The following is a 235,336-nucleotide window of genomic DNA, read 5'->3' as shown; positions in this document are numbered from 1 at the left end:
CACTGATATAAAAACTATAATGAGTAGATATTTTACGCAGCTTTGAAGATATTCCACGGATTATCAGTCATAAAATTCACTTTTTTATTAGAGCGCACGTCTAGTTCTTCAATAAAAAAAATTTAGTATCAAGTGTGATGAAGTAGCGTAAAGATAAACTGGCTTTATTTATTTTTTTAGATTGTCAATTTTTGGAGCAAAGTGGAAGGATTTTTTTTTTACAAAAGTAAAAGTAAAAATCGACTGATTGAAATTGTTTTGATTTCCAATAACAAAAAGGAATTTTAATTACAAAGAAGTAAAAAGAAACTGATGAAATTTTTATCTTTTTTAGATTATTTTAATTTTCCAGTCAATCAAGCGCGCTGATAAAAATAATAAGAAGGGCCCAAAAATAATAAAGCGGTGGGAAAGGCGATATAAATTGTCTTTGATAACCAAAAGAATACCAGTCATCAATCTTCAGTCCTGCTTGGTAATTAAATGAGGACTTTTAGTGTATTTTTTTTTTCTATTAAATCAGAAATTACTTGAGGCGCATTTATTGCGGTTGAGATGTTTTAATTCTCACCGGGTATAATGCACTTCGTGGTAATTTCTTCGCGCATCTTAAATAAATTTTAAAATGTGAATAAGTGTGCTTAATAAAAAATAAATTACCCAACATCTGAGAACTTTTATAATTTTTTTATTTAAAAAAATTAAAAAGGAAAAATTTTACATGTAGAGAATGTAAAAAATTTTAAGTGCAGTTTTTAAAAATTAATTTTTGTTGATTCAAAACATAAAAAATTATTAAATGTCTGCTTATTTTAGTAGAAAATTAATTTAACATATTTAATAATTAAAATATTTAATAACAAATAAATTATGGCAAAAAAAAAATTAAAATTATAAAATAAAATTTTTTTTAAATAATTTTTTGGATTAAAAAATTATCTAATTGCTGCTAAGCTTAATGTTATTTTAATATCGTGAAAATCAGTGTTATTCTATTCAAAAACAAAATTCTTATAATTAAAATAGAGTGTAGATTTATTATTTGGGTCTAAGCATTAAATTAATATTTAACAATACCTTGGCTGTTAAATCTCACGCTAATCAGACGGATTAGAAGTACTAATCCTCGTTTTAAAAACAATGTCATTGATTGTAAGAAACTAGTGCGATGATATGTAGCTTTGAAAACATATCACAGCACTAATTTCGTGTAATCTTCGATATTTAACTATTTTTTTAAATTGTTGTTAATTAATTATCCTGCAGGTACACATTGAAGCTTATTAGTTCCAGTCGGACGTTTTTTAGCTCGTCACTGGGAGTAATAGGCTGCATAAGTGGATCTAAAGCATCAATTGTTTTTTCAAATTTTAATAATTTATTTTCTTTTACTTACTTATAATCTATAAGTATAATAATAATAATAATAATAATACTAATAATTTATGTGGTTATTATTGAATAAATTCTTGGATAAATTTTTTTCTTCAATCAAGTCAATTTTTTTAAAGAAAAAATTCATTGGTATTTTTTTATTTTTGATTTTTTAATAAAAATGATTAAATTTAAAATTATTATTACAAATAAATATCAGGATGTAAATTAGAATATTTTCAATACTTATTAATTAAAAATCAAAAATACAGTTGAGTATTCATACAATTATTATAATATAAAAAAAAATATTTAATTCTGTTAAATTAGAATTATTTTATTCAATGTATAAAATGTATAATACATTTATTAAAAAAAAAAAAATTCATTCATTCATTCAAAAATCACTTTAAAAAAATATGTTTTAAAAAATTTACAATTTATAAATTTGATTATTGCTACCAAAAATTAATTTTTACAAATACAAATGACTATTTAATTTAACTTCTACTTTGCTGAAGTTTTATAAGCTCACTGGGATCATCAATTCCCAATTTTTCGCAAAAGAATTTAGTTTGATTATTAACAGGTAAATTTTTAATTCCCCAAGACAATTCATTATCTCTTTCAAAGTTCAAAGGTACTTTTAAATCGTCATTAAATTTTTCCAACACAATATTTTTCTCAGCTTCAGTTGGAGTGAAATTCCAACGACCGGCTCCACCGGGTCCTGGCATGTAAGTGGGTGTGTTTTTAACACTAAGCAGATAATTTGTCAACAACAAAACAGAGAGCCACTCTATGTCATACGACAGAGACAGTGATTGTGTCTCATCATGTGGTATGTCTAAAATTTGCAAGAATTTACGCTTGGGCAGACACTTATCTAGAGCCAAAAATTTTGTTACTTTATCACGATTCTCATTCGGGACCAGGGCTGCAAATTTGCAGTGAAGATGAGCTGCAAACCAGTATGACGGGTAGTGATGCTTGAGGAGCTCCATTCCTGGTGGGCTGCCTAGAGCGTTGTTCTCGATGTCTTCTCTGTTAAATAAATTAAATTCATTAACCAAAATTTATAAAGATACAATTTTTTATTTTTTATTTAAATAAATACTTACTGAAAGTGCTTTTTAAACCTCAGTAATTTTTTTTCGTTGCCATACTTTGTAATTCCACAAGGCCAATCATGGGACAAAAATATATCTATGTTTCCACTTAACTGTAAATAAAAAATAATTATTCAATTATTTAATTTTTTTTAAATGATACTAAATAAGGAGACACTCCATTATTTTTAAATTTAATTTAAAAAATAAATTAGTTATTAAACTTAAATCATGAAAATTAAAGTAGCAGATATTTAATAAATTTTAGAATTTTTTTAAGAAATAAATTAATGCAAAAAAAAAAATTGACCTGTAAGAATTTAAAAAAATAAAAAATGCAATTTTTTTAAATTAATTTTTTGGAAGAAATTTTTTTGTTAAATAAAATTAAAAAATTGTCAAGTGACTGCTAACTTCAATGTCGTACTTAAAACACTAAAATTGAGACATTTGATAATTTAAAAAAATTTTTTACTTAATAAATTACAGGAAAAAAATTTTATTTAAAAAAATTCCATCTGTAGAAACATTAAAAAATTGTAAATGCAATTTTTCAAGAAAAATTAAAAAAGTTGTCAAGAGTTTGATAATTTCTATATCATTTAAATGTTGAAATGTTTTGATGTTATCAAAACATTAAAATTCATTTTCAAAAAATTGCATTTACATTTTTTTTATAAATGTTTTGTCATAATTTATTTGTTAGAAAAATCATAAAGTGTCTTCTAATTTAAGTATAATTTTTAAATAATAAAAACGTACCTGTTTCAACCTAAAGACTTCTAGGTTTCTAATATGATATACACTCCTAATAGTTGAACCATTATAAGGCGGCTGCTCGAAATGTCCAGCGAGCAAATTCTGAGCCTTAAAAATTCCAGAAATGCCAGCAATTCTAATTCCGCCGACATTTAGCACCCCTGCGTATCCCATGTAATAAATATTGGGAGCTACCCATCCTCCATAAGGAAGTTCTTGGAGATAATTAGAAGCCTCATGATTACCTCCGATGAATATTGTCAACACTGGAGCGGTTTTTTCTCCTGAATAATATCTAGAGTAAAAACAAAAACATTTATTAAATTTATCATCTTGTGACTAAGATTTTTTTCTATGACATTAAAGTTAGCAGCCACTTGACTATTTTTTTATTTCATTTAACAAATTTGTTCTGAAAAATTATTAAAAAAAATTGCATGTTTAATTTTTTTAATTTCTACGTCAATTAATTTTTGGAGTAATTTATTTCTTAAAAAAATTATATAAATTATCAAATATCTGCTACTTTAATTTTCATTATTTTTTCCAGTACTTACTTGTGAAAAGAACACAGTTCTTTATATTTATCTGGAACAGCCATATAATTTAAATCTTCAGCATTTCTTACTGATTGAAAATCACCACAACAAACCAATAAATCTACTTTTTTGCCAGTACTTTTTTCCGTGTCCATTAGAATGTCGTAAATAATTTCTAGCTCTCCATGAGCGCAACCTTCCACAGCAATTCTCATTTTGATTTTTTAATATATATTTTCACGTGAATATTTAATTTTTTCAAAACAGCTGATTTATCACACACCACTTCAACGTGTTACAATTTAAATTGTATTACCAGATTGCAAGGTAGATAAACCTAAGCCGGCTAATGTCATGTCAAAATTTGAGGTTAGTTTCTAATTATAATTTGTAGGGGGCGCTCCACTAAGCGCTTAGTGGAACGCGGCAATAGTGTAAAGTGTGAGTCGTAGTAACTAGTAAATAAGTTGCTCTGTTCGTTCAGTCAGCATTTTTTTCACCTGCAAATAAATATATTATCTCTACAATAATTATTTGATATTACATACTACTACTATAGGTAAGAATACGTCTGATAAATCTTTTACTTTAAGGTCCAGTTTTTCAATCCAGGATAAAAGTTATTATTATTGCCAATATTATATTTATATATATAAAATATATAGATATATTTTGTCATTGGATAAAATTTTATCCTGGATTGAAAAACTGGCCCAAAGAACAATTCAATATTATTTGATAGTTACATTTTATTTAATAAATAAATAAATAACTGATTCAATAAAAATAATAAATTAATAAATTGCGTGTAAATAGTAAATTTTAGTATCTAAGAGAACAAATTATGAATTAATAACCACCTAACGTTTTTACTTGTGCATTTACTATATTTTTAATATTACTTATTATTAATCTTATCTATTTCATAAAGCTATGTTGGTATTATTTATTTAATATGCTGGATGGATCACAATTTGGATTGACTATTTCAATTATTAATATAATGCCCTTGGCCACTGTCTCTCCTTATTGTAATAATAATGTATAAATTTATGTATTTGTATCTCATTTGTATACTTATGTGACCCTGTTAATGGCCATTGGCTGTTGGGTCTTTCAAAAAGAAATAAATAAATAAATAAATAGTGTAAATGAGTAATCTCTTGATGACGGATCAGTTCTTTCGCTGTTTTCTTGATAGATGGCGCTACTTGCAAGTTCAAAAATTTTTCTTGCAAAATAAAGAATTAGTACAAAAATTTTGAGTTTTAATTAATAAAAAGGAAATTGTTTTTTAACTTTTGGATCTTTCTATTTTTTATTTACATTTTTAAATAAAAATTGGAAAATTAATTTTGTTTGCTTACAAAAAAAAATCACATTAAAGTTAACAGTGATAATTTTTCAATTTTTTTTAACCAAAAATATTATTAAATATCTCCTAAATAAATTTTCTTAAAAAAAATTGTTTGAAAAATTTTCAAGTTGAGTATAATTAATTGTGACAAATAAATAATTTTTTTTTTTTTTCACTGAATAAATCTAGGAGAAGAATGCGTTTTTTGAAATATCCAATAATACCTGCCGGGTTGCAACAAATTCGAAATTTAGCAGGCACGTATTTAAATACTCCCAAGTTATAAGTAGTTAAATTGAAAAATTTAAATTTAATTAGTATCGTTTTTAATTGTTTTAATTCTATTTGCAAGATAAATTAATTGTAGGAGTTTAACAACAAATATGTCGCTAAAATGACATTAAAGTTAGCTTTCACTTGACAATTTTTTAATTTTATTTAAAAAACATTGCATTTTTTAATTTTTTTTTAATTTCTTCATGTTAATTCTTTAAATAATTTTTTTTTTGTCATAATTTATTTGTTAAAAAAATTGTCAAATATCTGCTAAATAAATTTACATGTCGTTAAAAATGATTTACTGTAACGAAAAAAATTATTTAATTAAAAAATGATAAAATATTTTTGTAATTTAAATAGTTATGAGTGGAAACTTGGATTACAAGTCGGCCAAGTCCGTCCATGATTTCGAAGCTGAATCCATTAAGGGGGAAAAAGTACCTTTGGAAAAGTAGGTTAAACTATGAATGTACTTATTTTTTTCGAGTTCAATTCCGGTTTCTATAAACTGTTAATTTAAACATTGCTATGAATTAAATTTCAGGTATAAAGGCCACGTTCTGTTGATTGTAAATGTCGCATCTAAGTGTGGACTCACTGCTACTAATTACAAAGAACTGAATGAGCTTTATGATCAATATGCAGAGTCTCGTGGTATTTATATAAAATTTATCATTTTTTCAACAATAGTTTTTTTTGCCCTCCGGGCGGAAAGTGGCAACTTTCGTCCCGCTGCGCTAAACTAAGTTGCCACTTTCCGCCTTCGTCGGACAAAAAAATAGTATACACTCCTCGGGAAGTAAATAAGAAAGCCTCAGATCACATGTTTGTTGACCTCGGCTTCGCCTCGGCCAACAATTGCATGTGATCTGAGACATTTCTTACTTTACTTCCCTAGGTGTGTAATATACTATTATTAATTTAAAAAAATAATTTAGGTCTTCGTATTTTGGCATTCCCATGCAATCAATTTAACGGTCAAGAGCCCGGAGGCAGTGAAGAAATTTGCAGCTTTGCTAATCGTCAAAAAGTATTTTTTTTATTTTAATTCATTATTTTTGTTTAGCAAACTTTGATAAAATTCTTGTAATTTATTTTACTTTTTTTCGGCGTAGATCAAGTTTGATTTGTTTGAAAAGATAGACGTCAATGGTGAGACAGCTCATCCACTGTGGAAGTACTTGAAGCAGGAAAAGGGCGGATTACTGGGAAGCTTTATCAAGTGGAACTTCACAAAATTCATCGTCGACAAAGACGGAAAAGTCGTCGAGCGACACGGACCAAATGTTGATCCAAGTAGCTTGGTGAAACATTTGGAGAAGTACTTTTGAGGCGAGCAATATACCTCAATTTAATCCCAAAATACAGTTGTAATATAATTCTGCTGTTTATCGGAATAATCAGCACATCACAATTAAACGTATCAATGATAATAAAGTTAACCGACATTTAACAATTTTTTATTTATTTTATTAATTAAATTAAGTCTAAAATAATATTTTTAAAAAATTGCTCTTGTAGTTTTTCAAACTTTCTGTATGTGAAATTTTTTCTTTTAATTTTTTTAAAAATAATTTTTCAATAAAACAAATTATTATTATTATTAATATAAAAATAAATTATAAAAATTTTAACATGTCGGATAATTTAGTTTTCATAACGTATGAATTTTTCCTTTATGAAAGGAAATAATTAGTATTACTACTATTGTAAACTGTTCTGTTAAATAATTGATCTCAAACTATTATTGTTATCATTTTGAATTATGTAATATTTTATCTTGTTTATTTTTGTTATGATTATTACGCATTTCTTCGAGAGTATCACGTCTGACATCAAAGATAAATCTGAGTTACCAATTTTGTAATCAACACATATGTACATAATTATAAATCCGTTCATAGGTATCAATTCACACTCACCTCAGGCAGATTGGGACTTTGTACTTTGATTGTTTTAAAAAAAAATTCCATTTATCCATACGAAAGTGTCTTAAATTTTTTTAACAAGTCAATATATTTTCCTATCGTTATCATTATTATGTATTGGTATGGAATTGTTTTAAATTAAAAAGCCGTGGATAAATTTTCCATGAAAATTAATGAAAATAAAGTTAGCCGACATCTAAAAATTCTTATGATTTTTTTTATTCAAAAATTATTACAAAAAAATTTTTTTCATTTGTTAAAAACTTCAAAAACTGTTAGTGCAATTTTTTAATTATAATTTAATAAATTAAGCAAAATAAAAAAATCAAAAATGTCGGCTAACTTTATTATTATTGAAAATTAAAGTAGCAGATATTTAATAATTTTTAGAATTTTTAAAATTAAAAAAAAAAATTTACATGTCAAAATTGTAAAAAATTAAAAGTGCAATTTTTTGGAACAAATTTATTTGTTAAAAAAAATTAAAAATTGTCAAGTGATTGCTAACTTTAATGTCATAAATTTTATGTTAGTATAAACATAAATGTTCTACTCCCGCTACAATTATAATTTCCCCCCATTCTTTTTCAAGTGACCTCTGCCGGGACTTGTTTAACTAATTTGACGTTCTCCATGTTTTTAATTATTACAGAGTAACTTGTATTATTGTATCTAATGATTGTCGTATTTTTAATAATACAAAAATGATGATAAGCTTTAATAACAATATTAATTGTTGATTTAATACCACTGACAATTTATGTAATGAAGATAAAAATGGTGGACATAGCTGGAAACCTCAGTTTCGTCAGAGATAAAATTTCTCAAGCATGTTCTAGACGTCCATCTGTAAGTAAATAAAAAAATGATCAATTATTTATTAATTACATTAAAGTTAGCAACCACTTGATCAATTTTTTAATTTTATTTAACAAAAAAATTTGTCCCAAAAAATTATTTTTAAAAAATTGCATTTTTTATTTTTAAAAATTTTTTTTGCCATAATTTATTTGTAATATAATTATTAAAATTATTAAATATATGCTAAATTAATTTTCATTAAAAAAAGAATTATTTAAAAAAAATTTAATTTTTTAAAACTTGTCAATTTTTTATTGTCATGATTTATTAAAAAAAAAATAAAATAAATTATTATATTTATCATCAAAATTTATTTTAGTAAAATCAAAATATTTACAATTTATTTTAGGAGTTTGGTAATGTAATACCGCGTCTGGTGGCTGTCAGCAAGACAAAGCCGCCAAATTTGGTGATAGACGCTTACGACGCTGGTCAACAACACTTTGGGGAAAATTACGTCAATGAGTTGATCGAAAAAGCCGGACACCCTGACATCCTAAAGCGTGACATCCGCTGGCATTTCATCGGTCACCTGCAGAGAAACAAAGTAAATAAAGTGCTGGCGGTGCCGAATATCTGGGTTGTCGAGACAGTCGACTCGAATAAATTGGCAACGGCGCTAGATACTGCTTGGCCGAAGTTCAGAACAAGTGATGACTTTAAGCTTAATATTATGGTTCAAGTAAACACCAGCAAAGAACAAGGTATTGCTCATCATCACCAGCCAATTTTAATTCCACTAATTTTTATCTAATTTAATTTCTATATTTTTTATTTAACTTATTGCAGAAAAAAGTGGATGCGAGCCAGCTGAAGCTTCCTCGCTGGTAAAACACGTCCTAGAAAATTGTAAAAATTTAAACTTCTTGGGAATTATGACAATTGGAGCCTACGGTTACGATCCAGCGAGCGGTCCTAATCCAGACTTTCTTTCTTTGCGACAGTGCAGAGAAGAAATTTGCAAAGAACTGAGTCTTGATAAAGAGCAGGTTGAATTATCAATGGGAATGTCTACTGACTTCGAGCATGCTGTTAGTATTTTAATAAATAAATAATTTTTTAATATAAATTATTCTCTAACCTAAATTATTTTTTAGATTGAACTTGGCAGTACAAATGTGAGAGTAGGAAGCTTGTTATTCGGTGAACGGCCACCCAAGCACTGAATATATAAATAAAATTACTTAATCCAAGGTTTCTTTATAAATACCATATGAAATATTTAAATATAAATTCACTTTTGTACTGCATTAATTGTACAAAGTGAAAACATCGTCTTCTCACTAAAGAGATTGGATAATAAATATTAATATCACTTGAAGAAATGCCAAATCAAAAATAAAGATATTTATATTATTTAAATGATTAATTAACCACTAGCAACCTTGCAGTCACTACGTGACTGCCGTGAAATGTAAATAAATAAAATTTTGCTTTATTAAATAATGATTTTTGTTAAATTGCACTGTACTTTCTTAAATAATCACGTTTTTAATGATATAAGCTCATCAAGAGCTTTCATTTAAGTACCCACATGCATTTTTGATATATACATATATATAATATATATAAATATATGAAAAATTGATGTGGGTACTCAAATGAAAGGTCTCGATGAGTGTAACATCAGGATGAGCTTATATCTTTAAAAATGTCAATAGTTCACAAGATATAAGGTAATTTATTAATTATTGACATTTTTAAAGATATAAGCTCATCCTGATGTTACACTCATCGAGACCTTTCATTTAAGTACCCACATGGCAATTTTTATATATTTTATATATATGGTATTTGTGGAATATATAAATATATAAAATATATGAAAAATTGATGTGGATACTCAAATGAAAGGTCTTGATGAGTGTAACATCGGTATGAGCTTATATCTTTAAAAATGTCAATAGTTCACAAGATATAAGGTAATTTCTCAATTATGTATCTAGAGATCGAGCATTTTCGAATGAAGCCTAAATACTTATCATCAAAAATTGACTATTGGTGAGAATGTTATGAAACCATGAAAAGGCACAATTCCAGGTAAAGACCTTTCCAACGATACCAAATTTAACCATTAAAACCCATTTTATCATCTAAATACACTGGCCAAAAAATTTTGCTTATTCTCTTAATAATATATATTATTTATTTAAATATAATGTCAATAATTTATAATTTTTAGGGATTTAAAAATTATTTTTTTTATGAACGATATTCAAGGATTTTAAAACCTCCTTTGACGATAGCCCGTCTCTTTATTTTTTATTTATATATATCATTATTATTATTATTCTTATTATAATTTTATTATTATTACTATTACTTTAAATTATTTATTATGAAAATGAATAGTGAAGGATGCAAGGGAATTATATCTCTGACGTTGTACATATACTACAATCTCAATAAGTACAGCACACGTATACATAAATTATTATTATTATCATTATTATTATTATTATAATTATTATTATTATTATTATTATTATTATTATTATTATTATTATTATTATATACACGAACAGATGTCCCCGAGTTTTATTGAAATTTAGGTATTAATATTTATATTCTTTGTTTAAATAAATAAAATTAACCAGGGCTCAGCTAATCGCGCGTTCAAGTCCAAGGTGCAACTTTGCCAGCCATTAAAAGACTTTGTAATTAAATAAATATTTAAAATTAAATTTTTTGAGTAAAACGATGAGATGGACCAGCTTGTTATTATTATTATTATCATCATAATTAATTAATTTATTTGTTTATTTATTTATTGATGGGTTTATTCATCATCTTCTTCGCCGGTACCGGTCAGCATGGCAATAAGACTCTGGGTGTCAATCATTCCTTTCTCATCAATGTACATGTTGTCAAAGGCATCGTTTACTTCCTTGGCTGTGAATTTGTCGCCAAAGGTCACCAGAGCGTGCCTCAACCTGGACAATTTTATTTTTAAATTTATTTAAAGTTCACGGGGTAATTTTAAATATGATACTGAGTCATAATACTAAAGTTAGCCGACGATTTTCATTTTTAATAATTAAATTAGAACAAAAAAATATTTTTTTTTTAATTTCACTTACAGTTTTTAAAGTTTTTTAAAAGTGAAATTTTTTTTTATTTTTTTGTCATCATTTCTTCAATAAAAAAAAAATTATTAAATGTCGGCTAACTTAATTTTCATTACTGAGTCAGCTGATAGCTGTCAATTTTTTTTTTTTTTTTTAATTTTTGTAACAAATTAATTAAAAAAAAAAAATGCTTCTAAAAATTTATGACATTAAATTTAGCTGTCACTTGATTAATTCTTAATTTTATTTAACGATTGAATTAATTCTAAAAAATTGCGTTTTTAATTTTTTAAAATTTCTACATGTCAATTTTTTAAATATTTTTTTTTGCCATTATTTATTTGTGTAAAAAAAATTTAAAAATTATTAAATATCTGCTAACTTTATTATCATAAAAATTTCTACTAATGATTTTTTTTAAATTTTTATAATAGTGAAATCAGCTGATATCTGTCAATTTTTTTTAAATTAATTACAACAATAAAAATACTTTTAAAAACTTCTACTAATAATTTTCACATGTGGAATTATTTAATAAAATTAAAAAAAAAAGAATTTAATTGATTTTTTATTTGAAAAAAATTTTTAAAATCAGCTGACAGCTGTCAATTTTTTTAACAAATTAATTACAAAAAAAATGCTTCTAAAAATTTCCACTGATTTTTTTTTAATTTTTATAACAATAAAATCAGCTGACAGCTGTCAACTTTTTTTTTAATTAATTACAACAATAAAAACACTTAAAAACTTCTACTAATAATTTTCACCTGTAGAATTATTTAGTAAAGTTTTTAAAAAACGAATTTAATTGATTTTTTACTCTAAAAAATTTTTTTACTCCTATCATCTTCAATATCACATTTTAAATAAAAAAAAGTTTACTCACCTGTCTCCATTGATCTTTCCATTGGTGTCAAAGGTGCTGAAGGCCTCGATAATAACTGAGTCCTCATCCGATCCTGCTGTAACATCGCCAACGAGGCATAGTGAGTACTAATGAACGGGTAAGGGCCACACAGACAAGTGCAGAAAACACATAGAGCAAGACCAGGATAAGGAGGCGAAACACGTTCGCTCACACTTTTTTGGGTTGACACGATTAATTACAATTACATCGATTTATAAAATAATTACCACGATTTCCAGGACACAAAATAAATATTTTTTTTTTTAACTATTAATAAAGACCAATTATAAATAAATAGAGAAGAAACATACCGGGTTTGACATTCAAGTGAAGGTAACCTCAAAAAATCAAATTTTTGAACAAGACAAAGGTCTTAACAATGCTGAAGTTAGCTTACAACTGTCATTTTTTTTTAATTGTTACAACAATTAATTACAATAAAAAAAAATCTTTAAGAAAAATTCCACTGATGCTTTATTAATTTTTATGATAATTAATTTAGCAGATACTAAATTATTTTAAGAATTTTTGTAACAAATAAATTATAGCAAAAAAAAATTGACAAGCTGTCACTTAACCAATTTTTAATTTTCTTCAACAATTAAATTAATTCTAAAAAATAATCGTTAAAAAATTGCATTTTTAAAATTTCTACATGTCAATTTTTTTTTCCACAATTTGTTAGAAAAATTCTAAAAATTGTTAAAATTAATTTTCATGAAATTTTAAAAATTAAAAAATGCCATTTTTTAAAAATAATTTTTTAGAACAAATTTGTTTGTTAAAAAAAATTAAAAAATGGTTAAATGGCAGCTAACTTTAATGTCATTTAATTTTTACATGTGGAAGTTTTTAAATAAAATTTTTTTTTATAATAAATTAATTGTTATAAATTAAAAAAAAAATTTTAATGTCAGTTAACTTCAGTTCATTCGTTAAAAAAAAAAAAAAAACACACGGATAAGTTGAAATTGGGAAGAAGACACAAATGGAAGACATAAATTAAAAAAAAGGTAACATTGACACTGACACAAACTTTAAGTCTAACAATTAAAAATAAATTTAGATATTTAAAATAAATAAAAATAATAATTTAATTATTTGTAGATCCGGTGAAACGGAGGGCTGCTGGCTCGCCAATTCTATAGTTTCCTTTACCTCTGTGTGACCCTTACCCGTCACGTAGTTTTAAATCGTAAGATTGTCTCGTACGAACCTCCCGACATACGGTTGGCAAACAGAGTGAGAAGTTGAGTGAAGTTGATGGGTCCCTCTACCTCTTCCAGCATCGCGTCCAACTCCTTGTCAGTGGCCAGACGACCTACTGAGTCAAAGGTCTGACGCAGGTCTTCCTTGCCGATGATGCCGTCTTTGTCGTGGTCCATCATCTGGAAGGCCTTGAAGACAAAAAAAATAAAAATAAATAAATTAAAAAAAAACCAGAACCAAAGAAGACGATGTCTTGGTAATTAAAAAATAATAACACTAAAGTTAGCCGACATTTTTAATTTTTTTTTCAATAATTAAATTAGAACAAAAAAATATTTTTTAAAAATTGCACTTACAGTTTTTAAAGTTTTTTACAAATGAAATTTTTTTTTTATTTTTTTGTAATATTTTTTTTTAATAAAAAAATACTGTTAAAATTTTTAGATGTCGGCTAACTTAATTTTCATAATTTATTTAGCAGATATTTGACAATTTTTGTAACAAATTAATTATGACAAGAAAAAAATTATTTAAAAAATTTACATGTAAAAATTTAAAAAAATTAAAAATGCAATTTTTTTAAAATAATTTTTTGCAACAAATTTTTCAGTTAAATAAATTTAAAAAATTGTCAAGTGAAAGCTAACTTTAATGTCACTTTAGAAAAATTGCACTTATAGTTCTTCAAGTTTTTTACGAATGAAATTTGTTTTTAATAATTTTTTCAATGAAAAAAAATTCTTAAAATTTTCAGATGTCGGCTAACTTAATTTTCATAAAAAAATAATTACTTCTTTGAACTCAGCGACTTGCTTCTGTGTGAACAGAGAGAAGACACTGGATCCAGCGCGCTTAGCACGTTTGGAGCCACGGCTGCTGGCTCTTTGGGACCCGCTGGGTGTTCCTGAAGGACTCTTTGGCTTGGGAGCTTCCTTGGGTGACTCTGGAGGAGGCGTCGGTGAAGCTGCTGCAGCTGGTGCTGGGGTCGGCGATGCGTCTTCCTTCTTTTTCGTCTTCTTCTTCTTTTCCTTATCCGCCTGAAGATTAAAGGTAAGAATTTAATTTAATTTATTATTATAAAAAATAAAATAAAATAAAATAATTATTTTAAAAACTGACCATTATTTAAATAAAAATTTTCTAAAATATTTAATTAACCAGACGAGTGTCAAAGAGCGAGTGAAAATTGGAGATTGAAGAGTGCCAATGGATAGAAGCTCCCGACTAATAAACTTTGATACTGAGACGCTTCAGGAAAATTAGGAAGGCGTCTTCGCGGAGCTTGGGCCTAATAATAGGCCTCTGGCTCTACCACACTACTCTATCCCGTTTGGTGTAATAATCTACCGGGACGTATATAGACCGCCTCTCGAGTTACTCGATATTACGTAAGTCTATGTATTTATTTTTACAATAATTATGCACTAACTCTAGTTATCTATATTATTAAGAGAATAAGCAAAATTTTGTGGCCAGCGAATAAGTATTTAGGCAGCATTTGAAAATATTCTATATCTAGATATATAATTAAGAAATGACCCTGTATCTCGTTAACTCTTGACATTTTTAAAGATATAAGCTCACCCCGACATTACACTCATCGAGACCTTTCATTTGAGTACCCACATCAATTTTTCATATATTTCTTATATATAATATATATAAATATATAAAATATATGAAAAATTGATGTGGGTACTCAAATGAAAGGTCTCGATGAGTGTAATGTCGGTATGAGCTTATATCTTTAAAAATATCATAAGTTAACAAAATACAATATAATTTCATAATAATTGACATTTGTAAAGATATGAGCTCATTCTGATGTTACACTCATCGAGACCTTTCATTTGAATACCCACATCAATTTTTATATATTTTGTATATTTATATATATATATGTATATATATTATATGTATGTATATATGAAAAATATATAAAAAATTGATGTGGGTACTCAAATGAAAGGTCTCAATGAGTGTAACATCAGGATGAGCTTATATTTTTGAAAAGGTCAATAGTTAAAAAATTACAGTGCAATTTAACAAAATTTTATTTATTTATAGTTCACAAGTCACGGCAGTCACATAGTGACTGCAAAGTTGCTCGTATATATTAATATGTCTCTTGGATTTATTAAAGTACCAAGCTGAAGAATAATAATCTAGAATTTAAAGAAGAAATAATAAATTTATTCACACTTTATAATCTAGAGAATAAAATACGAAAATTTAAGTGAAGATAATTGGCACAGCACCTTCACCGTCTAATAAAGTAATCACTCTTATTTAAACACTCAATAAATATATATGTATATATATAAAATAAAATAATCAATCTTGTGTCACTGTTGATAAAAATCTAGTCTTCACTTTCTCAAATTAATTACTTAGAATATTTTGTTTTTTATTGTTAACTTTAGATACTTACCATGTTTACAGTTGGTATTCAAAAACTTGGATGGTGCGAGATGGTTACACAGAACCAACTGTCCAACTGATAGAGCTGAACTTGTCTAAGTAACTTTGGGCTGTTGTGCCCCCACTATGTATATCAAGACAACCAGGGGATGCTCCGCCTGGTTTTCTACAACCCGCACTCACCCATCTGACCATATTTAGTGCGAGGTGACTCAAAATAGCGTACTTACACGACGTTACCGTCTTAAAACTAAAACGGTATGCCGGGGAGGTTGTGAGTATAACAACGAGAAGAACCGGACTCTCCCGATTATCCAAAGTTATTCTTATTTATTTTATTTTATTTTAAACAACGCTGGATATATAAGTCAAGGGTGCACGAAGAGATCCAAACTGAGTTGCTCCACCATTAAGTTGTCTTCTTCCTATTTATTCTCGCGGCTATTCTCCGTCTTCTATATCGGATATCCATACCAGTCCCTCTGAAGCGAGATAATGTCAACCATAATCAGACAACTCCTCCACTTGACTTCTTCTTCTTCTTCTTCTTGTAACACTACTCTATTTCATAATACTGCTAAAAGCACGTGTGCTACTGTCAAGACGGATATAGAGTCATGCATATTTCAGAAGATTTAAATAAAGTACACTAGGAAGTCGGTGGAGAAAATTAAAGAACAAATGAGGTTACATATCTATCACTAAAAATTTTATTTATTCATATTTTTCATATCTTCTTACATTAGGAGTCAGTAATTTCCCGGAAATTGGTGTTGCATTTTTTTAAAAGGCCTAGACACAATCCTTGAACACTTAACGCAGTTACTGAAGCTGTCTGTAGCATGGCTGGTGGTTCTACAAACAGGTCGCTTCTTAATCTGAGTCTTCTTCCGTTTGCTGGCTATCATTTGCAGTTCTCTCAATTCTTTTGGGCTTGGCTGGTGGCCCAACGGCTGAGACTTACTTCTTACCACCGGTAACTCGGGTCTAAGTGATGACAAATGTGATTATTTATTTCGATTTAATTTACTAAATAATTTAAACTAGCAACAATGCAGTCACTAGGTGACTGCCGTAATTTTTTAACGATAAATATAATAAAAATTTTTTTTATTAAATGACTTTTGTTAAATTGCACTTTACTTTCATTAACTATTGACATTTATAAAAATATAAGCTCATTTAAATGTTACACTCATCAAGAGCTTTCATTTGAGTACCCACATCAATTTTTATATATTTTTTCAAATATACATATATATAATATATATTTTGAAGATATAAGCTCATCTTGATGTTACACTCATCAAGAGCTTTCATTTGAGTACCCACATGCATTTTTGATATATTTTTCATATATAAATATATATAATATATATAAATATATAAAATATTTGAAAAATTGATGTGGGTACTTAAATGAAAGGTCTTGATGAGTGTAATGTCAGGGTGAGCTTAGATCTTCAAAAATGTCAATAGTTGACAAGATACAAGGTCATTTCTTAATTATTGACATTTTTAAAGATATAAGCTCATTCTGATGTTACACTCATCGAGACCTTTCATTTAAGTACCCACATGGCAATTTTTATATATTTCATATATATGGTATTTGTGAAATATATAAATATATAAAATATATGAAAAATTGATGTGGGTACTCAAATGAAAGGTCTCGATGAGTATAACATCAAAATGAGCTTATATCTTTAAAAATGTTAATAGTTCACGAGATACAGGATCTTAAGATTTCTTAAGACACAAAATTTTCCTTATTCTCTTAATAATTTAAATGATCTAAAATCTCAAAAAGAAGAAAAAAACTTACTTTGTTTTTAAATTTTCGGGAATTTCTTCCGAGATTATTGAGCTTAAGCATGACCTGTAATCAGTCAGCTGTAAATTACATTTAAATTTAAAACTAGCATTCATTAAATTTAGTTATATTATTTCTTCTTTCAGATTACTTGTACTCTGAAGCGTCAGAGATTAAGGAAGATGAACTTGAAGGCGGATCGGGTGTTTCTGGTCGGGCAGATCTGAAGCCGGAAGTTGCTGATGAACACTCGGACCTAGTTGGCTTGGAAGACGGCTTCTGCAGCATCAGCGGAGGCATGTACACCCGATGAGTCATGTCAGTCCACCAGGCTCGCTCGGTTAAGTCCGTTTGTTGCCTTTTAATCATTAAACCACTTATTTCGGTACCTCAAATATTAACAGAACAACAAAACCCCTCTATTCTATAAGCCACACACGTAATACAACTCAACATTTTATTCTCGGTCGGACCAACAGACCCGGGTGGCGGCATTTAAAAAGACAACCCAAGTTGAAAATAAATTTCATCGACAGAAATGTTATACAGGTAACTAAAATATAAAATACAAATACTGCCAAGTACAATTTTCTGTAATCCCCAAGGTGGCTGTACTCTTCTTCATTTAGGTTATTAACCTGTCCAGTTTCTAAATTTATTTTATTTTCTTCCACAGTGGGCGCCATTTTATCCTGATGCTGGTACGCCATTTCTTCGGTAATAACTGACTTAACCTCCTTCTTGCGCTTTCTGCGTCTGTTTTGCAATAAATATTTATGATATTAAAGTTAAAAATCACTTTATCATTTTAAAAATTGTTTTTTAACAAACAAATTTATTTAAAAAATTGCATTTTTTATTTTTAAAAATTTTTATCTCAATTTTTTTTTTAATTTTTTTGCCATAATTTATTTGTTACAAAAATGATTAAATATCTGTTTAATTAATTTAATGAAATTTAGCTGTTACTTGAATATTTTTTATTTTTTTTAACAAACAAATTTATTTAAAAAATTGCATTTTTATTTTTAAAAATTTTATATCAATTTTTTTTTCTTCGAATTTTTTGCCATAATTTATTTGTTACAAAAATGATTAAATATCTGTTTAATTAATTTAATGAAATTTAGCTGTTACTTGAATATTTTTTATTTTTTTTAACAAACAAATTTGTTTAAAAAATTTCATTTTTTATTTTTTTATAATTTTTACATGTTAATTTTTTCTTCTAATTTTCTTTCTCTAAATTTATTTGTTACAAAAATTATCGATATTATTTATTAAAAATTAATTTATTAATTAAAAAATTGATTAAACATCTCCTAAATTAAATAAAATAATAAAATCACTGAAAATCATAAATACTTACGCGCATTTAGTGCAGCCGCATTTACCGGAGCTTTTAGTCATTTTGTAAGAATTATGACGGCGATTTTCCAGCCGTTTTACAATAACAGTTCGTTTCTTATTATTTCTGTATAAATCACCGGCAATTAATGAAGTGAGTATAAATTTTTTAAAATGAATTGATCTTTAATATAAAAAAAAAATATATTAAGATTTTTACGCTGCTTGTCCCACCCAACCATTGAAACCGTTCACAATGTTGTAGGTCGTCTGGGTAAATTTAGACATGCCTTCCATCAAAACAAATGATCTCAAGGAATGTACGAACGCTTCAACATGTCTCAAGAAGAAAAACATGACTTCAATATTTGTCTAACTGGAACGACAATTTTTAATCAAAGCCGAGGTTAATTAAAACTATTTATTTATTTAGTAAAATCATGACTGTCATGTGTTTGTCAGCAAACCGAAGTCCGTCTAGTATGACTGATTATTATTATTATTATTATTATTATTAAGTCACACTATGTGACTGCCGTGACTTGTGAACGATAAATAAATAAAATTTTGTTTTATTAAATAATGACTTTTGTTAAATTGCACTGTACTTTTTTAAATATTGGCATTTTTAAAGATATGAGCTCATCCTGATGTTACACTCATCAAGACCTTTCATTTGAGTACCCACATGCATTTTTAAATATTTTTCATATATATATATAATATATATAAATATATGAAAAATTGATGTGGGTACTCAAATGAAAGGTCTTGATGAGTGTAACATCGGGATGAGCTTATATCTTTAAAAATGTCAATAGTTGACAAGATACAAGGTCATTTCTTAATTATTGACATTTTTAAAGATATAAGCTCATCTCGATGTTACACTCATCGAGACCTTTTATTTGAGTACCCACATAGCAATTTTTATATATTTTATATATATGGTATTTGTGGAATATATAAATATATAAAATATATGAAAAATTGATGTGGGTACTCAAATGAAAGGTCTTGATGAGCGTAACATCGGGATGAGCTAATATCTTTAAAAATGTCAATAGTTGACAAGATACAAGGTAATTTCTTAATTATTGACATTTTTAAAGATATAAGCTCATCCCGATGTTAAACTCTTCGAGACCTTTCATTTAAGTACCCACACGACAATTTTCATATATTTTATATATATGGTATTTGTGAAATATATAAATATATAAAATACATAAATATATAAAATATATGAAAATTGTCGTGTGGGTACTTAAATGAAAGGTCTCGAAGAGTTTAACATCGGGATGAGCTTATATCTTAAAAAATGTCAATAGTTCACGAGATACAAGGTCATTTCTTAATTATGTATGTAGAGATAGAGTATTTTCGAATGCAGCCTAAATATTTATCATAATAAATTGACTATTGGTGAGAATAATATGAAACCACAAAATTTTGCTTATTCTCTTAATAATATAGATAATAATAATAATAGTCATACATTCTATTTAATAATTGAAAGCTGAAAAAAAATATAACGGCGTAGAAGTAGTAACCTTAAGCTTGAGGCTCTTCTCCCACTACTGAGCTCAGGATAAATAATTCTTATGGAGCTGGAGAAAGTTGTCAGTGGAGAATAAACACCAAGGAGGCCCCCAGACAATTTTAATATATTTTATAAATTTAGTATATTTAACAGCATGATGACTGAGTTAAAAAAAAATATATGAAATGTGGTGGATTTTTATTTTTGTTCTTGGTAAATAATATCTAATTAGAGCTTGTTTAAATTATTTTGAGAGTATATTTATAGTTGGTTTTTTTATTTTTAAAGCGGTGGCCAGTGGAAATGCACTACGATTAGCAGCTTATATATCAGCAGGTGGTCTCCATGGTGAAATACGCTTTGAGAAAGTATCTGAGGATACTGTTAAAATTCGCACGGCTTTGCACGCTACTCTTCAGTATCCAGATCAGCAATGGCTTTGGTCGGTGACTAGATTCCCGGTGGATTACTCCAAAATCGAGGACCGCTGCTCGGAACAACATCTGGGCGAGTCGTAAGAAATATTATAAATAAAAATAGTATTATTGTTAACCATATATATTTAAATACTGGGGGTGTCTTAATGTCACGGGATAAAAATATCTTATAGACAGTTTTTAACGTAACAAATTTCATTTTCGTGGCTTTGCTTTTCTATTTTTAAGTTTCAGGTTACGGATTATCATTTTTTTTGGGATGGAATTTTAACGGTTTAGTAGTTAGAAAGGAAGGTTGAATAAATTTTATCAAGGTTTTATTTATTTTTTATTTTAAATAATTATAATAATAGTAAACTTTTGAATGAAATATCACTATCTAGTTACATTAATTAAAAATGACTGTAACTCTTGAAATATTGATTTTATCAAAAAATTATAAAAACAAATTTGGAGATTATAAAATTTCCTATAAAAAATATTTTTGTTTTATAGGACTATCTTCAATATTTTAGGAGATATAATTAAATATATGTTACTTAAATAGTACTCAGATATTGAACAATGAGAAATCATTATTTACTCATTGTAAAAATGGTTATAACTCCTGAAATATTGATTTTGGACAAAAATTATGAGACCAAAATTGTAGCTTATTAAATTTCCTATAAAAAATGTTTTTATACAATGGGGCTATCTTTAATATTTTAGGGGATTAGTAATTTAATTAGTATTCAAAAAATTAAAAGTAAGAAATCATTATCTAGTCATTATAAAAATGGCTGTAGATTCTAAAATATTGATTTTTGAGAAAAATTGTAGCTTAGGAAATTTCCTATAAAAAAGGTTTTTATACTATGGGTTTATCTTCAATATTTTAGGAGATATAATTTAATATGTAACTTACATAACACCAAGATGGTGAAAAATGAAAAATCATTATCTAATCATTATAAATAATGGCTGTAACTCCTGAAATATTGATTTTTGAGAAAAATTATGAGACAAAAATTGTAGCTTATTAAATTTCCTACAAAAAATGTTTTTATACTATGGGGCTATCTTCAATATTGTAGGAGATACAGTGTCTTAAAGGGGAACACCACTGTGATGGTAAAAAAAAAAGGTGATTTTTGGGAATTTTTTTGACACGGAAAATAAAAGAATTTGGGAATCGGGTTTTATTTATTTTATTAAAGGTAGATTAAAGATTATTACCCTAAATTTTTATTAAAAAATACTTAATTATTACAAAGTTATTACATAATAATCTCGTCGAGCACTGGAGGAAATTCCCCCCCCCCCTCCACTGTCGGAACGATAACTCACAAACGGATAATTTGAAAATAAAAATCCAAATTGATTTTTAATCGATAAGGATGTAGTTATCGTTGCTCGTACGGAATTTTGAAAATTTTGATTTTAAAGATTTTTTTAGCCGGGTTAAAACAAAAAAAAAACATTAAAAATAGTGAGAAAATTTTCAGTCACCATTTTTTTGTAAATTAAAATTTTCAAAATTCCGATAACTACATCCTTACTGATTAAAAAGCAATTTGGGTTTTTATTTTCAGATGATCCGTTTTTGAGTTATCGATCCGATCATGGAGGGGGAAATTTTCTCTAGTGCTCTACGAGATTGTTAATAACTTTGTAATAATTAAATATTTTTTAATAAAAATTCAGGGTAATAATCTTCAATGTACCCTTAATAAAATAAAAAAAAACCCGATCCCCAAATTCATTTATTTTCCCTGTCAAAGAAATTTCCGAAAATCACCTTGTTTTTCGACCGTCACAGTGGTGTTCCCCCTTAAGTAATAATGCTTACATAGTAATAAATAATTATATTAATAACAATAAAATATTTTTTTTTAGATTAATTGACTTGACAGAGCTGGTGGGTCCATTGACAATCCCAGGGAACGAATCAATCACCGTAGAAGTTCCAAACATCAGCCTAACTGGAGAAAAAGGTCTTTGGAGCAAAGGATTAATATTGAGAGACACTTACTCTCCTCGTACTATTTGCACCTCAATAAATGTCCTAGAAACAAACGCGGAAAAAAATGCAGAGGCCCGGTTCCAAGGCCCCGTCGCCGGCTCAATCTGGTTCAGATGGCTGGGAGGAGACTCTACTACAGACACAATTATCTACACTGATCTCCATCACACGTCGGAAAACAAAGCCCAGAGCGGCTTTACCGAGCACCACTGGAAAATTTACGTCACTGATATCTTCGATTCAGAAAAAGAAAAAAACGACTGCAACATCCTGCAGACTGTCTTTGATCCTGATGATCTCGGTGAGGGAAAAGCTATTGGAGATATTGACGCTCGCCTGGGGAAAATAAAAGTTGCAACAAACACAAACAAAAAATCCAAGGCTGCTTACAAAGATCCAGTGATTTCTTTGCTGCCAGCTGATCTTCTTGGGTCTCATCGCTCGCTTTATTTGGTCATTTTTCATCCAACCCACAGCGATTCGTTCCTCGCTTGTGCCAAAATTAAAAATCAAAAATTCACCCTAGCAAAGTAATTTTTTATTAATATATATTATTAAGAGAATAAGAAAAAATTTGTGTCCAGGATAGTCACATGATAAAATCGGTTTTATAATTAAGAAATGACCTTGTATCTTGTGAAATATTGACATTTTTAAAGATATAAGCTCACCCTGACATTACACTCATCGAGACCTTTCATTTGAGTACCCACATTAATTTTTCATATATTTTATATATTTATATATTTCACAAATACCATATATATTAAATATATGAAAATTGTCGTGTGGGTACTTAAATTAAAGGTCTCGATGAGTGTAATATCAAGATGAGCTTATATCTTTAAAAATGTCAATAATTAAGAAATGACCTTGTATCTTGTGAACTATTGACATTTTTAAAGATATAAGCTCATCCCGATGTTACACTCATCGAGACCTTTTATTTGAGTACCCACATCAATTTTTCATATATTTATATATATTATATATATGTTTATATGAGAAATATATCAAAAATGCTTGTGGGTACTCAAATGAAAGCTCTTGATGAGTGTAACATCGGGATGAGCTTATATCATTAAAAATGTCATTAATTAAGAAATGACCTTGTATCTTGTCAACTATTGACATTTTTAAAGATATAAGCTTATCCTGATGTTACACTCATCGAGACCTTTCATTTGAGTACCCACATCAATTTTTCATATATTATATATATATATATATATATATATATATATATATATATATATGTATATATGAAAAATATATAAAAAATGCATGTGGGTACTCAAATGAAAGCTCTTGATGAATGTAACATCAGGATGAGCTTATATCTTTAAAAATGTCAATATTTAAAAAAATACAGTGCAATTTAACAAAAGTCATTATTTAATAAAACAAAATTTTTAATAATTCATCTCTAATTTTTTAGGAGTCTGATAAATTCCCACGGAGTCAAAGGTGAAGTGACATTCACCCAAGAAACAAGGTTCCATCCAACCTGGGTGAACGTTTCTCTGTCTCCAATAAACGACTTAGAAACAAGACTGAGGTACGAAACAAAAACAGCAGCTTACAAAATCCACGAGCTGCCTCGTGAGCCTCTGGTGAGGACCAGAAACTCAGAACAAGAGTGTCTGAGCACCAAGTCAATGTACAATCCGTCGAACGTCGACGACAAAACCATTCCACCAGCTGGTCTGGGCACCCAGGACCAGTATGCTATTGGAGACTTATCTGGAAAGCTTCAAGGCAGGAAAGATGGTTCTCATCACAATGATATTCTTCCTGGTAGCGCTAAACTCAGCGGAGTTTACTGGGATACTTTTTTACCTCTGACTGGGGTTTATAGTATTTTGCACAGATCTCTAGTTTTATACAAGTATGTTAAATAATTAAATTAAGATAGTTAGTATGTTAAATAATTAAATTAAAATAGTTAATTTGAATATATATTTTGTTAAATAATTTCAGATATAATGAGACTGATAATAAAGGTATCATTCCTTGGGTTTGTGGTACTGTATTACAGCATATTTCTCAAACAGCTGGACAGATGCCAATGCTTACTGCTCAAGCTGTCTTTAGATATCCAATTGTTGGTAAAATAATATTTCGACAGCCATTAAATGAACCGGAGATGGACACAACTATTATTATTGAGAATTTAATTCATTCTGATGGACTTGCGCTTAATAATTCTGATGATCATAGGTAAATTATTTATTCTTGATAATTTTATTTAATAATTTATTTGATAATTTATTGAATTATTTATTTGATAATTTATTTAAATTAAAACAATTAGAGTAAAAGTACCGTTTGTGGCCAGTGTACTTTTTTTTGGCCACTTTATTTTTAAATTATTGTATAAATATTTTTATAAGTACAAGACTTTGTGAATTCAATTCTAAATTATAGATGTACTCATATATAAATTCTATAAAAATTTTACTTGAATACTGTAGTGAAGAAAAATTTCAGATTGTAGCTAGTATAATCCAGATTATACTGCTTGATATCTGGATTATACTAATTGTAATCTGGATTATACTAGCTACTATCTGAATTTTTTTTCACTCAGTATAATCTGGAATGATATCCTGTGTCATTTTGTTCTTTCCGTGTAGTTAAATTTTATACAAATTAACTGAAATAAAAATAAAATATTTTTTAAAGATGGATGATACATGATCATCCTCCAGGCAGTGATTATTACAACTGGACCGCAAGATGTCTCAGTGCAGGAAGTCCTTACAATCCTCACAAAATAGAGTGGGATCCAAAGCATCCCGAGCGATGTTCAATGAATGAAATTACTCTGTGCCGGTTGGGAGATTTGACAAGACACGGAATGCTTAATATTGCCGGGAGGAAGCTAGATGGACCTCGTATAACTCGGAAACTCTTTACAGATTCGTCGTTGCCTCTATCGGGGTCACATAGCATTTTAGGAAAAAGTTTGGTGATCTACGATGACCATGGACCAGTTGCTCGAGGGGAGAGATTTGCTTGTACCATGTAAGAATTTAATTTCAAGTTTATTAAATTATTATTATTATTTAAAATCAATAATAAAAATAAATTTTTTAATTAAATATTGATTTTTGAAAAAAATTATGAGACCAAAATTGTAGCTTAGAAAATTTCCTACAAAAAATTTTAGGTAGATTTTGTTAGAAATCTAACTATTGAATTAGTCCTCATGGTGGAATTTTCACCTGATTTTGCTATCATATGTCATAATTAGTCAAATAAGTTCCAAAAACACCCTTGGTTAAAATTTATATATATATATATATATATATATATATATATATATATATATATATATATATATATATATATGTAATATAACCAGCCTTGTCATCAGGATATCTCGAAAAGTTTTCAATTGATCTTGATGAAACTTGGTACACATATTCTTTGGGTAATTACCGAGGTCGAGTTTGAAGATGAGCACAATCGGTTAATTAGTTTAGAAATGACGGCCATTTAAAATTTTCAAAATTTTGTAAATTTCAAGTTTTGTAACTTTAACCGTGAATAACTTCTGACTGACAGAAAAGAGCTCATTTATGGAAACTTTATGATAAAACTGATTATATTACCTTCAATTTGACCTATAACACTTATACTTTATGAAGATTTTTATTAATTTTATGGGCCATTCAAAAATTTCAAAATAATGAAAACTTTTTTTCAAATGTCGTTTTTTTAGAATGACTTTTAAACAGCTTTACCGACCGATTTCAAAAACTAATCAGCTCTTAACATCAAAAAACTACGTCGATCACCGCCGGACCGGTCAAAATCGCTTGATTCGTTTGTGAGATATCGTTGACGAAAAAAAAAATCGAAAAAAGCGTTTTTTTCAAACAAATTCCGAAACTTTTTATCTGATCAATTCACGGTTTGAAATTCATCATAGAATTCAAAAAACTGTATCGACTGTTGTCAACTACGTGATAATCGATTAACTCGTTTAAAAGTTATCGCGGATTGAAAATTTAAAAATTACATAAAAATTTGTTATTGAACAAATTAAATAACATAAATAAAGAAAATCTCATATCACATGAAATCTACCTTCCATTTCGGGTGAGGCCGAATGGCATTTTTTTTTATACTATAAAGTTATCTATACTAATATTATAAAGAGGAAAGATTTGATTGTTTGTATGTTTGTTTGTTTGTTTGCATTGAATAAGCTCCGAAACTACTGAACCGATTTGAAAAATTCTTTCACTGTTGAAAAGCTACACTATCCCCGGGTGACATAGGCTATCTTATATTATAAATAATTCAAAAATTTTTGTTAAATACCCTGCTAAGCCGGGGCGAACTGCTAGTTTTATATATTTTAAGAGATATAATTTAATATGTGAATAATAATAATAATAAATATATATAAATTCTGTTATTAATGTTATTATTATATTAAAAAAAAAATTATTTTTAGGATAAGTCGGGTGTATAGAAGAAAAGCAGTAGTCAAAGATTGGTTTGATAACGGCGTAGTAACAAATATAAAAGGGAAATTGGAATTTATTCAACAATCCGAGTACGACGTGACTGACGTAGAAGTGATGTTAGAAGGATTAGACGGACAAGTTAGTAGTTACCAAATCCACATGACTCCTATTGAAATGGACCTGGAGTTTCCTTGCGAAGCAACTTCTCTGTACGGCGTTTTTAACCCGCTAAATGTCAACAAGTCTAGCTTACCTGGAGAAGGAACGGTGGATCAGTACAAACTAGGCGACTTGAGCGGAAAGTTCGGAATACTTGACAATAGAAAAAGATACTCGACAACTTTTAATGATTCTTTGCTTCCGTTATTTGGGTATGAAGGGATCATCGGAAGGAGCTTGGTGATTCATAAGAAAAAGAGAGATCTCAGGTGGGCTTGCTCGACCATCGAGAGAGGATATGCGCCCTTAGAAGCCAGAGAACTTCGGGCGATAGCTTCGTTTCATAATCCTGACGGTTTTGCTTATGGTTATATCAGAATGGTTTGTTATTTTTATTTTTATAATATTTATTATAAATAATTATAATAAATTCTTGGATTTTAATATAAAATAATTTTTTTTTAAATAAATTATAATTTAAAAAATTTCATTTTTAGAAAATTAAAAAAATTATAAATGCAATTGGATTTTATTAAAAAATATATTTTTTTAAAAATAATTTATAATTTTAAACAATTTCATTTTTAGAAAATTTAAAAAACTAGAAAATCGAACGCGCTTCTGTCAAAATTTTTATTATCGACAATTTAATTAATCAATATTTTTACAAATTTTACTCATTAATATTTAATCGTTGCCATGGTAACCGTTGCTATAATAACAATTGCCAAAAAAAGGTCACCATAGCAACGAAAAGCGACAACAATGAAAACGTTACTTTCAACTTTTTAATAAAGGATTATAAATACAATTGGATATTATTAAAAAATTTCATTTTTGAAAAATTACAAAAATTATAAATTCAATTGGATTTTATTAAAAGATAATTTTTTTTTAAAATAAATTATAATTTTAAAAAATTTATTGAAAAAATTTCATTTTTAGAAAATTTAAAAAATTATAAATGAAATTTTTTAAAAATAATTTTCTAGACCGAATTTATTTTTTAAAATTAAATAAAAAAATTGTCAAGTGTCTGGTAATTTTAATAACATAAATTAATTTAAATTTTTAGACACAGTTGATCTACAAAGATAATAGCCAGAGCGAAACAATTATTGAAGTTAATCTTCGACATCCAGGAGAGCGTGATAGAAATATAGTGAGCAATTTTTATTTATTTATTTTTTTATTTATTGAGAATGCATTAAAGATAAAATAAAAACTTTTTTTGTAATTTCAAGACTCGAAATCACAACTGGGCAATTTACGTCAATCCAGTTACTCCCAACGATGCCACCGTTCAAGTCAAGGATACTAGATGCGTCGCTGGAGGATACGTTTGGAATCCTTATTTTACTCAATTAGCTAATCCACTTAATGTAAGTACTTTTATTTATTTAGATTAAAATTTAATATACGTGCTTGAATATAGAGTTTGCATATATTTTCATGCTTATGATTTATGATATATTTGACCAATCACATTACGAATAAAAATTGGCTTCACATATATTTCATCTCAATTTTATATTAAGATATAATTTTTTAATTAAATAAAAATTTTTTTACAGGAAGAACTTTATAAACAAGAATGTGGACCTGACCAACCACTTCGTTGTCACGTTGGTGATCTCTCAGCTCGTCTAGGACCAATAGACATTGGTCTTGAGCGTAAAATATTTATAGATCAGAATTTTCCTCTAGAAGGAACTGTTTCAGCTATGGGAAAATCGATTATTATCAAGGATCCAGAATTTGGGTATCATAGATTCGCTTGCGCTAATATTCAGCCTGATAATGATATTGTTAAATACGCGAATATTAGAAAACCTCCGCAATTTGTCGTGTAAGTTATTAATATTTTTATTTTAATATACTGAGAAAAAAAAATTGACCTATATTATTTAGAGAATATCTCTATCTCTAGATACATAATTAAGAAATGACCTTGTATCTTGTGAACTAATGACATTTTTAAAGATATAAGCTCACCCCGATGTTACACTCATTAAGACCTTTCATTTGAGTACCCACATCAATTTTTCATTTATTAATATATATTTATATATTTCACAAATACCATATATATAAAATATATAAAAATTACCATGAGGGTACTTAAATGAAAGGTCTCGATGAATGTAACATCGGGATGAGCTTATATCTTTAAAAATGTCAATGATTAAGAAATTACCTTGTATCTTGTAAACTATTGACATTTTTAAAGATATAAGCTCATCCCGACATTATACTCATCGAGACCTTTCATTTGAGTACCCACATCAATTTTTCATATATGTTATATATATATATATATATGTATATATGAAAAATATATGAAAAATGCATGTGGGTACTCAAATGAAAGCTCTTGATGAGTGTAACATCAGGACGAGCTTATATCTTTAAAAACGTCAATATTTAAGAAATTACAGTGCAATTTAACAAGTCATTATTTAACGACGCAAAAATTTATTTAATTGCAGATCACAATTTTTGGACGAGGTTAGACAAGTGATGGGAATCCCCGAATGGATGTTATCAATCGACAAAAGAAAGACCAAAAAGCTCCACGACGGAGCTTGCATCCAATTTTTACTCCACTTCCGCGGCCCCATAGCCAATAAACTCGAAATGGACTTCAGTCATTTAATTTCAACGGGTAGATTGATTGCGCCGAGCTTACCGGCAGCAGAACGTGGATATCCTAAGCGAAAAAATACTCTAGGCTTTCGACAGTGTGGAATTCGGGACTCTAAAGAAGAACGAGGTGTCTCAGGAATTTTCTGGACAAATAAAGCAGTAATACTTTTGCCATCGTACATTACAGTAATTATTTGCACTCTAATTTATCAGGTAGTTAATTAACATAATTGTTCATAACAATTTTTTATATTCTGTTACGTAATATTAATATATAAATAAACAGATGTTTTATAATTAATTCATTATTATCAATACAATAGTTATCTTCAATTTTTTAACTAATTTTTAAGTTTTAATTAATTCTGATGTATAAATTAATAATTTAATTGCATGGTGATAAAAATAAGCAATAATAAATTTTAATTATTTTTTTTGTCACCACTCAATTTATAAATTTATAAATTTAATCTAATATATTAATTACCTATCTACCGTATAATTATCAACGCAGTTGATTAATAATTAATTAATTAATAATCAAAAAATAAACACGATTGACAGGCACTTAGGCCATAATAATTTGAGTATAAAAACAGAACTAATTTCCGTGAAAAATATACACCTCTTCAACTGGGCTTAGAATACATGTACAATTATAAAAAAAAAAAAAAATTTAATTAGAAGCTGCCGCAGTTGCCGTAGCTGCGTTAGAAATCACAGATTCTTCAGTGACCACCCGACGGTTCTTTTTAATTCGCTTCCACTCACCGTTCGTATAATTCATCTGGAAGTGAGTTTCGACGAGCATCGACAACTTTGTGCCATCTGGCTGAACAACTTCCTCGACGTTCTCCGACAGCATTACAGTGACAATATTACCGAGTTTAGGACACGGATTAGTTCTTGCTCCGGCCATAAATCCGAGAATAAGAGCTTTCTCGGGCCTAGTAACTTTGTTCGCTGTTCTAAACATTTCTTGTGCTTCCAACATTTGTTCTCGCTGCAATTAAAATTGCCATTAATTAATGAATTAATAAAATTTATTAATTAATTTAATTAATTAATAAAATTATAAAATAAAAATTTAATTTACTAACGGTAAGTGATAATCCTTTTCTGGTGTTAGCCGTCGCATTAGCAGGCTGTGGTGTGGTTTGAATACGAATTTGCGTGATTGTTTGTGGAGGCCTGACAGTTTGAACCATGGCTGGAGTTGGCTCTGGTACCACTGTTGGAGCTGCTGGTACAGGCACGCTGGTACTGGGTGTTGTAGGTATTATTGGAGTGGTTGCTAAAAAGAATAATAAATTAATTGAATATATAAATAATTAAATAGTTTAACTATAACATGACCTTTGTTATTAATTTACAGAAAATGCTCTATCTCTAGGGACTTAATTAAGAAATGACCTTGTACCTTGTGAACTATTGACATTTTTAAAGATATAAGCTCATCCCGACGTTACACTCATCGAGGCCTTTCATTTGAGTACCCACATCAATTTTTCATATATTTTATATATTTATATATATCATAAATACCATATATATAAAATATATAAAAATTGCCATGTGGGTACTTAAATGAAAGGTCTCGATGAGTGTAACACCGGGTGAGCTTATATCTTTAAAAATATCAATAATTAAGAAATTACCTAGTATCTTGTCAACTATTGACATTTTTGAAGATATAAGCTTACTCCGACATTACATTTATCAAGACCTTTCATTTGAGTACCCACATCAATTTTTCATATATTTTATATATTTATATATTTCACAAATACCATATATATAAAATATATAAAAATTGTCATGTGGGTACTTAAAAGAAAGGTCTCGATGAAAGTAATGTCAGGATGAGCTTATATCTTTAAAAATGTCAATAATTAAGAAATTACCTAGTATCTTGTCAACTATTGACATTTTTGAAGATATAAGCTTACTCCGACATTACATTTATCAAGACCTTTTATTTGAGTACCCATATAAATTTTTCATATATTTTACATATTTACATATATCATAAATACAATATATATATAAAATATATAAAAATTGTCATGTGGGTACTTAAAAGAAAGGTCTCGATGAGAGTAATGTCAGGATGAACTTATATCTTTAAAAATGTCAATAATTAAAAAATTACCTTGTATCTTGTCAACTATTGACATTTTTGAAGATATAAGCTCACCCCGACATTACACTCATCGAGAACTTTCATTTGAATACCCACATGCATTTTTTATATATTTTATATATTTATATATATGTATATATGAAAAATATATGAAAAATGCATGTGGGTACTCAAATGAAAGCTCTTAATGAGTGTAACATCAGGATGAGCTTATATTTTTAAAAACGTCAATATTTAAGAAAGTACAGAGCAATTTAACAAAATCACCTAAATACATAAATGCAATAAAAACTATTTAATTTACTTACGTGTAGTAGGAGTAGTTGGAGCTGGAACAGCTACTGGAGTAGTTGGAGGAGCATAAGACTGCGTAGCAGCAGGAGTAGCTGCTGGAGTAGCCGGAGGATTGATTGGAGCAAGACCCTGAGCATACTCTGGGGTGGTGGAGGCTTCTGCCGGAGGAGTAGCAGCTGCGACCGCAGCAGTTTGAGCTTCTGCGACTTTCTTCTGCTGTTCCTCCAGCTCAAGCATTCGCTTTCGTTTCTTCGCCTGTGCATAGCCCAAAGGCTGCTCTGTGATATCTAAGAGCTTGATCCCTCCGTCCTTCCTGATCCTGCTGCTGATAGGCGTCCTGGTGTACATTGAGGAAGGAGTCAGAGCTGGAGATCTGAACCCTCCCGTTGGCACTCGACTCGGAATTCCCTTCAGCGGAGTTGTGTCGGTCATTTTTCTCGGCATTCCTCGGCTGCGAACCGGCACCGTCGGCGCGGTGCTCTTCTTCATGTTATTCGCGGCGTCGATGCTCTTCTGGACCAACTCCGCTCTTAGCGCAGCGCTCTTGGGCTTCCTTTTCAACGTAAAGTGCTTCGTCGGCGCTGGTTGTTGCCCGACTACGGAGATCAAGGCCGTTTTGTTGAGGTAGTGACATTCCAAAGGCAACATTGTCAAGTCTGTTTGCTTCTTCAGCAGCTTCCTCAGGTCGTTCACCAACTCGCTGAATATTGGACGCTGCTCGTCCAGGTCTGATATGTCTGTGTTCAATGATCCAGTTGCTGGCAGGGTCTTCATCGCTTCGGATAACATTGACACCCACAAATCGCTGTCCACTGACGCAATTTCAATAACTTCCTCCAGTTCATTTCTCCACTAAACAATTAGAAATTTTATTAAAATTAATTTAAGAATTTTTTTAACAAATAAAATGTCAAAAAAAAAAAAAAATGCCATTCGGCCTCATCCGAAATGGAAGGTAGATTTCATGTGATATGAGATTTTCTTTATTTATGTTATTTAATTTGTTCAATAACAAATGTTTATGTAATTTTTAAATTTTCAATCCGCGATAACTTTTAAACGAGTTAATCGATTATCACGTAGTTGACAACAGTCGATGCAGTTTTTTGAATTCTATGATGAATTTCAAACCGTGAATTGATCAGATAAAAAGTTTCGGAATTTGTTTGAAAAAAACGCTTATTTCGATTTTTTTTTTTCGTCAACGATATCTCACAAACGAATCAAGCGATTTTAACCGGTCTGGCGGCGATCGACGTAGTTTTTTGATGTTAAGAGCTAATTAGTTTTTGAAATCGGTCGGTAAAGCTGTTTAAAAGTCATTCTAAAAAAACGACATTTGAAAAAAAGTTTTCATTATTTTGAAATTTTTGAATGGCCCATAAAATTAATAAAAATCTTCATAAAGTATAAGTGTTATAGGTCAAATTGAAGGTAATATAATCAGTTTTATCATAAAGTTTCCAGAAATGAGCTCTTTTCTGTCAGTCAGAAGTTATTCACGGTTAAAGTTACAAAACTTGAAATTTACAAAATTTTGAAAATTTTAAATGGCCGCCATTTCTAAACTAATTGACCGATTTTACTCATCTTCGAACTCGACCTCGATAATTACCCAAAGAATATGTGTACCAAGTTTCATCAAGATCGGTTGAAAACTTTTCAAGATATCCTGATGACAAGGCTGGTTATATTACATATATAAATTTTTTAACCAATGGTATTTTTGGAAGTTACTCGACTAATTATAACATATGATAGCAAAATCAGGTGAAAATTTCACGTTGAGGACTAATGCAATAGTTAGATTTCTAAATAAATCTACCTAATTAGACAAAAATTGATGAATATAAAGTTAGCCGACATCTAAAAATTGTTATAATTTTTTTTTATTATAAAAATGGTACAAAAAAATTAAAAAAAAATTTTTTCATTTGTTAAAAACTTGAAAAACTATAAGTGCAATTTTTTAAAAATATTTTTTAGTTATAATTGAATAAATTAAGCAAAATAAAAAAATCATAAATGTCGGGTAACTTTATTATTATCAAAAATTGATGATATTAAAGTTAGCCAATTTTTTTGACTTTTTTTTAATTTATTAAATTAGAACTAAAAAACTTTTTTAAAAAATTGCACTTATAGCTCTTCAAGTTTTTTAAAAATGAAAAATTTTTTTTATTAATTTGTAATAATTTTTTCAATGAAAAAAAAATTATAAAAATTTTTAGATGGCTAACTTAATTTTCATCAAAAATTGACATGTAGAAATTTAGAAAAAAATAAAAAATGCAATTTTTTAAAAAGTTAAATTTAATGTCATTAATTAATAAAAATTAATTTAGTTGATATTTAATCATTTTTGTAACAAATAAACTATGTCAAAAAAATTGACATGTAGAAATTTTAAAAAATTAAAAATGTAATTATGTAAAAATAATTTGTTTGTTAAAAAAAAAAATGAAAATTGTGAAGTGACGGTTAAATTTAATATCATTAATGAAAATTAATTTAGCAGGTATTTAATAATTTTTGTAACAAATAAATTATGTTAAAACAAAATTAGACAAATAGAAATTTAGAAAAAAATTAAAAATGCAATTTTTTTTTAATATTTTTTTAGAACAAATTTGTTTGTTAAAAAAAATTAAAAATTGTCGAGTGACAGTTAAACTTAATGTCATTAATTAATAAAAATTAATTTAGCAGATAGTTAATAATTTTTGTAACAAATAAATTGTCAAAAAAATTACAAATGCAATTTTTTAAAAATAATTTTTTTCACCAAATTTATTTATTAAAAAAAATAAAAAATTAGTCAAGTGACTGGTAATATTAATTTTGATTGATAAAATTATAATTATTAATTATTCATCAATGAAAGCCCGCCATCAGCACAGATGGCGTTCAGGTAAATGTTTTTAAAGCAATTAAGTTACTCAATTACTTTTCTGGCGTAAAAATAAACATAACTGCTAAATTAAATAGATAGATTCACCAAAATGGTCAATAAATAGAGAAATAATAAAATTTATTAATTAACAAGTATGATGAGTAATTAGTGATGTTGTTACCTCTTCAACATTGCGTCTTGGTATGTGGAAAAAAGAAAGCAGTAATTTGAGCTTAACTTGGGTCTGTAACTCGGCAAAACAATCCTTTATATTACGTAAAACCTCGGCATTTAACTGAGAACAAATAGAACTGCCAGTCCAACTATCATTTGATATTCCTAATTTATTATGTAGCCACAACGAAGTATCACTATCTCTCACGTTCGCCATATTGGAGTCGTGTCAGAGTTACCACGATGGATAGTTAAAAAATTGTGTTTATATTATTGTTATTGCAGCTTGCTCGGTCTTTACTTACTTTTACGCCAATCGCCGACCTACCGAACAAGGTCATCGGAATTCCTCTGTGATGCCAGCTGGTGGCAAGAAATGGAGTACATTTTAGACACCTATTATTTCATTTATTTAATTGAAAGCTTTTATTTACTTAATTAAAAAATTGAAAAAATTAAATTAGGTAGCCGGCATCTGAAAATTTTTATAATTATTATAATTAAAAAAAAAATTTCATTTGTGAAAAAATTGAGAAACAATAAATGAAAATAAAGTTAGCCGACATCTAAAAATCTTGGTAATTTTTTTAATAAAAAAATTATTACAAAATAATTTTTAAAAAAATTTAATTTGTAAAAACTTTAAGTGCAATTTTGAAAAAATATTTTTTTAGTTTCATTTTCATAAATAAAATAAAATAAAAAATATCGGCTAACTCTAGTATTGTAAACAATAAGTACTTTTTAAAAAAAAAATTTTTTTTTTTCATTAAATGCCAGCTGATTTCAGTGTCATTTTTATTTTTTTTTATATTTTTTCACACTAAAATCAGCTGGCATTAAATATTTTTTTTTAATTAATTGAATTAGAATTAGAACTAAAAAAATATTATTAAAAAATTGCACTTTTAGTTTTGTCAAATTTTTAACATGTCAAATTTTTCTTTTTATTCATTTTTTTAATAAAAAAAATCCTATAAATCGTCAAACGTCTGCTTATTTTATTTTTATATATTTTATAAATTATTCTTTATTCATTTGAATAATTTTTTCCCGCCCAAGAGAGAGTGACACCATTTTACCGACGTAAAGCCACCATTTAAAAATAAAAATCTGTCTAGATATAGTATCTAAAGGTTACAAACTCGCAGGAAAAATCCAGCCTGCGACTTTTAGCTCTTTTTATTCGTCTACTCGTGGTAAGCGAATCTCGTGATATTTTATTTAATTTAAATCCAATAAATCCGTAATTATATCTACCAATTAATATAAAAATATCTTAACTAATAAAAGACACACAATTATTCTTTTGTATTTTGTTAATATTTATGGTATTAATCTTCTGTTTGTTATGTTAGAGTGATTATTAAGCAAGCGCAATTTTTAGGTTGCGTTGACACTTGGATTTTTACCTGCATGTGATTTTTATTAATTATTAAAAAATAAAAATCCAACAAAACAATTTTAATCTAATATTTTGAAAATAAACTTTTATTAAAGTTGAATAATAATTACCGATTTGTTGATTTGTTAAATTGTGTCCTTACTTAAAAAATCTTGATTGAGGTTAAGTTTGATTGTTAATATTAATATTTATAATTAAAATCTGTGTCTTTTTTAGATGGCTGACGCTAAAGCAAAGACCCCAGCCAAACCGGCGGCTTCTGCTACCCCTGTCAAGAAGATGGGTAAGCCAAGGAATTACGATCTTGGCAATGGAGTCTACAGATTCAGTAGAACTCGCATGTTCCACAAGAAAGCTCTGTGGAAATTCCTTGACAAAAAAACACCCAAAACAGTAAGCTTCTTTTTTTATTTTTTAATTAATGAATTAATTTATTTATTTATTTCTTTATCGATAATTAATTTTAATTAATTAAAAAAAAGAAACAAGTATTAATTTATGATATTTAAATTATCAGATGACAATTTAAAAAAATTAAATTATTGTCAAAAAATTTTTTCTAAAAAAAATCAACACTTGCAAATAAATAAAAATTTTTTTTAATCCTAAATTAACTTTTAAAAACTCCAAAAAAGTTATTAAATTTCTTTTGAATTTAGTATTTAAATAATTTGCTCCAATTATATTCATCAATAATAATCCAAGCTGTCGCTTTAATAATTTAATGAGTATAATTATCAAAGTTTTATAAATTATTAAATTACTTTGCTTTCTGAATTTTTAGACTTGAAAAAAAATTTTTTTTTTTTTATAATTACAATTTAAATAAAGATACTTACTAATGATTTAAATTTCTAGGTCAAGCCCAAGAAACCTTTGACCATTGAAAAGAAGATCAATGGCGAAAAGAACGGAGGAACTAGAATCGTTCGTCTCCTAAAAAGACGAGCCAATTACCCCACAGTGGACCCGGTTACTGTTCACCATGCCAAGAAGGCTTTCCGTGAGCACACCCGGTACACCAGACCATCCCTGGTACCAGGAACTGTCTTGATCCTTCTTGCTGGACGTCACAAGGGAAAGCGTGTTGTTCTCTTGAAAGTTTTGAAAAGTGGACTGCTTTTGGTTACTGGTAAGTCTTTTTTAGCATTTTAATAATTTTTTTAATAACAATTTATGACTAAACTTAATAATAATAGTTATAAATTATTATTCTTAAATTATTATTAATAAATTTATTAATAATAATTAATTAATAAATTAATTAACAAAAATTTATGACTAAATGTATGAATAATGATTTATTAATAATAATTAATAACTAAATTTATTAATGATAATTTATTAATAACAACTGATTAATTAATTTATTCATTAATAAATAAATTAATAATAATTTATGACTAAATTTATGAATAATAATTGATTAATAAATTAATTAATAATAATTTATGACTAAACTTATTAATAATAACAGTTATAAATTATTATTAATAAATTTATTAATAATAATTGATTAATAAATTAATTAATAAAAATTTATGACTAAATGTATGAATAATGATTTATTAATAAATTTATTAATAATAATTTATAACTAAATTAATAATAATTTATGACTAAATTTATGAATGATAATTAATTAATTAATTAATTAATAATAATTTATGACTTAACTTATTAATAATAATAGTTATAAATTATTATTAATGAACTTATTGATAATAATTTTTAATTCTTTGTCCATCAGGCCCATTCTTGATCAACGCTTGCCCAATGAGACGAGTAAGCCAGAACTACGTTATTGCTACGTCAACTCGCCTGGACATGAAGAATGTCCAAATTCCAGAAAAGCTAGACGACGCTTACTTCAAGAGAAAGCGCGAAAAGCGGGCGAAGAAGGAAGAGGGTGACATCTTCACCAAGAAAGCTGAGGAGTACAAAGCTAGCGATGAAAGGAAAGCCGACCAGAAGGTCGTCGATAAGATGGTCATTGGTGCTATCAAAGCTCATCCCGATAAAAAAATGCTTTTTACTTACTTGTCAGCTATGTTTGGGTTAAGAAGTAGCCAATACCCACACAGAATGAACTTTTAATGTGGAGAGTTGGTCATTTAAATAAATATACTTGGAAAATTCATATTTATTCTTTGTCATTTTTCCTTTGACTCTTTTTTTTTATTTTTTTATAACTCAGTTAATTTTTGTTGAAAAATTACTTATTAAATTTTAGTTTTTTAATTTGTAAATTTCATTGTCTTTTTTTTAATTTTTATTGATAGTAATAAGTATTAAAAATTATAAAATAATTATTTAGTCAGTATATTTTTATTAAAAAAAAAAAAATTAAGTAAATTTTAGATGAATTTTTAAATTAAACTTTTCTCAAGTATTTTTTGATTTAAAAAAAAAAAATTTTAGTTGAAGAAATTAAAAAAAAAATTTTTCTGTCATTTAATTCGTTATAAAATTTTAAAAAGTTATTTTTTTAAACAAAAAAAATTTGTTCCAAAAATAATTTTAAGAATTTTTAATAAATAAATTATGGTAAAAAAAATTTGACATTTAAAAATATAAAAAATTAAAATTTTTTATAAATAATTTATTAAAAAAAAAAAAAAATTTATTTGTTTAAAAAAAAATGACCAAGACTGTTAATTTAAATGTCATAAAACTAACCTAAAAAAAAATAAAATGTCAGCTGTTTTACCGACCAATAAAATGAATAAAATTGTCAACAGAAAATAATCACTGAGCATTAAATGTTGTACACACATCAAGAGCACAAATATAAACTCAACTTTAATTAAAATAAATCTTATAATTAAATTAAATTACCGAATAATTTATCAAGGATATTTACTAAAAAACCATCGTTTATTGTGGAGATACTAAATAACCTGGCAAGTAGTTATAATAAATACAAATATAGAATATAGACAACAATTACTTACATGTCAACGTAACCTATCAAGCTTGAAATAATATCGTGTCATCGATAAATAATAACAACAATGGAGAAAAGTGATAAAGACAGTATCCCGTCAAATGAAGCTATAATCGATGAGCTGACCAAAGATTTAGAAAATTCGTGCATCAAATCCGAGCCAGAAGAACAAAGTACCCAGGGTGTGAGTTCAGAGCCTGAATCCGATTGCGAGGAGAAACCTCCGGAGAAAGATTTTGTTGATGAAGAGAGACTCAAGGATCGTGAGGTTGATTTGTCGGAAGAAGAAAAAGAGGTGATTTTTTATTAAAATTAATTTAGCAGATATTTAATAATTTATTTTAGAATTTTTTTTTTTTTTTTTTTTTTTTTTATTATTAGTTATTATTTAGAGTCGGTTTTAACTGCTGTGGTCATATCACCGACTCTAACTGTTGGGAGTGGTACGTTGGGGTCTTTTTGAGTTGTGTAAATCTTAACTTACGCGGCAAGGGCCGAATATCAACCAAGTTGGTTTCTAAGACCAGCTTGGGATTCGAACCCACGCCTGGCCGGTAAGTTAGTCCGCGAGTCCTCTATAGGCCGTGCACCTTAGACGACTCGGCTAATGTCACCGGTTAGAATTTTTTTTTATTAGAAAAATTATTACAAAATATTTAAAAAAATATTTCTTAGTTCTAATTTAATAATTAAAAAAAAAGTCAAAAAATTAAATATATCGGCTAACTTTAGTGTTATTTTTTATTTTATATTTCTAGAGCCTGAAAGTTGAAGCAGAGGCGCTTAAAAATGAAGGAAATAATTTTTTTAAAGCTTGTGAGTACAGCAGCGCAATTATTACATACACACAAGCTCTGCAGACCTGTCCGCTGGCGTATTCAGAGCAACGCGCTATTCTCTACGCTAACAGAGCAGCTGCCAAGGCTAAGGATGATGTAAATTATATTGATTTCTTCTCAGACAGCTCATCATTTTTTTAATTTTTTTAATAAATTAATTATAGCAAAAAAAATTTATTAAAAAAATTCCATTTTTAGAAACTTTAAAGAAAATGAATGATATTTTTTAAAAATAATTTTCTATATTTAGTTAACTTTTAAAGAAATTTTTTTAATAAATAAATTATAGCAAGAAAAATATATTTAAAAAATTCCATCTTTTGAAGCTCTAAAAAAAATAATGAATATTTAAAAAAAAAATTTTTTAATAAATAAATTAGAGCAAGAAAAATTCATTGAAAAAAATTGCATTTTTGGAAGCTCGAAAAAAAAGAATGATTTTTTTTTAAATAATTTTTTATACTTAATTTATTTAAAAAAAAAAATTTTTTTAATTGTCAAGTATTTGCTAATTTCAGTGTCATTATTTCTTCTTTAATTTCATTTATTTCCATTCTGGAGATTGTAATTTATTATTTTAATTATAGGACAAGGAATCAGCGATAAAAGACTGCACAAAAGCCGTAGAATTGAACCCAGCGTACCTGAAAGCTTACTTGAGACGCGCTCAGCTGTACGAACAGACGGACAATCTCGACCAGTCGCTAGCTGACTACAAGAAAATCCTGGAACTGGACCCTGGTCACTCAGAAGCGCATCACGCTGTTCGAGTAATTATTTTAATAATTTATTTTTGTCGAGAATAAATTAAAAAATTAATAAATAAATAAATTTATTTATTTACAGAGATTACCACCGCTGATTGAAGAAAAGAATGAAAAACTCAAAGAAGAAATGCTTGGCAAGCTGAAAGACCTCGGGAATATGATTCTTAAACCCTTTGGACTGTCTACGAATAATTTCCAGTTAGATAAAGACCCTTCTACTGGAGGGTATTCTGTTAAATTTAATCAGGGTAACACTTAGTTTGTGCGAGGTAAAAAATGGATAAATAAAATAAAATATCTATTCATTTTTATTTTATTTATAATAATTAATATTAATATTAATAATTATAATGTATTATGTAAAGTTATTGATTATTACGATGATAAAAATATTTTTTTTGCTTTAAGGTACTTAATTGTGTTTTTTAATCATTATCAATTTAGTAATCCTTCTCAGTGGGGTTTTTTAGTCTCGTATTTCAGCGATAAAATTATCGTTTTATTCTTCTGGTTTTTTTTTTTTGGTATGAGTCATTGACACAATAAAGTAATCAACATATTTGTCGATAAAAAAAAGTTTATTATCATTATTCACTGTATGAGCACTAATTAAGTTACTATATCTTTTAAAATATTGAAGATAACCCCGTAGTATAAAAATGTTTTTTATAGGAAATTTAATAAGCTACAATTTTGGTCTAATGATTTTTCTTAAAAATCAATATTTCAGGAGTTATAGTCATTTTTATAGTAACTAGATAATGATTTTTGATTTTTTAATATCTGAGCACTATTTAAGTTATGTATTAAATTATCTCAAAATATTAAAGATAACCCCACAGTATAAAAACATTTTTCATAGGAAATTTAATAAGCTAAAATTTTGGTCTCATGATTTTTCTCAAAAATCAATATTTTAAGAATTATAGTAATTTTTTAATGACTAGATAATGATTTCTTACTTTTTAACTTTTTGAGCACTAACTAAGTTACTATATCTCCTAAAATATTGAAGATAGCCCCATAGCATAAAAACATTTTTTGTGGCAAATTTTATAAGCTAGAATTTTGGTCTGATAATTTTTCTCAAAAATTAATATTTCAGGAGTTACAGCCATTTTTACAATAACCAGATAATAATTTCTTATTTTTAAATTTTTGGGCACTAATTAAGCTACTATATCTCCTAAAATATTGAAGATAGCCTCATAGTATAAAAACATTTTTCATAGTAAATTTCCTAAGCTACAATTTTGGTCTCACATAATTTTTCCCAAAAATCAATATTTAAAAAGCTACATCCATTTCCAAAGTAACTAAGTGATTTGATATTTCATTCAAATGTTTATTATTATTATTGTTATTAAATCCAAGACATAATATCAATGAAGATAATTAAAATAACTAAATAAAAAGCACGCTGTGCGTGTTTTTAGCGTTTCATTGAAGTAAAAACGTCGTGATAGTAAATCCTCGGTGAGATAAAAAGAAGAATATTATTATGATGGCATATATTGCTGAGAGGGATAAGGATGATAGAAAAAGTAAAATAAAGAGGCCAGAGAATTAAAAGCTGTGTATTGAAGAGGGTGGGGAAGAGCAAATGAAATTGAGGGCTGAGGGTTGGGGTGTTGGGTGAACCAACGTTCTCCATCTCCATCTCCAATACCAGAACTCAAAGCTTCAACCCTATTCCGGTGCGCGCAAGCGTCCCAATAGCTTCAAGCTCCCATTATAATCGTCAACTAGCGTAGGCGTATGAGAACCGGCCGCGAGCTCGGTCTCCGATCCTCGGCCTAGAGTTTAACAATTATTTAAAAATTGTTATCAATTTTTAATAATTTTTTACAAGTGTAAAAGTGGATTTTTTTTATTAAGAACAAATATCTTCACTGGAGACTATCATCTTCAAGAGCAAGAAGACTAGTCACATAGTCTCAAGATAAATTAAGCACCAAGAGCAATTGCAACATTAGTTCTGGTGTCAGTATCATCAGCAGCAAGACCAAGAAGAAATAAATAAATTGATAAATTAAAAGAAGAAATAAATAAAGAGAAGAAATATAAAAAGTGGAGGTGACATGTGAGCACTTGCATTGAAATAAAAAATAAAATAGTCCAATAAATAGACTTCGGAAGTGGAAATGCCGAGCACTAAGGTAAGGATTGTTAATACTCTAAGAAGCTAAGAAGTTTATCCTCAGCGCTGATTAAGATGCCCCGGGATGGGCTTTGTAAATCAATAATTTCACCATGTTACCGACAAGTTGACATGACCTGAGAGATAACCCATTTTTAAATAAACTTTTAGGATTAATTATTCGCAAAGGCCTGGGCATCGCTCATCCTCACTACGTAGTCGAGGTGTATTGTACCAGTATGTTAGTATAGTGGTGTGTGTGTGTGTGAGTGGTGTGCATGTTGTATACTTACTTGAATCGACGGCTCCTGGTATTGGTATTGGAGCTGGCTGTAGTGTAGCCGTCATTGCTCGCATAGTAGTGGATCTATAATTCAATTGCCACCTTATAGATTCTTAGATGCTTGACATCCATGCGACGGTATTTGCGTTATAATACGGTGATGCATTTACTATCGACACGTAATCGAGACTCGAGTGATTTCCGATTTCAATGCTAATTTATTTTATTACCGCTTCTAGGGGAGATCTTTATTCGAATCAATGTCTTCTGAAAAGTAATCACTTGAATTAGTTGTTTTTTATGGTATTTAACTTAGCAGTTACTTGAATTTTTTTTTAATAAATAAATTTGGTGAAAAAATTATATTTTTTATTTCTTCTTTTTAATTTTTTTTGCAATAATTTATTTGTTAAAAAAATTATTTAATGTCTGCTAAATTAATTTAAATATAATTATTGCATTTAATTAAGCTGTCACTTGATTTTTTTTTAATAAATAAATTTATTGGAAAAATTGTTTTTAAAAAATTGCAATTTTTTATTTCTTCGATTCAATTTTTTTTTTGCAATTATTTATTTGTTAAAAAAATTATTAAATATCTCCTAAATTAATTTTTATTAATTAAATTAAATTTAACAGACACTCGACTATTTTTTAATAAATAATGAAAAATAGCAATTTTAACATTTTTAAATTTCTTCTTTTCAATTTTTTTGCAATAATTTATTTGTTTAAAAAATTATTAAATATCTGCTAAATGAATTTAAATATAATTAAGCTGTCACTCGATTTTTTTTAACAATAAATTTGTCTAAAAAAATTGCATTTTTAATTTTTAAAAATTTTTTTTTGCCATAATTTATTTGTTAAAAAATTTATTAAAATTATCAAATATCTGCTAAATTAATTTCCATTTTTTTTTATGTAATAATTGTTTTCTACTTTTTTTTTTTTTTTTAATCAAAAGACATTTTGATTTTTCTGTATTATTTAACAAATAAATAAATTTTATTAACAAATTTATTTATTAAAAAAAATGATTAAATTTCTTTTAATTTATATTTTTATTTTATTTTTTAAAATAAGTGTTAAAAATAAAATAATTATACAATTATTAAAATCAATATTTATACATTTAAACTAGCAATTTTCTGATAAGAAAAATATGAGTAATTTTTATCACAAAATATTGATCAACATTATGAAAAAAAGAAAAAAGAAGTTATAATTTATAATTTACTATAAATATCGATCAAAATAAAAAAATAAAATAATTCATAAATATATTTGTTTTTGTAGTTTACTTCGAAGGACTTTGAAGAAGTTTACAGTTAGCGGAAGTTGTAGCCACTACTTATCGTTGTTATTGCGCAACTTGTGTTTGATGTAATTACAGTTTCTGATTGTGATTGCATTGTTGTAATAGTAATGCAATTAATGGCCAGAAGAGAAAAGTACCTGAAAAAAGAAAAAGATTAAGTTAAATTAATTCGAGTAAGAGATAAAATTTAATAACACTCTTAAATATAACAAGAGATTTTATTTATCATTTTTGTTCGGTGTTATCTTTGAGGGTGATACTAAAAGTGCCAGGGTATTTTATCAGGATGAATGACTGGAGGGTAACTTAATAAGGATTGCTCTGTATGAGATCCCTCGTTTTTTTTCCCCTATCATCTTCACCCTGATTGCAGGCGTTTGGTTTTCTCTGGCGGCTGACAAGTCAATCTGGGGACAAGAATGATAAATAAAACGTCGGAAGTTTAATGACTGAAAGTTATTTTTGTTGGAAAAATCCATTTGTTTCATTTTTTTTTTTAAATTAAACGAATTAATAATTTAATTCATATATTATTAAGAGAATAAGAAAAATCTCTAGATATATAATTAAGAAATTAAATTATATCTCGTTAACTATTGACATTTTTAAAGATATAAGCTCATCCCGATATTACATTCATCGAGACCTTTCATTTGAATACCCACATCAATTTGTCATATATTTATATATATCAGAAATACCATATATATATATATATATATATATATATATATATATATAAAATATATGAAAAATTGATGTAGGTACTCAAATGAAAGCTCTCGATGAGTGTAACATCGGGATGAGCTTATATCTTTAAAAATGTCAATAACTAAGAAATGACCTTGTATCTTGTCAACTATTGACATTTTTAAAGATATAAGCTCATTCTAGTATTACACTCATCAAGACCTTTCATTTGAGTACCCACATCAATTATTTCATATATTTTATATATTTATATATTTCACAAATACCATATGTATAAAATATATAAAAATTGCCATGTGGGTACTCAAATGGAAGCTCTTGATGAGTGTAACATCGGGATGAGCTTATATCTTTAAAAATGTCAATAATTAAGAAATTACCTTGTATCTTGTGAACTATTGACATTTTTAAAGATATAAGCTCATCCCGATGTTACACTCATCGAGACCTTTTATTTGAGTACCCACATCAATTTTTCATATATTTTATATATTTATATATTTCACAAATACCATATATATAAAATATATAAAAATTGTCATCTGGGTACTTAAATGAAAGATCTCAATGAGTATAACATCGGGATGAGCTTATATCTTTAAAAATATCAATAATTAAGAAATGACCTTGTATCTCGTGAAATTATATATTATATATATGAATATATGAAAAATATATCAAAAATGCATGTGGGTACTCAAATGAAAGCTCTTAATGAGGGTTACATCGGGATGAGCTTATATCTTTAAAAACGTCAATAGTTAAGAAAGTACAGTGCAATTTAACAAAAGTCATTATTTAATGAAGCAAAATTATTAATTATACTAATTAATTTATTAACAATATATATTTCTCCTATTATTAAAAAAAAAATAATTACTTTACTTGAATTAAATAAAAATTACTATAATAAATTCGATCAATTCTTCAGAAAAAATTTTAAAGACCACGTTCTAGTGTTAAGAAAATATATTTTAAATAGTTTTATTTTTTCAGTGTATCATCTATTGAAGAAGAAACTTTAAAAAAGAGCTCGAATGAAATTTCTGTAGTTTAAAATCGATGATACTTTGGCTGAGGTTCAAAGATTATTTCCCGGACATAATACTTTGCGTTAACAAGCTGAGGATTAAATTTTTCTTAAAACTTGTTTCTCCAGTACTGTTAACAAGTTTGCTATAATTGCTGAGATTTATCAATTAAATCAGGAAGGTTTTAATTGACTATTACTCGGTAATAAAACAATTATAGAAGGAGGATGGCAGCGAGACAATTAAATAGGAAGAGAGAATGAGAATGGAAAACAGAGAGGGGTGAAGTGGACGGTCGATATGTAGTGAATAGCTAAATCCGATATATATTTGACAGATATATAAAGAGAGTTTTCCGATGCTTTACAAAACGTTGACTCATCTGTTTTCCTCCAATGAATAAAACTATTCAAGTTTCTTGTGTATTTCTCATCTGTGACCCGCTGCCCGATCGATCCGGGTTATGTACTCTACTCCAATCTACTCCGTGTACTTAACACTTTTCGTATACAGTATTCCAATCAGATTTACTGACTCACTATATTATTCCGAATTTTGTTTTGTTCTCCTCGATTCTATAGTGTTAATCGTGTCTCGGGGGTGTTTACTGCTTCGCATTAAGTTTCGGGATCCAATCATACTAAAACTTTCAAGAAACTTTATTTTCAAATGACGTTGACAGTACACTGGATGAATTTCGTTAAAGATGTCTGAAAAAATATTAATAATTAAATTTTAACGAAAAAAACTTATCAAAAAAATTCCACATGAAGTTTTTTAAAAATTAAAATTAATTTACCAGATTTTTGATCATTTTTGTAACAAATAAATTATAGAAAAAAAATTGACATGTAGAAATTAAAAAAAATTGAATATTCAATTTTTAAAATGTAATTTTTTTGTTAAAAAAGTTGTCCAAAGACTGCTAACTATAATTGTGAAATTCAAGTTAGCAATCATTGACAATTTTTTAATTTTATTCAACAAAATGATTTGTTCCAAACAATCATTTTTATGATATTAAATTTAGCTGTCGCTTGAAAATTTTTTAATTTTTTTTAACAAAAAAATTTGTTCTAAAAAATTATTTTTAAAAAATTGCATTTTTAATTTAGTAAAATTTCTACAAGTCCATTATTTTAATTATTTCTTTTGCTATAATTTATTTATTAAAGAAAATTTAAAAAATTGTGAAGTGACAGCTAAATTTAATGTCATATAATTTTTAAAAAATTGCATTTTTTATTTTGTAAAATTTCCAGATGTCAATTTTTTTTGCCATAATTTATTTGTTATAAAATGTTTAAAATGATTAAATATATGCTACATTAATTTTCATACTATAATTTCATTTTGGAAAAATTAAAATTTTGAAATTTTCAAAATAATTGATTAGTTATAAAAATTTTAAGAACTGTCAGCTGTTTGCTAATTTCAGTATCACAACCTTAACAAAAAAAAAACAAAACAAATATTTTAAATAATGTATGGTCACAAAAAGTAAACTTTATGACCTTAGAAATAAATAAATAAATAAATAAAGTTATGGCTTACCGCTCGATAGCGCTAAATTTTTTTTTATAATACTGAAATTAGACATTTTGTAGTTTTTATAAATATATTAATCAATAGTACTTGTCATTAATATATTCTTCTCATTATTAATTTATTAAAAATTTTATTTAATTACTTAGCCAATTTATTTGCAGCCTATAAGCATGCGAAGAAGACTGTCTCATCGACAAAAATGGCCTTTGCACCTAGGATTGTTTCTGGTGTACATAATTATTCAATTAGCGACGTCGTCATACTCTGCGTCGACATCTCCTCCAGAATTGGGAGTCCCGACGACAGTTACACAACCAGCGACTCAGAAGCCGACTTCAACGCCTGCAGAACAAAAGAAAGAAGAAGTAACCGAAGCTCCCAAGGCGGTTGAGCAAGCGAAAGAGAAGCCCAAGGTGGAAACAACACCCTCGCCTAAGACAAAAGACTCTTCTAAGGACAAGGCGAGCGAACCGGCTGTCAAGAAGGAGGCTAACGCTACCGCCAATTCGGTAATATATTATTATTATTAATTTTAATTTAATTGAATATAAATAATTAATTTAGTTAGATATTTAATTACTTTTTTGAGAAATAAATTATTTTTAAAAAATTGCATTTCAAAATTTTTTTATTTCTACGTTTCAATTCTTTTTTGTCATAATTTATTTGTTATAAAATTATTATAAATATATTCTAAATTAATTTTCATCGAGAAAAATTAGAAAAAATAATGACATGTAGAAATTTAAAAAAAAATGAAAGATACAATTTTTTAAAAGTAATTTTTTTGGAATAAATTTGTTTGTTAAAAAAAAAAATTAAAAAATTGTCAAGTGACAGCTAAATTTAATGTCATTAATTAATGAAAATTAATTTAGCAGATATTTAATAATTTTTGTAACAAATAAATTATGTCAAAAAAATTGACATGCAGAAATTTAAAAAAATTAAAAATTATCAAGTTAAAGCTTAATTAAATGTCATTAATTAATGAAAATTAATTCACCAGATATTTAATAATTTTTGTAATAAATAAATTAAGCCAAAAAAAGTGATAAAAAAAAATTTGACATGTAGAAATTTATAAAAATTAAAAATGCAATTTTTTGGAACAAATTTCTTTGTTGAAAAAAATTAAAAATTGTGTAATTAAAACTAAATTTAATGTAATTAATTAATTAAAATTAATTTAGCAGATATTTAATAATTTTATTAACTTTAATAGACTCAAGTTCTAACAACAGCCGCGCCGAGGTCCGCGAATCCTACATGGAGGCCGAAACGCGCAAACTGCAGCCCGCCTGCGATCGAGCAGTTTCCCAGGCCGGTGATGGGTCCTGGAGCGAGAAAACACGGAGGTCTTATCATCCACATCCTCGTCGCAGTCTACACTTTCCTGGGACTAGCAATAGTCTGCGACGATTACTTCGTCGCTAGTTTGGACCGGATTTGCGAAGAATTGAGATTAACTCCAGATGTTGCCGGAGCGACGTTCATGGCAGCTGGTTCATCGGCGCCGGAATTGGCGACTGTTATAATCGGTGTCTTCTTCGCCAAAGATGACATCGGTGTCAGCGGAGTAATTGGAAGCGCAGTGTTTAATATCATGTTTGTAATATCCGTCTGCGGATTGTGTACCACGACAGTGTCGAAACTCAACTGGTGGCCGCTCTGCCGTGACAGTTTCTTTTACTTCATCTCTATTCTTATCATGCTTGGCACCATTTACAATGAAATAATATCTTGGTATTTTATTTTATTACATAGTATGACAATAAATGTCATATCAAGCTTGGAGAGGATTTTTGGTAAAGCTTAAGCTTCTTTTGTAGGTCGGAGTCGCTTTTCATGCTGATCATGTACGGGGTTTATTGTGTCGTTTTGTCCTACAACAGTCGGCTAGAGCGCTGGGCCAAGTCTTACAACATACCGTTTTTACCAAAAGACGATGAGCCGGCTGAAGAAAGTGCTTTGGTGAGTTACAGGTCACTTCAAGAAGATAGGACGTCTTATACTGGACCTAACTCACCTGTTACTGAACAAGTTAGATCTCAAGGTTGGTAATAATAATCTATATTATTAATACGTTAAGAGAATAAGAAAAATTATGATGGGGTTTTATGTCTAAATTTGATATCGTTGGGAAAGTCTTGACTTGAATTTGTAGCTTTTCAAAGTTTCATTTCATTCTCACCGATAGTCAATTTATTATGATAAGTATTTAGGCTGCATTCGAAAATGCTCTATCTCTAGATACATAATTAAGAAATGACCTTGTATCTTGAGAACTATTAATATTTTTAAAGATAATAAGCTCATCCCGATGTTACATTCATCGAGACCTTTCATTTGAGTACCCACATCAATTTTTCATATATTTTATATATTTATATATTCCACAAATACCATATATATAAAATATATAAAAATTTCCATGTGGGTACTCAAATGAAAGGTCTCAATGAGTGTAACATCGGGATGAGCTTATATCTTTAAAAATATCAATAATTAAGAAATGACCTTGTATCTTGAGAACTATTAATATTTTTAAAGATAATAAGCTCATTTCGACGTTACACTAATCGAGACCTTTCATTTGAATACCTACATGAATTTTTCATATATTTTATATATTTATATATTCCACAAATACCATATATATATATATAAAATATATAAAAATTGCCATGTGGATACTTAAATGAAAGGTCTCGATGAGTGTAACATCGGGATGAGCTTATATATTTAAAAATGTCAATAATTAAGAAATGACCTTGTATCTTGTCAACTATTGACATTTTTGAAGATATAAGCTCACCCCGACATTACACTCATCGAGACCTTTCATTCAAGTACTCACATCATTTTTTCATATATTTATATATATTATATCTATATATATATATATATATATGAAAAATATATAAAAATGCATGTGGGTACTCAAATGAAAGCTCTTGATGAGTATATCATCGGGATGAGCTTATATCTTTAAAAATGTCAATATTTAAGAAAGTACAGTGCAATTTAACAAAAGTCATTATTTAATAAAGCAAAATTTTATTTATTTATAGTTCACAAGTCACGGCAGTCACATAGTGACTGCAAGGTTACTAGTTATAATTTATTATTTTTTTTTTTTTTTTGATTACTAATTAAGTTACTATATCTCCTAAAATATTGAAGATAGCCCTATAATATAATAACCTTTTTCATAGGAAATTTTATAAACTACAATTTTTCTCAAAAATTAATATTTCAGGAGTTATAGTCATTTTTAATTTTTCTGAGATTGTTTTAAAGGTCAGAATCAAAAATATTTTTAAAAATTTTAAATTTAACATGTTCTTGAGACTAAAAAATAAATTTAATAAAAATTAGTATAGTAATAAATATTTAATAACTATTTCTTCTTTAAAATAACCAGGAATGGGTGAGGAACCAATCCAACAACAACCACAAGCCCCACCAGCTCCAAAGCAGCCAGAATATTACAAAGCAAAAGAGCCAGATCCAAACGAAGTGTCACCTCTGGAAAAGCCGACAGAAGGTGGACAGTGGGCTCTATTCAAGTGGGGTCTCGTCTATCCCATTCATTATACATGTCGAGCAACAATGCCAGACTGCCGACAGGAGAAATGGCGTAGCTGGTACCCATTTACCTTCTGCATCTCCATGATATGGATTAGCTTCTACAGTTACATAATGGTCTGGATGATCACAATAATCGGCAAGTCCACGACTTATCAATAAAATTAACCCAAAAAAATTTAAATAATTAATAACACAATGATTGATCCTTCCAGGAAGTACCTTAGGGATTCCAGACACCGTTATGGGCTTGACATTCGTAGCAGCCGGAGTGAGTGTTCCTGACGCGCTGTCCTCTCTGGCCGTCATCAAAGAGGGTTTGGGTGACATGGCTGTGAGTAATGCGGTCGGCAGCAATGTCTTTGATATTCTGGTGTGTCTTGGACTTCCTTGGTTCATTCAAACTGCCATGATCCAACCTGGTTCTCATGTTAATGTTACTAGTAGAGGTAACTTATTTTTTTTTTCATCTAAAATAATTATGACATTATTTTGATAAGTTTTTAATTTTATTTAACAAAAAAATTATTTTAAAAAATTGCATTTTTTATTTTTCAAAATTTCTGCGTGCCAATATTTTTTTTTTCCATTTTTTATTGCCATAATTTATTTGCTGAAAAAATTCTAAAAATTATTAAAAATACTAATAATTCTTTAATTTTTATTTATCAATTAAAATTAAAGTTACTTGATAATTTTTTAATTTTATTTAACAAAAAATTTATTTTTAAAAAATTGCATTTTTTATTTTTTTTTAAATTTCTGCATGTCAATATTTTTGCCATAATTTATTTGTTAAAAAAAATTCTAAAAATTAATAATAATAATAATAATAATTCTTTAATTTTTATTTATCAATTAAAATTAAAGTTACTTGATAATTTTTTAATTTTATTTAACAAAAAAATTATTTTAAAAAAATTGCATTTTTTATTTTATTTAAATTTCTACATGTCAATATTTTTTTCTCATTTTTTTTTTTTTTTCATAATTTATTTATTAAAAAAAATTCTAAAAATTATTAATAATCATAATAATTCCTTAATTTTTATTTATCAATTAAAATTAAAGTCACTTGATAATTTTTTAATTTTATTTAACAAAAAAATTATTAATAATCATAAAACAATTCCTTAATTTTTATTTATAATTAAATATTAAAAATTGTTCTTAAATTACAGGTCTTACGTACTCAACTCTTTCATTACTTTCCACCGTGGTCTTTCTAGTAGTCGCGACTCACTTGAACGGCTGGAAACTAGATCGAAGATACGGAGTAATACTGATGGTTTGGTACCTAATTTTCATAGTCTTCGCTTCATTATACGAGCTCAATGTCTTCGGTCAAATGAATCCACCTGTTTGTCCCAGCGTGTTTTAATTGAGTAGTCAATTAACTCCATTGTTAATGCTGTCATTAACATAAAAATTATCATCATTATTGTTACCATCATCACATCAAATTATAATTATAATTATAATACTTATCTCCAGATTAACCAGCTTTTGTGCGTTTAAAACAAGTGCCCTCAAATGGCTAGTTTAATTTAATTAATGGAGATTACTGTAATTTAAATACGTCAGAATTTTTACTGTAGGACAGTAACATTTTATCAGTATTAAGTTGTCCTGGTTATTTAATTTTATTATTATTTTTTTTTATTAAGATAAAAGACCCAATTATTGACGCAATTTTATTCTAATTAAAAAAATAAAATTTTAATTAAAAAACTATATTTATTAATTTATTAGTTGATTTTTTTTAATTAAAATAAAATTGCAAGGTCAGTAATTGGGTTTTTTTTATCTTATAATATTATTATTAAATACAAAAGCCTATATGGAGGACAAATGTTTAACCAGTCAATAGTAAATGCATTGCAATTGTTAATACCTAATTACCAAAAACAATGAAGAAATAACAATAAATAAAATAACGATTGATAGTCTTGATATCGTCCTATATACGGCATTTGATTAGATGTTTATGGGTGAAGACATCGAATATATTTAAACAAAAAAAAAACAAAATTTTACTTATATATATTTACAAAGCTTTAGCCTAATTTTTTAAACTAGCTTTTTGTCAATCATTTTAATAACCACAAATAATATTGCATAGGCCTAAAACGCGTTGATATTTGTATAAAATTTATAAAAATAAAAAAAAAAAAAATTAATTAATTAAAGACATACGACGGATGGTGAGTGTACTAGCAGATTCGCTTCTTCCCATCTTATAAAACATTACTAATTCTAATTGCTATTGATACTTATATTAGCGGAATAGTTACTTATGTAAATTTCTTCCTCCATCGCATGTTTCTTCCTCAAAGTAATTATGTAATTATTAAATTATTGAATGAAAAAACAATTGCTCACACCACCCGCTCGTTAGTCGGCATTTAAATTTAAATAATAAAGTCATCACGAGTGTATTCATAGATTATTTATATTAATTAATTATTATATATTGTATTGTATTGGATTGTATTATTATTAGCATAGTTTGATAAAATTTTGCGATGGCACGGCCGCTCTAAGATTACTCGGCGATTGAGATCAAAGAGATTCCTCGTGGCGAGAAGTTTTATGTTAGGTGTAAAGGCATCCTGTGCCTTTTTTATCAGCGCTCAGAAATTAACTCTCTTGTGGGGGGAATGATAGTTATGAGAAGAGGTGAGAAGAAATTGAAGGATTTTATTTAAAAAGATTTGAGGAAGTTTGAGTAAAAAAAATGAGATAATATAAGAAGAAGTAAAAAAATTAATGCAGAAATAAAAAAATAAAGAAGAAATAAAAAATAATAACAAAAATAAAGAAGAAATTTAAAATAAAGAAGAAATACAAAAAATTAAGAAAAAATAAAAAATAAAGAAGAAATTTAAAATAAAGAAGAAATAAAATATAATAACAAAAATAAAGAAGAAATAAAAAATAATAACAAAACTAAAGAAGAAATAAAAAATAACAAAAATAAAGAAGAAATAAAAAATAATTAAAAAAAATTTTTAACAAAGAAGAAATAACAAAAAATTTTTAACAAAGAAGAAATAACAAAAAATTTTTAACAAAGAAGAAATAACAAAAAATTTTTAATAAAGAAGAAATAAAAATTAAGAAGAAAAAAAAATGAAGAAATATAAAAAGAGCGACCTTATGACTAAGAAGACAATAATTGAATCAGCCTTATCCAATGAAAGTATCTACACCATTGAAAACTCTGCGCGTTCCTTGGATATGTAATAAAACTCTTATGCACCAGAATCCTTTGATCTTTCAATACAACTGACGCTCCGTCACCAGAATCGGGGATCAGTTTTATTACCCTGGCGTCCTGATGAAAATTCACTCGTATCGGCCGGTGCCACGTTGTTCACTATAAATTATCGATTATTATTATCAATTAAATTAAATTAAATGTTTAATATTAAATTTAAATCAAGACACAAGACCAATTGTAAGCTTTATTATTGTTTGATTACTTACCGTAGTTATAGATGTTAGATATACATATATATATATATTTAAATATTATATATACACATACATTTATGGCTGTTGAACGTTTTAATGTTGTCCTTGTCATATTATTAATAATAATATAAATCCCTGTGGAATTAGCGAGTGAGTGAGATTTAATAAGGGATGACGGGATGTAATTTGCGATCGCAAGGATCGCGCAGTGAATATTTTAACGTAATTATAAATATATATATTGAAGTATACATGAAAATTTATTATTTATTATTTGTAATAAATATACCTATTGTGAAGAAATAAATAATTAATATTAATATGTATTATATAAGCATTGTATGCTTAGATCGGTTGAAAGTTTCTGGTTAATCACTGTGTTAATAATCTTTTAGTGTTAGAAACGATGCATTGTTACTATATACACTATTATTATTAATATATATTGTATTTATTATTATTACATTATTTATTTTCATTAAAATCTATTTTTAAGATGAAAAGCCCAATTGTTTTATTTTTATCTTGGGAAGAAATACAAAAATAATCATTTTAATATTATTAATTAAAATTAATTAATTTCTCGTCTAAAATTAATTATAATTATCTAAAATTAATTATTTGTTAGATGTTGAAGAAAAAAAAACATTTGGGCTATTTATCTTCATTTAAAAATTTACAATAGAAAAAATAATTTTTTTAAAGAAGAAATAAAATCTGTATATAATTTATTAAAAATTCTAAACAATTATCAAGAAAATAATTAATTAAATATATATGCTCAGGCTATCAACGAATTATATCTTCCCTCAGAGTCAAATTGTTCTTATCTGTTTAATTATATACATACTTGTCTGAATATTAATTATTTGTTGATAAAAAAAAAATAATATGGTTTGAATATATATCGAAAATATTGTATTAATTAATTAATTAATTAATTAATTATTATATAAATATACGAATGAATTTAAGGAATTGGTAAAAGGGTCAATATAGATATGTAGCTGTTGTGATAAATATATTTATGTAATTAATAGTTTTGCAATATGGTAATTACAGTAGACTTGATTTGTTTGTTAAGTAAATAATTAATAATAATAAATAGTTATATATAATAATAATAATAAAAATATATATATTATAATAAAATTTAATGAGTGCAAATTTTTATTCTTAATAGTGTACTTTATTTAAATGTATTATTTCTTTGCTATATAAAATTTATTTAGAAAAACTAAATTTTGCCTAATTATTTCCTCACAAATTTTAATTATTTAATTAATTTTTTATATGACGTTAAATTTAGCTTTCACTTTACAATTTTTTGTAATTTTCTTTAATAAATAAATTATGACAAAAAAAAAAAATTATTGAACAAATGGACTTGTAGAAATTTTAAAAAATTAAAAATGCAATTTTTTAAAAATAATTTTTTAGAATTAATTAAGTTGTTAAATAAAATTAAAAATTAATCAAGTGACAGCTAACTTTATTGTCATAATTTTTTTTACAATTATTTTACATGCTGTCATAATAATCACTGAAGTCAATAAAATGATTTGGAGCTTTCAAAAACGCCCGCAGTGGCGCCAGTTGCGCGTGAACTCCGAAGGGGTTAAGAGCTGTCAGAAAAAAATAACAATACCAATCAGTTCCACATGGTTATATGACATCTGTTAATTACAAGTTAATTGACATAAATATTAAACAGTTAATTTTAAGTTATTAATTAATAATTGTACTTTATTAATATTAAGTTTTGATAGTGGTATTGTGTTAATTTTGTATTTATTTTTGTTACTTTTATATAAAACAAAAAAATAATACAATGAAAGGTCTGTTAATTTTCGACCATCTCAACGATGTCTTGTTTACAAAGTGTAATAAAAAATTTACTAATCATATGGAAAGTTTGGCAAAATTACAAGGATTGATATCTGAAGAGGTAATTTAATTAATTTTCACTTTTATTTATGAGAATTAATTTATCATATATTTAATAATTTGAAAAGCAATAAATTATGGAAAAAAAAAATTGACATTTCAAAATGAAAAAAAATAAAAAATTCAATTTTTTAAAAATAATTTTTTAAAATTAGTTTATTTTTTAGGAAAAATAAAAAAATTGTCAAAAGTATCTGCTAACTCTATTTTTTTTTTCTAATGATTAATTTTATTTATTTTTAGGATGAAAATTCAATGCTATTGAGTGGAAATATTTTAATGCAACTATTTTCACCGATAGTGACGTCCCAGCAAGTAATGACAACACAGTTCGGTAATTCGTATTCATCAATGAAGTGTCAGGATGGCACTAACATGGTGTTTGATGATTTTATGGGTTACACATTTATTTATGTTGCTACGGATGACACTGAGCTGATGAAGAGAACTTTGGGAGTTTGTATAACTATTGTGGGTCATATTTGTGGGCCTGATGTTGCTTTGTATGTATTTACAAACTTTTTTTCTCATCATTAATTTAATTAATACCAAATTCGACAGAAATTATATATTTTTTTAACAAATTATTTATTTCAAAGCAATTTTAAAAATAGTATTTTTTAAAAAATAATTAAATGGTTAATTTTAATAAAAAATTATTATTAAATAATAATATTTAATTAATTAAATTAGATTTATTATTAAATAATATTTCATTAATTAAATTAAAGTTCTTATTAAATAAAAAAAATTGATTAGATCGCTAATTTTAATAAAAAATTGTTATTAAATAATAATATTTAGTTAATTAAATTTAAATTATTATTAAATAATATTTAATTAATTAAAATAAAATTCTTATTAAAAAAAAAAAAAAATTATGATTTTAGATTAAAAACAAGCAAACATAAAGCTCAGCTGGTCTCTTCTCTTCTAGACGCTTGGAAAGAGCTCCGCGAAGAAGAGCAAAGTCTCTTAACAGAATCAGTGGAACAACTGTCCGTAAACGCAGACTTAGCATCATCAACCTTAAAAATCCTTCGCGATGCAGCCGATAAGCTAAAAGCTCAGTCTGACTTTCCGAACGTGCACGTTCTAGTATTAGTAGACCACAAATTTCTCTCCTTATACTCAACAAAAAACGCGCAGGACCTCAACGCAGCAGACATTCTGCTGATGGTCCTGCTGTGCAAAGTGATTAGCGACAATGAAAAGCCCGAGGGAGCAGAAGCTGCAGACTTGCTCTGGAGCCAGAGTAATTCCTCCCCGGAAGAGCCGCTAAGCATCGACAGCAAGCTGGCGAACCCCACGTCAGCTGACATAATGCACTTGTTCAACGACTCAAGAGATTCTTCAGTGAATGAAGGTCTTTGCTTTTTTTTTTTTGTTTTGAAAAAGGACTTTATTTTATTTATTTATTTACTTATTTACAAACAACCAAACCTAAAAGCCGTAGCCATTAACAGGGTTAATAATCTTTACAAAGTAATTATTTTTTTGATGGTAAACAAGGTAAACATAAAAATAAAAATAACAAAAGAAAAAAGTAACAGATTTGTAAAAGTAAAATTTGAGTAATTATACAAAAAAAAAAAAATTTACTTGAATCAAGTAAATAATTTTGAAGAATTTCATCTTCTTGATTTAAGTAGAAAAATTCTTAAACTAAAAAATTTTTCTTTCTATTATTCAATTCAAGAATTTTTCGTCTTGATTCAAGACAATGAAACTCTTCAAAATTATTTCCTCGATTCAAGAATTTTTCTCTTGATTCAAGTTAATTTTTTTTTCAGTGTAGACATAAATTAACGCTATTTTGCAACTAAGTTAGCAAGTGATACAGTCATATACCCGGTAGGACAGCCCAGGGGGTCAAGGGATTCCTCCATCGCACAGATTTTATAAATATTCTCTTTGTACATTTTTAAGTAATTTTATTTTATTTTATTTAAATAAACAAACCCAACAGCCTAGGCCATTAACAGGGTTAATAATACAGTAGTTAGTATATAAAAAAATTTTTTAATATATAATAAGATGACTGATAGCTAGCATAGTGATTTTATATACAAATTACAAATTACTGAGTGAAAGGACTAATGATGAGTTAGCTATTGCTACTCATGCGCAATAATAGCAAATTATAAAAAATAAAAGAAAAAGAAAATAAAATAGCAATACTCCTTATTACAATTACACAAGTAATAATATCTTTATAATAACTTATTCGTTTTTTATAAAATTAAATTTTTAAATTTTTAATTTTGTATTGCCATAAGGTCTTTGCTCGCTAGCCGAGGACGGTCTGTACAGCCAGCTAGTTTTGCTAGGCTCAGAGCAGACTCGGACGGCCAATGTGGTTCATATATTCCAACTGAGTCCAGGAATAAATTTACTGACCATCATGGAAGTGACCAACCAGGCGATATCTTCCGGACTTTACGAGAGCTTTTATCACCTGAATGTCGCGAGTTCTCTGCAATCTCAAAGAGACTTTGACGAGCTGAGGCCGAGCTTCGATTCATTTGACTCTGCGATTAAAAAAACTGTTGACGGGATCAAGAAATACCGATCGCATGTCAACAACGACGTGGACATGTGCCAACGCAGGCTCCAAGTAAAGTGGGAGTTCTTAAGACGCAAGTACATGGACTTCTTCAAGCAACGCGACTCGGAATCTCTCCTGCAAATAGAGTCAAACATGCCGGGACTAATTGACACCATGATAGAGCTACTCAGGCTGACTTGCTTCGACAGAAGTGTCTTAAAGCTCGGCTGCGATGTTATTGTAACTGTCAGCAGGCTAGTCCGCCAGAAATTCAATGACTTCAGTGACTTTCTTAAAGTCAAAGCGCTGAAAAATTTCTCACTTGGATCATATCCTTTTGATAGTATTTTCTTTAGCTGGTATATGGTTTAGGTATCTGCTTACTGTATTTCATACGCAATGCTTGTTGTATTATTCCTTAATGTGTTGTCTGTATTTACGAGAACTTCCCTAACAATCAACAAATATCTTGAAGAGTTTCCCGGGCTGGTGCACTTTATTTACATCGATCGCTCGACTCATCGGCTCACGGCGCCCACGCTGGATTTTACTAATTTGGAGACTCTGGCGCTGACGAAGAAGAAAATTTGGACGATGATTAATCAGAGTAGGAATCATCTGCAGGAAGGACACTTTTCGGTTATGTGGAAGGATACTACTTTTAATTACGCGTATTTTCTTTGGTTTGAAGATAGCTCTGTAAGTAATGACACTTTATCTCCTAGAATATTGAAGAAGCTACAATTTTGGTCTCATAATTTTTTGATAAAATCAATACTTTAGGAGTTATAGCCATTTTTATTAATGACTAAATAATGATTTTTCAGTTTTCACTATCTAAAGACTGTTTAAGTTACAAATTAAATTATATCTCCTAAAATATTAAAGATAACCCCATAGTATTAAAAAGTTTTTCATAGAAAATTTAATAAGCTACAATTTTGGTCTTATAATATTTTGATAAAATCAATATTTTAGGAGTTACAGCCATTTTTATAATGACTAGATAATGATTTTTTATTTTTCAATATGTGAGCACTATTTAAATTACTAATTATATCTCCTAAAATATTGAAGATATCCCCATAGTATAAAAAAAATTTTTTATAGGAAATTTTCTAAGCTACAATTTTGGTCTCATAATTTTTTTCTCAAAACTTAATATTTCATGAGTTACAGCCATTTTTTAAGTAACTAGATGAAAGTTAATTTAGCAGATATTAAATAATTTTCAGAACTATTATGGCAAAAAAAAATTAACATGTAGAAATTAAAAAAAAATTAATAATGCAATTTTTTAAAAATAATTTTTTATAATTAGTTTAATTGTTAAATAAAATTAAACATTTGTCAAGTGACAATTAACTTTAATGTCAAAGTAACTAAATATTAATTTAATATTTCATTCAAAAGTTAGTTATTATTATTTTATCAATAAATTATTTATAATAATTTTTTTTCATCAATAAATAATATAATTATAAATATTTTATGTCTCAGGGATCTCCACTCAAATGCAAGACTTACTTAAACCAACAAATGAAAAGTTTACCAGTACCAGGAATACTCTGCGGTGATTACTACAAAAAATTATCGCAAATTTACTTCCCAAAAGTGTCATCAAATAAAATGAGGATTTACGAACTCTACTGTGTTCATCTTGGTCTGGCAACGTCCTCGTGTGTCCTCGAGCACTCGCGAAGACTCGCAGCGACCATCTGGGAAATTACCGGGCTTCCCAATAACCCAGCTGATATTTTATAATGTGATTTTTTAACTTAGAAAAAAAAATTATCCGAGTCAATAATTTTATTTAATAATTTAAACAGTATTTATAAAAAATAATCAATATGAAGACTAAATTATTTTATTTCAACGTAAGAAATATTTACAACAATCCTTACAGGTCTTAAATTTTTTTTTAATAATCTTCTTTGGATAATAGACAAGTTTAAACTTTAAATTTAATAATTACTGAATTGAACAATTAAAAAGAAATAATAATTAATGAAAAATATATAGCTTAATTTAAGTACTACAATCAGTCTGATTTATCAAAGGACTTTTTAGCCGCACTACTGTAAGATCGTGGAACTGGAGACTGAGACTGAGACTTTTTAAAATTTTCATTATTTAAACACTTATTATTAATATTTAATGATACTGAGGGACTTAAAATCTGACTTTCATTGGGTTTCTTATTCTGAACTTTAGTAACAGTTACCTCGCTGGAAAATTGATAAGATTTACCGCTGAAGTCTTCCAAGCCCTTCTTTATCATCTCCGCTGGTTCACCGCTTGGGTAATTATCAATGTGCATTGGCTCTGTGTTTTGCAACCGGGTACTTTCGATTTCTCTTTGCAGCTCCTTGATTTCATTTTCTAACTCGAGCAACTCACGATCTGATTGTAATACTGCGGCAACTAGATTCTTGAGATGACGCTCCGCTGCTTGGGATATCGTTACTATAGAATCGTACGCTGGAGTTTTCACGAAATTAATCCTTTAATTAAATACATTTTTTTTATCAAAATTTATTTTTTAGCTAATAAACTATAGCAAGAAAAATTTTGTTTAAAAATTTTATTTTTAGAAGATTTAAACAATTATTAATGCTAGTGAACTAGCAACCTTGCAGTCACTATGTGCTTATTATCAAATAATGACGTGTGTTAAATTGAACTGTACTTTTTTAATTATTGACATTATTAAAGATATAAGCTCATCCCGATGTTACACTCATCAAGAGCTTTCATTTGAGTACCCACATCCATTTTTGATATATTTTTCATATTTACATATATGTATATAAATATAGGAAAAATTGATGTGGGTACTTAAATGAAAGGTCTTGATGAGTGTAACATCGGGATGAGCTTATATCTTTAAAAATGTCAATAGTTCACAAGATACAAGGTAATTTCTTAATTATTGACATTCTTAAAGAAATAAGCTCATCGTGATGTTACACTCATCGAGACCTTTCATTTGAGTACCCACATGGCAATTTTTATATATTTTATATATATATATGATATTTGTGAAATATATAAATATATAAAGTATATGAAAAATTGATGTGGGTACTCAAATGAACGGTCTCGATTAGTGTAACATCGGGATGAGCTTATCTCTTTAAAAATGTCAATAGTTCACGAGATACAAGGTCATTTCTTAATTATTGACATTTTTAAAGATATAAGCTCATCCCGATGTTACACTCATCGAGACCTTTTATTTAAGTACCCACATGGCAATTTTTATATATTATATATATATATGGTATTTGTGGAATATATAAATATATAAAATATACGAAAAATTCATGTGGATAGCTTATCTCTTTAAAAATGTCAGTAGTTGACGAGATACAAGGTTATTTATTCATTATAAAACCTATTTTATCATATGACTATCCTGGGCACAAAATTTTTCTTATTCTCTTAATAATATAGATAATTGTCTGTTAATTTTCAATGTCCTAAAAAACTAAAAATACTTACTGTAATTTATCAACTAGTCTAGAAAAATGATCTTTTACAGCATTAACACGCTTGATAGGTGTTGGTTTGTAATCAGACCCGTCAAATCTAGATGCATCTGCTCCCAAATTATTAATTTTTAGTTGCACTGGATGATGATTCCTATAAAAATAATTATTTTTTTAATTTCTCACAGCTTTAAATTAAAAAAAAAAATTTTTTAATTTATCAGATGTCTTTTAAATTCATAATTATAAAAAAAAATAAAATAAATAATTACCCATTTTTATTATGCGAAAGCACAAGTCTAAATTTATGAGTATTTTTCTTTTCGGTGACATTGTAACTCAGCATGCCAGCAATAAAATGCTGCTTATCATTATCATCATCACAAAATATATTCTCAAACTGTTTGTGTAATACTTTGTCCCGCAAAGAAGGAAACAGCGAGCTATTTAATCTAAAACGATACCACCCAACAATTTCATTTTCTCTGCCATTGACAAACTCCTTCAATTTTCCCTCATCAATTTTTCCAACCGAATTGTAAATTGACTCAGCTGACAACAGCGGCATAACTCCTCTGATATCTAAAAAATAAATAAAAAAAAAAATTTTAATAATTAAATTTAATTTTTGTGTCAAGTTACAACTTACTGATATGCAGTTCCGTGGAATCGACTTGTCTGTCTGTATCAGTTACTTTTTTGGTAACATACGTCAAGACTTCACCAACCAAAAATCCCATCTGTAAAATAAAAACATTTACAATTATTGTTTATACGTTTATTTATTTTTAAACATAAACAAGCCGCCGATTTGAATCGAGTTTTAGGTTAAACCTTGCTCATATGTAAAACGTATTTATTTTCAGTCAAGAAAATTATTAAAAAATATTTTTTAATTATATTATTAAGAATATTAATAATAATAATTTTATTTACCTGATCACTAACAGTTTTGACATTTTCATAAATTAAATAAGAAAGAGCAGCACCAGAGATAGTAACGAATGATGTGTTATCCGCCATGATTGACAGATAAATGCGCTATATTGCATCCAGAGACTCCAGAGACAAGTTTGAAGTTTTAATGTGTGTGTGTGTGTGTATATAAATATTTCTTAACGTTCATTTTTCATAACCTATATAAATACTGTTTTCACACAAAGCGTCGAGCGTCGCGTCTGTAAAATTACACACAACTTATTTATTATCCTTAATAATTATTTAATTAATATTTTTTTTTATTATTTCAGCAGAACACGTTGGTTCGTTTTAATAATTAAGGAAGTCCTTTCGCTCCAGTTGAGTCACAACAACTGTAGTAGTCAATATTCGATAAATTAAAATAAAAATTAATAAAATTAAAAAATAAATAGTATATGAAGGATTAATCGTTGAAATTTTGAAAATTTAAAAAAAAAATAGTTAAATACAAAAATTAATTTGACTGTTGTAAATCAGCTGTTAGTAACCTGTCCGTGATTTGGCAACGCTTTATTTCGGTTGTTTACATTTTTATTTGCACAATGTAACCTTAACCATGTTTAAGTTTTTGCAGTCAATGTAAATAATTTGTTTTTGTCCCCACCATCTCAAATATGTGCTTAAAAAATATTTAATGGATATGGTTAGCGTGAGGATACATTTAATTTGTTTTTGCTATCGAAACGCATGTGTTAGCTATAAAAATTAGATGGTGAGGGCAAAAACCGAAAATACCCGAAGCGCAAAGACTCGCTAATCCAACTATACAGAGCCATGTTCACCAAGAACAAGTCCCATATGGTTTCTAATCCATGCTGTTGTTAAGAAGAAATCATTAAAAATAAAATAAAAATTAGTATACTGCTAAATTTTTGTATTTCTTCAAGTGTTTAAGACACATAAAATGGTCAAGTGTCTGAAAAATCGCCAAAAACTCAATCATTGATTAACAACCGGTAATTATGAATTTAAAAGGTTATGTCAATATCTTTCATTGGTAAAAAGACTGTCAGAAGTGGGATTCGAACCCACGCCCACAAATGTGGACTGCGACCTGAACGCAGCGCCTTAGACCGCTCGGCCATCCTGACTCCAAACGCAAACAGAAAAGGCTGTATTCAAAATGAAAATAATATTCCGATTATCTATCACATACAACGACACTGTGCCAATAAAGCCATCTACACGGACCTGGACAACATCCCAGCCGCGGCCTGGACCTATTCAATGGCCCTCCCAAAAAGAGACCGGGAGAGCCTTGAAAGATTAAAAGAAAATTACTGGTGGCTTCAAGGAGATGCCAAACATATGGATGAACTGAGAAGAAGAGCCCGGTTCAAGAAGGAAGAACTTCACCAACGCCAAAGAGAAAGAAATCTCGTCAATCGTGGACAACTGCCACGAAATTAAAGACCTAGCTGTTAGCAATAAAAATGTATATATTTGTATATAGTCAGATCCCACCCTCCCTATATCCCCCTTTCCTCCACACCCTATTATTCATAAGCCATAAAGGCAAGTAAATTATACAATGGTTTTTTTAAAGTTAATTTTTTAATTTTTTACCATAGCAATAAATAAATAAAAGACTGAAAGCGAAAGCTAAGACGTTGAAAGACTGATAAAAAAATATAGAAAATATATTTAATTTTCAGTAAAAGTATTTTGATAAGAGCGGCATTGTCGACAAATCAAAAATTATCTTGTATTATGGTTTAAGTTATTCTAAGGATATTATTACTTATTTATGTATATTGAAAGAGAACAAAAAAAAATTAAAGGATTTTAGCCTCCAAAAAATGTCAAAAATCATTTAAATTGACCTCTAAACCCCTTCCCAACTATTATTACAATCAATTTCCTTCTCAGAGCCCCATAACTCAAGGAAGAAAGCTGATATAATAAATTTTATTCGCGAAGAAACAAATATAGCGTAGAGAAGATGCGGTTTCCAAAAATATCTGACTAATTTATTTCTAGACTAGCGAACTAATAAGCTTGTTTGTGACGTAAGCGTCAGCAAGCGCCGTTCAGTTGAAGTGGAACGTCAGGGTGATTGTCTCGAGGTTTGTTGAGTATCGCTGAGTAGTGAATCTTTTGGAATATTTCATATTTGCCGAGGATAATTTGTTATGGCTGAAGAAAAGTGGGACTATTTGGGTGAAAAATGGGAAGATATTGCGCAACCGGTAAGTCGCTATTTAAATCTATATAAAAACTCTACTTTGTTGTGAAAAAGTTCAAGGATCGAGGTGTAATGACACTCATAATTACTTCATGTTTATTCTACATCGCAATTCTTGTCATACGTTCATTTTACGCTATACAACGTATGATAATTTTTTTTAAACGCTACATAAGCTAATTGCCTAGTAAATAGGTTTTTAAAAAATAATTATCTATTTTTTTAGTGTGTGTTTATGAATAGAAAATCATTAATTTAAAATGGAACACGATTATTTCATTCATAAGTCTTTAATTATAATTATGGATAATTAAATGCCGTGTGAAGAATATACTCTGATAAATTAACAAAAATGTATTGATAAAAAAAAAAAACAATTTGTTAAGAATAATTAAATGGACGTAATTTTAAGTCCTCGAACTGTTGGCAACAGACTAATTCTTCTTGATTGCATTAACAATATGGCGATCAAGGGTAAAGACGCTAAAAAGTGTTCAAAATTATTATTTTAATAATTAAAAATAATAATGTGGAATTAAAGAAGAATACAATTAAATAAAAAAAATTATTTCGCCGTTTCAGATTAAATATTTTACAGTAAAATATTTATCACTGAAAAAGGAAATCAAATTTCCGATATTATAGATGATTGATTGTACAATTATAATTTATATTGTTGCGGTTGATATTTAAGCATAGTTGTTATGTAAGAAGACTCAGAAGGTCAGCAAATATACAAAAAAATTTCTCGAGTTTATTATGATGATATTTTGTTTCTTTAATTACTTTATGTGGAAGATAAATTATATACGCTTCCTCGACAATAATATATTTTTTCTCAATGATCGTTCTCAGCGACACGAGGACAATTAGCACGTAATTTAGTGTCAGATGTAAAACGTCAGAGCAACAACGCTGGGCTAATTAGAGCAGCGCGTTTAATGAAATGACACTAATCTTTTAACATGAATGTTCCTTTGCTGTACACTAAAGTTTTATTGCAATCTCTATGAAATACGATCTTGCAATATAATTCTTATTGTTACTTGACTTTTATTCTTCGCGCAGTTAAATTTTTTCTTTGACCTTCGGCATCATCAAAGATGATATTCTTCATAAATTATCTTCACTAGTCTTCTTAATTCGCTGGATTAAACGCTGCAGGATAACGTCAGTGCTATCAAAGTATAAAACTGGATTATGTATTGTATAAAATATTGAGATATACCTACATTGATGGTTGATGAATCGTATAAATTCATACTGGATTGTGTTTTTAATAAATAATATTTTTTATACACGCTATTTATTAATCGCGACCTTCTAGGTTTGAACTTGAAATAGAAAATGCTTCGGCGCATTGATTCGTGTCCATGAATCACTGACCGACGTCCCATGCAAGCAACAACCTCATCTGAAAAATTCGAGGGAACTTTTATTTTGAGGAATTAATCATTTCTTCTTGACATATTTAATTACCTGCAAGAAAAAAAAATTAATTAGATAATTAATTTTTGAATGAAATATCAAATCACTAACTAGTTACTTAAAAATCGACTTCAACTCATGAAATATTGATTTTTGACAAAAATTATGAAAGCAAAATTGTAGCTTATTAAATTTTCTACAAAAAACTTTTTTATACTATGGGACTATCTTCAATATTTTAGAAGATATAGTAACTTAATCAGTGCTCAAAAAGTCAAAAATTAGAAATCACTATTTAGTTACTTAAAAAATGACTATAACTCCTGAAATATTGATTTTTGAGAAAAATTATGAAAGCAAAATTGTAGCTTATTAAATTTTCTACAAAAAACGTTTTTATACTATGGGACTATCTTCAATATTTTAGAAGATATAGTAACTTAATCAATGCTCAAAAAGTCAAAAATTAGAAATCACTATTTAGTTACTTAAAAAATGACTATAACTCCTGAAATATTGATTTTTGAGAAAAATTATGAAAGCAAAATTGTAGCTTATTAAATTTTCTACAAAAAACGTTTTAACAGTATAAGGGCTATCTTCAATATTTTAGGAGATATAATGGGAAATGTAACTCAAGTAGTACTTAAATGATAAAAAATGAAAATTCATAATCTAGTCATTATAAAAATGGCTGTAACTTCCAAAATATTGATTTTTTGGTAAAATTATAAGACACCAAAATTGTAGCTTATTAAATTTTCTACAAAAAACGTTTTTATATTATGCGGCTATCTTCAATATTTTAGAAGATACAGTGTTTTAAGTAACGCTCACACTATAACATACGAATCAAGCAGCAAAATATAAGAAAAAAAATTATTCAAATCTTAAATCTGATGAAAAAAATCCGCCAACTATTAAAAAAAAAATATAAGATGTAAATCCCAAGAAATAATCAACGAAGATGACTCAATAAAAACAAGTATTAAAAGTCACACGTGTGACCCAGGTATAAAAATAAAAAAGCTTGACCAGCAAAACCTGATTTGGGTTCTTACACTTAAAAATTTCTAGAGATATTGACACTTCCGGTGTTTACTGAAGATTAATATGTATTTATTTATTTCTTCTCAGTCAATGAATTTGCTTTTGATAAGTTTGAAGATAGACATGGGGTCACCGACAAGCAAACAAGCTCATGTTACCCCAGTGGATTTGTTTGGTGAATGATAAAAACCGCGTGCATGCAAAAGTGAATGAATCGAGACGCAAAAGATTTTGCAAGTCGATCAGGGCGAGGTCGAGCTCGATGGATATGTCAAGTATATATGTATGTATCCTCAACTCGTCGAACGAGTACGTAACAAATCACGCGAGTCCGAGCGTACCCGAGTAGAGTCTACTTGGTATTGACCTAGCAGCTCGCGCGTGCGCTTTTTTTTATTATTTTCCCTTTTTTTATTTTTTTTAAATCCATTAACTAAAAGAGAAAGTACCTAGCCGAAGATAACATGTCAGATTTTGCATTTACAGCGCAATCGATTTATAATCTATTGTCTAAAATTTTAATATTCTATTATTTAGTTAGCTATTAATGCGCTTAAGCTATTTATGATAATTCAAATGACGCGAAGAAAAATTATCCGCGATTAATCAAATTATGCATGCAAAAAGCAAATATCTTGCGAATAGATTTTAATTATCATTTTATGGTTGATAATGATAAAAAAAATTTTTTTTAATTAAATACATATAAAAAAATTATTTTAAAAAATTCTATACGTAGAAAATTTTATAATTTTTATAGAAAATTTTTTTACAACTAATTTAATTAATTAAAAAATTTTTTTAAAGGTCTCTTAATTTTATTTAAGTATGCACGATACTGAAAGCAGATATTTAAAAATTTTTTATATATTTTTATTGATTAAATTAGAAATTGAGTTTTTGTTATATGCAATTTGCAATGAGGTTGAGTGATCTACGTTGATTGAATTGTTCAAACATAATTTGGACTTTAATAACATATTTAAACTTTCAATTTTTATTTTTACATCTATTTTTCTTTCTGATTGTTTTCATAAAATGTTATACTATGTATTATCTTTGTATGGACAGCCGCAAGAAGTTTCGACTTCATGATCGATAAATAAAGAAATAATAATAATAATAATAAATTAGAACTAAAAAAATTATTTAAAAAATTGCATGGATTTTTTTTTAAATTTTCTACATGTAAAAGTTAAAAAAAAATTTTTTTAGTTATAATTTAATAAATTAAAAACGTCGGCTAACTTTAGTACTATACTTAATTTTAATTAGATATGTTGTACTAAGTTGCCCGTTATAAATTCAATTACCTTCTTGGTAATCCATCAATAAACCGGATCGGCTGGTTCACATATCGTGCTAACATACAATATTAAATTTTAAACTCTTCGAGCACAATTTTATCCGTTTTGATTACATGTATCGATAATGTAATGTCTTTCAGCGCGATACCAGTTCGCTTGACCAAAGTACGTCATCTTCAAATCTAATTTATCTTACAATAGATAAATAAAGATAGCAGATTTTTTTCAGCTTATCAATACGTACTAACATATCTAAAAAAAAAAAGAAAAAAAAAACAATTCATTAACATATTATTAAAAGAAATAGATAAATGAACATACATACCAGGAAATATAAAAAATGAAATGCCCAGAACAATACGTGAGTCATAAATATTTAATGATCCATAAATAATTATGGCATTTAATTTTTTTTTAACATTAAAAAATAAATGAAATTAATTGAAAAATTTTTCTTAAACTTTTAGCAGACAATTTACGTCACACACTCACCGTAAAGCGTTTATAATTATTACATCTATTATTAGATATTGGAAAGTGTTTTAAGTTCAAAGAACTTGAGTTTAATCAATGATCTTACTATTGTCACATAAACCCACGTGCGCGTAACACTTATGTGGTTCTATTCTCTCCAGACAATTAATTCCAAGTCACGTGGATTGTATAAATTTAAAAGTTATAATTTTTCTTCGTCAGATTTTTTTTAATACAACAAAAATGTTCTCATGGTTTAGTTTCTTTCTATGGCCATCTTTCACCATGACCTTAAGCTATTCCTGTAGTTTAAGATTTTTGAGATTAATATCTTCCACGCATTTCAATGAGCCTATTTTTAGACAGCCCTTTGCTTTTAAATTTTTCACGGCTGAAAAATATATTTTAAAATAAAAAATATTTTTCTTACTTTTGTGCCAAAAAATAACAATTTTAGTTTATACTATTAATTTTAGTCACGTACTCACGGACGAATCTCATAAATAAACGATAAAAATGTTAAAAGATATTTGTTTTTAAAATTAATTATTTTATGCGAGTAAATCGATGCATTAATTTTGCGTTTCCTCCTTGTATATTTATTGATCAGGGATTGCAATTCTTACGTAACTTACATCTACGTAAAAGAACTCGTTAGCTGCACGCTTGGTGTATTTTTCCAAGTGTACGTATATGTTTACACATGCACTCAAAATATAGGTGCATTAAGACGTAATATGATAGGAGTAATGCATACCAAGCGATGTAATTTAGCATTGAAGTTCATTTCCCAGTAAAGTTCACTGTTTATTGAAAAAGATCACGCGGCTTTTTAATTTCTTTTATTCAAGAGCAACTATCAAAAATGAGATATGCGCAGGTGTGAATCAATCGATCGATGTTTTGTATCATTTTTTCTTTTTATTTTAATTTTTAATTTTAATCTGAAAAAAAAAAAAATTTTATTAGAAATATTAACAAATTTATATAATACTGATTAATTAAAAAAATATTATATTTAAGTTAGCTGTCATTTGACAATTTTTTAATTTTTTTAATTAATAAATTTGTTTAAAAAAATTGCATTTTTATTTAAAAAAATTTTTTTTTGCTATAATTTATTTGTTACAAAAATTATTAAATATCTGATAAATTAATTTAAATAAAATTAGCAGTTATTTAACTACTTTTTAATATTTTTTAACAAATAAATTTGTTCAAAAAAATTACTTTTAAAAAATTGCATTTTTAATTTTTTCTACAATTTTTACAAGTCAATTTTTTCATCAAAATTAATTAAACAGTTGTTTAATAATTAAAAAAAATTTTTAATAAACAAATTATAGCAAAAAAAATATTGTCAATTTTTTTTGCCACAATTTAATTGTTAGAAAAATAAAAAAATGTCTTCATAAAATATAATTCCGCAATCTGAAAGTTAAATTGCATCAGATTAGCTTCTGAATTAATTTTGACATATTTACAATCGTATTTACCCATAAATAAAATATATTATTTACCTGGATTATCTCGATTAAATATACTTAGATATTAACAATAATTATTTATAACTCGGGGGATTCCTTGTCAATTATTTTTCGAGTCAATGAATATTTCGGCTACTCAACTTATATTTAATCACACTTGATAATTGCGTTAGTCATTCTTCAGACTTTAAATAAATGATAAGCTGGGTGACGCAATATTTACCGGGTCAGAGACTGTCAAATTCTCGAGCGTAAAAATTTTAATAAAACGGGCATTCTATAGTGACTGGTGGGACATTTAACTCTGGAATTCCATTAATTATAAGCTACAATTATGTGACTGAAACGTATACTATAGTAAAATGTATCTTATAATATAGAAGAATAACTAATTAACAACATCCCTTTGTCAAAAACCTCAATTACTTTTTAAGTTTTTTCTCGTAATTATCGTTTGACTGAGTGTGACTGGTGGGACTAAGAACAAATCCTTCTCCCTTACCGCAGTATACTTGAAATCGAATTTCAGTTCGACCACTAAACTTTTAAAAAATACTTCCTTCTCAATAACAAAATTTATCCTACAAACATTCAATATTATAAAGAATTATACTGATTACCTACGCAGAAACAATTTAAAAAATTGTTTTTTATTGTGACTGGCGGGACAGGCATTTAATTTGTGACTGGTGAGACAAGTACAAAATGTTTACATCAAGTTGTTTATTAAAAAGACTTTTATATTATTTCAACCTTAGAAACATTATTGTTTATATTTGTTGATTTAATAAAGTCTAAATTCTTCTATAATTAAATAAAGATCAGGATGTTGTTATGTTTTTTTATTTCATTTATTTTAACATGCGACGTTTCGTCAGTTTTATTCTGACATCATCAGGCACCTATGTATTTACAAACAAATAAATTATTAACAATTTTTTTTCTTTTTATTTTTTTTAAGTCAATTTAAAAAAATACAAAGTAAAAAAAAAAAAAATTTTTTTTTTTTTAATAAATAAATAAATAAATACCTTAAAATTTTACAATACAAAAAAACATAGTCCTTAATTTACAAAACATTACTGCGCATGGTATTTTTTTAAAAAATATACAAAAAAAAAAACTTTTAACATTTTTTAAAAAATTTTTTAGAGTCCGTAATAAGTATCACATGTGACTGGTGGGACATATTTTAAATGATCTTCAAAACTATATTTTGAATTTTTTGACAATTATAAGAAGTTTAAATCATTTTTAATATGTTTATTGTTACTTTTACAAAGAAAAAAAATTTAACAATTCAGATTTAAGGTTGAGAAAACAACTTTTCTATTTTTTTCAAACATAATTCTTTTCTTTATTTAATTCTTCTTCTTAAGAAGGGTTTACATTTTTTCTCTCTCTCGCCCTCTATTGGACAAACGGAAGTATCTCTGTCATACTTGTACAACAAATGGAATCTTAAAACGCATTTTATGCATAAATAAATGAAAATTTTCCAAAAAAGCGCTTCGCTCTTCGATATATAATTAAATTATCTATCGAAGAGCGAAGCGTTTTTTTTCTAAATTTTATCACATACATGAGAAAAACACGTTTGAAAATCAACTATCAACCGCTCTTAAATACAATAAGTCACTAGCTGGAATTGATAAGATGATTTAAAAAACGTGTTGCCGACTTAAACAGCATTTGGCCCGGATACCAGTTAGTACGACTGAAAAGTTACTAGGAGAGAAAAATCGATTTTCTTATTGATTAAAAAAAATTTTCTTTACAAATTCGTAAAATATAGACTTTTAACAATAAATGAAGACTAAATTAGAATTAACTAGAGAAATAAAAAAATTTTAGTCATTTTTCGATTTCGCATGGAATACCCCAAAAGTCAATTAGAAAATAAAAATTTGAGGTAGGTCGTAATCTTTCATATTATTTGTTTAAAAATCTTATTTAATCTTTAAAAGTAATCCTAGTAAATATAATAGAACATAATGATAACATTAATCATTTTATTTATTCATAATAAATTATTTGGATTAACTTTAAAACTCTGATAATATGATGAATTATTTATTAGAAGTCTTAATTGCTGACGCAGCGAAATTCATGGAAAAATTATGATCATACACACCGCGGGCGTAATATTAAAATAGATCTTTAAGAACATAATATCTTAATGGCCAGTGATATAATTATCGATGTATAAATAATAAATCCTCAGGCTAAACCACCAAGGGCAGTAAACCGTTGGCATTGAAAAAAAAATTTTTTAATTGTCTGATGAAATAATTTTATAAACTTTAAAATATTAAATTTAATAAAATTACTTTTATTTATTTCAAAATTATTTTTTGAAGTAATTTTTAATTTTTTTCAATCAATATTTTTAATCAGGGATGAAATTTCTGTAATTTTTTTTTCAAATTTCATCATTTTTAATTTTTTTCAATCAATATTTTTAAACAGGGATAAATTTTTTCAATATTTTATCATTTTTAATTCATTTTCAATCAATATTTTTAATCAGAGATTAAATTTATATTATTTTTTCTAAAAAAATTTATATTATATTGTTTTTTATAAAATCTATATTATTTTTTCAATCAATTTTTTTAATCAGGGATGAAATTTCTGTAATTTTTTTTTTTTCAAATTTCATCATTTTTAATTCTTTTCAATAAATATTTTTAAACAGGAATAAAACTTCTTCTAAAACTTTAAAGTTTATAAAATTAATAAACTAAATTAAACTTTTCCATCCAATAAAAATAACATCCAAACACTAAATATAGATCCTAGAATCCCAAGAATATTTTTTCCATTGACGTATCAGATTTAAAGACCTCAATTCTCCCTGAAGAAATGAAATTATAATTAGTATAGCAGCCAGCTAAAAAAGGGGAGACAGAAAACTTATCGCTAAAAGAAAGTATGAATGGTACGTGACGTTTACCACGTAAACGTAGGTATAGAGACGAGCCTCTGCAGAAAGTGCTCGGCCAAAATACGTCCTTAGCACAAGAATAACAAAAAAAAAAAAAAAAAAAAAAATATTTAGTACGAATAAAAGCAATCCTCAAGGACCTTTGCATCATCAACAGAAATACTTTAGTGTATTGCGCGATGGATCGGGTTGCCCCGTGATTAAAGGTTGACGCAATTCACCTTAGCTGTGAAAATTGACACTGAAAGAAATTGTATCGATATCAATACAAATACAAATGCAATTAAAATCATAATAAATAAAATAGATAATTTCTTCTCATAAATTACAATGAAAATGAAGTTAGCCGACATTTCAAAATTTTTAGAGATTTTTTATTGAAAAAATTTCACATGTAAAAAACTTGAAAAGCTATACTTAAGTGCAATTTTTTAAAAATATCTTTTTAGTTGTAATTTAATTAATAAAAAAAAATCAAAAATTTTTAGGCGTCTGCTAACTTCAGTGTCATTAAATTTTACCAGCTATAAATTAGAAAGCTTTGACGTGATTGAAGAAATGTGATGTAACATTTGGTAGTTTCCGCGACAGAGGGTGGTCTGGTGACCTTATTTGCCCTTGAAAGCAGACGAGCCTCCAGCAGAGTCAGCTTCTGCGCAGAGCTGACACAAAACGATGGAATGTGTTGGTGCGTACTTACTGTAAATTAAAAGAGGAGAGTATTAGGACAACCAGAGGCCCGTCCAAGTGGGGAAATAATTCTATGAGTACAGCCAGAGTAGTATAGTAAATGTACACACAATAATTCTCATTCTATTTTACTGAACTGGTAGTAGAGCACCAGCGGTACGCTTTGGTTGGATCTATGCCCCTTCTTACCGTGTTTCTCCTCTTCTCATGGAAGACAATTTCAACTGGAGGTGGTTAGGTAGAGCAAGCGCTGTTCAGCTTAACACATCACAGTCACCGTTGGTCTTTCAGATATTTAACTCTTGTCTGCAAATAATAAATTGATTTTAAAATATTTTAACTAATTTATCAACAAGTACTGGAGGTTTTTTGAAAATACTCCAAAGTTTTGTTCTGCCTGGATAATTAAATTGCGTTTTAATTTTTTTTTATTAAAAAAATTGGAGTATTTAAATAATTGCATCACTCTGGGTATTGAACCGGGTTGTTAAAATAATTTTAAAATTGCCCACTGAAGTATTGCTTCTTGAGTTCATTGATCTTCGTCATTTTTGGAGGGATTTAATTATATTAATTAGTCAATAACGTGCTGATGAAGATGAAGACTGCTCCCACAAATCTGGAAAGTCTGGTTAAGCCGGAGGTGAGATTCAAATAGTATTTATTTACATCCAAAAAAAAGAAAGTTTTAGTATTTAATTATTTTTTTTTATGAAAATCAAGTTAGCTGATATTTTAAAATTAAAAAATAATATCACATGTTAAAAACTTGAAAAACTATAAGTGCAATTTTTTATGAATATCTTTTTAGTTGTAATTTAATTAAAAAAAAAAAATCAAAAATTTTTAGACATCTGCTAACTATAGTGTCATTTTTTTTTGCATTTATTATTGATAAGTTTTTTTATTTATTACTACTACGGCTATTAATTATTACGTAGCACAAGAGTTTGGTTTATCGATCCGGCGTTAACGTCATGAGATTGTGAATTTTCTTTAGCTACCAAAACTAATCCTCTTGAATTTTATCTTGCTCCTTTAAAAAGATCAATAATCCGGTTTTTTTAAGCTTAAAAAAAATATAAAAAAATTCTTTTAAATATTTAGCATGGTAATTAATTAACGTTATCCGATTCATGGTAATTTTTTATCACTTTGAATATTATTAGAACTACGTAATAATTTAAGAATAAAATTAATAATTAAATAGTTGACCTGATTAATTTTTATAGCTTCTTACTCTATTTTAAATCTAGCTTATCCACGTGTTGAATTAACCTGTACTGAAAATAATAATTATTAATTTTGTGAACTGTAAATCATATTAAGGTGATTAGTAAATTTATACAAAGCCGAAAAAATAAAAAAAACAGCTGACATTTTGATTTTCCACGTGTCACCGGCATGACGTATCGGCTAATAAAACCATCTGTAATTATTGATAATATGTACTGGGTTTTTGTGCTCATACTCATACTCAATAATGCTGATATGATAGTTATCGAATAGCTCCTTCTCTGTCTGGTTATTTATTGCTCCTAGTCGGATATCAATACATTGATACATGTGAACAAATATTTAATATTCATTCACATGGCGACCCTATTGGCTGGCTCGCGGGTGTGTCAGTGACGTCAGACTGGATCAATGTGGTGGTTGTGGGAAATAATAATCAGAGTTAACGGATGTCCGTAGTAAAAGCGCGCGGGAATCTCAAAGACTATATATTGCATAATTTTAAATGTCAAGGTTTGCAATTGTCTATCTTATGAATTTTATTTGCAGTATTTAGTTTATTCATTTTCTTTTTATTTCTTCTTTTGGTTAATTATCTCATTTCTTCTTTAAAAAATCATTTTTAAAATGTATTTTTCATTTTTTTATTTCTTCTTTGATTTTATTTATTTCTTCTTTAAAAAATCATTTTTAAAATTTATTAAAAAATAAATTTGTTTTTTATATTTCTTCTTTGATTTTTTTATTTCTTTTTTAAAAAATCATTTTTAAAATGAATTTGTTTTCTTATATTTCTTCTTTGAAAATTTTCTTATTTCTTCTTTAAAAAATTATATTTAAAATATATTAAAAAATTAATTTGTTTTTTTATATTTCTTCTTTAAAACTTTTTTTTATTTCTTTTTTAATAAATTATTTTAAAAATATAATATAATAAAGCATTTAATTTTTTTCATTTCTTCTTTCAAGTTTTTTTTATTTTTTCTTAAAAAAATAAATTTCAAACTATAAAATAAAACATTTATTTTCTTTTTGCTTTACCACTTTTCATAAATAAAAATTTATCAACGCGATTGATCTTAATGATACCTCTAATGCATATATTTCATCAAGTTTCTGTAAATTAGTGTCATAAATAACATATATTTACCATTGAATTATATGTTTGTTCATCAAATAGATTTACAATCTTTTTTACACCTAGCAAATTAATTTAATTGCACCTAAAGATATTCTTCTTTCTTCATTACATTAAAAATGTTTTTTTTTTTCCAACTAGTAGTCTTCTTTTCTAAAGTTATCAATACAATTTAAATTCTTAAAATATAGTTTGATATGAGGTGCGTAAATTAAAATTACACGTCCATGAAAATTCTGACGTTATAACGGAAATAAAAATATGTAACTGATAACCACCTTATTCTGTTATCGATAAAAACAAAAATACTCACGTACACATACATATTCTTCCCAAACATCATTGTTATTGTTATGATAATTGTAATTGCTTTTTTATCTGTAAATCAAATAACAAAGTAATTAACTAAAATTACTGATATTACAGCAAAGAAAATTGTCAAAGTCAAAAAAAATTATCCTGTTGAATTTAATATACTTACATTACTTTTTATCCCATGCGCGCTGACAGTTCTTCAGCTGGAAAGATTTTAATGCGGAAAAAAAATTACGTCATCTATGATAAGCAATATATCAATTTCTGTATTTATTTTCATTTATAAAATTACATTATAAATAAAGATAAATTTAATATCGCTATTAGCTTAGAAATTATTTTCAATATTTATTAATGATAAATTACTCTTAAGTTATTTATTGATAAAAATTTTCATATTTTTTTTTTTTTTTCTCTAAGATTATATGATTTATTATAAATTATAATAATAAAATCAAAAAACATCTTGCAATTTTTATAATAAATTAATATAAAAAAAAATTCTTTTAACTAATTTATTATAAAAATTAATTAATTAATTAATTATTCAAAACTTAATTAATTAATCACGTTATTCAAAAAAATACTTAAAAATTAAATAAAATTTTTTTTTTAGGTAAAAGAGGCTTGCAAAGAGCTTGTCCTAACAGACGAGCAGCTTCGAACGTTAATGAAAAGCTTGCATCAAGAGATACAGCGCGGGTTAAATAAAGAAACTCATGAAGAAGCTATTGTCAGATGCTACCCGACTTACGTCCAGGATCTTCCCAATGGAACTGGTAAGTAAACTTATTTTTTAATAAGTTGATGTTGACCTTGATGATAATTAATAAATTTTAATTAATATTTAAAAATTACTCAGAATAAAAATAATTTTCATAAAAAATTTCTTAAACAAAATAAAATTTGTTTCATGCCGTAAGATGGACGGCGGAGTTTATAAGAAGGTCCACTTTATAAGAAATAAATGATAATTAATAAATTTTAATCCGTTGCAGAGAAGGGACATTTTCTGGCTCTGGATCTCGGCGGTACTAATTTCCGAGTCCTGCTGATTTCGCTAGACTACACGAACTTCGACATGAAGAGTAAAATCTACGCGATCCCACAGTCGCTTATGCTGGGATCTGGAACACAATTGTTCGATCACATCGCTCAGTGTCTCGCGCTCTTCGTCAAGGATTTGAAGCTGGAGAAAGAAATCCTACCACTTGGTTTTACCTTCAGCTTTCCTTGCAGTCAGTATGGATTGACTAAAGGAGTGTTGGTAAGGTGGACCAAAGGGTTCAACTGCAGCGGAGTTGTTGGTGAGGACGTCGTAGCTTTGCTTGAAGCTGCTATTGCTAAAAGAAATGTAATTATAATTCAAATTTAATATTTTATTATTATTATTTAGATTTAATAATTAAACAGATGTATTATTTATTATTAAATTAATTGAAATAAATTTTTGTCTTACAGGATGTCAGAATTGATGTCTGTGGTATCTTAAACGATACAACTGGAACTCTGATGTCTTGCGCATGGAAGAACCACAACTGTAAAATCGGGCTGATTGTTGGAACAGGAAGCAACGCTTGCTACGTTGAAAAAACCAAAAATGTTGCAGCAGCAGTTCCCGGTAACTTCAATGAAAATAAAGAGCACATGCTGATCAACACTGAGTGGGGTGCGATGGGTGAGCGCGGAACCCTGGACTTTGTCGTCACTGAGTTCGACAGAGCCATCGACGAGAACTCTATTAATCCTGGCACTCAAATCTACGAGAAAATGATCTCTGGAATGTACATGGGAGAGCTGGCTAGGCTGGTTCTCGAGAAGCTTATTGATACCGGTCTCTTGTTTGAAGGCAAGTGTCCGCCGGATTTGAAAAAGCGGGGAAAATTCTTCACTAAATATGTCTCGGAAATTGAAGCGTAAGTATTTTTTATAATTTTTAATAATTTTAAATCACAAAATTTATCAAATTTAATTCGACAAAAATTTTAGATAAAAAATTTTTTTTTTAATTTTAATTTTTACTGTCTCTCCCTTCAATATCTATTGAATAAAATAATTTAATAAATTTTTTGTAAATTTTATTTGAAAGCTTATTAAATAAGCTTTAATTTACATATTAATTTTTTTTTCTCAATCAATAAATTGTAAAATTTTTGAGAAAATTTTAATAATTTAAAAAATTATCAAAAAAAATAAAAATTACTTTTTAGTCAATTTTAATTAAAATTACATTTAATAAATTTTTTATATTATTTTAAATTATTGATAATTTTTTTGGTGAACTAATTTTAAAAAAATCACCTAATTTTTTTTTTTTTTTTTTTTTTTCACTAGAGATCCAAAAGGCAAATACACAAACTGCCGAGAAGTCTTAGCAGAGCTCGGTATCAGTAACGCAAATGACCAAGACTGTGAAAACGTAAGATACGTTTGCTCAGTAGTCTCGAGAAGAGCAGCTCACCTTGCTAGTGCGGGTATTGCATGCTTGCTGAATAAAATCGGAGAGAACAACGTTACTGTTGGAATTGACGGATCAGTTTATCGATTCCACCCTCACTTCCATGATCTAATGACAGAAAAAATTGGCCAGTTACAAAATTACACGGTAAGATTTACCCATAAAATAAAAATAATAATAATACTAAAGTTAGCCGACGTTTTTAATTTTTTGATTTTTTTTTTTCATTAATTAAATTAGAACAAAAAAATATTTTTTAAAAATTGCGCTTATAGTTTTTCAAGTTTTTTACAAATGAAGTTTTTTTTTTTTATTTTTTTTTTTTAATAATTGTTTCAATAAAAAAAAACATTCTAAAAATTTTCAGATGTCGGCTAACTTAATTTTCATAAAATAACACTGAAGTTGACAGACATTAAATATTTTTTTAGAATTTTACAACAATTAAATTGTTATGAAAAAAATTTAATGAAAAAATTCCACATGTAAAAATTAAAGAAAATTATCAGTGAAAATTTTTAAAAGCACTTTTAGTATTGTAATTAATTTGTTATAAGAATTTAAAAAATTGCCAGCTGTCAGGTCAGCTAACTTCAGTATCATAAATAAAAATAATTCATTTTACTCCGCGGTGACCAGATCTTATAAAAATTCCAATAAAATTTCCCGAAAAACCTAAAAAATAAATCTTGGTCACTGTGTCTCATATAATTATTGAAAAAATAAATTAATAACCAATTATTTAATTTACAGTTTGACCTGATGTTATCAGAAGACGGAAGTGGTCGTGGAGCGGCTCTGGTAGCAGCAGTAGCCGCGCAAAAACGGTGAAAAAAATGATCGGCTATAAAAAAATTTATTTTAGAATAATTAATAAAATTAAAGTGCGAATTTCATAATTAAATTTAACAACAGAAATAATAACGATAATAATAAGATTAATTATTAATTATTATTATTATATATATATAAAAAAATATATATTGACACTTCTTTTGTACATAGAGCACAAAAAGATACGTTTTGCCTAAATAGATCGTTGATACGAATTTATTAGGCTCTTGTTTCTATTTAATTAATCCATCTTACTCTTTGAATTATTGATTAATTTTTAACGAGTAAGACAAAGATAATTAACGTGCCCATAAATGGATTAACGAGATTGTTTATTTATTTTAAAATAGCTTTCTCGCTCAGGATTTACCGATTTTAAAATACAATAACATGTACATTAACGGGCATGTGCACTTAAACAGTAGACAGATATAATGAGTTACTTTATTTTCTTCTTTTATTTTATAATCACAAGCGCAGTGAATTTATTTAATTTAATAATAATAATAATAATAGTTATTAAAAATTTAAAAAAAAAATTGAAGATTATTTGAAATTATTAAAATTGTAAGAAGTGTGAACTAGTGATTTATTTTATGAGTAATTGTGAGTTAAGTGTGACGTATGCGAGTATATATGCACGAAGATATAACAAAGATCAATAATAATATTTATGTAAAAATAATAAATAATAAATTGCGCTTAGGAAAATTTATAAATTATTTATAATATCACTCTATCTTTTGACGCGCGTTTATAAACGTGCTAACGAATTAGGTTTTAATAAATAATAATTATTAAATAAATTAATTTTTAGGATTATGTAAACAATTACGCTGCGTGATAGCTTCAAATTAATATTATGAAAATTAAATTAGCCGACATCTGAAAATTTTTATAATTATTTTTAATGAAAAAATTGTTACTATAAAATTAAAAGAAAAAATTTCACATGTAGAAAATTTTAAAAATTATAGGTGCAATTTTTTTACTTGAAATTTAATTGATCAAAAAAAATAGAAAAATTTTTTAACGTCGGCTAACTTTAGTATCATATTAATATTATAATACTAAAGTTAGCCGTCGATTTTAATTTTTTGATTTTTTTTTAATAATTAAATTAAAACAAAAAAATATTTTTTAAAAATTGCAATTACAATTTTTAAAGTTTTTTACAAGTGAAGAATTTTTTTTTTATTTTTTTGCAATTATTTTTTCAATAAAAAAAATTCTAAAAATTTTTAAATGTCGGCTAACTTAATTTTCATATTAATATTTACCTAAATATGTCTTCCTTTAATTGAAATTTTTTAGAAAAATTATTGAGATTTATTTATTCGATTATTTTTATAAACACAAATTTTTTTGTTATTAAACTGTCACGCAGTTGAATTTTATCGTTTAGAATAAAATACTTTTAAATAGAAAAATCTAAAAATAACGAACCTTTAAATTTTTATTTTTACTGGAAATTACTGAAGAAAGTGTTGATATAAATGTTACTAACCTTTGATATTAAATAACAATCGATTCTGTAAATTATAAATAATATTGTACTAGGTAAATATGAACTTTTTTATGTTCTGGAGTATGTTAACATTTTTTTCAAATGTATCGTTCAAGTTGGAGAATAAAAAACATCTTTATTCTTTGAAGATACATTTCTTTAATTTCTTCCTCTTGACAGTTTCTTTTTTTTAATAATTTTCTAACCTTAAATATCTTATTCAGGATTTTTGGATTTTAAATTTTAAATTTGCGCGCGGCCGCCATCTTGATTTTTACAGAGGGCAGGTTGGTTGGAAAAGGAGAAATGACAAGTCACTGTTGTATCAAGTGTAGTTCTGGTAGGATTCATTATTTTGTCACAAGTGTCTTTTTCTAATAATTAAAAATTCTTTTGAACTTTTTTTCATTATGATATTAATAAATTTGAATTTAATTAATTTGGATATTATCTTCATTGATTATTATAGTTTTTGTATAGTAATTATTATATTTTTTTCTTATAGTTGATTTTTTTATAAAAATAAAATTGTCAGCTGATTTTAAAATGATTTTTCAAGTTTAATTGTTAAAAAAAATTTATTTTTCGGTTAAAACATGAAAAGTTTTAAAGAAGAAATAACATGTGAGTGAAATAAGTTGATAGTTCAGTGAAAAAAAGCTTGAATTATAATATTAAATTATTAACAATTTATAAAGATATTGAAGATGACAAACACTAGAAATTTTTTAATAATTTTATAGCAATAAATATTAATAAAGTTAGCCGACATTTTTGACTTTTTGATTTTGCTTCATTTATTAAATTAGAACTAAAAAATATTTTTTTTAAATTGCACTTATAGTTTTTGAAATTTTTTACAAATGAAAAAAAAATTTTTGAATAAAAAAAATTATAAAAATTTTTAGATGACGGCTAACTTTATTTTCATTAGCAATAAAATTATTATAAGAAAAATTTTATTTGTGAAAATTAAAAAAACAATCATTAGTGGAAATTTTTTAAAGAATTTTATTATTGTAAATGATTTGTCAAGAGAATTTAAAAAATTGACAGCTGTCAGCTGTAAAAATAAAAAAATTTGTAGTTTTTTCAAAACTTTTGGTAAGTATAAATATTATAATGAAAATTAAATTAGCCGACATTTGAAAATTTTTACAATTTATTTTATTGAAAAATAAAAACAAAAAATTTTCACATGAAGAAAATTTTAATAAATTATCCGTGGAATTTTTAAAAAATAGTTTTTTAGTTCTAATTTTTAATTAATAAAAAAAAATCAAAAATTTTTTAGTGTCGGCTAATGAAAATTAAGTTAGCTGACATCTAAAAATTTTTAGAAATTTTTTTATTGAAAAATTATTACAAAAAGAAGAAAATAAAAAATTTCACTTGTAAAAAACTTGAAAAATTATCAGTGCAATTTTAAAAAAATATTTTTTAGTTTTTATTTAATAAATAAAAAATAATTGAAAAATTGAAAATGTCGGCTAACTTATGAAAATAAATTTAGCCGACATTTAAAAAATTTTATGATTTTTTTACTAAAGAATTATTACAAAAACATTTTCATTTGTTAAAAACTTGAAAAACTATAAGTGCAATTTAAAAAAAATATTTTTTAGTTATAATTTAATAAATTAAGCAAAATAAAAAAATCAAAAATGTCGGCTAACTTTATTATTATTAACTTTAGTTTTATTAATTTTCATAATATTATAAATACTTTTTTTTAAGATTTAAAACGTAAAAAATCTTGAAGAAAAAGTGACATATAAGTGAAACAAGCAGAATGTTCAAGGGTGATGAGAAGCTTGGATCATAATGCGATATTATTTACCATCCAGCCAATAAAAATTTAAACGTCCACTAAATGTCTTAGTAGCGCTAAACGTTGTTGAATTATTACTGAAAAGTCTGCGTGTACTTACTTGCGTAGTTGGTTTGATGAATTTACGTCTTCAGGGCAAAAGGACGAACTTGACAGGGAAGAAAACTCACATGTAATTTAATAACCAAATTAAACATTTCTTCTAAAGTACACCAGCATCAGAATTGAGCTTGCAAAAAGGGAACTACCGGGAACAGGAGATAAATTTTGAGGAAATATACCGTCCTAATAGAGTAATTAAAAGCTCTGAAACGATATAAGCAATAAAACCGTGAATTTAAGAAGCTGTAGCGGGGGCGTGGTTAAGAATACTGTGGTGTTTAGGAACCAATAGGACGTATGACTAGCTGAGAAACTCTTTCTGGGCGTTAAGTTACATCTTGGCCACGTCTCTCCTTAAGTTAAGCCCCGGCTTTTCGTCAAAATAACTTGGTTAAAAAATATTTTAATGCTTAACATATGAAAATAAATGTTAGTGGGCACGTAGGCGTGTTATTGCTGCTCACTTGTTGCTCTTACACAATATCGCAAGATAACGCCCAAAACAAAAGTTAAGTACTAATTTATTCATTTCTGTTTCTGTTAATTCGCCGTTTCAGTCAGTGAGCATATACCAGACCTATCTCAGTGATTCGTTTCTTCATAGATCTAGTATATGTGCTTCACTTATTTCTATAACTATTTTTAATAAATTAATAAATATAAATTTATTAAATAAAAGTATTAATAGTGCACAAGTGATTTGTTTTTAAAAATTTTTAAAAACTTGAGGATTATATCAGTGACTTTTGTCCAACTGGCTTTGATTAATGGATCCAATCATATTAGGTAAGCACTTTTGGAAATATATTTTTAACGAGGTAAATTTGCAGAAGAATAATTGCAAAAAATCTGGATTAAAAAATAGAGTTTTCAAAGAAGAAATAAATAGAAAAATTTAAAGAAAATCTTTGGCGGATCATTTTACCCCAATCCGTCGGTTAGTTTTAATAAAAACTATTTAAATATATAGAATCATAGACTGTGAGTAAATCTATAATGTAATTATATCAATATAACCGATCACCCATGGGCATTAATTGATAACCTCTTTGTATACAAGAGGTCTTGGAGATTAGCTAAGGGGCACTGACATAGATTATTCAAATTATAGTCTTCTGTTTACTTTATGCTTCATTTAAATATCACCGTTCATTCATGCTCAAGAAAAATCTTTTTTAAATTATTTATTTTATTTTAACTATTGGTAGGGTAAAAGACCCCATTACTGACACTTTCTTTTATTTTGGTACTTATTCAATTAATGAAATCATTAATTTCAATAATCAATATATTATTTCAAATCTTTAAAATCTTTAGATCAAAAAAATTTTTAATTTTTATTCCAAGTAAAACATTTTTTGCCACTACTGGGGTCTTTTACCTTATACAAAATATAAAACTAGTAAAAAAAGAAATAGATTTTATTATTTTTGTTTCTTTGATATTTTCAATGACCGGCGCCTTTTAAATCTAGCGAATCCAGTTTAAGCGTTGCGTTTTGATAGCTACCGAGAAATTTATTAGATCTGAAGATATTTTTTAAAGATCTGCTTTTGATAAATTTATTGAAGCTTGGATTATGTTTCATACATATGTTTGTTTATGTTTTTCATCTAAGTGGTAATCCTATTAAAACAAAGCGAAAATTTATTCAGAAGCACTTTTACTCAAATTTTATTTGATTATTCAAAGCTGTGTTTGATTTTTGTCCTAATCAAACAAAACTAATTGAATACTAATTGTAAACTACCGTTTTTTTTTTTTTTTTTTCTAATTTGTATCTTATTACAGTTTAAATAAATAATTATATTGTTTAAAAATTTGATAAATAATCTAAGATTATTTATTCAAGAAGAAAATTTATTTTTTAAAAGAAGAAATAATAAATATTCAATTTATAATATTTATAAAATCAAGAATAAAATTTCTTCATTATTCACAAGATTAACTTATAGAGTTAATAAAAAAAATAATGAGAACTAGCAACTTTGCTTTATAAATAATGACTGTTGTTAAATTGCACTATACTTTTTAAACTATTGACATTTTTAAAGTTATAAGCTCATCCCGATGTTACACTCATCAAAAGCTTTCATTTGAGTACCCACATGGCAATTTTTATATATTTTATATATATGGTATTTCTGATATATATATATATATAAATACATACGATATATGAAAAATTGATGTGGGTACTTAAATGAAAGGTCTTGAGGATTGTAACATTAGGATGAGCTTATACCTTTAAAAATGTCAATAGTTAATAAGATACTAAGTAATTTCTTAATTAATGACATTTTTAAAGATATAAGCTCATTCCGATGTTACACTCATCGAGACCTTTCATTTAAGTACCCACATGGCAATTTTTATATATTTTATATATATGATATTTGTGAAATATATAAATATATAAAATATATGAAAAATTGATGTGGGTACTCAAATGAAAGCTCTTGATGAGTGTAACATCGGGATGAGCTTATATTTTAAAAAATGTCAATATTTCTGAAGATACAAGGTCATTTCTTGATTATGTATCTAGAGATAATTTTTGAATGCAGCCTAAATACTTATCATCATAAATTGACTATTAGTATGAGAATGATATCAAACGATGAAAATGCCAAGACTTATCCATCGATTTTGCTTATTCTCTTAATAATATAGATAATTTGGACAATACATGTCAGCAATATCACATGTGAAGATAAGAAAAATAATAACAAAATTAAATAATAGGTTAATTATAAAATTTCATTAATAACTATGAACTCTTGGGATTGTTTTGAAGCGTATCAGATTCAGGACTGAGACCTTTGTCGAACATGCCCAAACAATTACACGAATGCACCTACACAACCTTAGGGAAGCAATACATTCAAGATGCTCTGTTGAAGAACGGCAATTCTTAAAATTATATTCCCTTTCACCCTTGTAGGCGGTTCGTAATGCGAGTCGAATATATATCGTAAGTTTTTTTTTTTTTCCATATCCGAATCGGCGTTTTGAACTGCTTTCAACAGGGTTCGATCCAGACACTTTCGGGTTACGCGTGAGTTTAACGTTACACAAAAACTTTTATAATTTTAACTTTAATAATAATAATAATTTTATTCTTTTTAGGCATTAGAGTTTCTCTTTTACAAAACGAGAGCGTTAATAAATTAGACAGAATAGTGTAAGACTATTTTAATTACCATCAACGCAATAAATTAAAAGGTTTATTTACTCTGGTATAATAAAATTAAGTTGAGCGTTAAAGAAGAAATAAATAAAAAGTAAAATTTTAAGTAGAGAATAGAATTTATCTACAAATTGCGGCTAATTTCTTTGGACAGATTTCACTCGAGACTTGACTTGAATTCAAAAAAATAATTAAAGTTGCTCACGCGCCACCTTTCAAAATAAACCAAAAGTTTAATAATAAAAAGCTATTGGAGGTTTAGTTGTTTTGGCAGGAACCTGACGACTTTTTTTGACTAAATACTGACGTTTAGAGTTATAGAGGATTGTAAGTTAAAAAATAAAGCATATGTTCTGGTAGACCAAAGGCAAACAGCGACACAGTGACATTCATCAAGACGTTAGAATCAACACGCCCACTTTAGAAAAGAGTTTTTATGAGTGTACACAAATACATTCGTTGTCCTCTGTGCTATCCTTCCCTGACATTTTTAAAAACTCCGAGGAGCCTCCCTATCTCAAATCAAGTACTCTTTTATGTATGTTAATGTTTATATATACCTATATTGCGGTTACTACTTGCCACTATAGCTTTTCACTTTAAAGATTAGTATTAGGGGCAACAGTATACTTGATACTTCTTTAAAAACACACGTGTATTACATGCGTGTAAACTTACAGCCGGCATGAAACTTTGATCTTTGGCTATTCATCACCCGTCAAATAAATCCAACAACTCAAAAAATATTAAATATTATTTTTTTTTTTTTCGCTAGCTTACTCTCTTTCTTCTTTTCTTCCCTACGGAATATTAATACGTTAAGGGTTTTCATTTTTAAACACAATATCTATGTCTTCATGGCTTATTAATGACAAAAGCAAGTTAATAATTATATATATTGTAGATTTTGATGTTCAAATCTAATTAACAAGAAATTAGTGAAAAAAACTTGTTTTTCTTCTTATTTTCACAAATGACCCTGTATCTTGTTAAATATTGACGTTTTTAAAGATATAAGCTCATCCCGATGTTACTCATCGAGACCTTTTATTTGAGTACCTACATCAATTTTTCATATATTTTATATATTTATATATTTTACAAATACCATATATATAAAAAATATAAAAATTTCCATGTGGGTACTTAAATAAAAGGTCTCGATGAGTGTAACATCAAGATGAGCTTATATTCTTAAAAATGTCAATAATTAAGAAATTACCTTGTATCTTGTCAACTATTGACATTTTTGAAGATATAAGCTCATTTCGATGTTACACTCATCGAGACCTTTCATTAGAGTACCCACATGAATTTTTTTATATATTTTTCATATATACATATAATATACATAAATATATGAAAAATTAATGTGGGTACTTAAATGAAAGGTCTCGATGAGTGTAACCTCAGGATTAGCTTATATCTTTAAAAATGTCAATAATTAAGGAATGACCTTGTATCTCGTGAAATCTTGACATTTTTGACGATATAAGCTCATCCTGATCTTACACTCATCGAGACCTTTCATTCGAGTACCCACATCAATTTTTCATATATTTTATATATTTATATATATTATATATATGTATTTATGAAAAATTGATGTGGGTACTCAAATGAAATCTCTTGATGAGAGTAACCTCGGGATGAGCTTATATCTTTAAAAATGTCAATAGTTAAGAAAGTACAGTGTAATTTAACAAAACTCATTATTTAATAAAGACAAATTTTATTTATTACTTTAAATGTTAAGTTTTAAAAAAAATTCTATTATATTAATTAATACTATAATGATCAATCGGTTATAGTAATAAAATAATTTCTCAGAAGGTCTCTTTTAAAAAGAACATATTGTCACATAATCCATTTTTATTTATTTTAGTTTTAATGCTTGGTATAAGACTTTATGACACTTCTCGCTAGAATAATAAACTTTTCAAGATAATCACCCTAATTATGTTCAAATGATTACCATAAAACTTTTAAAACGCCATCAATAAGCAATTAGGTGCTTATAAAAATAAATTTTTAGCGACAATTACATTAATTTTTCATTAATATTTATCCCAATAGTAAAATTCATTGAATAAAATGTTAATTATTACTAATTTGGATTCTTCCCATATTCGTAAATAAAAAATCCGAGTATTTTTTTCATCCCACCGCCTCGGTACCGTAAAATATCAAATAAATATATCTAAGAAACTATATTGATAATACTTACACAAAAAAGCTCGTTAGTTAACAGAGCCGACGCGACAAAAGCGTGCCGCCGACGCAACGGTCACATTACTTCACAAAAAAAATTATTTTTTGCTATTGAAGGATGCTAATCTTTTATTTTTAGCATTAAATCCATTAGAAACTTTTAAAAATTTATGATAAATAATATCTTGATGCAAATTAAGAAAAAAAAAAAAAAAAATTGCAACATCCTAAAATTTACTTGAAAAGAAAAATTTCTTATAAGTTTAAGACTTTTTCTTCTCAAATCTTCAAAACTATTTACTAAATTCAATTTTTTTCAGTGTAAATTTATTAGTACTTACTAATAGAAGTATCCAATCCAATAAAACAGTTTCAATTACTGCAGATTAGACTTGTCCCGCTTAGCACAATGATCAGATTTAACGACTAAAAAAAAACCATATCAGGCCATTAGTTAATCACCTGAGTGCGTACCAATTAATTAGATTGAATTGAATTATAAAATCCTACTCTTTACTACTAAATCAACACATTAGATAGTAATTACCGATAAGATCCATAAAAACTATTTCTTATTTTTCAGAAAATAACAATGGACTTGGACAGCAGCAGCAGCAGCAACAGCAGCAGTACGGCGAAGTTAACCAATTGGGTGGAGTGTTTGTAAACGGGCGACCTTTACCAAACGCCGTAAGACTCCGAATTGTCGAACTGGCCCAACTGGGGATCCGACCTTGTGATATATCCCGACAATTGCGGGTCAGCCACGGGTGCGTCAGTAAAATCCTGGCCCGCTACCATGAAACAGGAAGCATTCTTCCGGGCGCGATTGGCGGCAGCAAGCCCCGGGTGACGACTCCAAAAGTGGTTCAGTACATAAAGCAGTTGAAGCTGAAGGATCCGGGGATCTTCGCCTGGGAAATCAGAGACCGGTTGCTGTCTGATGGAGTCTGTGATAAGTACAACGTACCATCGGTCTCCAGTATCTCCAGAATACTGAGGAACAAAGTGGGCGCCAACTCTGGCGCTCTTCACCATCCTCATCATCCTCATCATCACCACCATCATCACATATACGCAGCTGCTGGAGCTGCTCTGTGTCCGGTTCCGTATCCACCGTCGCCTTATCACCAGCCTCCTTCGGCAGTCACTCATCATCATCACCACCATCATCACCAGAGCGAACGATTAGGTAAGTTCGAGTAATTAGCCATTACACTTGGTATCAGGAAGACTACTTGTCTGCATAGTTGTGTATTTTGTTGGCAAGAAGACGTTGATATGTTTTTCCGTCAAGTATATGATGATCAGTGCGTCGGATTAAAATTCATCTTGTTAATTGGATTTAATAAAATTAAAATACTGCCGCGATGTGTGTATTGTCTCTGAGATATGTTTGTCAAAGGATAATTTAACATGACACCAAGGTGGCAAGAGAACAGCTGGTTAGGTGTATTGATCAGTTCCGGATGAAATGAATTTATGTCAACCGACGAGAGATTTTATGAGTTGGCTGATCGAGTTAACCACCGTTTTATTGAACTACGTCAAGTTCAAACTGGCAGATGATTGACCAGAAGCTGCTCTTTAAATCATCGGGTAATTAATTACACTTGAAGAATATACTTTTGGCTTCAAAGGTCAAGATATCAATTTCAGCTGGTCTTTTTTGGATTTATTATTAGTATTATTTATCGTTTTAAGACCATGGACTCGTAGCTTCTTGCGGCCCTCCAAAATACATTACAATGAATGTGGATTAACAAAATTAGTGTATTACAGATATTATTAATACATTATAATAAATACATCAATACATCAGATAAAAAAACATTTCATTAAAGCTTGTGATCAAATCAAACATACTCTTCACTCAACAAAAACTCAAAACATGCTTTACGGAAAGCAGGAAAAGTGGGTTTAGTTGTGAGGTGGAGTATGAAGGCAATTAACCGATTCAATACTCTAATCGCACTTACTAAAAAAGATTTATCATATTTGGTACTGTGACAACCTGGTACAAGAAGCAAATCATTCCTGGACTCACATATTTGCAAATTATTGCCAATAAGTGGATTTTGCTCTAAATAAAGCGCTTTATAAATTAAACACATGAAAAAACTCCTCCTACTTCTTAGAGTTAACCAACACAGATTTATTAATTTTGATAAAAGGATCATCTTTGTTTAGTCAAGAGGTAATTCAGTTAAGCTGGAGCATTCTGACCCTTATAAGACAGAAGATAACTTCTTGGTTCAAATTGGATGGAGTCCAAGAATGGAAACGCAAGAAGATCCCGACGATCAAACAAGTCTATAAGCGACAAAGCGCCATTCGTCAGTAGTCTTTTTTTAAAACGTATCTCAGTGCAGAAAAGTGTAAGATTATGGTCGCTAGTGAGTTCACAGACTGAAAATTATTGTTCTCTGAAGACTATTTTATGTATATGTATATTTTATAAGTTTAAATGTAGTACGTGGTTAATTGTTGACTTGACAAAACAATGTAATGCAACTTTTAATGCATGATATGAGTATTCTTCTGGATTTACAAGTGAATATAAGCTGGTTTTTTAGCATCGTTAATTCTCTAAAAGGTAAGCATCGCAATTCATACCCTTGTTCGTACGAAAAAAGCTCACTGCTATCATATTTTTAGGTTGATCTAGTTGACGAAATAACTGATGCATGCAGAAAATAACAAAACAATTGTGTAATAATTATATGCATTGATTACATGATCGCCTGCATCGATTTTTGAGCTCTCAAGGGCGCGTCGACAGTCTTTTTAATTTTGACGATTTATTGTTAGAATTTTTTGAGCCTAATTTTGGCTCAAGTTTTATAAAAAAATGAATTGTCCTTAGTGAAGGTCTAATTTTGGTTTGTTTCAGATAAAAACTTGACATTCTCTATCAAGAAAATTTTAAAGCAAGATCTCGTTGGTTTTCATAATTCAAATCAACATTTTTGATCAGCGACCAAAAGAAGATCACTAGCTACGTATCAAGCCAATATATATTACACTATTATTATTAAATCTTATTTCTTCTTTGTACTTAAATGAGTTGACGTCGCAGTTAAAATAAAAAATTATGTAAATAATCTGTCAATACACTAGTAGGAGCTTAAAGTAATTATATAATCATTTATTTTATATGTTATTATTAGTTTCAAGTATTATTAAGCTAATAAAACTAAAAAAGAACGCTCATTAAAAGCTGTATAAATGTACTGATACTTTGATTGCTATTTTTTTGAGTAAAACTTTTCGCAAGCAGTTTTATTAATTGCGTGGTAATTAAGGATGCCCGTCGTGATGAATGGAGATATTGTCTTCACAATATTACATTCAGTAATTATAAATCTTCGGATTTTATATGATAAATATTTGTAACAATGTTATTTTATTAATGTAATAATTAATATTTATATTTATTCATTTTTATTATTTAAACTTTGTAAGATGTGTTACTGTAAAATAGATTAATACACAGTGGAATTCATTAAATTATTAACATAACCTCTATTTCTTCCCACGGTTAGGTTAAGCTTGTTAATTTTCAACACAAAGTTTAAATATTAAAAAGTAAATTTTTATTTCAGCTTACATTATCACTGCCTCTTCATATCCTTCCTTTGACGTTCATTCTCAACCCCATCGAAGTTACCCCTCATCAACGTCGCCCCGAACTCCCTCTTATTCGGCGCCCGGATCGACCTGAAACTCGCCACAGAACAACTCAGCGCCATCTTTTCTGCAAAACTACTAATGTCTACTTTTCTTCACGCTCTTGCATTGTTCCAGAGGAAGTTAAGGGTCTGACATTTTTCTTTTTATTATTAATTTATCAATTAGTATTTTCTTATGTGTAATAGTAAGTGTCAGCAATAAATTATACATACTTGATATTTATTATTAAATATTTATTCACTTTTGTCAATCAGCTGATTTATTAACCATATCACTTGGCAGAAATATCTGTCAATATTTATTACACTGTTGAGACAGACATTTAAAATTTTATAGCAATAAAATTATTATTAAAAAAATTACACGTGTTAAAAAATTATTAATGGAATTAATAAAAGAATTTTTAAATTGACAGCTATCAGCTGACTTCAGTATCATCAAAATTTTTCAAGACATTGAAGTTAACTTACATTAAAAATTTTTTTATAATTTTATAGCAATTAAATTATTGTTAAAAAAATTAATAAACAATTCCCCGTGTAAAAATAATCAATCGAAATTAATAAAAAAATTTTTTTAAATTGACAGCTATCAGCTGACTTCAGTGTCATAAAAATTTTTCAAGACACTGAAGTTAACTAATATTAAAAAGTTTTTTTATAATTTTATAGCAATTAAATTATTATTAAAAAAATTTAACAAATAAATCCATGTGTAAAAAATTATTAATGGAATTAAAAAAAGAATTTTTTAAAATTGACAGCTATCAGCTGACTTCAGTGTCATAAAAATTTTTCAAGACACTGAAGTTAACTAATATTAAAAAGTTTTTTTATAATTTTATAGCAATTAAATTATTATTAAAAAAATTTAACAAATAAATCCATGTGTAAAAAATTATTAATGGAATTAAAAAAAGAATTTTTTAAAATTGACAGCTATCAGCTGACTTCAGTACTTCAGTATCATCAAAATTTTTGAAGAAACTGAAGTTAACTTACATTAAAAATTTTTTTTAATAATTTTATAGTAATTAAATGATTGTTAAAAAAAATAAAAAAAAAAATTCCACGTGTAAAAAAATAATTAATCGAAATTAATAAAAGAATTAAAAAAAAATTGACAGCTGTCAGCTGACTTCAGTATCATCAAAATTTTTCCACACACTGAAGTTAACTTACATTAAAAATTTTTTTATAATTTTATAACAATAAAATGATTGTTAAAAAAAAAATTTAATAAATAATTCCACGTGTAAAAATAATTAATCGAAATTAATAAAAGAATTTTTAAAAATTGACAGCTGTCAGCTGACTTCAGTATCATCAAAATTTTTGAAGACTGAAGTTAGATGAAAATAAAGTTAACCGACTAAAAATCTAAAAATTTTTATGATTTTTTTTTATTAAAAAATTATTACAAAAAAATTAAAAAAAAATTTTTTTCATTTGTTAAAAACTTGAAAAACTATAAGTGCAATTTTTTAAAAATATTTTTTAGTTATAATTTAATAAATTAAGCAAAATAAAAGAGTCAAAAATGTCGGCTAACTTTACTATTGTTGAAGTTAATTAATATTAAAAATTTTTTTATAGTTTTATAGCAATAAAAAAATTAGGGTAAAATTAAAAAAAAAAATTGACAGCTGTCAGTTGACTTCAGTAAGATCAAAATTTTCTACCGTCTATTAATTTAATCGCGTTAAATTTTATGCGAAGTTTATATATATATAACAACTAATACTCTACATTGTACACGAATTAATGGATTAATTCCAAGATCAACGTGAACTAATCTCTTGGTTAATTTAGTGCCAACCCGTATAGAAAATTCTCGTCTCAGATATTATAAATTGTCAGTTGAGTTACCGGGCGTGGGTTCAAGAAGCATAAATAAACTCCATAAAAAAAAGAAAAACTAATTTTCATCTTTTCAATTTAAATTAAATGTGACAACTTAATAATTTATTGTTCTTTAAATATACTTGTATTAATGTCCAAATAAATTAAACCTTTTAATTTATTTATCCCTAATTGTAATAAGTGTTAACACAACCTGGAGCGTTTAATTTAAAATTTTCTTCTAAGATAAATTATATTGAATTTAAATATAAATAAATTAACAAATAAAACAATAGTAATTTTTCAGCGCTTCTTTGAAGATTAGCATGGCCCCTGCGCAAGGATGACACGCAAAATCGTGAAGCGTTCCACATTTTTACAAATATAAGCAATGCTGTGAAGCGGGAAGGAATAGGAGTTACGGTAATTATTACGTGAAGCGTTCCACATTCACGTAACAGGATATTGGTAGGAAAGGATTGAGAAAGAAATGTGGAGAGGATCATCTTAATGTGAGTTTATAGAATATGCGAGAAAAAATTATTAGATAGCTCGGACTGGGATTCGAACCCAGAACCTTCCGAAGACATGTCGGCTACTCTACCATTTGAGCTATCCGGTCTATACTAAGTTCTGAAAAGTAATTTATAGCTTCTTATATTAGAAGAATATGTTCAACTGTTTTCAATTAAATACCATGTGCTCTACACGCTGTGTTAGGGGTCATAAGACAGGTTCCCATGCACGTGATCCGGTACATATTAATTCGCCGGTCTTAATTGAATTGCAGGTTTGATATAAATATCAAATATCAACGCTATATCTTCAACGGGTTCAAATGAATCCAACCTTTAGGGCCAGTTTTTCAATCCAGGATAAAATTTTATCCAATGATAAAATATATCTATATAATTCATATATATAAATATACTGACAATAATAATTTTATCCTGGATAAAATTTTATCTCGGATTGAAAAACTGGCCCTTAGATTGGACAATTAAATTGTCCGGTATAATGAAAAAAAAAAATAATAAAAATTTTCTTTGATAATTAATAACCCCGGTAATTAGATTAAACCCGTCAAATAAATTTGTAGATTTAAAATCTAGTTGGTATTATAGTCATTTGTATCGAGTTTTACAAGCTAAATTCTTGGCTGAGCTGATCAGCGAGCCAAGATAAATCTCCCTGAAATTTCTACATATTCGTTGACATAAAACAACCTTCATTTGGTGGTCTTCACTCTGCCGACGGCATATTTCGCGGTAACCATTGAGTTATAGTCTTACATAGTCCTGTCGCCGACGCTGCATCTCAAATGCCAACTGCAGACTTAACTGGAGATAAACTTCTTAAGAATGCTCAGACAACTGCCACGCATTGCGAAGTAAACACACATCTAACAGAGTTATTTAAATAATTAATTAATTCATTGACTTAATAATTTTCTTATATTTTTTTGACATCTATATTATTAAGAGAATAAGAAAAATTTATATGATAAAATGGGTTTTTATGGAGACCTGGAGTTGGGCTTTTTAAAGGTTTCATATTCTCACCAATAGTCATTTTATAATAAGTATTTAGGCTGTATTTGAAAATGCTCTATTTCTAGATACACATTAAGAAGTGACCTTGTATCTTATAAACTATTGACATTTTCAAAGATATAAGCTCATCCCGATGTTACACTCATCGAGACCTTTCATTTCAGTACCAACATTAATTTTTCATATATTTATATATATATTATATATGTATATATGAAAAATATATCAAAAATGCATGTGGGTACTCAAATGAAAGCTCTTGATGGGTGTAACATCATGATGAGCTTATATCTTTAAAAATGTCAATAATTAAGAAATTACCCTGTATCTTGTCAACTATTGACATTTTTAAAGATATAAGCTCATCCCGATGTTACGTTCATCAAGACCTTTCATTTAAGTGCCCACATCAATTTTTCATATATTTTATATATTTCTATATGTCATATATATGTATGGATGAAAAATATATCAAAAATGCATGTGGGTACTCAAATGAAAGGTCTCGATGAGTGTAACATCAAGATGAGCTTATATTTTTATAAATGTCAATAATTAAAAAATGACCTTGTATCTTGTGAAATATTGACATTTTTAAAGATATAAGCTCATCCCGATGTTACGTTCATCAAGACCTTTCATTTAAGTGCCCACATCAATTTTTCATATATTTTATATATTTCTATATGTCATATATATGTATGGATGAAAAATATATCAAAAATGCATGTGGGTACTCAAATGAAAGGTCTCGATGAGTGTAACATCAAGATGACTTATATTTTATAAATGTCAATAATTAAAAAATGACCTTGTATCTTGTGAAATATTGACATTTTTAAAGATATAAGCTCATCCCGATGTTACGTTCATCAAGACCTTTCATTTAAGTGCCCACATCAATTTTTCATATATTTTATATATTTCTATATGTCATATATATGTATGGATGAAAAATATATCAAAAATGCATGTGGGTACTCAAATGAAAGGTCTCGATGAGTGTAACATCAAGATGAGCTTATATTTTTATAAATGTCAATAATTAAAAAATGACCTTGTATCTTGTGAAATATTGACATCTTTAAAGATATAAGCCTACCTTGACATTACGCTAATCGAGACCTTTCATTTGAGTACCCACATCAATTTTTCATATATTTATATATGTCATATATATGTATATATGAAAAATATATCAAAAATCCATGTGGGTACTCAAGTGAAAGCTTTTGACGAGTGTAACATCGGGATGAGCTTATATCTTTAAAAATGTCAATATTTAAGAAAGTACAGTGCAATTTAACAAAAGTCATTATTCAATAAACCAAAATTTTATTTATTTATAGTTCACAAGTCACAGAAGTCACACAGTGACTGCAAGGTTGCTAGTAATTATAAATGAATTTATAAAATTTTTCGGATACCTCAAATTAATTTTTTTCGAAGAATAATTTCTTCTATTTTCACTATATTTATTAAAGCATATATACAGTTATTAGAAAAATAATTATTCAACCGTAATTTTCATTTAAATTCTCCTCTTCATTACTTTCTTCAGTTTTTTTGACCTTTGACACATCAATGTGATCGGTATTTTTAACATCATCAGCAACAGTGTCTTGAAATTCCATTTTAACAGCCACCGGCGAAGTATCCTCGGATACTTTTTCTTTAACCTCAGGATTAGGGTCCCGATTTTCTTCACCGTCCTCCATTATTTGCATCTCATTTATTTCCATAGACTCCGACTTATCAAGATTATCATTCTGTTTATTTGCGTTTATTTGAGACTCAATAGCTTCTATTTCTTCGGCCAGAGCTTTTTCCCTTCGTTCCACTTCCGCTGCAATAAAAATAAATAATTAAAAATATATAACGCACATTAAGAAAGTTAATTGGTAAAAATAAAAATATTAAATATTATTTATATTCATAAGACTGCTAAAAAAAAATTGTAAGCCTTAAATCTCATTTAGATACAAAATTTAAATCGCCTAAATTTCTGTAACGTGTACTGTACAAATTTACTGCACATTTATCTTTACTCGCATATGTATCTATATATATTCAAGCCTACTATTTTTATTTTTACTTCTGTATTCTTTTTTTATAAGATTAAAATAACAACTTGTTTTTAGATAACTTATCTGAGTGATATATTATCAAAAATGAAAAAAAGACTCAATTTTTGGTAATTATTATTTACTTATTACTATAAAAAATATATACTACAATATCAAGAGAAGAAATAAAATTATTAGCACTAAAAAAAAAAAATTATTGCAATAAAATATTTCAATTTAAAATTAATAATTAATTATTTATAATAAATTGTTAAAATTTTTAATATTGTAGCAGAAATATTGGTACTATAAAAAAATTTTATGAACAAAATTTTTGTTCAAAATTCAATTTTATAGAAAAAAATATAATGAAATAAAATAAATAAATAAATAAATAAATAAATAGATAAATGAATATTAATGTTGGAATTCCAGCGAAAATATTGATTTTTTCAAAAAATCATAAACATTTTTTAAAAAAAATTAAATTTTGAATAATTCTTATTTAAAAAATTTTTTATAGGACCAATAATTTCGCCGTAATCGTAAAAATAAGATTCAAAATTATTACAAAAAAAAACTTGAATTTTTTATGGTGAATTTTAATTTTGAAATTCTAAAAAAAATATTAATTTTTTTAAAAAAATCATAAGAAATTTTTTTTACAAAATTAAATTTTGAACAATTTTTTCTCAATAAATTTTTTATAAGACCAATATTTTCACCGTAATCTTAAAAATTTGAACGATTTATTTTAAAATTGCGGAAAAAATTTTTATCTTACTTATTTATTTAACAAGTAGATTTTCTTTAACAAGAAGTCAAAAATTAATTATTGTCACCTTAAAAATTCAACAAAATATTACCAAAAAAATTTTTGAGCCGCTTGGGTAATTGCAGAGTGTTATTGATAAATTTTGATGACATTAATAAAGTTAGCAGTCACTAGAGAATTTTTTAATTTTTTTCAACAAAAAAATTTGTTCCAAAAAATTATTTTTAAAAAATTGCATTTTTTAAAATTTCTACATGTCAATTTTTCTTATATTTTTTTTGCCATAATTTATTTGTTAAAAAAAATGATTAAATATCTGCTAAATTTACTATCATAAATTTTTGTATATTATTCTGGTTCTATGAATTAAAATAAAAATCAAAATAATAATTAAAAATTGTCCATACCATGAAGCTCTTTAGCACATTGTTCAAGCAGAGTATCCGTCTTAGGATGCTTCCGTTTTGGCAGATAATAAATAGCAGGTGTAGTTTGAGTTTTAATGAAAGACGCAAGCGGCAATTGCGCATTTTTCCAAATCTGAAATTGCTTACTGCGAGCTAATTTCGATTCCAGAGCTTTAACTTCAGCTAATTGCCGCTTTCGTGACAAAAATAATTGCTGTCGCTCGCGCTTTAGTTCTTCTTTTTCGCGTCTCTTGGCTTCCTCGACACGTGCTTCGACTTCTGCTTTTTTATCTTCCTGTTAAAAATTAAAAATTAAAAATTTATAAAAATAAATAAATATTTCCACTAAAAAAAAAAAAAAAAAAAAAAAATCAATGTAAAAAAATTAAAAACAAAAATTACTTTAGCTTTAAGTTTAGTTTCTTCTTGACGAAATTTCTGCAGAGTACCCAGCAAGGCTCCGAACATTCGTTTGTTCCTTTGTCGGCTGCGTTCGTCGACACGTTCACGTCTAATAACTTCTTGCCGGGATGGTACTTCACGTGGCGTAGCAATGACTCGTGACGACACAGCTGGCTTCATAGGATTGTCGTCGTCATTGTCGCTGTCGTCCGCCGTTGACGGCACACGTGCGCTCAATCGACTGAAAACTGTCTTGGGTTCTCCAGGAGTCGCCGTAGGTGGGGAAGATAACGACTGGGATTGCCAGCGACTCCGTTTGTTACCCTGTGAATGATGGTCATTGTTTCCCATGTAATCTGGGACGTTTCTTTTGCGGTCATCTTGAAGTAATCTTTTTTGTCCGATTCTTTGAAAATTAAATAATCTCTATTATTAAGAGAATAAGCAAAATTTTGTGGCCAGTGTATTTATATGATAAAATGAAGTTGAGCTTTTTCAAGGTTTCATATTATTCTCACCGATAGTCAATTTATGATAAATATATAGGCTGCATTCGAAAATGTTCTATCTCTAGATACATAATTAAGAAATGACCTTGTATCTTGTCAACTATTGACATTTTTAAAGATATAAGCTCATCCCGATGTTATACTCATCGAGACCTTTAATTTGAGTACCCACATCAATTTTTCATATATTTTATATATTTATATATTCCACAAATACCATATATATAAAATATATAAAAATTGCCATGTGGGTACTTAAATAAAAGGTCTTGATGAGTGTAACATCATGATGAGCTTATATCTTTAAAAATGTCAATAATTAAGAAATCATCTAGTATCTTGTGAACTATTGACATTTTTAAAGATATAAGCTCATCTCGACATTACACTCATCAAGACCTTTCATTTGAGTACCCACATCAATTTTTCATATATTTTATATATTTATATATTTCACAAATATCATATATATATAAAATATATAAAAATTGTCATGTGGGTACTTAAATTAAAGGTCTCGGTGAGTCTAACATCGGGGTGAGCTTATATCTTTAAAAATGTCAATAATTAAGAAATCATCTAGTATCTTGTGAACTATTGACATTTTTAAAGATATAAGCTCATCTCGACATTACACTCATCAAGACCTTTCATTTGAGTACCCACATCAATTTTTCATATATTTTATATATTTATATATTTCACAAATATCATATATATATAAAATATATAAAAATTGCCATGTGGGTACTTAAATTAAAGGTCTCGATGAGTCTAACATCGGGGTGAGCTTATATCTCTAAAAATGTCAATAATTAAGAAATTACCTTGTATCTTGTCAAGTATTGACATTTTTAAAGATATAAGCTCATCCTAATGTTACACTTTTCAAAACCTTTCATTTGAGTACCCACATAAATTTTTCATATATTTAAATAAATTATATATATGTATATATGAAAAATATATGAAAATGCATGTGGGTATTCAAATGAAAGCTCTTGATGAGTGTAACATCGGAATGAGCTTATATCTTTAAAAACGTCAATAGTTAACCAAGTACAGTGCAATTATAACAAAAGTCATTATTTAATAAAGTAAAATTTTATTTATTTATCAAAGTCACTGCAGTCACGTAGTGACTGCAATGGTTGCTAATTATTTTATTATTAAATTAATAAAAAATAAAATTATTTTATTAAAAATTTTAACTTAAATCATTAAATTTATATTTTAATAATTTTTTTTATCCTCAAAAACCCTGACAATTTTTTTAATAAATAAATTAATGTCAAAAAAATAAAATTGCAATTTTTCAGTTTATAAAATACGAAAAATAAATCACCTCACTGATTGTTGATTCATTCCATTTTCCGTATCTGGCAAATCTCGTCCAAGAATTTTACGTATGTCACGGTCCAGTTCACGTAATCCATCTCTGGCAGCCTGGAGTTCAGCTTCTAGTTTATCAGCACCCGCATTGTCCAAAGAATCCAAATGCCTCATGTTTATTGTTGTCAAAATAGTATTTATTTATACCAGTCTGTCTGCTGTATACAACATATTATTTAATTCGTATTATTTATCTATATATACTGAAACTTATACTTATACTATGTATATAAATATACGGTGGAAATAATTTACTCACATGCTAGCTTTATAAATAAAAATGCCGAAATATTTATTTAACACAACGTACTATTCATTTTTTTATATAATCCACTGTAGAGTTAGTTTTGATAGATGTTTTTACAATATGTATATTTTACAAAATCAATATAAATTTCTAGGAATATTTCGTCTCACTTTTTTCGGCGGCGGCTAAGTTAGGTTAGACTTGAAGTGTCATTTACAATTGGCGAATACACTCAAATTTTTTTAAATTTCAAATAACTCAAAATGAAAAATTATTTTTTCTAATTTATTATTATCATTATTAATAAACAAAAAAAATTATTTAATAATCACTAAATAATTATATGAAAATAAATTTAGCAGATATTTATTAATTTTTAGAACTTTTGTTAACAAATAAATTGTGGCAAAAAAATAAGAAAAAAAAATTGACATGTAGAAATTTTAAAAAATTAAAAATGCAATTTTTTAAAAGTAATTTATTAGAATCAATTTAATTGTTAAATAAAATTAAAAATTGGTCAAGTGACAGCTAACTTTAATGTCATAATAATTATTGATAATTAAAAATTAATTAATTAATTAATAAAAATTAGTTAAAAATGGAAGATAAAAAAATTTAATTAAAAAACTTGACATGTAAAAATTAATAAAAAATTACAAGTGAAAATTTTTAGAATTATTTTTTTATTATAATTGATTTGTTATAAAAATTATTAAAATTGACAGCTGACGGCTAACTTCAGTATTATCAAGTTAAATAACACTGAAGTTGTCAGACATTAAAAATTTATTTTACAATTTTATAACAATTAAATTATTAAAAAAAAATTTATTAAAAAAATGTCACGTGTCAAAATTGAAGAAAAAATTATAAGTGAAAATTTTTAGAAGCATTTTTTTAATTGTAATTATTATAAAAATAAAAAAAAAATAATACTAAAGTTAGAGCCGACATTTTTAATTTTTTGATTTTTTTTCAATAATTAAATTAGAACAAAAAATCATTTTTTAAAAATTGCACTTACAGATTTTCAAGATAAAACTAAAGTTAGCTGACATCTAAAAATTTTTATGATTTTTTTTATTAAAGAATTATTACAAAAAAATAAAAAAAAATTTTTTTCACTTGTTAAAAACTTAAAAAACTATAATTGCAATTTTTTAAAAATATTTTTTTAGTTATAATTTAATAAATTAAGCAAAATAAAAAAATCAAAAATGTCGGCTAACTTTATTATTATTTTTTCAAGTTGTTAACAAATGAAATTTTTTTGTAATAATTTTTAATAAAAAAAACATTAAAAATTTTTAGATGTCGGCTAACTTAATCTTCATAAAAAATGACAGCTGACAGCTATCTTCAGTATAATAAAAATTTAAACTACAAAAGCGCCACCTGTCAGTTTGAGGTTAGTAATAAAAACAACGACAATATCAACGGCAAGTAAAATTGTTTTATCGTGATTAATCCGTTTATGGCCCTATAAAAATTTCTCCACAAATAGAAAAAAAAAAAAAAAAAAAAAAAGCGAAATAGAAATTTGCCACGTAAATAGAAAAATATTAGAAAAGTAAAAGTTAGAAATTATAAGTAGTTAATCAAACAAGTGGTACAATAAAATAAAACAATAAAAAAGTTGAACGCATCAGAGTGAATTGTTGCGAATAATAATAAATAATAATAAATACTTTTAGATGGAAATTTAAATCGACTAATAAACACGCAAAGGTCTGTTACGTAACTTGGTACATATGCACCGGTATTTAAATGAACCAGTGCATTGATATTTGCAAATAAAGTAGCAGTGTCTCTGTCGTCAATTATCAACTAACAGAGCCTGGAAAAGTTTTATTGTAGTAAATAAAAAAATAAAATTCAATCGATGAAGAATTCTGTCATAAGTATCAGCTATGTAGTCGCTAATAATGTGACAGTGTTTTAAATTATCAACCAACAAATGCAGTATTAATAATCTCGTATTTTAAATTTAACAATAAAAAAAATATTTATTTAAATATTTGTGAACAAATAATTTAATTGAAGTAATATCTTCTTTGAAGTCATACAAATGGAAATATTTAACGAGTTAACTTAAATACAATGTAAATATTAATAATGTCAAGAGATCGTTTGAGCAATAATGATGGTAGTATTAATCCAACACATGCTTGGATTTAATTTGCATTTAAAATTTAAGACCATTGGACTTTGTTTTTGCGTATAGCTTGATAATCTCCAGTTTTTCAGATTCTCAAGGTAGTTAGATCAGCTCTTTATTTAATTTAATTACTGTTAAACGTTACCAGATTAAATATTATTGTCATTTAATTCCGGAGAACCGTCACGAGTGTAAGAGTTGTTGTTAAAAAGTGTTAAGAGTTATTTTGTTTGTTTAACCATCAATACAATAATTTAATCATGGATAAGTCAGAGTACTATGACTTGATAACGGAGCGGAGAAAATCTTCTGACATAATGTGGGCCTCCAGGTACATGGACATTGTGGTCCCGCATTATTTGTCACCTGAACACAACTGGACCAGGAACCAGGCCATAGAGTTTACTCTGACACATCCTAAGGTGCTTAATACTATTGACTCGCTCGCTGAGTCTCAGGGTGTTGACAGAGCTGTCATTGTTCGGGAGGCTAAGAATATTCTTGAGGAAGTTGCCAGTAGACATAATTTACCGACCTTCAGATGGCTAGGTAATATTTATTTATTAATTATGATACTAAATTTTAAAGACATCTGACAATTTTTAGAAATTTTTTAAATAATTGATTTTAGCAAAAAAAAATTTATTTTTAGAAATTACTTCTTTAAAAAATTATACTAAAGTTAGCCGACATTTTTAATTTTTTTTTAATAATTAAATTAGAATATGACATTAAAGTTAGCAGTCACTTCACCATTTATTAATTTTTTTTAACAAACAAATTTCTTCCAAAAGATTATTAAAAAAAAATTGCATTTTTAATTTTTTAAAATTTCTTCGTCAATTTTTTTTTTTTTTATAATCTTTTTTGCAATAATTTATTTGTTAAAAAAATTATTAAATATCTGCTAAATTAATTTTCATAATTAGAACAAAAATGTTTTAAAAAATTGCACTTAAAGTTTTTTACAAATGAAAATTTTTTTTCTTTTTTTTGTAGTCATTTTTTCAATAAAAAAATTTTTAAGTGTCGGCTAACTTAATTTTCATCTTTAAAAATTGTCAAAAATTATAAGTGCAATTTTTTAAATTTAATTTATAATAATTATTAATGATAATTTAGCAGATATTTAATAATTTTTTTTTAACAAATAAATAATGGCAAAAAGAATGAAAATTAAGTTAGCCGACATGTAAAAATTTTTAGAATTTTTTTTTATTGAAAAAATTATTACAAAAAAATTCATTTGTAAAAAACTTGAAAAACTGTATGTACAATTTTTTAAAAAGATTTTTTTGCTTAAATTTAATTACTGAAAAAAAATTAATAAATTAAAAATGTCGGCTAACTTTAGTATCATAAAAAGAATGAGAAAAAAATATTGTAGAAATTTTAAAAAACTATAAATGAAATTTTTTAAAAATAATTCTTCAGAAAAAATTTGTTTATTAATTAAAATTAAAAAATTATCAAGTAACTGCTAAATTTAATGTCATTAATTATTAAAATATTAATTTATTTAATAAATAATTATTAAAATTTATTATTAAAGAAAAATAAAAAAATTTTCAATGTCATGATTAATTATATTATTTATAAATTAATTTAATAAATAATTGCTAATAACTTTATTTTTTTCCGTATGGTAATAAGTATTTGTTTTAATTAGATTTCCTTCGTCATAATCAATACAGCATATATTTAATCCTAATCTTTGCATTGTCTATAGGCTGCCAGCTAAATGGATTACTGTTGCGTTATTGTTGCCCTGAGAAAGCGGCCTTGTAAAATAATATTGAAAAAAAAATTTTTTTTTAAATAATTTTATTTAGATTGATAATTAAGGAAATTAATTATTATTGATAAGAAATTGTTTTGTTGCAGCAATAATCGTGGTAAAAGTATTGAAGCGTATCCTCCAGAGTTTCAGAGCAAACGTAAAATATGTATTAGACATAAAAAGCCAAATGATGTACTCAGATGTGCAATATGTCTACGTGCCATCACACAGGAGTTATTTAGATTTTATATTAATGTCTTATCTGCTGTTTAATTATGATATGGCGATACCAAACATAGCCAGTGGTATGGACTTTTATCGCATGAATATCGTCGGAGAAATATTGCGAAAAACAGGTGCTTTTTATATGAGACGCAGCTTTTCTTCAGATATATTGTACAAAGAAACTTTCAAAGCTTATGTTGCTTCGTTAGTCGAGCACAGCGATCGCGCTATTGAATTTTTTATTGAGGGAACTAGGAGCCGTAGTCAAAAAAGTATTGCTCCTAAATTTGGTAAGTTTATACTAAATTGCACTGTACTTTCTTAACTAGTGACATTTATAAAGATACAAGTTCATCCCGATGTTATACTCATCAAGAGCTTTCATTTGAGTACCTACATGAATTTTTCATATATTTTTCATATATACATATATATAGTATATATAAATATACAAAATATATGAAAAATTGATGTGGGTACTCACATGAAAGGTCTCGATGAGTGTAAAGTCAGGGTGAGTTTATATCTTTAAAAATGTCAATAATTAAGAAATTACCTAGTATCTTGTCAACTATTGACATTTTTAAAGATATAAGCTCACCCCGACGTTACACTCACCGAGACCTTTCATTTGAGTACCCACATCAATTTTTCATATATTTTTCATATATACATATATATAATATATATAAATATATGAAATATATGAAAAATTGATGTGGGTACTTAAATGAAAGGTCTCGATGAGTGTAACATCGGGATGAGCTTATAAATTTAAAAATGTCAATAATTAAGAAATTATATTGTATTTTGTCAATTTACAATATTTTTAAAGATATAAGCTGATCATGATGTTACATTCATCGAGACCTTTCATTTAAGTACCCACATGACAATTTTTATATATTTCATATATATGGTATTTATGGAATATATAAATATACAAAATATATAAAAAATTGATGTGGGTACTCAAATTAAAGGTCTCGATGAGTGTAATGTCGGGGTGAGCTTATTTCTTCAAAAATGTCAATAGTTCACAAAATTTTTCTTATTCTCTTAATAATATAGATTAAAATATTAATATATTTTATTACTTTTAAAGGTTTACTAGGAATGATATTGGAGTCATTATTCCAGGGAAAAATTCCCGATATATTATTCGTACCAGTGTCAATAAGTTACGATAAGCCTTTAGAAGAATCCTTATTTTCTTACGAATTATTAGGAGTGCCAAAACCAGCTGAGACAACAACAGGACTCTTTAAATCATTGTCAATATTACGTGAACAACAAGCACATGGGCACGTTTATTTCCATGTCTCACCTCCAATATCAGCCGCTAAATTCATGGATGTTTCATCTAGAAAATTAAGTGCCTTAAATCCGAACTCTCGAGTTCCAGCTGAAGTTGTAAAAAACATTGCTTATGCAATTATCGACAGTCACAAAGAACACACCGTATTTATGCCGATAAATTTAATAGCTGTTCTTGTTAACGAGAGAATTCACTCGCATCCAGGAAATCCTTATACCTTCGACACATTGCTGCAGGACTATTGTTGGCTGAAGAAATTAATTACTCAGTCTTTGGGGGCTTTAGTTTATCCAGCACCGGAAAAGTAAAAAATATATTTTTGATTTTTTATTTTTAAATAATTTATTGATAATTTTAATTGTTTGCAGTCTGGAAGAGGATCACATAAGGAGGTCTGATAAAGACGAAATAAAAGAATCATTGTTCACTCACAGAAATTTACTCGGATTTGATAGTAGTGGGCTGCTAATAATTCACGGGTCTCATCGTGAAATTAAGTCTAACAAAACAATCCGCGTCAAAGGTCACACACTTGATGACCGAACAATGTCAATAGCCGTCCCAACTATAAACCTCGCTATTTATGTCAATCCTATTTTTGCAATATTTACTAAATTATCTATTGCTGTACTGTCAATTAACAGTAATAATTTATCTCAAGGTAAATTTCGTAATTTTTATTTTTAGACAAGTTTATTATTTAATAAAAATTAATTTAATAGATATTTAATAATGACTTGTTAAATTGCACTGTACTTTCTTAAATATTGACATTTTTAAAGATATAAGCTCCTTTCGATGTTACACTCATCAAGAGTTTTCATTTGAGTACCCACATGCATTTTTATATATTTTTCATATATACATATATATGAAATATATGAAAAATTGATGTGGGTACTCTAATGAAAGGTCTCGATGAGTATAATGTCAGGATGAGCTTATATCTTTAAAAATGTCAATAGTTCACAAGATACAAGGTCATTTCTTAATTATTGACATTTTTAAAGATATAAGCTCATCCTGTCATTACACTCATCGAGACTTTTCATTTGAGTACCCACATGGCAATTTTTATATATTTTATATATATGGTATTTGTGGAATATATAAATATATGAAATATATGAAAAATTGATATGGGTACTCAAATGAAAGGTCTTGATGAGTGTAACATCGGAATGAGCTTATATATATTTAAAAATGTCAATAGTTCACAAAATACAAGGTAATTTCTTAATTATTGACATTTTTTAAGATATAAACTCATCCCGATGTTACACTCATCGAGACCTTTCATTTAAGTACCCACATGGCAATTTTTATATATTTTATATATATGGTATTTATGAAATATATAAATATATAAAATATATGAAAAATTGATGTGGGTACTCAAATGAAAGGTCTCGATTTGTGTAACATCGGGATGAACTTATATCTTTAAAATTGTCAATAGTTCACAAGATACAAGGTCATTTCTTAATTATTTATCTGGAGATAGAGCATTTTCGAATGCAGCCTATATCATAATAAATTGACTATCGATGAGAATGGAATTAATGTAGCAGATATTTGATAATTTTTTTTAATAAAAAAATTATAAAAATTATTGATACATAAAAATTAAAAATTTAATTTTTTTGTTAAACAAAATTTAAAAAAATAATTATTTATATTTTTTATAGATATTGCGGAAGAGCAATACCTTCTATTGAGATCGTTGCTGACAACCGAATTCGCGTTGCCGGACAATATGAATCGAGGAATGATAATTGATGAATTCAGAAAAGAGTTATCCTTTTTAATAAACGAAAAGTGTTATAGAATCGATAATAATCAACTGTCTTATGACTGTAACAATTATTTAAGAATGATGTTGTATAATCTAATACTGCCATTTATTTCCGCGGTATACGTCACTTGTGTCGTTCTATTTCAGGTAAATTTTAACAATATTTTTTTAAACAATAAAATCAATCTTAAAATCTTAATCACGTCCAGAAAAAGTAAATAACTTAATAATATTTAAAGTAAATAATATCAATAATAATTTGAAATATTTTACAGTGGGACAAATCGATGGACGAATTATCGGATCAAGAGATAATGAAAGAATGCCAAAAACGTACCGAAGTATTATTATTCCAAGCAGAAAGTTTTATCAATCATCCGTACACATTATCATTAGATTTATACACATCAACGGTAGTGAGTTTGACATCATTCGGAGCATTGACACCCGTCGAGGGTAAACCCCGAGTTTACAATCCCGACAAACCAAAATTGTCGTCAATAATCAGCGATCTTGAAAAAATAATGTCGCAAAGATCACCAGGAAATTACGTAGATCTAGCTCAAACTTATTTCCACTTGGACAATACTCTCCAAGCCAAGCTTTGAGTATATATTCATAAAGTTATAATCTTCATACTACACAATATGTTTTAAAAGTATTAGCAAAGATTTTTTATTGATAAAAAATCTTTGCTGGTTTCTAACACTCAGTATGTACGGAGGCATTTTCCACGGCAATTTATTTCTCATTTTTTAGAATAAGTAATAGCTGACTAGAATTTTTAATGAGTGATTTTTTTTTATACCACGGGAATTATTTGTCGTGCAGCAAAGAGTCCACCCGGTTGATGTATTAACTCTGATTGAATATAAATATATCAATATTATTAATATTATAAATATAAATATAAATAGAAGCTCAGTGAATTTCAATCAAAGTTTTTAATCAAATTTATCTTGGTTGATAACTCAATAGAAAATTTTTTTTTTTAACTTTAGAATTTTATCTTTTAAGTAATAAAATTATTTTTTAAACCTTTTTTTTTTTTTTATAAAATTTCTGTAACCATTTTTAATTATATAATAAAAATTTTTTTTCAATTTGTATTGTTTTTTTTTTTAATTTATAAAATTAATTTAGCAGATATTTAATATATTTTTTAGCAAATAAATGATGGCAAAAAAAGTAGAAAAAAAATTGACATGTAAAAATTTTTAAAAATTAAAAATGCTATTTTTTATTAAATAATTTTTTGAGAAAAATTTTTTTCAATTTGTATTGTTTTTTTTTTTAATTTATAAAAATTAATTTAGCAGATATTTAAGAATTTTTTTAACAAATAAATGATGACAAAAAAAGTAGAAAAACAATTGACATGTAAAAATTTTAAAAAATTAAAAATTCAATTTTTTAATAAATAATTTTTCGAGAAAAATTTTTTTTATTAAATAAAATTAGAAAATGATAAAGTGACTGCTTTAAGGTCATTTTTAATTTTAATTTCCATGATATTTAAATTGAAACATTAGATAATTTTTAGAATTTTTTTAACAAATAAATTATAGCAAGAAAAATTTTATTTTAAATTTTCTAAAAAATAAATGCAATTTTTAAAAAAAAATTTTTTTCAATTTGTATTGTTTTTTTTTTAATTTATAAAAATTAATTTAGCAGATGTTTAATAATTTTAAGAATTTTTTTAACAAATAAATGTGCAAAAAAAGTATAAAAAAAAATTGACATGTAAAAATTTTTAAAAATTAAAAATGCAATTTTTTAATAAATAATTTTTCGAGAAAAATTTTTTTTATTAAATAAAATTAAAAAATGATATTTAAATTGAGAAATCTGATAATTTTTAGAGTTTTTTTAACAAATAAATTGTAGCAAGAAACATTTTAATTTTCTAAAAAATAAATGCAATTTTGTTAAAATAATTTTTTTTTATAAAAAAAAAAAATTAAATACTAGACCCACTAAAAATTACCAGATTATTTATTTTCCAACTACCAACTTAACTAAAAATTTTAAAAATAAATACCTTTAATAAAGCTCAAAAAAAAAAAGAAATTCAAATTTAAGAGCGATAAATTCTTGCGATAAAACTTGGCTCTGTGCCTGAGTATAAATAATAAACAGATCTATATACTGTTAAAATATATACTAGATTAATAGTATCATCGATTTAATAGTCATTATGACATAGACAATGACAAATGGCATTTTGTCTTGAACCCTGGTATTGAACAAACTGATCAAGGCCACTCGAGTTCTGTAAAATAAATAAATATTTATTTAAATAAAAATTTAGTTTTAGATTTAAAAAAAAATATCAACCTATATTTTTATTTCACATGAACATCTGAATGAAGGAAAAGGTCATGTAATTTATTTTCAAGGTGACGTGACGGATTTGTACAGTATTATGTAATAAACGATCTTGACAATAAAAATTAAGTAGCATTGTTTAGAAAGTACTGATCTGGGATCAGTCTTGCCGGAACTTATATTTGACAGCAAAGCGCTGGATTAAAAATACAAAAATAATTAAACTGGGGTGAAAAATAATTCATATTTAAATAAATAATAATAATAATCACTAATTATGCATCACTAGGTTAACTTGTGAAATGTTTGTAAACAAAATAATTATTTGTCAAATGTCAGCTGATTGTTAAAATTGTTTAAATTCATAATAGTGCTTAAAAAATTAATTTTGACAGCTGATAAAAAATATTAAATTTAAATGATACGAAGTTAGCTGACAGCTGTTAATTTTTTTAATTTTTATAATAAATAATAAAATTACTTTTAAAAAATTGAAGAATTTTTTAATTAATTTTTTTTATTATTTTATAAAAATATAAAAAATTTTTAATGTCTGTCAACTTCAGTGTTATTAAAAAAATAATTTTAAAAATTTATAATAGTGAAGTTAGCAGACATTTGTCAATTTTTAAAATTTTTAAAATCAATGATAAAAAAAATATTCTCACTTGTAATTTTTTAATATCTAAATGTGGAATATGAAAATTAATTTAGGAGATATTTTATAATTTTTTTAATGAAACTTAAAGTAGCAGATATTTAATAAATTTTAGAATTTTTTAAAGAAATAAATTAGTGTAAAAAAACATAGAAAAAAAAAATTGACATATAAAAATTTAAAAAAATAAAAAATGCAATTTTTTAAAATTAATTTTTTGAAAGATAATATTTTTTAGTTATAATTTAATAAATTAAGCAAAACAAATAAAGCAAAAATGTCGGCTAACTTTATTATTATAATAAATTATGACAAAAAAATTGACATGTAGAAATTAAAAAAAATAAAAAATTCAAATTTTTAAAAATAATTTTTTGGAAAAAATTTATTTGTTAAAAAAAATTAAAAAATGGTTAAGTGACTGCTAACTTTAATTTCATATGTGGAATTTAAAAATGAAATTTTTTAATAATAATTTAGTTAAAAAAATTGACAGCTGTCTATTAATTTAATAACAAAAATTAATGACATTAAATTTAGCTGTCACTTGACAATCTTTTAATTTTTTTTAACAAAAAAATTTGTTCTAAAAGATTAATTAAAAAAAATTGCATTTTCAATTTATTAAAATTTCTACAAGTCCATTTTTTTAATAATTTTTTTTTGCCATAATTTATCTATTAAAAAATTGTGAAGTGACAGCTAAATTTAATCTCATAAAAAATTTTTAATTTTGACAATAATTAAATAAAAAAGACCTGTCAACTTTAGTGTTAAAAAACATATAATAATAATTATAAAAAAATAAAAAACAAGTTTAATTAGTGAGTGAAAAGTTGGTAGCACTGCGTGTGTTGCGAATGACTGTCAAAATCCACTTTCCATACTATGTACACTTGTCGAGTGAGCTAGAGTTTCGTCGAACAAATCTAAATAAATATTATTATGTCCGACGGTAATTGTGAGAAGACTGGTAGTTCTCGGATTGATAAGAGTTAACAGAGTTGTAACATAAACAAAACTATCCGTACATATATATGTTTTTGTTATTCGGATTCAAGTTTAAGGAGCTGAGTTTTATATTTAATAAATCTCATTAATTTTAACATCGCTCCTCGTATTTGTCATTTAAAAACGTACAATGCAGTACCACAGAACTAGATAGTGAAATACAAACAACTAATTATTATTATTATTATTATTATTATTATTATTATTATTATTATTATTGTTGTTGTTGTATACTACCAGCTCACTGATATATCTGTGTAATTATTTAAAAATTAATATTAATAATAATTATTGATTTTTAGTTGTCTAATGCAGGTGCTTTTTATTAGTACTGACACTGATGCGTTGTAAAACTCATTAGTAATTATTATTATCTTCCATATTATTACTAATTAGGCTTGTTTTTAATTACAAGCTTGTACTTGACAATACCATCGTGGAATTATTGGTAATTTTTATCAACTCTAACCTATCACCTCTAATGTTATACGTGATAAAAATAAATATTTGGCTCACCGTTTGCGCTCTAAGTTAATTCACCAGCTTCTAGGTTTCAGGTAACTTTCATTATTATTTTAACTCTTGTTAAAATTATTATTATTATTATTGTTATTAATGAAAGCTACTTTTTTTTTTCAGATAAATTTACATTTATTATATTCGGTAGTATTGTTGTTAATAATTATTGAAATGTTTATAATACGACCAGATACTAGTTAATAAAATTCAAAAAATAACATTATATTTTAACTAGGTTATCACAGAGATAATATTATTATTCGAAGGTAATATTTTATGGAAAATATTTAATACTAAATAGCAGACGCCTGACAAATTGGTTTTTTTTTTGCTCAGAAAAATGTGTTCAGCTTGAGTGAATGTGTTTTTTATTTACTTTAGAGTAATTAGTGGATTTATTAGTTTTTGTCAGGCTGTTTGAAATTTTTTTTCTTGCTTTATGACAGTACCAGGAAAGTATTACAAATTTATTTTGTTAAATTTTTTTGGAAAAAATTTTTTTTTAGTAAATTACATTTTTTATTGTGTTTTAATAGAACAATTTTAATATTTTTTTTAAATTATTTAACTTTATAATTTTATGGCATGAACATTAGCAGTCATTAGACTCTTTTTTAATTTTATTTAACAAAAAAAAAAAATAAAAATTTGTTTTAAAAAATTATTTATAAAAAAATTTAATTTTAAATCTATATTATTAAGAGAATAAGAAAAATTTTGTTTTCAAGATAGTCATATATGATAAAATCAGTTTTTTTTTTTTTTTATATAAGTAATTAGGCTGCATTAAAAAATGCTCTATTTCTAGATAAATAATTAATAAATGACCTTGTATCTTGTGAAATATTGACATTTTTAAAGATATAAGCTCACCCTGACATTACACTCATCAAGACCTTTCATTTGAGTACCCACATCAATTTCTCATATATTTTATATATTTATATATTTCATAAATATCATATATATAAAATATATAAAAATTGCCATGTGGGTACTCAAATGAAATGTCTCGATGAGTGTAACATCAGGATGAGCTTATATCTTTAAAAATGTCAATATTTAAGAAACGACCTTGTATCTCGTGAATTATTGATATTTTTAAAGATATAAGTTCACTCCGACATTACACTCATCGAGACCTTTCATTTGAGTACCCACATCAATTTTTCATGTATTTTATATATTTATATATATCACAAATACCATATATATATAAAATATATAAAAATTGCCATGTGGGTACTCAAATGAAAGGTCTCGATGAGTCTAACATCGAGATGAGCTTATATCTTTAAAAATGTCAATAATTAAGAAATGACTTTGTATCTTGTCAACTATTGACATTTTTAAAGATATAAGCTCACCCCGACGTTACACTCATCGAGACCTTTCATTTGAGTACCCACATCAATTTTTCATATATTTTATATATTTATGTATAATATATATATGTATATATGAAAAATATATAAAAAATTGATGTGGGTACTCAAATGAAAAGTCTCGATGAGTGTAACATCATGATGAGCTTATATCTTTAAAAACGTCAATATTAAAGAAAGTACAGTGGAATTTAACAAAAGTCATTATTTAATAAAGCAAAATTTTATTTGTTTATAGTTTACTAGTCACAGCAGTCACGTAGTGACTGCAACTAGTTTCTTTAAAATTTATATTCAATTTTTTTTGCCAAAATTTATTTCTTGAAAATATTAAATATCTGCTAAGCTTACTCAATAATTTTTTATTTAAAAATCTTCAAAATAAATAATATTTTCAAGGTACTGTCAATTTTATACTGAAATAAAGACAAAAAAAAATTTTTTTTTTTTTACTAAATTATCATAAAAAAAATTTGTTTAAATGTCTTTTAATCTCAGTATCAATTAATAAATAAAAAAAAAATTGTTTAATACTAATAAAAAATAAATTTCAGACTGTTTTTGATCAATAATGAGTACTCAGCCAAAAGAGTCGCATTCAAAGTGGATATGCGAGTACTGTACTTATGAAAACTGGCCGTCATCGCTAAAATGTACGATGTGCAGAGGCTCAAAGCCTTTGTTGGGCGAAGACATCTACAGGCTTCGAGATCCAAATCCCCAACGAGCAGGATCAAACGACGCATCCGGTCCAGTACCTTTAAGTTCCTCGACAGACTCATATAATTTTAGCCTACAAAATCATAGTCAAAACGTACCTTCCGGTGGTAAATGGTCCTGTGAATTATGCACTTATTTCAATTATAACAACGCAACCCGTTGTATGCAGTGTAACAGTAAAAAACCGGTTAATATTAACCAGCAAGTATATGCAGCTTCTAATTTGCACGAACATTTAGCACCGCTGAGACTAAGCGACCCGCCAGCCCACCAGCTGCCTGCGCCAAACTCCGGCCAGAATTTATCTGTTAACACAAATACTGCTACTGATAAATGGTCCTGTCTTGTTTGTACTTACGAAAATTGGCCCAAGGCCGTTAAATGTATTATGTGTGGTTACCTGAAAGAGCGTGATAAAAAAGATAAGTCTAGTTCTAACTCCTGTCTTATTCTACCGAGCCCCGAGAAAGATCACAATCAAAGAGGCTTGCCTTCGCCTCCTCAGCCGTTCATCCATCAAGCTCAACGTGATGAGAATTCAGCCATTGCCAGACGGTAAATTTTTTTTTATAAATTTTTATTAATTTGTTTAGTTAGGATTATTCAATTAATTTATGATTATTTATTAATCAGTTTAGGATTATTTAATTAATTAAGAATTTAATTTTACAAAAACAAAAAAAATGTCTTATGATTTTTTTTTAAATAAAAAAAAGTCGTAATTTGAAAATTAGGATTTTTATAATTAGCAAAAATTTGAATAATTTATTATGAATCTTAATTTTTTATGTTAAGGCGGAAATATCGGTCATATAAAAAGTTTTTTAAATAAAAGTTGGTAAAAATTTAATTTTACAAAAAAATCCTTTATGATTTTTTTTTAAATTAATTAAAAAGCGATAATTTAAAAATTAGAATTTTTATCATTAGCAAAAATTTTAATAATTTATTATGAATCTTAATTTTTGATATTAAGGCGGAAATATTGGTCGTAGAAAAAAATTTTTTAAACAATTTGTTCAAAATTTAATTTCACAAAAAAATATCTCATCATTTTTTTTTTAAACTAATTAAAAAGCCGTAATTTAAAAGTTAGGATTTTTATAATTAGCAAAAATTTTAATAATTTATTATGAATCTTAATTGAAGTATAGGGCGAAAATATTGGTCGTATAAAAAAAATTTAAAATAAAATTTGTTCAAAATTTGATTTTACAAAAAAAAATGTCTTATGATTTTTTCTTAAAACTAATTAAAAAATTAGGATTTTTAGAATTAGCAAAAATTTGAATAATTTTTTATAAATCTTAATTTTTGATATTAAGGCTAAAATATTGGTCGTATAAAAGAATTCTTTAAACAATTTGTTCAAAATTTAATTTTATAAAAAAATTGTCTTATGATTTTTTCTTAAGACCAGTAAAAAAAGCCGTAATTTAAAAATTAAGATTTTGATCGTATAAAAAAATCATAAGAGAGATTTTTCTAATAAAATTTTTTTTTAAGAATTATTTAATAATTTTCTTTACAGAAGTTCACACCGATTCGATCCTAGAAATGATTCTTTGCCAATAAACCAGAGTTCCAACGATTGTGATTATGAAAGCAGACTTAGGCGTCATACTGATTGGTGCTGGTTGAACGCCTGTCTTGGAATCGTCGAAGGCGACAATCCACCAGTAGAAGCGTATTTAGCGAGTGGTGGCAACCCAACACGTCAATTGACCCCTTCCGAAGTTAAATTACTCAACAGAAATAGTGCCTTTGATGTTGGACACACTCTTGTTCATTTGGCCATAAGGTCCTTTTTTTTTATTTTTATTTTAATTAAAAAAAAATTTTTTTTCTAACTTATTAATTTATAAATAAATTGTTTTCTGTAGATTTCAACGTGAAGATATTCTAGCGACACTTTTATCACAAATAGAAGGCTCTGGGTCAGGAATAAAAAGAGTTCCGAGTTATGTAGCTCCAGATTTGGCTACTCAGATACGTAGGCATGTTGCTAACAGCATCCGTTCACGCAAAGGATCATTTTCTTGTTATTTTGTCACAGATATGGCAACATTTGCGTTACCTGCAGAGGTAAATTTTTTTTTTAATTAAATTAAATTAAATAATTTTATTGTGAATTAAAAAATATTCTTTTCTTTAATGGTAAATTTTAATTTCAAGGTGGAAGATCTTCCAAGTTCTGTCCAAGAACAAATGCTAGAAGAGTTATTAGACCGAGAAGCTCAGCAACAATTAGAAGGGAGTGATGGAGAGCCGCCGGCGCTTAATTGGTCATTAGAAATAACAGAGCGATTAGGCAGTCGTTTACACGCCTTATGGAATCGTTCTGCCGGCGACTGCTTGTTAGACTCGGTAATGCAAGCTACTTGGGGAGTTTTTGATCGTGACAATACCCTTAGACGAGCGCTTGCCGATTCTTTGCAACAAGCTGGTCAATAGTAAGTCTAAAAAATTTTTTAAAAATAAACTAGCAACCTTACAATCATTATGTGACTTTTGTTAAATTGCACTGTATTTTCTTAACTATTGAAGTTTTTGAAGATATAAACTCATCCCGATGTTACACTCATCAACGGCTTTCATTTGAGTACCCACATCAATTTTTATATATTTTTCATATATACATATATATAATATATATAAATATATGAAAAATTCATGTGGGTACTTAAATGAAAGGTCTTGATGAGTGTAACATCGGGATGAACTTATATCTTAAGAAATGTCAATATTTCACAAGATACAAGGTAATTTCTTAATTATTGACATTTTTAAAGATATAAGCTCATCTCGATGTTACACTCATCGAGACCTTTCATTTGAGTACCCACATCAATTTTTCATATATTTTATATATTTATATATTTCACAAATACCATATATATAAAATATATAAAAATTGCCATGTGGGTACTCAAATGAAAGGTCTTGATGAGTGTAACATCGGGATGAGCTTATATTTTAAAAAATGTCAATAGTTCATAAGATACAAGGTCATTTCTTAATTATGTATTTAGAGATTTATTAATTTATTTAAAAAAATGAATAAAAATAATTTTTAGTTTTTATCTACGGTGGCGACAATATGAAGCATCCCAAGCATCAAGAATGATAGATTTTACTCTAGAAGAAGCTCAATGGCAGGATGATTGGGAAAATTTACTAGCTACAGCAGCACAGCCAGGCAGTGCATTGGAACAATTGCACGTTTTTACTCTTGCCCATATTTTAAGAAGGCCTATTATTGTTTACGGAGTTAAATATGTTAAAAGTTTCCGTGGAGAAGATATAGGTAAGAAAAAAATTTTTTATTAATCTAAGTTTATTGTTTTATTTATTTATTGATTTTTCTTGATGATTTTTAGGATACGCAAGATTTGAAGGAGTATATCTCCCTTTGTTGTGGGAGCCTTCTTTTTGCATTCGCTCGCCAATCGCACTAGGTTACACACGTGGCCACTTTACAGCTCTCGTCTCGATAGAACCATACGCATCTTCAAGATTGTCAACGTTACCTTCTCACGGAAGCGTGGGAGTCGGTGGAGGAAACAGTCCTATGCAGCAGTTGCAGATTCAAATGCAAACGACTTTCATGCCTTTGATGGACAGGGAAAGAAAATTATTGCCGATTCATTTTTTAACTCCCGAAGAAATTGGCAGGGAAGAAACGATACTGAAGCAGTGGTTGGATGTCTGCACCACTGAGGGTGGAATTCTTGTTGCCCAACAAAAATTACACAAAAGGCCACTTCTTGTTGCCCAAATGTTGGAGGAGTGGCTTAATCACTATCGTCGATTAGTGTAATTATTAATTCTTCATTTATATTATTATTATTATTTAACACTACTTAAGACACTGTATTTCCTAAAATATTAAAGATAGCCCCATAGTATAAAAGCGTTTTTTATAGCAAATCTCCTAAGCTACAATTTTAGTCTCATAATTTTTCTCAAAACTCAATATTTAAGGAGTTACAGCCATTTTTATCATGACTAGATAACAATTTTTCATTTTTCTCTAACTAAATACTATTTAAGTTATATCTCCTAAAATATTGAAGATAGTCCCATAGTATAACAACATTTTTTGTAGGAAATTTCATAAGCTTCAATTATAATCTTACAATTTTTCTCAAAAATCAATATTTTAGGAGTTACAGCCATTTTTTTAATGACTAGATAATGATTTTTTATTTTTTTCTAACTAAATACTATTTAAGTTACAAATCAATTTATATCTTCTAAAATATTGAAGACAGTCCCATAGTATAAAAATATTTTTTATAGGAAATTTCCTAAGCTACAATTTCAGTCTCATAGTTTTTCTCAAAACTCAATATTTAAGGAATTACAGCCATTTTTATAATGACTAGATAACAATTTTTCATTTTTTACTATCTAAATTCTATTTAAGTTACAAATCAATTTATATCTCCTAAAATATTGAAGATAGTCCCATAGTATAAAAACATTTTTAATAGAAAATCTCATAAGCTACAATTTTTGTGTCATCATTTTTCTCCAAATCAATTTTTCAGAAGTTACAGCTATTTTTATAATGACTAGATAACAATTTTTCATTTTTCACCATCTTAATACTATTTAAGTTACAAATCAATTTATATCTCCTAAAATATTAAAAATAGACCCATAGTATAAAAAAATTTTTAATACAAAATCTCCCAAGCTACAATTTTGGTCTTGTAATTTTTCTCAAAAATCAATATTTTAGGAGTTATAGTCATTTTTTAATGACTAGATAATGATATCTTACTTTTAGCTTTTTAAGCACTAATTAAATTACTATATCTCCTAAAATATTGAAGATAGCCCTATAAAACAAAAATATTTTTTGTAGGAAATTTTATAAGCTACAAATTTGGTTTTATAATTTTTTGATAAAATCAATATTTCAGAAGTTATAGTCATTTTTATAGTAACTAAGTGATTTAATATTCAATTCAAAAGTTTAGTATTATTATTGTTGGAAGTTATTGATAGGTAATCGTGATTATTAGGTTTTATATTTATAATTGAAATACACAGTGGTTAACATTCATATATTAAGTCTTTATTTAAAAGACTACGTTTTCGAGAAGCGTCCTTACGCTTGAAAGAGTCGGTTTGTACTAACTTAAAAACTAATAGGAAACATTTACAATGAGGTCTAAGTCTCTCCTTAAGAAGGGTTTACATTTTTCCTCTCTCTCGTCCTCTATTGGACAAACGAAAGTATCTCTGTCATACTTGTACAACAAGTGGAATCTTAAAACGCATTTTATGCATAAATAAATGAAAATTTTCCAAAAAAGCGCTTCGCTCTTCGATAGATAATTTAATTATCTATCGAAGAGCAAAGCGTTTTTTTTTCGAAATTTTATCACATACATGAGAAAAACACGTTTGAAAATCAACTATAAACCGCTCTTAAGAATCGTAAAATTACAGATGTTTTACTAAAATATATGTACAACTCCGAAAAGCAAAAGAGTCCTTTGTGTGACCCATGTGTCCGGGGTCATAAAACAGAGGTAGGACTTACTTTTCCCTTTCGAAAATATTTTTCAACTAAATATTAAGTTTCCTTAAACATAAAAATAAAAATAGAGTAAAATACTAAAATAAAAATAATTTGTAAAATAAGATTCAATTTTGCTCAGAGAAATTCAACAATTATTAATTCAATTAGTTAATTAATTATCAATAAAATTTCTTTACCTTGCAGTCAAATGAATAATGCACCATTCGTGAGACCCGTAGTCCAGCAAGAATACAGCAGCGACGGCGACACAGAAGACGAATAATATTTCGGTGAAATTACAAATTTGTTGAGGTACATTAAATGGTAACACACATAATTGGTGTCCTTATGACTTTGTCATCGTAATTAAAACTATGGTACAGGGGTTTTATGATCTCTAGAATACATGTCTATTTCAAAGTCTTTATATTTATTTATTAATTTGTTATGTACGCAAGGTAAAAAAAATATTTATAAGTGTTACGAACTATTTTTTTTCATTTTTGTCTTTGATACAAGTCCAATATTTAATTCATTTTTTTAAATATTTTTTTTCTAGACTTTATTATTTAAATAGTACAAAAAATAAATTAATCTTTAATTTATGCGGAGAGAGCTGTTTTTTTTTTTTTTTTACAAGTTTCCCAACTGGGGAAATAATTCTACGGACTTTTCATCACCTTGTTACATCAATTATCCACACTCAATACGTAATTAATTATTTAGTTTTTTTTTTTATATTAAAATTCTTAAAATTTAATCTTCAGCCAAAAATTAGTCAATTAAAGTCATAAAATCGGCGCACTTGCTTAGTTACCTTGAAATAAATATTTAAAATTTTATTCAAACTTCTAAATGACAATTATTATTATTATAAAAATTATTTTTCAAGGTGGTGAAAAGCGAAAATTGTTACAAATCATAGCAACTGTAAAATTTAATTTGTTTATTGATTGTTAATTATTTTTATGATTGTTAACAAATATATTTAACTCTGTTAATCAGTTCTCTAAATTAACTGTAAATAAATATTAATTTATGAGTGATAAATTATTAAATTAGGAATCATTTCACCCAATTTTCAATTTCAAAATTAGTGACTGACTTATTTTCTAAAAAATATTTTATTTAGCTTTTTTTTTAGTCTTATAACCGATTTATTATTTAATAAACTTGTAAGCGTTAATTGAATATTAATTGTAAAAAAAAACCTGTTATTTAGAAATAAGTCTATTAAAATTTTAAATAATAAAAAATATATGAAATTCATTATTTATCAAGATTATATCTGATATTGTAACTAGTCTATCAAATTATTACTACTATGTCTCAATATTTTACCTTACACCTCTTATTATTGTTTTTTATTTATATTGTCATTATAACAATAATAATTTAATTTTTAATAGTATTTATTGGGTAATTTAATTATTACTTACAAAAAACTTTATATTATTTTTAATGATCCTGAAGTTAACTGACATCTGTCATTATTTTTTAATTTTTATAAAAAAAAGAACTGTCAAAAGTCAGCTGATTTTAGTATTATTAATAAGGTAAAAGTCCCTATTATGAGACGATGTCCCCATTTATGATACACTTCATAAAAATACTATTTTATAAAAAAAAAACACACCCCTAGCATACTAAAAGTATAATAAATATATTATTTCATCTATTTCAAAAGCAATTTTCGACTTTGGCTGTTAATTAATTCCATACTGTTTTTAAAAAATATTTATTAAAGTGCGAGGTTTGTTATTTGTGCTCAAAGCCACGACCAAGAATAGTAAAACGACAACGGCAACCTAGTTTTTTATGTTAGTGTAATTTTATTGTGTCTTCTACTTTATATTAAATGTGTATATCAATTGAAAGCTGATGATTAATAGATTTTATTTCTATACACATTTATGCATTTTTTTTTATTATAATTTTTTAAATCTGAGTGTCTGTCAATGCCTACACTTATTTACGTTAATGCCCCGGTTTATGAGACACTTTTCTCGGTGTACTGTGTAATACGGACATATGTTTTTCGACTTGTCCCGATTAAGTGAGACAGTGTACATTTATAAGATTTTATATTGCTAATATGTGATATTAGTTATAAAAATAGTGCAATTATATGTTCTAAAATATTGGCTATTATTAAAACCTCAAATATTTTTCTAAAAGTAAGTATTTTAACTCAAATAGCTTTAGATCATGAATCTAACCTCAAATCATATAACATTGAATAACTTTGTCAACAAGTTTTTCTGTTTTTTAATTAAAACTTTTGGATAAATTTATAATATTTTTTTGTATATTGATTCTGAAAATATATTATTTATTTCGTATTATTTCAGACTAAGTAAAAAGTAAATTATAATAAAAAGCTGAGATAATGAAGCATAAACAAAATTCCAAAGTGATAAAAACTCAATCATCAAATTCAACCAAAGAAAAAAAGTGTTGTGTTCCAAAATGAATAATAAAATAGAGAAAAAAAAGTTAAAAGGATTAAGTATTTATAATTCGTCAAATATAGAAAAAACTCTAAAAGCAATGGAAGACACAGAGTTGTCCTTGAGAAAAGCAGCTGCTGTTTATGGAGTACCGATTGCTACCCTTGCTAAATGAAAAAGTATTAGTCCTGAGAAGGCAAAAATTAGAACTGGCCCGGTGACAGTGTTATCTTTAAAAGAAGAGGATGTTATTGTTCAGTGGGTTTTGTACAGAGCAGTAATAGGGTCACCTGTGACAAAAACTGAATTATTGAAGATGTATAACAATCCGTTACTGTCTTAGACAGTATCATTTTAATGGGATAAACTGTGAACAAAATAATTTAATGAATGATGGACAACTTTTTACGGTTATACATGAATCTAGTCAAGTTAGTCTTCAAGAATCATCAATTGATAGCAATAACGTAATACGGAGCACTTCTAAAGACTTCAGTGAACACAGCCTAATTGATCCTAACTATCTCTACTGATGATACAAATTTAGATATATCTGCACAGCCCAGAGAGATTATAACAGAGCTCACAAATATTCATTCTACAAATCCTATAAACAACAAAAGTTCATCAATTAGGTATGTAAATGTCAACCTCACATTCATGTTCAATAAATTTAACTTAATGTGACTGTTTTTCAGAACTTATGATAGAAAATTCAGATCCTATGCTTGCAATGATTGACAAATATCGTTCTATTCACAAGATTTTATCAATAACTGTTGATAAAGGTAATGTAAAATAATTGTTTATGAACTAGTTTTAAAAATTATGAATAAAATTACGAAAAATTCATATTTTTAGATAAATGTTCCGAAAAACCTCCGAAAGAAATATTCACTTTGCCATTGAATTATTTACCGAAGAAAAAAACAATAAAAATTGAAAAAAACAGGCAAGTCAAAGTTATCATTTGTGGACACCTCTGATGAATGGTACAAACAAAAGTTAAAAAAAGAAAAGTTAAAAAACATGAAAGAGGAAAAATTTAACAATAAAAAAATATTAAAAGAAGAAAACAAAATTAATGGCTCAAGTCAAGGAATGACAAAAAAAAATCAAGAAAGAAAAGTAGATTTAATTCAATAATTTGCGTTGATTAATTGTTTAACTCATAAAAAATTTTTTATAAGTTTATTAAAAATTGAAATAATTCCTTCTTTTGTAAATACGATTGTCTAAAATTAATAAATATATAAAATTTGGTCAACTTTGCTGATTTTTTAACTGTCTCAAAAATAGGGTCCTGTGGTTTGAGACACTGGGGACATGTGACTTTAAAGTGTCTCATAAATAGGGTCATATAGGTTCCTCTAAAAAACCATAATTTAATTAATTTTTAACCAAAAAAATTATAAAAACAATAGAAATATTGATTTAATGATCATCAAATTATCGTATAATGCGATTAAAATTGTATTTTTTTCTTTAATGGATTAATTATTCGCAGGAATGTTCAACCTACCTTGAAAAGTGTCTCATAATAGGGACTTTTACCTTATTAACACTATTTAACACAAAAAAACTATTAAAATAAACATGTCACTTTTTTTTTAATGACATTAAAGTTAGCATTTAATCATTTTTTAATTTTTAACAAATATATTTTTTCCAAAAAATTATTTTTAAAAAATTGCATTTTTTATTTTTTTAAATTTCTACATGTCAATTTTTTTTTCTACCTTTTTTTTTTATGGAAATGAAGTTAGCCGACATTTCAAAATTTTTGTAAATTTTTTATTAAAAAATTTAAATTAAACAATTAAAAAAAAAAAATTCACATGTAAAAAATTTGAAAAATTATAAGTGCAATTTTTTAGAAGTATCTTTTTAGTTGTAATTTAATTAATAAAAAAAAATCAAAAATTTTTAGACGTCTGCTAACTTCAGTGTAATTTTTTTCTGCTATAATTTATTTGTTAAAAAATTATTAAAATTATCAAACATCTGCTCAACTAATTTTCATATTTTTTATAAAATATATTTCTTAAATTTAATCAAAAATTCGACAAATGTCAATAAATTTTCTGATTATTTTTCAGTTTCACATTTTTTATTTTTATGAAACTCGCGCATGCGCATATTTTATTTTTAAAATTGACACTTACTATAGTATACACTTCACAACTCTTACTATACTAAATTCAAAAATTGAATATGATAGTGAAGTTAGCTGACAACTGTCAATTTTTAAAGTTATTATAACAAATCAATTATTAACAACAATAAAAAAGTACTTACCAAAATTTCCTAATAATATTTTTTCAATTGTTACAGATGTATTTTTTCAATTAAATTTATTTTATAATAATTTAATATCAAATTATAAAAAAATTTCTACTGTCAGTTAACTTCAGTGTCATAGGTCGAACACATGTTATATCATTACGAAACACTGCGGTTAATATTATTGTAAAAAGTAATTTAAAAAATTACCAAGATAAATAAATATCTGATGATTTGTTAAATACAGCATGTCAGACGATTATCTACGATTAGCTGTTCATTATTCAGCGTGTAACGAATTTTTTTTCAAAACTCAAGATTGTGAGAAAGAAGTGAGTAAATTATTAATTATTTATTTACTAATTGTTTTTATTACTCTTAAATTAACAATTTTATCATTGTTAGATTTTATTTAACAAATAATTCCTCGGAAATTATTTTTAAAAAATTTCATTACAATTTTTTTAGTCAAAATTTATTAATTTAATTGACATTTTTTTAAATTAACAATTTTTAATTTATTAATATTTTTTTCAGTATCCTGTCTCAAGAGCATTTGGACAGTGTACACAATATTACGTTGAATTACAAAAGTGTATAAGACGTCAGGTAAATTTTTTCAATTTTTCAATTTTATTAATATTTAAATAAACAATTAAAAAATTTTTTTCTTTTTATTAAATAATAAATTAATAATAATACAAAATTTCTTCAAAAATTTCTACCTGTCAATTTTTTTTTGCTATAATTAATTTGTTATTAAATTTTTTAAATTATTAAATTAATTTTCCTAAAAAAAAAATTCTAAAATTTTTTAAAAATTTATTTTTATTACCACAAAATTAAATATTGAATAATTTAATAGAGAAGACTTCAGCAAGAAGCTAACCGCAAGATTTCTGAAGAAAAACGTGAAAGATTAAAACGTCTTATCGCAGAAGCTAAAGCCAAAGAAAATAAAGCATAAAAAATTCCAACAAGTCAATTAATAATTAATAATTAAATTTAATAATTAATAATTAATTATTAAAAATTAATAATTAAATTTAATAATTAATAATTCAATTTAATAATTAATAATTACTAAAAATGGACGACGACAAGCAAGACATGGAAGTAGAAGAAGATAAAGTAGAAAAAGAAGAAGAAGAAGAAGAAGAAATAGATTCCGGTGATGATGGCTTTGACTTTCCACCAGACGACAGTGTCGTCAACATGTTGGACGAAGTGGACTTATCTGAAGAATTACCATGTGTCACGGACAGATACTTTACCCCGTACTACAAAATAGACGCCCAAAAGCCAAACAATGACATCTGCATCAGAATACACAGCAACCGCATCTGCATGCTGTCCTTAGCTCCAAGTCACCCGGTCTTGTCGAAAGACAGCGGGATTGAGAAGATCAATTTCAAAGTGACTGAAAAGTTGGACCGAGCGACGAACAAAGTTTCGGGAAAAGCCAAGCATGGCGCGCAGCCTCTGCAGGAAAATTCTAATATTTGCTTCATTACTCTGGCTAATGGGGAGACCTGGCCCATCAAGTGCTGCATGATTGGTAAGTTGGTGGAGATCAATGAGGCCTTGATTGACAATCCTGAGTTGATCAGGAAGCCGCCTCATCAGGGTGGGTATCTTGCTATTGTCTTGCCGAATATTAAAGCTCATGAAAGTATGAAGGATAAGCTGCTGGATGAAGAGAGTTATAAGAAAGCTATTGCTCAGAGAGAATTTAATTGCAATTCTGATAAAAATGAATTAAATTCTGATAAGAAGGAATTAAATTCTGAAATAAAAGATGAATTAAATTTTGAAAATAAAAATGAATTAAATTCTGATAAGAAGGAATTAAATTCTAAAAATAAAAATGAATTAAATTTTGATAAAGAATCGATTAATATTAAAAGAGAAAGAGATGAAGAAGAAATACCTAAAAGAGAAGAAAAATTACAAAAATGTTAAATTAATTAAATTAAAAGACACTTGACAATTTTTTAGAATTTTTTAAAAAATAAATTATCAATTATTAATATTATTAAAGAAATAATTAATTTAATTTAATTATTAAATTATATATTATTAATAATTAATATTATTATTATATCAAAAAAATTATTTAAAAAAATTTTTAAAAATTGCATTTATAATAAATTTTTTAAAAATTGTATTTAAATTAAAAGACCCAGTTATTGACACTGGCCTAGTTATTGACACTTGCAATTTTATTTCAATTAAATAAAATAAATTAATAAATATAATTTTTAAATTATAAATCTTAAGATAATTGGTTTTTTTTTTGAGAAGATTTTACTTTTTTTAATTAAAATAAAATTGCAAGTGTCAATATAATAAAATTTTTTTTGCCATAATTTATTTGTTAAAAAAATTCTAAAAATTATCAAATGTTTCTTAATTTAAAGATCATGATATTAATTGTAGTAGATATTAATTAATTAATTCATTTAATGTAATATAATAATAATATACATGTGAAATAAAATAATATTTGTACTTTTCATCACTGTACAGAAAAAATACTTAATATTTTATTTGTGATTTATTATTTTCTAACAAGCTAGTTTGGTTGCTCTCAGGTGAATTTTTTAATAAATTTCCTAATACTATTCCCGCAAAAATAATTAGTCCTATTGTTCTATTAGAGATGAATTTTTTTGCACAGTCCTGGGGATCATCAATGTTTAAAGTTCGAATCTGGAAATTAAATTAATTATAATTACAAAAATAAATTAAATTACAAATTAATAATAACTAAATTAATATTAATTTTTTAAATAAAATTGTTTGGTAGAAAAATTTTTTTTTGTTCACTTGTTCAACAACGTGGCCAGCGACCACACTGACAGCCACGTAGTAGGGCCAAGTCTGGCCAGAAACTACTCCAGAAGTCAACAAGCTTCCTATCATAGACGCTCCAAATCCAGATAAATATAATTTGGTATTGTCGCCGAATTTCAACGCTGTGGACTTTATTCCTAGTAACAAGTCGTCGACCTTATCCTGGTGAGCGTAAATTGTGTCGTATAAAACTGTCCAGCAGATTCCCGCGACGTAGAGTGGCAAGCATATTGATAAGTCGCAGGAACCCTGGACTGCTGACCAGCCTAAGAGGGCTCCCCAGTTGAAGGTCATCCCCAAGATTAGTTGAGGCCAGTATGTTATTCGCTTCATTAGAGGATAGATTACTACTAATCCTGTAAATATAAATCATTTATTTTTATTGAACTATAAAGAAATAAAATTTTGCTTTATTAAATAATGACTTTTGTTAAATTGCACTGTACTTTCTTAACTATTGACATTTATAAAGATATAAGCTCATCCCGATGTTACACTCATCAAGAGCTTTCATTTGAGTACCCACATGCATTTTCATATATTTTTCATATATTTATACGTATATAAATAAATATATCAAATATATGAAAAATTGATGTGGGTACTCAAATGAAAGGTCTCAATGAGTGTAATGTCGGGGTGAGCTTATATCATTCAAAATGTAAATAATTAAGAAATCATAATGTATTTTGTCAACTTATAATATTTTTAAAGATATAAGCGGATCATGATGTTACACTCATCGAGACCTTTCATTTGAGTACCCACATTAATTTTTCATATATACATATACATAATATATATAAATATATAAAATATATGAAAAATTGATGTGGTTACTCAAATGGAAGGTCTCGATGAGAGTAACATCGGGATGAGCTTATATCTTTAAAAATATCAATAGTTCACAAGATACAAGGTAATTTCTTAATTATTGATATTTTTAAAGACATAAACTCATCCCGATGTTACACTCATCGAGACCTTTCATTTGAGTACCCACATGGCAATTTTTATATATTTTATATATATATGGTATTTGTGAAATATATAAATATATAAAATATATGAAAAATTGATGTGGGTACTCAAATGAAAGGTCTCGATGAGTGTAACATCGAAATGAGCTTATATCTTTAAAAGTGTCAATAGTTCTCAAGACACAAGGTCATTTCTTAATTATGTGTCTAGAGATGGAGTATTTTCAAATGCAGCCTAAATATTATATGAAACCTTGAAAATTTGATTTTTTTGATATTGTCTTTTTAAAAATAAATACTCAAATATTTTCTTATTTTAAAAAAATAATTAAATTATTTTTAAATTGATAAACATTAAATAAACTAAATTCTAAAAAATTTTTACATGTAAAAATTAAAAGAATTAAAGAAATATTTTTTTAAAACATAAAAACAAATTAAAACAATAAATCATACCAAGTGAACTAGCGCCAAGAAAGACACTGTACCAGTTCAACTGCAGCAAGATCCCCAATCCAAGACTCAGCTGTCCTCCAAGGAAGACCAGCGCTTGAAAAGGCGTAATATCCCCAGCGACTAGCGGCCTGTCCTTGGTCCTCGCCACCTAAAATCGGTCAATATAAAACTAAAATACTAAAATACCTTCGAATAATATTACTTTTTTATCAAAATCTCGATCCCACATATCATTAATGGTACACCCGGCGCCGCGCATCACAAAAGCTCCAACTCCAAAAAGCGCCAGTAAGTGGAGGTCTGGAATGGCACCTGGTGCCGCGGCCATGGCGATGCTCCAGCTGCAGGGCCAGAACAGCAGCCAAGAGCCGATCGGCTTGTCAATTCTCATCAACTTCAAGTAAGGCTTGACATTTGACGGCGAACTGTCGACTAGTTTAGCAGCAACACTTAATTCTCTCACTAGCACAGAACTTTTTTTCACTTTTAAAAAATCATTTTCTTCTTGACAGCTAAAATTACTGTAATTTTTATCATTATTTATTTTTGAGCACAAACACGTGCCGGTTTTTAAAAATTCGGAACCTTTTCTTCTTGTGTGGCTCCAATAATTTAATTTTAATAATTTTAAGCCGGCTATTTTGTGACAGGACTGGATCATTTTTAATTACCTGAAAAAAAAAAGTAATTAACAATTAAATAAATTAAAATAATAAAAAAATCAATAAATTACTAATTAAGTATTAAGTAAGTATGTTTTATGTATAAAAATTATTTTTCACCATGACATTTGCAAATTATACAAATATTTTATTATTTACCTGGTTTTGAAATTCTGTTATTTAATTAAAAACCAACAGGTGTTTTGTTATCGCTAAAATTATATGACATTGCATAAGAAATAATTTTAGTTATCTAAAAAAATATTGAATTTTCATGGTATATTGCAACCACAATAATAAATATAACAAAATATACTTGTTTGGAAATTTTTTTTTAGGTTGGTACTCTGTGGCGGTCACTTTTCTACTGAGGTAAAGTAGTAATCTACATTTTCTGCAGAGGCGCTGATAACAAGGCGGTAAAATATTTGAATTTAAAATTTTTTCTTTAAATTTTTTCTTTAAATTTACAGCTGATTAAAAAGTAATATAGAATTTAATTATTATTTTTTCGACCGAATTATATATATATATAAATTAAAGTTTTATCGCCTAAGTAATATAGAATGTGAATCAAAAAAATTAGTAGATTTCGTAAGAACTTTTTTGGTAATTTATAGAATTTTATTGGTCACTATTAAGATCTTTCTGTTAATAGATAAAATTATTTTGATATTTTTGAGAATTTTTGTAGAATTTGTAAAAATTTGGTCTAATAATTTAAAACTTGGTTTAATAGTTCAAAATTTGGTCTATAAACTTATAGATTGATCAAAAATTGGAAATTTAGTGTAGAATTTGCTCCAAAAGCTTTGAACTTTATTAAAGAGTTTACAATTTAGTTTAGTAACTTAAAATTTGGTTTAAAAAGTTCAAATTTTGGTTTAAAAGCTACAAACTTTGTTCAAAAATCTATAAATTGGTTCAAAAGCTTAAAAATTGCTTCAAAAGCCTAATATTTGGTTTAATTGCTCCTAATTTGGTTCAAAGGTTTAAAATTTGGTTAAAAAGCTCAAAATATGACTCAAAAATTGTTAAATTGGTTCAAGAATCTAATTCTTGATTTAAATGATTTAAATTTGGTTCAAAAAATCCAGAAATTTGTTCAAATGCTCAAAAATTGATTGAAGAACCCAATTATTGGTCTAAAAGCTTTGAATTTTGTTTAAAATCCCAAAATTGTACCCAAAAACTCAACGCTTGGTTTAAAAGCCCGGAATTTTATTAAAAATCTTAAAAATGTATTAAAGAGCCCAAATCTTGGTTTTAGAAGCTTCAAATTTGGGTTAAAATCCAAAAATTTGACCTGAAAACTTAAAACTTAGTTCCAAAGTTCGGAACTTGGTATAAAAATCTTAAAAATGTATTAAAAAGCCCAAATCTTGGTTTTAGAAGCTTTAAATTTGGTCTAAAAGCTCAAAATTTGATTCAAAAATTAAAAAGAATGGTTCAAAAATCCAAAATTTGACTTAAAAACTAAAAATTAGGCTTTGAAACTCAAAATTTGGTTCAAAAACTTAGAACTTAAATAGGAATGTTAAAAACCTAATTGAAAAAACTAAAACTAGGTTTAATGTATAACAACTTTTTAGGTAAAATTGATAAAAATAGAGATTTCTTAATAATAAAACCTTAATTTGGTTCTCAAACTGCAACTTTATGTACTAAAATTACTAGTTTAAAAGGCAACTTAAATAAGCCTTAGCATTTTAGCATTTAATAAAATCTTCCCGTACATTTAAAAACGCGTGGGTAGAGTGAAACATTTCTGCCTAACCAGTTGGGTCTGATGTGTAGGCGCTCCTGGTTATCCCACTCTATTAAAAAAATTCGCGGTTAAAAAGTTGCTCGGCATACTATGGAAAGTTAAGAGTTAAGAGTTAAGAGTAAGAGCAATACGCTCGTAAACTCTATCGTTACATGAGCCAGCGAATAGGTGTGCCATGAGCTCTCAAACAACCAATACATACAAATATCCCAATGCAGCTATTTTTTTAAAATTTATATTCTTATTCTCTTATTTAATGTCTTTAAAGTCTGCAACTGAACGGATACCTGAAATAAACTCAACACAACTCCGGTATCTCTCCTCGTATTTGCAAGGATAGACTTTTCGCCCACGCACCCCTTATTGCAATTTTTGGCTTTGGGAATATTTTTATTCATTTATTAATTTCAATAACTTCCATATAGGACTGAATTATTATAATTATTTATCGTTGATCTATGATTACAGAGTTTACTCGAGATAAAATATAGATAAGTAAGGAGAAATGAATTACAGTATTTACTCCGAGGTATCAATTGACAGCTTTCCGACTGTATTCGCTAATCCATTTATCTAAACCCACGTAATTTATATTTACACATATTATTATCATTTTATAAAGATTGTGGTACTTTATAAAGATTACTAGCGTGCATAGCGCATATATTATTTATTAAAGATAAATTTTCACATGAAATTGCGCGTAAAATTGTTTATTAGACAAAATATCCCCCTCTCCAATTAAAAATCATCATAGCAACCTTAGAAACGCCCCTTAGTACCTTACCCGCATGGAAAAATATATGCAAATATATATTTTCACATATATTTTTTTTGCGCTAAATATATGTCCGCATATATGTTCACATATATGCGTGCATATATGTTCACTAGGGTGTCCGTTATTTACCAAGTTGATTTTTTTTTCGCTGACGCCCCCTGGATTTTCAGTTCTTGACCTAAAAAATAATATCCTATATGAATAAGCTCTCAATTCCCAAATTAAACCTTGCTCCAATCGAGTTACATTTCCCATTTAAATAACATGGGAATTTGCAACTTTTTGTTATTAATTTTTTTTCACCAAAAAAAATGCCACTACGACTATTATCGATGCATTCTTTTCTTGCTTGTAATAATTCGATGGCTACGGGTTAAACTTAGCCCTTTTGACTTTTAAATTAGTAGAAAATAACTAAAAAGGTCAACTTTATAAGCAACGGTTGCTAGGGGGCGTTATTAAAGTATATATGGGACATTTCTGAGGTACCAAGAGGCGTGGTTATGTTGCTAAGCAATTATTTGATTGATTCTTTCTTAATCTTAGACTGTTTGAGTTTAAGAAAGAATGAATTAAATAATTGCCTAGCAACCTTAGTACCGCCTCCCCGCAACAGTTGCTTAGAACATAAACTTTCTAGCTATTTTTCACTAATTTAACAGTCAAACGGTCTAAAAATAAATAAAACAATTGCTATGAAACCTTAACCACGCTCCTGATAGTTTTAGTAACGCCTCTTTCTATCGTTGCTTAGCAACTGTTGCCTAGAAACGTTAGTCCCGCCCCCTAGCAACCTTAGTACCGCCCCGTAGCAACAATATCTTAGCAACCGACTTTAAAAACCTCCCTCTAACATTTTATTTAGATTTTTATGCTTGTAAATTTATTTCCAGGTAAATTAAAGCCTTAAAAATTAAAAATTCTTAATAATATTTAAGTAATTATTAAATTAAGTGGATATTAAATTAGCAGCAAGTAATAAGATGATTAATTTAGGATATTGCGGTTACAAGAACAAATATATTGTATACAGAGAAATAACACTTGGTTCGGTAGCTGTCATCATTTACCGTGACGAGTAAAATGTTTGTAATGATGAGTTACGTAATTGTGTAAAGGCGCAAAGTAAAGGCGCTTAGTCAAAGAGAGTACCAGCATAACTAGAGGCTTTACACTTTATATGTGTATTAAATTGAACGGAAGTCGAATGTAATTGTATAAGTACACAATTCTTTATAAAAAGTGTATCCTGTCATCGTCTTAGTCTCTCAGTAAATTTATATATAGTTACACTAAATTACATTATACATCAGAGCGATAGAAGTACCGCCGGGAATTCGATTACTCAAGACATAATGTTGATTGATATTTTTTTTTTTACTTTCGCTATTATATATTTATTAATCAGCTTAAAAGTTTCATTAATTTTAATCGTAAGTAATTTTTAAAAAATTAAGTGAGCTATCAAAATCACGATTGTAAATCCCAACAAACATAACAGTAAACAATATATTTTATTATTAGTTGTACATTGCAGCAGTAACGAGATACATGCACGTACGTTCAATGTACAATGCAAATAGACGCGAATCTTGACGTTACTTGTGAGTATATATGATACTTACTTAGTTGCTTGCAGGCTTATCAGCCTCGCCTTTAAAAGGCAGCATCCCATTTTAGTTAATATTTTTTTAACATAAATGATCCTCACAATTATCATTTATAGTTTTTAAATATAAATACAAGAATTATAAATAGCGACAAGTTCAATGCACGATAACATTTTTTTTTTTTATTTGTAAATTTAGTTTTTTTAATTGAGAATTAATACTGAGGTTTAAAAAAATTTTTTTAATAGAAATAACGGTAGCGAGGAAATTACAACATGGTTCAGTTTTTAGTTTTGTTTGTATTGTCATACCGCGGTTCCGCGCACCTGTTGCGCGATATGCAATCAAGTGTCCTAGAATCCGGTTATTTATTTATTTATTCTCTGTTTATTAATTGGTAGTTTGTTTTTTTGGAATTAATTTATTAATTTTGGATTTAGTTTAATTAAAAAATTGAAAATTTACTTCAATTATATTTATATTTAAAGTAGACTAATGAAAATTTTAATAATTTATTTATTGACAGTTAATAAAACTTATTAAATATTAAAAAATTTTTTAGTTAATAAAATTAACCCAAGAAAAATTTTTTTAACAATTTTTGGAACTTATAAAATTAAAAAATCTTTAATAAAAAAATTAGTTTTTAAGTAATTTGTCATTTAATTACTTTTTAACAATAAATTTTTTGATAATAAAATTTTATTGATCCAAAAGTTTTTCTTTTTAATTTATAAAATGACCATAATTCGTGAAATATTGATTTTATCAAAAAATAATGAGACCGAAATTGTAGCTTATTAAATTTCCTATAAAAAATATCTTTATATTATGGAGCTATCTTCAATATTTTAGGAGATACAGTAACTTAATTATTGCTCCAAAAGTTAAGAATGAGAAATTATTATCTCGTCATTAAAAATATTGATTTTTTGGAAAAGTTTTAAGACCAAAATTGTAGCTTAGAAAATTTCCTACAAAAAACGTTTTTATATTATGGGGCTATCTTCAATATTTCAGAAGATATATAGTAATTTAATTAAATACTCACAAAGTGAAACATAAAAAATCATTACCTAGTCATTATAAAAATGGCTGCAACTTCTAAAATATTAATTTTTTGGTAAAATTTTAAGACCAAAATTGTAGCTTGTAAAATTTCCGATAAAAAACGTTTTTATATTACGGGGCTATCTTCAATATTCTAGGAGCTACAGTGTCTTTACTCACAAAGCTATCTCTAAACCGAAGAATAATAAGTGATGTCATTTAATTGCTCTAGTAATAGCTATAACTCCTAAAATAATAATTCTATGAAAAAATTATAGCTTATAAAATTTCCTACAAAAATGCTCTTATACTATAGAGCTATCTTAAATATTTTAGGAGATACAGTCTCCTTAAGTAGTGCTTACTATCTATAGCCGTTAAAAAATTCCTAAAAAAAAAGTGTGGTTTAATTTTTCAGTTCTATTAAATCCAAAAAACCAAGAAAAAAATCATTGGTATAAATTTGTAGCATTAACATAAAGATCCAGTGCAATGACAACTCGTTTAAAGCGAGCAGACTTAAAATACATAAAATGTTTCGATAGAATAAAATAGAGAATACTCGGTCGAATCCCATATCAACACACATACACACAAATAAATATTTCTATGACTCATAAAAATACAATTGAATTAACCTGTTGGCCTTACCGTCACGGCCGGAGACGTCTCCGCATTCTTCCATCTAAAATATTACCAACTTACTTATAAAAACATAAATATATATACATAATTAATTGAAAAAGCGAAAAATTAATTACCGGACAAGATTTAGCGGTAAAACGAAAAAATCCTTAGATTGGAAGAAAATACCTGGTGATTGGTGAGCTTCGATCCTCGATCTCGCGATAACGTCCGAGAACCGTCGAAGATCCCCGAGCCGGGCTCCATCCGAGTCAGATATCGAATAACATTCGTGTGGTGGGCTGTACACGTTGCGTTGCTGCCATACTCATATCCTCTGATCTGTTAAGTCTCAACTCGCGAGTTAAGTCAACTCTCTTCGAGATCAAACAACGCTTCTTACTTATTACACCTCCCGACAAGTTAATGGTTAATTGTTATCAATTGTTATCAATTATTCCACTAGCAGTGACAAAAACTGGAAAAGTTTCCCGGTCTTAAACTCACAGATTTTAAACTCAGACTGAAATTTTTAGCAACTATTGTCGCTTTATTTATATTTTTACCCGGTCACGTGCTTCTGGTTAGATAAATGTTTATATTCGTGAGTGCTAAAGAAGATAATTGAATTTTTAAAAGTGATTTTTTTATTTTTTTGTATTGTTTTTAATGGTTGCTTGGACTAATGAAGTGTTTAAAAATATTTATGATAAAGATAAAAATATAATTCGTTATGGAAGCACTAATGGTAAGATTTATTTCATTTTTTTAATTTTTAATTATTTATTAGAAGGTTTCAATAATAAAGAACAATTTTCAGTTTTTTATTTTAACTCTTGATGATTTTTCAATTATTTATTAGGATTTTATTAGAAAATTTATTTAGAAAATTTTAATAGCCCGGAAAAAAATATTTGAAGGCATAAAAAGGCAGAAAGTTGGGTCAAGACCTTTCGATAAAATCAAATTCAACTATAAAAAATTATTTTATTAGTTTTACCTACAAAATTTTAATGATTTTATTTCTCATTAAGATAATAATAAAACTTCTTGTTAAAATATTTTTGATTAAAAATAAATTATATTTTATTGACAAAATTGACGTAAAAAACCTTGAAAATAAAATAGAAATTCTTATAATTCAATATTAGATAATTTATCATAAATTTCAATATTAATAATTATTTTTAATAAAATATTATAAAAATTTATGATTAAATTTAATCAATAAAAATAAAATAGTGTATAAGTCATTTAAAAATTATTTTAAATGAGTAGTATAATAATTATCCGATAGATGGCGCATGGTCGCTGAATTTTCTCGCTATCAAAACATTAAATTTTAAGGTATTAACTTCAAAAAAAAAAAAACAAAGTAATTTTTTAGCTTCTTAAAAAGATTTTCTAGCGTAATTATGATAAATTAAACTTGCTAATTAAAAAAAAGAAATTAATTGGAAATAATTATTAATTAAATTGGGAAAATTTCAAATCGAGAAAAATTACAGAGATTAACATTTTTATTATCCATAATTCTGTCGGCTTGAATGTTTTTAACGGTGAATTGGTTTCTAAACACAATAATAATAATAATAAATTATATATAATTAATGAATTGAATAAAACTCCGTGCAATTAGTAATAATTTTATTCGATAAATAAAAAGCAAAATTACAACTATTTATGAATATAAAATAATAAAAATGTTAAAAGTAATATACAACATTAATACTTGTTGGCTGTTCTTGTCCTCTTGACACATATAAATAAATGATCCTGCATAAATCGTGCATAAATTATTACGTGACCATATTCCAATTCATTTTGCGTGGGTACACGAATAAGCGAATATTACATAGGATTGGATTGCTAGTAAAGACAGAGGTACTAAGAGCGAACTAAGTGAGCATGAGCAACGCATGCAAGCATTTTTAAACATTATTATTAAATAATAATCCGCTCTAAGTGCTCCTAGAAGCATTAAAGCATAAATATAAGCAAAGGTGTCTATTCCGATGTCTGTTTCTGCCGCTGTCTCTGTCTCTCTCTTTCTCTCGAGCAAGCACTAGCAATAAACTTTTAAGTATTAAACACATGCATACATATGTTGACATATTTATTCATTTTTACGTCTTGCTCTATCTATTTATCATTCAAATCCGTTATAGTTAGTTACTATTCCATACAAAACAGATATATGTTCGCATGCATGCACGGATCCATCTATTATGTTTTGCGTTTCATAATCTGCAATCCTGTTTTATCAAAGAAAACTAATTAACAGTGTGATTTATTCTCACATAAATTTGCAGTGCAATGTTTTTATTCATAAATAAATTTATGAATAATAAATAGTATAAAGAAGATTTTTAAATACAATTTAGTGGATTAGGCTTTTGGTGCTCGTGTGTGAACGCACACTCTTTGCTCGTTGCGCCAACCTCACTTATACCCGAAAACCCCCCTCCACTCAGTTACAAACTTAAATCTACTGTCAACAGGTGGCGATCCATTTTTTTTATAAAAACCTTTTTTTATTATTTTTTTAACAAATAAATTTTAATTATTTTTTGAATATTGTTTGGCGAATAGCGGGAAACATAAGCTTTCAAGTGGTAATTTTATTTTTAAGTTTGCTAAATAATTAAAAGAGATCTAACCGTGGCACCAACAAAACACCCAAAAGAAATAACATTTATGATAGTTAACAAATATTTATCAACAGTTGATTAATTTATTTTTAATTAATATGTCTTGTTAAAGGCAAGATCTATAGATGATTAATAGAAAAATAATCCGATTATTTTTAATAATAAATCTACGATAGACTAATTATTTAAATTGGAAAATAAAAAAATTCAGTTACTTATTACAACGATTGTTTTATTATTTATTTTATTTTTTAAATATTTGTATTTAAAAAATAATTAATTATTGTGATCTAATTGAATTATCTATTTAAGTTATCGGGGGTTATTAAAAGTCTCAAAGTTATTTTATTTTTCCACAAACGTTTTTATTAAAGGGTCCTAAACAAATCTTTTTTACACAGTTATTTTATTTTTATCAACAGTTACCAAATATTTATTAACCACAAACAAATATTTATCAACTATTAATAAATAGTCTTTAGTAAACAATTTAATAACTATTACTAAATATTTATCAAGCCATCTAATGTTAAAAAATAATTTATTAACAGTTAGTAAAGCCTATATATTTATTTTCTTTTGTCAATATTTGTTATTTAAAAAATAATTAATTTTTATAATAAAAAATAAATTAAAAACGCTAATTGCTGTCTCAGAACAGAAAACAAGACAATAATTTCGACTTTAAACAAAACAATTTAATAAACTGAAAATGTGAATGAAAAGTTTCATTCATGCGTCCGCGTGAGTTCTGTTTCTTCTTGTCCTTACCAAACAGAGATGAGCACAACTGGACATATAAATTGTTGGGTGTAAGGAAGGTACTACGGATGAGAACTGCGTTAACAAGTCCTACACACACGCACACAATCAGCACGTGATCGCCATTGATGATCCCAGTAAGTTTCAACTTTTTGTCCCTCGGCTCCAGGCAGCGCCTATTATATGACATCCACTCATTCATATGTGCAATCCATCATCATCTTCTTCATCATCTTCTTCAGAAGAATATAAACATAAATTAAAAAGCTTCTTACAAAATAAAATGAGTATTGTGTCAAATAACCCGGATGGAAGATCGCCGATCGATTATTTAATTGTGCAGTTGCTATCATCGGCATCACTTTGATCAATGGAGACGCAGTTGATCATCGGTTCGTGATACCGTCGGTTGGATCTGGGGTCTTGTATCTCCACTCAATGCCATGAGATATAATAGAGGATTCCTTATTCGCTGATTCTTGAGCAGTTTTATCCGGAGACGGATTCATGTGCTGTTATATTTATTTATAATCCCCATTAATTTAATGCACTTTATTTATACTATATATAATACTATAAACTGGCGAAAGAGCCGATGATCAATAGATACCTGGATATTAACAAGACAAATCCCGGATGTATATATTTTATTTATCTTATCAGAGCCAATCAAAGGCAATACGTTTTAAATGGTTTATGGTCCAGTTAAAACTGATTTATGGATATAATGATACTCATATCCTGGCTGTATAATTCTTTGGAATGATTTTGAAAAATTTTATAAGATTGTCTTGAAAAGTCTATAATTTATACCTATTATTAAAAAAATAAGAAAAATTTTGTGGCCAGGTTGCTAGTTATATATTATTGATCAAAAAAATTCTCTTTAATCAAATTGATTTTTAATCGATAAAAAAAATTTTTTATCAGTCAATTTTATTAAATTGAAGTAAAATAAATTTAAAAAATTCATTTATTAGTTAAACATTTATTCTTTTAAATTAAATTCATTTTTATAAAATAAAAAAATTATTTTAGAGTTTTTTAATGTTTATAAATCAATAAAAAACTTTTTAATTATAAATTGAACTTGGTAAAAATCTTAAAAATAAAATGAATGAATGAAATTTTTTATCAATAAAAAAAAGTAATGAACTGTTTTCTCGATAAACTGAAACATCTTCAGCACAATTCCTCAGAATGACATTAGCAGAATAAACGACAACCTTTAAGCTTGATAGGACGGCCATTGAGGTGAAATAGAGCAGGTATCTAGCCACTAGATCTAGCATCTCAATGGAGTGAATCGGTAAGTGAAGCCGAAGAACCAGGAGGTCGTTACAGCCGTCCGGAGTTGGCGCCGTTCTGACGATCTTGTAAATCAAGTCTCGTCTTAGCAGCCGGTACAGGCGTCGCGTTTGTACTCATCAGCAAGAAAATAACTTTTATAAAAATACCTTTTATACTTATTAGTGATCGATGTAACAGCGGAGGACGGTCGAGGCGTTGAGTATCAAGTACTCTTGTTTTATAGCGAGAGAGACGGAGAGACGCTCCTTTCCTTGTTTGTAAAGCTGTTTGAGGACTTATATGGGATAAGGGCCATGCACACGACACTAGTCCACTGGATAAAAGTTTGTATTAAAAAGAGATGAGACAGATGAGTGGGCTGTACTGGTTAACCTGCAGCTCGACCAGACACATACGTGTTATCTCCTCGATCTGATAATCCCCCGTGTTGATTCAATAATTTCTTGGGATTTTATTTATTTTATTTTATTTTTTTTTTTTTCGCCGTAATTAAGCCCCTAAATTATTCGTGATTGTTAAATTTATCTCTTCATTCAATAATTAATTTTTGGCATGAAAATTTTGATTAGAAAATAAAATTTTGGTTTATTAAATAATGACTTTTGTTAAATTGCACTTTACTTTCTTAAATATTGACATTTTTGAAGATATAAGCTCATCCCGATGTTACACGAAGCGAGAGCTTTCATTTGAGTACCCACATGATCTATTCATATATTTTTCATATATACATATATATAATATATATAAATATACAAAATATATGAAAAATTGATGTGGGTACTCAAATGAAAGGTCTTGATGAGTGTAATGTCGGGGTGAGCTTAGATTTTTTTAAATGTCAATAGTTGACAAGATACAAGGTCATTTCTTAATTATTGACATTTTTAAAGATATAAGCTCATTTTGATGTTACATTCATCAAGAGCTTTCATTTGAATACCCACATGAATTTTTTATATATTTGTTATGTATACATATATCTATATAATATATATAATTATACAAAATATATGAAAAAATGATGTAGGTACTCAAATGAAAGGTCTTGATGAGTGTAATGTCGGGATGAGCTTATATTTTTAAAAATGTCAATAATTGACAAGATACAAGATCATTTCTTAATTATTGAAATTTTTAAAGATATAAGCTCATCCCAATGTTACACCCATCAAGAGCTTTCATTTGAGTACCCACATGGCAATTTTCATATATTTTACATGTATGGTATTTGTGAAGTATATAAATATATAAAATATATGAAAAATTGATGTGGATACTCAAATGAAAGGTCTTGATAAGTGTAATGTCGGAGCGAGCTTATATTTTTAAAAATGTCAATAGTATACAAGATAAAAGGTCATTTCTTAATTATGTATCTATATCAATAAAAAAAATATTTTCAATAATTTAAATGTCTTAAATCAATGAAAAAAATTCTTCAAAATGATTTTAAAGGTTCAAAATTTTTTCTCAGCGTGCTAAAGTTATCCCTAAATGATTTTTTAACCATGAAAGAATGTCAAAAATGAATTTTCCTTGAATGAGATGAGCCAGTAAGTATAGTCAGTAGTCATAAATTTTATTTGAACATATTTATTATATCCTCAAGTTGAATAACTTAATCCCGAGTAATAAAAATAATTTTCAATCAATCTAATTCTTGGGTTCTTCAGTCCTCTTACCGAGCATTACTCAAATAAATTACGCGAAAAAATCTAGTATTTAACTTTGCAAGAAAAGGATAGAGGAATGTAAACTGGGTTGTATTTTAACGTCGAGTACTTGATGTCCACTTTGATAAATTCCCTCCGCTGCAGAACTATCCGCAAGATACATACATACAAATATATATTTGTGCATCAGCAATTATACACACACGGAGCGAGCAACTAACAGACACTGAGACATTTAGCCGGGGAATGTGGTGTTTGATGAATGAAAAGAACCAAGGGACGCCATCCGCTTCTTAACTTGTTCTTCTTCTTCTTTCTTCTTTGCTCTTGTTCCTCTTATTGCCAGTCTTGTTCCTTTTGGGCGCCTTTTTTCTCAAGATCGTCTGCTGAATGGAACCAAACGAGTTTTCCGTCCTGCTCGAGGTAAGGTCTCAGTGTCTTTCATGGTGGATACTCTGATGCAGCTTTAATAAATGGGCTTGCAATCGGCTCTTGGAAGCTAAATGTCCTGTACAGTACTCCGACAGCTAAACTGCCAAATCATTTGTTGGACTTTTTTAAAATTTGCTAATATTTTACAGGCTTTATTAACTGTTAATAATTTTTTTTTTAACATTAGATCGCTCGATAAACATTTAGCAATAGTTAATAAATTTTTTATTAAAGACTATTTATTAATATTTGATAAATATTTGTTTGTAGTTAATAAATATTTGGTAACTGTTGATAAAAATAAAATAACTGTGTAACAAAAATTTGTTTAGGACCCTTTAATAAAAACGTTTGTGGAAAAATAAAATAACTTTGAGACTTTTAATAACCCCCGATAACTTAAATAGATAATTCAATGAGATCACAATAATTAATTATTTTTTAAATAGCAAATATTTAAAAAATAAAATAAATAATAAAACAATCGTCGTAATAAGTAACTGAATTTTTTTATTTTCCAATTTAAATAATTAGTCTATCGTAGATTTATCATTAAAAATAATCGGATTATTTTTTTATTAATCATCTATAGATCTTGCCTTTAACAAGACATATTAATTAAAAATAAATTAATCAGCTGTTGATAAATATTTGTTAACTATCATAAATGTCATTTCTTTTTGGGTGTTTTGTTAGTGCCACGGTTAGATCTCTTTTAATTATTTAGCAAACTTATAAATAAAAATACCACTTGAAAGCTTATGTTTCCCGCTATTCGCCAAACAATATTCAAAAAATAATTAAAATTTATTTGTTAAAAAAATAATAAAAAAAGGTTTTTATAAAAAAAATGGATCGCCACCTGTTGACAGTAGATTTAAGTTTGTAACTGAGTGGAGGAGGGTTTTCGGGTATAAGTGAGGTTGGCGCAACGAGCAAAGAGTGTGCGTTCACACACGAGCACCAAAAGCCTAATCCACTAAATTTATGAATAAATAAACAGTAGTAATAAATATCACTTTTATTTATACATAAAATAAAAATTGATCATTTATTAAATTACTTTTTTCCCAAAAAATATTTCTTAATACTTAAAAAATATTTAAAGAGATAAAATAATAACATCAAGAGAGATCTGTTAGAATGATGCATCTGAACATCTTGTTCGCCCACGAGCTCGGAGATGACGACAATAACACGTACACACACAATTAAAAGTAATGTACTGATACAACAGCTCCGTGAGAATTCTTAGAAGGAATCCCGAGAATCAACCTTATACACCACACCTGTGCCTTAAAGGAATGCCGATAGCAAATACGAGCTCGAGCTTTTTAACTTTTTTTATTTTTATCCTCGATTAATAAAAATGAATTTATTCATTAAATATACTGCTCGTATTTCCTATCGGGTCATTAAATTCTAATATACATTTCGCATTAAATTACATTTTATATTATATTATTATTCGCTTTTCTAATCAGGCAAAAAATCGAGCTGCTAAATGTTGCATCAGGAATCAGATTATAAATAATTTTTTATATAATAAAAAAATTATTTTGAATTAAAAAATGCAAAAATTAATATTAAATACTAAATTAAAAGGATATGTGGGTGTAAGTATGTATCTGTTAAGTAGAAATCGAGAATAAGACTATTAAAGAGAATTCTCAGTACAAAGAGATATACAAACAGCATACTGGTGACTTGGAGTTAAATGATGGCGTGTCTGCAATAATAGTAAGCAAAGATAAAGGCTGTAACGGTGCTGAGGTGCAAAGTTTAATGTTCATTGTATCTCTTAATCATCGGCAATGTTTATCGGGAATGTTTTGGCGCTGAATAACCAGCTTGTCCATTAAACACATCGCGTGTGAGCTAATGCTGGGAAGAATATAAGTCGTTAAATAAAATGAATTTTAATTGCTCAAGAATCACGAGTTTAATTCTTCAGTTGAGAGATTTAGATTATTAAAATGATAAGCCTTTATTATTATTATTATTATTATTATTATTATTATTATTCAATTTTAAAAAATAATAATCTATATTATCGAGAGAATAAGCAAAATTTTTCGGCCAGCGTATTTATATGATAAAATGAGTTTTTATCGTTAAATTTGCTATCCAATTTTGCTGTAGATACATAATTAAGAAATTACCTTGTATCTTGTGAAATATTGACATTTTTAAAGATATAAGCTCATCCCGATGTTACACTTATCAAGACCTTTCATTTGAGTACCCACATCAATTTTTCATATATTTTATATATTTATATACATTATATATATATATGTATATATGAAAAATATATCAAAAATGCATGTGGATACTCAAATGAAAGGTATCGATGAGTGTATTATCAGGATGAGCTTATATCTTTAAAAATGTCAATAATTAAGAAATGACCTTGTATCTCGTGAACTATAGACATTTTTAAAGATATAAGCTCATCCCAATGATATACTCATCGAGACCTATCATTTAAGTACCCACATCAATTTTTCATATATTTTATATATTTATATATATATAAATATATGAAAAATATATAAAAATTGATGTGGGTACTCAAATGAAAGCTCTTGATGAGTGTACCATCAGGATGAGCTTATATTTTTAAAAACGTCAGTATTAAAGAAAGTACAGTGCAATTTAACAAAAGTCATTATATAATAAAGCAAAATTTTATTTATTTATATATCACAAGTCACGGCAGTCACATAGTGACTGCAAGGTTGCTAGTAATAATTTAAAAAATAAAATGAAATAAAAAAAAAGGAAAAAGGAGGCGTCTCTGTTAATACAAGTAGCAATAGCGACATTATTATTCGTCGAGTCCAATCTGTCTTCTCTCAGTCAACATACCGTAATAAATGTAAGTATTTATTTATATAATCTGATGGAGTTGCGATTGGCAGGTTTAAGAGATGTGGAAATCCGGCGGTCTCCTTATATTATACTCTCCTCCTTCGATTAAGTACAAATGTATGTTATGCTACCGTCTCTTGCATTGATACAAGTTAAGTCCCATTCTCAGTACTCGCTCGCTTGCTGACTATATATAAAATTGTAAGGTACATCGTCCAGCCAATATAAGTACGGCAATTCAACATTTCTTACCACCTGCCATTCAGCTACCGGTCGCGACACATATAATATCAACTACCTGCTCCAATCGGCATAATCCGCAAATCAGATTGTAATAAAATATGGCTGACTCTTAACATTACCAATCACCGTACAGGCCTTATTTTTATTTAATATTTATTAATGGATTAGTAATAAATACAAGCATTATTTATTATTTTTATCTTCTTACTTAATCTAATAATTTTATAATTTCTTAATTCTCTAATAACATTATTCAGTTATTTTATTTTAGATATTTTATAAAAAAAAAATTAATCACTGAATTCTTAAATGCTAAAAGAATTTAATAATTAATTTATTTAGAAATTATTTATTAACTTGTTAATATAAGCTATTATTTTTTTTTTACTTCTAATCTCTATTTTCTAATTAAATAATATTTTTATTTTGAATAAGTTTTAGTAATTTTTATAACAACTAAATAAGCATTAATTAAATCAATATTTCAGGAGTTACATCCATTTTTACATAATTAATAATTAATCTCAAAATTTTTCGAGAAAATCTTAAGAGCTGAAGATTTAATTGCTATAAATAACTCGCAAGATTATTAAAATAGCAAGAGAATTTTATTGGGCGATAAAAGTCTAAATACGGGCATTTAGATTGAATGTGCGTGGTGTTACCGATACGGACCACTGAAGATGTATAAATATAAATCTAAATAATGTTCAATGTAATAATGTATTACCTGAAATGTGCGTGCTAGATTTTATATTTAGTGTATAAGCATCGTGTTACTTGTAGAACTACTGAATTAGGTTAGAACTAAAATAACATTAACAACACCCACTCGCGTCTACTCTCTACAACTCTGGCTCATATATCACCAATTTATTCATCTTAATCTTTATCTTCATCCACTGTTTCTTACATTTTATTCTTTTAGTCAATTATTGCCTAAAAGAATTTTCTTCTTTATTATAAGAACAATATTATGATTATTAAAAATTAAATAGTAATTATAATAATTTAATCTCGGCAGTCTTCATTGTTTATTTTGTTGAATTATTTTCATTATGACCCCTGTAGTTTATTATTATAAATGTATAACTAAGCGCAGTATGTAGTAACTAAAAGATTAAAAATCTTTGTTAGTTAATGAAGTAACTAATTGATTAAAAATATATTACAAAAAAAAATTATGATAGTTACTGAGATAAGACAAGATCCCTGGAGCGAAAAAAACCCAAAAGCGTTGAAGTTTATATTTTTGTGAAGTAATTCCATGGCAAATTGTTCTGCCTGTAATTTAAAATTTTATTATAAATTACAATAATTTATATTTATTATTTATTTTATCCACCTGATCTCTGATTCTAATATTTGAAGAAGATCTACCAATTTCACAAACTATTTTGTCTATTTTAGTCACCTGAAAGAAAAAAAATTAATTAAGTTTGTTAAAAAAACAGAAGAATTAAATTATTTTAAGTTAAGAAGAAAATTTCTTTGAAAAAAGAAAAATTTTCGCAATTTTTAGTCAAAAAATCTTCTGATTTAATTAAAAACAATATCCTATAATTATTTAATTGATATAAAATGAATATAAATAAGAATTAATATTAATTAAAAAAAAAATAATATTTTTTTAAAAATAATCTTTTATTAAAAAATTGATGTGACGTTTTCATTGATATCGCTTTTCGTTGCTATGGTAACCACTTTGGCAACGGTTACCATAGCAACGGTTAAATATTAATCAATAAAATTTATAAAAGTATTAATTCATTAAACTGTCGATAATAAAAAATTTGACAGAAGGGTGCTTGATTTTCTAGTTATTTTAAATTCTTTAAAAAACGAAAATTTTCTCAATTTTTAGTCAAAAAAATTTTCCAATTCAATTTAAAACAATATCCTTTAATTACTTAATTGATATAAAATAAATATGAATAAGAATTAATATTAATTTTGAAAAATAATCGTATATTAAAATCAAAACAATATTAACTTGAACAAATAACATTGTAATCGAAACAATCAGCGTAGAAGTAGGATACAAATTTTTGACAATCCAAAGCACCGTCATCAGACACTTGACATTCTTCTTAGTCAAATCCTCTATAACTTTATCCTCGTTAAAATTATTATAAAGCCTCCAAAAACTATAGGTCAGCGCGGGGCAGAAATGGATAAAAACGAACAAAATTGACCAGGAATTGAAATTGGAAACCATTTCACAGACTTCCCTGAGCCTGCGATAGTTCCTTTTAACTTTCTTCAACCCTTCCAAGCTTCTTTCCGGCTCAATCTCGATTTGGCTGCACTTGACCAAATTTTTGATCCTCAAAAGCGCGGAGTTCACCTTACAGAACAGATCCTCAAGGTGAATCACAATTGCCGCGTACTGTATCACAAAACACGCGATAATAAACAGCGGGATTGATCGCGTGAAGTTATACAGCAGAGTGTGTTTGTTCTGAAGTGTCTCAAGAACAAACAGAAAAATCGCCAGGAAAATTTGAATTGTTATTATAAAAATCATTTTTCCACTTTTTAAACTGCAAATTGAAGTTTCTTCCGCTAGTAATTTCTTTGGAGCAAAATTTGAGTCGGACAAATCGGAAGTTAGTGAGATTAAGCGCCTGAAGATGTCGGTAGCAGTCCGTTGATTTTTTGCGTAACTCAAAAGTATAATAATGGCGGTAATGTGATCCATTATTACGTAAATCGTTTCAGAAAAGTCATGTACAGACTTTATTTCAAATTTTACTTCTGGATTTTTGAAATTTCGGTAATAAAATGCCGTAATAAGGCATAACAACAATAACAAATTGTAAAAAGAGTCTCTAGGCTTGTAATTAACACTTATTATTCCGGTTTTTGAAGATATCTTCACTCTAAAAGGCGCCAAGCCGAGAATTTTGAAGAATATTATTAAAGAACGCAATATTATGCTGGATTTTTTGGAACTCATTTTTTGGAGAGTTAAGAATTGAAGTGTGATTTCAAACTGAAGAATTTTTAGTTCCGAAGCAAGAGGGTGCATTTTAAATGTGATGAAAGTAAAGCTTATCTAGTGAATTAATCTAATTGGCGGGTTTGTTGTAGGGGCAACTTGCTACATTTTCCTTAATTAATTAAACACGCTTAAGTACGTGTCGCGTGATTACGCAAACAGGATTGATAGAAAAAATTTAAGTGTTGAACTGTAAGAAAAATTTTTGTTGAGTTTAATGCAAATGTTTATAAGGTGTTTTATGACTATTATTAATTTTTTTAATCTATTAATGAGACGATGAATTATGTTACGTAGGCGGATATCTGTTTACTACATCTATATTGATATATGTTTACGCTAATGTCTTGTAATCAGGTGAATTAATCTTGTAAGGATTTAAATTAAAAAAATATCAATAATATTTTTTTTTTAATTAATATTTTAGGAGTTATGTAATAAATAGAACTTAAGGATGTTTCTTCTAGAATATTGAAGATAGGTCCATAGTATAAAAACGTTTTTTGTAGGAAATTTCCTCAGCTACAAATTTAGTCTTACAATTTTTCCCAAAAATCAATATTTCAGGAGTTATAGCTACTTTTAAAGTAACTAGATAAAGATTTTTCATTTTTTATTTGTTAGTACTACTTAAGTTACATATTAAGTTATATCTTCTAAAATATTGAAGATAGCCTCCTAGTATAAAAACGTTTTTTGTAGAAAATTTTATAAGCTACAATTGTGGTCTCATAATTTTTCTCAAAAATCATTTTTTCACCAGTTATAATCATTTTTATAGTAACTAGATGATGATTTTTCATTTTTTAACATCGGAGCACTATTTAAGTTACATATTAAATTATATCTCCTAAAATATTGAAGATAGTTCCATAGTATAAAAACGTTTTTTATAGGAAATTTTCTAAGCTATAATTTTGAACACATGATTTTTTAATAAAATCAATATTATAGGAGTTACAGCAATTTTCATGATGACATAATAATCTTTTTATTTTTCACTATTCGAGCACTATTTAAGTTATATATTAATTATATTTCTTAAAATATTGAAGATAGCCCCATAATACAAAAACGTTTTTTGTAGGAAATTTTCTAAACTACAATTTTAGTCTCTTAATTTTTCCCAAAAATCAATATTTTAGAAGTTACAGCCATTTTCATAATGACTAAATAACGATTTTTCATTTTTTACTATCTGAACACCATTTAAATTACTTATTAAATTATATCTCCTAAAATATTGAAGATAGTTCCATAGTATAAAAACGTTTTTTATAGGAAATTTTCTAAGCTATAATTTTGAACACATGATTTTTTAATAAAATCAATATTATAGGAATTACAGCGATTTTTATGATGACATAATAATTTTTTATTTTTCACTATTCGAGCACTATTTAAGTTATATATTAATTGTATTTCTTAAAATATTGAAGATAGCTCCATAATACAAAAACGTTTTTTGTAGAAAATTTTCTAAGTTACAATTTTGGTCCCATAATTTTTCCCAAAAATCAATATTTTAGAAGTTACAGCCATTTTCATAATGACTCAATAACAATTTTTCAATTTTTACTATCTGCGCGCTATTTAAGTTACAAATAAATTTATATCTCCTAAAATATTGAAGATAGTTCCATAGTATAAAAACGTTTTTTGTAGGAAATTTTCCAAGCTACAATTTTGTATTCTTATGATTTTCCCAAAAATCAATATTTACAAGATATAACCATTTATGTAATGATTTAATATTTGATCCAGTTTTTTTCTCGCTTTTTGATATTAATGTATCTCCGCAAATATCAGACACATGTGTGGGATATAGACGTCCAGAACCTAAGTACGATATGTATAACATCATGCACCTCATACCTCATGCTCATAATACGCATACATATATTCGAAAGCACGATTACCTTCCCAGCAGGACACGTTCGAGGAACAAACGACAGCCGTACAAGAATAATCTATTTTAAGGCTTTATTGTTGTTGTTATCCATTATTTCGTCCGCTAAATAAATAAATGTATAAATCTTCCATGCATACATACATTCATTCATATATTTATTTATTTATTTATGTATATATTTATGCACATAATGGAATATGATGTCCAATGCGTAGTGTATACTAATTCCGAGCCAAAAATATCGCCCACACACCATCAGTACTAACTTTGCCACCAGTCTACACTCGTAAAATCCTGTACTTATATTTATATTTGTAATATACATTTTTTTTTTCCATTGCATTATTAATTATTATCGTTAAGCAAAAGCTATTTAAAATTCTATAGAACAGGTAACAAATTATACTAATAACGGATTTTTTAATAATATTATCATTAGATAACAACCAAATTTTATTTGAGGAAATTGTAGTTTAAGTTTTTATAAGAATATTTATTACTTATATTTATACGTAAAATGCTAAACCTTGGAAATAAAGATTCTTTATAAAACAAAAAAAATATACATTTTCATGTGGCCTCTCTATAAATTCTATTATTTTTTTAAATTAATTTTAGCCAAGAAAAAAATTTTCAAGGAAGAAATAATTTATTTTAAGAAAAAATTGTGGGATAAATTTCAGTAAAATATCAATGAAATATCGACATTAGAGCACAATACCCGGATATAGTGTGTAATATATATTACATACACCGAGAGGCTTAAACTTGAGACTTAAAAACGTGGCTGGGAGTCACCAGTGGGAGTAGTGCCCGCAGTCGAGATGTCTCCCGCGGCAAAAATCTTTTTAAAGTTTAGTAATTCTCCCTCTGTCAGTTATGCGCGGAGGCGTTCATATTATATTATATTATATTATATTCCTTATAGGCTCAAGTAACTCCTCGCCCACGCTAAAATGTGTCCCAATACCTGGCAACAATATGTCAACAACTAAACTTTCCACTTTCAATCCAATAATATTAATGTATTCTTCCTGTTTAATCTTATTTTTAAAAATGCCTTTTAAGTGACTCGACTTAAATATTTTACAGGCTTTATTAACTGTTAATAAATTTTCTTTTAACATTAGATGGCTCGGTAAATATTTAGTAATAGTTAATAAATTGTTTATTAAAGACTATTTATTAATAGTTGATAAATATTTGTTTGTGGTTAATAAATATTTGGTAACTGTTGATAAAAATAAAATAACTGTGTAACAAAGATTTGTTTAGGACCCTTTAATAAAAACGTTTGTGGAAAAATAAAATAACTTTGAGACTTTTAATAACCCCCGATAACTTAAATAGATAATTCAATTAGATCACAATAATTAATTATTTTTTAAATAACAAATATTTAAAAAATAAAATAAATAATAAAACAATCGTTGTAATAAGTAACTGAATTTTTTTATTTTCCAATCAAAATAATTAGTCTATCGTAGATTTATTATTAAAAATAATCGGATTATTTTTTTATTAATCATCTATAGATCTTGCCTTTAACAAGACATATTAATTAAAAATAAATTAATCAACTGTTGATAAATATTTGTTAACTATCATAAATGTTATTTCTTTTGGGTGTTTTGTTAGTGCCACAGTTAGATCTCTTTTAATTATTTAGCAAACTTAAAAATAAAATTACCACTTGGAAGCTTATGTTTCCCGCTATTCGCCAAACAATATTCAAAAAATAATTAAAATTTATTTGTTAAAAAAATTATAAAAAGAATGGATCACTACCTGTTGACAGTAGATTTAACTTTGTAACTGAGTGGAGGGGGGTTTTCGGGTATAAGTGAGGTTGGCGCAACGAGCAAAGAGTGTGCGTTCACACACGAGCGCCAAAAGCCTAATCCACTAAATTTATGCATAAATAAACAGTAGTAATAAATATCACTCTTATTTTTACATAAAATAAAAATTTCTTAGTACTTAAAAAAATTTTTAATTGTATTAAATAGATAAAAAAAGGTATCAGGCGTCTAGATCTTCCGACAAATTATCTCTGAGCTTGTAATTGTTTTATTGAAATATTATTTAATTATTTAAAATATTTTTTCCGGGGATATTTTGTCGGGGATATTTTGTCAGGGACATTTTGTCGGGGATATTTTGTCCGGGATATTTTATCGGAGTAAAAAATCTTTCCAAATAAGTACATCTAGTAATAGTAAATAAATTCCTCCATAAGCGTATATATTTATATATTTATGTTTGTATTACGATAAACGATGACATTTAAATATACCTCGACTCGAATCTCGAGTAAGTGGGAAAGATCGACTAAAACTACACCTTGAGACTAGACCGACAGTCGTGTGTCGAGGCTCGAGATATCACTTAATATGTGTAATATATAATCTTAACAGTGAAATTAGAGAGTAAACAAGCTATATTACGCCGTATGACTATATAACTATATCACTATATCACCAGCAAGAGTGTTCCGCGATATTCAACAGTTAAGTTGAGCTTTAGTGGGCTCGCTTGGGCACATCGCCCGATATGGAGCAATCTCAGATTTCCATCCGCCCAAATCGAGCATATACGTCCGCGCCCCCGCGGCTCAACACTGCTCAGGCTCAACCTCTAACAGAGTACTCTCGTGACTCTCGGCCTAGCCGGGGTTGCTCGAACCGCCACCTTACATTTTTATCTGATCAACATTTGTTATTTTACTCCAATAACAGTTTATAGTTTTCAGTTTTGTGATATGCCAATAAGTGGATTATTATTTTGTTATTTATTTTATTTATCTAAGTTTTGATATTTGCTGTGTACATGTTGCCGGAAAACGCTTTTCCCGTTACAGGTACTTTTATTTTTATATTTTTAAAATTTTGGAGTCAAAATAAACTTTTTTTAAAAATAATTTAATAAAAAAATTATTTTTTAATTTATTAAAAAATGAATAATAAAGTTAAAAAATCATTTTTAATGTTTTTTTTTTTTATAAATTTATATTATTAAGGGATTAAGCAAAATTTTGTGGCCAGTGTATTTTATATGATAAAATGAGTTTTTATCGTTAAATTTGCTATCCAATTTTGCTATAGACACATAATTAAGAAATTACCTTGTATCTTGTGAAATATTGATATTTTTAAAGATATAAGCTCATCCCGATGTTACACTTATCAAGACCTTTCATTTGAGTACCCACATCAATTTTTCATATATTTTATATATATATATATATGTATATATGAAAAATTCATGTGGGTACTAAAATGAAAGGTCTTGATGAGTGTAACATCATGATCAGCTTATATCTTTAAAAATATCATAAGTTGACAAAATACAATATAATTTCTTAGTTATTGACATTTTTAAGATATAAGCTCATTCTAATGTTACACTCATCGAGACCTTTCATTTGAGTACCCACATCAATTTTTCATATATTTTATATATTTATATACATTATATATATGTATATATGATAAATATATCAAAAATGCATGTGGGTACTCAAATGAAAGGTCTCGATGAGTGTAACATCGGGATGAGCTTATATCTTTAAAAATGTTAATAATTAAGAAATGACCTTGTATCTTGTCAACTATTGACATTTTTAAAGATATAAGCTCATCCTAATGTTACACTTATCAAGACCTTTCATTTGAGTACCCACATCAATTTTTCATATATTTTATATATTTATATATATATGTATATATGAAAAATATGTCAAAATGCATGTGGGTACTCAAATGAAAGCTCTTGATGAGTGTAACACCATAATGAGCTTATATCTTAAAAAATGTCAATATTTAAGAAAGTACAGTGCAATTTAACAAAAATCATTATTTAACAAATCAAAATTTTTATTTTTGTATAGTTTACAAGTCACATAGTGACTGCAAGGTTGTTATTAAAGTTAATAAATATTTTTTCTTTCTATTAAATTTTATTTTAGAATAATTTAATAAAAAAATAAATTTTTTTTTCAATATAAAAATTGAAACAATTTTTTTTGACAGCTAACATTAATAAAATAAAATTAGCAATATATAAATTAATATAATAAAATGTAGGAGTAGAATGTCGACGTTGATATATTTAAATATATAAATATTAACTGTTTATCATTGATGGTAATCTGTCGCGCATGATCGATTGACTAGATCATTGTCATGCAATTGTGACATACAACAATTATAATAATAATAACAACAAGTATATACATAAATAATAATTAAAAAAAAAAAAATCAATAGATTTATTATTGAATAGTTTAATATTTAGAAGAAAAATATGGTTTGCGCATAATGTTAAATTTTTTCGAGTAAATCAGGATTCTATTTGTAGAGCGACGGATCCGTGAATCGCGGGTAATTTGGGACGTACTTAGTGGGGTGGTGTGAGAAGCTGCTCGTAAGTGAGGAACAGACTAAGTACATGTATATAAAAGTTATAAAGAAGAAACGCAACACTAGTGGAATACAATTCCAAGTAGCAACATAATACCAAATATGGCGTGAGAAATTTGAGAGAGACAAACCCAAAATAGTGGCGTCATGCCAGCGGATATCTACGCGGCTATTAATAGTCTACATATTATATTTTACAATTCATTTTACCTTATTCTTCGCTCTCTTTTATAAAAACACTATTTATACATTTTTTTTATTCTTACTTAACAAAAAACGCCGATCTATTAATATATTCATCTTATTCAATGCCCTTCTGGTTTCACTGCAATATTTATTTATTTATAAATTTTATATTTTATAATTTTTCTATTTTTAGGTCAATAAAAACATTTAACAAGTCAATTTTCGACTTAAATTAAGTTTTTAAATTTTTAATTCTGTTAAGATAATTTATAAAAAAAAATATAATAGTTTATAATGTAAATTTTAATAAGTATAGTTTTAAATAATAATTTTAATTAAATAGATTCTTAAGTCTAAATTTTTACTGTTTTAAAATGCATTTTTTATAATAAAAAATGATTAAAAAATTAATTTTCTAGATTCTAGCTAAGCTAAATTAATTTTTTGTTTTTTTTTTGCAAAATTTGTAAAAATTCTATTATAAAATTGTAATTTTTTCATTTTTTTGCTCAAAATACTCACATAAAAAAAAAATCAATTAAAAAATGATGAAAATCTCCAAAAATTACATTTTTAAATTTATACTTTTAGTAAAAAATTTTTAACTGTTAATATAACTAATAAAAAAAATTATAACTATTTAATTTTAACATTTTATAATGTAAATTTTACTAAGTACAGTTTTAAATTATTATTTTAATAAAATAAATTAATAAGTCTAAATTTTTACTGTTTAAAATGCATTTTTTATCAAAAAAAAAATTAATTTTTTTAATTGTAGCTTAGCTAAAATAATCATTTGTCTTTTTTTTCAAAATTTGTAAAAATTCTATTATAAAATTGTAATTTTTCTATTTTTTTGCTCAAAATATTCACACAAAAAAAAATCAATTAAAAAATCATAAAAGCCTCCAAAAAATTACATTTTAAATTAATTTTTTTATAAATAAAAAAATTTTATCTATTAATTTCTACATTTTTTACAAAATTTGTCCAAACTTCTTTTTTTAGTCTGTAATTTTTCCATTTTTTTGCTGAAAATATCCACAAAAAAAAAACAATTAAAAAATTATAAAAATTACGTTTTAAAATACTATTTTCTATAAAAAAAAAAAATGTATCTATTAATTTTTACATTTTTTGCTAAATTTGTCTAAACTTTTTTTTTTAGTCTCTAAATTCTCAATTTTTTTTTTATAAATAAGCTAAAATTATCCATTAAAATTATTTAGCTGAAAAAAATAATTTTTAAACAGTTAAAAAAATGAAATATTATTAAATAATAAAAATAAAACATAGACCTCACACAAAGTGACTATTTGCCGAGAAACGAAGAGATCTTATCTTAAAAAAAGTGTCTGGAGCGATAAAGAGGCTTTACAATGTCTAAAATAATCAAGCAAAAAGATCTATAATAAAATAAATATCTAAAATTGTATTTCCAGGGGGAATTATGCAGACTGAGCAAGTGCCTCGCGCACATACTACTGGAATAGGCGTAGATGGCTCGTTGACGGACAGCTCGCCTTATCAGCAGCACTCTCCACTTCTGCAGAGCCCCCTGCCAGTAGTGGCTCCAATGGCGGTCAAGCAGGAGCCGAAGGAAGACGAGGAGCGTCGGAAGAGCTGTAAAAACACCAGGTAATTTTTTGAGCAATCCGAAAAAATGATAAATAAATAAATAGTGAGAAGAAATGAATAAAAGATCAATTTTTTAGCGTCCTGGGGATGTCAAGATCGGGCTCTAATGAGGCACTTACCAGTCAGCAAGACCCGAAAGCCAGTCCGCTCGCAGAAATTACTTCTGTAACTCATCTCCATCATGCCGGTCACGATAGTGCCCCTCCGCAGCCGGAGTCTGGCTCCGCCGAGCGGGCCAATCAGGACAAAGACGCCAGGTCCAGGACCAGGTAATTATAATAATTGATTTTTATAAAATACCGAAAAACTTGAGTTTATTTGAGCTGATGAGCTTGAAATGTCGAAATCTGGAGAATTTATTGGCTGAAGAGGAATCATGAGCATTCGTATGAATGAATTGCTTCAATGTACCTTCCACATACAGCAGAACAGGTTCTTTTATCCCAGTCGAACAAAAACAACCAAAACATGTATACCAAACAACCATCTACCGTCTCACCTACCACCGCTTTATTATTCTCATTCACTGCAAACATTTTACCTTAGAGTTATGGACTTAGTTCCATAAATTTTTCATTTTTTTTATGGAAAATTCGGGCTATAAAAATAATTTCGGGATTTTTTTAAAAATGTTGTAATTTTATTTTTAAGAATTTTTTAATTGCCCTGCACAAAAAGAACAAGATGACACTGGATATAATCCCAGATTATACTCAGTGATATCTGTGGTGAAAAAAAATTTTAGATAGTAGCTAAAAAAATCCAGATTTTACTGCGTAGGTAATCGGAAAAAATAGACCTGGAAAAAATTTTAAAGTTATGAAAAATTTATATTATTTCATTAAAATTATTATAATAATAATAATTATACTCATTGTTATCTGGATTATACTAGCTACTATCTGAATTTTTTTTCACTCAATATAATCTGGGATTATATCCAGTGTCATCTTGTTTTTTCCGTGTGGATTAAAAAAAAATTTTTTTTTGAAATTGACAATATTATTTTTTTGTAAAAAAAATAATTTAAAATATTTAAAAGTATTAAAAAGAATTTAAATGTTGTTTTTAATACTTTTTAATTACGAGCTTATTCAGGAAACAATTTTTAATATTTTTTAATTAGAAAAATACTTTGAAATTTTATAAGAAAATTTTTTATAAGTTTATAAATTAATTAAAAAATAAAATTTGATCAAAAAAAATGTATTTAAATCCGTAAAAAACATTTTTACCCAAATTTTCAGTGATATTTTTTATAAAATTTTTAAACCAAAAAAAAATTGATTAAAAATTTCATAAAATAATTTTTTAAGAATTTTATTTTAATTTATTAATAAATTGCTAAAATAATTTAAAAATTCTATAAAAAATCCTTAAAATAAATTTTAATTGACTAATTTTAAATAAATTTTAAAATTTACTAAAAAAAAAATCTCAAAAAGTAAATTAAATTATGTTCCAGCCGAGGCCGAAGAAAATCCCGCTGGAAGTTAAAATTCCACCACCAAGCGTTACCCCCCGAGTACCTGGACCACTACGAAGCGGCTCTGGCCCAAGAGGCGCTGAACTCGCCTCTCCCGGGCCCAGAATCTCTAATCCAAAGTCCCGCGACTCCAGCAACATCTACATCGACTCCAACTCCCAGCCCGGCTTCACCGGAGGTCCAAGGGTGGCTGCAGAGAATCGCCGCCATGCAGCAAGAACTCTGCCCCCGACAGCCTCTGACTTGTCCGGAGCTCCACCCGAACCTAAGGAGATCCGTCATTACTTCTCATCCCTACTCCCAGCATCTTAATGACACCAACAACAATAATAACAACAACAACAACAACAATAATAATAACAATAATCATTACCAGCCAGTGGCAGCTCAATCTACAAGACCTCCCATGAAGTACTCAGACTTGCCGTACATGGGGGAGATTACCTTGGAGAACAGCAAACCTCGGAGGGGAAGAAAGCCTAAGAAGGCTGATATTTGTCACCTTATTTATAAAAATTATGGAACTATTCTACCTGGAACGCCTGGACATGATGATAAAAAAAATTATTCTTCTAATGATAATTTTAATAGTAATAATAATAATAATAATAATAATAATAATAATAATAATAATAATAATAATAACCATAATAATCTTAACAACAGTAATATAAATAGTAATAGTAATAGCAATAATAATAATAATAATAATAATAATAATAATAATAATAATAATAACGTACCAACAACTCCTCAAGTTCCACTTCAACGAACAGACATCCAAAACAGAATAAGTAGCTTATTAGAAAAACGACTTACTCAGGAACGTCGATTAGCTGCAACAGAAGAAGAACGTGAACAAGATGAACCACTTAATTTGTGTATAAAAGATTTAAACCAATTAAAGATCAGATTATCAAAAAAACACGGTGTCTATGAATCCGGTGTTATTAAAAGTGAAACTTGCAGTGAAGATGGTGAAGAAATAGAGTGTCTTGGACTTTCCAAAACTCGGGTCGGTTCTGGGAACAATGATAGTTCTAATAGTAATAATGATAAAAATGTAGTGTACTGGCCTAACGGAGTGTTCATAAACCCAATGGCGCTGCAGTCGCAGTTCCTGTACTACCAGAAGATGGGAGAAAACATGCCGGAACAGAAGGAACAGAAGATAGTTCCAAAAGCGGCGATATCTTCGTCCTCCTCTTCGTCCTCGTCGTCTTCTTCGCCGACGAGCCCAGTGTCCGCGATGGTTCCTGCGGCTGTTCCAGTGTCGCCAAGGACGAAGCGGATCGCTCCGCTGACGCACCAGCAGCCGACCAAGCGGAAGCGCTCGGCAATCTTCATTCCGCCGATGCCGACCGAGAACACGAACAACCCCGCGACAGAGGTTAGCATTTGCAAGTTCAAGTTCACAGGCGGCGCCAAGCCGAGCTTGCAGGAGAAAAAGAGCCTGAGTGTGGACTCTGGCGGGAACTTCAGGTACTACAGCGGAACCGGGGATAAAAGTATGAGAGGTTATGAGTTCTTTCCGAGGGAGTCGCTGCAGCAAGCCAGCGGATCAGCGGCTGGGACGTTTCTGAGCGCCGCTGGGGAGAAAATTTCTGCTCCGGTGCCAATGGATCCTGGATCTTCGCCGTCTAGGATGAGCCAGAACCAGAATCAGATTCATCAGCACCCTGATGATGTTCGCAAGAAGAGGAAGACCCGCAAGTCTCTCCAGAGGGAAAAGCTCGAGCAGACTTTCAAGGAAAAAGGCTTTCTTATTCAGACTCAGCAGCTAGAGTCTGCAGAGGGCGCCACCTACTGCAAGTTCCGGCAGCTCAGGAAGTTCACCAGGTATCTGTTCCGCAGCTGGAAGGACTACTTGCCCGGAAATGTCAGAGATCTGAGCGGCGTCAATCCTGGAACCGGGGAAATTGAGCTGCCGGAGAATGAAGAAATGGATAATTCTATTTCTCCGCTGCCCCTTGTTCAGGGGATGGATGTTCACAGTCCTGAACAACATCCTCAGATTTCGTGAATTTGCATTTATGTTACGTTTTTTATCAGGAAATACTTACAGTACAATTTGTTCTATTGGAGATCTTTTTTTATTGTTTGTTTTTTAATCTGCTTGGGTAATTTATGGATGATTAGTGATTTGGATACTTAAGGATGTATGAGCGTGATTAAAAAATTTTTTTAAAATAATTTAATTGATAGAAAATTAATTAGGAGTGATTTTGTTAGTTACAAGGTATCAATTTAAGAGATCAATTTTGGTTTGAAAAAAAATTAGGAGGAAAAAACTCTGGAATTTACAGAACCGGGTTCGATTCCTGGCTTGGTAAAATCTCTATTTTGTTTTTTTATTCCATTAAATTAAAAGTCGGCGTTCTAATTACTAAATTGTCTATATAGGAGTAATTTTGTAAATTAAAAGGTATCAATTTAATAGATCAATTTTGGTTTAAAAAAAATTAAGAGGAAAAAACTCTGGAATTTACAGAACTGGGTTCGATTCCTGGCTTGGTAAAATCTCTATTTTTTTTTTTTTTTTAAATTTAAAGGCAACTTTCTAATTAGCAAATTGTCTAAATCTATTAAAAAAAATCTATTTATATGAAAAAACAATTAGTTCAAAATTTAATTTTCCGCGCTCATATTTCTTTAAACAAAAGCTTATTAACTAAGTTTAAAAAGTAAATTAAAATCCTAAAAATAAATTCGTAAAAAAAATCGGCACAGCCCGATGCCAAAGACCGAGACTGTAAAATTTAAATATCTAAAAAAATAAAAATATAACCAAAGACCGTTTTTATTCGTGCCTTAATTCGAATTAATAAATTAATAGCGAGATTTACTATTTTTATAAATGTTACTGTTTTAAATCTTGCATTTGTTGATTAAGAGAGTGAGAATACTTTATTTATAATTATATTTATATATATATATATATATGGTTGTCATATTTTTTTAAGAGTATTTAATTAATACTTGCTGGATTCTAGTCTTATTTATATAATGCTTTTTATGAATAAATATTTTAATAATTGTATGTTATTAAATTTATATCAAAAAAATTTTAAATATATATTTTTATTGTAAAATAATAACAATGTAAATTATATATTTATATATTAATTAATGGCAATTATAGAAGAAAAATGTTTGTAATAAAAATAATAATACTAATAGTGTTAAAAAAAATAATTTATTAAATAAATTGTATAAAATAAAAATCTAAGCTGTAATAATAAATTGAATCGACTTTTTATAAAATTTATAAAATCAATAAAAGTTTATTCAACAAACTAAAAACTAACAACCGACTTATTTAACTTTAAGTACCGATTAGAAGTGAGTTGAACAGGATTCTCAGGATTTATAACCGGACGTAGTTCTTATTATTCGATCCATTCATCGATCGGTTCATTCATTTACCGGGAGATTTTTTTTCCTTCTGGAAAAATAATCTTGTTAAAAAGATATTGTTATAATTAACAAGTGCCAAAGACAAGACTCGGTTCTTTTTTTTGCCCAGAATTTTAAAAGATTTTTTTATCACCGGTTCTCGTTCTTCTGGTTCGCGGATCTTCTGGTTTCGGCTATCGACCAGTACAGGCACAATGACTCCAGGTTTCCTAATACGGGCCTCAGGTCGCTCTGAGACTAAGTGGGGGAAGCCAAAAGGAAGACAAAAACTGGAAAAAATTTATCGGGGAGGGTTAAATAAGAATAGCGAGTCATTTGAAGATCCAGAGGCTGCTCGGATCTGGAACAAGATAATAATCGAGGATGTTAATAATCTATATTATTAAGAGAATAAGAAAACTTGAATTTGTGCCTTTTTATATCATTCTCAGCAATAGTCAATTTATGATGATAAATATTTGGGCTCTATCTCTAGATACATAATTAAGAAATGACCCAGTATCTTGAGAACCATTGACATTTTTAAAGATATAAGCTCATCCCGACGTTACACACATCGAGACCTTTCATTTGAGTACCCACATCAATTTTTCATATATTTTATATTTATATATATTATATATATGTATATATGAAAAATATATCAAAAATGCATGTGGGTACTCAAATGAAAGCTCTTGATGAGTGTAACATCGGGATGAGCTTATATCTTTAAAAATGTTAATAATTAAGAAATGACCTTGTATTTTGTCAACTGATGATATTTTTAAAGATATAAGCTCATCCTGACATTACACTCATCGAGACCTTTCATTTGAGTACCCACATCAATTTTTCATATATTTTATATATTTATATATATTATATATATATGTATATATGACAAATATATGAAAAGATCATGTAGGTACTCAAATGAAAGCTCTTGATGAGTGTAACATCGGGATGAGCTTGTATCTTTAAAAATGTCAATAATTAAGAAATGACCTTGTATCTTGTGAACTATTGACATTTTTAAAGATATAAGCTCATCCTAATGTTACACTTATCAAGACCTTTCATTTGAGTACCCACATCAATTTTTCATATATTTTATATATTAGATATATGTATATATGAGAAATATATGAAAAATGCATGTGGGTACTCAAATGAAAAGTTTTGATGAGTGTAACATCAGGATGAGCTTATATCTTTAAATATGTTAATAATTAAGAAATGTCCTTGTACTTTGTAAACCATTGACATTTTTAAAGATATAAGCTCATTTTAACATTACACTCATCGAGACCTTTCATTTGAGTACCCACATCAATTTGTCATATATTTATATATATTAGATATATATGTATATATGAGAAATATATGAAAAATGCATGTGGGTACTCAAATGAAAGCTCTTGATGAGTGTAACATCGGGATGAGCTTATATCTTTAAAAATGTCAATATTAGTTAAGAAAGTACAGTGCAATTTAACAAAAGTAATTATTCAATAAAGCAAAATTTTATTTATTTATAGTTGCCAGTAATTACTAATTTAAATTGAGTTTAGTACAAAGTTACAAAGTACAAAAATAGATTAGGCTTTCTGTATTTATTTATTAACAGTTAATTGAAGCTTATCAAAAATATTACCAAATCTTTTTTTCAATATAAAAATTCAGTAATTATTAAAAAAAAAAAAAAAATAGTAGTCCGTTAAGTAGTTTAAGATCATAAGAAAGATACGCGTTAAATATATACACTGATTACTGATTGTATATAAAGTTTTTCATAAACTAACCTGTTTGAAGCAAGACCGCTTTTGCATTAGTTTATTTTATCATTTTTCATTTCATTTAATACTTTATGCATTATATATATTTTATCTTGAAGCAATATTAACTCACCAGCCAGGAGCGCATTAATTCTTTCCTGTTTGACGCGTTTAGCCGCGATATATTTTATATTAATATATAATATAACGTGCAATCAACTCTAGCTCGAGCAAAAATCCTCGAGAGGTTTAAATTGCCGGATACGGGATAGGACGTTTAATGCTAATTGCTGATAGTTTAGCGTATTAATTACAAACTATCAATCGTATCGCTACTTACGATATCTTTGTAATTGAACGTTTAATAAAATTAATTACTCGTAGAGTAAGTATCTAAGTTAAGTTTTCATTAATTTAACAATTAAAAATATTGAAAGGTAAAAAATTTCCATAATAAAGTTAGCCGACATTTTTATTTAATTAAATATTATTAAAATATTAATATTATTATTTTATTTAAAATTATAAAAAATAATTTTCCAGATGAATTGAAGCTTGTAGTAAACATTAACAGTAAGCGCATTGACAAGAATAAGATCTTTATGAATGAACTGAACCGCCGACTGGAGAATGGAGGCTGGAGACTTTAGACTGGCGACTCCAGACGTTACGTTACAAACTTGTTTCCAACCATTAATTTCTTTCATTATTATTATCATCATTATTTGTCCATTTGTTGATGCAAGTGCCCGCGATTCATAAAATATTTATAAATTCGAGCGCCGGAGCCGAAGGATTAGATTACTTCTAACACAGCAAGTAGTTCCAAAAGAGACTTGACGCCAATCTAAAAGAAATAGACGCCACCGGAAACTGTAAAGTACTGCAAGTACTGCAAGTAGAAGACCAAGATGTGAATTTACTTGTTTAGATCTACTGGTCGGCTATCTGATCGTCTTCTCTCTAAACATGAATTAGTGAAAATTCACTGGAATAAGTGAATATTCACTTTTTCTAAGTTCCAATCGAACCACTTTGGTTTCAAAGTGGTTCGATTGGCACTTAGAATTAGTGAATATTCACTAATTCCAGTGAATTTTCACTATTTCATTTTTAGAGAGTTCCAAGATCAACTTATAACTTATAACTCTTGACTCTTATTTATAAACAAGACGCTGCCTTTCTTGTTACATTGCACGCTTCATAACGCGAATTGTATATTTTATGGAAAAATTCCTGGAGAAAAAAAATTTGCTCGAGCAGATTGTGAGTTAATTAGGAAAATTATAGATAGAGATTCTTTTATATTTTGATATTAATATTGATTATGATAAAAGGAAAAAGTAAAGAGACTTATTTATTTTTTAGGAAGAAATGTGTGGGGATTTATTTGCGGAGACGGTCACCAGCTGGTCCAACTCGTTGTCCGACTTGACGACAGCTGCTACCAAAAAGAAGAATGGATGTTATGCTGGTAAGAAATTAACGAGAACAAACCGATGGATAACTTGGGTTTGTTTTGTTGGTCATATGCTGGGTTATTTTATAAATTTAGATGCTTTTTTTAATCATAGGATTTATTTGATATTGAATTGTTTGTTAGTCGGTATAAAAATTGATGTAACTCCTAAAATATTGAATTTTGGGAAAAGTTGTAAAATTGTACATTGATAGAAGGATTTATTTATTTATTTATTTATTTATTTAAATACAACCAAACCCAACAGCCGTAGCCATTAACAGGGTTAATAATTTTTACAAAGTTATTATTTTAAAATTATTTTAGTAGTAATGACAAGATAACCAAGAAAATTAAATAATAAATTCAGATTGTAGTAATCACTTCGTGGCTACTCGAGTAGATAAACATAAAAAATAACAAAAGAAAAAAGTAACAAAATTGTATGAAGAAAGTTTGAGCAATTATAGACATAAATTAAACTAAGGTCACTTCATAAAATAGTTTGCATAGAGATTATGATTAAGATTATGATTAGTTTGACAAGATTAAATCTAGACAATTATTTTGATAGTTAGTGGCTGAATTATACTGCTCAAATTTATGTAGATCACTAAAGTTATTAAATTGAATAATCAAAAGAAGTTGGTCCTCAATTCACCACTAGACGAACTCCAAGGGCACCAATGTCTTCATACGATGATAACAGCGATGTATCAAATATCCAGGTTTTTAAGAGATTGGCGAGTCTATTTAATAAGATTTATTAACTGTTAGTAAATGATTTTTTAACATCATAGAATTTAAGAAATATCTATTAACAGTTAATAAATTATTTATTAAATACGATACAAATATTTATTCAAAATAAAAAGCAATTTTCTTTTGACACTTTTTATAACCCTATAGCTGGAATACACGATAATAATTAAATTCACTAAATAAATTAACGTTTTTAATACTTAAAAATATAAAAGATAATTATGAGCTGTAATAGAATTTGCTATTTTACTATAAAATAAACGTTATTATAATGTAATATAATTAATGCAAATAATTTATAAAGATGATTTTTATTTATAAGCAATCTTGATGTCATATAATATTGCAAGCGAAACAAATTCACTCAACAAAATATTTATTAACTGTTAATAAATATTTGTTAACTATTAATAAATACTTATTAACTATTAATAAATGTACTTTCCTCCTAAATAAATATTTCATGAATGTTAAAAAATATTTATTAAATTAAATAATTATCTTCAAATAAATTAAATTATTAATAGTTAATAAATCCTTCTATCAGTGTAACTTTTACAAAATTTATTTTAATACTTAATTTATAAAAGTTAACTCTTGTAGTGAGAAGATTCAGCGGCCATGCGCCACCTGTTGGAATTTTCCAAAACTACAATGATAGAAGGATTTTTTTATATTTAATAAGCTTTATTAATTATTAATAAATGATTTTTTAACATCATAGGATTTAATAATTATTTATTAACTGCTAATAAATATTTGTTAACTATTAATAAATCCTTATTAACTATTAATAAATGTACTTTCTTCTCAAATAAATATTTATTGAATGTTAAAAAATCATTTATTAAAATTTAATAAATTAAATAATTGTCTTCAAATAAATTAAATTTTATTAATCGTTAATAAATCCTTCTATCAGTGTAGCTTAGACAATTTTATACAGAAAATGTTTATAAATTATCAAGCTATCTTTTTGTAGCTTGATAAATTTTTTATGACAAATTTCTATGAACTATCTTCAATATTTTAGGAATTATAGTTACTTAACTAGTGCTCGCATAGTCAAAAATATACTATAAAAATGATCATAGTTTCTAAAATATTTTTATCAAAAAATCTACAATTATAGCCGATAAAATTTTCTACAATAAACGTTTTAATGCTATGATTTTTATGTTATGTTATATTTTAGGAGATACAGTGTTTTAACTTGTACTTATTGTCTAGTCATTAAAAAAATTAATAAAACTATAAAATATTAAAAAGAAAATTAAATTATTCTTGTTAATTTTATAATTATTATTAGCTGGAAAAGTGGAGAAATATTGTACAGTAAATTTTCTACCTTACCAACAGTGATAATATTTGTAAATTACTTAAACTACAAAACTCTACGGCAGATAAGAGAAAAGACCCGCATTAGTTAACAATCCCGAAGAAATAATATTGACTTTATATTTAAAATATTTAAAGAAAAAATTAACAATAAAAAAGACAAAATTTTATAATATTTTAATATTTATATTTAATAATTATACATAATAGAGAAATGAATGTCACAAATTTACAATATTTGACAAGGCGTAAATAATCATCATATTTATTTATTTATATTTTAAAATAATAATATTAATTATTCTTACGTAATATATAATTAATAATTATTTATTTACTCGTGTATTATTTATAAATTTATACATCTTGGTCCATTTCCTTAATATTTGAGTAATCGCTATAGAAGCTATTATTCTACACTAACTTCTAAATTATATTACTGCAATTGTAATATCAATAATACAATTGTTATATTAATTAATAAACGATATTAAATGAAAACTCGAGAAATGGACCACTAAAAGTAGCGTTAATTATTAATTAAGTAATAACTAAAAGCGTTTTTATTTATATATAATAATAATAATAATAATAATCGCTGTTTTTAAAATATTGGAAGGACACTTGCAAAAATATTTTTGCGTCGATAAATTATAGGAATAAATATTTCTTATTTAATTAAACATCAAGTGACCTTTTTAATTATTAATAAAAAATTATAAATAATCCAAACAATTAACAGTAATTTAATTATTCCTATAATCGTTATTACTTATTTTATTATTTATTAGTGAAGAACCCTGTGATAAGTGCATTTTTCTATAATTTTTTTAATTAATATTATTATTAATTATTGTTAATTAATTAATTAGTAGATACTTGAACAGAGTTCTTCTTTACCGTAAAATAAATAAAAAATTTTACAATCGATTTTTATTATCAATATAATTATAGTAGTAGTATTAATTATTATTAGTTACAAAGTAATGAATTTTTATTTATTTATTATTATTATTGTTTACGAGATATTCTAGATAGATTTATTTAGTGGATAGTGTATATAATAGGCAACTACGGTGATATGATTGAGTTAATCGAGTTTAATTAATTATTTACCATCGCTAATTATTGCGCTAGCTTCGAGAGTTTTTATAGTAATTATTTAATTAAATTTTAAATTAATATTTTGAGAGTTTTAAGAAGGTATATCTCCTAAAATATTAAAGATAGTTTGATAGTTTGCTAGTATTTTTTGTAGGGAATTTTATAAGCTAAAATTTTGGTCTCATATTTAAAAAAAAATTAATATTTTAGGAGTTATTATTATTCATTTTTCATTTTTTACTGTGTTAGCAATAAAGTAGCTATAATTCCTAAAATATTGAAGATAGCTCGATAGTTTGCAAATATTTTTGGTAGGAAATTTTGTAAGCTACAATTTTATATTATAATTTTTTCCAAAAATCAATATCTTAGGAGTTATAGTCATTTTTTTAGTGTCTAAATAATGATTTTTCATTTTTAACTATCAGAGCACTAGTTAAGTAGCTATACTTCCTAAAATATTGAAGATAGCTCGATAGTTTATAAGAATTTTTCATAGGAAATTTATCAAGCTAAAATTTTTAATTCATATAATTTTTTCTAAGCAATATTTTAGGATTTAAATAATTTTTTAAGTCACTAGATAATGATTTTTTATTTTTAAATATCAGAGCACTGTTTAAGTAGCTATATTTCCTAAAATATTGAAGATAGCTCGATAGTTTGCAAATATTTTTGGTAGGAAATTTTGTAAGCTACAATTTTGTATTATAATTTTTTCCAAAAATCAATATCTTAGGAGTTATAGTCATTTTTTAAGTGTCTAAATGATGATTTTTCCTTTTTAACTATCAGAGCACTAGTTAAGTAGCTATATCTCCTAAAATATTGAAGATAGCTCGATAGTTCATCACAATTATTCACAGGAAATTTTCCAAGTTACAATTTTTAATTCATATAATTTTTTCTAAGCAATATTTTAGGAGTTGGAGTCATTTTTTAAATGACTAGATAATAATTTTTTATTTTTAACTATCTAACTACTATTTAAGTAGTTATATTTCTTAAAATATTGAAGATAGCTCGATAGTTTATAAGAATTTTTCATAGAAAATTTATCAAGCTACAATTTTTAATTTATATAATTTTTTCTAATCAATATTTTAGGAGTTATAGCTATTACTATAGTAATTAGACAATTTTTGACTTTTTAATATGTTAGCACTATTTAAGCAGCTATAACTCCTAAACTATCGAAGATAGCGCGATAGTTTATGATTACTTATTTTAGGAAATTTATCAATCTACAATTTTGGTCTTATAATTTTTTCCAAAAATCAATATTTTAGGAGTTATAGCTATTACTATAATAATTATACAATTTTTAGTAGCTATAATTCCTAAACTATTAAAGATAGCTTGATAGTTCATGGTAATTTTTGTAGGAAATTTATCAAGCTATAAATTTGGTCTCATAATTATTTAATAATTCTGATAATCTAGGAATTATAGTCATTTTTTAAGTGATTAAATAATGGTTTAATATTCAATTCAAAAATAATCTTTTAAAATAATTATAATGATAAAAAACAATAATAAATTACTATTGAAACTTTAATGAGTGCTTATGAATATATTAAATATTAATATTTAATGAAATAATCAATAACGAGGACTCTCGAAACTAGAGCAGTTGAAGCGCATCTCTGTTATTATTTTTAAAATAATTCAAGTGTTTACTTTAATTTATCGGTTATTACAATAAATTTAAGATTTTATACTGCCAAGACTCTTATTGGAAAATCAGACAGTACGGACAAAAGTTGGTCAGCGAAGGTTATTAATTTTTACAATTTTAATAGGCTTGGTCTTTATTTGTACATTGGGAGAGTATTGGTCTTTTTTTAAAAAAGATTTACTATAATTTGTTAGTATAATTAATAACAAATAAAAATTTCTTGTTTCATTTTTTACTGATCAACAGTATTTAGAATAATAAAAAAAGTTAAAATTTTTTCGACTCAGTAACAATAGAAATTTTCTTAACAAAAATTATATTAATTTATTTTTAAAAAATATAACTTTTCTTTTTTCTGTTTTTAACAATTGTTTTTTTATATTTATTGTTTATTTTAATGAATAAATAAATAAAATTTATTATTAATCAGCAACAGTAGTTTATTATTTTATTTTAATTTTAATTGTTTGGTTGTAAATAATTAGTTAACTTTAAAATAATTTTTATAAAAATAGTTTTCATTATTATCAGCGATTTAGTTATTTTTCAATAATGATATTTAGTTTTTTTTTTTAACTTCAAGACTTTTTTTTTTTATTTTTTTATTTTTATGACAGTAATTTCAATTCAAACAACCTAATATTTAATACTCATTGCGTTTTAAATTATTAACTTTTTTTTTTTTAATATTGCTAGATTTTATTATTATTATTATCATTATTATTATTTACAGTAACAATTTAATTTAAAATAAAAATTGATCTAAAATAAATTTTTAGAAATCAAAAATTAATAAATAATAATAATTATAATAATAATAATAATAGCCAAAAAATTTTCTAAATTATTATTATTGTTTAAAGAAATTAGAAAATTTTAATAATAAAATAATAATAGAATAAAATAATAATAATAATAATTTTAACAAAAAATTCTAAATTATTATTATTATTATTATTATTATTAGAAAGTTTAAATTATTATTATTATTATTATTTATAATAATAATAATACATAATAATAATAATAATAATAATAATAATAATAACAATAATCACCAAAAAATTTTCTAAATTATTATTATTATTATTCAGAAAAATTAGAAAGTTTTAATAATAAAATAATAATAATAATAATAATAATAATAATAATAATAATTAATATTTATAAGTAGGCATACGCGTGTTTGAAAAAAAATTATTGACGTTTTCGATAACTAGGTCGCGTGATATCACAATCTAAGCTGCGAGTTGCAGAGCTTTCGTAAATATTCTAAATTTTTAGTCTATATATATGTTATATATTTATATGTATATATGTATAATCCTTTAAAACTATAATTCGCCGACATATAAGTGTTTATTATTATTAAATTGATATTGTTATTGTTATTACTCTAAATAGGTAAATTCAATTCTAAATGTGGCAAACTATTATGATTATGATTAATTTAATAAGATAATTAATTATTCGAGCGATTAGCCAACAATGTAATATTTAATATTTTTTTATCGAAAATTGAAAATGTTTTTTAAAAAAGTCGGAAAGTTTATTACTTTTTTTACAGAGCCAATTATTTAAGAGCGTAAGTACGATTATTAGAGTAAGTTTTAATTGAAATAATTTAGCTTGAAATGTATATCGTAATCCTCCACCGTTGATTATTATTTTTTAAATAGATAAATTCAATAATTTTCTACCTAGTTTTTAATTAGTCTATACAAATAAATAAAATTAATCGGGCGATAGAAAAATGTAAAAAACAAATAAATAATCTACTTGCTTTCGGCTTTATACACAAAATACGCGATAGTTTTATTTTTAGTAATTAGTATTTAGTATTTAAATATTGTATTGCTTCATCACAGTAAACATAATTGTGTGATAAATTAATTTTTTTTTATTGTTTAACTAAAAATATATTATATATTATATATTTCTTCTTTAATTTTATTTTTGCTTTTAATTTTAAGTGAATAAATTCATCAAAATACCCTTTTTTGTTCCTGAGTGTTATTAAATTTTGTATTTTATATTTCTTTAGCAGTTTTCGTTACAAAAAATAATTTTTTTAATTAAATTTATAAATTTTTTAATTAAATTTTGCAAAATAATTTTTCCAAATTTTTTAATAAAAAAATAAATAATTTTTCCAAATTTATTAATAAAAAAAAATGAACAATTTTAATAAAATCTAAACTAAAAATAAAAATTTTGTAACAAGATTGAACTGCTAAGATAAAAATCTTCAATTAACAGTGAATTAATCACTAATAGATAAATTAACATTAGTTATTATCATGATTTGAGAGTAGTCTAGTAGTGAAGTAGATAAAAGTTTATGATAGGCACCATAGAGTGTGCAAAGACTGCACTAAAGAGGCTCAAAGCAGTGTATTATTCATATACAAACTATTATCAATTAATAATCATTATCATCATTATTATTATTAATTATATGCACCCGTTCTGGTGTTTACGCGATTGTCAAACGGACCGTTTATATTAATATGGAAAGGCAGTCATGCATTACTCTATCTGTTTGTATAATTACAAAATAATAAAACATAATTAATGCCAAAAAAATTATCTATATGAACTTGTATCTTGTAAACTATTGACATTTTTAAAGATATAAGCTCACCCTGACATTACACTCATCAAGACCTTTCATTTGAGTACCCACATCAATTTTTCATATATTTATATATTTATATACATTATATATATGTATATATGAAAAATATATCAAAAATGCATGTGGGTACTCAAATGAAAGGTCTCGATGAATGTAACATCAGGATGAGCTTATATCTTTAAAAATGTCAATAATTAATAAATGACCTTGTATCTCGTGAACTATTGAAATTTTTAAATATATAAGCTTACCCCGACATTATACTCATCAAGACCTTTCATTTGAGTACCCACATCAATTTTTCATATATTTATATATTTATATACATTATATATATGTATATATGAAAAATATATCAAAAATGCATGTGGGTACTCAAATGAAAGCTCTTGATAAGTGTAACATCGGGATGAGCTTTTATCTTTAAAAATTTCAATATTTAAGAAAGTACAATGCAATTTAACAAAAGTTATTATCTAATAAAGCAAATTTTTGTTTTAATTTTTTTGAAAAAAAATTTTAATTTTCTTTAAATAATTTTTTTTATCATTGTATAAAATATATAATATAATCTACATAAATATATATTATCCCGGCTCATAAATCATAATATAAAATAAAATCAATAATAATTATATTAAATTTGTGCCTCATTAAATTCGCTCTGAAAAATAATCCCTCCATTTTATCCCTTAAATAAATAAATAAAACACTTTGGACCCTCCTTTTGATGATAATGATTATTAATAATAATGATAATGATGATAATGATAATGATTATTATTAATAATGATAATTAATAATAAATTCCTAATTCTTATTAAAAGCTTACCTTCTAAAAAGTGACGTGTCCCTAAATAATACCCAAATAATATTTACACTTTACAAATTTAAATAATTAGTTAAAAAAATGATTTAGCTGGAAAAATCCGTCGATTGTTTGAGTACGCTCACTATATATTTTCTATAATTATTATTAAGAACTTAATTAAACAATATCGATGTTCATAATTAATAAGTGACTTTAATATAAATAATTCTACAAACTACGCGATAGTGCTTGACGATTGCTATTTTAATTTATATTTAATTTTATATTACAATTCAAGTAACGGACGTTCGATTATCGATTAATTAATATATTTATTTAATAAATAATAAATAGTTATTTTTTTTTTTTTATTTTTATTGAGACGAGGCTAACGTTAGTAGTATTTAATTACGCGAATTATTCTCGAGTATCGTAATGTGCGTATAAATTATTTTTTTCTATTTAAAATTAAAATAATTAATTAATTAATGATATAATAATCGATTGTATTTTGAAAAGCCGAGCTTTTATCTCGCTGACTTTTCAAAGTTCGCTTCGAACAGAACCCATTTTTGGGCTTGCATTTGTATGATGGTTTATTTATATATTTATGTAACGTTATCGCGAGCTTTAGAAGCTTGATAATTTTACGAGTTGTTAAAAGATAAAGTAAAGCTCATGGATGAGTGGAATTAAAGTCGTCGCTGATGTTCATGCTCCGTGATAGCTATTATAGCTAGGCTGGTACTCTCGACTGTGTCAGCTTGTTACACTTCGTCCTCTATGCTTCTCAGCGGTATCTGCTGCTTTTGGGCCATCGCGTTCAGCACGTATACTAGCTGGTCAAGCTTCTTGTCCATCACTGCTAACTGGAAGGTTGGTTTTTTATTAATGGGTTTTTTAATGGTAGTAATAATGGTAGTTATGGTCGTTTTTACAGTGACTGGATAATGAATGATAGTTAGGGACACTGTATCTCCTAAAATATTGGAGATAGCTCGATAGCTTTTAAACGTTTTTTGTAGGAAATTTTATAGGCTACAATTTTGTATTCTTATAATTTTTTCCAAAAATCAATATTTTAGGAGTTATGACCATTTTTTCAGTAACTAGATAATAATTTTTTATTTTCAACTATCTAAGCACTATTTAAGTAACTATATCTCCCAAAATATCAGAGATAGCGCGATAGTTCATGACAGTTTTTCATAGGAAATTTATCAAGCTGCAATTTTTAATTTTTATAATTTTTTCTAATCAATATTTTAGGAGTTAGAGTCATTTTTTAAGTGACTAGATAATAATTTTTTATTTTTAACTATCAGAGCACTATTTAAGTAGCTATATCTCCTAAAATATTGAAGATAGTTCGATAGTTTATAAGAATTTTTCATAGGAAATTTATCAAGCTACAATTTTTAATTCATATAATTTTTTCTAATCAATATTCAAGGAGTTAGAGTCATTTTTTAAGAGATTAAATGATGATTTTTTATTTTTAACTATCAGAGAACTATTTAAGTAGCTATATCTCTTAAAATATTGAAGATAGCTCGATAGTTTATAAGAATTTTTCATAGGAAATTTATCAAGCTACAATTTTTAATTCATATAATTTTTTCTAATCAATATTTTAGGAGTTAGAGTTATTTTTTAAGTGACTAGATAATAATTTTTTATTTTTAACTATCTAAGCTCTATTTAAGTAGCTATATCTCCTAAAATATTGAAGATAGCTTGATAGTTCATAGGAAATTTATCAAACTGCAATTTTTAATTTATATAATTTTTCCTAATCAATATTTTAGGAATTAGAGTCATTTTTTAAATGACTAGATAATAATTTTTTATTTTTTAACTATCAGAGCACTATTTAAGTAGCTATATTTCCTAAAATATTGAAGATAACTCGATAGTTCATAGCTATTTTTTGTAGGAAATTTTCTAAGCTATAATTTTGGCCTTATAATTTTTGGATAAATATGATATTTCTGGAGTTATAGCAACTAGATAATAATTTGGTATTTAAATAAAAAACTATCTTTTTAAATAACAACAATAATAATTTGGTCATTAAAAAAAATTTTTAGTCACTAAAGAACATCCATAATACATCTAAAAAATTTTAATGAGCGTAAGCTTTTATATTCTCGACCCAAAACTCCCGAAATAAATTCACGAGAATGTTTTCAGTGATTACACCCGAACGCGAAAGAGATGTGCAAATAAATTCTTCATCCTTTTAAATTTTCATAGTTATAAAAAAGCGGTCATACTCATCCTCGTCCTCATTGTCGGGAGTTTTTTTTAGTAAAACAAGATTTAAAGATAGTATAGTGCAGCCTTTTTACTCTCCGCGGGTTTAGTTCCAGCGGGAGCTAAAAAATGGTAAGAAATGAATGAATGTGACAAGACTGAAAGGGGGAGAGATGAATGGAGAGGCCAAATGAATGGCAACTGAATAAGAAAAATTTATACGGGAGAGTCAAGCTTGGCTTGGCTGTTTAGATTTCCGGCTTTCGATAAATAATAACCTACGTAAATATATTTTATATTACAAATTACAATTACAGAAAAATAGAGGAGCTATCGCAGGTCTACAGAATGTCAGGTAAGGGCAAAAGAAGAAATAAAAAACGTAAATAAAGACTTGAAGAAGAAAAATTAAATAATCTCAGTTTTCTTCTCCTACTCACCTGCTGCTCAACGCGATACAAACGTGCGCCGATCGTCATGGGTTTCACATTGCCAGCCCGGTCGATTCCCGCCAGATAGCTCCCTGGCTTACCCAGGGTCTGATCCAATCTCCTCTGCAGCTCCTGCAACACGCAAAACCAATATTCCCATTCAGGACACCAGATACTTATTATCTTGTTTCGGAAAATGGAAAACAAATAAACTTCGTTATTTCTATTCGGAAATTTTCGTTGTTTTTTATTTTTCAGTAAAGTTAATTTATAAATAAAAAATTAAAAATCAAATAAATTTAATTATTAAATTTTTAACATTAATCTTATAAAAAAAATATTAATTTGTTGCTAAAAAAATAAATAAATAAGATCTGATAATTAATATTATTATTAATTATTATTGTCAATTAATTATTAACAACAATGTAAACAAACTTCAAATTAAGTTAATAAAGTCAATTTATAAATAAAAAATTAAAAATCAAATAAATTTAATTATTAAATTTTTAACATTATTCTTATAAAAAAATATTAATTTTTTGCTAAAAAAACAAATAAATGATTATAAAATTGAACAATTACTATAAGATCTGATAATTAACATCATTATTGTCAATTAATTATTAACGACAATGTAAATAAACTTCAAATAGAATTCTATTTAAAGAATAATTTCCAATAAGTTAATAAAAAAAAAACTGTGTACGGTCAGTACGCTGTAAATTGTTCTCCATGTCGATAATAATAAAATATAAAAACTAGATCGTTAATTAGATTAAAACAATTACCGGTAAAATGAATGGAGCATATAATTGTAAATAAAATAAAATATATATTCACCTTAATTCGCACCATCATATTCAAATGCCCTTGACTGTATTGTTCGATAACGTCTCTGACATCATAAGGTTTTCGCGCCTGTTGAAATTTTCTCCGTGCTACAAAGTACTTGATCTTTCTGATGGCCCTTATCGCGTTTCGATGCGCCTCGGTGAGCCTGAAAATCCAAAAGAGTATCTTTATAACTATATCTTTACTTTATACTACTCTGCTCTGCTCAGTACACATAACTTGTCTTGCTTTCCACCTGATGTGCTCCGCCTCTGCACCTAATACTTTATTCCATAACTCTGTTTTTTATTTTATGTATTTTATGTATTACACACATATAAATATATATATCTTTAATAGTTTTCTCTTCCTCGGGTCTATTTTCCGAGGTCAGCTGTATTATATCGCACGGCGGTATTTCAACCCTCCATTCAAATTTAACAAAAAACAAAGACGAATAGTTTTTTAATTTTTTTTTGTCGAAACTATCGATTGTTCTTTAATAAATTCTGATACTAAAATAGTTTTTTAAAGTTTTAAAGAATCCGTGCTGTACTTTATTGCAGATTAGTTTTAGTTTTTATGCGATGAATTTAAACGATTTTGTCATTTCAATTTCAAATTTTTTAGACAAATTTACATTTTTATAAAACTATTAAATAATAAAATTATGTGACTGCCGTGACTCGTGAACTATAAATAAATAAAATTTTGCTTTATTAAATAATGACTTTTGTTAAATTGCACTGTATTTTCTTAAATATTGACGTTAATAAAAATATAAGCTCATCCCGATGCTACACTCATCCAGAGCTTTCATTTGAGTACCCACATCAATTTTTTATATATTTTTCATATATACATATATATATATAAATATACAAAATATATGAAAAATTGATATGGGTACTCAAATGAAAGGTCTCGATGAATGTAATGTCAGAGTGAGCTTATATATTTAAAAATGTCAATAGTTGATAAGATACAAGGTCATTTCTTAATTATTGACATTTTTTAAGATATAAGCTCATCCCGATGTTACACTTATCGAGACCTTTCATTTGAGTACCCACATCAATTTTTCATATATTTTATATGTTTATATATATATATGTATATATGAAAAATATATCAAAAATGCATGTGGGTACTCAAATGAAAGGTCTTGATGAGTGTAACATCGAGATGAGCTTATATCTTTAAAAATGTCAATAGTTAACGAGATACAAGATCATTTCTTAATTATATTTCTAGAGATAGACCGTTTTCGAATGCTGCCTAAATACTTATCATCATAAATTGACTATTAGTGAGAATGATATGAAACCTTGAAAAGACACAACCCCAGGTGAAAATTTTTCCAACGATACCAAATTCAACTATAAAATTTTTATAAATTTTTTATAAGAAAAATTTTAATTTTTTCATTGAAACAAAAAAAAAATAATAAATAAATCCAATCTAAAAAAAAAAAATTAATCCGAGGTATTAAAAAATTCATAATTGAAAAAAAATATTTGTTACTTTATAAATTTTTCAATACCGATGAATATTGAAAAAAAAAGAAAACATTTAAAATATGTAGTGGAGTTTAAATCAATACTCAGAAAAGAGAGGCTGTAAAAATATCTCCTGGAAGGTTATAAAAAAATATTGACATTTATCGAGTTGGTGTAGAGTGGCCTCTTGGAGGACGAGGCTTTGGTATACAGAAAACGCGTCTATCAGAAAAGAGATTTAAAGCCATAATAAATATCTATATCTATATCTTTATCTTGACACATGTGTTTTCCGTTCATAAGACAGTAAATAGCAATACTCACGTTGTTACCCTCTGGGGCTCTTCGATGTCGATATCGATCTCGTCGCTGGCAGCTTCTGTCACCGAGCTGGTTTGCGACGTAAACAGGCTACCCCTGGAAATAGGAAATACCCTAATCACCATTTCACTCTAAACTCTTTCTTAGCACCGCTGCAACCTCGTATAGATCAAATGCTTGATTTTTTATTTATTTTATATTTTGCTAAATATTTAAATTAGATTATAGAGTAATAATTAATTTTCAAGAATTTAATAATTTTTTATTAAGAATTAAAAAGAAGATTTTTTTATTTCTTCTTTTTATTATTAAAAACTTTGGAAAAAATCATATTAATTTTATTTAGTCAAGTGTAAGCTGATTGGATGAGCCTTCTGAGACTCGTGTGCCAGCGCACACTCTTTGCTCGTTGCCTCAACCTCTCTCATAGCCAAAAACTCCCTCTAATGATACAATTTTACATAATATACTATGTTTTTAGATTATAATTAAAAATTTATAACATTTTTTATATTTTTCGCATAAAATTAAAATATTAAAAAAAATTTTATTATTATTTAAGTTTTATTCTCAACAGATGGCGCTGCAAATTTTTTTAAATAGTTTAAAAAAAAAATTGTTTAAGTTATTTTAAGAAATAATTTATATTTTTTAAATTACCAAAATTTAAATAAAAAAGCATTTGCTCTAGGAGGTTATGAAGGACAAAAAAAAGAACCTCGACATTAAGAGTTTTGTCTTTAAACTCGGAAATTGATGTCGAATAGCGAGACAAATGAAATAGATAAATAAATAAGTAGTCACCTATTGTCCCGACGAGCTCTGTTGGGCGTTCCTGCTTTGGGCTCCTCCATGTAGAACACGACGTCGCCCTCGTTGTCGATTCGTTGGCTGTCGGTCTGGGTTCCAGTTCCAGTTCCAGGTCCGGAGCTCGGCGTCATTATAGAGGGCAGCCCCGAGGTCTGGGAGCCCTGCATTTCCATCCGATTCCGGGATTTCCTCCGCTTCAGCACGCTCGCCTTCTTTGCCACCTGGATCATCAGAGACTGAACCCCCGGTGCCCTCCCATTACACAACGTCGGACACAACATGCACTAGATTCTAGATTCCTTTTTTTAAGCTTCCCACCCCAACCAACACACTTCAGTCTCTATTTCGAGTCCCCAAGGGTCTAGTGGGATACTTGCAGCCTTTTTTATAATAATAATAGCAATGATTTTTCCCTTTAATTAATATTTTATAGAGACTAGATCATGAGAACTACTTAAGACACTGTATATTCTAAGATATTGAAGATAGCTCGATAGTTTATAACAATTTTTATAACAATTATAGCAATTATTAATTCTTATAATTTTTTCTAATCAATATTTTAGGAGTTAGAGTTATTTTTTAAGTGACTAGATAATAATTTTTTATTTTTAACTATCAGAGCACTATTTAAGTAGCTATATTTCCTAAAATATTGAAGATAGTTTGATAGTTTATAGCTATTTTTCATAGAAAATTTATCAAGCTGCAATTTATAATTCTTACAATTTTTTCTAAACAATATTTTACGAGTTGAAGTCATTTTTTAAGTGAATTTTTATTTTTAACTATTTAAGTAGCTATATTTCCTAAAATATTGAAGATAGCTCGATAATTTATCACAATCTTTCCTAGGAAATTTATTAAGCTACAATTTTTAATTCTTATAATTTTTTCTAATCAATATTTCAGAAATTAGAGTCATTTTTTAAGCGACTACATAATGATTTTTTATTTTTAACTAGTATCGGAACACTATTTAGGTAGCTATATCTCCTAAAATATTGAAGATAGCTAGATAGTTTATTACAATTTTTCATAGGAAATTTATCAAGCTACAATATTTAATTTTTATAATGTTTTCTAATCAATATTTCATGAGTTAGTCATTTTTTAACTGATTAGATAATGAATTAATATTTTTAATCATCTAAGCACTATTTAAGTAGCTATATTTCCTAAAATATTGATAGTTTAAAGTAATTTTTCATGGGAAATTTATCAAGCTACAATATTTAATTCTTATAATTTTTTCTAATCTATAGTTACAAGTTAAAGTCATTTTTTAAATGACTAGACAATAATTTTTTTTTTTTAACTATCAGAGTACTATTTAAGTAACTATATTTCCTAAAATATTGAAGATAGCTCGATAGCTCATTACAATTTTTCATAGGAAATTTATCAAGTTAAAATCTTTAAATCATATAATTTTTTCTAATCAATATTTTAGGAGTTATAGCTATTACTATAGTAATTAGATGATTTTGTACATTTTCCTATTTTAGCACTATTTAAATAACTATAATTCCTAAAATATTGAAGATAGCGCGATAGTTATGAATATTATTTGTAGGAAATTTTCTAAGCTACAATTTAGGTCTCTTTTTTTTTTTAATAAAAATAATAATTAAGGAGTTATAGCCATTTTTCAAGTGACTAGATAATGACTTGGTAATTTAAGATCCAACAAAATATAATTATTATACCTTGAATAATAGAACTTGCGGGAAAGAGTAACTATTATTATATTTACAAAGGATGAGTATCCCGTTACACCGGAAAAACCACTCTACCTCAAGTTCGGATTTTCGATGTTCAACGTGCAAGCCACATACCATTCACGTAAAGTGTTACATAAATAAGTGCGCAAAAGTATACAGAAAACAGATAAAACAGAGAGACAAAGAGACAGAGAATAAAGATAAATAGAGTAATAAATAGAGAGAGAAATTTAGCAGTAGCGGCAATCAACAGTAATAAGAGTGGAATGAGTAAATGGAATTGACATACATTACAATATGCGCTCATGCAATACAAACTCATGCACGTGCAATAATACATCAAGCTGGAGATATAGATATTGTTGTAAGCTACACAAACGCTCTCTATCCATAGATTGTATTTTTTTGTCCATTGAGATGTCGAAACTTTGTTACAAAGCCTATGATAGAATTTTTTTACAACAAAATTTTTTATTTTTAATAATTTTACTATTATTAATAATTAATAATTAATAATCAATAATTAATAAATAACAAGTAATAATTAATAATCAATAATTAATTATTAATTATTAATAATTATTATCAATAATTATTATTAATAATTATTATCAATAATTATTATTAATAATTATTATCAATAATTATTATTAATAATTATTATTAATAATTATTAACAATAATTATTATTAATAATTATTGTTAATAATTATTATTAATAATTATTGTTAATAATTATTATTAATAATTATTGTCAATAATTATTATTAATAATTATTAATAATAATTATTATTAATAATTATTATCAATAATTATTATTAATAATTATTATCAATAATTATTATTAATAATTATTATCAATAATTATTATTAATAATTATTATTAATAATTATTATCAATAATTATTATTAATAATTATTATCAATAATTATTATTAATAATTATTATCAATAATTATTATTAATAATTATTATCAATAATTATTATTAATAATTATTGTCAATAATTATTATTAATAATTATTGTCAATAATTATTATTAATAATTATTATCAATAATTATTATTAATTATCAATTATTAATTACTAATTATTAATTATTATTTATTAATTATTAATAATTACATGATTACCAGCTGCAATTAATTGGGAGTAATTAATGGAAATTAAATTAAAATATTCGATGTAATAATTAAAAATTATTAATCGTTAAAATTAATAGATTGAAATTGAATATTTGAAATTCTCATTAAAATAATTTAAAACATGTTGGGGCATTCCATTAATCCAATTATTTCTCTGATATAGATTTTGAATTACAATCTACATGATATTAAATTTTATAGGAAAATTCTTTAATTATGTGTATTGATTATTTAATTTCTGGGTTAATCTATTTTTGTCTGGAAAATTTATACTAATTTTTATTAAAGTAATTACTTATTAATTTATAATTTATTATACAATTATAAATTTATAAATTTCCGGTATCTATTTAAGGCTAAAGCGAAAAAAAATTTTTATCAAAATAAAATATCTTCCGTGCAATTACAGCGATTGATATAAAAATAACTGATGATAGCAAATTAGCCGAATATTTGATAATAATTAAAAATAAAAAAAATAATTAAATATAATAAAAATGAAAAGAAAAGAATAAAACATGCATAAGGAGATATAAAAAATAAATAAAATAAATCTAAACCATTTACATACCATCTTCTTTACACAAATCAACTGAAATACATTACGGTTGGTTTATCAATTGCCTACCATATGACAATTTTTGTTTATCTTATATTGAGAACAGTAAAAAAAAATAATTTTTCCTCCAGCTCAAGACTTTAATTTTTAAATAAATTTGAGCCGGGTCAAAAATTATTTAAAACACTCTTTTAATGCGGATTTTTTTTTAGTAATTAGTGAAAATTATTTGAAAATGGGAACACTTAATGCTCTACTGCAAAATGAGGAGTTTAACTACCATGATTGAATTTACCTAAACAAAGTCTCTGGCTCATCAAAAATGCTCAAAATTCACAAGTGCCTTTAATACGACTGACAAAAAAAAAAACAATAATTTCCCGATTTTACTTTTGTTTGATAATTGTGTACAGAGAGAATTTTCTGTGTGAATTTTAAGGAAGGGGCTTCTGGGGCTCGTGTATCAGCGCACACTCTCTGCTCGTTGCCTCAACCTCGCTCTTAGACGAAAATCCCCTCTATTAACATAATTTATTATTTAAAAAAATTTTTTTTTAATAATTTTCCTTATTAATAAAATATTTTTTGAAGAAAAATTTAATTTTTTTTAATAATTACAGAGGATTGATTTTTTTTATTTTTAATAATTAATTAATTTAAATTCTCTGTAATTTTATGACTAAAATTAGCAGACACTTAAAAATTTCTTTAATTTTCACTGAAAATAAACTAAATCTAGAAAATTATTAAAAAAAAATTTATTAAAAATTTTTCCGAGCTTTTAAAGTTAAAATTTTTAAAATAAATTATTTTTGCCATAATTTATTTGTTAAAAAAATTATCAAAGCTTTTAATTTAAAAATATCCTGTAATTTTTTTTTAATAAAATATTTTTTTTAAGAAAAATTCAATTTTTTTAATAATTACAGAGGATTAATTTTTTTTATTTTAATAATTAATAAATTAAAATTCTCTGTAATTTTATGGCTGAAATTAGCTGACACTTAAAAATTTTTGAAGTTTTTTTTGAAAATAAACTAAATCTAGAAAATTATTAAAAAAACATTTTATTTAAAATTTTTCCGAGCTTTTAAAGATAAAATTTTCAAAATAAATTATTTTTGCCATAATTTATTTGTTAAAAAAATTATCTAAGCTTTTAATTTAAAAATATCATGTAATTTTTTTTTTCTCTTAAAAATTAAAAATTTTATTAAAAAAATTTCCCCTTAAAAAATTCTCTCCGTCCAAAAATATTTACCAATTAAATCATATTGCTTCTTCGAAAAATAATCATCGTAATAACAAAAATAAATAGACAAAAAATTGCAAAAACAGCAACGGATTGCCATATTAACGTTCAAAAACATGAGAAGCAACTAGTAAACATTTACAGTCAACAGCTAAACGTTCTACTTGTGATATGGAGTAGTTAAATGCGGTATATTATTAATAGTTCACCTTGCCGAGCGGCGTTGAGGGTTGTCCGCCAGGTGCCGGGTCCTTAATGTAAATATTCCAGGTTGCTACACTGTTGATGGCTTTGTCAGCGGCGTAACATCGCCACAGACACTGGATCAACATCGCTGCGGCTGGTATCTGACGGTTGAAGTGCTTTTGACGTTGCTTTTGTTGGACTTTTAGGGCAAAACCCGACCCGAGTATTCCCTAAATTCATTAACATTATTATCATTATTATTGCTAAGATAGTTTATTATTCATCATTATCACTTTGTAAATTGCTAAATTTCTTAGTGCTTAGATTACAGCTACTTGTCGATTTAAGTGAGCGAGGGTCTACAACCTCCTTTACTTTTTCTTTTATATTAAGTTTCATCGGAAGTTACTAAGAAGATATTCGTGGAGTATAGAGAAAATTATAAATTACTTTATCGGGTTTAACCCAAGTTTTAATGTAACGTTTCATCTTGGGTTTTAGTGTAATTTTATTATTTAAAAATAAAATTTTTTAATTAAAAACTAGCAACTTTGCAGTCACTATGTGACTGCCGTGACTTGTTAACTATAAATGAATAAAATTTTGCTTTATTAAATAATGACTTTTGTTAAATTGCACTGTACTTTCTCAACCATTGACATTTTTTAAGATATAAGCTCATCATAATGTTACACTCATCAAGAGCTTTCATTTGAGTACCCACATGCATTTTCATATATTTTTCATATATTCATATATATAAATATATAAAATATATGAAAAATTGATGTGGGTACTTAAATGAAAGATCTCGATGAGTGTAACATCGAAATGAGCTTATATCTTTAAAAATGTCAATAATTAAGAAATTATATTATATTTTGTCAACTTATGATATTTTTAAAGATATAAGCTCATCATGATGTTATACTCATCGAGACCTTTCATTAGAGTACACACATGAATTTTTTTATATATTTTTCACATATACATATAATATACATAAATATATGAAAAATTAATGTGGGTACTTAAATGAAAGGTCTTGATGAGTGTAACATCAAAATGAGCTTATATCTTTAAAAATGTCAATAATTAAGAAATTATATTATATTTTGTCAATTTATGATATTTTTAAAGATATAAGCTCATCATGCTGTTACACTCAGCGAGATCTTTCATTTAAGTACCCACATGGCAATTTTTATATATTTTATATATATGGTACATCTGATATATATATATAAATATGTAAAATATATGAAAAATTGATGTGGGTACTCAAATGAACGGTCTCGATGAGTGTAACATCAAAATGAGCTTATATCTTTAAAAATGTCAATAGTTCTCAAGATACAAGGTCATTTTTTTTTTATTTATGTATCTAGAGATAGAGAATTTTCTTTAAAAAAATAGAATTTTTAATAAAACTTAAGAAGTATTATTTTAAAGTAGACAAAAAAATATAAATATTATTGAATAGTTGTTTAAGCTATGACATAAAACTTGGATAGTTAGCAACTCGAATTGTAGCGGTTTGAAACTTAATATTAGTCCTTGAAAATTTACCCGCGGATAAACAACTTGCTGGAGAAGTTTATGGCATTATCCGGCAACATTGTCGTTAGTTTACACTGTGAAATATCGAATTTTCTTCACCACAACCCAGTATAATATTGATATTACCAACAATAACAATAATGAAAAAAAAACTTACCGCTGGAAGTGCAAAGAATGATATTGCGAACACGCTGAAACAGGAGGCGACTATTTTCCCCATCCAGGTCTGAAATTTATCGGAATTTTCGTTAGAAAAATAGCATACCAGTAAATAAATAAATAAATAAATAAATTAAAAAAAAATCTTACTTGCGGCACAGTGTCTCCGTACCCTATCGTTGTGACGGTAATCTAAAAAAAATAAATATTAACATAGCAAACAATCAGACGTAAATGTCGATAGAATATTTAATATTTTTGTTTCCACTAAATGGTCGCGATAATTGCCATCAGGAGATTGTCGCTTGGAGAGACCGCCAGCCGCCAGTTGTCAATTAATTTAACGATGCATTGCTATACACGATAGATTGATGTATAGCGCATATTTATATATAGATACATAGACGGAGACATTGTTTAAATAATCAGCCCGATATATCTCTGTTGGTTTTGTTCGGTAACTAGTGAGTAGTGAGTAGTGACAAAGGAGCATTGTTTCGAGTGAGCTATCAATATACATGTATACGCCTTCGCTTGATTTATCTTCTATATTAGAGGATTGCTATTCAAGTGGGCTTATGTGTCCTAAGATTCAATTGTCAATATTTAATTGAGTTTCAGGTGATCTGATATTTAAATCTTCCGTTTAATTTCATTATATTATTACTTTAATAATAATTAAATAAATAAAAGTATATATATTTGGAAACTTTAAGAAATTTCAAACAATTGCTAGAATGTTTGTTTATTAAATATAAGCTTTTTTTTATTTATTTAATTACTTATTATTCGGGCTAGATCATTATTTTTTTTCTTTATTATTGAGTGAGAACTGCTTAAGACACTGTATCTTCTAAAATATTGAAGATAGCCCCATAGTATAAAAATGTTTTTTGTAGCAAATTTTATAAGCTACAATTGTGGTTTCATAATTTTACCAAAAAATCAATATTTCAGGAGTTATCACCATTTTTTATAATGACTAAATAATGATTTTTTACTTTTGATAATGTTAGGACTATTTAAGTTACATATTAATTTATATCTCCTAAAATATTGTAGATAGGTGCATAGTATACAAATGTTTTTTGTAGGAAATTTTCTAAGCTACAATTTTGGTATTAAAATTTTACCAAAAAATTAATATTTTGTAAGTTACAGCCATTTTTATAATAACTAAATAATTATTTTTTCATTTTTTACTATCTAAGCACTGTTTAAGTTACATAACAAGTTATATTTCCTAAAATATTGAAGATAGCCCCGTAGTATAAAAACGTTTTTTGTAGGAAATTTTATAAGCTACAATTCTGGTCTTAGAATTTTACCAAAAATCAATATTTTGGAAGTTACAGCCATTTTTATTATGACTAGATAATGATTTTTTATATTTTACTTTATAGGCATTTAATTAAGTTACTATATCTTCTAAAATATTGAAGATAGCCCCCTAGTATAAAAACGTTTTTTGTAGGAAATTTTCTAAGCTACAATTTTGATTTTAAAATTTTACCAAAAAAATCAATATTTTGGACGTTATAGTCATTTTTACAATGACTAGATAATGATTTGTTAAAACTCACTTTGTGAGCATTTAATTAAGTGACTATATCTTCTAAAATATTGAAGATAGCCTTATAGTATAAAAACGTTTTTTGTAGGAAATTTTATAAGCTACAACTTTGGTCTTAAAATTTTACCAAAAAATCAATATTTTGGAAGTTACAGCCAATTTTTAAGTAACTATATAATAATATGGTATTTTATCCAAAAGTTTATTATTATTAATTGAAGAATTTTTTTAAAAATAATAATATAGAAATGAATACTTACAACACCCCACCAAAGGGCGTCGGCATAACTGGCAAAATCAGTCTTGCCATCAGGTCCCACGGCATCTTTTTCGGCTAAATATACAAAGTAGCTGCTGAATATCAGCCCCAAAAATCCGATATAGAGCGTCGTGATTAATTCCTGAATTTTTTTGGGTAATTAATTAATTAGTTAGTTTTTATTGACAAAAAAAAGGGATTAAAAGATCACCTGACGGTGAATGAATACGACGGATCCGAGAAGTCGCCAAGTACCACCTTGACGATCGACGTGGAGCATTCGCAGAATTTGGAGGAATCTTATCCCTCGGATTGCGGAAGTTGCAAACACTTGGCCGTTGCTTCCTACTGATAGAACGACTATCGATGCAACCACCACGATTAAATCTGTGAGTTAAATTAATTTTTAAATAGAATTTATTTTTTTACAAACTTTAATTTTTTCTAACGAAAAGCTTTAAATTATATTGATATTTTCTTATGAAAGAAAAAAAAAAAAAAGTACATAAATAAATAAATCTCTGGTCCACCGAGTACCAGAAAATCTCTGGTGTACTAGTATATTATTTTAACAGAATACGACAGACATCCCGAGGTGTTATTTTTCCTGACATTCTTCTATCAGATTTTCATTGAAAAAACTACTTTTAACTTTATCCTCCATTATTTTATTTTTATATTTACTGAGTTAATTATTTAAAATTATACTGTATAACAATAATAATATAAAACATTTTTTTAAATATTATTTTTATTAAATTTAGCTTTCACAATTTTTTAATTTTATTTAACAAAAATTTGTTGCAAAAAATAATTTTTAAAAAATTAAATTTTTCTCAATTTTTTTGACACAATTTATTTGTTACAAAAATTATTAAATATCTGCTAAATAAGTTTTCATAAATATTAAATCATAAAAAAAATTTAAGTTGTTAAAAAAAATTATAACATTAATTAATTATAAACAAACAACTGACCTATTATGCAAATGGGCTTGCGTATAAATCGCAACCTCCCCCAACAGCCCATGTACTTTGACCTGCAGCCGGCGCTCCATAGTCTTATCATATATTCCACGCCGAAGAACACAACCAAGCATATTTCCTGAAATCCAAAAAAATATCACCTCACAACCCTGAATTATCATTGATAATTTCCCGAAGCAAAGATATTAGAGATAGAAGGAGGAACTAGACACTAAGTAAATGCAGTCGTTAGAGACTCTTGCCGGATCATGTCATCTGCAGACAGTCGCTGACTATCAATTAAGCGTTGAAATCGGAATTCAGAGGGTGATTGATGGAATACTAATCCACTTGGCTGGTGGGTTAGGCTGTTTACGTAAACCAAAGTTGGATTAGCTTCACCTGTCGGACGCAAACGTCGAGTTCTACCCGCAAATTCAGGACGTCAGCTGAAAGAGGCTGCGATGCTCAACCTAGTGCCTAGTGTCTAGTGCCTGGTACCTAATGCCTACGCTACTCCAGTTGTAAATTAGTATTAGTTAAGTGGGAGGATCAATCGATGAGACTTTGGCTCGAGAAACGTCAGTTACACTTGGCTTTTCATTAATCTATTCAATCTCGGTAATCATCTTTACAAGCATTACTTTCAACAGCCATTGATACGCTTAATTGTCCTTTAAGTAGTAGCAAGTTAGAAAAAAATCTAATATAGCCTGATATGATATTTTATACGCTCTAATATTTAAATTGAACTTACCAGACTAAATATAGCCATATTGGACCAGATATAGCTAAATTATGCAATATTAAAACATGTTTGACTTAATACGTCCTTCCATCACTAAAAATGCCTATATCAAGTCTAAATATGTCTAAAAATAATTTTAAAAAGCTAAATATAGCTATATTGGACCAGATATAGCTATATGAAGCTATATTAGGACATGTCTGACTTAATACGTCCTTCCATCACTAAAAATGCCTATATCAAGTCTAAATATGTCTAAATATAATTTTAAAAAACCAAATATAGTTATATTAGACCAAATGTAGATATATCAGGCTATATCAAGACATATCTGTCTCAAAATATCTTAATATAACCTAAAACGCCTATATTAAGTCTGATATGTCCATATAAGGTTAAATTGAAGTATTTTATGTGTTCTGATGTTACAAGTGATCCTAAAAGACCAGACATAGCCACATCAGACTAAATATAGCTATATGAAGCTATATTAGGTCATGTTTGACTTAATATGCCCGTATATCACTAAAAATGTCTATATTAGGTCTAATACATGCCTATATTAACTCTGATAAGTTCATAAATAAATTTTAATATGATCTGATTTGAAAAATGGCTATATTGAACCAGATATAGCTATATTATACCAGATATATAAGGTTATATCAGGATATTTTTAACTTTATGTGTCTTGATATAACTTAATACACCTATATTAGGTCTAATATATCAATTTTAATGTGATCTGATATAATTTAATATAAAAATTAGCCATATTAGGTCAAATATTGATATATCAGGCTACATCATCATATATTTTTAGCTCTAAATGTCCTAATGTAACTTAATATATCTTCATTGGACCTAATACGGCCTTAAATGTTGATAAATAATTTTGAATTTATTCTGGGACGATCCTAATGTAGAAATTGGTTAAATTAGGTCAGATATATGGATATATTAGGTTGCATCAGGCTATATTTGGCTGATGGGACCTAAAATGGCTATATTGGACCTAATATAGGATGATCTTTTGATAGAACATTTTTTAATATGTTCTGGCTTAAAAATTGATCATTAGAGGCTAATGTTTAGCTTGATATGGCTTGATACATCGGTATAATGCTTGATATAAAAAATTAAGTCAAACTAGGAAATTTTTCCACAGAAAAGTGTATTATTTAAAATATATATGGAGAATAAAATCGAGTTATTAATAAAAACGTAGCCAAAAAAATTAGGTTAGTTAAAAACTACAGAGAGACTGTACATTCCATTGTTGGCGTGTGCAAATAATTCCTCCATGCTGGCCTATATAGCATCGACGCTCGCGTTAAATTAAAATGAAACAAACTTTCAGTGATGATGAAAAAAATTATAATGAAATTAATAAAATATTTTTTGTGTCCTGTTGACTCACCATCCAAAACAGTGTTTCATTTGCGAAATTACTGTATTGTTCTATCGTTGACAGTACGCTAAATATGAGGCACACCAATACCACCATGAACCTGAAAAAGTAATAAATAATTGTTATGCATAATTTATAATTAAATTATATCAAATAAAATCACGGGTAATGGGTTGTTAAATCTCACCAAGTTCTATTCATCATAATAACATCACGAACAGGCAGTTAATTAATTACCGGAGTTGAAATAAATAAGATTTTTATAAATATTGGAAGGTCTATTTCGGGTAAAAGTAATCTCATTACCTGGCTTTTCTTTCTTTTTTTTTTTTTTTTTGGTAATTTCAGGAGGATTGATCCTTAGACCGGGAAGAAAAAAACCTGGAGAAAAAGTTATTAGCGAAGATGGGAAAAATAAGAGAACGGAAAACAGCTCAAATGGTTAAGTACTTTTGAACACGTGAGGAACGCCAATGAATATAAATATCATCGATGTATTTCGCACCAATTAAGGGTGGATATTCTTATATATTGCACAGAAAATATAATTTTTTGCGCCAAGAAAATTTAATAAATTTTTAGTCTTCAATAATATTTTTTGCCTCCTAAAATATTGAAGATAGGTTCATAGTATAAAAACGTTTTTTGTAGGAAATTTTATAAGCTACAATTTTAAATTCTTATAATTTTTTCTAATCAATATTTTAGGAGTTACAGTCATTTTTAGAATGACTAAGTGATAATTTTTTACTTTTAACTATCTGAGCACTATTTAAGTCACATCTTAGGTTATATCTCCTACAATATTGAAGATAGGTCGATAGTATAAAAACATTTTTTGTAGGAAATTTTCTTAGCTACAATTTTAGTCTTACAATTTTTCCCAAAAATCAATATTTCAGGAGTTATTTCCATTCTTAGAGTATCTGAACAATAATAGCTTAGTCTTTAATTAAAAAATACTTTTTTTACGTAACAATAATTTATCTGTTCGCATTTTTTCCTGCTAATTCCTAGATAAAAATTTGCTAAATCTCGACCCACAACCTTCGGAAAAAAACCCAACCAAGATAACCAGCTTGAAAAATCGTCCCGAGATCTTTATTTGGAAAGGTTTCGGGCAGCCGATCCATCAAACCTGGTAAAAAAGTGCTCTGATAAGTGCAAGTTAGGTTTCAACATAAAGACAATTATCGCAGTAGGTCGAGGAAGGTGACCCGAGGCAGGTTGATGGGCACCGAGGCACAACCGCGACTTAAATTATGGTCCCTCGACACGCCATCCGTGTTAAAGAACACGGGAACAACTTTTATTGCTGTATATTCCAGGGCATGTAAGCCTGTTAAGCCATCCCGACTAGCTGCACTTATATATCAACACTCATACCGATAACGATAACTCTTAAGTCTAATTGCAAGCTCCGTGCCTGGAAAAAATCGCAAAACCGATCGGAGTAATCAACTCTTATAATGCAATAGTGAGGCTGAGTTATGCCGGAAGCAGGACTACAACTCTTCTTTGCTTCGCCGAGTGATATATTGGGGTCCTTAGAATTAAATGCGAGTACGCGATATGATGAAGGAAAATTAAACTTTTGGCTTAAAGGTCAATTTTTTTGGCTCAAAAAAATATTTATGAAAATTAAAAATTACTATAACTCTGGAAATATTGATTTTATCAAAAAGTTATGAGACCAAAATTGTAGCTTAGAAAATTTCCTACAAAAAACGTCTTTATATTATGGGGTTATTTTCAATATTTTAGGAGATACAGTATCCTTAAATATTATACAGTATCCTACAACTCCTAAAATTATTGTTTGTAAAAAAAATATAATTATTGTGATTATTATTAATTTACACTCGTGTTACAGCACAATGTCAGCAGGTGAACCCATTACTCATTTATAAATTTAATAGCAATTAACCTTAGCGAAAATTAATTTACTACCAATGTGTTTGCTCAGCTTTTCCCACCGAAGCTTGTTCACTCTCCAATCCGCGTAATACACTAAGCCAAAGCGGACTATTATTTTTTATTGTTAAATAATCATAAAAGCCCTTTCAATTTCTTGGTTTCTCTCAGAAAATATTCGTATGAATGGTCACAATAATATTTACTCGATGTCAAGAGTCCCGAACTGAGCTCTATTATTCTTTCCATTCAATAAATTAAAATTAATGCCGTGAAAGACCGAAGAAAAAATTTTACCGGTTAAATTACAAATAATATATAAGAAATATATATTTTTAGTAGATAGATACGGCAACATATGATATATTATAGATAGCAAACGTCATATTACATTCAGTGGGTGATTTTACAAATCCGAAAGTTCAATTTCCGATTGTCAACCTTCTACTGGTATTCGATTTCGCAAATACTCATATTAATGCATATATATTTTGTCAAAGGTGTATTGTCGTGGTATTATTGTATATTACTAAATTATCGGGTTTATCAGAGAGGATATGATAAAAATAAAATATTCCAAGGCTATTAATATATTTTTTTATAATATTTCTTTAGTAAAAGACTTTTAACCTACAATCTAATTATAAACTTACATGATCTAGTTATTTTAAATGTTGATGATAAATAAAGAATTGTTATTATAATGATAATAATTATATTTTTTTTATAAGTAAATATTTTAGGAGTATTTAAAACTACTTAAGTTACTAATTTACTATATCTCCTAAAATATTGAAGATAGCTTGATAGTGCAAGGCTATTTTTTGTAGGGAATTCATCAAGCTGCAATTTTAATCTCTTATAATTAAAAAAAATCAATATTTTAGGAGTTATAGCTATTTTTTAAATGACTTTTTATTTTCAACTATCAGGACATTTTTTGAGTAATTAATAATTATAATTCCTAAAATATTGAAGATAGCTCGATAGCTTACAACTATTTTTCATAGGGAATTTTCTAAGCGACAATTTTGATCCTAAAAATCGATATTTTAGGAGTTAAGACCATTTCTATAGTGACTAGCTGATGATCTTTTATTTTTAACTAAAGTAGCTATATTTCCTAAAATATTGAAGATAGCCCGATAGCTTACAGCTATTTTTCCTAGGAAATTTTTTAAGCTACAATTTTAAATTATAATTTTTTTTTCAAAAATCAATATTTTAGGAGTTATAGTTATTTTTTAAATGACTTCTTATTTTTAACTATCAGGACACTGTTTGAGTAATTAATAATTATAATTCCTAAAATATTGAAGATAGCTCGATAGCTCACAACTATTTTTCATAGGGAATTTTCTAAGTGACAATTTTGATCCTAAAAATCGATATTTTAGGAGTTAAGACCATTTCTATAGCGACTAGCTGATGATCTTTTATTTTTAACTAGTTAGCACTAAAGTAGCTATATTTCCTAAAATATTGAAGATAGCCCGATAGGTTACAGCTATTTTTCCTAGAAAATTTTTTAAGCTACAATTTGTCTCAAAAATCAATATTTCAGGAGATAAAGCCATTTTTACACTGACTAGATAATGATTTAGTCCTTAATTCAAAACTTTTCTCTTCAAACAATAATAATAATCCAAAAACAGTTAATATTCCGTAAAATAATAAGGTTTAAAAAAGGATTACCTTATAACATGAATTTTCCGTTGTCATTGTCTAAGTCTGAATTTACAAGCGGATTAAATTCGTAATTTCTGCGTGTTTTTAAACGCTACAGGTTTACAATACCACATACAAACGTGAGCATGTGTGCAGTGAACAGTGTGTTGCACAATCAAACTCGGATGTCTATTTATTGATCGATTGTTCAGCGGCAGTATCCTCATTATTCATTTTTAAGTTATTTTGTTCTATTTGTGTGTTCACGGCTGCACGCTTGCTCTTTTTATCTATCTATCTATCTATCTATATAATTAATAGTCTCACCATTTATATAATAGATTATCTCGAATACTATTAATCAGTCTGATACAAATCAAGTTCATTATATTTTTTTTTCTATCGAGGGGAATTTCATAAAATTAATAGAATAATTTTAATTTTAATTTATCCAAAACTATCCTATGAAATTAAATTGTTGGCAGTAAATATAGTAATTACATTATATTTACTGTATCAATAATATTAATATGATAATGCAAATATTGAGTAATTGTAATATAATCATTATTATCGTACATTATAATCATTGCGATGATTAATGCGCTGTAAAATAAATATTTAAATATCAAATAAAATTTATTAAAAAAATAATAAATTAAAAAATATCGCTCCAGTAATTTGAGAGTGATTGCGATTAAGTCTGGGGCTATGATTGCCGCGATAAATTAGTGGCTACCGGATTATAATTAATGTAGGTCATATAAATAGAAGGTACATGTCGAAGTAATGTTATAAAATGCCCTGGGGGCTGTGATGAATTAGTTATGACCTGTCGTTGCTCATTCAAACTTTCAAAGGTGATGCATATTTAATTGCCCGTTGTTTATGAATTTTGCTTGAACCCCTGAGCTATAATCACTGTAAACATTGTTTGTTATTACTCTTGATTAACTGCGGGCTCATTGAATGCCTCTTTGATGGTTAATAACAATAACAAGTTGATTTCAATTAAATTGCAATTACATATTGAAAAATTTTATAAACTTTTATATATAAAAAAAAAGTAAAAGCTACATTATGTATTACATATAAACTCATCGCGGTGTTGCACTCATCAAGAGCTTTCATTTGAGTACCCACATGCATTTTTATATATTTTTCATATATACATATATATAATATATATAAATAAATGAAAAATTGATGTGAGTACTCAAATGAAAGGTCTCGATGAGTGTAACATCGGGATGAGTTTATATCTTTAAAAATGTCAATAGTTGACAAGATACAAGGTCATTTCTTAATTATTGACATTTTTGAAGATATAAGCTCATTCCGATGTTACACTCATCGAGACCTTTCATTTAAGTACCCACATGGCAATTTTTATATATTTTATATATATGGTATTTGTGAAATATATAAATATATAAAATATATGAAAAATTTATGTGGGTACTTAAATGAAAGGTCTCGATTAGTGTAATGTCGGGGTGAGTTTATATCTTTAAAAATGTCAATGGTTCACGAGATACAAGGTCATTTCTTAATTATTGACATTTTTAAAGATATAAGCTCATCCCGATGTTACACTTATTGAGACCTCTCATTTGAGTACCCACATCAATTTCTTATATATTTTTCATATATATATATATATATATATATATATATATATATATATATATATATATATATATATATATATATATATATAATATACATACATATATGAAATATATGAAAAATTGATGTGGGTACTCAAATGAAAGGTCTCGATGAGTGTAATGTCGAGGTGAGCTTATATCTTTTAAAATGTCAATAGTTCACGAAATACAAGCTCATTTCTTATTTATGTATCTAGAGATGAACCATTTTCGAATGCAATCGAAATACCTATCATCATAAATTGATTATTGGTGAGAATGATATAAAATCATGAAAAGGCACAACTTTAGGTCAATACTTTTCCAACGATACCAAATTTAACCATAAAAACCTAATTTATCATATAAGGATATGATAAAGTTGTTACTTATAAAATAAATTTATTTAAAAAAAGCAATCAATGAATTAAAATTGAGACTACTAAAAAACTTACACAGTGAAATGATAAACGAAACAAATCCAGCCACCAGGATGCTCGAGAAAAACATAAAGCCGTTCTTGAAATGTTTTTCCCTTTTTGTGATGAAAGACATACTTGGCCTTAAAGGCCTGATCAATGGGCAAGTAAATGGGGTAGTAGGGATCAGGTACGCCGGCTTGAACAGGAATCGGGGTTTCTTCTTCCTCTTCCTCTTCCTCATCCTCCCCGCCAACGTCATTGCCGGGGTCGTTTCTGCTAATAATATCCCCTTTGCTTCTTTTCCTGCGGTGCTTTCTCTTCATCGGGGTGGGAACTCGCTTGTGATGGGCTTCTCCGAACCTCGGGGACCGGAACCGTTTGAGGAACGTGAACTTTCGCGGCGTCGGGTTGTCCTCCAAGGTGTTCACCCCGTTGTCGGTGTCCTCCGTCTCACTCCCGGGCGTTTTCAACGCCAAGTCCTCGGTGGTGTCGCAGGAGACCAGCTCGTCCTCGCTCCCCTGGAGCGCCGCGTAAGCCGCCGCCGCGCTGTACCGCTTCTCCGTCAGTCGCGTGTTTTGATCCTCTGACTTTTGCTTTGGAAGACGTTCGTTGTAAGTTTGACCTAAACATTCTTTTATTACTGTTTATTTGTTTGTTTTTTTTTTTTTTTTTTTTCCATTTTACTCAGTCCAGGTAATTACATTTTCCGTCTGTTATTTTTTACATTTAAAAAAAAATTATTTTTAATGTAAGAAAATTAAAAAAAAAATTTTTTTCCAGACTTAAAATTTATAAATATTATTTTTTTTTTTTCAATTCTAATATTAAAAAAATTAAATTTTATTATTTTAAGATCCTAATTAAATTTTGAACCTGCTTATTTATATTTTAGTCATAACTTTCTACTAGCGAGAAAAAAAATCAGCCATGCGACACCTAGCGGTGAAATACAGAAACTTCTGAAAAATATTTTTTAAATATAAAAAAAATATTTTTTTTTTATAAATTATTTCTAAGACGGTCAATTGATCAAATAAATAATCAATTGCTAAGAAAACAAAATTAAAATCCTCGAGAAAATATTTAAGAATCTCAAAGCAAAAGGATGTTCATTTTAAAGCATTACTTATTTATATATGCACCCTTTAGTATATATATTTATTTTTATTACCAGAATAAATCGATTTCTGAGAATAATTCGTCCGGGTTTTGGCTTCTGAAATGTTAGACCAAAAATTTACAATCGAATAAATTCAAATGTTCTCTTTTAACAACGTAAAAAGTAAACTAATTTATCATAAAAAAAAAAAAAAAAAAATAAAATAAACACAATAGAGATTAAATGGGATTAAATTTGGATTCCCTTGAGAGAAACTATTACCTCTTATTTTATTTGAAAAGATTGAAGTTGGGCAAGCAGTAGCAGTAACACCGCCGGTTCTGAATCTTAGGGTGAATTTTAAAAGGCCACGTCGCCCATTCAAACTAAATATTGAATTTGATCCAGTCATAAAGTATTGATATTGTGTAATCTCATGATGAAAAAAAAAAAATACTCGAACCCGACCAATATTAAATCCAGATATTTTCAATTCAACCTGATAATAAATTTATAAATAGTTCACCTCAAAGCGGCAAGCTTTACATTCAATTAATTAGCAGCCCAGCAAAACAATTTATTGTTTTTCTAAAAAATAAATAAACTATGAGGCGTGGAATTCTGGATTTAAATGTAATTAATATTGAATACGTCATCGGTAAATTGGAAATTGAAACAATAATTCTAAGAAGAAATGAGAGTTAGTGATGTATGATGTAAATAGTTATCAACTTGTGTTCAAAAGTTGACAGTGAGTTGTAGGTTAACTTTTGAGTTTCGGTGTAAGGTTTACTTCAGGCAGGAAGCGTCTTATCTGTCCCGAGTCCTTTTCAAAGGGAACTATCCGACGTAACGGTAACGTTCGCTCAAGTTTACTCCCAACTCCCCAGCTCCTTGCTTCTGGCTTCATAACTTCTTTATTGTAACTTCAAAGTAAATAAAGACATCAAGCTCAGCTTGTTTTCTGTTTATGATCTCAGTTTCTATCTTTACTTTGATTAAACCTCCAAATGCGGCCGACATTTTGGAGTTAGAATAGTTGGTAATCACTATTACCGATACTTGATTAAATATTGTGTAAATAAATTTTATTTCAGCAAGAAAATTATATTTTTAATCAATAGTGATTATTTTTTCATTTGAATATAAAATATCCAGGTTAAGAAAATTTTTTTTGATAAATATATTTATTAAAAAAAGAATTAAGAGTAAAAATTTGATATTTTTGGCTTTAAATAGTTCAAAAACAGCGCCACCAAAAATTTCAATAAAATCAATCGTTATCAAAGTAAGAATAATAGCTTAGTAGTGTCACTCTTTATTAACCGCGTGGACTGAACAGGGTTCGAGTCCAGTCTCGGGTATATCCTCTATTTTTTTTTTTGGTTTTTTATTTTTTTTAATCAAAAAAATTTCTCTTCTTATTGAAAACTTTTAATTCTTATTAATTTTTAACTAAAAAAAATCTTTTTTAAGTCTAAAAAAAATTCCTTGGTTTAAGTAAGCTTTTTTTGCGTACGACTTATGAAAAAAAAATCCCAGATAAGATCTAAGTGGAGATGCATCCTCTTATTCAAGATTAAAGATAAATGTATGTATATTTAAGAGGAAAATCCGGGTTTCTCTCAGAAGGATTTGCAAATTAAGAGGCAGACTGATTCAGGAAGACATTAATTGTACAGGTTCTCGTGAGCATGCTAGAACAGCCACCATCAATTAAGACGTTTAAGTTTGTGTATAATTGCAAAGAAACTAGGGGTTAATGAGACACGGCCTAGTTGACACACCGCCGCGGGCTTCGGGCTTTCAGTTATCCGGTAAATAGTTAAGCGCTTCCAGTGAAAAGGATAATTGTAATTTGCAATTCGTAATTTGTAATTTGTTATCGAGCTAAACCGCCTCAAGGTCGTCAATATTTTCGTGCTTTAAAATATTTTAGTAATCCACCAATTAATCATCTGTTTTTACATAAAAATATCTCTAAAAAAAATTTTATTTATCATCACAACAATGTCTATTTTTTTTCAAATATTAACTATTAATTAATCAATAATTAAAAAAAAAAAAAAAATATTCAATTGTTGCAGTGTCAAGTGCAATTTTTCTACGAAGGATCTTTTTTCCGCCGACTAAGCATTTATTCGTACTACTTGCAAGAATCTTATTGGCTCAATTATCCAAATTTATAAAATAGGAATGATTAATAATTGTTTGATCTAATGAGCGTCCAATTTAAAGAATAACCAGTGTAAATAATTAAGCAGAGAATGATAAATTTAAAATAATAGATATGGATGAAGACATAGATGTCATATGTGACATATGCTGGCTTGTATGATTGATGATTATTGACTGCCGGGCGCAATATGTATTATTGTATTGTAAAAAGTTAAAGCTCGAGCTTTACCCGTCGAAATTAACTGTCTAGTGCACTAAAGGTAATCAACGATGATATTGGGAGACAAAAATAGACTTCCTAAGAAGCAGAGCTTTACAATGGTATCGATAAACCGCTATTGCTATTGCTACTGCTGCTTTTATTCCTTTAGCTCGGTCTTTGCTTTTATTTGTGCTGATAAAATTTTTTTGACTGGCGCGACAAAATCTTCAAGTGAGAACTTTATTTTCAATTGACAAGAATTTTTATTGAGTGGTTAATTGATCTAAATGTAGTTTTGTAACTTAATTTAAGGATTCAAGATTTTTTTGGAGAATTTCATCATTATTAAGAAAGATTTGTTTGGGTTAATTATTTTTAAATTAAACAATTTTTTGCACTAATAAAAAATTATTTAAAAAAATTTTATAACTTTTTTTAAATAAATATTTATTAATAATTAAATAAAATGATGCAAAAATGACCGTCAAAATTTTTTTGACTAATTTTAAAAGAATTTTTAAATAAAAATTCTTTATTTATAATTTTTTAAATAAATTAAATTTTAAAAGAATTTTTTCTAAAAAAATGACCATTTATAATTTTTGTGACTTGTTCAATTATTACTAAGCAGATTTTTCGTTTCAAATCACTAATTATAACTCAAAATTACAAATGTAATTACCTCGATTTAAAAGAATAATTTTTGAATCGATAAAAAAATTTTAAAGAGTTTCATTGTCTTGAAAACTCGAAAAATTATAATATATAATGTAACGTGGCGCTCCGTGATAAAAACTAGAAAAATTACAGTAGAATATAATATTGTAGAATGTAATATTTACATTGAAAGCTCTGAAAATTAACATTCAAAGTTTTAATTTTGAAAAATGTTATTTCGAACTGTAATTTTTCTAGTTTTTAATATGACGGACTACTTGTTATTTTTTACGAGGTAATTTTTCGAGTTTTCTTTTTTCCGTGAATCAAGATTAAAAATGTTTAAATCAAGAAAATATTTTAGTTTTTAATATTTATTTATTTTATTAATTAATATATTAATAATAATAAAAAATACGAATTTTTCTACTAAAATCAAGATAAAGTTTTTTAAATTAATTTTGACAGTCTAATTAACAATTTGTCTAACTCCTTAATTTTTTTAAGGGTGATTTTTTAACATTTCGATGTAGTAATAATCCAATTATAAATTATTTGAATGATTCAAACCTAAATATTATATCTCTATTAGAGATTAAGGATATTAAATGGTTTTTTAAAGTGATAATAAATTTTGAACTAATTATTTTTTTCGTACAAATAGATTTTCTAAAATGGAGTTAGACAATTTGCTAGTTAGAACGTCGATTTACTTGATTAAAGTTATTTTTTTTCAGTGTAGCGAGTGAAAATGAACAAATACCTTGATGAGGGCATTTTTTGTGGTGACTCTGATGGTCCGGGAGGCAGTTTTGGTGCTCCTGGGGGCTGTGCAAGTACTGTTGATGCCTGCAAGACTGCTGCTGCTGCTGTTGCTGCTGCTGCTGCTGCTGCTGGCTGATGGGGGCTTTGAGAACACTGAGGACCAAGTCCTCGCGGGAGGACACTATCCTGGTGAGCTGGCGACTCTGCCTGAACAGAGTCTCCTGCTCGCCCCGGTTCATCCTGAATCGCCTTGTTCGCCGGTCTGGATGACACCCGGGAAAATTATCTCTTCTCCCACGTCCCGGTCCGTAGCCTAGCATAACACTGTGCAGCATCCCGGTGACCACTTTCCCCTCTGGTGAGCCTCATCGCGCCCATTAGACTCGAAGATCGGGAGCACCCTCATCTCCGAGTGTGTTTATTTTGTCACACTATTTATCTATCGGATTAGCTAGACTATAACTAGAGACTATGGTTGTAATTCTTGAGATTAAACAAAATCCATGATCCCTCTGCGGATGTCAGTCGGCAGTTGAGTGCCTCGCGAAACCGCTCCAGCTTTCTTCGCTTAAACTTTTCATCTCAATCACTTTTTGTTTCTTCGACTTCAGCTAAAACTTTTTCTTTTTTCGGTATTATGATCTCACAATAGATTTATTATTCCTTTTATTAAACACTTTTTTTTTAATTGTTCACCTCAAGACTTTTTTGAACAATTCTCTCCCGACAATAAACCGGAGAAATTTCAACCCCGTTATTAACATTATCAATTTTTTATTTTTATTGCTTTTAGAAAATTTAATTTCACTTCTTAGGTCACTAATTATTATTTTTTTTTTGGTCTTTTAATTAATATTGATTTTTTTTTAAATACACTGATTATTTATCATTACACTGAGAAAGAAAAATTTTTATTTATTTATTTATTTAAATTAATCATGAAGCTTTTAAATTAATACAAAAAAATTTATTTTTTAATTAATAAAAATACATTTTCTTGTATTTAAAATTTTTTTTAATAATAATAATAATTTTGTTAAAAAATTAATAAATTTCTCAATAAATTTACCGAAAAAAATTATTTTACAAAAAAAATTCAACAAATAAATCTTTTATATAAATTAAAAAAATTTTAATATTAACAAAAAAATATATTTTTTATAACTAATAAAAATATATTTAAATTTTTTTTAATAATAATAATTTTTAAAAAAATTAATAAATTTACCTAAAATTTTTTTTTTATAAAAAAAATCAACAGATAAATCTTTTATATAAATTATAAAAATTTTAATATTAAGAAAAAAATATATTTTTCATAATTAATAAAAATTTTGAGTGTTTTTTTAATAATAATAATTTTTTCAAAAAATTAATAAATTAATCCAAAAAATTTTGTTTACAAAAAAAAATCAATAAATAAATTATTTATACAAATTAAAAAAATTTTAATATTAAGAAAAAAATGTATTTTTTATAATTACTAAAAAGTTTGAATGTTTTTTTTTAATAATAATAATTTTTTCAAAAAATTAATAAATTTAAATTAAAAAAAAAATTTTTTTTAAATCAACAGATAAATCCTTTATATGAATTAAATAAATTTTAAACCGTGGAATTTTTTTTTTATTAGAAACAAACTTTCGGACGTCTGTCGCTTTCTGTGTCAGATGAATAACTTATAAGCCTTACAATATTATTATTATTAAAATTGAAATCCAGCTTAGAATAAAAATATAACCACTAACCACAAAATAAATTATTAACACTCGGTTGTACAAGTATTACTGGTGATTATTAATACATATATATAAAAAGAAGCGTTTAGCCGTATCGAATAGTATAAAAAAAGCCTCTTACAATAACAAAACACATGTTTACATTATTTGTAAACTAAATGCACTTTTACGATTGCTTTAATTATATTTAAGTATATTTTAAATTTATTGCTTAAAAGATTGGAGTGAGAAAAAATTTAAATTTAAAAATTTTAAAAAACGGGGGGAGGAAAAATAAACTGTTTTTAATTTTCAGTCTTAAGTTTTGAGACTGGCGATGTTAACTTTGAAATATTGTGTTAAAAACTGGTACGTCCCGCATTTGCGCACATTAAATATAACTGCTTAAGCACCAGAGGAGGCATACGTGGTAACCGGGGATCCGCGGCGCAGCCTGCGAGCTATCAATTTAATTTAACTGGCATCCTTTGACCTTTCGAAATTTTATTTTCTCACTCGAGTAAGATCCTCACGTGTAAAATTTAATATTTCGTCCGGGTCGGGCTTTTGTTTAAACTTTTGTTGGGGGTGGGGGTGGTGGGGGCGCTTTAGAAACAAAGCCCAGCGACGTAGCGGAGTATGTATTAAGCAGCGTCCGCCGCGATCTTAACAGGGCGAAAGCCCGCAACCAACTGTGGCTCGAAGCCGCCGCGTAGTTTCGCCCTCTACCGCAATATTATATTCTATATCGCGGGGGGATGATGCTGCTACTGCTGCTGGTAACTGCTAACTGTTTGAGAAGCCTGGGGTGAAATCGCTACGTCATTATTGGACGTTAACTCTCGGCTCCTTGATAACTTTGTTATCGCTCACGTATATTATATTTATTTATGCTTTTTGTTTTATATTCGCTTTGTTTCCTGTCGCTCCAAAGATTTTTTATCGAGATCTAATAAATTACCAGGGGATGCTAACTTTACTTCTTCGGCCTGGCAAGTAAATGGTCTATTAATCGTTAATAAATTGTTGAAACTATTTTATAGGCTTTATTAAATGCACTGATAAAAGAATTTATTAAGTATTCATAATTTAATTTATTAAATTTTAATAAATATTTTTTAACATTCAATAAATATTTATTTGGGAGGAAAGTACATTTTTTAATAGTTAATAAGTATTTATTAATAATTAACAAATATTTATTAACAGTTAATAAATTGTACTTAATAAATTACTTATTAACTGTTAATAAATATTTATTAAATCCTATGATGTTAAAAAATCATTTATTAACAGTTGTTAATAAAGCTTATTAAATATAAACAAATCCTTTATCAGTGTGTTAATAAATTATTTTTTAACATTAGATGGCTCGATAAATATTTAGTAATAGTTAATAAATTGTTTATTTAAGACTATTTATTAATAGTTGATAAATATTTGTTTGTGGTTAATAAATATTTGGTAACTGTTGATAAAAATAAAATAACTGTGTAACAAAGATTTGTTTAGGACCCTTTAATAAAAACGTTTGTGGAAAAATAAAATAACTTTGAGACTTTTAATAACCCCCGATAACTTAAATAGATAATTCAATTAGATCACAATAATTAATTATTTTTTAAATAACAAATATTTAAGAAATAAAATAAATAATAAAACAATCGTTGTAATAAGTAACTGAATTTTTTTATTTTCCAATTTAAATAATTAGTCTATCGTAGATTTATTATTAAAAATAATCGGATTATTTTTTTATTAATCATCTATAGATCTTGCCTTTAACAAGACATATTAATTAAAAATAAATTAATCAGCTGTTGATAAATATTTGTTAACTATCATAAATGTTATTTCTTTTGGGTGTTTTGTTGGTGCCACGGTTAGATCTCTTTTAATTATTTAGCAAACTTAAAAATAAAAATACCACTTGAAAGCTTATGTTTCCCGCTATTCGCCAAACAATATTCGAAAAATAATTAAAATTTATTTGTTAAAAAAATAATAAAAAAAGGTTTTTATAAAAAAAATGGATCGCCACCTGTTGACAGTAAATTTAAGTTTGTAACTGAGTGGAGGGGGGTTTTCGGGTATAAGTGAGGTTGGCGCAACGAGCAAAGAGTGTGCGTTCACACACGAGCGCCAAAAGCCTAATCTTAATTAATTAACTTTAGACATAAATAAAATCTTTATATTAATTATTGTAATAATTTTTCATTTAAAAAAATTAATTTTTTAGTGATTTATAAAAGCTAGTGCTTTGATAATTTTTAATAACTTAATTAATGGATCAAAGATAGAATTAAAAATTTATTTAAGAAAAAATAAAAGAGAAAAAAAATATAAAGCTCCATATCTATCAGATGTACGCTGTTAAGAAAATAAAGATAGGAGATTACTTTTCGGCTCGGGAAATGATAGTTTCAGAGCCGACATCCCTTATAAAAGAATTCAAGTATAAAAGTATAAAAGTGTACGAGTGGTTAAAAAACGCACAGCAGCCGACTAAAAAGCTTCCAGCTCGGAATAAAAGTCCTCCCCCGTCCTCGCCATCAGATTTCACTCAAAGCGCACAAATACGTCACTAGTTTAAATAAAATAAATCGGTGTAGCTCCAAGTCATTTTATATGTCGCTGTAAAATAAAACTACTTTATGCTGTTTACACTCTACTTTTTTATTTTATAAATTTTAACTTGCTTTTTTCCATCTTTATTTTTCTTGTCTTGTAAATGCCATGTCGTACTGCCGTAGAGTTAAAAGTGTTTGCTCTGTACAGAGTTTTTATGAGCAAAGTATTGTGCAGTGAAAAATAATCATTTTAGAAATAAAACCGCCTTAAATTAGTAATTTTAACCGCGACAAAAGAAAACGCAGCTAAATTGCGGGTAAAAATGAAAGAGTCGCGGTTGTGGATTAAAAAAGATGATGCGAGTCGAAAATTACAAGCTTTTTTCTTTTATTTAAGAATTCCCGAGGCGTTTTAACATCGATCGCTAAATTATCAACATCTCTTTTAATTTTTATGATTATTGTCAACTGATTTTTTATCATATGTGGCAAAAATTTTTAACAAAAATTCTAAATTAAATTTTTAATAAATAATTTTTGTTAAATAAATATTTTAGGAGTTTTGGACAATTTTATAAAAACTATTTAGAGAAATACTTAAGACACTGTATCTCATAAAATATTGAAGATAGATCCATAGTATAAAAACGTTTTTTGTAGGAAATTTTATAAGCTATAATTTCGGTCTCATGATTTTTTCCAAAAATCAATATTTTAGGAGTTATAGTCAATTTTTAAGTGACTAGAGAATAATTTTTTATTTTTTAACTACCAGAACACTATTTAAGTAACTATATTTCTTAAATTATTGAAGATAGCTTGATAGTTCATAGCTATTTTTTGTAGGAAATTTTTTAAGCTATAATTTTGGTCTTATAATTTTTTGATTAAGCTTAATAAAAATTTAATAAAAAAATTAATTAAGGAGTTCTAGACATTTTTAGGGTGACTAGATAATATTTTATCATTAAATATAAAATTTTTATTTTAAATAATGATAATAATAATAAAAAGTATCTTTGACATTTAACAAAAAAGGTATTATATCATAAGCAAGTAGTAATACACATTTTTTTCAGACTATTAGCACACTCGTGACAATGAAGCAATCTGTTTATAGCTTCTCCATATTGTGTACCTATTGCATGCATTTATGAACAATACTCGCGAGTTTTCCCCTTTATATCAAAAGCCCGTTCTTCAATCCGTCCCACATTTCCCATACCAGCCTCGATAGAGTCGCCTTTATTCTATTATTCCTGAATCATTCGCCCTGAAATTACTATTATCAAAGCCTAGATCCTTGAATTCACTGCGCAAATCCCCCAGCTACTCGTTTCCTCTTTCAAGTACGGCAATTAAAAAAAAAAAGAACCTCTAATAAAAAGTTATAAAGATTGAATAAAAGTGTTACAAGACTTTATCGGCAATATACTTGTCAACAACGCGATAAAAATCTCGGGACTAAGTTGTGTAATTTCTTGCTATACGACTTTGGCTGTACTGTGTAAACTCACACATTACCTTAGTTGGCGGCTTCCAAGAACTGAATCTTGATAAAAGTTGTCCACCGTTAAATTAAAAACTTCCTTAATGTATGTTAATTCAATAGTTATCTCGGATTTTATTGCTTTTAGATAAAATAATACACATTTTTTCTGATGTGTAATTTACAAAGTTTCTGATGTTACATTTACATTTTTTTCAGATAAATTTTATAGTTTTTCCGCACAATAAATTTATATTTTTTTCATGTAAATTTACATTTTTACTTTGTAAATTTAATAGTTTTTCCACGTATTAAATTTACATTTTCTACATATTAAGTTTACATTTTCCACATATTAAGTTTACATTTTTTCATGTAAATTTACATTTTTATCGTGTAAATTAACAAATTTTTCTACATGTGAAATTTACATTTTCCATAAACTAAGTTTACATTTTCTTTATGTAAATTTTCACTGTAAATTTATCAGTTTTTTCACATATTAAGTTTACATTTTCCACACACTAAGTTTACATTTTCTTTATGTAAATTGACATTTTCACTGTGTAAATTAAAAAATTTTTCTCCATATTAAATTTACATTTTCTCCATACTAAATTTACATTTCCTTCATGTAATTTTTACTATGTAAATCTATCAGTTTTCCACATATTAAGTTTACATTTTCCACATACTAAGTTTACATTTTCTTCATGTAAATTTACATTTTCACTATGTAAATTCAAAAATTTTTCCTCCATGTCAAATTTACATTTTCTTCATGCAATTTTTCACTGTGTAAATTTATTAGTTTTTCCATATATTACGTTTATATTTTCCACACACGAAGTTTACATTTTCTTCATGTAAATTTCATTTTCACCGTGTAAATTAAAAATTTTTTTACATGTTAAATTTACATGATCCACATACTAAGTTTACATTTTCATGTAAATTTCCCAATATTTCCACGCACTAAATTTTCTAAAAAGTCAAATTTACATTTCCCCAATACAAAATAAATCTTTATGCCTTAACAATACTAAAAATGTAAATTTAACAACACTTTTCTATCTATGTAAAGTTTATAAACTCCAATTAACATCAAAAAGTGTAAATTTTATTATCCAGTTTCCCGATACTCCAATTCAAATTATTAATTCAATAACTCAAGTATAGTTAATTCCAACGTAAAATAAAAAAAAACTAGATAACAATTAAACTCTCTCCATGTATTGACAAAATGAATTATTAGACTGTTGAACAAGATTAAAAGTGGCGTAACTTTTTATAAATCAGTACTTTGACACTCGATCAAGTACTTACAGTCGTTAAAAAGTTTTGTTCTATAAACCGTGCTATCTATTCCAGTATATAAACCTTTTTATATTTTTTCAGGGTTGTTTTATTATTTATTTTCTTTAGAAAATGCCTGTGGAGATAAGTCGAGCATGATAACTAGCTTTCAACATAATTCACGTGTCTTTATACGGATATTTCATATCCGCTTTTTTTTTTTTTTCTATCTAGCCTTCATTATGTTTCACACGCGGCTGCTCTTGGACAAAACATTGAGAAATAATAATGAAAAAATAAAAAAAAAAGAAATATTTTTAAAGTGCATATTTTAAGCCCCGAGGAAAATAAAAGGCATATTGTTGCTTTGTATATTTTCTGAGAGGTAAATTGTGTGTGTGTAGCACACATGGCTGCACAGATAGACCCAAAGTAAATGTATTATATGAAAATAAAAGCAAATAGACTCGAAAATGCGTTAAATGAGCCATTTTTTTTTGTGTAAGAATGTAAATTTTTAGTAATAAAATTTTTAGGGAGCCTTTTGAGCGACTTAGAGGGCGTCAAGCCGCGATAAAGTCTCCAAGGGTCAGGAAGTTCCTATCGCGAAATGCTAAATACCTAACGACATTCATCCCCCCTTTTCGCGTCTATTTATAGACCCGGTCGGTCGATGGCGCATGGCAAAGAGCACGACGTTTTATGCATCGCTGCTCAAGTCAATTTCATTTTTATATTTAGGGGTTACACCGACAGATTTTCGAGAGATTAATTTTCACCCTCAAAACCGTCCAGCCTTGCTGGCTAATTCTCTTAGGCTATTTATTATTATTATTATTATTTGAAAAGAAAATTTTTTAATTAACTATCAAATCATTATTTAGTCTCTAAAAAAATGACTATAAGTCCTAAAATATCAAATTTATCAAAAAATTATGAGATCAAGTTTGTAGCTTAGAAAATTTCCTATAAAAGTGTTTATTAACTATCGAGCTATCTTCAATATTTTAGGAATTATAGCTACTTAAATAGTGCTCTGATAATAAAAAATGAAAAATCATTATCTAGTCACTTAAAAAATGACTATAACTCCTAAAATATTGATTTTTGGAAAAAATCATGAGACCAAAATTATAGCTTATAAAATTTCCTACAAAGAACGTTTTTATACTATGGGGCTATCTTCAATATTTTAGGAAATATAGCTATTTAAATAGTGCTCTGATAGTTAAAAATAAAAAATCATTATCTAGTCACTTAAAAAATGACTATAATTTCTTAAATATTGATTTTTAAGAAAATAAAAATTCAAAATTGTAGCTTAATAAATTTCCTATTAAGATAGCTATAAACTATCGAGCTATCTTCAATATTTTAAGAGATATAGCTACTTAAATAGTGCTGAAATACTAAAAAATGAAAAATTATTATCTAGTTACTAAAAAAAAATAATAATTCCCAGAATATTGATTTTTGAGGAAAATTATAAAAATTTAAAATTGTAGCTTAGGAAATTTTACAGATAAAATGTTTTTTTACTATGGGACTATTTTGAATATTAAAAAAGATACAGTGTCTTGATTGTAAATTAAAAGTTTTAAATTTTATATAGTTTTTTTTTTTTTTTATAAAAAAATAAAATATTTAAAAAAAATTAAATATTTTTTTTGGCGAAGAAATAAAAATTTGATCAGTGAGTCGAGTAATTAAAGTGATCTTTTAAGTCGGCAGTGTAATTTAATAGGGGAGAATGATATAAAACTCGATAATTATCGGCGTCTGACCAAGTGTGTCTTTTTCTACTTGAACTGACGCGACAACCCTCCCGATTGTTGATGCTCCAATCTGAGATGTGAGTCTTGAACTTGCAGTGAGTAAAATCACTCTTGCGCTTGATTTACCGCTTTCAACACTTATTATTATTATTTTTAAACCAAATACTAAATCATTATTTAGTCTTTTTAAAAATGGCTATAACTTCTGAAATATTAAATTTATTTAAATATTGTAGCTTAGAAAATTTCCTAGAAAAAACATTTTTATACTATGGGGCTATCTTCAATATTTTAGGAAATATAGTAACTTTAGCACTCATTACCTAGTTACTATAAAAATTTATAAAATCATTATCATTATTATTGTTTTATTATTATCGACTGACAGTAGCTAAAAAATTTCAAGTGTGAAATTATTTGAGGATGAATCGATAAAAAAAATATTATTTACAATTAAATAATTATTGGGAGAACAAAACTCGTTTATCAAGATGAAAACATTTCATGCGGAAGATGTATTATATTTTTCTTTATTTTGTTAACCGCGAGTTAGCATACAGTACGGGCTTTTGCGAACGGTCAAGCGGATGTGATATAGATTGAGTGCTAGTTCGGGGTAAATAAAAATAACAAACACCGTTATGTATGCAGGTATGTATGTATATTCTTTATACAGTCTAGTTTTATTTGACTGGGTCGTTATTTTTAGTTTTGTATAATCAAAAGTTTTATTGGCGTGACAGGTGATGGCGGAGTGAGGAAGAGACCTCACCCATTGTAACCCGTTGTAACAGTTATCTTAAAATCTTATCCATAGATACATTATATCCATAGAGTCATAGATTGATAGAGCACCGGTTTCCATGCCCCTGACCGCTTTGCATGCCCGACTCTAATGCATATTTTATTACTTTATTTAATGACGATAGATTTACAAGGATTCTCCAGGTATTTGTTATTCGACATTGACATTAATTACGATCGATCGGTTTTTCAACTACACCGATAACAGATACTGAGGATTTAAGTACTTTTTGCTGTTAACTATCTTTAAGAAATCATTTTTGTCAATTAACCAGCAACTAATACTAATACGCAAAAAAACGGAAAAAATTTCCTGAAATATTGAAGATAGCTCGATAGTTCATCAACGTTTTTTATAGGAGAATTTATAAGCCACAATTTTGAATTCTTATTTTTCCTAAAAATCAATATTTTAGGAGTTATGATTATTTTTTAGGAACTAGCTTATGATTTTCCATTTTTCTCTATATGAAAACTATTTAAGTAACTATAATTCCTTGAATATTGGAGATAGCTCGATAGATTGGAAGATTTTTTGTAGGAAATTTTCCAAGCTACAATTTTGACCTCATAATTTTTTCTAAAAATCATTATTTTAGGAGTTATGACCATTTCTTTAGAAACTAAATAATGATTTTTATTTTTAACTATTAGAGCACTATTTAAGTAGCTATATTTCCTAAAATATTGAAATAGCTTGATAGTTTATGAGTATTATTCATAGGAAATTCTCTAAGCTACAACTTTTGATATAATTTTTCTTAAAAATCAATATTTTAGGAGTTATGACCGTTTTTTTAGGAACTAGATAATGATTTTCTATTTTTCAATATTTCAGTACTATTTAAGTAGCTATATCTCCTAAAATATTGAAGATAGCTCGATAGTTTATGAGTATTATTCATAGAAGATTCTCTAAGCTAAAACTTTTGATATAATTTTTCCTAAAAATCAATATTTTAGGAGTTATGACCATTTTTTTAGGAACTTGATAATGATTTTTCATTTTTCACTATTTCAGCATTATTTGAGTAGCTATAATTCCTAAAATATTGAAGATAGCTCGATAGATTTGAAGATTTTTTGTAGGAAATTTTTCAAGCTACAATTTTGATCTCATAATTTTTTATAAAAATCAATATTTTAGGAATTATGACCATTTTTTTATTAACAAGAAAATTATTTTTTCCTTTTCACTATGTTAGCACTATTTAAGTAGCTATATTTCCTAAATTATTCAAGATAGCTCGATAGTTAATAAACATTTTAATAGGAAATTTACTACGCTACAATTTTGGTCTCATAATTTTTCGATAAATTTGATATTTCAGGAGTTATAGCTATTTTTAGAGTAACTAGATAATGATACGGCATTTAATTTAAAAAACAAAAATAATCTTATGCTTCGCTAAAAGATACATTAATTAAACAATAGACTCTTAGCACCTCGAGACGTTTCAAAAAAGACTAAGAAGAAAAACTACCCGAGAGTCTCTTGAGGTGAAGATTGTAATTTGCATGAGCGCTTCAACAATAATCGATAATCGAGTGTAAGAATGTAAATAAAAATTTTTGAGGTTAAACAAACTTTAAAGAGAAATATTTATCTTGTAGAAAGAAAATATGTTCGGACGTGTCAATCAAAGGCTTCTAACAGGAGTAAATTATAAGCCATAAGGTCGAAGGATAGAGTTGTAAGAGTTAGATCGAAAATACAATATATAATAAAGCTACCGCTCGAAAAAATGTGTTGATATCAAAAGTGAAGATCATGAATCATGACAAATATTTGCCGGGTAAATATGACGTTTAAAGTCGTCGACCTCCAGACAACATGACGTGGATATTTTTCGTTAAAATGTCACACGAGTGACCCAGATCCGGCGTCTAGGCGTCCAAGAAATTCGGCGGAAAAGGTGATAATTAAGAAAGGTCGATAGTTAATATAGCTATTACGGAAAAATGTAAACGGATTTATATCAATTCAATTTTCTGCGGGGGAATGACCAGTTTTGGCATCAATATCGCGTTAAATATATTGTTAGGAGATAGATATGTTAACCTAACATATGGAAAGTGTATATATAGCCAAGACCGGGTTTACCGTTATAGTTATAGCTAGCTATAGTGGTTCAGCCCGATATGAGGAGATCGATGTTCCCCGGCGGGTCGATATTTCTCAGCAAGGCCGCTTTGCGACCCTTCTACATTATTAATATCGAATGGACGCTCGACGCATTTGTGAAAACTAACGTTATGATCAACGGCTCTGATAGACAATAAACACCACGGCTCTGCTAATATCTGGCGCTATCATCAAGCTTTTGAAGATTGATACAGAAAAAAAAATTTACTTTAATCAAGAAAATAATTTTCGAGAATTCAATCTTCTTGATTTAAGTTTACTGTATTTGATTCTAGACAGTTAAACTCTTCATAATTACTTTCTTGGTTAAAATAGCTATAAACTATCGAGCTCTATTCAATATTTTAGGAATTATAGCTACTTTATTGCTAACACCGTTAAAAATCATTAACTAGTCATTGTAAAAACGGTCATAACTTCTAAAATATTGATTTTTATAAAAAATTATAGCTAAAAGTTGTAACTTAAAAAATTTCCTATTAATAATGTTTAAGAACTATCGGGCTATCCTCAATATTTTAGGAGATATAGCCACTTAAATAGTACTCTCTGATAGTTAAAAATAAAAAATCATTATCTAGTTTCTAAACAAATGGTCTTAACTCCTAAAATAATGATTTTTAGAAAAAATTATGAGATCAAAATTGTAGTTTGGAAAATTTCCTACAAAAATGTCTTAGAACTATCGAGCTATATCCAATATTTTAGGAATTATAGTTACTTAAATAGATTTCACATAGTGAAAAATGAAAAATCATCATCTAGTTCCTCAAAAAATTGCCATAACTCCTAAAATATTGATTTTTAGAAAAAAAATTATAGCTAAAAGTTGTAGCTTAAAAAATTTCCTATGAATAATGTTTAAGAACTTGGAGCTATCTTCAATATTTTAGGAGTTATAGCTACTTAAATAATGCTCAAATAGTGAAAAATCAATTATTGAATTTTTATTCATTTAAAATTTTATTTTTTTATGGAAATAATTTGTAAATTTTTTTATTGAATAAATTTAAAACAAAAATAAACAAATTAAATTACCATACAATAGACATATCCCGGTAATAAAAGGCGAATAGAATCTTTTTTTCACTGACCGAACATCGCAAGTATCGTTAAAAGATCCATCTGACATTCAAGGGAATTGTATTCGAGCACTTTATTACAATTTACGGTACACCGTTGCTGGAAAATCCTAAATTGCGCCCCATAAAAAAAGCCCTCGTGTTTTAGTGCCTTCATTTCAATTCGTTTTTTTTTTTATTTATTTTCTATAAACATGTTAATTATTCCGAAGTGTTGGATATTGGAGCCACGCAATGAGATCGTAAATCAAATTATCGTTTCTAGTATAGGGTAAAAATATATTTATGTTTTTTTCCGGGAAATTTATTGCAGGTGTTTTTTCCGCTGACACGAACGAGAAAATATTGAAATGATAAATTGGAACTCGTCTTTAATTTTGGAAAAAATAACAAAGAATCTGTCAGTTTCAATTAGCGCTAAATGAAAATGGGGTTTTTATTTTCATTGTATTTATTTTAATTAAAATATGATATTGGCAATTTGAGGGAAATTTTTAGAGGAAACAGGTAATATTTTTGTGGGAAGAAATTTATTTATTTTTTTTATCAGTGGGTCAAATTTTTCATTATAAAAATAATAATTTTTTTTTTTAATCGATATTTTAGATCATTTTTATAATGACTATACAATTAGCACTATTTAAGTTCTTATATTTCCTAAAATATTGAAGATAGCTCGATAGTTCACAAGCATTATTTAGTCTCTTAAAAAATAACTATAACTCGGAAAATATCAAATTTATCAAAAAATTATGAGACAAAAATTGTAGCTTCGGAAATTTCCTACAAGAAATGTTTTGTCTTATAGAGATATCTTCAATATTTTAGGAAATATAGCTATTTAAATAGTGCGCTGATAGTTGAAAATAAAAAATCATTATCTAGTCGCTTAAAAAATGACTATAACTCCCAAAATATTGATTTTTGGAGAAAATTATAGGAATTTAAAATTGTAGCTTAGGAAATTTTTCAGATAAAATGTTTTTATACTATAGGACTATCTTGAATATTTAAAGAGATACAGTGTTTTGATTGTCAATTAAAAGTTGTAAATTATAAATTTTATATAGTTTTTTTTTTTTTTTTTTTTTTTTTTAAATAAAAAAATTAATCGGAATAAATCGGAAATTTTCTAAGCAACAATTTTAGTCTCATAATTTTTTTATAAAATCGATATTTTAGGAGTTATGATCATTTTTAAGTGCGCAATTAATGATTAATCTTTCAAAATTAAAAAAATAATAAAAATTGAACTTAAATAAAATAAAAAGCCAAAATATTTTTCCAATTTGAGGAATCTCAAACGAAGACCCTTTTAGCCGTACTGTATCACCCAAGCGTCCTTGAACTTTAGCGGAGCCGTTAATCGAACTCTCCATTACAGGCTACGATTCGGATGATATAAACCGTGAGGGAAGTGAGGCAAAAAGGCCGAGAAATAAATAAAAATAAAAGCAAAACCAAAAAAGTAGTCAAGAGACTCCAGCGGAGGATTAAATCTGCTGAAAGTGTGGTTATTTAATGATACTGCCAATAGCTTTACGTGATAAGATATTTAAATTACTTGAAATTCATCATGCGATGCCTCTGCTCGGATGTAAGCGATATTTATACTCTTGTACGATATATGTTACGTATGTTTACATATCTACAGGTATATCTTCGCTCTGTTAAGGTAAATATATGCTTATTTATGTATTATTATATACATGGAATATTTTTTCCTGGGCATAAAAAAGTGTCGATGGACAAATGGCACACTGCCAGCTTTAAATATAGCCTAGAAAAAAATAATAACAGAAAAAAAAAATATTATAATGCATCCAATGTCAAAACTTTAGCATTTACTTTTCTTTGTGCCTTTTTATGTTTCATTATCGACACGAGATTCTATGCATTTTATTTAACATCAAGCACTCGTGTGGTCTAATTGACTTTTTAACTATTTTTAGAATTTATTTGTTTATTTATTTTTATTTAATGAAATTGAGTAAATAAATAAGATTGTAAGTAATAAATACCAGAGAACATTAAGATGACAATTTTATCTTTGATCGCTCGACATTTAGTCGGACTTCCTGTTCATTTGTGAATAATAAAAACACGAGACTAAGAGTTGAAAAATACAAATATAAAATAAATAAGCTACATTAACATTTCTATCTTATCTAGACGAATATTTAATTAAATAGGTTTTATTTTAATAACCAAGCAGGGTAATAATTTATTTATGAGCTTAGTGACGTTGTTTGTTTTAATAATAAATTACTGGGTTTTGTGCATTCGAAAATTAATAATGCAGTCACTCGATTTATTATTGAAAATTTTTACACTATTCTTGGAAAGAAAAATTAACCAATATTTTTAGAGTTGGAGTTAACATAATTGTTATAATTCCTAAAATACTGAAGATAACTCGATAGTTTGACATTTTTTATAGGAAATTTTCTAAGCTAAAATTTTGGTCTCATAATTTTGTCCAAAAATCAATATTTTAGGAGTTATAATCATTTTTTTAGGAACTAGTAATGATTTTTTATTTTTTACTATGTGAGCACTTATTAAGTAACTATATCTCCTAAAATATTGAAGATAGCTCGATAGTTTGACATTTTTCATAGGAAATTTAATAAGCTACAATTTTGGTCTCATAATTTTTCTTAAAAACAATATTTTAGGAGTTATGACCATTTTTTTAGGAACTATATAATGATTTTTCATGTTTTACTATTTTAGCACTATTTAAGTAGCTATATCTCCTAAAATATTGAAGATAGCTCGATAGTTTGACATTTTTCATAGGAAATTTTCTCAACTACAATTATGATCTCATAATTTTTCTCAAAAATCAATATTTTAGGAGTTAGGACCATTTTTTTAGGAACTAGTTAATCATTTTTCATTTTTCACTATTTTAGCACTATTAAAGTAGCTATATCTCCTAAAATATTGAAGATAGCTCGACAGTTTGACATTTTTCATAGGAAATTTTCTAAGCTACAATTTTGGTCTCATAATTTTTCTCAAAAATCAATATTTCAGGAGTTATAGCCATATTTATCGTAACTAGGTGATGCAAGTTTATTTTCAGCTATGTGAGAGCTATTTAAGTCCCTATAATTCCTAAAATATTGAAGATAGCTGCTCAGCTGCCCAATTTTAAAACAATCTTACAATTTTTAGACTTTAATTTCAAGTATTTTTTCTTAAAAATATTTATATTCAAGTATTTTCTATTCATAAATCAAATTTTTTATCAATTTTGCGCGCAAATTTTCTTTTTAATAAGAAAAATTTTTAAAAATTTTTAAAAATTAAAAAAAAAAATATTTTAGGAGTTATAGTTATGTATATAGGATTAAATTTTAGTTTTTAGCAATGTGAGCACTATTTAAGTTCCTAATATATCTCCTAAAATATTCAAGATAGCTCGATAGTTTAAAAAAAATTTATCATAGAAAATTTCTTAATCTACTATTTTGAATTTAAACAGTTTCTCTTTCGCATAATAATAAATAATTCATGAGCTTAGTGACGTTGTTCGTTTCAATAATAAATTACTGGATTTTGTGCTTTCGAAAATTAATTATGTAGTCGCTCAATTTATGTTTTAAATTTTCTCCACTACTCTAAAAAAAAACTATAAAAAATTGCCTGATCCATCAAATGAAATTAGAGGGATCGCAAGTCACGATGACTCGTCGGGTTTTTTTTTTCGTAATCTGGGGTATCAGAAGGCTATATCGCAGAAAACGTCAGTTTTCCTGACAGAATTTTTTTTGTGTAAATCATTCCTGTAGAAGAAATCTTAATGGAAATTTTTCTTTTTGTTCAATCGTGACTTTTGTAAATTGTAAATAATTATGTCGGATAATTGTTTGAAGCGAAATATAAAAGCTTGATTTATAAAATAAAATTTACCGACAATAAGTAGTAACAGTAGGCGTATAGACCGCCATCTGTTTGCATCATAACAAGACTACTCACGTGAATTCATTCTTTCTCTTGCGCTCTAACCGTTATTGTCTTTATTATTGACTTATCGGGGGATATAACAGTTACCGTACTGTTGGTAAATTAGCTTAATGCTTGTAGAATTTTATTATTCTCTAAGTAATTGTTTTTTTTAACAGTTTTATTAGTGACTGTTGTGATAGTTTGCATTATTTAGGACAGTAAAAAATTTTTTTTGCTTTAATAAGGGATTGTAAGTCCTAGAAGGGATGTTTATGAAATAGAATTAACTATAAAAATCAATAGTTTTAAATCCTGAGGCTTATTGTTATTATTATAATTTTAAAAGAGAATTTTTGAATTAAATGTTAAATCATTTAGTTACTCTAAAAATGACTATAACTCCTGAAATATTGATTTTATCTAAAAATTATGAGACCTCAATTGTAGCTTAGAATATTTCCTATGAAAATAGCTGTAAACTATCGAGCTATCTTCAATATTTTAGGAGATATAATTACTTAAATAGTGTTTTTGTAGTAAGAAATGATAAATGACACCAAGTTACGATGAAAATGGCTATAACTCCTGAAATATTGATTTTTGAGAAAAATTATGAGACCAAAATTGTAGCTTAGAATATTTCCTATGAAAAATGTCAAACTATCGAGCTATCTTCAATATTTTAGGAGATATAGCTACTTAAATAGTGTTGAAATAATTAAAAACGAAAAATTGTCACTTAGTCATTGTAAAAATGGATGCAGCTCCTAAAATATTAATTTTTTTGAAAAATTCTAAGACCAAAATTCTAGCTTATAAAATTTCCTACAAAAAATAGCTGTAAACTATCGAGCTATCTTCAATATTTTAGGAGATATAATTACTTAAATAGTGTTTTTGTAGTAAGAAATGATAAATGACACCAAGTTACGATAAAAATAGCTATAACTCCTGAAATATTGATTTTTGAGAAAAATTATGAGACCAAAATTCTAGCTTATAAAATTTCCTACAAAAAATAGCTATAAACTATCGAGCTATCTTCAATATTTTAGGAATTATAGTTACTTAAATAGTTTTTACAGTGAAAAATGAAAAATCATTACCTAGTTCGTAAAAAATGGCTATAACTCCTAAAATATCGAGTTTTAGGAAAAATTGTAAAACCAAAATTCTAGCTTATAAAATTTCCTACAAAAAATAGTTGTAAACTATCGAGCTATCTTAAATATTTTAGGAATTATAGTTACTTAAATATGTTTTACAGTGAAAAATCATTACTTAGTTCCTAAAAAATGGCTATCACTCCTAAAATATTGATTTTTAGGAAAAATTAGAATTAAAAATTGTAGCTTAAGAAATTTCCTACAAAAAATAGCTATAAACTATCGAGCTATCTTCAATATTTTAGGAATTATAGTTACTTAAATAGTTTTTACAGTGAAAAAAGGAAAAATCATTACCTAGTTCGTAAAAAATAGCTGTAACTCCTAAAATATTGATTTTTAGGAAAAATTTGAATAAACAATTGTAGCTTAAGAACTTTCCTACAAAAAATATTCAAATCTATCGCGCAATCTTCAATATTTTTAGGAGATATAGTAGCTTTAGCACTCATTATCTAGTTCCTATAAAATTGACCACAAATAAAATATTTATTTAAGAGAAAAATATTATTATTGCTTTTATTATTATTATTATTATTGCTTGTTTCGAGTACCAACTTTTCTTTATTCGTTTACCGGGTCGCGGTTTATTCAAAGAACGATTGAGCTTGAAATTCTATAACGAAACAGCCTCGGATATTTCAGACATGAAAATATTCACAAAATTTAGCTCGCACAATTGAAATTTTCGTTGAATTATATTGCATAGACCGTATTCTCAGTACAGAGGATAATACATAGAGCATAGAGTTTACTCATACCCAATAGAACCTATACACAGATATTTACCTCCCGCATTCTCTATCTCGCTCAATTCTCTAGCTATCTGGATCGATATTTAAGTTAGAATTTTTATACCGTGAAAATTATTGTCTTCTCGGAATAAAGAAAGGAAATAACCAATAAGATAAATCTTGACTGTCGTTTAAATATTAAATAATAATCGGTTAATTCACGCGATACAAACGTTAGTGTATATATACATATGTCGTCAGTAGATACTATCTTGCTGTATCATACTGACCTAGAATAAATTATTACAAATCAACGTGTTATCTCGGTAACACGTGTATAAAACACAATAAAATATATTTAAAAAAACATTCCATGTTTATTATCATTTTTAATTCATCGAATGGTAATAACAAGTAACCTCCAGTCATGCACTATATAACTTATACTTGTTTTATAATAATAATAAATTGTTTTTTAATAAATGATTTTGGAGTTATCGTAGTTTTTATAATGACTAGATAGTAAAATCTATTTAATACACTTTATCTCCTAAAATATTGAAGATAGCTCGATAGTTTGTAGCTATTTTTTGTAGGAAATTTTATAAGCTACAATTATTGATTCTTATGACTTCCTAAAAATCAATATTTTGGGAGTTATGACCATTTTTACAATTATTAGTTAATGATTTTCCATTTTTAACTGTGTTAGCAATAAAGTAGCTATAGTTCCTAAAATATTGAAGATAGCTCGATAGTTTTCAGTAATTTTTTGTAAGAAATTTTCTAAGCTACAATTTTTGATTCTTATGACTTCCTAAAAATCAATATTTTAGGAGTTATGACCATTTTTTTAGTAACCAAATCATCATTTTTCATTCTTCATTATTTCAGCACTATTTAAGTAGTTATAATTCCTAAAATACTGGAGGTAACTCAATAGATTTGGAGATTTTTGGCAGTAAATTCTCTAAGCTACTATTTTGGTTTCATAATTTTTCTCAAAAATCAATATTTTAGGAGTTATGTCCATTTTTTTTGTATCTAGATAATGATTTTTCTTTTTTCACTATTTCAGCACTATTGAAGTAGCTATAATTCCTAAAATATTGGAAATAGCTCGATAGATTTGATTATTTTTAGTAGGAAATTTTCCAAGCTACAATTTTGATCTCATAATTTTTCCTAAAAATCAATATTTTAGGAGTTATGACTATTTTTTAAGAAACTAGATGATGATTTTTCATTTTTAACTATTTCAACACTACTTAAGTAGCTATATTTCCTAAAATATTGAAAATAGCTCGATAGATTTGAAGATTTTTGTAGGAAATTTTCTAAGCTACAATTTTAATCTCATAATTTTTTCTAAAAATCAATATTTTAGGAGTTATGACCATTTTTTGAAGAACTAGATGATGATTTTAATTTTTCAGTATGTGAGAACTATATTTTTAAGTAGTTATAATTCCTAAAATATTGAAGATAGCTCGATAGATTTGAAGATTTTTTGTAGGAAATTTTTCAAGCTACAATTTAGATCTCATAATTTTTTCTAAAAATCATTATTTTAGGAGTTATGACCATTTCTTTAGAAACTAGATGATGATTTTTTATTTTTAACTATCAGAGCACTATTTAAGTAGCTATATTTCTTAAAATATTGAAGATAGTTTGATAGTTACTATTATTATTCATAGGAAATTCTCCAAGCTGACTTTTGATTCTTATAATTTTTCCTAAAAACCAATATTTTAGGAATTATGACCATTTTTTTAGGAACTAGGTAATGATTTTCTATTTTCAACTATCAGAGCACTATTTAAGTAGCTATATTTCCTAAAATACTAAAGATAGCCCCATAGTATAAAAACGTTTTTTGTAGGAAATTTCCTAAGCTACAAATTTGGTCTCATGAATTTTCTCAAAAATCAATATTTCAGAAGTTATGACCATTTAATTAATGATCTGTTACTAATTCAAAAATTCTCTTTAAAAATAATAAATTTTGATTAAATAAAAAAATGAAAGCCTCCAAATCAAAGTATTTAAATTGCCAGCCTGATTTTTTATCAGTAATAATTTCCACGAGAATAGCAGGCATTGAAATTCAAGTATAAGGTGAAGAAAAAGCCCCAGGTGTATAAATACGATCGGAATCTTATAAATATACCTTTTTATATCGAAGAATAAGAAAGTAAGCTCGTGAATACCAGGAGCACATTGTAAAGAAAATAATAAGTGGTTTGACAACCGCCTAGAGCTCAACTCCAGCAAGACTCGGGCAAAACTATTCTCATCAATCTTCACCGAGGGCAATGTTAATAGTGTGTTTCTTATTAACTGACAACAAAGATGGATTGTGGGTCAACTCAAGTCTCTCCAGAAGGATAAACTCCCTCTTGATCTGATTATTAACTTAGTTGGTTATTTTGATGAATAGGCTCGGATTGTCGACGGGGATTAGTATTAACAGGGGTGAATATTAATTATAATTATAATTTATGATGAAGAAAGCAGTTTAATGAGTATAAATAAGGATTGGGGTGACTCACACAGAAAAGTGGTACAGGAAGCACTTCCAGCCAGTGGGTCGCTCCAGGAAGTTGTAAACTTGACCCTGAAACGTCGCTTTCCCTGCTCGCCGATGCTCTTTAACGTGGTATCGGCCCTCCCACGTGTTACGATCGCCTCCAGTGGAAACTCCCCCCGGAACATTACCCAGCAGCAATCGTGGATCTATTCCTGTGATAACAGATTAAGCTTGTTATTTTTTTGTTGGTAATTATTAGAAGATATTGATACGATTTTTTTACGAATCTGGAGAATAAATCTTGGATTTATTTAATTTTAAAACATTTTTTTGGTTTGATAAAAAATTAAGTTTGTTTGAAAAATAAAATTTTTAACTAAGAAAATTATTTTTAGGGATTAAATTATTGAATTAAAATTATTTTAAATAAAGCAAAATTTACTTAAATTAAAAATAATTTTTAACTTATCGCTAAGAAAATCGAAGATTTCCGATAAAAATTAAATTAATTAAAAAAAAAAATTATTTAAAGTATTTAAATAATTTTTAATCTAGAAAAATTAGTAAATAAAGTAAAATTTCTCCAAATTAAAGACAATTTTTTAATTTAAAAATATTTTAGTATTGATAAAAATTAAATTGATTAAAAAAAATGTATTTTAAGTATTTAAATAATTTTTAATAAAAAAAAATTAGTAAATAAAGTAAAATTTCTTCAAATTAAGAACAATTTTTTAGTTTAAAAATTTTGCACTGATAAAAATTAATTTGATTTAAAAAAATTCTTAAATCAAGTTAAATTTAATTAAGCCGAGATTTTTTTAGTTAAAAAATTTTTTTGTACTTGTAAGAAAAATTAATTTGAATTTAAGACAAAAAATTTTGACCCAAAAATTTTAATTTCAAGAATTAGATAATTTTTAATCAATAAAAAAATTCTTAAATTAAAGAATTGTTCTTTAAAAATAATATTTTTGGTTTAAAATTTCTTCTTTTAATTAAATCAACTTATATCCTTCAGATTTCAACATAAATGATAGTAATATGATATAAAGATAAAAAATGATTAAATCGAGAAATAAAAAATACCAAGTATCCCATTACAGTGAATTCAACTAAAAACTTATTAAAAAAAAGTACCTCGGGTGCCTTTCCGCCTCCAATTATATTTCTGCGCATTGTCACCCGATCTCTTACCACTATTACCTCTCTTACTACCGAGGTGAAAAGAATCGGCAGAGTTGCCGCGAATAAAATCATACTTTTTTTTCAAATTATTGTTGTCGTCGCTGGGACAGTCGAGGACAAATATTTCCGGCGGTTTAGCACTCGAAGAATCGTACCGACGACAGTTTGTCGTTGATCCCATTACGGGATCAGAATCACGTCGTTTGCAGTCGACTACTCGTTCACGGTCATATTTTCAAGTATGTGTATGCATATGTGCTATCTTTAATTCAATGTTACCGCTTACTTTAAATACTAAATTTTTAAAATAAAAAATTTTAATTTTAAAAGCAAAAAATTCAATATTAAAGCAAAAATTTATATTTAAGTCAAGAAATTTGTGAGAATATTAAAAAAAAAAATAAAAATTATTAGTTAATATTAATTTAATTATATTAAAATTATTGATTAATTAATTTTAAAAGCAAAAAATTTATATTTAAGTCAAGAAATTTGTAAGAATATTAAATAAAAAAAAAATTGTTAGTTAATAATTAATTATCCATCTAATCAATATCGCATTTAAATTCAATTAAAAATAACCCCGGTTCTGAGTCGCCTGGGGACGAGCTTCTGTTTTCGTTTAATTTTAAAATATACACACCGACAAACCAAGCGCCCCAATTTATTATTACTATTATTATTATTATTATTCATTTATTTATTTATTTATTTATTTGCTGCCTTTAATTTCAGATCATTTTAATGCAACTGTTGTACACGGTAATATTTTAATTTTTAAAAGCGCTATAATTAATGAACACAATTAATTAACCGGGCGAAATAAATGAAGTAAATTTCATATTACTGATACGATGGGTGGTAAGTTCGATCTAATGACACGCCGTGACTGACTGAAGGTTTCAAGACTTGTACTAACTATGTGGAAATAACTGAAAGCTTTTGCTAATGAGATTACTGAATCTGTATGCAACGTCGGTTTTATAAATTACTTGTATTTTAGCTTAATGTGTTGTGTGCTCTTGCAAGTAACATTTTTTTAATTTTATTCTTTACAATTTAAAGACTTTTTATAATTTTTTTTAATTAATAATTTATTATAATAAAAAATTTTACATGGAGAAATTTTTTTAAAATTGTAATTAAGAATTTTTATTAAAATTTAATAATTTTTAAACTTAATTTATATTTTAAATTGAAAAATTTTTAAAGAAACAAATTTAATGTTTTTTAATAGAAATTTATAGAGAAATTTTAAAAAAATTGTAATTAAGAATTTTTATTAAAATTTAATAATTAATTTTGAATTTTTAATTTATATTTTCAATTGAAAAATTAAAATAAAAATTTAATTTTTTTTTAATAGAAATTTTTAAAAAATTTTAATTAAGAATTTTAATAATTAAGTTAGAAGCTTAAATTATATTTTAAATTGAAAAATTTTAAAACAAAAATTTAATTTTTTTTTAATAGAAATTTATTTAATAAAAAAAAAATGTTTTGAATTTTTTATGATTTAAAATAAATAAAGCCCGACTTTAATATGATAAACATAATATTAATCTCTTGAAAATAAATTATAATCCACTCGAAAATATACCTCGAGATAATGAAAGTAAATTTTCCACAAAGTTATGAGACCATAAATGGATAAAATATTTAATTAGTATTTTGATTGGTCCATAAAACTATTTACTACCCCATTAGTCGGCTGAGGATCGGTAAGAGCTTTATAAAGATAAAACCAACTAACTCACTTCAAAATTCAAAGTGCTTTTGGCTCTTTTCAAACTTTTATCAAAAAATCACTACTTGAATTTTTTCCGAGGTTCAAGGCCGCTGAATTAAAGCCAGCGTTTTTTTTTTTTTTTGTAAAAATTATATGAAATTTCCATCAACCACAGAGAGTAATGTTGATGTTTATTTATAGACAGCTAAAATGTATTTTCGGTTTTTTAGGGAAATTCGCAATTAAAATGCTTTAAAAATAAACCTTTGTGAGCATTTTAACGTAATGTATCTTTAAAAACTCTCTGCATATTTTTTTTTCGGGACATTAAAATATTTCACCGCAAAAAGAACGCAGTTCATATGTGATGTTTTATTTAGATTTCAAAGGGATTTTTTTTTTGGCGTAATGCTAGAAACAAAAATAGAAATAACGAAATTTTAAAAAACATTTTTACCTCCGGTAAAAGTATCATTGTTGTCGGATTGCAAAGTCGCGCTGGTCTCCGACAGGGGCGAGGGGTTGGGCTTCAATTCACCCGTCGATTCCAGCCCGAGAAATTCGCTTCCTCTACCACTTCCATTTCCGCCGCTGCCTACCTGGACAATCGTCACATTCAATGGACCCCGGTTACCTGGAAAAAGAAAAAAATATTTTTAAAATTAAATTGTTCAATAAAGTACGCCGAGGGAAAACAGAAGAATTAAAATCGAAAATTCTAAAAAGAATTTTATTGATTAAAAATGATGTTAAAATACATTGTTTAGTATTTTTATAGAGAAAAATTTTTTTATGAAATATTTCGCATCCTCTTCTTCTTTTTTAATGTAAACTTTTAAATTTTCCTATGTAAAATTTACAAATTTTTTACTGATAAATTTACATTTTCTCCCTGTAACTTTAAGAGATTCTCCACACGGTAAATTTACCCTTTCTTTGGAAATTTACATTTTTCTTGTAAATTTACATTTCCTTTACATAAAGTCAGCCATTTTTCCAGACATTAAATTTATATTTTTCGTGCAAGTTTACATGTTCAATGTAAATTTACATTTTTTCCTGTAAATTCAACCATTTTTCAGAGATTAAATTTACCCTTTTCTTGTAAATTTACATTTTCCTTGTAATTTTACATTTCCTTTACATAAAGTCAGCCATTTTTCCAGACATTAAATTTACATTTTTCGAGTAAGTTTACATGTTTTATGTAAATTTAAATTTTCCTTGTAAATTTACATTTTTTCCCATAAATTCAACCATTTTTCCAGAAATTAAATTTACATTTTCCTTCTAAATTTACATGTTCCTTATAAATTTGTACTTTCTTTATAAATTTACATTTTCTCCATGTATATTTAAGAAATTTTCCACCTGTTAAATTTACATTATTCCAAAAATGTAAATTAAAAATCTCCCACCCCAATTTCAACAGACAAAATTTTTCCGTGCAACTGAACTACCTCAAAATGAGTATTTTTCTCTAAATAACAATAAAAATCTCAAACCATCAAATAATAATTGACCCAAATACAAAAACAAAAATGATAAAAAAAATGTGAGTTCCTGGATCTGGATCCTCGTTAAATAACATACGGGCTGGCGTATTGCGTGACCTGTATAGCAAGCTTTGCCGGCGGTATTAACCCCAGAATCGATGCAACTGGTCCGAGCCGCCCGCCCGGATAATAAAAAATAACTTTAATTTCGGTTTAACATGCTATAGTAGACTTTGGGATAATAATTCCGGTGGTTGAACATAATAACAAAGTAAAGTGCACAGACACAAACCCGAAAAAGAATCAGAAATAAAGGTTAAATAAATAGTTTGGGTAACTTTAGCTAGTAACACCGAAAGCCCGGTTTGCAAAGTAATACAAGGATCAACTTTTCGGGAATTGGGTTTGGAAAGTTAATTATTCGGTCGATTGCCGAACGAATTGTTCCAGGGCTGTTGTAATCATGTCTTTCCGGTTATTTCACCAGTCCGAGTGTACAAAGCCAGTGAGGGTGTGTGTTTGTGCCTGTAGTTGTGTTGCAGCTCACCAATGACCCGCACGGGGGTTTATAGTTGTACCTACGAATGTAGAATGTAGGGCAACCCCTGGTGTATTGTTAAACTTGTCAAAGTCTATGAATGAAATATTAAGTGGTCGTGTGTGTATCGCTTTTATACGTGACTGCATTGTTGTCGGTATATAATACGTCCATCGGAGCCTTCTTTAAATATTTTTCAATTCACGCACCTCTTATCTATATTTAGGTTAAAATTTATTTTCATCTGATTAAAAAGCAACCACCTCTTTTTATTTTTTACACCATACTATTTTGGGTTAGTTAAATTTTTATTATTTATGCCACCAGTCAAATTAATATTCTGTTTTATATGGATTTGCACTGTTTCATTCAATTTTAATTGGGGAAAAAATTATTGGCTTGAAAAATTGTAATTAGTCATTAAATAATATTCTGTTTTATAGATTTGCACTGTTTTAATTGGGTAAAAAATTATTATCTTGAAAAATTGTAATTAGTCATTAAATAATATTATGTTTTATAGATTTGCACTGTTTTGATTGGGTAAAAAATTATTATCTTGAAAAATTGTAATTAGTCATTAGATAATATTCTGTTTTATAGATTTGCACTGCTTCATTCAATTTCAATTGGGAAAAAAAAATTATTGTCTTGAAAAATTGTAATTAGTCATTAGATAAATTAGTTGTTTGGGGTTATTATCGATTATAAGCTCTACTTGTTGTTGTTATAAGCCGAGGAAACCTTTTGGAATAATTTATCGGGAGAGTATAATCGGGGAAGCGTCAACTGGATGACTATCAAGCGCACTCTCGGAGAATATACACACCACTACAAATCTCCCGTGCGTGGATGTGATGCGTCTAATTAATTATCAACAAGAGCTCTTTGATTTTGCGGTTAATTCTCGGATATTGGTCCACGCTATAATGATTATACAGATGCTGGTTTAATTGCCTATTGAAATATTGTCGCCAGGTGATAACCAAACTCAAGATTAGATAGGCTTGAATAAAATTAAAATAAACTTGTATTTTTTTTTTTTTTTTTTTATATATTTGTTAAAATTATCTTGAATTTAATTAAAAAAATTTTTTTAGCTTGAAATTTATTAAAATTTTTTATTATAAAAATTAAATACTTCAAATATTGAATTAAAAAATTTTTTATTGTATTTAACATGAAATAATAATAGTGTTAAGCTAAAAAAAAAAAAAATAACAAATTGTCGAGTTTATTTTTACAACAGTAAATAAAATATGTAATACCTGTTTTGGAGGACGGCGTAAGCAGTCCCTGTACTTCTTCTAGGGGCATCCCGTGACCGTGTTCGTGATGACGAGGACGATCTTTCATCCCTTCTCCTCCGCTTTGTCTTCGTTTCAGCTGGATCTATCGTAGTGGACCTATCGGGGTTGCGGTAGTGGAGATAGTAATGATGATAGTAATGATGGTGTTGCCTAAGACGCTGATGGCTGCTCGTCGAGCGAGTTGGGACGGGGACCGGGTAAAGGATCAGGAAGTCGGTCGAGTCCTCGGGGACTCGTTTTGAAGACGGCGGACGGTGATAGAGCGTCATCGCCCCGCCGTCTCCTTTACCACCATGCCCCACCGACGACACTAGTTTTTAAATAATCCACTTGTCCTCTTCGGCTACCTTCAGGACCTTCCTCGTGTCTTCTGAAATAAAAACAATAGTATCTTGCTAATTACAATATACAGATAAATAAATTTAGAGCTTTAAGGGAATAATTATTTTTAATTATATTTTTGGGAATCCCCGTTATTCTATTACTTCTTTTTAATGCAAACTTTACATTTTTTTAATGTAAAATTTACAAATTTTTTAATACTAAATTTACATTTTCTTTATGTAAATTTTACAGTTTTTCCACACGTTAAATTTACATTTTTTTATTATCCTAAATTTACATTTTTCCGTGTAAATTTACATTTATTTATGTCGATAGATTTACATTTTCCATGTAAATTAAGATTTACATGGAAATTTACAGTTTACATGTAAATTCAAAATTTTCTAATGCTAAATTTACATTTTTCTACGTAACTTTACATTTATTTATATTGATGGATTTACACTTTCCATGTAAATTAAGATTTACATGGAAATTTACAGTTTACATGTAAATTCAAAATTTTCTAATGCTAAATTTACATTTTTCTACGTAACTTTACATTTATTTATATTGATGGATTTACACTTTCCATGTAAATTTAGATTTACGTGTAAATTTGCAGTTTACATGTAAATTCAAAATTTTCTAATGCTAAATTTACATTTTTCTATGTAACTTTACATTTATTTATATCAATAGATTTACATTTTCAATGTAAATTTAGATTTACATGTAAATTCAAAATTTACATTTTTCTATGTAAATTTACATTTTTCCATGTAAATTTACAAATTCTTTAATACCAATTTTACATTTATTTGTATTGATAAATTTACATTTTTCCATGTAAATTAAAAAATTTTCTAATGTTAAATTTACATTTTTTATAATATAAATTTAAATTTCTAAAAAAAGTAAATTTGACAATTGTTTTAGCAATTTTGACAGAATTTTTTTTAGTAAGAACAAAATAAAAATCCACTTAATAGGTGAGTATCACAAAGAATAATACCGTCGTTTCTAATCAATATGTCGTGTGTCTGTCTCTTGGTCACCGGGTCTAGTTCGATCGACTTCACAGTCAGACATGTTGCATACTTTATTCTATTTGTTGTCTGATATTACTCGTGCTATCACTCGTTGTATTATTCTCGTTAAATACCTATTCTCTGTGTCAGTTAGATCCGTATCTGACAACTTTCGCTCAATCAAGCTCTATAATTACTATAACTGCAATTATTTATTCAGACTTTTTTACAATTATCTAGCGGCCTCTTCGCGATCTCACTCATTGATTTTTCATTTCAATTTACACCGCCACTGTAAATTTTTTTTATTTCTATTTTTCATCACAGTAAATTCTTTCTGAAACCCATTAATATTTGTTTCCGATAAACGGGCTGAGGAATTGCCTCCAGTGAAAAATTTTATCTCCGTAGATCCACAGTTCATTGAATATTTCCATTTTTTATACAAAAAATTTTTTCTATAAATTCCTTTATATTAATATTAAATATTTTTAATAAAAAAATTTTTATAATTTATATAATTTAAATTCAAGCTACTCTTTGGATTAAATTTTTAAAATAAAATAAACGCACCCAGAAATATTAATTTATTTTTTTTCAAAGCAATAAAAAATTCTTTTCATAAATTTTTAATTATTATAATTGCGATAATTAAAAAAAAAAAAAAACAAAAAAATAAAATCCGTTAATCGTTGCTATAATAACTAAAAAAAAAAAAATAAAGTAAACAAATTCATCAGAATGCGGCGCTTTAGTGCGAGAAAATTGTCGAGCTTTAAGTTAACTAGTCAGGGGAGCGCCAGCGGGAACTCGAGTTAAGTTAAAGTAACATGTCTGAATGAAATTGATATTTATTAATCGATATTTAACTTTGTCCAAGGGCGACACTAACCTTCTTCGTGCATGAGGGCGTAGTCAGTATTAATATTTCGTCTGCAGTTACCCAACTTTTAAAAATATGTTTTAACTTGTTTCCTTAGCTTTACCTTTGTTCCTCTATTTCTTCCCCCCTGCCGACAATTATATTTATTTATTCTTGATAATATTTAGATTTACATACTTAAATATTGTCAATAAATAATTTAAGTGCATAAAGTTTTAGCTTTATTGTCCGTGCTGAGAGAATTCAAGAAAAATTCTTACGATTTTATGGAAAAGCTCTCTAAGCTTTTTTTTATTATTATTATTTTGCTTCGAAACTTGTGATATTTATTTATTGAGGTAAATGTATGTAAGACTGAGATTATTTTGCTTCCAAGCAAGAAAGAGAATTTTTAATTTTATTATTATATATCTTTTAAAATATGGAGGAATTTTTTTTATGATAAAAAAATTATAATGATATTTTATCTTCCAATGTATAGAAAATAATATTTATTTTTAACAAGTATTATTATTATTACATATATTTAAATATATTCTGAGCATATATTTTTTCCGTGGGGATATCTAGTGGTCGGAAGATTTAATATTTTATATATGCCAGAGCTTTTCCGTCATCTTTTGAAGTAATAAGAGAAATACTAAGTAATAAGAGAGTAGACGGTAGACTAGATGATAATTCAACAGATCCACATATACGAACCACTAAAACCCAAGTCATAGCCGCCGGTGGTGCTGCTACATTCATACC

General features: G+C 27.0%; 22 protein-coding genes, 5 long non-coding RNA genes and 2 other non-coding genes across 54 annotated transcripts in view; 15 read left to right on the top strand and 14 right to left on the bottom strand.

The window, feature by feature from the left end:
* Window positions 1-1,843: 1,843 nt before the first annotated feature.
* LOC123271154 (lariat debranching enzyme) lies at window positions 1,844-4,137 on the bottom strand. Its single transcript, XM_044737388.1, has 4 exons — window positions 3,800-4,137; window positions 3,246-3,537; window positions 2,496-2,596; window positions 1,844-2,418 (listed from the first exon to the last, which is right to left on the bottom strand). Exons 1-4 carry the CDS (start codon window positions 3,994-3,996, stop codon window positions 1,875-1,877), a joined length of 1,134 nt encoding a protein of 377 aa, XP_044593323.1. The 5' UTR covers window positions 3,997-4,137; the 3' UTR covers window positions 1,844-1,874.
* A 67-nt stretch (window positions 4,138-4,204) lies between these two features.
* LOC123271159 (probable phospholipid hydroperoxide glutathione peroxidase) lies at window positions 4,205-6,870 on the top strand. Of its 3 annotated transcripts, none has more exons than XM_044737394.1 (5): window positions 4,205-4,337; window positions 5,772-5,868; window positions 5,962-6,071; window positions 6,356-6,447; window positions 6,533-6,870. In XM_044737394.1, exons 2-5 carry the CDS (start codon window positions 5,780-5,782, stop codon window positions 6,746-6,748), a joined length of 507 nt encoding a protein of 168 aa, XP_044593329.1. In that variant the 5' UTR covers window positions 4,205-4,337; window positions 5,772-5,779; the 3' UTR covers window positions 6,749-6,870. The 3 variants fall into 3 exon arrangements, with proteins under 3 accessions (XP_044593329.1, XP_044593328.1, XP_044593327.1); XM_044737393.1 differs by having other exon boundaries at window positions 4,206-4,340; window positions 5,778-5,868; XM_044737392.1 differs by lacking the exon at window positions 4,205-4,337 and adding an exon at window positions 5,294-5,395 and having other exon boundaries at window positions 5,778-5,868.
* Window positions 6,871-7,860: 990 nt separating this feature from the next.
* On the top strand, window positions 7,861-9,568 carry LOC123271607 (pyridoxal phosphate homeostasis protein). Its single transcript, XM_044737989.1, has 4 exons — window positions 7,861-8,194; window positions 8,556-8,910; window positions 8,996-9,237; window positions 9,304-9,568. The coding sequence occupies exons 1-4, from the start codon at window positions 8,111-8,113 to the stop codon at window positions 9,370-9,372; spliced, it is 750 nt and encodes a 249-aa protein (XP_044593924.1). The 5' UTR covers window positions 7,861-8,110; the 3' UTR covers window positions 9,373-9,568.
* Window positions 9,569-10,428: 860 nt separating this feature from the next.
* On the bottom strand, window positions 10,429-15,970 carry LOC123272122 (myosin regulatory light chain 2). 3 transcript variants are annotated; one of them, XM_044738785.1, is made up of 5 exons: window positions 15,822-15,970; window positions 14,182-14,427; window positions 13,398-13,578; window positions 12,161-12,236; window positions 10,429-11,139 (listed from the first exon to the last, which is right to left on the bottom strand). In XM_044738785.1, the coding sequence occupies exons 1-5, from the start codon at window positions 15,822-15,824 to the stop codon at window positions 10,986-10,988; spliced, it is 660 nt and encodes a 219-aa protein (XP_044594720.1). In that variant the 5' UTR covers window positions 15,825-15,970; the 3' UTR covers window positions 10,429-10,985. The 3 variants fall into 3 exon arrangements, with proteins under 3 accessions (XP_044594720.1, XP_044594722.1, XP_044594721.1); XM_044738787.1 differs by having other exon boundaries at window positions 12,161-12,233; window positions 15,822-15,968; XM_044738786.1 differs by lacking the exon at window positions 15,822-15,970 and adding an exon at window positions 14,510-14,674.
* LOC123272121 lies at window positions 15,817-19,108 on the bottom strand. The gene is made up of 5 exons (XM_044738784.1): window positions 18,997-19,108; window positions 18,213-18,383; window positions 17,779-17,985; window positions 17,640-17,693; window positions 15,817-16,798 (listed from the first exon to the last, which is right to left on the bottom strand). The coding sequence occupies exons 1-5, from the start codon at window positions 19,035-19,037 to the stop codon at window positions 16,561-16,563; spliced, it is 711 nt and encodes a 236-aa protein (XP_044594719.1). The 5' UTR covers window positions 19,038-19,108; the 3' UTR covers window positions 15,817-16,560.
* Window positions 19,109-19,264: 156 nt separating this feature from the next.
* LOC123272119 lies at window positions 19,265-30,904 on the top strand. Of its 2 annotated transcripts, XM_044738782.1 has the most exons (12): window positions 19,373-19,454; window positions 20,494-20,730; window positions 20,806-21,031; window positions 22,833-23,489; window positions 24,398-24,847; window positions 24,940-25,179; window positions 25,645-25,986; window positions 27,428-27,980; window positions 28,675-28,761; window positions 28,844-28,981; window positions 29,174-29,448; window positions 30,089-30,904. In XM_044738782.1, exons 2-12 carry the CDS (start codon window positions 20,703-20,705, stop codon window positions 30,468-30,470), a joined length of 3,378 nt encoding a protein of 1,125 aa, XP_044594717.1. In that variant the 5' UTR covers window positions 19,373-19,454; window positions 20,494-20,702; the 3' UTR covers window positions 30,471-30,904. The 2 variants fall into 2 exon arrangements, with proteins under 2 accessions (XP_044594716.1, XP_044594717.1); XM_044738781.1 differs by lacking the exon at window positions 20,494-20,730 and having other exon boundaries at window positions 19,265-19,380.
* LOC123272120 (negative elongation factor A-like) lies at window positions 30,750-36,056 on the bottom strand. Its single transcript, XM_044738783.1, has 4 exons — window positions 35,757-36,056; window positions 32,697-33,534; window positions 31,346-31,539; window positions 30,750-31,248 (listed from the first exon to the last, which is right to left on the bottom strand). Exons 1-4 carry the CDS (start codon window positions 35,964-35,966, stop codon window positions 30,922-30,924), a joined length of 1,569 nt encoding a protein of 522 aa, XP_044594718.1. The 5' UTR covers window positions 35,967-36,056; the 3' UTR covers window positions 30,750-30,921.
* Window positions 36,057-36,925: 869 nt separating this feature from the next.
* Window positions 36,926-39,294, top strand: LOC123271508 (60S ribosomal protein L6). The gene is made up of 4 exons (XM_044737855.1): window positions 36,926-36,948; window positions 37,371-37,547; window positions 38,013-38,286; window positions 38,905-39,294. Exons 2-4 carry the CDS (start codon window positions 37,371-37,373, stop codon window positions 39,249-39,251), a joined length of 798 nt encoding a protein of 265 aa, XP_044593790.1. The 5' UTR covers window positions 36,926-36,948; the 3' UTR covers window positions 39,252-39,294.
* Window positions 39,295-39,893: 599 nt separating this feature from the next.
* On the top strand, window positions 39,894-42,283 carry LOC123271621 (tetratricopeptide repeat protein 1). Its single transcript, XM_044738017.1, has 4 exons — window positions 39,894-40,396; window positions 40,860-41,036; window positions 41,528-41,710; window positions 41,787-42,283. The coding sequence occupies exons 1-4, from the start codon at window positions 40,169-40,171 to the stop codon at window positions 41,964-41,966; spliced, it is 768 nt and encodes a 255-aa protein (XP_044593952.1). The 5' UTR covers window positions 39,894-40,168; the 3' UTR covers window positions 41,967-42,283.
* Window positions 42,284-43,417: 1,134 nt separating this feature from the next.
* LOC123271421 (probable sodium/potassium/calcium exchanger CG1090) lies at window positions 43,418-55,087 on the top strand. 3 transcript variants are annotated; one of them, XM_044737739.1, is made up of 7 exons: window positions 43,418-43,866; window positions 48,903-49,250; window positions 49,967-50,487; window positions 50,574-50,797; window positions 52,169-52,471; window positions 52,548-52,781; window positions 53,514-55,087. In XM_044737739.1, the coding sequence occupies exons 1-7, from the start codon at window positions 43,852-43,854 to the stop codon at window positions 53,711-53,713; spliced, it is 1,845 nt and encodes a 614-aa protein (XP_044593674.1). In that variant the 5' UTR covers window positions 43,418-43,851; the 3' UTR covers window positions 53,714-55,087. The 3 variants fall into 3 exon arrangements, with proteins under 3 accessions (XP_044593674.1, XP_044593675.1, XP_044593676.1); XM_044737740.1 differs by lacking the exon at window positions 43,418-43,866 and adding an exon at window positions 44,382-44,404; XM_044737741.1 differs by lacking the exon at window positions 43,418-43,866 and adding an exon at window positions 48,656-48,678.
* Window positions 55,088-57,430: 2,343 nt separating this feature from the next.
* On the top strand, window positions 57,431-62,201 carry LOC123272124 (Hermansky-Pudlak syndrome 1 protein homolog). The gene is made up of 6 exons (XM_044738788.1): window positions 57,431-57,757; window positions 58,000-58,259; window positions 58,647-59,122; window positions 60,036-60,633; window positions 60,745-61,003; window positions 61,805-62,201. Exons 1-6 carry the CDS (start codon window positions 57,641-57,643, stop codon window positions 62,066-62,068), a joined length of 1,974 nt encoding a protein of 657 aa, XP_044594723.1. The 5' UTR covers window positions 57,431-57,640; the 3' UTR covers window positions 62,069-62,201.
* LOC123272126 (BRISC complex subunit FAM175B-like) lies at window positions 62,156-64,954 on the bottom strand. The gene is made up of 5 exons (XM_044738791.1): window positions 64,732-64,954; window positions 64,445-64,535; window positions 64,068-64,377; window positions 63,809-63,949; window positions 62,156-62,808 (listed from the first exon to the last, which is right to left on the bottom strand). Exons 1-5 carry the CDS (start codon window positions 64,816-64,818, stop codon window positions 62,346-62,348), a joined length of 1,092 nt encoding a protein of 363 aa, XP_044594726.1. The 5' UTR covers window positions 64,819-64,954; the 3' UTR covers window positions 62,156-62,345.
* An 829-nt stretch (window positions 64,955-65,783) lies between these two features.
* Window positions 65,784-65,867, bottom strand: Trnal-cag. Its single transcript has one exon. It is a non-coding gene; the product is annotated as a tRNA-Leu (tRNA).
* Window positions 65,868-66,717: 850 nt separating this feature from the next.
* On the top strand, window positions 66,718-83,136 carry LOC123272125 (hexokinase type 2). Of its 2 annotated transcripts, none has more exons than XM_044738789.1 (6): window positions 66,718-66,965; window positions 79,650-79,812; window positions 80,032-80,387; window positions 80,495-80,949; window positions 81,368-81,638; window positions 82,245-83,136. In XM_044738789.1, the coding sequence occupies exons 1-6, from the start codon at window positions 66,909-66,911 to the stop codon at window positions 82,320-82,322; spliced, it is 1,380 nt and encodes a 459-aa protein (XP_044594724.1). In that variant the 5' UTR covers window positions 66,718-66,908; the 3' UTR covers window positions 82,323-83,136. The 2 variants fall into 2 exon arrangements, with proteins under 2 accessions (XP_044594724.1, XP_044594725.1); XM_044738790.1 differs by lacking the exon at window positions 66,718-66,965 and adding an exon at window positions 76,596-76,987.
* LOC123272127 lies at window positions 66,872-71,009 on the bottom strand. Its single transcript, XR_006511030.1, has 2 exons — window positions 70,753-71,009; window positions 66,872-68,440 (listed from the first exon to the last, which is right to left on the bottom strand). It is a non-coding gene; the product is annotated as an uncharacterized LOC123272127 (long non-coding RNA).
* Window positions 71,138-73,105, bottom strand: LOC123272128. Of its 3 annotated transcripts, none has more exons than XR_006511031.1 (3): window positions 72,741-73,105; window positions 71,701-72,164; window positions 71,138-71,611 (listed from the first exon to the last, which is right to left on the bottom strand). It is a non-coding gene; the product is annotated as an uncharacterized LOC123272128 (long non-coding RNA). The 3 variants fall into 3 exon arrangements; XR_006511032.1 differs by having other exon boundaries at window positions 71,705-72,164; XR_006511033.1 differs by having other exon boundaries at window positions 71,709-72,164.
* A 3,013-nt stretch (window positions 83,137-86,149) lies between the features above and the next one.
* On the top strand, window positions 86,150-95,075 carry LOC123272067 (paired box protein Pax-1). 2 transcript variants are annotated; one of them, XM_044738693.1, is made up of 3 exons: window positions 86,150-86,551; window positions 91,750-92,358; window positions 94,060-94,676. In XM_044738693.1, the coding sequence occupies exons 1-3, from the start codon at window positions 86,533-86,535 to the stop codon at window positions 94,137-94,139; spliced, it is 708 nt and encodes a 235-aa protein (XP_044594628.1). In that variant the 5' UTR covers window positions 86,150-86,532; the 3' UTR covers window positions 94,140-94,676. The 2 variants fall into 2 exon arrangements, with proteins under 2 accessions (XP_044594628.1, XP_044594626.1); XM_044738691.1 differs by lacking the exon at window positions 94,060-94,676 and adding an exon at window positions 94,772-95,075 and having other exon boundaries at window positions 86,190-86,551.
* A 1,901-nt stretch (window positions 95,076-96,976) lies between these two features.
* On the top strand, window positions 96,977-97,078 carry LOC123272304. Its single transcript, XR_006511054.1, has one exon. It is a non-coding gene; the product is annotated as a U6 spliceosomal RNA (small nuclear RNA).
* A 2,656-nt stretch (window positions 97,079-99,734) lies between these two features.
* On the bottom strand, window positions 99,735-104,270 carry LOC123272066 (pinin). Of its 2 annotated transcripts, none has more exons than XM_044738689.1 (5): window positions 104,064-104,270; window positions 103,758-103,962; window positions 101,904-102,309; window positions 101,502-101,796; window positions 99,735-100,099 (listed from the first exon to the last, which is right to left on the bottom strand). In XM_044738689.1, the coding sequence occupies exons 2-5, from the start codon at window positions 103,916-103,918 to the stop codon at window positions 99,768-99,770; spliced, it is 1,194 nt and encodes a 397-aa protein (XP_044594624.1). In that variant the 5' UTR covers window positions 103,919-103,962; window positions 104,064-104,270; the 3' UTR covers window positions 99,735-99,767. The 2 variants fall into 2 exon arrangements, with proteins under 2 accessions (XP_044594624.1, XP_044594625.1); XM_044738690.1 differs by having other exon boundaries at window positions 103,758-103,959.
* Window positions 104,271-105,591: 1,321 nt separating this feature from the next.
* Window positions 105,592-112,322, top strand: LOC123272064 (dihydroxyacetone phosphate acyltransferase). Its single transcript, XM_044738688.1, has 6 exons — window positions 105,592-106,761; window positions 108,097-108,507; window positions 109,323-109,839; window positions 109,904-110,196; window positions 111,224-111,477; window positions 111,606-112,322. Exons 1-6 carry the CDS (start codon window positions 106,473-106,475, stop codon window positions 111,936-111,938), a joined length of 2,097 nt encoding a protein of 698 aa, XP_044594623.1. The 5' UTR covers window positions 105,592-106,472; the 3' UTR covers window positions 111,939-112,322.
* On the bottom strand, window positions 109,744-114,074 carry LOC123272068. The gene is made up of 4 exons (XR_006511012.1): window positions 113,934-114,074; window positions 113,671-113,857; window positions 113,375-113,605; window positions 109,744-109,814 (listed from the first exon to the last, which is right to left on the bottom strand). It is a non-coding gene; the product is annotated as an uncharacterized LOC123272068 (long non-coding RNA).
* A 1,036-nt stretch (window positions 114,075-115,110) lies between these two features.
* Window positions 115,111-124,428, top strand: LOC123272063 (ubiquitin thioesterase trabid). 3 transcript variants are annotated; one of them, XM_044738686.1, is made up of 10 exons: window positions 115,111-115,887; window positions 115,970-116,115; window positions 117,789-118,509; window positions 119,486-119,755; window positions 119,838-120,039; window positions 120,130-120,407; window positions 121,032-121,261; window positions 121,335-121,770; window positions 123,695-123,802; window positions 124,130-124,428. In XM_044738686.1, the coding sequence occupies exons 3-9, from the start codon at window positions 117,806-117,808 to the stop codon at window positions 123,771-123,773; spliced, it is 2,199 nt and encodes a 732-aa protein (XP_044594621.1). In that variant the 5' UTR covers window positions 115,111-115,887; window positions 115,970-116,115; window positions 117,789-117,805; the 3' UTR covers window positions 123,774-123,802; window positions 124,130-124,428. The 3 variants fall into 3 exon arrangements, with proteins under 3 accessions (XP_044594621.1, XP_044594622.1, XP_044594620.1); XM_044738685.1 differs by lacking the exon at window positions 124,130-124,428 and having other exon boundaries at window positions 115,112-115,887; window positions 123,695-123,915; XM_044738687.1 differs by lacking the exons at window positions 115,970-116,115; window positions 124,130-124,428 and having other exon boundaries at window positions 123,695-123,915.
* Window positions 124,429-126,458: 2,030 nt separating this feature from the next.
* On the top strand, window positions 126,459-126,942 carry LOC123271308. The gene is made up of 3 exons (XR_006510830.1): window positions 126,459-126,575; window positions 126,639-126,728; window positions 126,802-126,942. It is a non-coding gene; the product is annotated as an uncharacterized LOC123271308 (long non-coding RNA).
* Window positions 126,943-128,341: 1,399 nt separating this feature from the next.
* LOC123271622 (protein Abitram) lies at window positions 128,342-130,086 on the top strand (the record flags this gene model as incomplete). Its single annotated transcript, XM_044738018.1, has 4 exons — window positions 128,342-128,544; window positions 128,761-128,832; window positions 129,089-129,203; window positions 129,270-130,086. A coding segment is annotated over exon 4 (774 nt), but the record flags the coding sequence as incomplete, so codon positions are not given.
* Window positions 130,087-130,652: 566 nt separating this feature from the next.
* On the bottom strand, window positions 130,653-139,284 carry LOC123272072 (4-hydroxybenzoate polyprenyltransferase, mitochondrial). Of its 2 annotated transcripts, none has more exons than XM_044738709.1 (5): window positions 139,200-139,284; window positions 132,718-133,186; window positions 132,516-132,663; window positions 131,053-131,435; window positions 130,653-130,935 (listed from the first exon to the last, which is right to left on the bottom strand). In XM_044738709.1, the coding sequence occupies exons 2-5, from the start codon at window positions 133,174-133,176 to the stop codon at window positions 130,762-130,764; spliced, it is 1,164 nt and encodes a 387-aa protein (XP_044594644.1). In that variant the 5' UTR covers window positions 133,177-133,186; window positions 139,200-139,284; the 3' UTR covers window positions 130,653-130,761. The 2 variants fall into 2 exon arrangements, with proteins under 2 accessions (XP_044594644.1, XP_044594643.1); XM_044738708.1 differs by lacking the exon at window positions 139,200-139,284 and adding an exon at window positions 133,337-133,481.
* A 94-nt stretch (window positions 139,285-139,378) lies between these two features.
* LOC123272071 (uncharacterized protein DDB_G0283697) lies at window positions 139,379-163,839 on the top strand. 3 transcript variants are annotated; one of them, XM_044738703.1, is made up of 4 exons: window positions 139,379-139,758; window positions 159,925-160,120; window positions 160,198-160,389; window positions 161,586-163,839. In XM_044738703.1, exons 1-4 carry the CDS (start codon window positions 139,680-139,682, stop codon window positions 163,627-163,629), a joined length of 2,511 nt encoding a protein of 836 aa, XP_044594638.1. In that variant the 5' UTR covers window positions 139,379-139,679; the 3' UTR covers window positions 163,630-163,839. The 3 variants fall into 3 exon arrangements, with proteins under 3 accessions (XP_044594638.1, XP_044594639.1, XP_044594640.1); XM_044738704.1 differs by lacking the exon at window positions 139,379-139,758 and adding an exon at window positions 156,390-156,732; XM_044738705.1 differs by lacking the exon at window positions 139,379-139,758 and adding an exon at window positions 158,281-158,297.
* LOC123272074 lies at window positions 149,979-156,270 on the bottom strand. The gene is made up of 4 exons (XR_006511013.1): window positions 156,169-156,270; window positions 150,305-150,373; window positions 150,154-150,243; window positions 149,979-150,071 (listed from the first exon to the last, which is right to left on the bottom strand). It is a non-coding gene; the product is annotated as an uncharacterized LOC123272074 (long non-coding RNA).
* A 13,104-nt stretch (window positions 163,840-176,943) lies between the features above and the next one.
* On the bottom strand, window positions 176,944-205,655 carry LOC123272069 (potassium voltage-gated channel subfamily KQT member 1-like). Of its 9 annotated transcripts, none has more exons than XM_044738694.1 (15): window positions 204,816-205,655; window positions 199,950-200,547; window positions 194,273-194,363; window positions 192,117-192,243; window positions 191,351-191,526; window positions 191,141-191,281; window positions 189,458-189,499; window positions 189,306-189,374; window positions 187,612-187,818; window positions 186,163-186,183; window positions 182,716-182,957; window positions 181,915-182,025; window positions 180,101-180,257; window positions 179,267-179,389; window positions 176,944-177,439 (listed from the first exon to the last, which is right to left on the bottom strand). In XM_044738694.1, the coding sequence occupies exons 1-15, from the start codon at window positions 205,150-205,152 to the stop codon at window positions 177,338-177,340; spliced, it is 2,544 nt and encodes an 847-aa protein (XP_044594629.1). In that variant the 5' UTR covers window positions 205,153-205,655; the 3' UTR covers window positions 176,944-177,337. The 9 variants fall into 9 exon arrangements, with proteins under 9 accessions (XP_044594629.1, XP_044594632.1, XP_044594631.1 ...); XM_044738697.1 differs by having other exon boundaries at window positions 181,915-182,007; XM_044738696.1 differs by having other exon boundaries at window positions 182,716-182,942.
* A 20,450-nt stretch (window positions 205,656-226,105) lies between these two features.
* Window positions 226,106-235,336, bottom strand: part of LOC123272073 — a 14,626-nt gene continuing 5,395 nt past the window's right edge. The window contains exons 2-4 of the mRNA XM_044738710.1: window positions 232,307-232,718; window positions 229,462-229,638; window positions 226,106-226,299 (exon numbers count right to left, since the gene is read on the bottom strand). Coding sequence (XP_044594645.1) covers window positions 226,106-226,299; window positions 229,462-229,638; window positions 232,307-232,394 — 459 coding nt within the window. The 5' untranslated portion in view covers window positions 232,395-232,718. The remainder of the gene's footprint in view (window positions 226,300-229,461; window positions 229,639-232,306; window positions 232,719-235,336) is intronic.

The sequence above is a fragment of the Cotesia glomerata genome, linkage group LG9 (genome assembly GCF_020080835.1).
Source record: "Cotesia glomerata isolate CgM1 linkage group LG9, MPM_Cglom_v2.3, whole genome shotgun sequence".
Classification (NCBI taxonomy): domain Eukaryota; kingdom Metazoa; phylum Arthropoda; class Insecta; order Hymenoptera; family Braconidae; genus Cotesia; species Cotesia glomerata.
The sequence above is the reverse complement of the archived record's forward strand: the minus strand, read 5'-3'. Positions and strand labels throughout refer to the sequence as shown.

What these genes read in the sequence shown, in the direction of transcription:
- LOC123271154 (XM_044737388.1), bottom strand. Translation starts at nt 3,996, where the DNA reads ATGAGAATTGCTGTGGAAGGTTGCGCTCATGGAGAGCTAGAAATTATT. An exon ending in GAACTGTGTTCTTTTCACAA is followed by an intron (nt 3,538 to 3,799) that starts GTAAGTACTGGA and finishes TTTTTACTCTAG; the next exon opens with ATATTATTCAGGAGAAAAAA. An exon ending in AGGTTTAAAAAGCACTTTCA is followed by an intron (nt 2,419 to 2,495) that starts GTAAGTATTTAT and finishes TTTATTTAACAG; the next exon opens with AGAAGACATCGAGAACAACG.
- LOC123271159 (XM_044737392.1), top strand. Translation starts at nt 5,335, where the DNA reads ATGCGTTTTTTGAAATATCCAATAATACCTGCCGGGTTGCAACAAATT. An exon ending in GAAAAAGTACCTTTGGAAAA is followed by an intron (nt 5,869 to 5,961) that starts GTAGGTTAAACT and finishes ATTAAATTTCAG; the next exon opens with GTATAAAGGCCACGTTCTGT. An exon ending in GCTTTGCTAATCGTCAAAAA is followed by an intron (nt 6,448 to 6,532) that starts GTATTTTTTTTA and finishes TTTTCGGCGTAG; the next exon opens with ATCAAGTTTGATTTGTTTGA.
- LOC123271607 (XM_044737989.1), top strand. Translation starts at nt 8,111, where the DNA reads ATGAAGATAAAAATGGTGGACATAGCTGGAAACCTCAGTTTCGTCAGA. An exon ending in AAACACCAGCAAAGAACAAG is followed by an intron (nt 8,911 to 8,995) that starts GTATTGCTCATC and finishes AACTTATTGCAG; the next exon opens with AAAAAAGTGGATGCGAGCCA. An exon ending in CTACTGACTTCGAGCATGCT is followed by an intron (nt 9,238 to 9,303) that starts GTTAGTATTTTA and finishes ATTATTTTTTAG; the next exon opens with ATTGAACTTGGCAGTACAAA.
- LOC123272122 (XM_044738785.1), bottom strand. An exon ending in AAGTCGCTGAGTTCAAAGAA is followed by an intron (nt 13,579 to 14,181) that starts GTAATTATTTTT and finishes TTTGTCTTCAAG; the next exon opens with GCCTTCCAGATGATGGACCA. An exon ending in TGCCAACCGTATGTCGGGAG is followed by an intron (nt 12,237 to 13,397) that starts GTTCGTACGAGA and finishes GCGATGTTACAG; the next exon opens with CAGGATCGGATGAGGACTCA.
- LOC123272121 (XM_044738784.1), bottom strand. Translation starts at nt 19,037, where the DNA reads ATGACTAAAAGCTCCGGTAAATGCGGCTGCACTAAATGCGC. An exon ending in TGCGGCTGCACTAAATGCGC is followed by an intron (nt 18,384 to 18,996) that starts GTAAGTATTTAT and finishes ATTGCAAAACAG; the next exon opens with ACGCAGAAAGCGCAAGAAGG. An exon ending in CCCGAAAATTTAAAAACAAA is followed by an intron (nt 16,799 to 17,639) that starts GTAAGTTTTTTT and finishes GTCATCACTTAG; the next exon opens with ACCCGAGTTACCGGTGGTAA.
- LOC123272119 (XM_044738781.1), top strand. Translation starts at nt 19,293, where the DNA reads ATGTACGAACGCTTCAACATGTCTCAAGAAGAAAAACATGACTTCAAT. An exon ending in GAACAACATCTGGGCGAGTC is followed by an intron (nt 21,032 to 22,832) that starts GTAAGAAATATT and finishes ATTTTTTTTTAG; the next exon opens with ATTAATTGACTTGACAGAGC. An exon ending in AATAATTCTGATGATCATAG is followed by an intron (nt 25,180 to 25,644) that starts GTAAATTATTTA and finishes TATTTTTTAAAG; the next exon opens with ATGGATGATACATGATCATC.
- LOC123272120 (XM_044738783.1), bottom strand. Translation starts at nt 35,966, where the DNA reads ATGGCGAACGTGAGAGATAGTGATACTTCGTTGTGGCTACATAATAAA. An exon ending in CAAGACGCAATGTTGAAGAG is followed by an intron (nt 33,535 to 35,756) that starts GTAACAACATCA and finishes CTAATTGTTTAG; the next exon opens with TGGAGAAATGAACTGGAGGA. An exon ending in GAAAAGGATTATCACTTACC is followed by an intron (nt 31,249 to 31,345) that starts GTTAGTAAATTA and finishes TTTTAATTGCAG; the next exon opens with CGAGAACAAATGTTGGAAGC.
- LOC123271508 (XM_044737855.1), top strand. Translation starts at nt 37,371, where the DNA reads ATGGCTGACGCTAAAGCAAAGACCCCAGCCAAACCGGCGGCTTCTGCT. An exon ending in ACAAAAAAACACCCAAAACA is followed by an intron (nt 37,548 to 38,012) that starts GTAAGCTTCTTT and finishes TTAAATTTCTAG; the next exon opens with GTCAAGCCCAAGAAACCTTT. An exon ending in TGGACTGCTTTTGGTTACTG is followed by an intron (nt 38,287 to 38,904) that starts GTAAGTCTTTTT and finishes TTTGTCCATCAG; the next exon opens with GCCCATTCTTGATCAACGCT.
- LOC123271621 (XM_044738017.1), top strand. Translation starts at nt 40,169, where the DNA reads ATGGAGAAAAGTGATAAAGACAGTATCCCGTCAAATGAAGCTATAATC. An exon ending in TGTCGGAAGAAGAAAAAGAG is followed by an intron (nt 40,397 to 40,859) that starts GTGATTTTTTAT and finishes TTATATTTCTAG; the next exon opens with AGCCTGAAAGTTGAAGCAGA. An exon ending in CTGCCAAGGCTAAGGATGAT is followed by an intron (nt 41,037 to 41,527) that starts GTAAATTATATT and finishes TTTTAATTATAG; the next exon opens with GACAAGGAATCAGCGATAAA.
- LOC123271421 (XM_044737739.1), top strand. An exon ending in TACAATGAAATAATATCTTG is followed by an intron (nt 50,488 to 50,573) that starts GTATTTTATTTT and finishes CTTCTTTTGTAG; the next exon opens with GTCGGAGTCGCTTTTCATGC. An exon ending in TGTTAATGTTACTAGTAGAG is followed by an intron (nt 52,782 to 53,513) that starts GTAACTTATTTT and finishes CTTAAATTACAG; the next exon opens with GTCTTACGTACTCAACTCTT.
- LOC123272124 (XM_044738788.1), top strand. Translation starts at nt 57,641, where the DNA reads ATGAAAGGTCTGTTAATTTTCGACCATCTCAACGATGTCTTGTTTACA. An exon ending in AAAAATTTCTCACTTGGATC is followed by an intron (nt 60,634 to 60,744) that starts ATATCCTTTTGA and finishes GTCTGTATTTAC; the next exon opens with GAGAACTTCCCTAACAATCA. An exon ending in TTTGGTTTGAAGATAGCTCT is followed by an intron (nt 61,004 to 61,804) that starts GTAAGTAATGAC and finishes TTTATGTCTCAG; the next exon opens with GGATCTCCACTCAAATGCAA.
- LOC123272126 (XM_044738791.1), bottom strand. Translation starts at nt 64,818, where the DNA reads ATGGCGGATAACACATCATTCGTTACTATCTCTGGTGCTGCTCTTTCT. An exon ending in TTCCACGGAACTGCATATCA is followed by an intron (nt 64,378 to 64,444) that starts GTAAGTTGTAAC and finishes TTTATTTTTTAG; the next exon opens with ATATCAGAGGAGTTATGCCG. An exon ending in AGACTAGTTGATAAATTACA is followed by an intron (nt 62,809 to 63,808) that starts GTAAGTATTTTT and finishes ATTTAATTAAAG; the next exon opens with GATTAATTTCGTGAAAACTC.
- LOC123272125 (XM_044738789.1), top strand. Translation starts at nt 66,909, where the DNA reads ATGGCTGAAGAAAAGTGGGACTATTTGGGTGAAAAATGGGAAGATATT. An exon ending in GGGAAGATATTGCGCAACCG is followed by an intron (nt 66,966 to 79,649) that starts GTAAGTCGCTAT and finishes TTTTTTTTTTAG; the next exon opens with GTAAAAGAGGCTTGCAAAGA. An exon ending in TATGTCTCGGAAATTGAAGC is followed by an intron (nt 80,950 to 81,367) that starts GTAAGTATTTTT and finishes TTTTTTCACTAG; the next exon opens with AGATCCAAAAGGCAAATACA.
- LOC123272067 (XM_044738691.1), top strand. An exon ending in TCACCAGAGCGAACGATTAG is followed by an intron (nt 92,359 to 94,771) that starts GTAAGTTCGAGT and finishes TTTTTATTTCAG; the next exon opens with CTTACATTATCACTGCCTCT.
- LOC123272066 (XM_044738689.1), bottom strand. Translation starts at nt 103,918, where the DNA reads ATGAGGCATTTGGATTCTTTGGACAATGCGGGTGCTGATAAACTAGAA. An exon ending in AAACTAAACTTAAAGCTAAA is followed by an intron (nt 101,797 to 101,903) that starts GTAATTTTTGTT and finishes AATTTTTAACAG; the next exon opens with GAAGATAAAAAAGCAGAAGT. An exon ending in ATGTGCTAAAGAGCTTCATG is followed by an intron (nt 100,100 to 101,501) that starts GTATGGACAATT and finishes TTTTTATTGCAG; the next exon opens with CGGAAGTGGAACGAAGGGAA.
- LOC123272064 (XM_044738688.1), top strand. Translation starts at nt 106,473, where the DNA reads ATGGATAAGTCAGAGTACTATGACTTGATAACGGAGCGGAGAAAATCT. An exon ending in AAGTATTGCTCCTAAATTTG is followed by an intron (nt 108,508 to 109,322) that starts GTAAGTTTATAC and finishes TTACTTTTAAAG; the next exon opens with GTTTACTAGGAATGATATTG. An exon ending in CAGTAATAATTTATCTCAAG is followed by an intron (nt 110,197 to 111,223) that starts GTAAATTTCGTA and finishes TATTTTTTATAG; the next exon opens with ATATTGCGGAAGAGCAATAC.
- LOC123272063 (XM_044738686.1), top strand. Translation starts at nt 117,806, where the DNA reads ATGAGTACTCAGCCAAAAGAGTCGCATTCAAAGTGGATATGCGAGTAC. An exon ending in CTTGTTCATTTGGCCATAAG is followed by an intron (nt 119,756 to 119,837) that starts GTCCTTTTTTTT and finishes TGTTTTCTGTAG; the next exon opens with ATTTCAACGTGAAGATATTC. An exon ending in TTGCAACAAGCTGGTCAATA is followed by an intron (nt 120,408 to 121,031) that starts GTAAGTCTAAAA and finishes AATAATTTTTAG; the next exon opens with TTTTTATCTACGGTGGCGAC.
- LOC123272072 (XM_044738709.1), bottom strand. Translation starts at nt 133,176, where the DNA reads ATGATCCAGTCCTGTCACAAAATAGCCGGCTTAAAATTATTAAAATTA. An exon ending in ATCGAGATTTTGATAAAAAA is followed by an intron (nt 132,664 to 132,717) that starts GTAATATTATTC and finishes GACCGATTTTAG; the next exon opens with GTGGCGAGGACCAAGGACAG. An exon ending in CTGGCCACGTTGTTGAACAA is followed by an intron (nt 130,936 to 131,052) that starts GTGAACAAAAAA and finishes TTTAATTTCCAG; the next exon opens with ATTCGAACTTTAAACATTGA.
- LOC123272071 (XM_044738703.1), top strand. Translation starts at nt 139,680, where the DNA reads ATGGTTGCTTGGACTAATGAAGTGTTTAAAAATATTTATGATAAAGAT. An exon ending in TCGTTATGGAAGCACTAATG is followed by an intron (nt 139,759 to 159,924) that starts GTAAGATTTATT and finishes TTGTATTTCCAG; the next exon opens with GGGGAATTATGCAGACTGAG. An exon ending in GACGCCAGGTCCAGGACCAG is followed by an intron (nt 160,390 to 161,585) that starts GTAATTATAATA and finishes ATTATGTTCCAG; the next exon opens with CCGAGGCCGAAGAAAATCCC.
- LOC123272069 (XM_044738694.1), bottom strand. Translation starts at nt 205,152, where the DNA reads ATGCTGCACAGTGTTATGCTAGGCTACGGACCGGGACGTGGGAGAAGA. An exon ending in CAAGCCCATTTGCATAATAG is followed by an intron (nt 191,527 to 192,116) that starts GTCAGTTGTTTG and finishes TTTAACTCACAG; the next exon opens with ATTTAATCGTGGTGGTTGCA. An exon ending in AGAGCTCGTCGGGACAATAG is followed by an intron (nt 182,026 to 182,715) that starts GTGACTACTTAT and finishes AATGGTGATTAG; the next exon opens with GGTATTTCCTATTTCCAGGG.